Genomic DNA, 288,358 nt, shown 5'->3' with positions numbered 1-288,358 from the left:
TTGCAAAGGCTATAGGCCCTGACAATATTCCGGCGTAGTACTGAAGACTTGTGCTCCAGAACTTGCCGTGCCCCTAGCTAAGCTGTCCCAGTGCAGCTACAACACTGGCATCTACCCGTCTATGTAGAAAATTGCCCAGGTATGTCCTGTACACAAAAAGCAGGACAAATCCAAGCCGGCCAATTACCACTACATCAGTCTGCTCTCAATCATCAGTAAAGTAATGGAAGGGGTCATCAACATTGCTGTCAAGTGGCACTTGCTAGCAATAACCTACTCACTGATGCCCAGTTTGGGTTCTGCCAGGGCCACTCAGCTCCTGGCGTCATTACAGCCTTGGTTCAAACATGGACAAAAGTGCTGAACACCCGAGGTGAGGTGAGAGTGACTGCCCTTGACATCCAGGCCACATTTGACCGAGTGTGGCATCAAGGAGCCCTAGCAAAACTGGAGTCAATGGGAATCGGGGGAAAGCTCTCCAACGGTTGGAGTCATACCTAACACAAAGGAAGTTGGCTGTGGTTGTTGGAGGTCAGTCATCTCAGCTCCAGGACATCACTGCAGGAGTTCCTTAGGACAGTGTCCTAGGCCCAACCAGTTCAGCTGCTTCACCAATAACCTTCCTTCCATCATAAGGTCAGAAGTGGGGATGTTCGCTGTTGGTTGCACAATGCTCAGCACCATTCGCGACTCCTCAGATACTGAAGCAGTCCATGTCCAAATGCAGCAAGACCTGGACAATATCCAGGCTTGGGCTGACAAGTGGCAAGTAACAGTCACGCAAGTGCCAGGCAATGACCAACAAGAGAGAATCCAACCATCGCCCCTTGACGTTCAATGAAATTACCATCATTGAATCCCCCACTATTAACATCCTTGGGGTTACCATTGGCCAGAAACTGAACTGGACTAGCCATATAAATACTGTAGCAAAAATAGTAGGTCAGAGGCTAGGAATCTTGCGATGAGTAACTCACTTCCTGACTCCCCAAAGCCTGTCCACCATCTACAAGGCACAAACCAGGAGGGTGATGGAATACTCCCCACTTGCCTGGATGAATGCAGCTCCCACAACACTCAAGAAGCTGGACACCGTCCAGGACAAAGCAGCTCGCTTGATTGGCACCACATCTACAAACATTTACTCCCTCCATCACCAACGCACAGTGGCAGTAGTGTGTATAATCTACAAGATGCACTGCAGGAATTCACCAAGGCTCCTTAGACAGTACCTTCCAAACCCACGGCCACAACCATCTAGAAGGACAGGGACAGCAGATAGATGGTAACACCACCAACTGGAAGTTCCCCTCCAAGTTACTCACCATCTTGACTTGGAAATATATCGCCGTTCCTTCACTGCCGCTTGGAACTCCCTCCCTAACAGCACTGTGGGTGTACCTACACCAGATGGGCTGCAGCGGTTCAAGAAGGCAGCTCATCACTACCTTCTCAAGGTCAGTCAGGGATGGGCATGGGCAATAAATGCTGGCCCAGCCAGTGAAGCCCACATCCCATGAATGAATAAAAAAAAGTCAGAATTTGTTGTTTTAGGCTCTTCTACATTGTAGATTTCATTGGACTTTTTTTTACAAGTCTGCTTGAATCTTTCCTTTCCCTGCCTCTTATATGTCCATTTCTGTGAGAATAGTAGCATTCGATTTTTTAAACTGCCAAACACTAATAGACTGCTTGCTTCCACCGCTATTAAAATTATTCTTTAATTTTGCTGCTAAGTTATTTTTCTTTATTGTTCAGCTAGTGGGGGCTGTTGCCCGCTTCTCGGCAGAATCTTGCATTTCCGCACCCTTTTTGGCTGAGGTTTCCTGCCCAATGTGGAGGATGGCGCCTTTTTGCACACTCTAGTTTGCTTTTGAAACTCTTACTGTGCTTTCCATGGCCAACGCTATCTCTAGCACCTTCTTGAAATCTAAATTCACTTTGGACAGTAGTCTTTTCTGAGTAGTGTCCTTATTTATTCCACACACTAAATGATATCTGAGCATGCCATTTAGAGTCATACCAAACTCACAGTGTTCCATTAGCTGTTTCAAATTTGCCACATAGCATGCAATTGTCTCACCCGGGGCTCTATTCCATGAATTAAACCTGAACCTCTGAATTGTGACTGAAGGCTTAGGTTGAAAATGTCCCTTCATGAGGTCCACTAATTCATCAAAATTCTTTGAATCTGGGTGCCATCAAACTTTGAATCAAACCATAGGTTTTGCTCCCACAAGTGCTCAATAGGGCCGCTCGCCTTTTCTCTTCCCTGGTAATCTCGTTCGCTTGAAAAAAGAACGTGAGGTGTTCTATGTAATGAGACCAGCCGTCTGTGGCTATTCCAAAAGGATCAGTTCTCCCAAATTGTGGGTATTTGAGAGGGGATAACTTCTTCGACTCTTATGCAGCTTGCTACTTAGAATCACTGGCCGAGGTACAGTGCCGATTTCTTTCTAACTTGAGTTCTTCTGTTCAATCCTGTTTTATCCTCATTGCCAGTTTGCTGTAGGGTCGCCGAGTTGTATTATTAGTGATAGAGTTGATCTGCAGACACTTCTTGGCTGGAAACTTTGAGTTTATTTACAACATACTCAGCAGCAACTACACGTGTGCTTCCAACTCCAACTCTATCTCTACACTGACTGCCTGTGGAGGTAGCCCACGCTACTCTCCTATTGGTTACTACAGATCATGTGATCTCTCCTAACACGTATTACTCTTAAAGGTACATTACACACTAAATAAAACCATAATTGCTACAGCTACTTATCAGACATTTAAAAGCCCTGTGGAGGACAAAATAACCCCCATCTCCTGTTGATTTTTATCTTGAAATGTGTCAAATGTTTCAGAGATGAAAATATCAGAAATTGGGATTACTTGATCAACAACGAATGCAAGGCATACTAATCGAATTCCCTCCTGGGACTATACAGAGAGGAGATTTAAAACTGGACCCGACAAGCAGGATCAGAAAGAACAAGTAGGAGGAGGAAGAAACATGACAGTCATCTAAAACATTGCTTGAAAAGCACAGGAAAGATCTCTCGCTGGAAGCTTAAAGGGTATCTTTAACAAAGGGCAAATCTGAACAGTCATTTCCAGAATTTTACAGGAAAGTAACTAACTTCAGTTGGCCGCAACATTCGACAATGTATGTCTCAAAAACAAACAAAGGGCTTAATTGTATATTCTTTTTAATTTTTTGTTGGACTCTAACTTTCTTACTTCTGCTGTCTGTGTGTGTGTGTCATCGCATCTTCGTTATTTTGTCTTGGATTTAGTAATTAACAAACTTTCTCTTTCTTTGACTCAAGAAAACCTGGTTTGATTGCCTCCTTATTGACAAATAAATACATTCGGACTGGAAAAGGCATTACGGGGATAAGAAATTTTAAAACCTTTGTTGCGACCAACTGAGGGGGCTGAATAGGAGGGGAGCCAGATCACTGATCCTCACCTGGTCGTAACAAACCCTTAAGCTGCCTGATGCCCCTATTAGAGTGTCAGTTTGCAGTGAGTAGACAGTTCAATTACCCTGGTGGAGTGCACCAGGTCATTCATCCTTTTCCTGCACTTCAGACCAGTTCTTTTCTGGTCTTCGCGGGTATAAACATCCCGACGACCTCCTCCCAGGCTAGCGTGGTCAGGTGGGAGGGCCTCCTGGGGAAACAGGACCTTGCGCCTTTCCTAGGCAGCCTGGAGGAGAATCCCCAGAGAGGCATTGCTAAACCATGGGATTGGAGGTTGCTTTTGTCTCTTAGACATCTTGAGGCATGCAGATTCTGGAGCTGCTGGGCTGCAGTGAGTGCATGGCTGTCTGGGGGCCCCATAAATATAGTGTCTGGACCTTTGATCTCATGAGGTAACAGCTGGGCAAGTGACTTCCTGCCCACCCTGCCATGAGAATTTGCCGTGCTCCGTATGGATGCATAATCAATGAACTGAACAGCACAAGATCGTTCATGTTCAGCATTCCCTCCGCCCAGTGGGAATCGCTCCCACTTCCCCGCCTACCACTGTACTTAGACTTCAGAGCAGAAGATTCTGCCCAACGTTTTGGATTGATTCAATGTTCTCAGTTAAATCTCCACTCATGAGCAGTGGGTGAGGCCTTGTCTCTGATCCCCTCCACGGCAGATAGCTTGTAGGCACTCACTGTCAAATCTGACCTACCAGAGCACCATTCGTTATGGTAATTTGAAGGGAACTCATAGGAACTTGTGCCTTCAGGAGAGGAGAGGACAGGAGAAATTTAGGTACAAAAATATAGCTTTCAGAGGTAGTGTAAAATGGGCGATAACGAATTGACAGCCTATTTTACACCCGTCTAATTTTAATCTTTATTGGTGCATGTAAAATGGGCTTCCTGTTCTCTATTGCCCATTTCACATGACCACCAAATGCCAATTCCACCTCTGTTGTGTTTTAGCAATCTTAGGAAATTTTATATTTGTATTTTGTTTCTGGTTGTTTATGTGTGCGAAAATGTATAAGAACCTGTATGCAATTAACTTCTGTAAAGCAGGAACACATAGTAGTTATATGCATATATTTTTTAAAAAGTCTAGAGCCCAAATCCCAGCCTCATCTAAGTATGAACTCAACAAAAGGTGACATCCCAATTGACAGACTTATAAGTGAAATCTAAAACTGTTGGATTTAGGAACGGTGCAATATTTCTCAGCAATGTTCTTTGTGAAAACAAATTCACTGTTTTTAGAGCCATGAAACTTTATGAACACTTTACTTTGTTGTACCTTTCAGTTCCATAATTAGATTTGATCTGCTGCCTAACATGAGGGAAATGCAAATGGTATTTTGAGATATGGGTGGGCTGAGACAGGAAATCTTTATCACTGTGAAACAGGGATCCGTTGCCAATTAAACAGAAAAGGCACATCCCTCTCATTTGAAGGGCCAAAGTGACACATGAGTGGTTTTCAGGCTCTCATCTGACTAGAGATATGCTAGTTTGTGTGTTAACAAGAATTTTGTAAACCTTAAATATTCAAGTCACAATCTGACCTTCCTTAGACTAGTTCACCCTTTGAAAATGTCAAAAATCATGTCAGTTGCCAAATTCATAATCAGCACTGCTCTTTAAGAAGCATCAGAAAACACGCATGTGAGTAATTAATTGCTTTCCTGTCTGTTTTGACATTTACTTTTGAACTCATTACACATTTTCAGCACTGTTTCTTACATGATCCAGTTATTTTTTGTAAAAGGAAACAGTGGAAATAAATTTGAGAAGTAGTATTAGACAGACTGTGCTACTTTATATTTTTCACTATAGTTTTAAGTATTCATGTCAGTGAGTTGAAAGCATCAATTTAGCCAATTGTTGAAGTGGAATGAAGGTATCTCAGCTAAAATCTTTCAAAGCTACAAATTATGAATAGTTAGGAGGATGAATCGTGGCACAGCTCTGCTCAGTTTTGGAAAGTTTGTGTGATGAAACTTGACTTTCGTGTAGCTGGTTAGCTCAGTTGGTTAGTGCATGGTGCTTGATAAGGCTGACAGTGGAAATGAGGTGGACCAAGTAGATCAAGTGTCAGTGGGGAAACATTTAGGAGACAATGATCATTCATCCATTCCCTGCACTTCAGGCCAGTTCTTTTCTGGGCTCCACTGGTAGCTGAATAATGGGCTACCTTCAAAAAAGAACTGGTTCGGGCACAGTCAAGGTATATTCCATTGAAAGGGAAAGGTAAGGCAAACAAGTCCAGAGCTCCCTGGATGAAAAAAGGGATTGAAATTAAGATAAAGAAGAATAAGTGCGCTAATGACAGGGTGTCAGGTAGAAAATACAATTGAGAACCAAGAGGAATACAGAAGGTTCAGAGGGGAGGTGAAAAAGCATGTTAGAGAAGCAAAGAGGGATTGAGAGAAAAGACTGGCAGCCAACCTAGAGGGGAATCCCAAAGCCTTCCATAGGCACATAAATAGTATAAGGGTGGTAAAAGGAGGAGTAGAGCCGATTAGGGACCCAAAAGGGAATTTACACAAGGACGATGGTGCTATGGCTTGGGTATTAAATGAATACTTTGCATCTGTCTTTACCAAAGAGGTAGATGCTACCTAGGCCATGGTAACAGACAAAGAAACTCTGTCACTAGAAGGATTCAAAATTGGTAAGGAGGAAGTGTTGAATAGACTGTCAGTACTTAAAGTTGACAAGGCACCAGGACCGGGTGAGATGCATCCAAGGATATTGAAGGAAGTGAGAGTAGAAATTGCAGGGGCCCTGCCATAATCTTTCAGTCTTCTCTAGGCTCAGGGGTGGTGCCAGAGGACTGGAGCATTGCAAATATTACGCCCTTGTTCAAAAAAATGTTGTAAGGATGAGCCCAGCAATTACAACCAGTCTGTTTAACTTCAGTAATGAGCAAGATTCTAGAAACAATTATTCGGGATAGAATTAGTAGTCACATGGAAAAATATGGGTTGATGAGAAAGAGCCAGCATGGATTTCTAAAGAGGAAATCATGTTTAATTAACTTGCTGGAGTTTTTCGAAGAGGTAACAGGAAAGGTCGATGAGGGTAATGCTGTTGATGTGGTATACATGGACTTTCAAAAGGCACTTGACACAGTGCACACACAACCGACTTGTGAGAAAAGTTATTGCTCATGGAATAAAAGGGACAGTAGCAATGTGGGCACAAAATTGGCTGAAAAATAAGAAGCAGAGAGTAATGGTCAATGGATATTTTTTGGGCTGGAAGAAGGTTCGTAGTGGAGTTCCCCAGGGGTCGATATTGGGACCCTTGCTTTTCCTGATATACATTAATGATTTAGATCTTGGTATGCAAGGGACAATTTCAAAGTTTGCGGATGACACAAAGCTTGGGAGTGTTATGAACTGTGAGGAGGATGGTGTGGAACTTCAAGAGGACATAGACAAGTTGGTGGAGTGGGCAGATAGGTGGCCAATGAAGTTTAATGCAGAAAAGTGTGAGGTGACACATTTTGGTAGGAAGAACATGGACAGGCAATATAAAATAAAGGGTGGAATTTTGAAGGGGTTGCATGACTTGGGTGTATATGTGCATAGATCATTGAAGGTGGCAGGATAGGTGGAGAGAGCAGTTAATAAAGCATATAGTATCCTGGGCTTTATTAATAGGGGCATAGAGTACAAGAGCAGGGAAGTTATGCTGAATTTATATAAGGCAACCATCTCATCACTCTAAACTCACACACTCAAGCCCATCACACATTTACTGGCATCTCACTCACTACATCACCACTCATTCTCACACACACCTTCACAGCTCCATTTGGCCTCATCTCCTCTGGAGGCTGCCTCCTCAGCCCTCACCATCTTGAGGCACTTGCACAGAACAGCTTGTGCTGCCACACAAACCCTGAGATGCCTCACTTCCTCATTACAGCCCTGCAGCCTCTTCCCTTGCCTGAAGCCACTTCTCCCCCTTCCCCAAGCAAGGCCCTAGCCCTGCAGCCATATGAAGCTACCCCCAACTTACGGCTGATCTGGAAGGTAGAGACTTGCCCATGAGCCCCCCTAAAACTGATGTGGTGCTGCCTGGCGCTGATGACTACGAGTGCTGCCCGAAGCAAGGTAGGCAAACAAATCTCAAAATCCTGAGCGAAGTGCAGCCCGCTGGGTGCACGTCACTTAAGTGCAGTTGTAAAACACGTCGGTGTGATTGTGGGCGGACAATCCAGCTTGGTGGGATGATTCCAGCGGGCTAACCTTATAATGATATGCAGGTGTATTACAATGAGGCTCCTGACGTCCAATGGCAGGAAATGCGGCCCGCCATCGATAGGCTGAGCCGACGATCGCAAACTGGTTTCACGGCGTTGTGAAACCGGTTTTTGGCCATCTCGCCATATTGTCCGCTCATGTCACCGAGCACACCCAACAATAGCGGGCACAGATGATTCCACCCATAGAAATTAAGTAGGTAAAGATATATGCATTTATGTAATAGGTGCCAGGAAAACCATATAAATTCATGACAATTGGGAAGGACAGTTACAGTATTTTATTCAGTTGCACCTTGAATAGCTTGCCTTCTGGTAGTAAATTCGGTTACATATCCACTGAAAAATGCTCACTAAATTTATAATGGATTTAAACACTAAAGATTTTTTAATTTGCAGAGAATGGATTGAAAACGTTGTATTTTAGATATTTTGTTGACGAGAGTATAGCTTTTAATTTATTCCTTTTCCTGTGTGAACTTCCTCCTTTTTGAGATGTTGATTTTGTGTCAGCACAGCTCCACTAGGACTAGGCAATCTCCAGAGCCTCATTCAACCAGTCACGTTTTGGGCATGTCAATAGACATTGGGTGTAGCCAGACTATTTCAGCGTATGGGGCATCACAGGTGGATGCTGTCATCATCCAACATCCTTAAACAAAGTGCCCTCGAGGTCACTGGGTAGCAAGGAATGGGAATTGTTGCCAATATTCCCCTCTTTTATGCAAGGCTGGTGAAACCAACTGCAGCAACAGCACTTGAGTCCCAGCTGACTCAGCACAGACCTGTGGTCCTGGTGTGTATGGCTTTGTGAATCACTGTCTTAACTTGCAAAGTTGTGAGGGTGCTCTGAGAAACTACTTTCACTGGAGTACAGAACGAAGGCAGCATTTAAGAAAAATTCCACACATTATTTTATTGAATAATAATGTTGCCACCAAGATTGTAGCCCCGATTTTATCGCGGTACAGAATCATTCTGCATGATGGGCTTGGGTGAGCAACAAGCTCACAATCAGGTGTTACCACCAGTCCCTGGGCAAGGTCCCCCCAACTTTTTATGATCCTGGGTGAGAAACCCCAAATTGTTATGCTCCCGGGTGAGGAGGAATGAATTGGCTTCCTTTCTTTACTCAAGCCCCTTGGTTGGTTGCGACAAGGTTAATTTAAAAAGGGTCCCTTCCTTTGGTGGATACCTTTTCCTAGTCCAAATGTATTATGTTTTAGAAGGAGCCAATTTAATCAGGCTTTATTGAGTCAAAGAAAGAATAAATTTATTGGTTACTAAAAACCCAAGAACAAAATAATAAAATTGCAACACACGGATCAGAAATGAAAAGTTGAGTCCAAAAATAAAAGTGAAAAAAGATATAGGAACCAGTCTTTGGCTTGTCCACGAGGAGAAGCTGGTGAAACATTGTGGTGATTCTGGTAGAGCTGACTTTGGCAGTTGAGCGGTTGGTTTGGAGCTGAATTTTCCCTTCGTCGGGAGGGGGTTTGTGCGGGGGTGGGCGGGAGCAAATGCAAACCCGATCAGCGCCCCTGACCAGGTTTGCACCGCGCATTTTATGTGGGCGGGCCAAATAAGGCCTGCCCAGCGTGATGCTCGCCTGGAAACGCTGAGCACTCCCTGTGCAGGTGTGGGGGGGCGTATTCCCTGAGTCTGGGCCTACACTCTTTCTCGCATGCGCTCGGAAGAACGCAGAAATTTCCCTGAGGCACAGAGGTGCCTGAGAGAGATCAGTTTGATATTTGAAAATTTAAACAAAGGGAAAAAAAAACTTTTAAAACATGTCCCCTCATGTGACAGTGTCACATGAGCTGGGACATGTCAATGAATTTTTAAAATAATTTTATTGAATATTAAAACACTTCATGAAACCTCATCCCGGCCGTGGATGAGGTTTCATGAAAAATGCGAAGGCCGCCTGGGCTCTTCGCCTCTTGCCAACCTTAAGGTTGGTCGGGCAGCTCATTTAACTGTTTTAATTAGTTTTTAACGGGCCTTAATAGGCCTTTGACAGTTCGGTGGGCACACAGCCGACTCGGTCGTGTGTCCACCGAACTGAAAACCTAAATGATGCGTGGTGATGCCTGCCCGACATCATCGCACATCATTTTACGTGGAAATTTCTTCCCTTGGTTCAGCAGGTCAGCTGAAGGAGTTCTCCTGTTTCCTTTTTGACTGTGACTTTGCTGATTTGTAACTTGCCTCCAGCAGCAGGGAGAGAAGAGAGAGGGACTTTTACCAGAAAGCTACAAGGATGCCTAGTTGCAGTTCTTCTGCTGTGACCTTCACATCAGCACACCAGAACTAGAACACATGAAGCAGGTTTGCAGCTGGATTTTCAACCCAGTTCCTTTTGTATTCCGGAAAGGGAAAAAAAATGTCTTTCACTCAGAATCTGCTTTCTTTCAACTCAGACCATTTCCACATTCCGAGATATAACTCAACAGGAGATGGTTTCTGCTGAGATGTGGTAATCAGTCTCCATTGTCTCCGCAACAACAGGCGATTAAAGTTCAGTCTTTTGCATTGCATCTCTCACTTCCAAGCGCCTCTGTCTGAAGTGGCCTTGAGACCTTTTAGGTGTGACATTCTAGGGAATCTCTAGACTAGTCAGTCAAGTGTAATCCACATAGGAATTTTCCAGAATGTGGTTACTTTACATTCACAGCCAGCTTTTGCTTGTATGCCTTTTAAAAAAAAACACCCTTCTTTTAAAAAGTTCAATATGCCCGTAAATAATTTGGGCTGTGATCCGCTGTCATGACACCAGACACGGACTGATTTTAACTATCAGTTCTTATTTCCAAACTCAGGCCCTGGCTCATGCATGAACTCTGCAGAAATCATTGCTTATAGAGTCAAGAAGGAGGCCATTTGGCCCATTGAATCCATGTCAGCTCTCCGTGGAGCAATCCAGTCAGTTCCACACCCCTGTTTGATCCTGTTACCCTGCGGGTTTACCTTCTTCAAGTGCCCATCCAATGTCCTTTGGAAATTTTTGATTGTTTCCACTTCCAACACCCACGTGGCCAGTGACTTCCAAGTCATTGCTATTCACTAAAAAAAGCTCCTTCTCACATTCCCCCTGCACCCTTTTCCCAAAACTTGGATCTGCGCCCTTAATCTTTGCACCATCAACTAATGGGAACAATTTTTCCTTGTCAACCTTATCCAAACCTGTAATAATCTTGTACATCCCTATCAAATCCAGTCAGGAGTGTGATGGAATACTCTCCACTTGCCTGGATGAGTGCAGCTTCAACAACACAGAAGAAGCTTGATACCATCAGGACAAAGCAGCCCGCTTGATTGGCACCCCGTCCACAAACATTCACTCCCTCCACCACCGATGCACAGTTGCAGCAGTATGTACCACCTACAAGATGCACTGTGGGAACTCACCAAGACTCCTTAGGCAGCACCTTCCAAATCCACGAGCACTACCATCTAGAAGGACAAGGGCAGCATATAGATGGGAACACCACCATCTGGAAGTTCCCCTCCAAGTCACTCACCACCATGACTTGGAAATATATCCTTCACTGTTGCTGGATCAAAATCCTGGAACTCCTGCCCTAACAGCACTATGGGTGTACCTACACCACATGCACTGCAGCGGTTCAAGAAGGCAGCTCACCACCACCTTCTCAAGGGCAAATAAGAATGGGCAGTAAATGCTGGCTCAGCCAGCAACGCCCACATCCCATAAATAAATTTAAAAAAAATCTTCCTCAATCTCCTTTGGTTCAAGGAGAACAACCTCAGATTTTCCAACCTAATCTTGTAGCTAAAATCCCTCACCCCTGAAACCATTCTGGTAAATCTCTTCCGTACCCTCTCAAGGGCCCTCCCATCCTTCCTAAAGTCTAGTGACCAGCATTGGATGCCATACTCTAGTTGGGGCCTAACCAGAGCTTTATAAAGTTTCAGCATAATTTAGTTAAATAAAAGAAAAATATTGCAGATGCTGGAGATCTGAAATAAAAGCAGAAAGTTTTGAAGAAGAGTGACATTGGACTCAAAATGTTAACTCTGTTTCTCTCTCCACAGATGCCAGACCTGCTGAGTTTTTCCAGCACTTTCTGTTTATGTTTCAGAATAACATCTCAGCTTTTGTATTCAATATCTCTATTTATGAAGCCCACAATCCCATTTGTTTTGCTAACCACTTTCCCAATATGCCCTGCAACTTTCAAAGATCAGTGCGCATGGACCGCCTGGTCTCTCTGTCCCTGCTTACTCTTTAGATCAGTGCCATTGAGTCTATATTTGCCTCTCCCTAGCCCTACTTCCAAAATACATCAACTCACACTTCTCTATATTAAATCCCATCTGCTTGGCCATCAGCAGAGAATATTTGAGTGGCAGGAAGCCACCATAGGGAACATGCAGGAACAGTCCCTGACAGTCAGGTAAACAGCCAGGGTTGGTAGGGAGTGCAGCGACGATCATTATGGAGTGAGGGAATGGAGAGTTAAGGAAGACCCAAGGTTTTCTTCTGGGCCCTGGAGGAGACTTCCTGCCCCTTCTGGTTTTGGACCCAGCTCACTGCAGGTTTGCCCTGTCAAGGAAACAGGGGAAGCTCCCCAGGCCCTGCGCATGTAAAATAGCAGTTTGAGTGCAAAAGACATTGGCCCAAACCTTCCAGTCTCTGGATCATCAGAGGCTGGAGGTATGCTGGGAGATGTGCGTTAGGACCCTGCAGGCTTCCTGATGGGTGAACATACATGGGAATTTCCAGGGAAGTTTCAACTTTCGATGGGCTCATTCCATCCTGCCCAAAACATTCCGTGATTGTCTTTGGCCCTGAGCTTAGGGTGGAGACCTGGGCTAGATATGCGCGACTTACCTGGATACTTATCCAGGAAATGTTTGACAGTTTAGAACCTGGTCTAATAGCTGGGTAACTCCACAACTGATCCCTCCACCCCATCAACTCCTCACCCTCGATTGCCTGACTACCCCCCTGACCACCCAACTATCCCTCAGATCCGACCTGACTACTCCCCTGACCACCCAACTACACCCCTCTGAGCCTACCACTACTGGGGCCTGATGTGCATACTTAAAGAGTGTTTGCAATTGCACAGTCAGATTGGAACACTAAAGGAGTAAGTCTCCCACTCCATTTTAACTGACCCCTGCCTGGTTTCTGCCAGTCCGCTGGGGGAGGGGTGAAGAGTCATATTAGATCCCATGTTTTTCTTGGCAATGAAAGTACAACAGAACAATGAATTGCTCAAGAGAAACAGGGCTGTCGCCAGGATTTCAGTAAAGCGTGAGTGGGTGTCACAGCTTGAGTGGGTGTTGTCTGGCATGAGCAGCAAAACCACTGTAAGTTACTAATAATGTGTTTTCCTTTGTTATTATTGTCTTTTCCTAAATTTTAGTATTGATTTGATTTTGCATTTAACTCTTTCTTCCAGAATAACACAACTTGATGTTGCTACTTATACTTTCCTTTCCATCAGCTGTGGCTCAGTAGGTAGCATGCTTATCTCTGAGTCACAAGGTTTGGGCTTAAGCTCCACTCCAGCACTTGAGTAAAAAAATCAAAGCTGATACTCCAGTGCAGTACTGAGGGAGTGTTGTACTTATGGAGGTGCTGTCTTTTCAATGAGACATCAAGTTGAGGTCCTTCTGCCGTCTCAGGAGGCCATTAAAGATCCCATGGCATTATTTTGAAGGAGAGCAGAGGAATTATCCGCAGTATCCTGGCCAATATATCTATCCCTCAATCAGCATCATGAGAATATGGGTTATCTGGTCATGATCGCTTTGCTGTTTGTGGGAGCTTGATGTGCACAAATTGGCTGCCACGTTTCCTATATTACAGCAGCGAGCACATATCAAAGTATTTAATTGGCTCTCAAGTGCTTTGGGACGTATTATGGTCATGAAAGGCACTATACAAATGCAAGACACTTTTTTTTTTCTTTTTTCCCCCAATGTTTCTTTCTACAATATCTACACAAGTCTAATGAAGAATTAAATGAAAAAATGTTTTCAGTAAAGTCCTGCCATTTGTGGGGGTCACATTCCCGCGAATTCTTGTAAAGGACAAAATCGCGAACAGTGAACATATTTTATAATGGGAGCGAATTCGATAGGCTCCAGCCATCACAAAATTTGACTTTTTAAAGGCACAGAGGCAATAAAAACTATGTTTTTGAGTAAATTCAAGATAATTTTACAGGAGAAGTTGTTTAACAAAGCAAGAAAACAAGAACAATGTAAAATTTGCCACACTTATAGTATAAATTACTGTACAGTATTTATAACTTGAGAGTGGAGGTGGAGGGAGTGCATGCAGCGGCTGATGTGGCTAAAAAGAACAATGTTATTCTTGACTGCTTCACCTTTTGCTTTTCAATTTTGTAAAGTTCTCAATAAGAAGCAATAGCAGTGTCAATCACTCTACAAAAGGCAACCTTTCTTTCCATGTTTGTATCATGGTCTGTTGCCTGTTTTTTCAAATCTTCAGCTAATCTTATGAGATCTGCCATCATCTTGGTTGTAAAATTAGCCTTCTTAGGTTCTTCTTCCTGCTCCCGCTCCTGTTTAATTTCATTTAATTTTATCAGTTCAACCAATTATTCTATCGAGAGTTCCTCTTGATGAGACCGAAGCAACACCTCTACTTCATCTGTGGCCAGGACTTCAAATCCCTCCCCTCCAACTTGTTTTATCAATTTAACAGCCCTGGCCACTTCAGTATCCACATTGGGGAACCCTGTGAAATCATTCACAGCCTCAGGCCAAACTTTATCCAGCAGGCATTTATGGTTGAAGCTCTAACCTCATCCCATGAGTACTTAATTATGCCCATTGCTATGAGGGTGTTGAATTTCTTCCAGCAATCAGGGACCATGGTTGAAGAGTTGCTTCTATAAGATTAAGAATGTGACTGAAACTTTCTGGGGTGTAGTAAGCCTTGAAGGATGCAGTGACCCTCCGGTCCATTGGCTGGATAAGTGAGGTCACATTTAGGGGTAAAAGCAAAATGTCAACATCTTGATGGTTCTCTGCAGGAGGGTGTGGATGACTGGATGCATTATTGAGGGTAGGTTGGAGCTTGAAAGACAGGTTCTTCCCCCTCAGATAAGTTCTGACCTTTGGCAGAAAGCAACTCTCAAACCAGTCTTCAAAGACTACTGCTGTAACCCAGGCATTGCTGTTAGCCTTCCAAGAACCTAGCAGATGAGATTTATTTTTCCCTTTAAGAGCTTGAGGGTTTTCTGACCTATAAACCAGCATTGGTTTACATTTAAAACCAGCCACATTTGCACATAGTGGGATTGTTAGTCTGTCCTTTTCAGCTTTAAAACCAGGAGCTGTGCTTCCTCTTTGGAAATGTACATCCTGTTTGGCATTTTCATCCAGAAGAGGCCAGTTTCGTCTGTGTTGAAGACTTGCTTTGCCTGGTAGCCTCTCTCCTCAGCGTATTCCTGCAGCACCTTGGGAAACTCTCCTGCAGCTGCATGGTCAGCTGATACAGCTTCCCTCACCAACTTCACATTATTCAGCCCAAAAAGCTTTTTAAAGTGATCAAAGCATCCTGTACTGGCTGAGAATCCTTTGGAAGGCAAAGGGGAAGCACCTTCTGCACGACCATCACTATCACTATTATTACTGATGACGCCAACACTACCCTCTTTACTATGTTTTATGTAACTCTTTCGAGTTATCAACAGTCACAGATTGTAACTCTTTCGAGTACATTCACAGCTCTTGGTTTCTGGGAGTGGGACATGAACACACAACCTTCTGACGCAAAGGCGAGGGTGCTATGAACTGAGCCACAGCTGACACCTCTGAACATATGTGATACTGAAATGAAGAAAAACCAGCATTTAGAAGATAGAAGGTTTCTGTGGTGTATTTTCCCCAGTAGGAAGTGCACACTGTGCATGCGTTGCCTGTAACGGCACATGAGTTGCTGTGAGTTACAGGATAAAGTAACTCCTGACCAGTATTTTACAGCACAACACTTCACTAAAAATGAGTAAGCCTGAGCCAAGCAAAAACTTCCCAGGAAAGCGATGACACCTGCACAAAAAGTCACAATCTTAGACAGGCTGAAAAATGGTGCAAGTGCTACCATGTTGGCCAGGGAATAGTGTTAATGAATCTACAATGAGGTACATTAGACAGTCTGAAGAAAAAATAAGGGTCAGTGTTAGTGTTTCTGGTAGTCATACTGCCAGGTTAACTTTAGTACATAGGAGAGACCCACAATTGGGGGAAATGGAGAAGTTACTAAATGTGTGAATAGAGCACCAGCATCAAAGGAGGACCCCAGTTAATGGTCCAATCATTAGAAAAAAGGCACTTGAATTGTACTTTTATGTACTGGTACAATTCAAGTGCCTTTTTTCTAATGATTGGACCATTAACTGGGGTCCTCCTTTGATGCTGGTGCTCTATTCACACATTTAGTAACTTCTCCATTTCCCCCAAGTGTGGATCTCTCCTATGTACTAAAGTTAACCTGGCAGTATGACTACCAGAAACACTAACACTGACCCTTATTTTTTCTTCAGACTGTCTAATGTACCTCATTGTAGATTCATTGACACTATTCCCTGGCCAACATGGTAGCACTTGCACCATTTTTCAGCCTGTCTAAGATTGTGACTTTTTATGCAGGTGTCATCGCTTTCCTGGGAAGTTTTTGCTTGGCTCAGGCTCACTCATTTTTAGTGAAGTGTTGTGCTGTAAAATACTGGTCAGGAGTTACTTTATCCTGTAACTCACAGCAACTCATGTGCCGTTACAGGCAACGCATGCACAGTGTGCACTTCCTACTGGGGAAAATACACCACAGAAACCTTCTATCTTCTAAATGCTGGTTTTTCTTCATTTCAGTATCACATATGTTCAGGTACAAACTTTTAGCATTTAAATTGCAGATAGGCGAAGATTTGGGCTGCAATGGGTGGTCATGTGTAAAAGGACTTTTGCGTGGGGAAACAAATTCATGAAAGAAGAAGTCGTGGATGGCGGTACTTTACTGTATTTCATGAAGAAGCAGAATTTAGGAAGAAAGAGATACAAACAGACAAAGCAGTGAGAGCTGTGTCTTAGACTACAAAGATGTGTTTGTGTCTGTGTGTGTGTGTGAGAGGGAGAGAGGGAGACAATGCACTGAGAACCAAGATTCACCCTGGGAGTAAGAAAGTAAGAGGAGTAAAGAGTGACTCAGGATTACGTTTATTCTTTGCTAGGGTTTCTGACAACATCATGGTATTAGTCTCCAAATTGCATCCGCCCAGTTTTGGTTTGCCCAATACTGAATGTACACTCTCACCCATAAGTCAGTGAACTTAGTCTAGAGAAAGCGACAGACCCAAAGCTTAGAGACACACAAGTATGGTCAGGAGTATTGCTGTAGCATAATACGATGAAACTTTGCAGTTAACCAAATGCAGAACACCAGTGAGCTTTCTGTTTGTCTCTCTGCAGCCCAATTCTGGTAGGCATCAAGTCTTTAATATTTAAGCATGTATTCTGTTACCCACTTTCAGGAAAAGCCTTCCCGAAGCTTTTGCCCCAAATCTCAGATTTTCCTCATTATCTATATGACAGCTGTCTGGCTTCACATGATTCAAGGATATAAGTAAAGCAACTTGTATTTTATCAATCATTTTGATGTCCTAGATGTTCAAACCCCGTCCCTCTTCCTGGTTTTTGTTCACTTATCCGCCTGGTATCTTCTGGCTTTAGAGGAGGTCTTTCTATTGTCAGCCCGGGAATTCTCAACACTAAGACAAATTGTGTGTGAATGTCCAATACAACATGGGGATGAATTTCCCAAAGCTGTAGAAGCAGAAAAAGCAGAACGAGTACTGCTTTGACCATTTTCTAGAGTTTCGTGACTCATCCACAAAAATTGCTGTGGATGAGTGGGAGACAAATCCCCTGTGAAGATTCACTTCTTATGAGTTGAATACGAATCGGATCATTGCTAACGTTGAAGAAAGATAAAAAAGGCCAAAATGCTGATGTGGGCGGGCAAGGAAGCAGGTGGACTGGTGTGAAATTTGGCAATGCCGGCCAGTGTGCTGGTTTCCTGGCTCCATCGGCAAGCGATGGATAGCCAAAATGATCTTATTAATGGCTTTTAAGGTTGATTGGCAGAGGCCGACTGTAAATCTCTAGTTGGCTCCTGGGTCTCTGGAGGTGTTGGGGAACAGTGTAGCTGCCTGGAGGTGGCCTCACATCAGTAGAAAGCGAGGTGGGGGGGGTGTCAGCACTTCAGGTAGGCTTAGAGGCCTCTCTGAAACGTAAAGAGATGCACTCACTTGCAGGAAAATTGCTGCATTTGGGGAAGAAACATAATTAATGTTTCCTCTGCTTATTTCAGCCTTTTCAAAGAAAGAAAAATTACATGAAAAATGGCTGACAAAATATGCATGAAGAAAATAGAGTTTTCTGTGGAAAAGTGACGGAGGGACATAGCACCCAAACTCCTGGTTTGATAGTTGGCAAAGTGGAGTTGTGACTGTATCCATTAGATGCCAGGAGATTAGTCTGGTTGGCACTGCATCCCACACTTCACAGAGGACACTGCAGGTGATGGTAAAAACGGTCAAGGAGAACGTGACTTAATTAACACACTGTGCTGTGCATACCTTGCAAGGTTTACAGCAGGTAATTGTACGGCAGGCAGTCTGTACTGACCCAGAATCTATAAATACATTTTCATCTGATCGTAGCTGTACCCGCATTTGTCAAAATAATAGCTGGAATAATGACAGATGTGGTTCAAGTGCCCGCAGATCTCCCTGCTATACTTTATTTCCTCTTCATTATTTCAACCATGAAATACTGTATTTTAGGTGTAACGAAGAGGAGGGGGGTTAGTTTAAACAGCACTAATTCCTCCTGTCAGCACCCGTCCGTAAATAGAAAGGTGTTTTGATTTGTTTCCCTCTTTATAGGTGGTGGCATATTTCTCAACCCCTTGGTTTTGGCATGATCCAATTTTCTATTAATAACCCCATTGCAAACTCGAGTTCGGATGAATTCAAAGGGCTAGTTTATTTGCACACTTAAAACACAGAAAGGAGGGTTGCAACCTCACCCCTCGCATTCATACAGTAAAAAGAGGGATAGAAAGAAGGATTTACGGTGCAGAGGCCACAGAGAAAAGAAATATTGCTTCACGTGGGTTCCAGAGTCCAGAATCAAAGTCCAATGAGGTATACCTTCATGGAGGTCAGCAGGTTGAAAACCAATGCTGCATAATTCATTTTTCTGGTGGTACTGACTTCACAAGGTGAGATAGACATGCAGAGATGAATCAGTCTTGTATGCGATAGTACAGCATTTCCAGCAGAAGCAGTGTAGATGAGGCCAGGTGTTGCACCTGGGCAGAGCTTCTTGCCTGTGCAGCTGCTAGTCAGATGATAAAGAGCAGACTGAGCTATTCAGCCCAGCAAGGCCATATTAAATTGTTTAACAAGCCAGAGGCCTATGTTACATGACCTCCCAGCTCTCCACCCAGTCTCCAACAATTGATGTGTATCCATCGTTTGGAATGTAGCTGGGTTTTGAAGATTGCTAAATGTCCCAGCCATTACAAATTGAAAGAATGGTTGCAGGGCCTTTTGTCTTAGCAGATCACCAGTCTCCCTCTGGCCAGCCTGGGTTATTAAATACAGATGGCCTTTGTATAGCTTTCTTTGAAATTGGGCTGTGTGGTCGACATTTGGTTGTTAGTGGCTCCTCAGAGATAATGAGGTACGAGTTTCCCCAAAACTGCAAGGTGGCCCCTTTTGTTCAGTAGTCACAGACAGACATGGGTTCAGCAATTTTAAGGATCTTGTTCAGTTTTAAAATTTACGAAATAGCAATGAGGATATCTATATATATTTTATAAAAATGATACAGGGTGAGGTCTTAGTCCCTTACATAGGTATAACCAAGCCAAAGCAGACCTAAATATTGATTTTATCTTTGTCTTTCATATCACCCACCACAGGAATGGGTGAAAAATTGTGCAGGGTACACTGACCTCTCTGCCCAATATACTTCCGCTATGCAAAGTTCTGCGCCAGATGTGCTATTGCATAAAATCTACCCCTTCATTTTTATTTAAAACTCCATAGCTTTATCCCCGAGTGCAGTATATAGTTAACAAAAGAAAACTGCTCTTCCATGCTGGAGCCTTTAAATTACTTCAGCAGCATTCTGATGTTTCACCCCGATTGGTGCAAGCTGTATGGGTAGAACCCTGCCTTGCAGCCATGGTTGTGGCCCAATGGTAGTCTACAGCATGAATGGCTTTGTCCATTAGGTCACGTGGATCATTTCTCCCTTGGGGGATGTGAGTCCTGGAAGTGAACAGAGGAATTATATGTAAATATATTAATTAACGTGATACAAATATCATATGACATGATTTCAATTCTTTTGTATTTAATGAGCTATCACTTCAAGGAAATAACCAGAAGTCTGACATTTACAGGGAAGGTCCAAATCTTTGACTTCAATAGCCCTTAGACAGCTTGTGGGTTTTCCAGTCCCTCCTTATGTACTGCATAAACTGCAAAATATGTCTGCTGGACTGCTAGCCCAGTGGCAGGCGGTTATTTAAATATCTAAAACACACTAATTGGGTAAATTTCCCCACGGTGTATTCCTCCTTCTTGACAGGAATGGCCAGGTGCCGATATATTAGTGGACATTCTATTGAGATATATAAATGTTACACAGTAATACCATCTGCTGGTGACTCTCATTTACTGCTCAGTTTTTTTCCTTTTATGAGGCAGAGGGTAATTTGTTAAAAATTATCTGGACGACCTGTGAATGTGCAGAATAGATGCTGAATGACTGGAAAATTGTTTGAGTAGATACTGGCTGGGATTTTCCGTAAAACGTACTAAGTGCATTAGCCGGCCTATAAAACAACGTCCCACCTGTTGGCCGCAATGGTGGGTTTTCGTGCCTTTTCGTGGGCTTCAGACTGCATTAATTATTCGTCCCCAGGGAACATGCCATTTCACTGGCAGGCGACATCTGATTTGCCTGCCCCAATGTGACCTCACTGCTCCCTAACTCCGGGTGCCATATTTAAATGCCACCCCTGCACAGCATTCGCATTATCGACAGCCTAGGACACCTTCAGTGAAGGCAGAAAGCATGCTACGCCCAAATTCAGTGACGCCTCACTGGTGCACCTGTTGGATGCAGTCAAGGCCTGGCACAATGTTCTCTGCCCCCGCTCTGGCCACAGGACTCCCACCAAGGTGGCCAATCCAGTTTAGAAGGCAGTCGCAGCGGTGGTCGTGCAGATGCCCTGCAGAAGAGGTCAGCCACCCAGTGTAGGAAGAGGATGAATGATCTCCCCTGTTCCACCATGATAAGTCAAACATCTCGTCATTCTCAACTCACATAGCCTTCACACATTCACAAGGACCACACTCACTGCCACCTCAAGGACACCACCACTCACTCTCGCACACCCTGACATCTCCATCTGGCCTCATCTCCTCTGGAGTTTGCGTCCTAATCCTGTCCAGGACTCCACTTGCCACCCACACATGCTAGGCATCCTTATCATCTGCCCTCACATGTGTCTTGCTCACACTCTCCATCTGTCTTCATGCAGGACAAGCTGGCTCACAATAAGGAGAGGTCCTAGGCCGGGGGTTGAGTTCCCAAGATCAAGGTTCTCACAGACTTCGAGAACAGAGCAATTGACCTGGCCGGAGAGGATGTAGACCGTGCCTGCGCTGACGGTGAGGTCGGCGGCACGCACCAAAGTGAGGATCCTGCACTGCAACATCTATCAGACAACCATACTGGCTTGAGTGATTTCTCCTGTTTCACAGTCACCTGCCATGCACTTATTGTCTTTCCTTTCTTTTGTAGACACCTCTGAGAAGCTGCTGAGGGCATCCAGGAGCCAGATCCTCAACTCCAGACCTGGTGACACCTTGGATGAGGAACCTGAAGACAGCACTCTGACAACCAGTCACAGCGCTCACCCACACTCTCCACCAGTGCAGACACACACACCTCAGTGGCACCTAGTTCTAGATTAGTCTCAGTATCATAATCCAGCGAGCACAGTACACCATCTGGTCCACAGCAGACAGAAGGCAGGGACATCAGAGGTCGCTGGCACTTGGAGGACTGTTGGAGACCATGGTTCTGCTAAGCCCGAGTCAGATGATGAACCTCTGGACTGGGTCTTAAATCAGAGCTGCAACGACAAGCACAGGAACATCAAGAAGGGATGTCAGCTGCACTCCTCAGATTGCAAGGCACAATGGAGGAATCCATCCAACTTCAGGATGAGGTGATAGCGCCGGCACGCCAACGCACCGAGGTCAACACTGGTTGGATAGCGGCCACCATGGAGACCTTGGTCCAGAACATTGGTCCTGCACTGCTGCATGGGCTTAACTCCATCGCTGTAGCCATTGTTGGCATCCATCAATGTTAATAGTGTCGATCCCACTCCAGCTGCCCCTTCTCCTCAAGGAGTCAGGCAGGGGCCCTGGGTTGTGCCCCTATCTCATCTGCTTTTTAACAGGTGAAGGTGTGGTGTTTAAGGAGAGATGTGCTCATGCATAGAGAAGGCTCATGTATCGTCCAACTCCATCCGCTCACTGTCTCTCGACAGAGTTTTGATGATATGTGCCTATACTCAGAACTTATGAGCGCTGCCCTCAGCCAAACAGGTTTCCAACATCCCCAGTGTCAATCTGCTGAGCTCAGCAAAAGGCAGGAGCCCTATGCCACCTCAAGGTGACAAAGCAATGACACATTTGTGTGCAGGCACTGAGAAGTCCAATCTTAAGCATCTCTCACCCTGTAGTCGTGACTATTGCAGGGAGAAGGGTTTTTTCACAAAGTTGGTAGATAGCGCTGTGCGTCCCATCGCCTTGACACTCCAAGAGCTACCAATGCTACTTCCAAATGGTGATTTCTGGAGCCCAAAACAGCCTTTAAGCATGTTCTGGAATCACACATTGTTGCTTCAGACAATGTGGAGGGGAGCAATGAGATAGGAGCGAGTTTGTGATGAAGCAGAACAGTGCCCCTCATTAGCAATGACGTGTGCTCTTGAGGGCTTCATGTTGTCTGATCATGTTGGACTTGGCAAGGGCCAGGGCTGGCCATGAGGGCACACTGGTTGTGTGTAAGAGGAGGCATCTCAAGATCAGGCAGCCAAGTGTCTGACCTCACCATGCTCAGGGGCTCCGCCTCCAAACTACGGTTAGGGTAAATACAGCTCAGGATCCCTAACTTTAACTGCCGGATGTCAGTGTCATTTCAGGGAGTGTACTGCAGCCGGGTGAGTCATCGCTAAGTGCAGTCACAGCAGCGGTATTCCATTGGCTGCCTTGTCCCAAGTGTTATGTTTCTGTTTCACCATCGATGTAACATTTCATGTGTTGGTTCCAATGGATCTCTTTGAGGAGCCTTGCCAGGTTGAAGGCATGCAGGCACTAACCCACTGAGGATTGTGCAAGTGCCCCTGCATCTTGTAGGGTGCCAATGTGACTGGGATGCTGGATAGATATGTGAAGAGGCAGCAGTTTCTGATGTCTGATGCCGGGATGCTCTCCTCCAGGTAGCACCTCATCTCCACATGGACACAGTCCTCACGGTGTTCTCACCCGTCACAGCATCAGGGCTATGTGAGAGCTGTGCAAAGATGCACAGTTACCTGGAAGTTCATGGGCAAAATTAGAGAGGTAGATATGCTGGTGGTCATGCTGGCTCATGGTGGAGGACAGTTGTCCAGGAGGATATTCAGTGCATCCTGTCATCCACCTCCTTAAATCTGCTGGCAATGAGGGCCTCACGAGCATGTCTGCCAGGTCTGGCCTGTGCAATGGCCTCTTCACCTGCATCCTTGGTTTCCATGACATCACCCCCTTCGAGGTCCTCCTCATCGAGAAGACGTGCAGTTCCTCCACCTCATCATCTGCCAAGTCCTCCACCTTTGCAGCACCAGGTTATGTAGCGCAGCAAGCCACGATGATGTGTGAGACCCTCTGGGGAGTGTACTGGAGAGCTCCGCCATACCTGTCCAAGCATCAGAATCGCATTTTCACGATCCCTATGGTGTGTTCCACCAATGTCCAGGTTGCGGTATGAGCCTCGCTATACCTTCTCTTAGCAGGAGTCTGAGGCTGCCGCAAGGGTGTGACCAGCCACATCCTTTGTGAGTAACCCTTATCCCCAAGGAGCCAACCCTGTATCCCGTGTGGTCCCTCGAAGATGTCAGAGATCTGAGACGTACTCAGGACGTGTGAGTCATGGACACTTCCTGGATATCTGGTGCAAACCTGCATGATAAGTTTGTTATGGTTGCACACCTGTTGCACATTGAGCGAGTGGTAGCCTTTCTGGTTGATGCACTGGACTGCATGTTGCTAGGGAGCTTTTGTAGCCATTGCAGTCAATGGCACCCTGCAGCTGTGGAGACCGGAGATCTCACATATTCAGCAAAAGCCCAGTGCTCTTGCATCCTTGCTTGATCTCTGTCGATATTGACAAAACTGTGGGCCTTTGCAAAAATGGCTTCTGTGACTTGCTGAATGCATTTGCGGGTGGATGTTTGAGAGATTTTGCAGAGGTCCCAGTGGAGCCATGGAAGGAGCCAGTGGCGTAGAAGTTGATTGTGGCGGTTAGTTTCACAGCCACTGGCAATGGATGCCCTCCAAGTCCTCGTGGTGCCAAATCCTGCAGAATGTGGCAAATGTGGGTCGCCAGATGCCTTGACATGCAGAGGCATCTGCGACACTGGTTCTTGCTCATCAGAACATAACACATGCAACGTCTATACAGCCTGGGTCTGGCAAGGCATGAGTGACGGCTCTCTGAGGATCATCCTCTGCGTCTGGAGGTGACCCTGCTGCCCTTGGTGTTGCGGGTCCTGCTCCTCCCTTTGGCGAGCCAGGCACCTCCATCGCCTTCTTCCCATTCTTCTCCTCCGCCTTTAAGCAATAATACAGGCAGTGATAGCACCAGGCCCCATCTCCCTGATGGTCTCCTCATTGCAGTATCAATGAGAAACACGCAAGAGTCAGCATTTGTTTCCAAAGGCCCAATTTCTGTCAAGGAATCGTCTGTGATTGTGGGCTCATGGCCTTTTTACACATGCCAGAGAGTACTGGCCCTGAAGCAATGTCAAGAGTGGGGCAAAATCGCCGGACCCCCCCAGCCCACGTGACCAATTGCCAACAGCTTCAGCCCGGCAACTGGACATTCTGGTTTTATCCCAGGCATTGGAATGATCATTACCTGTGCTCCAAGACTCTGCTGTTTGGGCTAAACATGAGGGCGAATGTTCAGTGAGTAGATGGGATTAATTTAGGCAGTTCGGAGGCTTCTGCTCTGTGAGTGGTAAACGGCCACATTTCCAAGGGTTTCTCAAGCTTGTCCAGTCACTCAATTGTTCAGTAGTTTCATAATACTCTAGTGAACTGGAAGGCTGTGAATGAGGGGTTAAAACTGGGGGAACAATCATTGCCACTTTGAGGGATCAGTGTTGCTTGAATGGGCCTTATTGCTTCATTTTCCTGACTCCCCGCATGTCAATTGAAGAGCTGCTAACCTGTCTCAGCTGTGTGTCTGTCCTCATTTGGAACTATCAGTTCAGCTGGGTGGCTCTTTAGTGCATTCCCCTCCCTCCTGTCATGTGTCTCAGTGCAACCTTCCCTGCTCATTGCCCCCAGTGGAGCCATTTCTCTGCAGCTCCTTCCCTTCCCTCAGTCCTGTCTGGCCCCTTCCCCAATGGAGCCATTGCCCTGCAGCACAGTAAAAGCCACCTCCGCCTTAATTCTGATGTGGTAGCTGTAGAGACTGCCTGTGAGACCCCTTCTGCCTCTGAAACTGATGTGGTGCAGCCTGCGAAGCCTAGTGCTGACTCCAGTGAGCACTGCACAATGTAAGGTATGCAAACTAACCTCAGAGCCTCGAGCGAAGTGTAGGTCGCCAGCTGCGCTTCCTTTAAATCCTGTTGTGAAACGCGTAGTTCTAACTGCACGCCAACATGGGCTCTCAATCCAGCATGGAGGGATGATTCCAGCGAGCAGGCATCTTAATGAGATGCTGATTTATGCTAATGACATTCGTGACACTCGGCGGTGGGAAACGCGACCCGCCATTGATGGCTGAAGCCACAATCGCTTCTTCTTTTTACGTTGTCGTGAAACCGATTTTGGGCCTTCTTATGAGATTTAGCTCTCGCGCCTACCATGATGCCCGCTGCAATCGGGAGCGGAAATTCCTGGCGACTGTCACTTCAATCTGGCTGCATTTTGTGTGCGAAGTGTTTGGGTACATTTTGGGGTCAAACTTTGCCTTTAGCACACCCTTCACACATTCTTTCTCTGTTAAAATGAATGTCTGAACAATCAAATTCCCAATATGCACTCCATGTCACAGAATCACAGAATCAGAATCACAGAATCAAACAGTGTAAAAGAGGCCCTTCGGCCCATCGAGTCTGCACCGACACGTGAGAAACACCTGATCTACCTACCTAATCCCATTTACCAGTGCATGGCCCATAGCCTTGAATGTTATGATGTGCCAGGTGCTTATCCAGGTACTTTTTAAAGGACGTGAGGCCACCCACTTCCACCACCCTCCCAGGCAGTGCATTCCAGACCGTCACCACCCTCTGGGTAAAAAAGCTTTTCCTCATATCCCCCTAAACATCCTGCCCCTCACCTTGAACTTGTGTCCCCTCCTGACTGACCCTTTAACTAAGGGGAACAGCTGCACCCTATCCACCCTGTCCATGCCCCTCATAATCTTGTACACCTCGATCAGGTCGCCCCTCAGTCTTCTCTGCTCCAACGAAAACAACCCAAGTCTATCCAACCTCTCTTCATAACTTAAACGTTTCATCCCAGGCAACATCCTGGTGAATCTCCTCTGCACCCCCTCCAGTGCAATCACATCCTTCCTATAATGTGGCGACCAGAACTGCACACAGTACTCCAACTGTGGCCTCACCAAGGTTCTATACAACTCCAACATGACCTCCCTACTTTTGTAATCTATGCCTCGATTGATAAAGGCAAATGTCCCATATGCCTTTTTCACCACCCCACTAACATGCCCCTCTGCCTTCAGAGATCTATAGACACACGCGCCAAGGTCCCTTTGTTCCTCAGGACTTCCTAGTGTCATGCCGTTCATCGAATACTTCCTTGTCAAATTACTCCTTCCAAAGTGTATCACCTCACACTTTTCAAACACAAATTCCATCTGCCACTTATCTGCCCATTTGATCATCCCGTCTATATCTTCCTGTAGGCCAAGACACTCAACCTCACTGTTAACCACCCGGCCAATCTTTGTGTCATCCGCAAATTTACTAATCCAAGAATACATTCAACCTCAGCTCCTCCCTCACCAATACTGAGTGACACGTTAGGTGGGATTTTCATTTCAATGATTGGGCAGGAACGGTGGTGTTGGGTTGCCTAAAGCCACTGGTTGCTGTGCCAGTTTCCCAACACAAAATCACCATGCTCAACGTTTAAAAGACTGCCGACAAACAGAGGAGGCAACCTACCCGAGATCGATCAATGACCAGTTTAAGCATTTAACAAGCTTGTAAACTGGTTAAGGGCCAGTTTTGAATTTTTGAAGGCCCGGGATCCACACATTGTCTCAAACACAACAGGGTGGGGGAGACGCTAACACAATGGGAGCAAGTAAGAACAGTGGCACAGCAGCAAGAGGCACCATTGAAGAGGAAAGCGTCATCGGACTCAAAATGTTAACTCTCTTTCTCCCTCCACAGATGCTGAGTTTCTCCAGCATTTTCTGTTTTTATTTCAGCTTTCCAGCATCCACAGTATTTTTCTTTTATTAAAGAGGCAAGGCTTAGAACAGGCCCTCATTCACAGACAACCAGTTGTACAGAGTCTGTCAAATCTCTTCACTCTTGACAAGTGCATTTTTTGGGGAAATGGTTTCTTTGGGACTTGGAAGAGTCCTTTTGCTTAAGGACCTCATGGGTTCATGAGAAGTGGGTGGGGGGGGGGGGGGGTGTTCAGGAAAACTGCACATTCCAACTGAAAGCCAAGAAAGACACAACAAAATGGGATTAAGCTACTTTGAGATAGGGTTGGCATTTTTTTTTATTCATTTGTGGGATGTGGGCATTGCTGGCTAGTCCAACATTTATTGCCCATCCCTAATTGCCCTTGAGAAGGTGGTGGTGAGCTGCCTTCTTGAACTGCTGCAGTCCATGTGGTGTAGGTACATCCACGGTGCTGTTAGGGAGGGAATTCCAGGATTTTGACCCAGTGGCAGTGAAGGATCGGCGATACATTTCCAAGTCAGAATGGTGAGTGGCTTGGAGGGGAACTTCCAGGTGATGGTGTTCCCATCTATCTGCTGCCCTTGTCCTTTTAAATGGTAGTGGTTGTGGGTTTGGAAGGTGCTGTCTAAGGAGCCTTGGTGAATTCCTGCAGTGCATCTTGTAGATGGTACACACAGCTGCTACTGTGCGTCGGTGGTGGAGGGAGTGAATGTTTGTGGATGGGGTGCCGATCAAGCGGGCTGCTTTGTCCTGGATGGTGGCAATCTTGCTAAGCATTGCAGTCATCCAGGCAAGTGGAGAGTATTCCATCACACTCCTGACTTGTGCCTTGTAGATGGTGGACAGGCTTTGGGGATTCAGCAGGTGAGTTACTCACAGCAGAATTCCTAGGCTCTGAGCTGCTTTTATAGCCACAGTATTTATTGTTCAGTTCAGTTTCTGCTCAATGGTAACCCCCAGGATGTTGATCTTTGAGAGGAGAGGTGTCTGCAGGGTAGAGGTAGAGCCCTGGGCAAGAGGGGAGCAGGGGTAGGGAGCAAGGGGCAAGGAAGCAACAAAGGTGATACCTTCAGCACAGGTCTACCACCAAAGGAGAAGCTACCTGGACATTTTGGCTGCACCTGTCCAGGCAGATGGTTGCTGACTTGTGTACCCTCATTGTGGGTCATCTGAGGGTTCACTGTCATGGCATTCTCATGTCTGTAAAAGTCACAGTAAGCTTGCACTTTTTTGTAACCACTCCTTTGAAGGAGCCACAGCAGACATTGGCGGCATCTCGCAGGCTGCAGCACATCTTACATCACGGAAATAATATAGGCTCTGTTCGAGAGGGAAAGGGGCACAGCTGGCATCCGCTTCAGGCTGCTTTGCACCATTTGCGCCATTGACCCGTGAATGCTACAGACTGTGGCATGCATTCAGTGCATGTCAATGCACCGTGCCTGCATCCACTCTGAGGATGCTGCATATGGTTTGCCACAAGGTTAGCCACTCTCCCAGTGGAGCAGCCCTTGCATCCAAAGCCGTGAGCCAAATTTGTCATATATAAGATGAATGGGCTGCTCCATTCTCATCCTACAACTCTGCAGTGCCTCAAGTCACTCTGACATGTGTGCACACATCTCACTCTGATTCTGTAGTTAGGGCTGCCTGTTTTGTAACTGCCTAAGTTCTGCATGTCCTCCCTGCTGAGCAGGGCGGCACGCGTCCTCCATCCTCCAAGGGGACTGGCCACAACCAATTCTATAGTTGTTTTTTATTTGTTCAGGGAATGGGGGCTTCGCTGGCTGTGCCAGCATTTATTGCCCATCCCTAGATGCCCTTGAGAAGGTGGTGGTGAGCTGTCTTCTTGAACCGCTGCAGTCCATGTGGTGTAGGTACACACAGAGCGCTGTTAAGGAGGAAGTTTCAGGGTTTTGACCCAGCCACAGTGAAGGAACAGCGATATATTTCCAAGGCAGGATGGTGAGTGAGGGGAGTTTCAAGGTGGTGGTGTTCCCATCTATCTGCTGCCCTTGTCCTTCTAGATGGTAGTGGTCGTGGGTTTGGAAGGTTCTGTCTAAGGAGCCTTGGTGAATTCCTGCAGTGCATCTTGTAGATGGTACACACTGCTGCTACTGTGTGTCAGTGGTGGAGGGAATGAACGTTTGTGGATGTGGTGCCAATCAAGCGGGCTGCTTTGTCCTGGACATGGTCAAGCTTCTTGAGTGTTGTGGGAGCTGCACTCATCCTGGCAAGTGGGGAGTATTCCATCACACTCCTGACTTGTGCCTTGTAGATGGTGGACAGGCTTTGGGGAGTCAGGAGATGAGTTATTTGTCACAGGATTCCTAGCCTCTGATCTGCACTTGTAGCCACAGTAGTTATATGGCTAGTCTAGTTGTTTCTGGTCAACAGTAATCTGCAGGTTGCTGATAGAGGGAAATTCAGTGACGGTAATGGTGATGATAACTTCAAGGGGCGATGATTAGATTCTCTCTTGTTCGAGATGGTTATTCCCTGGTTCTTGTGTGGCACAAATGTTATTTGCCACTTGTCAGCCCAAGCCTGGATATAGTCTGGGTCTTGCTGCATTTGGAGATGGACTGCTTCAGTGTCCTCCTGCTCTGATGTGATGTAACTTCAACCTGTGCTATCCGGTCTAATAATGTGTGTGGACCCACCGAGGTGCAAATATCTGTGCTGGTGGAGAATGCACAAGAAAGGTGTGATGGTGCGGGCTCTGAGGTATCTCCCTCTGAACATGTTGACTCCTCTGGAACATGTTGGCATTATTAGATCTCCTCCCCGTCTGCAGCTGGCTCTGTGGGAGACATAAGTGAAGGTGGTGAGGAGAAATCAGCAGAATCAATGGACCCTTCTGCTACTTAAATAATGATATGACAGTTGGGATCATTGCCAATTCATTGCACAGAAAGAATTGCCGTGAATGTTTTGGACCTGGAAATGCTGAGATCTTTTTACCCTGTAGATATTGGATTCCTGTTTTCCCAATCTCCAATGATGCACTGGCTCACTTCTCTGGCTAGGTCAAGGGTCAACTCCTCAAAATGTGTCAGTGACTCGAGCTGGGGCACCCCTCTGCCCAAACTTGCCTTCTCGCTCTCCTGGGTATTGTTCTCCCAATTTGGCCTGCAAGGTGAAGAAAGATGCCATTTGGACAATGCCTCTCTCTCACCACTTGTAGCTCTTCACTCGCATATGATGTTGCAGACTTCTCTGTTATGAAAGCCAGAATTACTTTGGATTAACCCTGAATGTTAGAGTGTAATATATTGTAAATTGTTTTATATTTTTTACCTTGTAAGTTTCCTTTTCTTTGTTCAAAACCCAAGGAATCTTATGGTTTTTTTCTCTGAACCAATGTTTTGGATCTCAAACTTTGTATATTTTAAACAAAATGTTATTGGACCTTAACTGGATCTTAGAAAAACTTGGGGGTCTGGTCCAGGATAATAACCCCCATCACTTACAGTCCAATAGTGCTCAGATAATGAACTATGCTTATGAGTCATAAATGCTGATGTGTACACATCTCCCCCATAGTCAGAAGAACTTGATGCACTCTCAGGATGCCTCTCATTTTTGAATTCTGGTGACTGCTGACCAGGGGGCATGTCATCTGGATCTACCTTTGGACTCACCTTGTCAGATCTAAGCACTGGACCCAGTCCCTCCTCACCACTCCTCTGCTGCTGACCTCATGAGCTAACCTCCAGGCATGTCGTCTTGGTCAGCCTTTCAGGCTTTCTCTTGTCATCGGCTGGGGACAGGATACTTCTCAATGCTGTCAACTCCACCAGCAGCACCTCCTCCAGTGAGGCGTCAGGTAAATGAATGGTGGGGGTGGTTGTCTGCCTTGGCACAGGGCTCTCCCTCTAGCATCTGCTCAGCTGCTCGCCCTTTGCTGGGAAGAGTGCCCTGCAGTCAGCATCACGGTGAAGCAGTCTGGGAAGAGTGTCCTGCAGTTGGTTCTTTTTGAAAATAACTACAGTGACATCACAAGACAGCGCGAGAGAGCGACGGAGAGATCAGAACCAGCGCGAGTGCGGGGAAGCTTCAAAAGGTGACCTCAGCACAAAGGTGAGAGCTGATTGGTGAGTAGTGGGTTAGTGTTTTTCTCCAGTTTTTTCTCCAGTTTTTCTCTAGATTAAAATAGATTAAGCTAAGGAAAGGTAAGTTTTTATTTAAAGTACATAAATAATTTAACTTTTTTTACTGTATTTAACTTAACTTAAGGGTTTTTTTTCAACTAGAGGCATGGCAGGGCAGCTCAGTCCTGTGCTACGTACCGCCTGCAACATGTGGGAAGTCCTAGATGTTCCTTGCGCTCTGACCGACCACATGTGCAGGAAGTGCCACCAGCTGCAGCTAATTGAGCTCCGAGTTTCGGAACTTGAGCAGCAGCTGGAGGCACTGAGGTGCATCCACGAGGCTGAGAGTTTCGTGGAGAGCACGTTTTTAGACGTGGTCACCCCACAGCTTACGAAAGTGCGGACAGAGAGGGAATAGGTGACCATCAGTCAGAAGAAAGGTGTCAGGCAGGTAGTCAGGAAATCCCCAGGGTCCATCTTGCTTGAGAACCGTTTTTCTGTCTTGGAAAACAGTGAGAGTGACGGTTCCTCTGGGGAGTGCAGCCACGCTCATGGCACTGTGAGTGGCTCAGCTGCACAGGGGGGGAGGAAAAAGAGGGTAAAAGCAATAGTGGTAGGAGACTCAATCGTAAGGGGAACAGACAGGTGATTCTGCGGCCATAGACAAGACTCCATGGTGGTATGTTGCCTCTCTGGTGCCAGGGTCAAGGATGTCAATGAACGGCTGCAGGGCATTCTAAAGGGGGAGGGCAAACAGACAGAGATCATGGTGCATATTGGTACCAATGACATAGGTAGAAAGAGGGATGAGGTCCTGCAAGCAGAATTTAGGGAGCTAGGAAGCAGATTAAAAAACAGGGCCTCAAAGGTAGTAATCTCTGGATTACTTCCGGTGCCTCGTGCTAGTGAGTATAGAAATAGGAGGTTAGTCCAGATGAATTCATGGCTGGAGAGATAGTGCAGGAGGGAGGGTTTTAGATTTTTGGGACATTGGGACTGCTTCTGGGGGCAGTGGGACCTGTACAAGGCGGACGGGTTGCACCTGAACCGGAATGGGACCAACATCCTTGCAGGGAGGTTTGCTAGTGCTGTTGGGGAGTTTTGAACTAACTTGGCAGGGGGGTGGGATCCTGAGAGGAGGTTCAGCAGAGGGAGATGCACAGCCAAAATTAGAAGAGAGAGAGCAAGTGAGTCTGGAAGGCATAGAAATAATAGGCCAGTTAAGGCACAAGGGAGTTTGGCAAGGTTGGATGGTATTTATTTTAATGCAAGGAGTCTGATGAATAAGGCAGATGGGTTGAGGGCACAAATTAACACATGGAAGTATGATGTCATTGCTGTCACAGAGACATGGTTGAGAGAGGGGCAGGATTGGCAGCTTAATATTCCAGGATATAGGGTCTTCAGGCGAGACAGGGAAGGAGGTAAGAGAGAAAGGGGTATCGCAATATTGATCAAGGAATCAATTACAGCAGTAAGGAGGATGACATCTTAGAAGGCTCCTCAAATGAAGCCATATGGGTAGAACTTAAAAACATAAAAGGAGCAATCACATTGCTGGGAGTGTACTTTAGGCCCCCAAACAGTCAGAGAGAAATAAAAGAGCAGATGTGTAGGCAAATTTCAAAGAAGCGTGAAAATAATCGGATAGTAATGATGGGGGATCTCAATTTCCCCTACATTAACTGGGTTAATCATAGTGTGATAGGCTTAGAGGGAGTGGAATTCTTAAAATGCATCCAGGAGAGCTTTTTAAGCCAGTACGTAGAAGGTCCTACAAGAGAGGGGTGTCCTGGACTTAATTTTAGGGAATGAAGCTGGGCAAGTGGTAGAGGTATCAGTGGAGGAACATTTTGCAGATAGTGATCATAACTCCGTTAGATTCAAGGTTGTTATGGAAAAGGACAAGGATGGGTCAGAAATCAGAGTTCTAAATTGGGGAAAGGCCGATTTTTATAAGATCAGATATGATTTGGCCAGAGTGGACTGGGAGAGGCTACTTTTAGGTAAATCTGCGTCAGAGCAGTGGGACTCAGTCAAGAAGGAAATAGGGAGAGTACAGGGCCAACATATTCCAGTAAAGATAAAAGGTGGGACCAACAAATCCAGGAAACCCTGGATGTTGAGGGATATACAGGATTGGATAAAGAGAAAAGGGGAGGCTTATGGCAGATACCGAGGGCTCAAAACAGTGGAAGCCCAAGAGGAGTATAGAATGTGTAGGTGGGAACTTAAAAAGGAAATTAGGAGAGCAAAAAGGGGGCATGAAAAATCATTGGCAGGTAAAATAAAGGAAATTCCAACGTTATTTTACAAGCACATTAAGAGTAAGAGGGTAACTAGGGAAAGAGTAGGGCCCATTAAGGACCATAGTGATAATTTGTGTGTGGAGCCGGAAGACGTAGGTAGGGTTCTAAATGAGTACTTTGTATCGGTGCTCACAAGTGAGAGGGACAACGTGGGTATGGAAATCAGACAGAAGGACTGTGATATAATTAAAGAAATTATCATAGAAAGGGAGGAGTTTCTAACTGGTCTGGCAGGCTTAAAAGTAGATAAATCTCCAGGCCCAGATGAATGAGGCAAGGGAGGAGATAGCAGGGGTGCTGGCAATAATTTTCAATACCTCTCTGGCCACAGGAGAGGTGCCAGAGGACTGGAGGACAGCCAATGTGGTACCATTATTCAAGAAGGGAGGAAGGGATAAACCAGGGAACTACAGGCCAGTTAGTCTAACCTCAGTGGTGGGGTAACTATTGGAAGCAATTCTGAGGGACAGAATTAATCTCCATTTGGAGTGGCAGGGATTAATCAAGGACAGTCAGCATGGTTTTGTTAAGGGGAGGTCATGTCTGACCAATTTGATTGAATTTTTCAAAGAGGTTACCAGGTGTGTGGATGAGGGCAATGCTTTTGATGAAGCCTACTTGGACTTCAGCGAGGCTTTTGATAAGGTCCTACATGGGAGACTGATAATGAAGGTAAGAGCCCATGGGATCCAAGGCAATTTGGCAAATTTGATCCAGAATTGGCTCATTGGCAGGAAGCAGAGGGTGATGGTCAAGGGGTATTTTTGTGACTGGATGCTTGTGTCCAGTATGGTTCCACAGGGATCAGTGTTGGGGCCCTTGCTGTTTGTGGTATATACAAATGATTTAGACTTGAATGTAGGAGGGGTGATCAGTTATTTTGTGAATCACACGAAAATTGGTGGGGTGATAAATAGTGAGGAGGATAGCCTTAGATTACAGGAGGATATAGACGGGCTGGTCAGATGGGCTGATCAGTGGCAAATGGAATTTAATCTGGATAAGTGTGAGGTGATGCACTTGGGCAGGACAAACAAGGCATGGGAATACACAATGAATGGTAGGACCCTGGGAAGTGCCTGAGCATCAGAAAGATCTTGGTGTGCATGTCCACTGGTCCCTTAAGGTAGCAGGACAGGTAGATAAGGTGGTTAAGAAGGCAAATGAGATACTTGCCTTTATTAGCCGAGGTATAGAATATAAGAGCAGAGAGGTTATGCTGGAACTGTATAAAACTCTGGTTAGGCCACAGCTAGAGTATTGCGTGCAGTTCTGGAACCCGCATTATAGGAAGGATGTGATTGCACTCGAGAGAGTGCAGAGGAGATTTACCAGGATGTTGCCTGAGCTGGAGAGTTTTAGTTATGAGGAGAGATTGGATAGACTGGGTTTATTTTCCCTGGAGCAGAGGAGATTGAGGGGGGACATGACTGAGGTGCATAAAATTATGAGGGACATAAGGTAGACAGGAAGGAACTTTTCATCTTGGTGGAGGGATCAATAATGAGGGGGCATAGATTTAAGGTAAGGGGCAAGAGGTTTAAAGGGGGTGTGAGGAAGAATGTTTTCACCCAGAGGGTGGTGGTAACCTGGAACTCACTGCCTGAAAGGGTGGTAGAGGCAGAAATCCTCATAACATTTAGAATTATTTGGATGTGCACTTGCGATGCCATGGCAAACAAGGCTATGGGCTAGTGCTGGAAAATGGGATTGGAATAGTTAGGTACTTGTTTGACCGGTGCAGGCTCGATGGGCCAAAGGGCCTTTTTCTGTGCTGTGGACCTCTCTGACTCTACGACTTTATACCAGGCCCACTTAACTCCCTGAGTCCTGCCGCCTTCCTGTGCTGGTCGCTGCTCATTGGGAGGCGCACATGACTCTGGGCCAATTATGTGCTTTCCCAATTAAAATCAAAATGTGTGTGTGTTGTCAGGTTCCGGAAATGAACACAGCATCAGTGTCCTGACCCTGGGATTGAACTCCCACCCAGCCTGCGGACCAACGCCTGCTTCAAGTGATGTGGGTGCTGCAGAGTGGGGATTTTATTTGTGTATCATTACCAATCCTGGCACAAAGCTGTCCTCAGAATCTGTCTTCTGCAAAGAAAATTGTAGCATGCATTATTTGAAATATAATTTTGCAGAGAGAAGTAAAAGCAGCACAGCAGCACATTCTATTTGTTTTAGAAAGATTTGTAATGTACCATGTTCACTGAAGTTGGAAAGTCAGACTTCTGGGTTAGTGAATAATGTTTCTCAACCGCTAGTAATCATGTCAACATGTTGTAATATAGTTCTGACTAACCTAATTTGCCTCTTTTTGTGTTCCACATCTTAAAAAGATATTGTTTAAATTTATGTTAATGCTGCTGTTGTGTGTGACTATTCAAGCAAACATGGCTGTCACCTCCAACCTCTTTGGAAAGGAATCTCTCACCATTGGGAAGGGAGCTTCAAGGTGGTTTGGCAATGAACCATTTGCTGTCCTCTGCGCTCCACGTTCTTGCACCTCCTTGCTATGGAAGGATACATTGTGTGGTGCCTAATGTGGTGTAGACGGCATGCGTCCAAGGCGGGGTGGGTGGGGGGTGTGGTGAACAGGCCTAGCACCTTTGGTGTGAGTGTTCGACAGCAGTGAGGTGAGAAGGCACTGCACCGCTGATAGGTCCCGCTTCGGTTAGGATGGGCCATGCGCGAAGCGACTCCATGTGCGATTTGCACTAATCAATGCTCGTCTCTCATTTTCAGGAGAAGAATGCTCATAATGCGGCAGAGTGTGTGAGGACTGGCAGTGGCCAGGCGCAGGTCGGCATTCTTAGCCGGTTCGAGCAGGAGGCCCTGGATTTGGAGAGGCGCCATGCACCCAGGTCCACCGCTGTCGGTAAGGCTGGGGTGCCACGGGCAGGTACGTTTGCCCAGCAGTGAGGTCACCATTGTTCTCCCAGCAGCCATGGCGGTGCTGAATGTTCAGTGATTGAAGTTTGCAACACAGCTTGACCATTGCTTATGGGTGTTATTTTCACTAGAGTTTGGAGTTTTACTTGGAGCTGGTTTACTTGGTCACTGCCTTTGTGCCCTCCGACACGGCGTGTTTGGCAAGTTCCTCAGGCAGCAGCACGTACACGGCAGTCTGGAGCTCCCGGGAGCTGATGGTGCTGCACTTGTTGTAATGGGCCAGGCAGGAAGCCTTGCCCACGATGCGCTAGAAAATGTCGTTGACGAACGGGTTCATGGTGCTCATGGTCTTGGAGGAGATGCCGGTGTCTGGGTGAACCTGCTTCATCACTTTGTAGATGTAGATGGAGTAACTCTCTTTACTGCCTCTTCCCCTCTTCTTGCCGCTCTTAGTCTTCTTCTGAGCTTTCTTTGCCGCTTTCTTGGAAACTGCTGGCTTCTTTTCGTCATCCATTCTCATGCTCAATTTCAAAAGAATCGAAGGATGAGTGCATAATGATCCGGGGGACAGGGATGCACATTGACATTGTCTCCACGTTATCTGATCCAGTGTCCTTCTTCTTCCTTTCAGCATCAGCGGAGCAGGGCCGAGAGGAGGAGCAGCAGGGGTCCCCTCTCACACCTGAGGGCCCTGAAGTCATGGACTCACCAGTATCACACCATCTCTGCCAGGCAGGCACCAGCACAGATACTAGCACCTCGGTGGGAATTAGAACATCGGTTAGTGTCCCGAGGCACAGCGGTGAGGGCACTTCACAGTCGCTGGAGGAGCTGGCAGAGACAGAGAGTGCCCATGGCGCCAGCCTGCAGTGGACCAGGCACATGCTCAGTCGGTAGCTGATGATGTGCCCCTGGAGTCGTCCACGACGCAGCAAGCGCAGGAAATGCGGCTGGGTGTGTGGGAGCATAGCATCAGGCTATGCTTGGCTTGGTCTTCGTGGTGGAGGAGTCTACGTTGACAATCGCCGAAGCAATGAGCTACATGTCCAAGCACCATGCATCCTCCATGGAGAGAGTGGAGAGGAGAGCCTACTTCAGGAGACCAATCAGGGCTTCCTGGGGATATGCTCGGACCAGCAAGCCCTCATGTCGGCATTGACGTCAGCTGGTCAGTGCCAATGTGAGAGATGGTCTGGGCATCAAACTTCCCAGCTCAGTGCCCATCCATCCACGATGAGCAGGGAGGTCCGAAGCGACCTCACGTCGGCACAGCAGCTGCCTGTCATCTCAGTGGGCTCCTCTCAGGGCGCTCCGGGTGAGGGCAGCAGCTCCTCCACCCCTCTCCCAGTAGCATCCAGTGAGGCTGTGATGACTGGGGAGATGCCAGCTGTGGAACTGGCCGCTCCTTCCCAGGTGGGGCCAGCACAGGCTCCACGGGCCAGAGGACGACCGCCAAGGTCATCGAGGCCAATCGGACAGCAGAGTGAGCAGGCTGTCTCAGATCCCACTCCCAGCGATGGGGCAGCACCAGACGCAGCACCCGAAAACATAAACATAAGGCACTTTAGGCCCACCACTGGTGCTTTTGTGTTGGCCCGAGATGAGGTCCTTATGTTGTGTTCTGATTTATAACACTATTGTCTTTTTTTTTTGCATAAGTTTGTTTGCTTGATGTATTAAATACAGATATGTCACCAGGGCTGAGGGTGCCTCTTTTCTTCTGCATGTGTATGATTTCCAAAAATGTAATGAGTGCTTTGTGGGACATTCAGCTTTACTAACAAGGCCGTTAGTTACTGTTCCTAACCTGACAGATTTTGCACTTAGGTATCGAGTATGGAGCCTACAGCCCAGCCTTGTCCTGGAGGTCCATCTGTGGTCTGCTAGCTGAAGGTTCATTGGATTAAAGCCTCCCGGGTGTCCCTGCCTCCCTGGAGTATGCCCGGATCAGCGTCTACTCCCTCAGCATTTCCCTGTGCCTGCTCATCCTCGGACTCACTGCTGGACCCATCAAGTGCAGCCGCAGCCACTGCATCAACGTCTTCATCGTCCACAGCATTGCACCTTTCCAGTGCAAGATTGTGGAGAGCGCAGCATGCAACCACTGTCAGCGACACACGATCTGGTGGGTATTGCAGTGCATCCCCTGAGCAGTCCAGGCATCGGAAGCGCATCTTGGGAAGACCGATGGTTCTCTCCACCACAGCCCTTGTGGTGCCGTAGCTCCTATTGTACCGCTGCTCAGCCTCTGTTCTTGGATGGCGGAGAGGCGTCATGAGCCACCTTCTGAGGGGACAGCCCTTGTCACCCAGCAGCCAACCATCCAGCCGAGCCGGAGCACTGAAGAGCCCCAGCACCTGGGAGTGTCTGAGGATGTGGGCGTTGTGGGAGCTGCCTGGGTACCTGGCGCAGACTTGTAGAATCTTCATCCTGTGATCACACACTATCTGCACGTTCATGGAGTGGAAGCCCTTCCTGTTGACGAAGGCACCAGGCTTACCTGCTGGTGCCTTGATGGCCACATGTGTATAGTCTATTGCCCTCTGGATGCGGGGGAAGCCAGCAATGGCCGCAAAGCCTCTGGCTCACTCTCTCTGGCTTGCCTGGTCCCAGCGGAAGTGGATGAAGGTCAGCCTGAACAGAGCATCTGTAACCTGCTTGACACAAGTGTGGACAGCTGATTGGGAGACACCGCAAAGATCACCCACCGAGCCCTGGAAGGAAACAGAGGCATAGAAGTTGAGGGCAGCTGTGACCTTCAGAACTGCTGGCATGGGATGTCCGCCCACACAGTTGGCGGAGATCTCAGGCCCAATCATCTGACAGATATAGTTGACTGTCTCCCTTGAGAGACGGAGCCTCCTTCGGCATTGCACCTCAGACATATTGAGGTAGCTGCTTTGCCACCTGTAAACCCTGGTAGCAAGATAGTGGCATCTTCTGCGGCCCCTTCCACCTTGGACTACCTCTTGGCCCTGCGCCCTTTGTGCCTGTGCCTGTCCTCCTAAAGGTGGCTGCCCTGGAAGCTGAATGTACACTCCTGGCCTCCTCCCCCTTCTAGCCCTCCCTTCCTCCTCAGAGGAGGTGCCTCCAGTGGAGAGTTCAACTCCCATTCCCAGGCTATGGGAAGGCTTCCTGAAACCTGCAGGCCCAAAAAAGATTCCTCACTGCAGAGTGCTGACCTGAAGGTTAAGAGTCCAGACGAAGCAGCTGGTATATGTTTTGAAGTATTGCAGATCACACAGGCAAGTTTCAATAACTTTGAAAAATCAATATTTGACAGAGCACATTCGCAACCCCAGTGAGCCCTCTTATCCCACGCGTGGATGAGGTTTATACAAATGTGTCCTACCCGCCTGCCCATATGCCCACCCGAAGGTTGCACAGGCGCCAAAAAATTGGCATCGATTGGTGAGTCAAGGGCCTTAAGTGGCCCATTAATTAATGGCAGGCGTGTATCGGAGATCATTGCGCGCCCACCCAACGAAATATCGCGATGGCGCGCAGTGATGTCGGGACGCTCACCTGACGTCACCACCCATCATTGTACATGCGGACGTGCAAGGCCCGCCCCCACACGCCAATGGGAAAATTCTGCCCCTAGAATGGGAGGGTTGTCCTATGAGGAAAGGCTAGGCTTGTATCCACTGGAGTTTAGAGGAGTAAGAGGCGACTTGATTAAAACATATAAGATCCTGGTGCATCTACACAGGGTGGATGTGGAAAGGATATTTCCTCTTGTGGGAGAATCTAGAACTAGAGGCCGCTGTTTAAATATAAGAAGTCGCCTATTTAAGACAGAGATGAGGAGAATTTTTTTTATCTCAGAGTGTCTTGAATCTTTGGAACTCTCTTCCTCAGAAGGTGGTGGAAGCAGAGTCTTTGAATAGTTTTAAGGCAGAACTAGATAGATTCATGATAAACAAAGAGGTGAAAGGTTATTAGGGATAGGTGAGAATGTGAGGCAGAATTTTTGGTTCGGCGGGAGGGCGTGCACCTGACATGCTCAAATGTAAAATGACATGCGATGACGTCGGGCAAGCGTCCTGTCGTCATCATGCAATCGTGCGATATTTCGGTCGGCAGGCGCGTGCGGGACTAGGCAGCACGCCTGCCGACATTTAACAAGCCTATTAAGGCCATTAAAGTGATAATTAAGTTCAATTATTCACTGTCCCCCTCCCCAGCCAAGCTTACGGTGGGCGAGCAGGCGAATCAGCTAGGCGGCTTTTGGAATTTTTGCGAAACTCATCCATTGGCGGGATGAGGTTTCGAACAGTGATTTAAAAAAAAGAAAAATATTTAAAACTATTTTCTAATCTGTTCCTGCTCATGTGACAGAGGGGACATGTTTTCCTTATTTTTAAAATCCTTATTTTTAATGTTAAAATTCTTCAGCTCGCTGAGGCAACTCTGTGCTGTCAGGTCCCCCGTGCATGCGCTGACTTCCGTGCTTGCCCTCCTCCCGTCCCACCTCAGCAGCACTGAGCTCCTCAGCACGCGTTTCACGTTAATTGGCCAGCCAGCGTGAAATCGCGGTCGGGCTCCGATCGCGGGCAGTGGACCGTTTTCCGGTCGCTCCCGGGCCCGCCCGACAAGGGGAAAATCCTGCCCGTGGAGTTGAGGTTACAATCAGATCAGTCATGATCATGTTGAATGGTGAAACAAGCTTGAGGGCCTGCTCTTGCTCTTAATTCATATTTTCGTAAGGGGTTGCTGTAACTATAATTCATCTCACATCTAGACCCTCTCCAGACTCAACTTTTCCCGTGCTCACTTCACTGACCTCCTAATTTCCACTGTACATAAAATTCAACTTATTCTGAGCTCGACTGTCAATATCCTGTCCCACACTGTGTCCTCTTCATCAATCACCCCAATCTTACTGACCTCCATTGGCTTCCCATCTCTCAGCATATCAATTTTGAATTCCTTATCCTCATCTTCAAATTTCTTCAAAGCTTCATTTCGCCTGATCATTGTAACCTCCTGCCCCATTTCCTTGTCTGTACTCTATAGGCTACATAATTTCAAAATATCTAGCTAAAACCCTACACCTTACTACCTCACTCCAACTTCTAAAGCCTTTACCAAACTGTAGTAATTATGGTTTTATTTAGTGTGCAATGTACCTTTAAGAATAACATTTGTTAAGGAAGATCACATGATCTGTAGTAACCAATAGGAGAGTAGCGCGGGCTACCTCAGCAGTGAGTTTAGAGATGGAGTTAGAGTTGAAAGCACACGAGTAGTTGCTGCTGAGTGTATTGTAAATAAATTTAATGTTTCCACTCAAGAAGTGTCTGCAGATCAACTCTATCACTAATAGTATAACTCAACCAGCCTGCAACAAGCTGGCATGAGGATAAAACAGGAGTGAACAGAAGAAATCAAGTTAAATGGAAAGGAAGATATACTCACCAGGTATGCTGTCGCTTTAGGTTAAAGAAGAAACGAGCCCCGATCCAAATGGCTGAGACATCTCCCGGAGCACTCCTGACATTGAAACAATAGTACCGGGGTGCAGGACCCCTGAGTGAGAGTCCGCAGGACAAGTGAGCAAAACATTGGGAAAGGGAGAGAATCTGTATTTACATTGTGGAGTGGGCGGCAGCCCTGCAGGCTCAGTGGGTTGGAAGGGCTGGTACACAGCTTGCACTTAAAAAAAAAAGCAGCAATCACAGCAGAAAGCAGTGCTGCCATTTTAAATTTAAACAAAAAAAAGTCAGACTGGACCACGAGGCCACTGGGTCTCCTGAAGTGAGGGACGTCCAACATCAAAAGACCCTGAGGAGTAAAAGGGGAAAACCCTGCATAATCACCCAGAAAAGGAAGAGGAAATCACTGCTGTGTTTTTTTTCTGAACAGAAATAAAGTTTTACAAAGTTAGAAGAGAAGGCCCAAGATTGCAGGGATCCCATCAAAACTGGAAAAGTGCGGGAAACACAGCACAGAAAAGCCGACAGCTGCAGAGACAGCCCGAGTGAAAAAAACATGGTGACTGCTCTTTAAGCGGCAACATATTTAAAGTGGCTGTGGACAGAAAATTAGAAGAGACCCCAGACATGGGACAACCCTGCGGAAGGTAACAGGAGACCCCAGAGAGAGAGGGCAACACCGCCAAGGGCAAAAGGAGAGCCCAGAGGGAGGGCAACAAGAAATTAAACAGTTGAAAGAACAGTTGATTGTCCTTCAAGATCAAATGCAAAAGGAATGCGTAACCATTCGACAACATGAAGGCCATCTCAAAGAGCAGAATGGAAGCACAGCAAAAGAAACATGAAGTGGGCTCAGGGGAAGCCCTGGTGATCGGAGAGGGCTCAGGGGAAGCCCTGGTGATCATAGAGGGCTCAAGGGAAGCCCTGGTGATCAGAGAGGGCTCAAGGGAAGCCCTGGTGATCAGAGAGGGCTCAAGGGAAGCCCTGGTAATCAGAGAGGGCTCACAAGAAGCCCTGGGAATCACATATAGCTGGATACAGCCAGGAGACAAGAATTCAGATAAACTCCAAGGCAGTGCCAGCTCAGTAAAGCTGGCTGTCTAGCAAAGAGCTGAAGAATCAGTTGAATGAAGCCATAGAGGCTTTGGAAGCAAAAGTCGCAGAATTTTTCAAGAAGCAGACAGATAATGAAATTTTGGGGGACTCAGCCACTGAGCTCAGACAAATCAAGCTTGCATCTGAGAGAAGTCTGGGAAATAGTGAAGTTAAAAAGAAGGCCGAGATTACAGTCTGTGCTAGAAAGAAGAAGGCATGTAGAAAGAAGAGCAGAAATACTAATAGGGCCTCCACCTGATTGAAGAGAAAGTGAGAGCCATAAGAGAGGCACCCGCACCAAAGAACGCCTCAGAGCTCAAATCATTCCTAGGAATGATCAACTATTATGGACGGTTCTTACCCAATTTGTCTACAGTGCTGCCCCCCCTGCATTCTCTACTCAAAAAGAACCAACGTTGGTCTTGGGAGGCGCCCCAGAAAGAAGCTTTCATAAAGGTAAAACAATTGTTGCACTCGTCCAATCTATTAGTACATTATGACCAGATGAAAGAGTTGGTGCTAACATGTGACACTTCTCCCTACAAAGTGGGAGCAGTGCTCTCTCATCGGATGGACAACAACATGAAACGGCCAATAGCTTACGTATCAAGAACGCTCAGCACAGCGGAAAAGGGATACTCGCAGATAGGAAAAGGCGGCCTGTCCATCCTCTTTGGTGTCAAGAAATTTCACCACTCCGTACATGGCCATCATTTTACAATCATTTCAGACCACAAACCATTGCTAGGATTGTTCAGGAAGGACAAGACTCTACCACCTATAGCCTCAGCAAGAATACAATGATGAGCTTTAATTCTGGCAGCATACGAGTATATTTTCGTACATAGGCTTGGCAATCAAATGGCAAATGCCAATGCCCTTAGTCGTTTGCATTTACAAGAAAATGATGAGCACATCGCAGTTCCACAGGAACTTGTTTTACTGTTAAATTTCTTAGATTCCTCGCCGGTATGTGCTCGACAGATCAGAGACTGGACAAGTCGGGACCCAGTCCGACCTCAAGTACGAGAACAAGGGCTTCATGGTTGGTCACAGAAGCCCATATCTGACGAAATGAAACCGTACTTCAACAGAAGACAGTCAGGATGGCATCGTATTTTGGGGACACGAGTGATAGTTCCTCCAAAGGGAAGAGAGCCACTTTTAATGAAACTACGCAGTGCCCATCCAGGAATTTCCCGAATGAAGACCATAGCACACAGCTATCTATGGTGGCCAGGCATGGATGGCGAAGTAGAGAGTTTAGTAAAGCACTGTGTGTAATGTCAGCAACTGCAAAAGTTGCCAGTGACAGCTCCATTACACCCATTGGAGTGGCCAGGTAGACCCTGGGTGCAGTTACACATTGACTAGTTGGACCTTACCTGGGAACAATGTTTTTGCTCATTGTCGATGCACATTCAAAATGTTTGGATGTATGTGAGGTGAAGTCACCAATGTTGGCCACTACAATTGAGAAATCACGTCAGAGTTTTGCCATTCACGGACTACCAGAAGTAGTCATTTCCAATAATGGCATGGCATTTACGAGTGCTGAGTTTCAATGGTTTATCAGCCTCAACGGTATCACTCATGTGAAAGCAGCATCATACCACCCTTCCTCAAATGGACTGGCCGAAAGTGTGGTTCAAACGTTCAAGGCAGGCAAGAAAAAGCTAACTAGCAATTCCTTGGCAACCAAGCTAGCACGCTTTCTTTTTCATTACAGGACTACCCTGAAACAACAACAGGTGACACACCTACGGAGTTATTGTTGAAACAGCGTCTCAGGACGACATGGAGCTTAATAATGCTGAATTTAGAGGGGAAGGTGGAAGGGAGTCAGGGAAGCCAGAAAATATGTGAAAAATTTCGGGGAAGGACCAAGGTGGTTACTGGGTGAAATAAGTGCGGTGACTGGACCTCTATCTTACCACATGGAGGTGGAAGGCCAGATCATCTGTAAACATCCGTAAACCATTTCAGGAAGAGAGAGATAAATCATCAAGATTTGGTTCCACCAGTAACCATGACCGGGCCTGCGTTTCCTGTTGAGGATACTCAACTCAGGACTGACATGTCTGATGTTCCTGTCAGAGTTGAGGATACAGACCTGCAAGTTCCCACCGAAGCACCTGATGTTCAGTCAACTCTAGAAAAAGAGGTACCTGACAAAGAATCTGAAGTTGTGGAGCTGTGATGTTCTGCACGTACTAGGAATTTACCTGAAAGTTTGAACTTGTAAATTCCTCACACAGTGTAAATATTATGCTGTCTTGAAAAATATGTACTTGTAAATATATGTATAGATGTGTTAAATGTAGTAATTATGGTTTTATTTAGTGTGCATTGTACCTTCAAGAATAATACTTGTCACAGATGACCACATGATCTGCAGTAACCAATAGGAAAGTAGCGCAGGCTCCCTCAGCGGTCAGTGTAGAGATGGAGTTAGAGTAGAAAGCACCATGTAGTTGCTGCTGAGTATATTGTAAATAAATTTAAAGTTTCCACCCAAAAATTGTCTGCTGATCAACCCTATCACTAATAATGCAACTCGGCTACCCTACAACAGAAACCTAACCCTTCCTTGCACTTTTGATCATTTTTTCTTACTGCTCCTATTTCTGCATAGGCCTGACTTCCAAATACAAAGGTTCTTGAGACTTTTGGCTCATTGAAGATGCTCTGTAAATGTAAGTTATTGTGCTGATCAGGTGAATGTTTCAATAGACTGAAGGAAAGTTGCAATTTTTGGAACTGGACTGGAGCCCAAGTTTTCTGAATCTTCACTGGTACTGAGGAACCACACTCACCATCAGAATATATTGGAAATTATGGAATATATGCAACAGTGGACAAAACTCCTCACTGCCACTTAGAAATCTACCCATTAGATGAGAGCTTGCCAATTAATCCTATTGTTCTACGCAATGAAGATCAGTTAATTTTTCATTTTAAATAAAGGACACACGAATGTAAACTAGCAGTTGAATCATTACAGTTAATTATTGGTTCTTATACTACTATGATTTCTGTGCATTTTAGGAAACTATTAATATTTTCAGACTTAATGGGCTAAATTTTCACCATAACACAATCCATTTTTCTTGACAGACTGCTGATTTTCTGATTCACATTTGGTTCTAGAGTTAATGCCCACAAGTCCAAATATAACTTACTTAAGCTATCTCTATTTACTAACACCCTCTAAAAGTGATGTTGTGCTGCCTGTGAAGGCTGGTGCTGATGACTGCGAGTGCTGCCCGAAGCAAGGCAGGCAAACAAACCTCAAAGTCTGCCACCGAATGTAAAGCTCTGCCCGAGAAAATCTGTCTGATCGTGTCTTTTATGTTCACAACACATAAATTGTTAAACACTCACATAATTGGCAAGTATTTCTGTTTTAAAAAAAGCCTGTTACAGTCAAATGACGAGAGGGAAAAGAGAGGAGTAATTTGACTCCTCCTCACCTCATCATAACACCTCCTAATCACTTGCTGTGCCAACATACTAAGTTTTTGTGATACGCGTACCAGGATACCTGATGCCTTTGTACTGTGGTGTTCTGCAGTCTCTCTCCATTTAAATAATATGTTGCTTTTCTATTCTTCCTACCAAAGTGGGCAAGTTTACATTTTCCTACATTATATTCCATCTGCCAATTTTTTGCCCACTCACTTAACCCTATCTAAATCCTTTTGGAGACTCTTCATGCACTTTTGATAACTAACTTTCCCACCAACCTTTGTGTCATTAGAAAATGTAACTACCACACATTTGGTCCCTACATCCAAGTCATTGGTATAGATTGTAAATATTGAAGCTCTAACGTTTGTGCCTGTGGGATTCCACTAATAACAGGTTGCCAGCCCAAAAATGACCCATTTATCCCTACTCTCTTCTTCCTGTTATCTAACAAATCCAGTATGCATGCTAATATTTTAACCCCACATCATGAGATTTAATTTTGTGTAGTAACCTTTGACATGGCACCGCATTGAATGCCTTTTGGAAATCCAAGTACATCACATCTACAGGTTCCTCTTTATCCACATTGCTTGCCATTTCCTTTAAGAACTCTAATAAATTAGTCAAATATGATTTCCCTTTCACAAAACCACGTTGACTGCCTGATTGGAGTATGAGATTATAAATGTCCTGCTATTACCTCCTAAGTAATGGACTCTAGCATTTTCCCTAACTGGCTAACTGGCCTGTAGTTTCCTGCTTACTGTATCTCTCCTTTCTTGAATAAAGGTGTTACATTTGCAATTTTCCAGTCTGCTGGGACCTTTCCAGAATCTAGGGAATATTGGAAGATCACAATCAATGCATCTACTATTGCAGCAGCCATTTCTTTAATGACCCTAGGATACAGGCCAGCAGATCCAGGGGACTTGTCCAGCTTTAAATTCTAATAGTTTTCCCAGTACCCTTTTCCTAGTGATTGCAATTGAGTTAAGTTTCTCCCTTTTACCTTTTGATTTTCAAGTACTTTTAGGGTTTTTTTGTGTCTTGTATGGTGAAGACAGACACAAAATACCTGTTCAACTCTTTTGCCATTTCCTATTTTCCCATCTTTGATTCCGCAGTCTCAGCCTTTAAGGGACCAATGCCCACTTTAGTTACCTTTTTCTTTTTAAAATACTTGCAGAAACTCTTACTACCTGTTTTTATATTTCCAGCTAGCTTTCTCTCATACTCTAATTTCCCCTTCCCTTTTTTAAACCATTCTTTCCTGGTTTTGAAAAGCTGCCCAATCTTCTGACCTACAACTAATCTTTATAGTATTGTACACACTTTCTTTCAATTTGATACAATCCTTGACTTCCTTAGATAGCTACAGATGGTGCATCCTTCTCATGGAATCTTTCTCAATGGAATATATCTATGCTGAGAGTTATGAAATATCTTCTTAAGTGTCTGTTACTGCATTTCTACTGTCTTACCTATTAACCTATTCTTCAAGTTCACTTTAGCCAACTCTGTCCTCATCTTCTTGTAATTGCCTTTGTTTAAGTTTAAGACACTAATCTTAGGCCCAGACTTTTCAGTCTCAAACTGAAAGTGAAATTCTATCATGTTGTGATCATTGTTGTCCAGACACTCCTTTACTATGAGGTGATTAATTAATTCTGTCTTATTACACATTACCAGGTCTAAAATAGCATGCTTCCTGGTTGGCACTAGAACATACTACTCTAAGAAATTGTCCCAAATATACTGTATGAGCTCATCTTCTGGGCTACCTTTGCTAATCTGATTCAGCCAAACCACTTGAACATTAAAATCACCCATGATTATTGCAGCACCTTTCTTACAAGCCTCAATTATTTCTCCCTGTGTAGTCTGTCCTAAGTATAGCCACTGTTAGAGGATCTATAAACTACTCCCACAGGTGACTGCTTACGTTTGCTATTTCTTGTCTTTATCCAAACCGATTCTACATCTTAATCTTTTGAACCAAGGTCATCTCTCACGACTGTACAAATGTCATCCTTAATTGACAGAGCTACCCCACCACCATTTCCTAGCTTCCTGTCCTTCCAAAATGTCAAAAACCCTTGAATATTTAGGTCCCAGCTGTGGTCATCTTACAACCACAAGGTATGGTTAGCGTTTCAGGCCTGTGACCTTTCATGAGAACTTCAAAATGTTAGAAATATAATAGCATTTGAGCAAGTGAAAGGTGGAGGGTGGGGAAAAGAACAAGAGGGAAGGTCTGTGATAGGTTGGAGGGCAAGAGAGATTAAATGGTAATAGGTTTATTGGTGCAAGGCCAAAGGCAGTTGTAATAGGACAAGTAAAGAAACAAAAGATAAATCTACAGCAGGTGTGAAAGGCAGGATTAGCATTTTCTGGTTTTATTATAAGAACAGACTAGACAGTTGCAAATTACTACAGGTTTTCTATTGCTGTTGCTTGAAGTACAAATGAGACAGAAGAGGTGGAAAAACCTTCGGTATGTATTTGAGACCTGATGTTATTTCCTGCCCTGTTATAGAAATTATACTGGAAGTGCTTCTGCCAATGAAAAGGCTCCCAGATCCATTTGCTCAGTTGGAGATTAGTTTAAGGAGGACGTTAATAGTTATCACACCACTTGTGACACTGCTATCATTGACATCTATATTTGAGATTAACCAGAGTTTTTGATGATGGCTCATGTACACAAGGATAATTCATTCATTATAAGTGGCTGCCTGGCATTCTCTTCGTACTGTATTTTGAAAGTGGAATTCTTTCTGTGCACGAATAAATAGAAATTATATTTGACTTCAGAGAAACGTTTCTTCTGTAGTTTCTTATTATCATCCTTATTTATAGGGATTTGCACTGGCACTGTAACCTATTGCTGAGGATATCCAGTATAACGTTAAGGTAGAGTAATTAAGTTGGCAGCCAATCTTGGTGGAGGTGGAATCACAGTGCTTGTTCTACTCCTAGTGCAACAAAATTTGCCTTTTTAAACATGCATTAGTGAGGACAGAGCTTGCTGATTAAATGGAAAATGAGGAAACGCTTGAAAGGAGTGAAATGGCTGCAGCAATACTAGGGGGGCACCAAGGTGTTCATGATGCAGTATTAGAGTATCTAGGCAGTGGACAGGAGGAAGGCCATCAGTTTCTGGAGGGACGATGTCCAGGAATCGATTCAGGGGACAGTGGGAAGAGGTTGTAAAGCAACTTAGTACTCATGGCAATGCTGGGAAAAGTTCAATGACTTTGCTAAAGTTGTCAAGGTAAGGATATTGCTCTTTTACTCTCTGTTCACATCTCAATCTACATCTTCATTACTCACTATAATCTCAACTCCCATAATACCCACCTCCTTCATCTCACTTCATTCTTCTACAATCACTATACTCACAAACCACTATACCTCCTTCACCTCACATTCACCACTACTCTTATGCTCATTTCCCTACATCTCACATTTGACACATTTCAAGTCAGATATTCCACCATGACTGGCACCTTCAGGGTAAGTGCTTTTGCCTGCTTTCTGCCGTCTCTACTATAACTCATCCTGATGGATTATAGACTTTACATCCTGTAGTACCTATCCCATCGTGGAAGGCAACATTTGGGCAGTGAGGAAATTAGATATGCATTCACACTTCTAGAATTGGTCATTTTCATTTCAGTTTTCCCTGCCTTCAGATTGGAATTACTTTGGATGTTCATTTTCCATATATTCACTGTCTTAGTTAACTATTTCCAAGCTCCTTTGTTATTTTCAATGTCTTACTAATATAACCTTTGTACATCAACCACTAGTTTTCACTTATCATTAGCTTTGCAAAAATCTTGTTTGTGTAATAGATAACCCATTACTTGCCTCTCTCTGACAAGAGAGACCATTCTTGTGGCTTCATGTCTGCTTCTTGTCCTCTTTACCCATCACACTTCATTTTGTTCACTTTTATTACAAAGCTTTCTTATTTTCCAGTTTCACAAAACATCTACACTCAGGTCGTTAACTTAACTGTTCTGGATTCTGGAAGAGTTGCTATATATTTCCATCTTCTTCTGTTTTTCAGGTTTCAAACATTCTCAGATTTTTTTCCCCTTATGAATACGATATATTGCAGAAATGAAAAGCACTGAAGATTTCTGTGATTGATGGGATAATTTAGCATGTGCATGCAGAACTTTGCCACATATATGCCTTATTATGCTGAGAATATAGGCTTATCCTGCAAATGAAATATACCAGCATCTTGTACTTTACAGGTGCTCTATCAAGATAGCTGGGCACTGAACATAGATGTCATGACTGACAACAGAGCTGATGATTAGGTCAGAAATTACAGATAGATGCTTCAGATATTACAGCCAATAGACTTGATAGCTTGATGCTTTTTTATAAATTAAGTTTATTTCAGCCATGCTTTAAGTTGATGACAGAGAAGGATGTATGATGAAAACTAGATTAATAAATTGGTGAAAAACTAATTTTGAAGAACTGAGAATAGAACTTGAGGAAATAGAATGGGCAATAAAATTGGCAAAAAACAATGTAGGAAAACAATGGGAAACATTTAAAACGGTGATCAACAGAATGCAGGTAAAATATAGTACACTGAAAGGAAAGGACAAACTAAGCAATAGTGAGACTCCATGGATGAATAAAGACATAAGGAAACAATTGTGAGTTAGGACACAGACAGCAGAAGTGTGCAAGGCAATACGAAGAGATTAGGAGAGAAGCAAAACAAAAAAGGAAGACAATGAGGAACTATGAAATTAAATTATCAATGGACATAAAACAAAATAGTAAAATATTTTACAGGCACATTCATGAGAAAACAGAAGGCTGTGATGGGAACAGGACAATTAAGGGATAGACAGGATAATATCACGGGTAACAATCGAGAGGTAACAGAAATATTGTATAATTATTTTGCGATGATAATTACCAGGGAGATAAAAAAAGGTAGCTATGACATTGAATGATGAGATGAAACATGAATTAAGTGCACTTAAAATAAAAATGGTATATATTGAATAATCTGAACTCAAACAGGATAAAACTCCTGGTCTAGATGGATTGCATTCGCATATTTTAAAGGAATCTAGGGAACTGCAAGCAGAGGCATTACTATGCATATTTAATAATTTGTTAGAAAAATGTGTAGTGCCAGAAAGCTGGTGATAGCTAATATAATTCCTACGTCTAAGAAAGGGGACAAAACATGCCCAAGGTATTATAGGCCATGCAGCTTAACATAAGTGATAGGAAAAATAATGGAATCTCTAATAAAGGAGAAGATAGAAGAACATTTGGAAATGAAAAATATAATAATGAATAGTCAGCATGGATTTCAAAAGGAAAAATCTTGCTCAGCTACTCTTGCTGAAATTTTTGAGGAGGTAACAGCGAGAGTAGACAATGATAATGCAATAGATGTAATTTACCTGGATTTTCAAAAGGCCTTTGATAAGCTGTCCCATGATAGAATAAGGTCAGAGAATGTGGAGTCAGAGGACAAGTGGCAGAATTGATTGCTAGCTGGTTTCAAGATAGAAATCAGAGAGTGTCAATAAAGGGTGGTTATTCAGAGTGGCAGAAAGTGGGAAGTAATGTTCCACAAGGATCAGTGTTGGGACCACTGCTGTTCACAATTTACATTGATGATTTGGGCTTTGGAATTGAAAAATTTCTAAATTTGTGGATGACACTCATTTGAGAGGGATAGTCAATACTGAGGAGGACTGCAACAAATCATAGGAGGACATTAATAAACTTGCAGAAAGGGCAAAGAATTGGCAAATGAAGTTCAACACAGATAAATGTGAGGTAGCACATTTTGGTAGGAAGAATAGGGAGTTCACGTATTACTTCGAAGGTGCAATTCTAGGTGAGGTAGTGGGAATAAAGGGATCTCAAGAGTACAAATACGCCATTCAGTAAAAGTTGCACCATAGGATAGCAAGGCCATTAAAAAAAGCAAACCAAGCACAAGACTTAATTTCTAGAGGGATTAAATTGAAAAATAGCGAAGTTCTGCTAAACCTGTATTGAACCTTGGTTGGACCACACTAAGAGTACCGCGTGCAGTTTTAGTTGCCACGTTTTAAAAAAGATATAATGGCACTGGAGAGAGTGCAGAGAAGATTTACAAGGATAATACCAGAAACATGTTGGCATACAAATCAGGAGAGGTTTAACCAGCCTTGGTTTCTTCTCTTGGGAAAAAAAGAGGTTGCGTACTGACCTAATAGAGGTCTTTACATTTATGATAGGTTTTTAAAAAATGGAGACAGAGAGGATGTTTCCTCTTGTGGGGAAGAGCATAACTAGAAGCCATCAATATAAGATAATCACCAAGAAATCTAATGGAAATTCAGAAGAAACTCCTTCACCCAAGGAACAGTAAAAATGTGGAACTCACTACCATTGGAAATGTTTGAATCAAATAATACAGATGAAATTAAGTGGAAATGAGGGAAATGAAGGAAAAGGTATTGATGGTTATGATGTTGCGTTTAGATAAGGAAACATGGGAGTAAGCTCAAGTGGAGCATAATACTGGCAGGGACTGTTTGGGCCAAATGACCTGGTTTTGTGCTACCTAATCCTAAGTAGCTCTCTCTAAATTATTTCTAACCATAGTTCTCTCCTGAACTATTCCACTAACCATGATGTAGGGAGTCTCAGAACATAATTATAAGCACAAAATGAATGATATTGAAGTTTATTTGTAACATCCAATTAGTGTGAATGGCCAACTATTAGAATACTGCAAGAGAATTCAGGACAGCATAGACAGACTAACAGAGCAGGTAGGTAGGTGGCAGTTAAATGCAGGGAAATATAAAGTAGTGCATTTTTGGATAAAGGGCAGTGAAAAAGGAAGTATACCCATAACAGGATGGAGGCACGAGTAGATCTAGATTTGTAATACTAGGATTGGTGAGATTACAGGTAGAAAACATGGAGACAAACTAGGTTCTGGATTTGATATTATCTTATAGTCCCACAGAGCTGTATAAGTATTTAAAAAGGAATTATAGAAAAGGACAGAGGAATGGGCTTAGAGCATAGATCTCCTTGTATAGGCCTGTATAGACTTAATGAACTGAATGGCTTTCTATTCTGTAATTTCTATGATCCTGTGAATCTAGATTAAAGTTGTTTAGTGCCTGGTCTATTTCTTATCCTTAAACATGCCTTTTTGTGCACATTTCCTGAGCAGTACTTTACCAGGTCAAAGTTACTTAGGTTTCCTAATATGATCATTGATATCACACTTTAGCGGCAATTTCATTTGTACACTTCCTAATACATAGACTCTTGATGTACCAGGTTGATAAAATCCGATTATCCCCTATAGCTATTTAAACTATAATTTGACATTGCATTTAAGAAGAACCACTTTACCCATGAACATATTCATCATCATTTCCACTGCTCAGTCTGGCGATGGCTCATAACTCATTGCACAAATGCAAACACCAAAGAGCCCTGAATGAAATATGCTCGATTATCATCTGAGATTTCTCTAAGCCTTTACTATCAGGACAGAGTGGCGCATATGGTTTGACTGTCATTAAGTCATTAATGATTGCAATCCGTAATATGTGGCTTCGCCTGTGTGCATTTTAATGGATAACATTGTTTGTATTTTCACCAACCAAACATGACCTTGGATTAATTGCGCTTTAAATGCTACCGAAGCCAATGCTAGAAGACTGATATAAATGGTGGGGAGAAGAATGAAAGGCTGTATCATCTTTTGTACAAACATCTCAAGAGCCTGGAAGCTGCGTAAATCCACACACACATCAGAGGCCAGGGTAAGAGCTGGGGGTGGGGAGTGGGTGCGTGTACGTCGGGGGGCATTGGGGCGGGTTTTGGCATCTAAATTTTTGCATCTGAATTTCTTGATGTGGCTATGTTTTCATTCTTTGTGGCGCGATATTTATTTCCAAACGTAAACAGCAGACTGGTCGATGTAAGTGGGCGACTGACGGAGATGATGCGACCCTTAAAAGCCAGCAAGACCACGGAAGGAGTTTCGGAAAGGTAAGGGTTGCTCCCGATGTTCTTTGTGTTGTGCCGTCTACCGGGTTTTATTGTTTGAACATCACCCGGTTACTCATTGCCTTTGCAGCCAGTCGGCACCGCACAGACATGTATGGAAATGAAACATGAACCCTCTCTCTTCCCCCTCCATGCAGTCAATTGATGACAGATATATTTGTATTTTAAGTGTGAATTTATAAATAGGTATATTGTCCCTTTGCAATTGAACTTGTCAACAGAAGTTACCTCCACCTGCAGCAGTAACGTGGCATCATGCCAACGATCATTCAGCACATCATTCAGGAGTGGCGCGGTTTCATTCAGCCACATCTTTCTTTAAACACCTCTCTCTTTGTCTGGCTGGTTTATACAGACGGCCGTTTGGGATGTCTCCTGATCTCTCTGGTTTTATTGAGACATCAGACTGTCTCTTCCATTCAGCTGCACATTGGCTGCGTGCGAGGGTCATGGGCTGGTCCCTCAGTCAGCCCGTGAAATAAACGTTAAACCAACAGCAAGGTCTCCAGCCCCTTCCCAGTGAGCTGGATGTAGACACGGGCGATATGCTGCTTAGTCGGGGCACAGAGAGATATTAACATGCAGGTTGCGAAGCATCAACGTAACACCTCAGTCCCCCGGAGATATTATTTTCATTAAAGAGATAAAAGATCACCCACCGTGAGAAGGTCTATCAGTAACGTTGCTCATTTTTAAATGATTCTAGATTTTCTGCCCATTGACTATGAACGGTCGGTTAACCTACTGCGTGACAGAGAATGAAAGGGGAATAAATTGGTACAAAGAAAAGATGGAAAGGTAGGAAGAATGCGAACAAAAGGGAATTATCCATGAATATACTTTTTATATTGGTAAAGTTCCCCTCCACTTTGAGAACGTATACATTGCTTACTTCACACTCAACAAATGGTATGAACTGAAATGCCAGCCCTATGAATTAGTGACATTCTATCTAAGTTTTACATTGTGTTATAGCTGTAATTTAAGCACGTGATATCGACAATTACACAACAGGAGGACGTATTTGCATTGCTAACATGCTAGTTGTCAGGGAAACAGTAAATCTAGTGACTGATGTGAGAAATCGTTTGCTGTGATAAGATATGGTTTTTGATAAAGTTATTTCTGGTAAAATCACACCCCTATTCTCCCTTCACTGTTGGAATAGTATCGCGCATCAATCCAACAATATAGAAATATGCATACAATATAATTAAAGTTTCATTACGATATTCGTAATATTTAAATGCTACATGTCAGCAATCTTGAAGGATTAATACTATAATTAAACGGTTGTCATGAGTAAATAATACGCACTGATTTTGTACATTTCATCAGAAAATGCAGAGATCTTGCAATTTGTAATGGACTAGCAGAATGCTGTGTCCTTATTTCACAAGATACGAAAAATTTGATGTGTTTATATAAATCTTCAGGAAAGTGATTTGCAGCCAATGAATTACTTCTGAAGTGTTTTATTGGCAATGGTAACAACAGGTTTGGAAACAGTGAGGTTTCATAAATGGTAATGAGATGAATGGCCAGGTGAATGGCCAGATAGACGTTTCTGCAGCCACAGATGTGACACCAGGTTGGTATGTTGCTTTCCTGGTGTCAGGGTCAAGGATGTCACTGAGTGGCTGCAGGACATTCTGAAGGGGGAGTGTGAACAGCCAGAGGTTGTGGTCCATGTCGGTACCAATGACATAGGTAAAAAGTGGGACGACGTCCTGCAAGCAGAATATAGGGAGCTAGGAAATAAATTAAAAAGCAGGACCTCAAAGGTAGTAATCTCAGGATTACACTCAATTCCATGAGCTAGCGAGATCAGGAATAGGAGAATAGACCAGATGAATGTGTGGCTGGATAAATGGTGTAGGAGGGAGGGATTTAGATTCCTGAGGCATTGGGACTGATTCTGGAGAAGATGGGACAAGCTGGATGGGTTGCACCCCAGCAAGACCGGGACCAATATCCTCTCAGGGGTACTGTGGGGGAGGGTTTAAATTAGACTGGCAGGGGGATGGGAACCTGAGCAGGGAGACACAAGAGAGGGAAACAAAGATAGGAATGAAAGACAGAAAAGTAAAGAGCAAAAGTGGAAGGCAGAGGAAACAAGGAATAGCAGCAAATAGGGCCATAGTACAAACAAAGATGTGTAAAAAGACAAGTCTAAAGGCACTGTATCTGAATGCACGGAGCATTCGCAATAAGGTAGATGAATTAACAGCACAAATAGATGTAAATAGTTAGGATATGATTGTGATTAGACAGACATGGCTGCAGGGTGGCCAAGGCTGTGAACTGAATATCCAAGGGGATTCAATATTCAGGGAGGATAGGCAACAAGGAAAAGGAGGTGACATGGCATTGTTAATTAAGGATGAAATCCATGCAATAGTGAGAGAAGATATTGGCTCAGAAAATCTAGATGTAGAATCAGTCTGGATGGAGCTAAGAAGCAACAAAAGGCAGAAAACATTAGTGGGAGTTGTCTATAGGCCTCCAAACAGTAGTGGTAAGGTAGGGGATGGTATAAAACAGGAAATTAGAGATGCATGTAACAAGGGTGCTACAATAACCATGGGTGACTTTAATATACATATAGACTGGGCAAACCAAATTAGCAATAATACTGTGGTGGATGAATTCCTGGAGTGTGTATGAGATAGCTTTTAGATCAATATGTCGAGGAACCAACTAGGGAACAGGCTATCCTAGATTTGGTTTTGTGCAGTGAGAAGTGGTTAATTAATAATCTTGTTGTGTTGGGGTCCTTTAGGGAAAAGTGACCATAAAATGATATAATTCTTCATTAGGATGGAAAATGAAAGTCCAATCCAAAACTAGGGTCCTAAATCTAAACAAAGGAAACTACAAAGGTTTGAGGCATGAGTTGGCTAAGAGAGATTGGGGAACTCCATTAAAAAGCATGATGGTGGATAGGCAATGACTAATATTTAAGGAATGAATGTATGCATTGCAACAGTTATATATTCCTTTCTGGTGCAAAAACACAACAGGAAAAGCGGCCTAACTATGGCTGATAAAAGAAATTAAGGATAGTATTAAATCCAAAGAGGAGTCATATAAAGTTGCTAGAAAAAGAAGCAAGCCTGGGGATTGGGAGCAGTTTAGAATTCAGCAAAGGAGGACCAAGAGATTGATTAAGAGGGGAAAATTAGAGTATGAGAGTAAGCTTGCTTAAAGACTTAACTTAACTTAAAAGAGGACTGTAAAAGCTTTTATAAGTATGTAAGAAGAAAAAGATTGGTGAAGACAAATGTAGGTCCCTTACAGTACGAAACAGGAGAATTTATAATATAGAAGAAGGATATAGCAGAGCAATTAAACAATTCCTTTAGTTCTGTCTTCAGAGAGGAAGACACAAATAACTTCCCAGAAATGCTAGGGAACCAAGGGCCTAGTGAGAAGGAGGAATTGAGGAAAATTAGCATTACTAAAAAAATAGTGCTGGAGAAATTAAAATCCCCAGGGCCCGATAATCTACATCCCAGGGAACGAAAGGAGGTGGCTATGGAAATAACGGATGTGTTGGTTGTCATCTTCCAAAATTCTGCAGATTCTGGAAAAGTCCCAGCAGATTGGGGGGTGGCAAATATAACCCAACTACTTAAAAAAGGAGGGAGGGAAAAAACAGGGAATTACAGACCGGTTAGCCTAACATCAGTGGTAGGGAAAATGCTAGAGTCTATTATAAAGGATGTGATAACAGGACACTTAGAAAATATCAACGGGCTTAGGCAAAGTCAACATGGATTTATGAAAGTGAAACCATGTTTGACAAACCTACTGGAGTTTTTTGAGGACATAACTAGAAGAATAGATAAAGGAGAACCAGTGGATGTGGTGTATTTGGATTTTCAGGAAGCTTTTTATAAAGTCCACATAAGAGGTTAGTGTGCAAAATTAAAGCATATGGGATTGGGGGTAATATATTGGCATGGATTGAAAATTGGTTAACAGACAGGAAACAGAGAGTAGGAATAAATGGGCCTTTTTCAGGATGGCAGGCAGTGACCAGTGGGGTATGGCAGGGATCAATTCTTGGACCTCAGCTATTCACAATATATATCAATGATTTAGATGAGGGAACCAAAGGTAATATTTCCAAGTTTGCTGATGACACAAAACTAGGTGGGAATGTGAGTGGTGAGGAGGATGTTAAGAGGCTTCAAGGCAGCTTAGACGAGTTGAGTGAGTGGGCAAATACATGGCAGATGCAGTGTAACATGGATAAGTGCGAAGTTATCCACTTTGGTAGGAAAAACAGAATGGCAGAGTATTATTTAAATAGTGATAGATTGGGAAATGTGGGTGTCCTTGGTGTCCTGGTACACCAATCACTGAAAGCAGGCATGCAGGTGCAGCAAGCAGTTAAGAAGGCAAATGATATGTTGACCTTCATTGTGAGAGAACTTGAGTACAGTAACAGGGATATCTTACTGCAGCTATACAGGGCCTTGGTGAGACCACACCTGGAGTATTGTGTGCAGTTTTTGTCTCCTTACCTAAGAAAGGATATACTTGCCATAGAGGAAGTGCAACGAAGGTTCACCAAGTTGATTCCTGGGATGGCAGAATTGTCATATGAGGAGAGGTTGGGCCGACTAGGCCTGTATACGCTGGAATTTAGAAGAATGAGAGGTCATTGAAACTTATAAAATTCTGACAGGCCTGGACAGACTGGATAATATGATGATGTTTCCTCTGGCTGGGGGTGGGGGTCTAGAACAAGGGATCACAATCTCAGGATATAGGGTAGGCCATTTAGGACTGAGATGAGGGGAAACTTCTTCACTCAGAGGGTGGTGAACCGGTGGAATTCTTTTCCACAGAGGGCTATGGATGCCAAGTCACTGCATATATTTAAGAAGGAACTATATTCCTAGACTCTAAATGCGTCAAGGGGTGTGGGGAGAGAGCGGGAGTATGTTGTTGAAATAGAGGATCAGCCATGATCATATTGAATGGTGGAGCAGGCTCGAAGGGCCAAATGACCTATTCCTGCCTCTATTTTTCTATGTTTCTAATGGGTTTTGATGGTGTTGGTTAAGGAATTGTGTCAGGCAGGAGAGCCGGAGAACTCCCTGCTGTTCTTCAAAAAAGTACCATGACATTTTGTGTCTACCTGAAAAAGCAGATGAGGCCCCAGCTGAGCATCTCATCTGAAAGACACCACCTCCAACAAAGCAGCAGACACTCATTACTGCACTGGGCAGCGTAGTTCTATGTGTCCAAGTGCTGGAGTAAGACAACTTTTTGAGTGCGTTATATGCAGCCAAGCTGACAATAGGTAGTATGCTGATGATAGGGACTTTTCCATAATTCTGGACCTTTTTCCATGCACCTGCAGGTAGTAGTCCCAGAATCTGTTTAGCAAAGGTATTAGGGCATCTATCTGCTTACAGGGTGAAACCTGGTGAATGAGAGGAGTCAAGAAGAAATAGAGAAAGCAAACGTCAATGCAAAATTTTCATATTCTCAGAAAATGCTTTTCATTTTAAAGGAGATGTCATGTAAATTTAGCCTACCTGTGACTACAGTCATTGATCCTACGTGTGCTTACTGAGCAATGGGGATTTACACTGCAGCAGACTTCATGGCCAGAATTTTCTGGGTCCTTTGTGATGGGCTGGAAGGTGGGAAGACTGGCAAAATCAGGGATACCCGATTCTTCCTGCTGCCATCCCATTTTGCCAGCAGTGAAAAAGATGGTGGCTTGGATGCCTGTTGGGAGGCCAATTGAGCCACTTATGTGACCAGTTAAGCGCCACTTCCTGCATCCGCAGGAACCCCCTCCACAGTGACCACTAGTAGTGACATTGCTGAGGCTGTTGAGCTTTCGGCCCTCTGATGGGGCTGGCAGGTCTTGGGGTGGGTCGCAGACCTAATAGCAGCTTCTTAATTGGCTGCCATGGGCAATATACTGCCCAGGTTCCGCCACCAACTGAAGCAGGGTCACCCCCCACAACCCAAGAGCTTCTGACACAAGGAGAGAGCACCACCACTGGGCCAAGGTTGACAACTTGATAAGTGAGAAGGTGCAAGATTGCAGGAAGAGGATGTCCTGACTAGGCTTTGTTCCTCCACTGCTGAATTTTGGATGCTTTACCATCACTACCCTAAGGCTAGTAGTACTTTCCATCAGATAGTGCCAACAAATGGCAATAACAGAAATAGGCAATAGCACATGGCACTCATGACAGACAGGTATGGTACACCGCAATATCTTATTTTCCACTATCCTGGCAGATTTCGGCCGCCTCTCTCTCTAAGCTGCCTCTGCCATCTCTGTATTGTTGCTATGCTCCTCTTCTAATTCCCCTCCCTCTCTCCTTTTGCTTCTCATTCTCTCTGCTCTTGCTTCTCACTATTTCCTCTTCTGCTCCTCTCTCTTTCCTTTGTTCTTCTATCTCTGCCCTTTAATACTCCTGACTCTCTTTTTCTTTTCTTTTTCAGGTGAGTGGTGATTTGTGGTACGGTTTGTGTGATTAGTTAGGGACAGATTCAACCAGGACTGCAACTGTTAATTTGTTGCTGGATTGTGGGCTACAGGCGATGGTTAGTAGCTGGTGGAGAGAAGCTGCATTTTCTGGTGATGGTTTAAGGGCACTAATCAGGGGAGAGATTTAACTAGGAATATAGGCTAAAAACAAAAAACTGCAGATGCTGGAAATCCAAAACAAAAACAGAATTACCTGGAAAAACTCAGCAGGTCTGGCAGCATCGGCGGAGAAGAAAAGAGTTGACGTTTCGAGTCCTCATGACCCTTCAACAGAACTGAGTAATATTAGGAGAGGGGTGAAATATAAGCTGGTTTAAGGTGGAGGGGGTGGGGGGAGAGAAGTTGGGGGGGAGGGTGGTTGTAGGGACAAGCAAGCAGCAATAGGAGCAGATAATCAAAAGATGTCACAGACAAAGGAACAAAGAGGTGTTGAAGGTGGTGATATTATCTAAACGAATGTGGAATGTAGGCTTGTTGGGCTGCATGTTGGTGGGAAAGGGGAGTCATCTGGCCAGGGCTGCATGTTGATTTCTGGGTTGTAGATGGGAGTAGAGATGGGATGAGGGAGCCGGCTCAGCATCTGGAAATAAGAACAAGCCAGTCAGCACTCCAGGTCAACATTAAGATTAGGATTAATAAAAAAACAGCATGAAGCGGCTAGTGTGTAATGACACAGCATCTTTTACTTAATGATGAGAATTCAAAGCTGAAAGAAATGGAAGGCAAGTATAATGGTTAATGTGTAGGGAAATGTAAGTTTAATATAATAAATCTAACATTCAGGGATGATACCTGGGTGCAGTGGAAATAACATATTGTGACATTCCTGTATGCACAAAGCATGCAAGCTAAAAATAAAATGTTTAATATATATACTCTTATGATATTACCCACTTTATGTTGGAGGATATATTCTATAACAATAAGGGTCTTATCAACAAAATGCACCAGGATAAGTATAAGAGGAAGCAAATGAAATGCTTATAGGAAATGCATACCATATACAAGGCTTTCAATATAGATATTTAAACATATTCTTAAATTTAGACGTGCTTTTCTTTGTCAGTTTCACCTACCTAATAATTGTCCAATGCTGCAACTTTGAATGTTTAGTTTGCATTAATCAATTATTTATACCTGTGTAAAATCAACTATTGCGATAACATTTACTGATTTATGATAAATAATAAAATAATCTTAAAATCAAAGATAAAACATTTGAAATAATCAACATTATAACATACAGAAACGAACATAGGAACAGGATTAGGCCATTTAGTCCATGCCTGTGCCTATTCTGCCATTCAGTGAGATCATGGATGATCTGCGACCTAACTCCAAACACCTGACTTTGCCCCATATCCCTTAATACCTTTAGCTAATAAAAATTTATCAATTTCAGTTTCAAAATGAACAATTGATCCAGCATCAATTGCCATTTGCAGAAGAGAGTTCCAAACTTCTAATGCTCTTTGCATGAGGAAGCCTTTCCCAACTTCACTGATAAAGGTCTGCCTCTAATTTTTAGATTATGTTCCCTTGTCCTAGACTCCCCAATTAGAGGAATTGTATCCGATCTGTTCCGCTTAATATCTTGAATACTTTGATAAAATCACCCCTTAACCTTCTAAATTCCAGGGAATAAACCTGGATGGTTTAATCTCTCCTTGTGGCTTAACCCTTGAAGTCCAGGTATCATTCTGGTAAATCTACACCAACACTCCTTCCAAGACAAATATATCCTTCCTAAGGTGTGGTGCCCTGAACTTCTCATCATTCTCCAGGTGGAGTCTAACCAAGATTTTGTATTGCTGAAGTATAACTTCTACCTCATTGTACCCTAGTCTTCTGGATATAAGGGCCTGCATTCAATGGTCATTTTTGATTATTTTATATATCTGTTCATGAGGTGTTAATGACCTTTATGTCTGAACCCCAAGCCTCTTTAGACCTCCACTGTTTCTTGCTTTTCACCATTGTATCCTTTTAAGATCGAAAGTGGATTACCTCACATTTTCCTCCATTGACATCCATTTGCTACAGTTTTCCCTTTTCACTTAACCAATGAATATTTCTTTATAATTTTACATTTCCCTTCACTGCTTACAATACCGCCTATGTTTGTGTCAACAGCAAATTTGGTTATGTGGCTTTCTATCCCATCACCTAAGATATCAATGAGTACAGTGAATATCTGAGGCCCAAACGAAGATCAGCACTACTCATCACATCCTGCCAAGTATATGACCTGCTCATTATCCCCATCCTCTGTTTTCTTCTGCTGAGCCAATTTCCTAACCAGATCAGTAGTTTTCCTTCAATTCCATGGGCTTTAGACAACAGTCTCTTTTGAGGGACTTTATCAAATGCCTCCTGGCAGTCCATTCAAATAACGCCTTTAGACATTTCGTTATCTGTTACTTTAGTCACCTCTTCAAAAAATCCAATCAGATTTGTAAGTTATGACCTAACCTTTGCAAATCTGTGCTGGGGAGGCGATGGCATAATGGTATTTTTGCTGGACTAGACCGGGGTTCGAATCCTGCCATGGCAGATGGTGGAATTTGAATTCAATAAAAATTTGGAATTAAAAGCCTGATGATGATAACCATGAAATAATTGTCGATTGTTGTAAAAACCCATCTGGTTCACTAATGCCCTTTAGGGAAGGAAATCTGTCATCCTTACCTGGTGTGGCCTACATGTGGCTACAGACCCACAGCAATGTGGCTGATGGCATTTGAAATGGCCTAGCAAGCCACTCAAGCTGCTATAAAGTCACAAAAAAGGAATGAAACCCGACGGGCATAGACTTACCGGAAATGACAATGGCAATCTCAGTCCTGTTGACCCTGCAAAGTCCTTACTAACATCTGAGGGCTAGTGCCAAAATTGGGAGAGCTGTCTCACAGACTAGTTAAGCAACAGCCTGACATAGTCACCCTCACAGAATCATATCAGATAATGTCCCAGACACCACCTGGATATGTCCTGTCCCACCAGCAGGGCAGGTCCAGCAGAAGTGGCAGCACAGTGGTATACAGACGGGTGGGAGTTGCCCTGGGAGTCCTCAACATCAATTCGGGAACCCATGAAGTCTCATGGCACCAAGCCAAACATGAGCAAGGAAGCCTCCTGCTGATTACCACGTACTGCCCTCCCTCAGCTGATGAATCAGTACTCCTCCATGTTGAACACCACTTGGAGCAAGCACTGAGGGTGGCAAGGGTGCAGAATATACTCTGGGTGGGGGACTTCAATGTCCATCACCAAGGATGGCTCGGTAGCACCACTACGGACAGAACTGGCCGAGTCCTAAAGGACATAGCTGCTAGACTTGGTCTGTGGCAGTGTGAGGGAACCAACAGGGGGGGAAAAAAACATAAACAGAATTACCTGGAAAAACTCAGCAGGTCTGGCAGCATCGGTGGAGAAGAAAAGAGTCGACGTTTCGAGTCCACATGACCCTTCAACAGAACTGAGTATAGTTAGGAGAGGGGTGAAATATAAACTGGTTTAAGGTGGGGGGCGGGGGGGAGAGAAGTTGAGGGTGGGGTAGTTGTAGGGACAAGCAAGCAGTGATAGGAGCAGATAATCAAAAAAACATAATTGACCTCATCCTCACCAAACTGTCTGCCGCAGATACATCTGTCTATGACAGTATTGGTCGGAGTGTCCATTGCACAGTCACTGTGGAGACGAAGTCCGACCTTCACATTGAGGTTACCCTCCATTGTGTTGTGTGGCACTGCCACTGTGCTAAATGGGATAGATTTTGAACAGATCCAGCAATTCAAGACTGGGCATATCCCCCACTCTACCATTACCATTATCAAGCCAGGATATCAAACTTGGTTCAATGAAGAGTGCAGGAGGGCATGCCAGGAGCAGCACTAGGCATACTTAAAAATGAGGTGTCAACCTGGTGAAGCTATAAAACAGGATTACTTCCATGCCAAGCGGCATAAGCAGCAAATGATAGACAGAGCTGAGCGATCCCACAACCAATGGATCAGATTTAAGCTCTGCAGTCCTGCCACATCCAGTTGTGATTGCTGGTGGACAACTAAACAATTCACTGGAGGAGGACACTCCACAAATGTCCCCATCCTCAATAATGGAGGAGCCCAACCCAGCATTTGCTACAATCTTCAGCCAGAAGTGCCAAGTGGATGATCCATCTCGGCCTCCTTCGGAGGTCCCCAGCATCACAGTTGCCAGTCTTCAGCCAATTCGATTCACTCCACATGATATCAAGAAATGGCTGAAGGCACTGGATACTGCAAAGGCTATGGGCCCTGACAATAGTACTGAATACTTGTGCTCCAGAACTTTCTGTGCCCCTAGCCAAGCTGTTCCACGATTGTTGCAACACTGGCATCTACCCTGTGATGTGGAAAATTGCCCAGGTATGTTCTGTACACAAAAAGCAGGACAAATCCAACCAGGCTAATTACAGCCCCATCAATCTACTCTCGATCATCAGTAAAGTGATGGAAGGGGTCATCAACAGTGCAATCAAATGACACTTGCTTAGCAATAATCTGCTCACAGACACCCAGTTTGGGTTTCGCCAGGGCCACTCAGCTCCTGGCCTCATTACAGCCTTGGTTCAAACATGGACAAAAGAGCTGAACTCCCGAGGTGAGGTCAGAGTGACTGCCCTGACAAAGAGTAGCATCAAGGATCCCTAGCAAAAACTGGAGTCAATGGGAATCAGGGGGAAAACTCTCCGCTGGTTGGAGTCATACCTAGCACAAAGGAAGATGGTTGTGATTGTTGGAGGTCAGTTATCTCAGTTCCAGAACATCACTGCAGGAGTTCCTCAGGGTAGCATCCTAGGCCCAACCATCTTCAGCTGCTTCAATGACCTTCCTTTCATCATAAGGTCAGAAGTGGGGATGTTCGCTGATGATTGCACAATGTTCAGCACCATTTGTGACTCCTCAGATACTGAAGCAGTCCCTGTCCAAATGCAGCAAGACCTGGACAATGGCCAGACTTGGGCTGACAAGTGGCAAGGAACATTCGTGCCACACAAGTGTCAGGTAATGACTATCTCCAACATGAGAGAATTCAACCATCGCCCCTTGATGTTCAATGACATTACCATCACCGAATCCTCCACTATCAACATCCTGGGGGGGTTAACATTGATCAGTAGCTGAACTGGACTAGCCATATAAATACTGTGGCTACATGAGCAGGTCAGAGGTTCGGAATCGTGTGATGAGTAACTCACCTCCTGTCTTCCCAAAGCCTGTCCACCATCTACAAGGCACAAGTCAGGAGTGTGATGGAATACTCCCCACTTGCCAGGATGAATGCAGCTCCCACAACACTCAGAAAGCTTGACACTGACCAGGGCAAAGCAGCCCACATGATTGGCACTACATCCACAAACATTCACTCCCTCCACCACCAATGCACAGTAACAGCAGTGAGTACCATCTACGAGATGGCATGAATTCACCAAGGCTCCTTAGGCAGCACCTTCCAAACCCACAACCACTACCATCTAGAAGGACAAGGGCAGCAGATAGATGGGAACACCACCACCTGGAAGTTCCCCTCCAAGTCACTCACCATCCTGACTTGGAAATATATCTCCGTTCCTTCACTGTCGCTGGATCAAAATCCTGGAACTCTCTTCCTAACAGCACTGCGGGTATACCTGCACCACAAGAACTGCAGCAGTTCAAGAAGGCAGCTCACCATCACCTTCTCAAGGGCAGTTAGGAATGAGCAATAAATACTGGCCCAGCCAGCGAAGTCCACCTCCCATGAATGAATAAAAAAAATAAGCTGAAAACTTTCAAGGTATTTAGTCACCATTTTAAAAAAATTCTTTCATGGGATGTTCACATCATTGGCAAGGCCAGCATTTGTTGCCCATCCCCCATTGCCCTTGAATTGAATGGCTTGTTAGGCCATTTCAGGGGACAATTAAGAGTCAACCATATTTCTGTGGATCTTTTGTCAGATGTAGACCAGACCAGGTAAGAAATGCAGATTTCCACCCCTAAATGAATGAGCCAGATGGGTTTTTACAACAATTGATGATAGTTTCATGGTCTCCCTCACTGAAACTAGCTTTTAATTCTAGATTTTATTATTTGAATTTAACTTCCATCAGCTGCTATAGTGGGATTTGAACCCATGCCCCACAAAGCACTAATGGGGGCCTCTACAGATACCCATCCAGTGACATTACTGCTATGTCAGCATCTTTCCCATCCTTACTTATAGACTCTAGCAATTTCCCCACAGCATCCTTCAGGCTAACTGGTCTTTAATTTCCAGGTTTCCCTTAAAAACAATATTCTATAAAATGTATCATGCCCTAAGAATTGAAATAGGCCACATTCTACTAGTCCACGCTGAAGTGCTTTAATTCACATTGTGCTGCTCCACTTTCCCTTCTATTTTAAACTTTGATTTAACACAAGGAATGTTTCCTTTGTTTCCAGTTTGTACTGAAATTATAAACATGTCACTTCTGCTTGGATTTTCAATTTTATTAAAGTGACCGAATAAGAATCATTTTTCTTACAAAGAATATTTACAATGGTGTAATTCTGCAAAGCTCAAGAATATAATTTTTCCTTCTTAGCGTCATTTTTCATAAAGACTGGTACCTTAAAGTTTTATAATGAAGATTATCTCAAGAATTTGCATATTGTGTTTTTGGCTCTGGCTTCTGGCTGTGTGACTGGCAGGGATTAAGAGGCAGAGTTGGTGACATAAGTATTCAATCTCCACCTACCTAAAGCTTCAAAATAGCTCTAATGAATTGCAGTAGGAACACATTTCTTGGCAGTTTCCTCGGAAATTATTTTACGGCAGCTGAGGGCAGCAGAATGAATTTCCTAACTATTAAATAAAGGAAAGATTTATTCTGAACCAAGTATCAATGTGTGTAGTGGAAATCAGTGGGCTTCACACTGGAACAAGATACTTCCTGGTGATTATCGTACTTTGCACATTTTTCTTCTAATAATCCTTCTGCTTTATAATTAAGTGAGGAGCCTGCTTAACCACACATACAAAGCATAGCTCATTTATCAGGTTAGGTTTTGTACTGACTTTTGTGAAATACAAAAGTCAAGCATTCTGCAGTTACCTTCAAATTATTCTCTCAATATAGTGCCTCCTTACTTGTAGTCATAGAAAAAGTTGAATTGTAAGCAGTCTTTTGCTGAAGTTGCAATGGAAAACTGATGGAACCACTGCAGAATTTCAATCCCCTTGCATATAAAACATTAATGCCTTACCACAAGGAAGTCTTCCTTTGTTCACTGTTTGTAGTGAAATTATAAACATTGTCCTTATAATTGTGTTTTCAACTTTACCATCAGTAATAATTTGAAAAATCTTCCTCACAACAAGGAATATTAACAAATGTATATGCCAGATTGGCTAATAGGACAAGGGTTATTATCCTTATGATTATTAGTTGTGTGTATTGTGCCATGCAATGCATCAGGGACCTTTGATTTCTAACAAGGAGCAGCTGTTGCTTCGGTTAACCTAAACAGAGGTCAGACATAATAACAATCCAACTGGGATAAAAAATGTAAGCACCAAGGTTTCCTGCTTTCCCTTTTTAAGCTCTTTGATGTGTAGAATGATCAGAGCAAATCTCTTGAAGTATATAAGATAAACACCTTTGTTTCAGATATTTACTCAGTAGCATCATGTGCCTTGAAATTGCAGCATAGAATCTTCCTCTGCTATTTTAGCAGAAGCATTGATCTGTTTAAAATAATTATAAACAAGTTGATGGGCAGGGTTTCCCCAGGCCCAGTGGCAGGTTTGGAAGCAGGGAAGCGGGGAAAGTAGTGGGGAGCCACTTTGGGACGGCTCCCCAATGTAGTCCTGTCAAAGGGGAGGTTTCCCAGCGTTGGGATTGGATGTGATTTGCTGCCTGCCAAATGGAGGCAACCAATTAAAAAAATTCAATGCGCTATTAAGGGTTATTTTCCAATGCCACTGGCATTTTACCAGACAGTGCCAGAGTGGCCCTTTGCCGTGAGGAGAGGCCACCAGCTTCATGGCCCTGCGGCCCTACGGGGAGGCCATAGGAGCTGGAGGCTACCCGCCACAGAGAGGGGGGCATGGGCAGGGAAGGCCAATCCTGTACAGGCCCCAGTGGGCCATGCAAAGGCTCTTTGCCTGCCTGGTCCCTCTGATTTTAAATTTTTCACTTACCTGTCCGAGATGCCGTCTCGTTTTCCGACCTGCCTCTAGACTGCCAACTCCTCTCATTGGGGCTGCCAAGGCTGCAGAGTTTCCAACCCTCTGATTGAGCCAGAAACATTTACATTTTGGCCATCTTTAATTAGATGGTGAACCCAGAGATGGCCAACCAGGAGGCCGCCTCTGGAAGAATTGCTGAGCCAGTCCTATTGCTAGCATGTGCGGGCTGGGGGCTACCATTTGGTCTTGACTTTGCAGTCCCAAAGCCCGGGAATATCAAGCCCAATGTCTCTGTTAAAGTTCAGGAGTGTGGAATTTTATACAAATGTGAAATTTTTGTTTGTTAATATTGGATTGTGTGATACCACTTCATTTGTATTTTTTCAAATGCAATACTTTAATAACTTATATCTCCCAAAAAACTTTTTCCAGCATAGTGCAGCCAAATAAATCCAGCCAATGGAAAAAAGCCATGCCATTATTGCTCATCCCAACCTACCACGTACATTTACAAATAAACTTTATCATATAATGTATATTATCTTCTACCATACATTCGTCAAAATTCAGATTTCGCACTTCAGATTTCACACTTTGGATGTCACTTCAAAGTGGAGAAGAAGCTATAAAAAGGACAGTTATTTCATCAATTTCTTCTGATCTGGAGCTGGAAGCACATAAGCAGGTGCCAATTTGTAAACTTCATTCATCAACATCAATTAACAAAATTGACAAAAAATTGCCAACTTACAATAATGACTATTTGTGGTCTTAACGGGTTAACTCAGTTGAACATCGATTCACACTTAGCTGTAAATTGTTGACGAGCTGGTTTGGTTCCTGTCATTATAAAGTAACATCAGTTGATTTACCCTGGGCAATGCCAGGGAAGATGCATTAGTCAAGATAGCCAAAAAATCAATAGTTTGCTGAAAAAAACTTAGTCAAAAACTTTCATACCTCACCATCCAATTACTTTAATGTCTTTCTGTCTTCTTTCTCTTTTTGATAGCCAACACCCTCTCACAGCCCTGTATTCCAGCTCAGTCTCCAGTTTCAGTGCCTCTGGTCCCATAGTTATAAATGACTGAATGTAAGTATAGACTTCGCAGAGCCCCGAAGACACAGTTGGTAGAAGTCACTGGAGTAACAGAAAAAGTACCAAGACATTAAGTTTGTTACAGATAAACACAGAGCGACAAGAAAACAGTTAAGGAGCCATACTTGAAAAGCCATCACCCCAAGTTTAAAAGAGTATCGAACCAAGCCATTGAAGAATCCACACTGCCAAACTTTCTATGTCCTGAAAGAGAAGCAATAATATAAATATGACTGATATTGAGTTCACACAACCTCCCCACAGAGACTTACATCGTTTCCACAGAAGTTAGGTTCAAGTTGGCATTGAGCCCATCACATTGTAGGTTTAGAGACCCCAAGTGTACACATGGGTAATATTGAGTTTTAACCAATAAAATTGTGCCAGTTGCCAGCACAAACCACTGAAAAACTTCTTCCTTTTATCTACCCTGGACCTTACCTTATCCTATCCTCCCTGTTAGTTTGTTATGGACAAAGAAATCGACAAGTTGCAAAAAAATGTTTTGGATTGGGGGAGAGAGGATTTTAGTAAAATAAGGCAGGATTTGGCCAAGGTAGACTGGGAACAGTTGCTTGTGGGGAAATCTACAGAGGAGCAGTGGGGGGTGTTCAAAAAGGAAATGGGGAGGGTACAGGCTCATCATGTTCCCTCTAGGGTGATAGGAAGGAGTAACAAGCCCAGAGAACCATGGATGACCAGAGATATTCAGGTTACAATGAGAAGGAAAAGAGAGGCTTTTAGCAGGTACAAGGGAAGCAAATCAGCAGAGGCATTAGTGGAGTGCAGAAAGTGCAGGGTGGAGCTTAAGAAAGCAATTATGAAAGCAAAGAGGAGATATGAGAAAGCTCTGGCTGGTAAAAGTAGGGAAAATCCCAAGATATTCTATAAGTATATCATTGGGAAGAGGATAACCAGGGAAAGAGTAGGGCCCATAAGGGACCAAGGGGGCAATCTATGGTGGAGGCAGAGGACATCGGTAGAGTGTTGAATGAATACTTCACATCCGTCTTCACCCAAGAGAATGAGGATGAATGCATCGAATTCGGGGAGAGAGACTGTGAGGTTCTTAGGCAAATTTATACAGGGAGTGACAAGGTATTGGAGGTGTTGGCAAGCTTAAAAGTGGACAAATCTCCAGGCCCAGATGATTTGTGTCCCAGGCTGCTGAGGGAGGCAAGGGAGGAGATCACAGGGGCTCTGACCCAAATTTTTAATTCCTCTCTGGCCACGGGGGAGGTGCCAGAGAACTGGAGAACAGCTAATGTGGTTCTGCTATTTAAGAAGTGTTGTAGAGATAAGCCAGGGAACTACAGGCCAGTGAGTCTCACATCAGTGGTAAGGAAACTATTGGAAAAAATTCTGAAGGAGAGTATCTATCTCCACTTGGAGAGGCAAGGTTTGATTAGGGATAGTCAGCATGGCTTTGTCAGAGGGAGGTCATGCCTAACAAATTTGACTGAATTTTTTGAGGAGGTGACCAGGTGTGTAGATGAGGGTAGTATATTTGATGTAGTTTATATGGATTTCAGCAAAGCCTTTGACAAGGTCCCACATGGGAGACTTATAAAGAAGGCAAATGCACATGGTGTTACAGGGTAATTTGATAAGGTGGATTCAAAATTGGCTTAGTTGTAGGAGGCAGAGGGTGATGACAGAAGGATGCTTTAGTGACTGGAAGCCAGTGTCCAGTGGTGTACCGCAGGGATCTGTGCTCAGTCCCCTATTGTTTGTCATTTATATAAATGTTATAGATGACTATGTGCGGGGTAGGATTAATAAGTTTGCGGATGACACAAAGATTGGCTGGGTGGGTAACAGTGAGGTTGAGTGTCTTGGGCTACAGTAAGATATAGATGGGATGGTCAAATGGGCAGATAAGTGGCAGAAGGAATTTAACCCTGAAAAGTGTGAGGTGATACACTTTGGAAGGAGTAATTTGGCAAGGAAGCATTCTATGAACAGCATGACACCAGGAAGTTCTGAGGAACAAAGGGAGCTTGGCATGTGTGTCCATAGATCTCTGAAGGCAGAGGGGCATGTTAGTTGGGTGGTGAAAAAGGCATATGGGACACTTGCCTTTATCAATCAAGGCATAGATTACAAAAGTAGGGAGGTCATGCTGGAGTTGTAAAGAACCTTGGTGAGGCCACAGCTGGAGCACTGTGTGCAATTCTGGTCGCCCCATTATAGGAAGGATGTGATTGCACTGGAGGGGGTGCAGAGGAGATTCACCAGGATGTTGCCTGGGATGAAACATTTAAGTTATGAAGAGAGGTTGGATAGACTTGGGTTGTTTTCGTTGGAGCAGAGAAGACTGAGGGGCGACCTGATCGAGGTGCACAAGATTATGAGGGGCATGGACAGGGTGGATAAGGAGCAGCTGTTCCCCTTTGTTGTAGGGTCAGTTACAAGGGGACATAAGTTCAAGGTGAGGGGCAGGAGGTTTAGGGGGGATGCGAGGAGGAAAAACTTTTTTACCCAGAGGATGGTGACAGCCTGGAGTGCACTGCCTGGGAGGGTGGTGGAGGCGGGTTGCCTCACATCCTTTAAAAGTACCTGGATGAGCACTTGGCATGTCATAACATTCAAGGCTATGGGCCAAGTGCTGGTAAATGGGATTAGGTAGGTAGGTCGGGTGTTTCTCATGTGTCGGTGTAGACTTGATGGGCTGAAGGGTCTCTTCTGCACTGTGATTCTGTGATTCTGTGATTAGGGCTTTGGATTGTGGGATTATATGGAGCTAAATGGGACAAGTCCAAACATCAGTGACATGTCTTCCACTCTGGACCTCATTAATAAACCAAGCAGGCTGGTAAATTATTAGCTGTGCACAGAAATACAGGGAACCTGTTTAGCTCAGGAGTAGGATCACTGAGTCCTTCACAGACTTATTGCCAAGACATACATGAAGAAGATAACAGGGATAAATACTGGAAATCACAAAATTCAAATAAACAGACAAAAAGAGAGTAGAGAGCGAGAGGAAGGTAAGAAAAACTAACAGGAACTCTGTGACAGATTAACAGAAAGAAACTTGAAGACAAAGTGGAAAGTGAAGCGACACAGTGAGGAACAGAAACATGGATAGAGAAACATAATAATTAAAAGAAAATTGGAGGCAAAAATGGAGAATTATATTCATACAGGAAGTGAGTAACAGAAATGCAGAGAGAAAAACTGTCAGTATTAGAGAAATGAACACAGATAGAAAAGAAGTCAATACATGGTTGAATCATAGCAATTCTTTCAGGATACTGTAAACCCTTGATGCAACTGGACACTTCCAAAGTTGGTTTAGGTGCTGCAGTAGCAGCAGAGCTTTCTCCAATTGCCACATGGCTGTTATCCGGAAAACAAAGAGCTCTCCACAAAGCAGTCAGCATCACAGGCCCAAAGCTCCCAGTTCCCATGCTCACCCTATTGGATAAACAAACATTGAACTTACCGAGAATCAAAATCTAATATCATTCAGGATATTTGGAACATCGTACACTAATTACAAATTACCTGATGGCTTTGCCTTGGGAATTCTTTAGATTCAGAAAATCCGTTTTTCTGTAATACATTGTTCTGTATGTGATTTAGGTTAAAAGCAGCATACCTTTTTTTTGTAGCGTATGGGTGGTTTGTTTAAGTATGCGAGCTCTTTAAATTTTGTTGCACTACTGCGCACATACAGCAACTTAATAGAGCCAACATGTGCAAACTTGCAGCTTAGAGGGAACATATTAAAAGTGTTCTAAACAATGAGCGGGAGAGAATCATTGTAAAACCCACGTTAGGTCATTGTGAAATCGCTATTGGTCTTTTTTATTGGCTGTCAGGAATTGTAAAGCTGCTGGTGCACTTACTCAGAATATTGATTTGTTGCATTAATTGCATCCTCTGTCCAATTCTCCATAAAGATTTTGATTGTCATTCTAAGTTTAAATTCAATTTGAAACAATTTAGTTCCATACATTATGGTTAGACATTTTAAAATATTTATATTTTTAAATGGTAATTGATTTTCACTTGCCTATCTGTGAATGAAATACAGAATTCAATAGCAATAATGAACTAGGGCATGTGTCTATGGGATTTGCAACTGTTGCTAGTCTTTGGCTGAACAAATCTGCTCATTAAACATTCACAGTGCTGCCTGCTGGATATCAATGGTTATCAAAATGTTATTTTTGAGCAGCTTTGTTGTAATTAGAGAGGGCTTTGTGCTCATGTCTCAATCTTGATCGTCTCTGCTAGTTAACTGGCTATCTTTATAATGTAAGAAGTTATTGTAACAACTGTGTTCACTAGGAAACTGAGAATACTTTGTACTCTGTTATATCTGGACTGTACTCTGAAAATGTGCTTTTGAAGCATTTTATGAAGTTGTTGCAGAGTTACTTGCAGTACCTGTTTTGGATTTGTATGATAGTTTTAAAACTCCAATTCAAGTTGTCAAAGATTTAACATTGAAGTGTTTTGATAGACCATCTATCTTCAACCCAAGTTCATTGTCATTTTGTAGGGAGGCTTGAGAGGGACCATACTACCATCGGAATATTTAGATTTTTGATATTTTATTTGTTGCACTTCCTGACATTTTGGAATCTGTTGTAAATTTTCCTTCAAGCTGAAAATAATTTATTTTGAAAGCTTTACAGATCTTTTTTAAAAAGATAAAAATGAAAATATTTATAGGGACTTCAATACAACTTTACAGGAATCCAATTCCTTTAATTCAGGATCTGACTTCAGTTCATGTTAATTTTTGAATTGAAATCTTTTATTATGTAGACCTTCAGTAATCTCAGCCTGTAGCGTTTCTAGCTCATTAACAAATGTGTTTGCATTTCTTAGCAACGCAGAAGTGGATAGGGGATTAGTTAGTTTTGGGGTTTGCACATTTAACAATTTTAAATGAACAATTTTTATTTTTAAATAACTTCAGGAGGAATAAAGTTGAGTCAATGGGCTGAATTTTCACCATGGAGACAAAAAACAGGCTTGTGTTCACATCAGAAGCCTGCCTCTGGTGGGAAACTTATTAAAGTTCAGATTTTCACTTGGGGGAGTCATTAATTAATATGGAGATGGTTTCCTGTCTAATCAGAGCCAGTGGGGGCAGGAATACAGGCGGGTCAGATGAAGTGTGGCACTGATTTAGACTCCCCATGGCAGTCATCACTGAGGCTGCTGGTTGTCTTAAGGGAGAAATCTGCTTATCATGACAAAGCTATCCACTGTACCAGAGCAAAGCGAGATGTCACAGGAAAGCTGTTCACCTGGCACAAGGTAGGGTTGCCCCTTGCTGCAGTGATGCTGACCTGGATCTAAGGCTGGAGGCAGTGTAGGAGAGGAGGGAGTTCTTCTTCCTGCAGTGTAGCAGGAGGAGGCCAGGAGGAGCAGGGACACCTCTCTGTTCAGTGTCATCTCCTTCTGTCTTCCCTTCCTCCTCCTCTCCAACCTACTGCCCCTGCTTCTCTCCCATTGAGCTCTCCTTCCTGGGCCTCATTGTCTTCCAGGCCTCTGGAGGGCCATGTAATGGAGCGTGCAGCAGACCATCACAGTGACTGAGAACTTTGCAGGAGGGTATGGGAGAACACCACTCACCCAGTCCAGGAACCAGAATCACATCTTCTGAAGCCTGATGCCACCTTCATTGTTGCCCTACTGAAGAAGTGGCATTGCCTCTGTGCCCCTGTCTGGGGCTCCTGGAGAGGGGTCAGTAGCCTTCTCTTCAAGGGATATCCCTTGTCACTGAGGATCCATCCACACACTTTAGGGTTTGGAGTGAAGACCTGGGGCAGACTGGACTGTCAGAAGATGAAGGAATCATGGCATCTGCCAGAAAAGTGAATGCAAACTCTTCTTGCAGTCACAGACCAGTTGGATGTTGAGGTTGTGAAAGCACTTTCTGTTGATGGATCCAGCTAGTCGCTGGATACCTTGATGGTCATATGGGGCAGTATTTTGCCCTTGGTGGGTGGCCTTGGTGGGGGCCAGCTGGGGTGGTCGGGAAGCCGACTGCTGCCTGTTGGCGGGCCTAAACGTGAGCGGCGCGCTGAGCGCTACTTGTGTGAGTGGGGGTGAGGGGGGGATCGTGAGCAGGCCGGGCACGAACTTGGCGCATGTATGCAAGTGAGCATTGCATAATCTCCCTGAGGCACAAAGCTGCCTCAGGGAGATGAAGAGATAGAACAAAAAATAATAAAGAAAATGAAAATGTGATAAAACATGCCCCCTCATGTGATTCTGTCCCATGAGCAGAGACATGTTATTAATGAAAAATCTAAGTTTATATTTTATTTTTATTTGCTTTTGGAAACCTCATCCTGCCCCTCATTGCATGGATAATTGCTGGCTGCTGCCTTACTTTTGGAAAGGTAACCATCCAATTGCCCTTGGCAGCCTTGATCCCTGCTCTTCTGCCCCTGTGATGTCATTTGGTGGGTAGGTGTTTGTGAGGTGCCTGAGCACTGAGTGCCCACTCTCTCTGCCACCTGTGCAGTGCCAAGGGTACCTCCTGCTAAATGCTGCAATCCCCTTTACACCGCTGCCCCATTTATGAGACTGGGGTAATGCTCTGGGGCAGCCATGGCTGGCTTCCCGCTCTTTTCCCGCCTCCCTTCAGCAGATCTGCAATGGACACCTCCTGAAACCCAGGCACCCGTTTCAAAATTCCACTCTCCCCCTCTAACAAGCTCTTAACTTATAAGTACTTTAATTGACAGTAGGGAAGACAGCGGGACTCTTGTGCTGCCCTCCCTCTGCCCTGGTGATTAATGCTGGTGCTGGGAATAGCTTTTTGAAACTGGCACACCAGCCGGCACAGTAGCTTTTCTTTCAGATTGCCAGCATCCGCAGAATTTTGCTTTTATATTACAGTGTTTTTGGGATTCCCCTACCACCATCACCTCCATTCCCAAGTTTAGTGGGGGTTGGGGGGTGGGTGCTGTGTTTGCTAAAATTCAGCCCAATGTCAATGAAAGAAACTGAGGAACTGAGCTTTGATATGGGATCACATCCAAACATTAGAGGGGCTGAAAATCCACAGTGATCATCTATATCACAATGCGCCTGCATGGGACCTGTAATGCTGACCATGCTCAAGTTCGCTGGGTTGGGGGCGAGATCCTTCATTATTATCCCAATGGTGGATTCCCAGCTTCCCCCTGGGTTCACAAACGGTGGTGCAGATTAGCAAGTGTGGGAGGGGTTACTTGGGCCCCACACTGGAAACATTTCATTAATTGCCCATTAGCTCTCTTTGATAATTTGTTAATTCATCAAAAGCTCAAAGCTTATCTGAACCTAAAGAAGGTCTCCATAACTACACACAAAGTGACCAGTAGGCCTTCTCTCACTTGGTCCATCAACAGCTAAGGTCCTGCTTGGCTGCTGATAGGTCAGGGGTCTACAGTCACCCTGCCCTGGGATTGCCCAATCGCAGCCCCACCACGTCCTATGGTGATGGCCTTTCTTGGGGCCGTTTTATCACACATCTACCAGAATTACGACAGATGTTTCAGAGGGCCCACCCTGTCTTCTCCTCCTTTAAATGCTGATCAACCTGCTGTGCTTTTAAAAGCTGTTGGCATTAATTGGAGACAAACAATGAGTTTGTTTGTATGGTATTGCTTTGTGTGCTATTTTAACATTTAAATAAAAGAGATTTATGCCTCTTCAGCACAGAAAAGAGTGTCACACAAGCAAGAGATTATCATCAACAGAAATTCCTGGCCAATCTTGCTCCTTTGACCCATTTTCATAGCTTTATTTTATTGTACCTGAAATAAAATTAATCACACACTGTTATCATTAAAATAAATCTAAAGTGCACAAAAATATTATTTGCACAATCTGACAAGGAGAGCTGAACCGTGTGCTCCCAGATGGAGCTGATCGACTTGTAAAACCTTTCGTTCTCATCAATGTTTGTACTTCCCCTTTGATGTTGTCCTCATGAATACGGATGGTATGGACTCTGCTCCACGTTTCTGCATGGTAATAAAGAGAACACATAGGCAAATTGAGAGCAACTTTTAAAATTATCGAATACAGCTGAATGCTGCAACTCACACATAAACAGACCAATTGTCTGCATCACTGTGACAAAACCCTAAAAATGGGAATCTCACTGATAATTTTTAAAATTACATAAAATCATCACCACAGGGGAGGTGGTGGCATAGTGGTATTGTCACTAGTTTGGTAATCCAGCGACCCAGGGTAATGCTCTGGGAACCTGGGTTTGAATCCCGCCACAGCAGGTGGTGGAATTTGAATTCAATAAAAATCTGGAATTAAAAGTCTAATGATGACCATGAAGCCATTGTCAATGGTTGTAAAAACCCATCTTGTTCACCAAAGCCCTTTAGGGAAGCATATCTGCTGAGGCTCCAGACTCACAGCAATATGGTTGACTCTTAAATGCCCTCAAGGGCAATTAGGGATGGGCAATAAATGCTGGCCTAGCCAGTGACACCCACATCCAAAGAACAAATTTAAAAAAACCTTCAAACCCCACACCCTTTTTCATTCCAAACTTTGAAAATTCACATTTGCCATGAAAGGGCCAACTAAGTATTACAGCCACATTGGGGAACATCATTCTTAACTCAAAAAAATAAGTTCCAATTCATCTTGAAGAAAATAAACCTTCACTTAAAGCAACAGTTGAACATGCCCCACAAAGTTTCTTTGGGGAAAATGCAAAGGTTTTTAGAGCTTCATTTTAATTTTCTTTGATACCTACTCTGGGGAATACTAAACACACCCATAACTTAGCTCACCTTAATGCTTTTCTACCTTAAATTTATCTGCAAACAACAGCAAAAACAATATCTGATTGATGGCTCTAACAGTCAACCCCCCAACCACTCTGACAAATATCAGTCCTGCTCTCCAGTGTATCTGATTGGTTGTTACTGACAATGCTCAATCCCAGTGGAAAAAGGTCTTTTCTTGTGAAACACTGATAAATTGACTGAAACATATCAACTTAAGAAAGCTAATGGTTGTGTTACAAATGCAAAATTTTACAAGGCAGTATGTTTTAAACTTCTCTTTTAATTTAAGGGAAAATAGAATACCTTGGAATGGGGGATGGTATGAAATCGTACTAAACAGGTCATTTTATTCTTTCACATGACGTGGGCATTGCTGGCTAGGCTAGCATTTTTAATGCCCATTCCTAATTGCCCTTAATAAGATGTTGTGAGCCACCTTCTTGAACCGCTGCAGTCTGTGTGCACACCCACAGTGCTGTTAGGGAGGGAGTTGTAGGATTTTGATCCAGCGACAGTGAAGGAATGGCGATATATTTCCAAGTCAGGGTGGTGAGGGGCTTGGAGGGGAAATTCAAGGTGGTGGTGTTCCCGTGCATCTGCTGCCCTTGCCCTCCAAGGTGGTTGAGGTTGTGGGTTTGGAGCCTTGGTGAGTTGCTGCAGTGCATCTTTTAGATGGTGCATACTGCTGACACTGTGTGTCAGTGATAGAGAGAGTGAATGTTGAAGGTGGTGGATGGGGTGCCAATGAAGTGGGCTGCTTTGTCCTGGATGTTGTCAAGCTTCTTGAGTGTTGTTGGAGCTGCACTCATCCAGGCAAGAGAAGAGTAATCATCACACTTCTGACTTGTGCCTTGTAGATCATGGACAGACTTTAGTGAGTCAGGAGGTAAGTTACTGAGCACAGAATTCCTAACCTCTGACCTGCTCTTATAGCCACAGTATTTACATGGCTAGTCCAGTTCATTTTCTAGTCAATGGTAACCCCAGGATGTTGATAGTAGGGGATTCAATGTCGGTAATGCCATTGAATGTCAAGGGGAGATGACTAGATTCTCTCTTGTTGGACATGGTCATTGCCTGGCACTTGTGTGGTGCAAATGTTACTTGCCACTTATCAGCCCAAACCTGGATATTGTTCAAGTCTTGCTCATTTGGACATGGACTGCTTCAGTATCTGAGGAATTGTGAATGGTGCTGAACATTGTGCAATCATCAGCAAACAACCCCATTTCAGACCTTATTATGGGGGGAAGGTCATTGATGAAACAAGGTTATTGGTGAAGATGGTTGGGACTAGGGCACTGCCCTGAGGAACTCCTGCAGTGATGTCCCGGAACTGAGATGATTGACCTCCAACAACCACAACAATCTTCCTTTGTGCTAAGTATGAGTCCAACCAATGGAGATTTTCCCCCCAATTCCCATTGACTCTAATTTTGCTAGGGCTCCTTGATGCCACACTCGGCCAAATGCTGCCTTGATGTCAAGCGCAGTCGCTCTCATCTCAGGCAGGCCCCCTGGGAATGTAACTTTTCCGTAGTTTAGTGTGTTAATTGGCTACTAAATAATGCTTAACTGGAGCTGATTTTAGTTTGTTTGTCACAGTAAAAGTCTTAAAATGTGAAATCTTTTCATGTGATTCTTTCTGTCGGTTGCTGGGAAATTCATATCTCTTGAAAAGTTATCAATTTCAACGGGAATCAGAACAGTTAGCATATATGATTAGAAAGTTCACAGAAGCCCAATCTGTGCCAAGTCAGCTGATTTCAGCAGGGCAGTGGTAAGGACACAGTTTACTTTAACACCTCTCAGTTAGCCAGAGTTCTTATTCCCCATTATTACTCAGTAGATAGTGCATCAATATTGACATCTTTTATGTATTGAATGTCATTGCTGAATTCACTATCAAAGTTCATGAAGAATGGCCACTTAGGCGAAGTGCTGAAAGGCAGCCTGTACCTTCTAAGCTGCATTTCTAGCCTCAATTAGCACATTCAGGAAAGAAGGGGAAAAAACATGCAAAATATTGCAAAGCAAACTGTTGAAATTTAAAAACAAAAAGCTACTGCGGATGCTGGAAATCCAAAACAAAAACAGAATTACCTGGAAAAACTCAGCAAGTCTGGCAGCATCAGTGGAGAAATTTAACATTGAGGATGCTGCAGCAGCATTATATATATATTTTAAATGATGCTTATCCTTAGGGAAGCCATCTGGTGCTTTGCACAGTCCCTCAGTATTTCCTCTACCCTGGAGAGTGGAGGAAATACCTCAGAAAAATGTTTTACTTGAGTTTGCATCTCTTTCTTCTGTAGCCTGTATTAATTGGAAATCTGCTGTGTAGCAGCATTTTCGTGACTTCCACTTGTCTTACAAATTGAATTGGAACATTAACAACATTATCACAAATGGGTTGCAAGTAGGAAATCTACTTATTTTAAAAAAATCCCTTAAGTGGAGTAGCCCACCAAGGCCAAAATTGCCGGCATCATTACCAGATCTCATCCTTAACTTCAACATGCTGATAAGTTAAAAAAACACACAAACATTTTATGCTATCAGACCCCTTGATCTTTGGAGCCAATAGGTTATACTGCAGTGGTATTGTCTGTCATTCTTATTTCCTCCAGACCATCGCCTCTGAAAACTAACAGAACAGGAACACCTCTACTTCTTACTTGCCAAAAGCTTGGGATGGTAAACTCTCAGCCTGTAACAATAAACTCAAATGAAACACATACCCATCTACAGGTATCTCTTATTGGTGGCCCATTTTATGGTGAATTAAGGGTAGATGGTGGAGGAAGGTAGTTTGGGAAGCCTCGTGCCAACTTCAGACCAGTCAAAACCACTATTACATCTTCCCCTCAGCTGAGATATGGGTGGCCTGCAGCATTTGCTGGCATCTCTCCTGTTGCATGCAAATATACAGTATAAAAGATGTACTCATATCCAACAATAGGTATTTCACCCATATTACCTTGGGTCCAACTCAAAGAGTTGACACCTATATGAGAGAAACATTGCTGGGTGACATGAACCTAGTGGAAATAATTTTCATGGTCATTTTATTAGAACAGTATATTTGGTCATGCTTCACTGCTGATTTTTTTCTGTTCTTTGGGAGCTCTTTCTCAAGCCAAGAATATTATTGGCAACAAATACAAACGAAAGACATACCCATCTACTCATCAAAATAGGCCGCACATCATTAATTTTTTAATAAGCTGCTCTCCTCCATAATCACCAATCATTGGATCATAGCACAAAGCACACTGAAAGAGGCTCATCACCCTTTTATGCTTGTGCCAGCTTTTTGGAAGAGCTATCCAATTAGTCCATTCCCCTTCCTTTTCTCTGTAGCCCTTATCCAATTCCCTTTTGAAAGTTATGACTGAATCTTCTTCGACCATCCTTTCAACCAGTGCATCCAGATCGTAACAACTCACTCTGCAAAAACGTTCACCTCAAGTTGCCTTTAGGCTCTTTTTCTTATTACCTTAAATCAGTTACTGGTATTTCTGCCACTGAAAACAGTTTCTTCTTATTTTACTGCATCAAAACCCTTCATGACCTTGATGACCAAAATCTCAGTTAAAGAGATAGGTTTTGAGGAGTGTCTTAAAGGAGACAAGTGAGGTAAAGAGCTGAAGAGTTTTAGGAAGGGAATTCCTGAGCTTAGGAAACAGGCAACTGAAGGAATGGCCGCCAATGGTGAAGTAATTAAACTTGGAGATGTTCAAAAGACCAGAGGCAGATTATTAAGCTCAGTGCGTGGACCCGCACCCCACCCAACGGAGAGTAAAATGACGCGCGATGACATTGGGCGAGTGTCCCAATGTCATCGCGTAGTCCTGCGATATTGCGTTTGGCAGGCGTGCACTGGAGTCGGCAGTAGCCTGCCAACAATTAAAAGTCCTGTTAAGGCCATTAAAAAGGTAATTAAATTCAAATTTACGCTGCCCGTCCAACCTCACGGTTGGTGAACAGGCGAAAAGGCCAAGCGGCTTTTGCACTTTTTAGGAAACCTCATCCACGGGCAGGATGAGGATTCCTAAAGCAAATAGGAATCAAATAATAATTTTACACTTGAATTAAAAACATGTCCCTGCTCATGTGACAGAGTCACATGAGGGGACATGTTTTATGACATTTTTATTTTCTTTATTTTTGTTTTAAACAGCGCTTCATCTCTGAGGCAGCTCTGTGCCTCAGGGAGATTATTCAGCGCTCTCTCGTGCGCATGCGCAAAGTTCACGCTCGGCCCACTCGACCTTCTTCTCCCGCCCGCACAGGCAGCGCTGTGCACTCACACTCGTGTTCCACACTGGGCGGGCCTTAAATGGTCCGCCAGCGTGAAATCGCAGTGCGGTGCTGATCGCGGGCGGCGGTCGGCTTCCCGATCACCCCTGCCTGCCCCTGCCGAGCAAGCACGCCAAGGGCAAAATTCTGCCTGGGATTTAGATGAGCGTAGATATCTCGGAGGGATGTGGGGCTGGAGAAGATTACAGAGCTAGGGTGGGGGTGAGGACATGGGAGGATTTGAAAACAAGAATAAGAATTTTAATGTCAAGGTGTTGCTTGATCAGAAGCCAATGTAAGTCAGAGGCTTGGGCCTTAATCTTGCATTCCGAGGTCAGGCGCGCGCCCGACCCAAACGCTCATAAAATTGTGCGAAAAGATGTTGGGTGCGTGTCCTGATGTCATCGTGCACGCATGCAATATTGCGGTCCGTGGGTACGCGTGGGAGTTGGAGCAGCGCCCGGCGAAAAAGGGCCAATTAAGGACATTAAAAAGCCTATTGACTGCGATTTTACTTTGCCCGTCCGATTTTTTTTAAAGCTCATTACACAGGCAAAACGGGTGGGTGGAATTCACATTTTAATCATTTCCTCATCCATGGACGGGATTAAAGGCCCCGGAGCAGCAGCACTTTCTCTGTCATTGCCAGTCCTTTGCTGTGTGAGTACAGAGCTGTCCCAGAGTTTCTTGGCATCTTGTTTGATTGTCAGGCCTGCCCTTCATAATCTCATCTCCCCATCTTCCCTGGAAGGTTCCTCTGAGTATTGAAACACAGTGCTCCTTTATTTTCAAGGCACTGGTCCCCTGCATCCCATCCAATGGGAATAGAGTATTCTGCTGTTGGAACCTCCTCCTCTGAAGAAGAGAGGGGCAGGAGGGAGAGGAGGCCAAGGAGGCCAAGGCTGCAGGCAGTGTCCCAGGGACAGACCTTTAAGAGGAGAGGCACAGGCTCAGCTGGTGCAGGGTCAGCAGGGAAGCCAAGGCAGGAGGGCACGCCGAAGACGCTATTACCCAGCGGCTGGAGTGTTCAGGCAGTGCTCCAGATGTCTGAGGTCCAGTGCCGCAGGAGACTCCACCTCTCCAGGGACACAGTGACAGCAATATGTCACATGGTAGGTCTGGAAATCACCTCCAACTGCGTGGGCAGACATCCCATGCTGGTGGCTTTGAAGGTCACAGTGGCCCTCAATTTCTCTGCCTCTGGTTCTTTTCAGGGCTCAGTGGGGGATTTGTGCGGTGTTTCTCAATTAGCTGCACACGGTTGCGTTAAGCTTGTGACTGATGCTATCTTTAGACATGTCCGCACGTTCATCCACTTCCGGACAGACGAGGCGAGCCAGGCAGAGAGAGCATGAGGCTTCGCTGCGATGGCTGGGTCCCCCTGCGTCCAGGGTGTAATAGATTACACTCACGCGGCCATCAAGGCAGCAGCAGGTGAGCCTGGAGCTTTCGTCAACAGAAAGGGGTTCCACTCAATGAATGTTCAGATCATCTGTGACCACAGGACACAGATTCTCCAAGTTTGTGTCCGTTACCCTGGGAGCTCACAGGTACCAAGGCTGTTTGTGGCTCCTGCACAAGTGGATGGATGGCTCCTGGGTGACGAGGGTCACCCCCTAAAGAGGTGGCTGATGACCCCACTTTGTCACCCAAGAACTGAGGCCGAGGTGAGATACAACAGGGGTCATGCCTCCGCAAGGGCGGTGGTGGAGAGGACCATCGGGCTGCTGAAGATGTGCTTCAGATGCCTGGACCGATCAGGGGGAGCATTGCAGTATCCTCCAGAGTGTGTCAACCTCATTATCGTCGCATGCTACACCCTGCATAACCTGGTTCTGTCAAGGGGGGACCCACTGGAGGCTGAGGAAAGCGAGGCAGCTCCACAGGCCATGGAGGGTGATCACTCAAGTAATGGCTCAGAGGAAGAGCCTGGGGAGACACAGGGTGAGGACCTCGAGGCAGAGCACAGGAACCTTCATGGAGGCAGGGACACCAGGGATGCTTTGATCCAGCGAACCTTCAACTCGGCATCCAAGGCATCAATGCCTCGTCAAGCCAATGGCACTGTCTCCTTTGGTAACAATCAATAACCCAGTACGCCAGCTCCACACAACGCTGTACTTTTACAAGCCTGTGATGCATCTGGCACCTATTCATACCATCCAGCCAACTCAGCCCATTTAAGTCAAATAAATGTTTATGTTACCTCATATGAACAAACAAAGAGCAAACATCCATCCCTAACACAAGCATCAAAATAAAGATTGCAAAAAATGTCTCCCGTGACACACCCCTGTTATGCTCAAGGTGCCTTCAACTTACATCTGCAGGTGCTGCGTCTTGGTGCTCCACTCCCCAACCCCCCTACTCCTCACTGACAGTGGCGTTTGAGGCAGTCTGCTGACTCTGCTGTCCTGGGGGCCCTGACGACCTTGGTCATCCTCAGGCTGCCTGAGCCTGAGCAGGCTCTGCCTGGGAGGGTGCATCCAGCCCCATAGCTGGACACTCTTCAGTCGTCACAGCATCATCAGATGCAGTGGCCACTAGCAGAGGGGTAGAGGAAATGGTGCCCTTGTCCAGATCGCCCTGAGAGAAGCCCATAGAGATGACAGGCAGCTCGTCTGTCAACATGAGGTGCATTTGCACCTCCCTGTCTACCTTTGATGGAAGGTCACCCAGCAGTGACACTAGGTGCCTCATCCGTCTCTCACACTGACAGTACCCTCCTGAGGTCATCACCTGTGTAAGATCTTGCAGGTCTGAGCGCAACCCCAGGAACCTGAGTCTGCTCCTGAAGCTGCCTCTCCATAAGAGTTGACGCTCTCTCAATGGAGGAGGCTGTGCGCTCAGTGTTAAGAGTCAACGCAGAACTTGTGCTCCGCATGGACTCCTCTGTGACGGAAACCATGGCACGCAGACCCTTGTGGATCTCCGCCAGTTCTACCCACACATCTTGCTGGACATCCAGCATCTGCTGCCTGATGGACGACTCCAGAGGCTCACCATCTGTCTCAGACACAGCATGGTCCCAGTCTCCATGTGTGCTCCCACTGTTGGCTCCCTGGGACATCATTGCCTCTGCCAGCTCCTCATGTGAGTGTGATGTGCCCTCACCACTGTGCATTACCTGTGGAGCTGAAGAACTAATTCCCACCGACGTGTGAGTATTTGCACTGGTGCCTGATTCAGAGGGACGGAGTGATGCTGGTGCAGGTCTGATGTCTTCCTCGGAGCTCAATGGAGGGACCTCAGGATGGCCAGCGGCTCTTGCAGATGGCTCACCTGTGGGAGGAAGGTAAAAGATCAGTACGTTCAATCATCAAAGTCACTGTGTATGCTAGGCTAGTGCTAGGTGGGCTGAGGAGACAGTGGAGACCTGCTGCATGGTGCTATCTGCATTGGAGCTTCAATGGGCTCTCTGGCTACGACAGTTCAGTTTCTGATGAGAGGAGCACGTCACGTTTCCTGTATCCACCGCAAACGCATCTGTTACCTGCGCTCTTACCTTCATCGGAGACCCCCGTCTCACCGTGACCAGCGGAGCGAGCTGGCCGGTGGCATTCTAGCTCCAGTGTATCGCTCTCATGCTTTGCGAGGATGCACAGATTTGGCTCTCCTCCACCTGTTCTGTGGCTCTCCGCAGCGTTATGACTGCTCTTCTCCTGACAGGGCAAAATAGCCTCATTATTGCTCCATCTCCCTGAATGTCCTTTCCTGGTTCCCACCTGCCCACCCATCCGGGCATTAGGTGGGCCACGTCACTGTGGCACATCTCACCCTGCAATGCACTGAGGACAGTCGTGCTGACATTCCAGCCTTGGCAGGACAGGCTTCAGTGCCAGTTGGCATATACACTCTTAGACCGCTGAACATTTCGCACAGGTCCATGTCATTTCTGCACTTACCCTTGCTGACCACAACAGATCATTGAATCTTTTGCGACACTGAAGCCAGATGTGGCGCACCACGTCGTGCCCACTCACCTGGGTGGCGACCTCTGTCCAGGCCTTATTGGTCAGATGGGGCAGCCTTTTCTTGTCATCCTTGAGCATTAGCATAAGCTGCCTGGCACTGACCTCCTCGACCACCACTCCCAGGCACTCATTTGAGAAACAGAGGTCAGAGTGCCCACCCGACTTTCCCTCCTGCCTTCCATGACCACCAGGTGCTGAGGGCATGTCTGTACACCAGGACATTTTTTGGATTGCTTCCAAACAGCTCCCTCAGCCTCCCCCACAACCCCTGGCAGCCTTCAGGGAGCTGCGTCTTCCATTTTTTGAACACCTTGCTGTGTTCCCATCGGACGCAGTGCCAGACGCGTTCCCACCCCGGCACACGGAAAACACATCAGGTGGTCATGTTTCACACTGGGCGGGCCTTAATTGGCCACCCGGTATAAGATCGCGTTCACAGCGCAAACTCGGCCGGGAGTGGGTTTTCCATCCACTTCCGGTCAGGCCGACTTCGGGTGCACCCCAAGGGTAAAATTCAGGCCTTGGTGTGAGTTCAGACACCAGAAGCACAGTTTTGGGTGAACTCAAGATAACAGAGAGTAGAATGTGGGAGAGCAGCCAGGAGTGCATTGCAATAATCAAGTCTAGAGGTAACAAAGACATGAATGAGGATTTCAGCCCCAAATGAACTGAAATGTGGGGGCGGAGGAGGGAGAGGGGTGTGTGGCATGGTGGAATTGGACAATGTGATGAAGGTGGTCTTAGTGGTTGTACAAGTATGTGGTTGGATACCCACCTCAGGGTTAGACATGACAGCAAGGTTGTGAACGGATTGGTTTAGTCTCAGGCTGCTGTCAGGGCGAGGGATGGAGTTGGTTGCTAGGGAATAAAGTTTGGAGGCGGGACCAAAGACAGTGGCTTTAGTTTCAGTCTTCCCACTGTTTAATTGGAGGAAATATTTGCTCACCCATTGTTGGATGTTGTACAAACTATCTGATAATCTAGCAACAGTGGAGGGTTGAGAGAGGTGGTGGTGACGTAGATTTGGGCGGCATCAGTGTACATGTGAAAACTAGTGCTGCACTTTCAGATTAGGTTGCTGAGGGGCAGCATGTAAATGAGAAATAGGAGGGGGCCAAGCATAGATCCTTAGAGGACATCAGAGGTAACAATGTGGGACAAGGAACAGAAGCCATTGCAAGTCATACTCTTGCTCCAGTTAAATAGATAGGGATGGAACCAGGCGAGAGCAGATCCACTGAGCTGGACGACAGTGGAGAGGCTCCTGTAAATCTGACTGCAAGTTCTCAATACTTTCCCTTCCTATGGGTTTGGTTCCAACATGGACCATGACTTCTGGCTTTAACATTAGGTAGGGAAAACTACTGGGCCATAAATTCACCCATTTAAACTAACACTTCCTTATCCACCCTTATGCTGTTCATTTCACAATCTGATTGGTTGAGAAGATATACATTTGCTTGCCCTGCTGGCTCAAGTCGCAGGAACCAGGGTTCCCTCACTGCGGCGTTATCAGCTTGCATTTTCAGCAACTTGCTGCATAAAAAGTTTAAAAACCTAAATGCACAAGAGTAAGTCTAACTTACTAGTGTTAAATGCCCTTTGACAGAAAATTATGGCCCAGTATGTTTCCCCAATACTAAGACCTGTGCAGTCTGAGCATGTGCCATTTGCAGGATTTCCCAACAAGCATTCGAAGATTCCTGTTGGATTTTGCAAGAACAAGGTGCATATCCTCATTATGTGAAAGGATATCTGTATTTCAAAATACCTGTGAAATTTACATTCAGGTAATCTAGCATATTTAAGCCTTTACACAATATCTAATTATCAGTTGAGGAAGGATATATCAGATAGCTAGAGACAAATTATGTTCTTGTGAAACATACGTTTTTGCTGCTTAATATTGTCTTAGGAAGTTTATTGTTGGGATAATCTTTCATTTCCAAAATAAAAGTGAAGCAACTTAAACTTTGAAATCTTTTCAGTAAGAAACCAAACTAATTGCATTAACCTTTGTTTGTTTAGAATCATGGTGTTATCAACCTTCTAAGTTAATATAGCTGTGTGAACAGCTTCTCTGCAGACATTAAGGAACGACAGCACAGTTCACACTTCAGATTGACAGCTGGGAGGGTGAAAAGGTGTCCCAAAAGGACCAAACTCAATGGAAATAAAAATTGGATGGGCAATCTGTCTTTTACCACCAAGAGGCATCATTAAAATTATTGCCTATAATTATATATATCTATATATATTACTGTGTATGTCTGTCTTCAAGCTTATTTTTTTCATGAGAAGTCAGCACAGTTATAATCAAGGGATTGTTCACTGGTTTTGATTCGAAAGACAATCTTAACTGTCGTTTGTTGACATCAGTTGAAAGGAAAATTAGGTGAGGTATAAAACGGGTGGTCAATAGATTCCTGCCCATTTCCCCACTGGTCAGAAAAATTAAGATCAATTCCATGATCATTCATTAGGACATTTGATAGAGGGGTTAAAGTTGGATTGGAAATGAGGGGTAGAATTTTCCCAGAATTACACTGAGTGCGGTAGCGGCGGGTAAAATGGAGTCCTACACATTGATGAAAATGATGGGTTTTCAAGCCGTATCCTCCTGAGCCTGCCTCATTATATATTCATTCCCACGAAACATGCCGTTTCCATGGCGGGCGAGCTCTCATTCACCAGCTCGCCATCACCCTGCTGTTGCATCATGCCGCCATATTTAAAAGGCAGCTGCCAGCAAAGCACTCATCGCCATCAGCTCAACACTGCTGCCCGGGAGACATGGTCAGCAAAGGCAAAAAAACTGCAGACCCCCGCTTCAATGACGGGTTCTTCCAGCGACTGCTGGATGCTATGGAGCCCTGCTTGGATGTGCTCTACCCCCGCTCTGGCCGCAGGATGGGTAGCAATGTCACCAACCCGGCTTGGGAGGCAGTGGCAGTGGTGGTCAGTGCAACTGCCCTGCAGAGGAGGACAGCCACCTAGTGCCGCAAAAGGATGAATGATCTCCTCCGTTCCGCCAGGGTAAGTGACTCTTTTCATCATTCCCAACTCACACACTCACAAACCCATCACACATCCACAGGGCCCTCACTCACTGCCAGTGCAAGGGACATCACCATTCGCTTTCTCACACAGACCATCATTGTCCTCATCCCGTCCATGGGGCCACTCACCACCCTCACAGGCCAGGCATACTTATGATCTGTCCTGGCAGGGATCCTGATACACTCTCTCCATCTCTACCCATGCAGGATAAACTGGCTCACAACAGGAGGGAAAGGTCACAGACAGGTGGAGGGATGTCAGAAATCAAAGTTCTGACAGAATTCGAAAACAGAGCCACCCAGTTGGATGGCAATGTCTGGGACTGGTCCGGTCCAAGTGAGCATCCAGCAATGCAACATCTATCAGACAACGATGCTGTGAGTAATGTGTCCTCTTTCACAGGCCACTGCCATGCACTAATTATCTGTCCTTGCTTTCGCAAGTACATCTGCCAAACAGCCGACAGAGTCCATGACCGAGGGCCTTCAATCACGCTCTGAAGAAACCTCTGGAGAGGAATCTGGAGGCACCCTTCCTGAAGTCCCGTCACAGCGCTCACTCACATCCTAAACCAGTGCAGAGGAACACACCTCGGTGGGACTTGCTTTAGAGTAGCCTTGGGATCACAATCTAGTGAGCACATCGCATTTTCTGATCCACTGCAGGCAGAAGTAGGGGCATCCCAGGTCCCCGGCACTTGGAGAACTACTGGAGGCCAGAACATTGCTGAGTTTGAGTCAGATGATGAACCTCTACACTCGGTCATGTCACAGTTGCTGGAGCTGTAAAGGCAAGCTCGGGAACAACAAAAAGGGATGTCCGCTGCACTCCTCAGATTGCAAGACACGATGGAGGAGTCTGTCTGTCTTCAGGCTGAGGTGACAGCGCTGGAATTGCAATGCACTGAGTCAACACCGGCAGGATGGCGGCCGCCATGGAGACCTTGGTCCAGGACATCACTCCTGCACTGCTGCATGGGCTTAACTTCATTGCTGATGCCATAGTTGGCCTCCAAAAGTGTGTACGCGAGAGGGGTGCTGGGCAGCTTAATCTCACTCCAGCCACCCCTTCCGCTCATGGAGTCAGCCAGGGGCCTTCAGGCACCCATAGGGAGGAGGATCAGCAGGTGCAGGCTCTGGGGCCATCCACCCAGGTGACTCTGGGAGTGACCAGCCCATGTGAATCCCCTCTTCCTGTGACCTCAGCAGCTCCAGCTCCACAGGCCGAGGAGGGTGCCACAGCCATACAGCAGGATCCCAAAAGCAGGCTGGGGCCCTCCAAGTCTCGGCCCTTCAGAGGACGCCCGCCAAGGTCATCACAGACAGGGTGTCAAAGTCAGCAGGCTTTCTCCACCTCCTGCTGTGGATGTCCGGGGAGCACCAAGACGTAGCGGCAGGGTTAGGAAAGTTAGGTAAAAGTAGTTGCACAGCCTGGTGTTGATCACTTTTACATACTGCTCACTATTGTGAATAAACTCCTAAGAATGTCATCCTGCCTGTGGCTCCTTGTTCTGAAGAATCGGAAGAGATGTGCAGTTCCTTCATCTCCTCAGCCAGCTCCTCTCGCCATTGCAGTGCCAGGTTGGAAATGGCACAACAGATGTTGACGATGTGTGACACCCTCTGTGGCCTGTATTGCAGGGCTCCACCAGACCGGTCCAGGCACCGGAACTGCAACTTCAGCACACCGATGGTCTGCTCCACCAAGTTGTGAGTTGCAGAATGAGCCTCGTTATACCGTTGCTCTGCGCTGCAGTCTGAGGCCGCCGCATGGTTGTCATCAGCCACGGCCTCTGTGGGTAGCTCTTGTCGCCAAGGAGCCAACCCTGCAACCTCTGTGGACCCTGGAAGACTGCAGGGACCTGTGAGTGACTCAGGAAGTAGGTGTCGTGCATACTCCCTGGAAACCGTGCGCACGGGATGCATTTCTGGTGGTTCCATACCAGCTGCACGTTCAGTGAGTGGAAGCCCTTGTGGTTGATGTAGTCCACTGAGTGTAGGAGACCTGAGCACCACATGAGTACAGGCAATCCCACCCTGCACCTGTGGGAATCCCAAGATCAGGGAGAATCCAGTGGCCCTTGCATCCTGGCTGTCCCGATCCCAGGCAAAATGCACAGTCGTGTACCATGGAGAAGATGGCATCGTGACCTCATGGATGTATTGGTGGGTGATGGATCATGAGTTCCCACAGAGGTCACCTGTGGAGCTCTGAAAGGAGCCACCGGCATAGAAATTGAGCACCGCTGTCACTTTCACAGCCACTGGAACTGGGTGCCCTCCATGTCTTCCTGGCGCCAAGTCCTGCAGTAAGTGGCAGATGGGAGCCACCAGGTCCCTAGACATGCACAGTCATCGGCGAATCTAGTTCTCAGTCATCAGCAGGAATGACAGGCGGGGTCTATAGACCCTGGGTGTCACTAGGTGCCGACCAGCCACAGCTCACTGTCGCTCCTGGGCAGCGTGTGCGGGAACCCCAGCTGCCACTTCTTCATAAGGTTACTGCTCCTGTCTTTGCATGGCCAGAGGCACTGTCTTCTACAGTCTCTATAGGCCATCAGGCATACAGCTAGGTCACCAGGATCCATGATCCTGTCGTCGTTCTCCTGCAGAAAGAGAGAGAGAGAGACGTGGTTATCAAGGCTGTACTTAGCACCTTTCCTGGCCCTGTGTGACTGCCCCTTAATGCTTCCTGGAGAGTGCTGGTCACCCCTCGGATGGCCAGAGATGAGTGCTCTGCATGGCTGCCCTGTCAGCCTGTGACATGGGGGAGACTGGTCCAAACCAGGATGCTGAGATTGTAAGGGGCTGTGAGCACCTCCAGCAGTGACTGCTACATGGCCAGCGTTGGCGAGGAGATTGTACAACGTGTGCAGTCCAACTGCTCTGCGGTCCAACATAGTGGCGGCGGGTTCGAAGTCTGTGCCGGGGGGTGGGGAGGTGGATGCCAGGGTGGGGGGTAGTAAGGTATGGAGCGCTTGGTGGCCCTTTGGTGCCTCCATGATGCTTGCTTGGGTGGGCAAGTTAGGATACTTACCCCAATCATATCACTATGGCTGTGCCTGATCTGTCTTAGTTGCAGAGGTATGGTCACTTTATACAGGTGTCCCTAATGTGTGGCCGCTTCCCTCGCTTACCCTGCCCCCCACCTCGATTGCCTGTGTGCGGGATGCAGCGCCAGGGCAGCACTTGACCTCCCCCCACCAACCCCTCAGCAGTCACCTCCAGGGCCGGGCATCAGTTGCCCCTGCCCCCCAGCTCCCCTGAGACGTGTAAAGAACATGCGAGCTGTGGAGAACGCTGCTGCTCACTCACCTCAGTTCCCCCAAAGTGAAGGCCGCCAAGTGCACATCGCCTGAGTGCTGTTGTGAAACACGTTGGCGGGAAAGCACACCGACGTGGACGGACGATATGGCGGGGTTCCAAGAGCCTGACGGGATGGCCTTTTAATTATATGCTGATGTATTACAATTAGCTCCCTGCCAACCGATAGGGGGAAACGTGTCCCATCACGCCTGCCGCCAGAAGGCTCAGAAAATTCCACCCGTGATTCCTGCTCCTGATGGCACAAGATACAGATTCATTGAAAACCTTCCTGTTCACTGGCAGGGAAGGAGAGCCCAGCTGCATTCTCTCGATTGCCTTCAAGACACACCAAAAAGTGCAAAATAATCTATAGCCTTTTCTCAATCTTTAAATCTACAATTATCATATGTATCCAATATTTAAGGCAACCTTTTTAAGGGTATTATTGTTTAAATATGAAGTTAAATTGATTTACAACTGTTTATGAAACTGGTAAACAGACAAAGCAAAGTGACTTCCTCCGCCTTGTTGCCTGGCCTCCTGTCATTGTGCTCCCTCCTGTTTTTTTTATATATTCATTCATGGGACATGGGTGTCACTGGCTGGGCCAGCATTTATTGCCCATCCCTAATTTCCTTTTGTTCAGAGGACAGTTAAGAGTCAACCGCATTGCTGTGTGTCTGGAGTCAAAGTAGGCCAGACCAGGTAAGGATGGCAGATTTCCTTTCCTAAAGGAAGTTAGTGAATCAAATGGGTTTTTATAACAATCAGCAATGGCTTCATGGTCATCATCAGGCTTTTAATTCCAGATTTTTAACTGAATTCAAATTTCATCATCTGCCATGGTGGGATTCGAACATGGGTACTTAGAGCATTACCTTAGGTCTCGGGAATACTAGTCCTGTCATATCACTATGCCACTGCCTCCTCAGTTGTTGTTGCCACTGAGCTGCCTGCACTGGTTCCTGTTCCAGCATTCAAGGGTGAAGAACTACAAAGTGAATGATTTCCATTGTGCAACACTTTCCTTTCTTTCAAGGCAGCTTCTGAAATACTCGTCCCCGATTCTAGGGACTCAGAAATGTAATGCCACTTTAATGAGTGGTCCCTCCGTCCCTAGGCTGCGTTGCCTCTTTAATTTTGGAAACCAACATTTTAGGCTTAGTCACTTCCTACCTCAGACTCCACCCCTCATACCGTCAGTTTATCAAGTTTGAACACAGAGAGAAAAAATTCCCTGTAACTCACTTTTCTGCAAGTCAAAAGAGTCAAGGAAGCCACATCGAATCACCAGCGTTCAATCTACATTATTGAAGGCACAGACAATTCGTGCCAGTTTCATTTAACTGGGGAGGCCGCATTAAATCCCGCCAAATTACAGGTAAATTGCATGCAAGTGGTGGATTTTGAATATTTATGAGGTTCCCGCTGATAACAGGTGAGTTTCCTGCTTGCTTACCCTCCTGCCGTTGACATAATTGGCAGCTGCCACCAGGGTTCTGAGGCATAGCCTCTCGCGTGTTTCTCTGAGCCTGCCCACCATCCTGCCCACTCCAGTGGGCTCCACAAAATCCAGCTTAATTTCCCTTATTCTGAAGTGGCTTCCAAGCTGTGCTACCTATAGGGGATCAGTGGTATCCAGCAACAGTGACTTCATCAAGCAGGCTGCGTAACCAGTCGGATTGAAGAATCCTCACAGGGCAGAATCTTGCCCTTGTCAGGTGGGCTCGGCTGGGGCTGTTGGGAAGCCGACCACCGCCCGTGATTGAAGCCTGGCGGGCCAATTAAGGCCCGCCCAGTGTGAAACGCGAGCTCAGCGCTGCCTGCGCGGTGGAGGGGGGGTGGGGGGAGTGCGCATGGGGCAAGCCTGAACTTCTCACATGCGCACGAGTACGCGCTTCCTAATCTCCCTGAGGCACAAAGCCGCTTCAGGTAGATGAAGCATTTTCAACAAAAAAAAAGAAATTAATAATGTAATAAAACATATCCCCTCAGACATGTTATTAATTAAATTTAAAATTTTTAATTTATTTTATTAAACCTGATCCCACCCGTGGCAGAGGTTTCCTAAAAAGTGCAAAAGCGGCTTGGCATTTTCGCCTGCCTGCCAATCATAAGGTTGGACGGGCAGCGAAAAATTTAACTTAATTGATAATTTAATGGCCCTAGCAGGCCTTTTACTTGTTGGTGGGCTCGTTGCCGACTCTGGCGCATGCCCACTGACCGAAATATCGTGTGACTGTACCTTGACGTTGGGACACTCGCCCAATGTCAACGCGCGTCATTTCAGGTTTGAGCGGGTCGGGTGCGCGCCTGCCCACCGAGCTAAAAATGTTTCTCATAGGCACCAAAGCAGGAAGTGAAAAGCACAGATTATAATTCACATTTTAATCATTTTACAGAAAGTAAAACAATGATTGGGACCTACACATGGGATTAAGGTAGAAGCTGAAATGTCATAAACAAACTTTAAAAAATGTTATTTAAAAATCATATAATTTTTATTATGGAATGGTGGAAATGAGACTCCCAGCTTTCAGAGCCTGAGAGGGTTATCAGCATCATTATGCCTTAGTACACTGTCAAATATTCAGTTACACCTCAGTTTTCAATGGTGTGTAAAAGTCCAAGTTCATGTCAAATCATTGATTTGCTGTTGATCGTATCTATAAAGACTGCAACAGCACACCCTAAGGAGAAAACCTATGGTTTCTAAATGTGTGCGGGAGGATCTGGCAGAGATTAGGCTATGTGTGGCAAGGTGCCCGTGCTGGAGGAGTCCACGTGGAGCATCACCGCTGCAATGAGCCTCATGGCCGAGCGCCATGCTTCCTCCATGTAGAGAGTAGCGACTCTCGTGGAAAGGCTCCTCCTGGAGACCAGTCAGGGCCTCCTGGGGATGTGCTCAAAACTGCAAGCCCTCACATTGGCATTGGTCTCAGCTGGTCAGTGCCAGTGTGGGAGATGGTTTGGGCACCAAGCATCTCAGCGCCCATCCATCCACGCTGAGCAGGGAGGTCTGAAGCAACCTCACATCGGTGCAGCAGCTGCCTGTTGTCTCTGCGGGCTCCTCTCAGGGCGCTCCGGATGAGGGCGGCAGCTCCTCCGACCCTCTGCCAGTGACCATTGCATCCGGTGAGGCTGTGACGACTGGGGGGCTGCCAGCCGTGGAACTGGCCGCTCCCTCCCAGGCAGGGCCAGCACAGGCTGCACAGGCCAGAGGATGGCCGCCAAGGTCATCGAGGCCAACAGGACAGCACAGTGAGCGGGCTGTCTCAGATGCCAATGCCAGTGAGTGGGGCACCTAGACGTAACACCCGTAAGTGTAAATTTAAGGCACCTTAGGCACACCATGGGTTTCTCACTGGTGCGTTTATGTTGCCCCACTATTAGTTCATGACCACTTGGTATGATGTGCAAAACCTTTTTTTTCTGAACTTCATTTTGTTATATCATTAAATTTTGATATATAAGCATGGCTCAGGGTGATTCCTTACTTCTGCAGGTGGACGGGAACCCATGATGTTATGAGTGAGTTGTTTGACATTGAGCTTTATTGACAAGGCCCTTAGTTAATGTTCCTATCCAGGCAGATTTAGCACTCAGGTATCGAGTATGGAGCCTGCAGCACAGGCTTTTGTTGGAGATCCATCTGTGGTGTTCTAGCTGAAGATTCTTTGGATTAAAGCCTCCCGGGTGTCCCTGCCTCCCGGGAGTACGCCCGGGTCAGCGCCTACCCCCTCAGCGTTCTCCTGTGCGTGCTCATCCTTGGACTCACTGCTGGACTCATCGTGTGCATCCAGAGCAATTGCGTCTACATCTTCTTTGCCCACTGTGTCGCTCCTTTCCAGCGCAAGATTGTGCACAGCGCAGCATGCAACCACTATCAGTGACACACGATCTGGTGGGTATTGCAGTGCGCCCCCTGAGTGGTCCAGGCATCAGAAGCGCATCTTGAGAAGACCGGTGGTTCTCTCCACCACAGCCCTTGTGGAGGCGTGGCTCCTATTGTACCGCTGCTCAGCCTCTGTTCTTGGATGGCAGAGAGGCATCATGAGCCACCTTCTGAGGGGACAGCCCTTGTCACCCAGCAGCCAGCCATCAAGCCGGGCTGGAGCACTTAAGAGCCCCCACACCTGGGAGTGTCCGAGGATGTAGGCGTTGTGGGAGCTGCCAGGGTACCTTGCACAGACTTGTAGAATCTGCATCCTGTGATCACACACTATCTGCATGTTCATGGAGTGGAAGCCCTTCCTGTTGACGAAGGCACCGGGCTCACCTGCTGGTGCCTTGACAGCCACATGTGTACAGCCTATTGCACCCTGGACGCGGGGGAAGCCAGCAATGGCCACGAAGCCTCTGGCTCGCTGTGCCTGGCTTTCCTGGTCCCAGCGGAAGTGGATGAAGGTCAATGCCCGTCTGAACAGAGCGTCTATAATCAGCTTGACACAAGCATGGACAGCTGACAGGGAGACTCCGCAAAGATCACCCAGCGACCCCTGGAAATTGCCGGAGGCATAGAAGTTGAGGCCAGTTGTGACCTTCAACGTCACTGGCATGGGGTGCCCACCAATACAGTTGGTGCAGATCTCAGGGCCTATCATCTGATGATGGAGGTGACTGTCTACCTTGAGAGATGGAGCCTCTTTCGGCACTGCACCTCATACATATTGAGGTAGCTGATTCGTCGCCTGTAAACCCTGGCAGCAGGATAGTAGCGTCTTCTGCGGTCCCTTCCGCCTTGGACTTCCTGTTGGCCCTGCGCCCCTTGTGCCTGCACCTCTCCTCCCAAAGGTGGCTCCCCTGCAGGCTGAATGTGGACTCCTGGCCCCCTCCTCATTCTGGCCCCCCTCCTCAGAGGAAGTGCCTCCATTGGAGAGCATAACCCCCATTCCAGGGGTAAGGGAAGGCTTCATGAAACCTGCAGGCCCCAGAAATGATCTTTACTCCTGGAGTCCTGACCTGAAGGCTGTTACCCCTATCCAAGCAGCTGGTATGAGCTTTGAAGTATTCCTGCTCTCACAGGCAAGTGTCAGTAACTTTCACAATTAAATATCTAACAGATACCACTCGCGACCCCACTCACCCCTCCTATCCCGCCTGTGGATGAGGTTTATACCAATGTCTCCTACCCGCCTGCCAGTTGCACCCAAGCGATGTCCTGAAGATCGCATAGGCCCTGAAAAATTGCAGACAGTTGCTGCCTCAAGGGCCTTAACTAGGTGATTAATTAATGGTGAGTGCGCATCAGAGAACATTGCGCGTCAGCCCACCTAAATATCGCGATGGCGCATGGTGACATCGGGATGCTCGCCCGACGTCACCCCGCGTCATTTTACGCGTAGGCGTGCGGGGCCCACCCCCACATGCCAACGAGAAAATTCTGGCCCAAATTTCAGGCCAGTAAAGCTGTGTCAATATCTTACTTTAATTATTTTCTTACTGAACCCAAAAAAATTGACACCAAAATGTTCTTTTAAATATAGTTTAAGGTAAACAACAGGAACATTCAGACCCCTATTTGTAAGTCCTGACTTATACAATTTCTATTAACCAAAATTGGCATTTACTCCACAGATGATGTTTCATAAAAAGTGTTACTAGATTAGCAAAAGCTTTAGAATACTGGATTTTTAGTTTTAGGATATTCTTTGCCATTGTTTTACTCTATAAATCTAACTTTAAAAAAAAACACCTTTACCCTAGATATTGGATTGTGCCTGAGTCAGGTACATTCTGGCTCAGTACATGTGCCTAATGAGACCTGCAGCCTGACCACAGAAAATTGGTCTTTTTTTAATTCATTGGATGTGGGCACCACTGGCTGGGCCAGCATTCATTGCCCTTGTTCAGAGGGCATTTAAGAGTCAAATGCATTGCTGTGGGTCTGGAGTCACATGTAGGCTAGACAAGGTAGTATGACCCAGATGAATTTTTACAACAATTAACAATGGTTTCATGGTCATGCAGACCTTTAATTGAATTTACATTCCGCTATCTGATATGGCAGGATTTGAACCCAGGTCCCCAAAGTTTACTCTATGTTTCTGGATTACTAGTGCAGCAACAATACCACTACACTATCACTTCCCCCTGCTATGTAAGAATAGTATGTGTGCAACATTCGAAGCCCCAGCAGAAGCTCACCGGTTGTGGAGAGGCAGCAAGATCAGCTGGCTCAGATGTCTGTCAGGGTTTCAGGATAGTCCGGGAGAGGCGAAGGCAATTATGGGGGAGGGGGTAGCGAGCAGTGATCAACAGAGGACCATGATTAAGTGTGGAGCTGGGAGGAGCACTTCTGCTGGCTCCACAATAAGGTGCACATTTGGTATGAATTAACACATCTGGCACAGAATGAACACACACACAAACCATCTGCCATATTAGACTCTTAAACACCTGTTTCACTTGTGTAAAATAGGCACAGTGCTATCAAATTTCGAAGGCTAAATCTTTTATGTAGTTCAATTGTTTAGAAAAAATCATATAAATCATGAGGATCTTTCTTCACGTGACATCAGACGGTATCTAGAATGCTAGTCCAAGTAAGCGCTGATGATTCAAACGCTTTTAAGAGACTAAAAATTAGGCTATGAGAACAAAACTCTCAACTTCTTCGTGTGTAGCCTTGGATAAATCCCAGCTTTAATTTTTACAGGTTTGCTTGAGTATATATGCCATGGGAAACAGTAAAAAAATTATTAAAATATCTAAACAGCAAATTCTGAAATTCATTTTCACATAGGCTATCTGTGCTGTCTTGTTGAACGGAACCGAGTCGTGGCAAATCATGCTTTCAAGTCACGCTGCATATATATTATTGTGATTATTTTCAGATAAATGAGCAACTTAATTCAACAATATCTGTAATAACCTTTTATGGTTAATCAGGTTGTTTATCAACATGATTGGGTGCCATTGGCCTGAAGGCTGTCAGGCACACTGGTAGATTCATTCATTGAAATATATGTAATTTATTGAGAAAATATTGCCTTTGGCCAGCACAGCTAGAGTAGCTGTTGGTGTTATATTACTCTAAGATGCAAGGCTCTGTAATATCACCAGGTAAAGTGGATGAGGCACTAAAGCATTGATCTGTTGGAGCATGACCTGTTATGCAGAGACATGGACAATTTATCTGCATCAAAAAAGTACTTAGAAGTTAGGGAAAATGAAAGATTAAGAAAGAGAAAAGCAAATGCAGTGAAATGAGAAGAGTTACAGTTTTACATATTGTTGATAACTCTATCCACTAATAAGGGCTGATTTTAGCTCAACTTAAAGGAAAGTCTGAGAATTCCTGCACGATGTAGAAAACGAGAGCGAGAAATAAAACAACTTGAAATGGTAATCGAAACAGGGCACAGGCAAGCATTTCACATTTCCAGTATCCCTGGAAAGACTATGCAGGAATTCATCTGATATCTCAGTGCTCTGGAAGGAGCCTTGGGATTTCTGGGACTTGCATTTCTTTTTCTCCATTTCTGCTAATCTCAGGTAGTCGAATGGAAATAGTTCATTGCTTGACGTGGGTGACAGACCTTTTCCCATTCCCAAGCTCTGCCTTCAGTTGTGACATTGGGTCATTTACTTCCCCATTTATGCTTGCACATTGGCCACTGCCTTCTTAGTAGGGAACTTTAGATGCTTGGCCCAGTGCCTGCCTGTTTCAAGTGGCTGGCCACTTTTAATATGAGGTATGTAAAACCTGAAATGCAATTATGAGGTGCAAGTAAATAGAGAATGCAGTGTTCATGCTCTGCCCATTTGTACCAGCCTGAACAAGCTTTAGCAGCAGTCGTTAAAGGGAACCATTGGAGGCTGCTCAAAAACTGACCCAGAATCAAGTTCATTTTTTAGTTTTGTTGAACGGGGTGTCGGGGGGAGCAAGCCTTGTCAACACCCTGCTCCCCACCACCCGCCCCTCCCGAGGCTTAGATTGTTGGCCAGTTCTAGATAGGAACTGGATGATTTCCCATTCTCCAAAACAGCGCGGCTCATCAGACCACTGATTTAACAGCAAGTCTGGCCTGGGAGCCAGTCCAGCCACAACTTTATACTGTTTTGTGCTAAATGTTAAAATGACTCCATTTGGGATAAGTTTCATCTTCACTGCCTGGGCAATAACCTAGCACAATACTGCAGCACCTGCATTGTAGGAGCCACCTGACATCTGTCCTATTGAAATCAGCCATGGGCCTGTTGATAGCAGCCTTGTCTCAGAGTCAGAAGTCGGGAGTTAAACACAAAAATCTAGGCTGGCACTCTAATGTGGTATTGAGGGAGTGCTGCACTGTTGGAGCTGGCATCTTTCAGATGCAACGTTAAACCAAGGCCCCATCCAACCTCTAAGGCCTATTAAGATGTAATGGACACAAGACAAAGGCTGGAATTTTCTGGCCCCATTGGCGTTGGGCATCATGGTGACCATGGGGGTTGGGGGTGAGGGTGGGGGTGAGGCTGGGGGGGCGCGGGATAGGAAAAGGAGCAGGAAAATTGTCTCTAATGTTCTTTAATGTTCATCACTCAACATTACTAAAACAGATTATCTGATCATTCTCATATCACTGTTTGAGAGATAGGACCAACAGGAGACCCTTCAGCACTGGAAGATGGGGAGCCTCACTGTCAGAGGTGGGAGAAGCCAATTAGGTAGATGAAAAAGAGAGTGTGCCTCAAGATACAGGTGCACCCTGAAGACTTTTTCAAAAGGTAAAATAAAAAGTGACTGTAGCTGTCATTGTGGAGGGGAACCACTCCATCGGGCAGCCTGGGGCAGCTGTGGCCTTCGCAGTCACCACCATGGTGCAGTTTGTGGTTTGGTGTTAAAAAGCTAGATGCAGTGTCGGTCTCTCAGTCTGCCCACAGGAGGCCAAATCCATTCATCGGCCTCAGTGGAGGTCCAAGTCGTGATTGGAAAATTCTATTGCACTGTGGCCTTAATAGGCCCTTTTAGGGGTATAATTGACAATTTTTTGCTTGCAGGCAGGTAGCCCTTCCCTCCCCACACGGCCTAGCCAGCATCTTTGAAAATAACCCCAAGGCGGGAGCATGCCAGCAAACTGGCGCGCCGTTCGGCAATGGAAAATTGTGGGCCCACTTATTCCACAGCCCTTCCAAAATCTGGCCCAATGTGTTTGAAAAGCTGGTGATATGGCTCACTATTTCAGTGTTAATTGGAATAACAGTGATTTCATTGGAATGAAAATCTTGTAGGTAGTATAACTGCTGGGTAGTCCATTCCACCAAATGATACTTTTGAACATACAAACAAACATACGAATATACGAATGATGAGCAGGAGTAGACCACTCGTCCCTCAAGCCTGCTCTGCCATTCAGTAAGATCATGGCTGATCTGATCATAACCTCCACTCCACATACCTGCTTACCCCCAATAACATTTCAGCCCCTTGTTTATCAAGAATCTGTCTAGCTCTGCCTTAAAAATATTCAAACACTCTGCTTCCACTGCCTTTTCAGGAAGAGTTCCAAAGACTCATGATTCTTTGAAAGAAAAAAAAATCTCGTCTCATCTTTGCCTTAAATGAGCGACTCCTTATTTTTCAACAGTGACCCCCTAGTTCTAGATTCTCCCACAAGAGGAAACATCCTCTCCACATCCATCGTGTCACAACCTCTCAGGATCTTAAAGGTTTCAATTAAGTCACCTCTCACTCTTCTGAACTCCAGTGGAAACAAGCCTAATCTGTCCAACCTTTCCTCATAAAAAACCTGTCCATTCCTGGTATTAGTCTAATGACAAAAACAGAAACAGAAATACCTGGAAAAACTCAGCAGGTATGGCAGCATCGGCAGAGAAGAGTACAGTTGGCGTTTCGAGTCCTCATGACCCTTCAACAGAACTAAGTAAAATTAGGAAAGGGGTGAAATATAAGATGGTTTAAGGGGGGGGGGGGGGGGGGCGTTTGTTGGGACAAACAGCCAGTGATAGGTGGAGATAACCAAAAGCTGTCACAGACAAAAGAACAAAGAGATGTTGAAGGTGGTGATATTATCTAAAGTAATGTGCTAATTAAGAGTATAAGACAGGACAGATAAGGTACAGATAGCTCTAGTGGAGGTGGGGGAATACCAAAAGGTAGAAATAAACAATGGTAGAAATACATTTAAAAATAATGGAAATAGGTGGGAAAAGAAAAAATCTATATAAGTTATTGGAAAAAACAAAAAGGAGGGGGAAGAAACAGGAAGGGAGTGGGGATGGAGGAGAGAGATCAAGATCTAAAATTGTTGAACTCAATATTCAGTCCAGAAGGCTGTAAAGTGCCTAGTTGGAAGATGAGGTGCTGTTCCTCCAGTTTGCGTTGAGCTTCACTGGAACAATGCAGCAAGCCAAGGACAGACATGTGGGCAAGAGAGCAGGGTGCAGTGTTGAAATGGCAAGCGACAGGGAGGTCTGAGTCATGCTTGCGGACAGACCGAAGGTGTTCAGTCTGCGTTTGGTCTCTCTAATGTAGAGGAAACCGCATTGGGAGCAACGAATGCAGTAGACTAAATTGAGGGAACTGCAAGTGAAATGCTGCTTCACTTGAAAGGAGTGTTTGGGCCCTTGGACGGTGAGGAGAGAGGAAGTGAAGGGGCAGGTGTTGCATCTTCTGTGTTTGCATGGGGAGGTGCCGTGGGAGGAGGAGTAGGGGGTGATGGAGGAGTGGACCAGGGTGTTCCGGAGGGAACGATCCCTATGGAACGTCACCGGGGGGGTGAAGGGAAGATGTGTTTGGTGGTGGCATCATGCTAGAGTTGGTGGAAATGGCAGAGGATGATCCTTTGAATGCGGAGGCTGGTGGGGTGATAAGTGAGGACAAGGGGGACCCTATCATGTTTCTGGGAGCTATCTGTTCCTTATCTGTCCTGTCTTATACTCTTAATTAGCACATTCCTTTAGATAATATCACCACCTTCAACACCTCTTTGTTCTTTTGTCTGTGACAGCTTTTGGTTATCTCCACCTATCACTGGCTGCTTGTCCCAACAAACCCCCCCCCTTAAACCAGCTTATATTTCACACCTTGATTAATTTTACTTAGTTCTGTTGAAGGGTGATGAGGACTCGAAACTTCAACTGTACTCTTCTCCGCCGATGCTGCCATACCTGCTGAGTTTTTCCAGGTATTTCTGTTTTTGTTTTTGTTTTGGATTTCCAGCATCCGCAGTTTTTTGTTTTTATATTAGTCTAATGAACCTTCTCTGAACTGCTTCTAATGCATTTACATCCTTCATAAAATAGTGAAACCAGTTCTATACACAATACTCCAGATGTGGTCTCACCAATACCCTGTGCCACTGAAACATAACCTTTTGTGATCAATCCCCCTCACAGTAAATGATAACATTCCATTAGCTTTGCTCGTTACTTGCTGTACCTGCATTCTAACATTTTGTGATTCATCCACTAAGACACCCAGATCCCTCTGAATCTCAGAGCTCTGCAACCTCTCACCATTTAGATAATAAGCTTCTTTTTTATTCTTCCTGTCAAAAGGGACAATTTCACATTTGCCCACATTATACTCTATTTGCCAGATCTTTGCCCACTCACTTAATCTATCTGTGTCACTTTGTAGCCTCCTTACATCCTCTTCACAACTTACTTCCCCACCTATCTTTGTGTCATCAGCAAATTTAGCAACCATTCCTTCAGTCCCTTCATTCAAGTCATTTATATAAATTGTAAAAAGTTGAGGCTGCAGCACTGATCCTTGTGGCACACCACTCGTCACATCCTGCCAACCAGAAAAAGACCCATTTATGGCTGCCCTTTGTTTCCTGTCAGCTAGCCAATCCTCTATCCATGCCAATAATCCACCCCTACACCATGAGCTTTTATTTACCGCAGTAACCTTTGATCTGGCACCTTATCAAATGCCTTCTGGAAATCTAAGTACAGTACATCCACCGGTTCCCCTTTATCCACAGCACATGTGACTTCTTGAAAGAACTCCAATGAATTGGTAAAAACATGGTTTCCCTTTTACAAAACTATGTTGACTCTGCCTGATTACCTTGATATTTTCTAAGTGCCCTGCCTAAACATCTTTAAGAATAGCTTCTAACATTTTCCCCAAGAGAGATGTTAAGCTAACTGGTCTGTAGTTTCCTGCTCCGTCTCCCGCATTTTTTAATGAAGGAGTTACATTTGCTATTTTTCAATTTAATTGAACCTTCCCCAAGTCCAGAGATGTGTGGAAAATTGAAACCAACGCATCAACTATCTCACTAGCCACTTCTTTCAAGACCCAAGGATGAAGTCCAACAGGACCCAGATATTTGTCAGCCCTCAGCTCCAACAATTTGCTCAGTACCACTTCTCTGGTGATTGTAATTTTCCTGAGTTCCTCCCTCCCTTCCATTTCCTGTTTACAGCTATTTCTGGGATGTTACTTGTATTCTCTATAATGAAGACCGATGCAAAATACCTGTTCAATTCAACTGCCATTTCCTTTTTTTTCCATTATTGATTCCACAGACTCACTTCCTATAGCACCAACGCTCACTTTTTAAAAACTCTTTTCTTATTTAAATATTTATAGAAACTCTTAGTATCTGCCTTTATATTTACCCAATGTTATTGTATATCATACTTTGCAGTGTAGCAATCTCTTCCAGGTAGCTGATTCCATTTAAATTTTTGATCTTGCATCACACATAATCTTCAATAATCCGCTGTTCTTGCCATATAATGTGAAATTGCCAAGCAAAGCATTTTGCCAATTAATGGCGCTGAGGGAAGAATTAGCTCTTATGGATTATAATGTTAGAGAAGCCCTTGAGTGCAGTTCTGCTTTGTAACAGATTTTCAATGTAATGAGATTAATAGTAATAGGCTACAATGAAAATAGATATTTCACAATATGCTTATTAGCTGTCCAAATCTAAGCCTTAACAATAGGAGTAGTAGTTCAGTAACATAATTAGATTAATAATACAAAGTACCAGAAAGGGTTTATTATGTTGCATAGCTAGAGTATCAAGCCAATTTTCCTGATTCTAGTGTCCCAGGCAGCCCTGTAGAAGAAATGCAATTTCTACAGTTATGGGTGAGACCATCAGCTCTGTGTATCTGCTCCAACAGCACTCCCTACAAAACTCCTGTTATGAATGCTGAGGACTTTTGTGCACTGTGTCTCATCGTAGTCCACTAATGCCATTCAGAAAATGATAGTTGCTCCTGGTAGCATAAGAACATAAGAAATAGGTGCCGGAGTAGGCCATTCAGCCCTTCAAGCCTGCCCCGCCATTCAATAAGATCATGGCTGATCTTCCCCAGGCCTTAACTCCTCTTTCGTGCCAGCTCCTCATAGCCCTCAACTCCTCGATATTTCAAAAATCTATCTACCTCCTCTTTAAATACTTTCAGTGATCTTGCCTCCAAATCTTCTGGGGTAGAGAATTCCAGACATTCACTACCCTCTGAGAGAAGAAATTCCTTCGCATCTCAGTTGTAAATGAGTGCCCCCTTATTCTGTAACTATGTCCCCTAGTTCGAGATGCCCCCACTAGTGGAAACATCTTCTCAACATCTACCCTGCCAAGCCCCCTCAGAATCTTGTATGTTTCAATAAGATCACCCCTCATTCTTCTAAGTTCTAATGAATAAAGGTCTAACCTGTTTAGCCGTTTTTGATAAGTCAACCCCTTCATCCCAGGAATCAGCCTAGTGAATCTCTTTTGAACTGCCTCCAGTGCCAGTATATCCTTTCTTAAATACTGGGAACCAAAACTGTACACAGTACTCCAGGTGCGGCCTCACCTACACCTTGTACAGTTGTAACAAGATTTCCTTATTTTTAAATTCCAACCCCCTATCAATACAGGCCAAAATTCCATTTGCCTTCTTAATTACTTGCTTACTTACTTACATGGTTTACTATTACTTACATGGCCGCAAGATTAGGGGCCAGTGCCAGACAAAATGCGGTCCAAAAAGTCCTCAATGGCAGAACAGATGAAGGAACACTGTGTGTCTCACCGTCGGTGAAGGCGGAAGGAGGCTGCAGCAGTAAGATGGTCCCGTCATCGTCGTTCAACATGTCATTGAAATCTATTCACCAAACTGTAAGATTGCGTGGACAATGATGGCCCTAAGGTTCGCATGTTAAAGAAATTCATATCACTTGGTCCACCTGCAAAGTCCTGTGGCGATGGAGGCTTGGTGATGGGGACAAGGCAGTAAACCTGGGAGTCCCTCATCAATAACCTACACACATTCTAGAGATGCATGAAAATAAAAGCAAAATATTGTGGATACTGGAAATCTGAAATAAAAACAGAAAATGCTGGAAAAACTCAGTAGATCTGGCAGCATCTGTGGAGAGAGAAACAGAGTTAATGTTTCAAGTCCATATAACTCTTCTTTAGAGCTAAAGAGAAGTAGAAATGTGATGGATTTTATACTGTTGAAGAGGGGATGGAGCAGGTGGAGCAAAATAGAAGGTCAAGGATAGGTGGGAGCACAGGAAAGATTGACAAAGATGTCATGGACACAAGACAAAGGGAGTGTTAATGGTAGTGTTAAAGACTAAAGGAGGTGTTGATAGTGGCATAAAGGTAAGGTAGCAGAATGAGTTAACACATTCTGCTATCTTACCTTTTTACCGCTATCAGTACCAGTTTTAGTCTTCATTAATACTACTATTAACACTCCTTTTGGGCGGAATTGTCCCAAATTTGTACAAAGTGCAGTAACGGGTGGTAAAGAAGTCCTTTTACCTGTTGGCCGTAATGGCGGGTTTTCGCGCTGTCTCATCCCATTCCCGCCTCATTAATTATGCAGCCAGAGGAAACACGCCATTTCACTGGCGGGCTGCCTCCGATTTGCCCGCCACACTGTTACCTCACCCTCTCTCAGGATGCCATGTTTAAACTGCAGCTGGGTGTACACTTCTCAATGCTTCTACCTCAGGACTGCTCTGGTCAAGACATGGCCCCAAAAGCCAAGAAGAGTGTGGTCCCCATTTCAGTGACACATCCCTGGGATGCCTTCTGGATGCTGTGGAGTCCCACCATGATATCCTCTACCCCCTCTGTGGCCACAGGTGGCCCATCAGTCTCACCACTCCAGCCTGGAAGGCGGTGAGGGAGGTGGTCAGTGCCAATGCTGCACACAAAAGGTTGGCCAACCAGTGCAGAAAGACGATGAATGATCTCATCCATGCTCCCTGGGTGTGGCAGCCATCTCATGACTCTAAACTCACACACTCAAAAGGCCATCACACATTCACTGGAATCTCACTCACTGCCAGCTCAAGAGACATCACCACTCACTCTCTCACACACACCCTCACATCTCCATCTGGCCTCACCTCCTCCGGACTTCTCAGTCCTTACCATCTTGAGGCCACTTGCAAAGATCAACATTTTCCCCCACCCCCCTCCCCCTCCAACCATCCACACACACACTGTGGGATAACCCCTTCCCCAGTAACCTCTTCCCTTGCCTGAGGCCACCTCCCCAAGCAAGCCCTAGCCCTGCAGCCATTGAAAAGCCACCCTGGTCTGTTGGTAAAGACCTGCCCGTGAGCTCCCCTAAAATTGATGTGGTGCTGTCTGTGAAGCCTGGCGCTGATGACCGGGAGTGCTGTCCGAAGCAAGGTAGGCAAACAAGCCTCGAAGTCCCGAACGAAGTGCAGCTCACTAGGTACACACCGCTTATGTACAGTTGTGAAACACATCAGCGAGTAATCACGCAGACGTGCCCGGATGATCCAGCTTGGGGGGATGATTCCAGCGAGCAGGGCTTATAATGAATTGCTAAAGCCTTGAAATTGGGTTCCTGACATACGGTGGTGGGAAACGCGGCCCGCCATTGACGGGTGGAGCGGACGATCGCAAACTGGTTTCACGACAGCATGAAACCGACTTTTGGCCTTCTCACCATGTTGTGTGATATTGCCCACCTGCCCCACCCCCACCTACCATGATGCCTGATGCCAATGGGGCCAGAAAATTCCGACCTTATCTTGTGTCCATGACATCTTTGTCAATCTCTCCTGAGCTCCCACCTATCCTTGACCTTCTATTTTGCTCCACCTGTTCCACCCCTCCTAAAGAGTATAAAATCCATCACACTTCTACTTTTCTTTAGCTCTAAAGAAAAGTCATACGGACTTGAAACGTTAACTCTGTTTCCCACTCCACAGATGCTGCTGAGTTTTTCCAGTATTTTCTGTTTTTATTTGCATGAAGGTCATTGGACACCTGTGTTGGGACAGAGGTGTCTTTGGGCAGCAGCATCTGGGGTGAGCAGTCCTCTTCAGGACACCCTCTGCTCACCCTAAATGGGGAGGGGTCTCGAAAAGGTACCCAAAGAATAGGCTGTCGCACTTCCTCCTGACTGGGGAACCACACTCTACTGGGTCATTAGCTTTGTAGTCAAAGAAAGAAAAGACCTTACAGAAAGAACTACAATTGTATCACATGAGCTTTGGAGACTCTAAATTGACATCTCTGCTCTTAGTGAGACCTGTCTTCCTGGGTTGGGCCGGGGGGTGGTGGGGGTGCAGCTAAAGGGAGATACTCTTTCTACTAGAAAGGAAAGGCTGGGAGCAACGCGCTAGTCCACAGAGTTGGTTTTGTCATCCAGAATAGGATCATGGGTGCACTGCCAGAACTGCCCCATTGTAGAAACTAAAAACTCATGACAATTCACCTACAGCTCAGCCATAACCAATATGCCACCATTATCAGTGCTTTGCCCCAATCCTTGACTCTGATGAAGATGTTAAGGAAAATTTCTATTCTGAACTTGACAAAGCGCTCACTGCCATCCCAAAAGAAGAAAAGATAATCCTCCTGGGAGACATTAATGCCAGGATTGGTTGATGTCTGGAGCAGAACCTCTCGGAAAAACAGGGTGGGAAAAGCCATTAGAAATAGTGTCCCCCTGCTGACAAAGTGTGCTCAGCATGGCCTCATTATAACAAACATCCTTTTTTGCCAGAAGGAAATTAGCAAAACCACATGAAGGTACCTTGAATCAAAGCATTGGCTCCTCTTGGTTTATGTCATTGTTTGGGTCAAAGACTTAAGTGATGTCTGTATCACTCAATCCATGTGGGGGATTGATGCCAGCTGGATAGATCATCAACTTGTTCAATCAGTGAAGAACATCCACCTAGCACCAAGACATTGCAAGGTCTTAAAGTTCCAGAGGAAGAAGATCAATGCCTCAGCCCTAAAGCAGTTTTACAGAAGAGAGGAATTCCAACTGTAGCTCACGACCAATCTGAAAAATCTTCACACATCCAACTCAATGCCAGGTCGGTGGGACAAGTTAGCTGTACGAGACTCCTGTTTCCAGACTATTGGGTTCGAGCATCATCACCACCAGGACTGGTTGGACGATAATGATACTCAAAAATGTGACCTCCTGGAACAAAGGTGAGCAACCTTCATTGCCTGGCAGAACAACACAAGGTTGTAACTCAAAAAGGCAGCGTTTGGGCTGAAACCCAAAGACATATCCAGAAGATAAAGAACATGTGGTGGGAAGAGGAAGCCTAAGAGATCCAACAATATGCTGATCATCATGGCATGCAAAGCTTTTTTGAAGATCTGGGGCCATCTTTTGACCAAGGCCAAATGGATAAGATCTCCTTCACTCACAGGATCATCCATAACATCTTATCGCCATTATGGGGCCATCATTTTTGCTTCATTGGCATTCTCCATAAACAAGATAATGACACGGCTGCCTCATATCTGCAAAATGTTTACATGTATTGAACTAGTGCTGTCACTATGGTAACAGCCAAGCTTATGCCCCCCTTAGATATAACTCTGCCTTTTCTCTGTGACAGTTTAAGTCGAATTGACCACTATAATCATAGTGCGACAAATGTGGATGAACTCATGTTAGAAAGAATATTTTCATTGTTCTGTTACCATAACTTGGTTGGCGACTGAGGAAAAAATTAGCATGGAGAGTAACAGCATGGGAGGTGTCATCAATAAGGAAAATAGCAAAAATGTTTGGTTAGCTTTTAAACACAAGGATAGGGATTATTCCCAGGGTAAGTGAGCAATTAGCAGATCGATTCTCCTGCCCCGTTGTGGCGAGTCCCGCCGCAAGAGATTCGGTGGCTCCGGACGATCCTGGTGGCAGGCGGGGCAGAAAAATCCCACCCTAGTTTTGAGCTGATCTAGTCTACAGTGAAATCTTACAGTGGTTCTTTGATTGTCCTTCCATTACATAGATACCAGCTTTCAGGGTTGCTCCGGATATTTCCTTATGTAAATAGTAGAAATAAAAATAAAGCAAGGAAAGACCTAAGTGGCTCTGAAAGCTTATACCTATATTTTGTATTCAAAGTTAGTCTTAATAAAGACATCAAAGAACACTATGCTGGTATCAAAGCCAAACTTAATACTACCTTCACCAACATTAACAGACATGTATTCCCTTAGCGGTCATCAGGTCATCCCACCTGACCGTAACCCTCTGATCTCCATTACGGTTGAGACTAACTAATTTAGTAAAGACTGCAGATAGAACTTGAGACACGCATTTACACTAGGGGCAGAATTTTTCTATTGGCGTGCAGAGGCGCACCCGCCATTCATTAACGGGCCAGTTAAGGCCTTTGAGGCAGCGATTGACATCGATTTTGTGCAGCCTGTGCAATTTTCAGAGCGTCGCACGGGCGCAACGGGCAGGCAGGTAGGCCACATTTTTAAAAACCTCATCCACGGGCGGGATAAGAGGGGTGAGTGGGCTCACTAATGCGAGTTGTTAGTACTTTAGTTTTTAAACTTACTGCTACTTGCTTATGTGAACAGAACAACATCATTTCTCTTTAGAGCTGCTTTGACAAAAAGAACTGGCTTCAGCTGAGGGCTCTAGAGGAATCATAACACTTGGGGCCTTGCAGGTATCAGACAGCCTTCCCTTACCCTGGGAATGGGGATTGTGCTCTCCGCTGGAGGCACCTTGTCTGAGGAGGAAGAGAGGAGCAGAAGGGGGAGGAGGCCAGGAGCCCATATTCAGCCTCCAGTGGAGCGGCCTGTGGGAGGAGAGGCGCAGGAACAAGGGGTGCAGGGCCAACAGGAAGTGCAAGGCGGAAGGGGCCGCAGAAGACACCACTATCCTGCTGCCAGGGTTTACAGGCGGCGATGCAGCTACCTCAATATGCCCGAGGTGTAGTGCCGAAGGAGGCTCTGTCTCTCAAGGGAGACAGTGACCTCCATCTGTCAGATGATTGGCCCTGAGATCAGCTCCAACTGTGTGCCAGTGGCTCTGAAGGTCACAGCTGCCCTCAACTTCTATGCCTCCGGCTCTTTCCAAGGGTTGATGGGTGATCTTTGCGGTGTCTCCCAGTCAGCTGTCCACACTTGTGTCAAGCTGTTGACAGGCGCTCTGTTCAGGCGTGCATTGACTTTCATTCATTTCCGTATGGACAAGGCCAGTCAGACAGAGCGATTCAGAGGCTTTGTAGCGATTGCTGGCTTCCCCCGCGTCCAGGGTGCAATAGACTGTACACATGTGGCCATCAAGGCGCCAGCAGGTGAGCCCGGTGCCTTCGTCAACAGGAAGGGCTCCCACTCCATGAACGTGCAGATGGTGTGTGATCACAGGATGCAGATTCTGCAAACCTGTGCAAGCTAGCCAGGCAACTTCCATGACGCCTACATCCTCTGACACTTCCAGGTGCCGAGGCTCTTCAGTGCTCCAGCGTGGCTGGATGGATGGCTGCTGGGTGAGAAGAGCTATCCCCTCAAAAGGTGGCTCATGACGCTCCTCCTCCATCCAAGAACAGAGGCTGAGCAGTGGTGTACAATAGGAGCCACGCCTCCACAAGGGTGGTAGTAGAGAGAACCATCAGTCTTCTCAAGATGTACTTCCGATGCTGGCCCGTTCATGGGCCGCACTCCAATACCCCCCAGACTGTGTGTCGCTGATAGTGGTTGCATGCTGCGCTCTCCACAATCTGGCACTGGAAAGGGGGGATGCAGTGGAGGGAGAAGATGTAGACGCAGATGTTCTGGCTGCAGACGATGAGTCCAGCAGTGAGTCCGATGGTGAACACACACAGGAGAATGCTGAGGGGGTAGACGCTGACCTCCAGGGAGGCAGGGACACCCGGAAGGATTTGATCCAACGCTCCTTCAGCTAGCCTAGCAAAGATGAACCACCAACACAAGCCAGGGCTGCAGGATCCATATTTGATACCTAAGAGCAACATCTGCCTGGTTAGGAACATTAACTATGTGCCTTGTCAATAAAGCTCAATAACAAACAAGTCACTCATAACATCGTGGGTTCCTGTCCACCTGCAGAAGTAAGGAAATACCCAGAGGCTTGTTGAGAACTAAAACATTTAATGATTGCCAACTTGCATACAGAAATCAAAGCCCATTAAAAGGTGTTGAACAGCACTCCTACTTAAAAACAGCTGAAACGGGGTGGGGGGGGGGGGGGCGAAAGAAAACCATCAGTTATAAGCCTATGTTGTGCCTAAGGTGATTTACATTTACATTTGCGGGTGCTATGTCTAGGTGCTCCCCACTCTGGCACTGGCATTGGAGACAGCCTGCTCACTCCGCTGTCCTGTTGGCTTTGATGACCTTGGCAGGCGTCCTCTGGCCCATGGAGCCTGTGCTGGCCCCGCCTGGGAGGGAGCGGCAGTGGAACGGTTGGCATTTCCCCAGTTGTCTCAGCCTCATCAGATGCCATGGTCACTAGCAGAGGGGCAGAGGAGCTGCAGCCATCATCTGGAGCACCCTGAGAGGAGCCCGCAGAGATGACAAGCAGCTCGTGCGCCAACGTGGGGTCACTTTAGACCGCTCTGCTCACCATTGATGGATGGGCACCAAGCTGGGATACTGGGTGCCCAATCCATCTCCCACACTGACACTGACCAGCTGAGGTCAATGCCGCTCTGAGGGCTTGCAGGTCCGAACGCATCCCCAGGAAGCCCTGATTGTTCTCCTGGAGCTGCTCATGCTCCGCATGGACTCCTCCACAAAGGAGACCATGGCAAGCATTCCCTCATGTATCTCCGCCAGATCCTCCCGCACACCCTGCTGGACTTCCAGCATCTGCTGCCTCAGGGACGACTCCAGAGGCTCATCATCAGCCACCGACTGAGCATGTTCCTGGTCCTCAGCCATCCTCCAACTGCCAGCGCCCTGGGCACTCTCTGCCTCCGCCTGCACCACAAGCGAGTGTGAAGTGCCCTCACCACTGTGCACCGAGACACTAGCCGATGATCTTATCCCCACCGAGGTGCTGGTATCTGCGCTGGTGCCTGCCTGGCTGAGAGGGTGTGACGCTGGTGCGTTTATATCTCCTGGGCCCTCAGGGGTCAGTGACGGTTCCTCTGTCTCCTGAGTGTGGGTGTGCTCTGGTGAGGCTGAAAGGAAGAACAAGGACATTTGATTAGTTGAACTGGTTACACCATTACTGTGCAAGCCTGGCACCCGGATCAGGATGCGCTCCTCCTTCCATTTTCAATGGGGATCCTATGTTGGAGGCTGAAATCAACATACAGTCAACAGTGGAATGTTTGCAATGACAGACATTGTGACCTCAGTGCACGGCATTCTTACCCACCCACCAGTGGCACCCAACCTCACCGCGGCCAGTTGACCTGGGCGCATGGCGCCTCTCCAGCTCAAGAGCCTTCTGCTCATATCTGGTCATGATGAGAAGGTGGGTCTGCCCTCCGCCAGTCCGCAACCTCTCAGCATTATTGAGTGCGGTCTTCTCCTGAAAGGAGAGAGGAGCATTCATTAGTCCACCCTGTACCTGCATTGCCATTGCAGCCCTGCCACCCCCACTTAAGGAGAACCAGGGGTCATCTGATTCGTGACCCTGGAGCCATCATATACTCACTCCAAGCAGCTAGGGTTGAGCCCGTTGCCCACATGCTGCCTCCATCACATTTGCCACTCACACTCTAAGACCTTCTCAACCCATGAGCACTACCACCTAGAAAGACAAGGGCAGCAGATAGGTGGGTACACCGCCACCTGGGAGTTACCCTCCAAGCAACTCAGCATCCTGACTTTGAAATGTTTAGGTGCTCCATCACTGTCACAAGGCCAAAATCCTGGAGCTTGCCCCCAAACACTACTGTGGGTGTTCCCACACCACATGCAGCAGGTACAGAAGGCACCACCCTCTCAGGAGCAACTAGGGATGGGCAATAAATGCTGGCCCACCCAGAGAAGGCCACATCCCATGACTGAATGAATGAATGAATGCAAAAACAAAATTCTGAGTTGAAGGGGGGCTGCCGGGAGGGGCCAACCTAACTGTTGTGCTAAGTGACCCATGCCAACATGGTACTCACCCTTCCCGATCGCAAGAGGCCATTAAGCCGCTTGCAGCACTGCACCCAGGTGCGTCTCACTGCATAGTGGGAGCTGACCCGCTCTGCCATCTCCTCTCAGGCATGTTTTGTTCTATGGGGGGGCCTCCTCCTCCCGTCCCTTGTCATTATGATCTCACGGCGTGCTGCCACCTCCTTGAGGAGGGCAGCGAGGCAACTATCTGAAAACCTCGGGGTCGACTGCCCCGCTGACTTGCCCTCCCGCCTGGCCTGCTGTCCGAGAAAGCTATCCGACATCCTCCTGTGCGACATCGGTGGCAGCCTTTACTCTATTTTTGAATAGGCCGCTGGGTCGCCATTGGACCCAGCGGTCATTGGCCTCCCACCGCCACCCGCCCCTTCCCGCTGATCTTGGGAACCACGATTCACACTGGGCGGGCCTTAATTGGCCTATCCGGGTAAAATGGCGGCACAGAGCTGATCACGGGTGGCGATCGGCTCCGCTCCAGCCCAGCCCGTTATAAGTAAAATCCTGGCCTAGATGTGTAAATTGTGTGTTTTTTTTAAGCCAAACAGGGTGTATCAGATATATCTGTCAGAGTCCATTCACTTTGTAATTAAACGGAGTTAGCAGCACAGATACAAAGAAGCAACCAGAAGTGTCAAAAATCTTAAATGAAACAAAGATTGATGGCAATTCACAGCAGGCTCGTCAACAGCTAAAAGGAGAAAGACCAATTATCACAGTTCAGATATTCATGGGCCTAATGTGTATTTCTGATTTAGCAGCATGTAGAGTTATCAACATCAGTCAAATTTCTAAAAGTGATATTCATTATCAGTAAAGGTGACCCAGCTTGAGAAGCCATTTTTATAAATATTTATATGTTTATTTACGTTTATTTGTAAAACCAGCATGTAGCAAAATGGTCACATTTTAAACCAAAATTAATTACTGTCACTTCTAATAAATGACGCTTGCCTGGTCTCTTTATGAGTGTGATGATCATATATCTGATAAATAACCCATACTTCATCGATTCAATAAAATATCAGAGCCTCAATTTTCACCCCGCCGTGAGAATGGGGTGTGTGGGAGTTAATAAGAGCAGAGTACTTACCTTCCCCCCCATCTCTCGACTAATCCTGACTGATTTTAGAGCTGCCAGAGAAACCTGGTGGCTAGAAGAAACACAGGAAGGTCATTTTTAAAAAATGTTTCTGATGTTTTTATGGAAACCATGGGCCTGGCAACCCCCACCCACATGCCTGATCACAACATCCATCCCAATCTCTTCCCCCACTACTTACCTTAATGGTGGGGACTGTTCCCAGTGGGTTCGTAAGGGAAACTTATCTCCAACTTTGAAATAAGGCCCATAAAGTTTCATTGGGCCTCATGTGGCATTGTGATGCAAGCTTGCCACTAGCTCCAGCCCCACACACTGCACTCATGCCCTGACTCAAAATCGGGGCTTAGAGCTTTTATAGATTTCAAGATGGCCACTACAATCTGTTGAAATGACTGCCATTTGCCAAAATAACATTCACAGATAATAGTTACAAAATGAACCTTCTCATGAAATCGTAAAATCACCATTTATAATTTTGCTAGAATTAGGAATTGGGGAAAATTCCTGTCATGCAATGTTGCTAATACATGATGACTGGAAGAAATTATTCCTCATAGTTGGTCTGCAGGATTCTGGAAAACATATACAATAACTTACATGGATTGTAAATGCCAAGAGTGTAGGAAAGGTAATATTGCCAAATACTACAGAAAGTAAATGTTAAGGTTGTAAGAAGCAGAACATTTCAAATGACAGAGAACTAATTCAATCCTAACATTTTAATAAACTGTTAAATTAGCTCATTTACTGAAGATGTGTCTGAACAGATATTCTGGTGATTTGTTATTGTTATAATTAGGGCCAAGTTTGTATCTAGATATTAAATACATAACCGCTAGATCTTCTCAAAGCTCTTGTTAATCTCATTCTTCATTTAAAAGGATGACATGCCAAATAGGAATGGAAAAAGTTTTAATTTTTTTAATCGTTGGTCAAAACCTCATTCTGCCCGTGGATGAGGTTTCGCCAAAAATGCAAAGACTGCTTGGCCTATTTGCTTGCCCGACAACTGAATGGTTGGGCAGGCAGCGAAAAATTGTACTCAATTAATTGATTAAGGACCTTAATAGGCTGCTTAATTGTCGGCAGGCGCGCTGCTGAGTCCTGTGTGCACCCGCCAACTGAAATATTGCATGAGTACACGATGACATCGGCATGCTCGCCTGACATCATCATGCGTCATTTTACGCTCGAGCGTGTTAGGCCATGCCTGCATGCCAAGAGAAAAAATCAGCCCCAGTGTTTAATAGTGGTATTTTATTCAAGAAAAACATTCGCAGCCCGAAGGCAGAATTACATCAAAAAATTCACGTTGACTAATTTTGTTGTCATGATCCTGATATTTCAGTAAGCATATCGACTATCCTGGAACCAAAACGAAAAATTGAAAATGCCGAAAATCTGAAATTAGAACAAAAAATATTGAGCATGTGCAGATGATCCAATGATATCTGAAAAGGGAAAAGATAATTTAATGGGCAGGATCTTCCCCCCCATCAGGGGGCGTTGTGCGGGAGTGGGTACGAGTAGGTGGGTTCCCAATCGGCGCCCCCAGTTGGGGGTGCTCCGCCATTTTACATGGGCGGGCTAATTAAGGTCCGCCCAGCGTGACGTCCACCAGGAAGTGCTGTGCGCTCTCTGTGCAGGCGGGGGGGGAGTGGAATTCCCTGAGCCGGGAGTGCACTCGTTCACGCATGCATGCCAAAGAGCGCACAGATCTCCTTGAGGCAAAGTGCTGTCTCAGGGAGATCAGCTCAGACTTGGAACATTGAATAAAGATTAGAAAAAAATTACTGACATGTCCCCTCATGTGCCACTGTCACATGAGCTGGGACATGCCAATTTATTTTATTTAGACATTTAATACAAATTTTAATGCCCTCATGAAACCTCATCCAACCCCTGGATGAGGTTTCATGTTTTTTCAGAAGCCTGCCTGGGCTCCCAGCCTGCCCGCCAACCTTAAGGTTGGATGGGCAGGTCCATTGATTAATTCAATTACTTTATCAATGGCCTTTAGTGGCTGCTGACAGGTCGGTGGGCGTGCAGCCGACTCAACTCCGTGCGTGCCGACCTGAAAATGTAAATGACGCGGGGTGACGTCGGGACGCACGCCCGATATCATCCTACATCATTTTATACGTCGGCGAGTGGGCCCCGCCCCCCGCTCGCTGACCGGAAGATGCAGCCCAATGTTTTAGTTAAGAGACTTTTACACAAACACTTGGTTTACGTTTTCTCTTGTCCTGATAGACATGCTGTGCATTTGTAACATTTTCAGTATTTATTTCAGTTAGATTACTGTTTTATCATTTCCAAGTATGCATCTTAATTCAAGCAAGCTTTTAATAGATTTCATCTTTATAAAATTGGTGCTTTCATTAATGGCATCAGCTGGTACCGTTTAAAAACTACACTAGTCAAAATGCACATTTTTATTTTTTAAAAACTCAACAGAAACACAAAGCTAAAGTCATGCGATACAATTAATTGAAGTTACTGATTTTGTTCAACTGAAATGGTTCCTACATAGTTTTCAATGTTTCACATCATGGGCAGAATTTAACGTTCTTTCCCAAGGCGAGTTCAATGGCAGGGAGATTTAATCGGGTGGGAGGTTTCTGGGTAGGAACTCCATCGCCTTCCCACCTCTACTCTGCTCCAATTAAGCCTGGGCAGGGAAAGCTCGTGGACAGCTTTCCTGTCCCCGCCACCAATTGACGCCATTGAGTGGGCAATTAATGCCCACTTAAGGGCCTCATCTCGCTGCCGCTGGGCTGGTGAGACCCCCGTTGCCTCCATCAAATATTGCCCCCTGACTTCATTACTCATTCAATGAATAGGAGACATTTATTGCCTCAAACTCATATCTCTGAAACATATTGCTTAGATAAATCAATTTCCTGTTGCCAAATAATGAATTTTATAAACAAAACAGAGTGATAATATCCTGATATCCTAATATGCTGTACAGCAAGAATAGCAACTTAGCAGCTGAGTGACAACTTATTGTGTACTGAATCTTCTCACACAGCACATTATTTACATGCGTGCTTCTGATTTGAGTTAATCTCCAGTAGAATGGCTGTGTTATTAGAGAGACTTGAATTAGCTATGTCAATGCTGATAGATTTATAATGCATCACAGTTTAATGCACTGATTCCAAACCAATACTGGAATCTGCTGAAATGCATGAGGTGTGCAGGAAGGTAACTGATAAACAGACCTACCTCTGTATAGTTTTCCATTGGTTTACTCCCAATAGTTATTTATTGGGTGATTTAGATTGTACATTTTATATCAGATCAGCACAGAGCCGATTGTATTCAGCCTGAATTTGGTTTAATGGAAGCCAATGGGTGCAGTCAGACACTGCTTTAAAATGGTGCCGGGTCAACTATTTAAACTTCAGGGTTGAAATTCCACTGTAAGACAGTGGTAACAAGGGCATTCATCTGAAATTCCTTTGCTATTTTAACAAAGCTGTTAACTTGAATGTTTTTGTAAAAATAGCAAATAGAAGACTTTCAAGCAGATACCTTAACATCCCTTCTACCAATATTACTCAGCACGGATTCAACCCATATATTTTGAACATTTTTGTGTACATAAAGAGCCCACCACTTTATTGGCTTTTTACTAAAGTGAAAAATGTAGCCATCATTGGATGTTGGTAGACGCTTCTAGAATCTGAATGCAATAATGATAAAAAGGGTGAAAGGACTTCCTTCCCCACAGTGTGATGCATTAGAAAGATTGGAAATGGGACAGGATAGACTACATAGGATTACAGAGGATATACAGCATAGAAACAGGTCATTTGGCCCAGTCAGTCCATGCCAGCATTTCTGCTGCACTGCGGCCACTTCCCAGCTTTCTCTGTTATCATAACCCTCTATTCCCTTCTCCCTGAGATGCTTGTCTAGCTTCCTCCTAAATACATCCACATTGTTCGCTTCAACCATTCCCTGTGGTAGTGGGCTCTCACCACCCTTTGGGCAAAGATGTTTCTTCTGAATTCCCTATTGGATTTCTTGGGGCAGGATTTTCAGCTTGGTGTGTGGGCGTGCGCCTGACACGCACGAGCGTGAAATAGCCAAAATGACGTTGGGCGAGCATCCCGACATCATCGCGTACTCGCACGATATTTCGGTTGGCGGGTATGCACGGGAGTCAGCAGCGCACCCACCAACAATTAAGAGGGCTATAAAGCCCATTAATCAATTTATTAAATTGAATTTTTCGCTGCGGTTGGCGGGTGGGCGAATAGGCCAGGCAGCCTTTGCATTTTCTGCAAAACCTCATCCACGGGCAGGATGAGATTTCCAACAGTGACTGAAAAAGCAATAAAATTCCTTTCAACTCATTTTTCACATGCCCCCATTCATGTGACAGAGGGACATGTTTTCCTTATTTTTCGAATTTTTATTTTTCCTTTTAAAAATCTTCAGCTCCCTGAGGCAGCTCTGTGCCTTCAGGGAGCTTTCAGTGAGCGTACCCCTGCGCATGCGCAATCTTCAGTGCTCGTGCTCCTCCCACCCCCACCCCGGCAGCGCTGAGGCTCCCAATGCCCGTGTCATGCTGGCTGTCCGTTAATTGTGAAATCACGGTTAGGGCCCGATCATGGGTGGCGGACTGTTTTGCGTCCGTTCCCGGGCCTGCCTGCCGCACCCGCCCAACAAGGGGAAAGTCCTCCCCTTGGTGACTATCATATCAATGGCCACTAGTTGTGCTCTTTCACACAAGAGGAAACATTAGCTCGAATCCACTCTATCAGAACATTTCATAATTTTAAAGACCTCTAGTAGGTCATGCCCAAGCCTTCCTTTTTCAAGAGAAAAGAGGACCAGCCTGTCATTCCTTCCCTGAAATGTACACCCATCCATATTTTTGGTATTGTCCTCGCCAATCATCTGTCTCCTCTCCAGTATCTCTGTATCCGTGTTATAATATGTGACCAGAACTGCACGCGTACTCTAAGGGCAGGATTTTTCAGTCGGTGTGTGGGGGCGGGCCCGACACGCCAATGCTTAAAATGACACGCACGTGAGTCCCGGTGTTATCGCACAGTCCCACGATATTTTGTATGGCAGACGCGCAGCCGGAGTTGGCTGCGCACCCGCCGATATGTAAATGGCCTATTAAGGCCATTAAGAAAGTAATTGATGTGATTGTTAATGCTGTCCGTCCAATCTTAAGGTTGGTAGGCAGGCGAAAAGGCCAAGTGGCCTTTGCGTTTTTTAGGAAACCTCATCCACAAGCAGGATGAAGTTTCCTAAAGCTTTTATTAAATAAATAAAAAAACTTTTCCTAAATATAAAAACATGTCCCATCTCATGCGACACAGTCACACGAGGGGACATGTTTAAATAGATTTTTAAACCATTTATTTAATTATTTCAACATCGATTCAATCTCCCTGAGGCAGATCCGTGCCTCTTTTGAGCACATGCGTGACTCTCCCTCCTCCCCTCGCCCACACAGGTAGTGCTGAGCGCTACAGCTCGCGTACTGCACTGGGCGGGCCTTAATTGGCCCGCCAGAGTAAAATGGCGGCGTGGAGCCGATCGTGGGCAGTGATCGGCACCGCGACCGTCCCCGCCCGCTCCCACCGAGCCTGCCCACAGCCTGAAAAATTCAGGCCTAAGTCTGTCTAACCAAATTTCAATACAGGTTTAGCATAAATTGCCTACTTTTCAATTTTGTCCTTTTAAAAATAGAACCCAGTGCTTGGTTTGTTTCTCATATGGCCTTTCAACCTGTGGCAGAACTTTTAGAGGTTGATGTATTTGTACTCCAAGATCCCTTTGTTCTTTTAACCCACCAAGACTTACGCCCTTCTATTTTTCCTACCAAAATGTACCACCTCACATTTATCTGTATTGAACTTCATTTGCCAATTATTTATCCATTTTACAAGTTTATTAATGTCCTTTGTAATTTGTTGCAGTCCGCCTCAGTATTGACCGAAATACTTCCAATTTAGTGTCACCTGCAAATTTAGAAATTGTGTTTTTAATTCCAAAGTCCAAATCAGTAATGTAAATTGAGGACAGCAGTGGTCCAAGCACTTGTTCTTGTTGAACACCACTTCACCTTCTGTCACTCTGATTAACTACCCTTTATTCCTGCTCTCTGCTTTCTGTCTTGAAGCCAGCTATCAATCCAGTCCCCCACTTGTCCTCTGCCTCCAGATTCTCTGACCCTATTCATTAGTCAATCATGGGGAAACTTATCAAAGGCCTTTTGAAAATCCAGATAAATTACATCTACTACAATACTGTTGTAGGGTGGCCGAGTTGTGCTATTAGTGATAGAGTTGATCTGCAGACATGTCTTGAGTGGAAACTTTAAGTTTATTTACAACATACTCAGCAGCCAACTGCACATGTGCTTTCAACTCTAACTCTTTCTTTACACTGACTTTTAGGTAGCCCGCGCTAATCTCCTATTGGTTACTACAGATCATGTGACCTTCCTTAATCTGTATTATTCTTAAAGGTACATTACACACTAAATAAAGCCATAATTACTACATTCCTCCCCCTTTAAATCAGCTATACATTTTATATTTACAAGTATTTTTCAAGACAACATAATATTTACACTGGGTAAGGAATTTACAAATTCAGTCTTGGTTTCCTGGTACGTGTGGAATGTTGCAGCTCCACAACTTCAGATTCTTTGTCAGGAAGCTCCTTTACCGGAGCTGCCTGACCATCAGGTACTTTGGTGGGCACTTGCAATTCTGCATCCTGAACTCTTACAGGAACATTAGACATGTCGGTTCTGGGTTGAGTATCCTCCACAGGAACGCAGACCCGGTCATGATCACTGGTGGAACCAAATCTTGATGATTTGTCTCTCTCTTCCTTAAATGGTCCACATGTTTACAAATAATCCAGACTTCCACCTTCACGAGGTAAGATAGAGGTCCAGTCACCGCACTTATTTTACCCGGTAACCACTTTGGTCCTTCCCCGAAGTTCTTCATGTATACGAACCTGCTCTCTCACAGCAAATTTCCTCTCGCGGCTATGCCAGTCGTGTCAATTTTTCTGGCTTTCCTGACCTCTTTCCACCTTCCCCTCTAAATTCAGCATTATTAAGCTCAACCTCGTCCTGAGATGACGTTTCACCAATAGCTCTGCAGGTGTGACACCTGCTGTTGTATGAGGGGTAGTCCTGCAATGCCGTTATTGGAAATGATTATTTCTGCTAGTCCATGAATGGCAAAACTCTTACATGGGAGAGAATTTTCTCCCCATCGGGGGAGTTGTACGGGGGCAGGCATGGGCGGGCGTGCAGCCTAATCAGTGCCCCCGATTGGCTGGGCGCCGCCATTTTATGTGAGTGGGCCAATTAAGGCCTGCCAAGCATGACGCGTGCCCGGAAGTGCTGAGTGCTCCCTGTGCGGGCGGGGGAGGTGGGGTTGTCTGAGTCTCCCAGCATATGCGCGAAAGAGCGTAAAAGTCTCCCTGAGGCACAGAGGTGCCTCAGGAAGATTAGTTGAAGTCCAGAAAATTTTAATAAAGAAAAAAAAATTTAAGACATGTCCCCTCGTGTGAAAGTATCACATGAGCTGGGATATGTCTATGAATGTTATTAAAATTTTTAATAAAACTTTAAATACCTTTATGAGATCTCATCACGTCTGTGGATGAGGTTCTATGATAAATGCAAAGGCCGCCTGTGCTCTTCGCTTGCCCGCCAACCTTAAGGTGGGACAGGCAGCTCTGTTAAGTGTTTCAATTGATATTTAAAGCCTTGATAGGCCTTTGAAAGTTCAGCAGGCGCGCAGCCAACTCGGGCGCATGCCCACCGAACTGAAAATCTGAATGATGCACAGTGACATTGGGATGCGGGCCCGACATCATTGCGAGTCATTTTACATGTCAGCGAGTGGGCCCCGCCCCCGCTCACCAACCCGAAAATTCAGGCCATAGTTTCTCAATTGTAGGGGCCAACGTTGGTGACTTCATCTCATAGACATTCAAGCAATTTGAATGGGCATTGACAATGAGCAGAAACATTGTTCCCAAGAAATGTCCAACGTAGTCAATGTGTAACCGCACCCAGGGTCTACCCGGCCACTCCCATGGGTGTAACGGAGCTGGCATTGCACATAGTGCTTTGCTAAACTCCCTATTTCACCATCCATCCCAGGCTGCCATAGATAGCTGTGTGCTATGGTCTTCATTCGGGAAATTCCTGGATGGGCACTGCGTAGTTTAATTAAAAGTGTCTCCCTTCCCTTCGGAGGAACTATCACTCGTGCTCCCCACAATAAGATGCCATCCTGACTGGTTATTTTGTGTCTTCTGTTGAAGTACGGTTTCATTAATCAGATACAGGCTCCTGTGACCAACCATGAAGCACTTGTTCTTGTACCTGAGATAGGAAAGGGTCTCGACTTGTTCAGTCTCTGATCTATCGAGCACATATCGGCGAGGAATCTAAGGAACTTAACAGTAAAACAAGTTCCTGTAAACCTGGGACATGCTCAGCATTTTCTTGTAAAGTCAAACAACTAAGGGCATCGGTGTTTGTGATTTGATTGCCAGACCTATGTACGAAAGTATATTCATATGCTTTCAGAATTAAAGCCCATCATTGTATTCTTTCTGAGGCTATCGGTGGTATAGCCTTGTCCTCACTAAACAATCCTAGCAATAGTTTGTAGTCGGAAATGATTCTAAAATGGCGGGCATGTATGTACTGGTGAAATTTCTTGTCTTCTGTTGAAATACGGTTTCATTTCGTCAGATACAGGCTCCTGTGACCAACCATGTAGCACTTGTGCTTGTGCCTGAGATAGGACTGGGTCCCGAATTGTCTGAATACCTGCGAGTATCCCTTTTCCATTATAGTGAGTGTTCTTGATATGTAACCAATTGGCCGTTCCGTGCCGTCGTCCATCCGATCAGAGAGCACTGCTGCCACTCCGTAGGCAGATATGTCACATGTCAGCACCAATTCCTTTGTCTGGTTGTAATACACTAATAGATTGGACGAGTGCAACAATTGTTTCACCTTTATGAAAGCTTTATTCTGGGATGCCTCCCAAGAACAATATTGGTTCTTTTTGAGTAGAGAATGCAGAGGGGCCAGCACAGTAGCCAAATTGGGTAAGAACTGCCCATAATAGTTGATCATTGCTCAGAATGATTTGAGCTCTGAGGCATTTTTTTGTGCAGGTGCCTCTCTTATGGCTCTCACTTTCTCCTCAGCCAGGTGGAGACCCTGTGAATCTACCCGGTGACCCAAATAGATTACCTCCCTAGCTTGGAACATGCACTTTTCTTTTTTTAAATGAACTCCAGCTTGCAAGGAACGTTTTAAGACTTCTAAGTTTGCCAAATGCTCTTTTTCAGTGAATCCTGTCACCAATTCATCGTCTAAATAGACTACAACCTGGGGCAGTCCTTGCTTTCCATTGTTCTCTGAAAGGTGGCACAAGCGGAGGAGACACCGAAAGGCAACCGTGTACATTGTGGGTATTAATTGTGACTAATTCCCAGGAGGCTTTATCCAACTCTAGTTGTTGATAAGCATGACTCATGTCAAGCTTGGTGTATGTTGCCCCTCCTGCAGCTTAGCATACAGGCCTTTGATTTTTGGAATGGGGTACTTGTCTAGCTTAGTTATTTTATTTACCGTCAGTTTGTAGTCTCCACAAATTCGGCCGCTTTGGTCGTGTTTAAGTACGGGGACTATGAGTGCTGCCCATTCTGAGAACTGAACAGGTTGTATAACGCCCAGCTTTTCTAGTCTGTTAGGTTCACAGGGCATATGGCAACAGTCTCACCTTCATGAAGTGAGGGGTCACTTCTGGATCCACATAAATCTCGGCCTGCAGGCGCTGGATTTTCCCCAGTTGATCCTTGAAGATGGTGGCGTACTTTCGAAGTAGCTCTGGTAGTCCACTTGCCCTCAACTGGAAAATTTCAGCCCATTCTAATTTAATCCCCTTTAACCAATTTCACCCCAGGAGCCTTGGCCCTTCACCTGCTACCACCACCAAGGGTAGTTTTGCCCGATTGGCTTCCATATTGGACAGCTACTCTGCTTTTGCCTTTTACTTGAACGTATATGGTTTTACCTTGGCGGCTGTTTCTTCTAAACTTAACTGATGTTTACCATTATTCAAATATCTGAAGGTACGTTCCCCAATTACTGTAGTGGAAGCTCCCACGTCTACTTCCATTTTAACAGGTTTGCCATTTACTTTCACTGTGACAAATATTGGTTCTGTCTTTCCAACTTTCAGTTTAAACAATGAGTAAATGTCAGAATTTGTTGTTTCAGTCTCTTCTACATTATAGATTTCATTGGGCTTCTTATTTTGTTTACAAGCCTGCTTGAATCTTTCCTTGCATTGTCTCATCATATGTCCATTAATATGACAATAGTGGCATTTGATTTTTTTAAACTGCCAATCGCTAAAAGACTGATTGTTTCCACCTCTATTAAAAGTATTCTTTGATTTCGCTGCTAAGTTATTCTTTATTCTTCAGCTAGCAGGGGCTGTTTCCTGCTTATCAGTGGAGTCTCGCTTTTTCGCGCCCCTTTTGACTGAGGTTTCCCACCCGATTTGGAGGACGGCGCCATTTTGTGCACCATGTATTGCTTGTGAATCTCTTACTGTGCTTTCCATGGCCAGTGCTAACTCTAGCGATTTCTTGAAACCCGGATTCATTTTGGACAACAATCTTTTCTGGTTAGAGTCCTTTTTCACACCATACACTAAACGATCTCTGAGCATATTGTTCAGAGTCGCACCAAACTCACAATGTTCCATTAGCTGCTTCAAATTTGCCACGTAGCACGCAATTATCTCAACTGGGGCTTTATTTCATGAATTAAACCTGAACCTCTGCATTGTGACTGAGGACTTGTGTTGAAAGTGGCCCTTCACGAGGTTCACCAATTCATCAAAATTCTTTGAACCTGGGGCACTGGTTGCCGTCAAACTTTGAATCAAGCTGTAGGTTTTGCTCCCACAAATACTCAAGAGGATCACTTGCCTCTTCTCTTCCCCTCCTCTAATTTTGTTCGCTTGAAAAAAGAATGTGAGGTGTTCAATGTATTGAAACCAATCATCTGTGGCAGGTTCAAAAGGATCAATTCTCCCAAATTGTGGGATTTTGAGTTGAGATCACTTCTTCAATTCTAACAGAACTTACAATCACTGGGCAAGGTACAGTGCCAATTTCTTTCTAGCTTGATTTCTTCTTTTCAATCCTGTTTTACCCTCATCACCAGTTTATTGTAGGGTGGCCGAGTTGTGCTATTAGTAATGGAGTTGATCTGCAGACACTTCTTGGGTGGAAACTTTAAGTTTATTTACAACATACTCAACATATAAGTGTGCTTTCAACTCTAACTTTATCTCTACAATGACTCTGAAGTAGCCCATGCTACTCTCCTATTGATTACTACAGATCATGTGATCTTCCTTAACAAGTATTATTCTTAAAGGTACATTACTACACTAAATAAACTATAATTATTACAAATACCGTTGTCTACCCCACCTCAAAAAAAATCAATAACGTTGGTCAAGCAAGATTTTCCCTTTTAAAATCCATGCTGACTATTCGTTGATATATTTTTATTTTCTAGGTATTCTTCTATTCTCTCCTTTAGCAGGGATTTCATTATTTTTCCTATCACCGATGTTAAGCTGACAGGTCTATGGTTCTCTGGGCATGTTTTGTACCCTTCTTAAATATAGGAGTTATATTAGCTATCCACTGGTCCTCTGACCTTATACCTTTTTCTAATGAATTATTAAATATATGTAGGAGCGCTTTTGCTACCTCTTCTGTAGGTTCTTTTAAAATATGTGGATGAAGTCTACTCTGACCAGGTCCTCACCCTCTTTTAGTTTGTTTAGTTTATTCAATACATCCCCCTTTTTAACTTGTAAGTTCCCCTACCTTGTTATTCATCTCATCATTCTATGTCATGTCCAACTATTCTATCTTCTTAGTAAATGCCCAAGTGAAATAATTATTTGGTATTTCTGCCATTTCTCTATTGTTACCTATGGTATTATCTTGCCTATCTCTTAACGGTCCGGTTCCCATCCCAACCTTCCTTTTTTATTGATGCTGTTGTGATCCTCACAGAAACCAACAAACTAAATGAACTAAATTTGTTGAACAACTGAATGAAAGTACCAACGGACAACCTTTTAAAACTCATACGATCAAATCAAAATCAACATAAATTAAATATGAGTTAACAGGTAAATTGTGGCCAATGTGAACTATGAGTTACATGTTAAATAGTGGATTTTAAAAAAATGCACCTCATTTGCACCTGAGATTTCTCAGGTAGTCCATTCAGCACACATGGCATTAATTTCAGCCACAAAGTCCTTCAAAACTCTTTCTTCCTCAGGTAAAGTTCCAGTTTGTTTACTTTTAGGCTTTAGTCACCAAGTCCCATCTGATAGCTGCTTTAATCCATCTGAGTTCCACAGGTACAATTTTCATCCAAAGGCACGCTTTTCCTGATCCCTCTCAGCTTTGCTCACAGATCCAGCCTTTTGGGTCTTTATTTCCAACTGCATCATGAATCTTTTCCCCTCAGAGCCTGCCTGCACTGAACTGCCCTGCTCAGGTGATTTCATAGCTCTGTCTTTTCTGTCTGGTCTCAATTGGTTTCTGTTTCCCTAACAACTTGAGGTCACAGTTCATTTCCCAGAATGCTGGAAGCCACAGTCTATTTCCTAGAAACCTGAAATCACACCCATTCCCAAAAACTGACATCTTAGGGCTGCATTTTATGGGCCACCCACGGGAAAGCAGGCTGGTGGACCTGTAAAATAGGGCACCATGCATTAGAAGCCCCACCCTGCTGTGAATTTACGAGTGGTGGGGGAGATGTCAGGTGGGCTACCTACCTGTGGCCTAATTGAGGCCCTTTGGTGGGTAATTAATACACACTTAATACACACTAATACACATAAATATTTAATGTTTATGAGGCGGGACTTCCTCTTGGATGGGAGTGAAAATTTAGCCCCATAATAGTTAAAGGCCCATCAACCCGAAAAATTAAAGTGGGGCAAACCGGCCAAGGAGAGGCAGGCTCATCCCTGGGGTTTGGGTGAGCCCACCCTCAGCATATAATCTAGTCCTTAGTTTGTCTTTCAGTTAGGAATTGTCTTAAAAAAAACAAGATTTGAGGCCAGAATTAGTGGACCCAACAAAACATTCGACAAACCATCTGTGCAAACAGCATGCACATGCTTCTCCATTGGTCCTGCAAACCCCAGATTTCATCATAATGTGCTTGTTTAATATTTTAGTATTTGAGTGTTGCTGAAAAAAGACATTTTATTGAAACGTTTAGTCTTGCACTCATCAAGGCAATCACAATACCAATGTCAGGGTAAACAATAACTTTATATTGTATGAGAAGAGAGTGCTGATTGGTTGGCAAGTGGACTCTGATTGGTAAAGGTGTTGCCATGGAGAATGCACCAGTTAATGGTGGCTAACAGTTAACTGCCAAGCATTGATCGAAATTTAAACTTGGCAGCTTGACTCTGATTGGTCAAGGCATTGTCCTGAGAGTCAAGCTGCCTGGTTTAAATTTCAAACAATGCTTGGCAGTTGGTATTCTATGTTTGTACTCAATTCCCTAATTTGCCTGTATATTTTTTCCTCTATCTTCCTTCCACTATTCGGTTGTGTGTAGACTCCACCTATTAGTGTGAGTGATCCTTTACTATCTTTTATCTCTATTCATATGGATTCTATATTAGCCCTGTTGGTAGCTGCACCCCTTCCCTTTTTCCCTCTCCATCTTTTCTAAATATGTTATACTCTTCAATATATAATTCTTGTAACTGGAGAAAGAATGGCAACCTTTATCCAGTGCTTTCAATAAATAAAGATTCATTCTTCAAAAAGAGTAACTTCATACCTGCCTGTACTCCGACAGACCCTCACAAAGCCCCTCACTGTGCAAGACTTCTGCTAAGTTCCTTCTTAAGTCAGAAAACTACGTAACCCTCGACATCATAGTTCATCAAATGTTGAGCTCCGATTTAAGTCAGATTTTCTGTTAGGTTCCAAGTTTTGCTAAAATTGTAGAAAGATGTAACTGGAATAATTGCACTTTTGTTTTATAATTGATGTCAAAGGGAAGAGTCCTGAATTAAGTTCAAAACTCAAATCAATGCTTGTACTTGTCTCCAACAGTTGCACCGTATATTGGTGTGAGAATGGCTAGAATCATGGTCCCCCCATACCACCAAAACTGCTTCCACTCTCCTGATTTCATGCTACAAGTGGGCAGGGCACAGGAACCACCCATCCCTTGTCTCCCCAGCAATTCTCAGCACTTTGGAAAAAAAAAGATTTGAAACCAACTTTAATAGGTCCCTAATAAAATCCACCGTCACTGGCCTCAAAAGCAAGTCAGATCATTCTCAAATAATAGTTGGGGCAGATATGTCCAGAACCAACAGGAACAAAACAAAAAAATAATGACCCCTATTATTGCCTTGTGTGCATGGTTTAAATGGCGTACAACAGTAATGATTGTACTTGACATTTTACGAATAATTAATTCTTTTGTGATTTTATAGTGTGTTCACGTTTCTGAAGTTCCTTATGGTCTGGATACTGATACTTTTGGCAGATTTCATCCTTGAGCTTCGATTTGAATATTTATGGCCAGGCTGGCTATTTTTGAAGAGGGTTTATAATTCTTCTCGATATCAGGGCCTTGTAAGTATAATTTATATTTAGATATTTGTATGTGGAATGTAGATTCTAAATGGATAGCATATCTGTGCTCAGGGCTGTGAATATATTTCAAAACTAAATTGTAGCTGTCAAAATTGATGCTGAGAGGTACAGTTTAGATGCCGGGCTATTGTGATACTGGCCAACAAACCACTGCTCATGGTTACAATACCCAATATCAAAAAATATTTTAAGATGAAACCAATTGCACTTCTCTAGCCAGCTGCCCTTCAGCTTGTGACTCAGCTCTGTACATGCACATTATCAATTAACAGGGAGAGGAAAGGGATGGTGGAGATTCTGTACTAAAAATTGATGTGTTGAGCCGATAAGTTATGTCCTATTTGTAAAAGATCTTTGGTTCCTGCATTCTTCCTGATAGGTAGTTTCCTTTCAGATTTCATTATATTATGATATCCAAACTTTTTTTCCCAATATAATCTTTGAAAGTCACCCAATGTTGAATTATTGCCAAAGTTTTACAATTGTTTCAGAATTCCTGCACACCACTAATTTGCCCAAGATTCACAAGAGCAGCCCAGGTATCTGCCCAAAAGCAGGAATCTCATTTAAATATGCAAATAAATCATATCAACAGGATCCAAGTACTGTTTTAATGAATAAAATCACAAAGCACTGGACCCATACAGGACCACTGTGCAGCACAGACATAAAATAGCATTTTGACCCAGTATTTAAAGGGGCGCTTATCTGCACATATTCAGATCATTGGTATCAGAATGCAATTCTGATAGTTGGATATGCAGCTTCTACAGCCTCAAGAAGTACAAGACCCAAGTTGGGAATCAACTTGGTCACCCAACTCTGGCTGGAGGAAGAGGAGGTGTGGGAGGAGCTGTAGGGCAGGGAGCCTCATACAACTGCAGCAGGGGCTCTCAGCAGACCACTCAATAGGAGGGTTGCTTACCGGCATCTTTACTGAGTCCAGAAGATTTACACACCCAGAGTCAGTTCCCTCTACTTTTCCAAGGAGCAGTGCATCTGGAAGCTACACTTCTCCACAGAGACCATCACAGCTCTGTGCAACCTCCTGCAACAAGATGTACAGCTTACTGACCCAGCTGATTTATGTTTTCTCTGTGGCAGTCAAAGTGACAATGACGGATAATTTTCCAAGTTTCAACAGGTCATAGCTTCTCTCTTTGCCAGAGCCAACTATTAGATTGCATTCCCATGGATGCCAGCCATCAGCAAGAAAGAGCTGTAGCCTTTGGTGCCATAGCAAGACTCCCACAAGAGCAGGCTGGCACTGACTGCACTCCTGTAGCCATTAGGGCTCGCTGTGCCACATACCCCCATCCCCTCCTCAGTCAACCAACAGCCTTCATGAATAGGAAAGGATATCACCATTTCAATGTTCAACTGGTGACTGATTATTGCCAAGGTTGTATAGGCCTGTGCCCAATTTCCTGGCAATTGTCTTGATGCATACATACTGTGCCAGTCCACCATTCCTTCATTGTTTGACCTGCTCAATATGAAAGAGGCTAGCTGCTTGGAGATAATGCTATCCTCTGTACAGATGGCCAATGACACTTATACTGAGCCCACACTAGCCCATTAAAAGGAGATATAACCAATCCATGGAACCACCAGAGTCAATGTAGAGCACACCACCGAGCTGTTCACACAATAGTCTAGATACTAACTCAGAGGCAAGGAGAGAGAGATGGAGTTGTTTTGAGGTCAGGCTGTTTGCGTAGTTGACCAAGCCCTGGTCTGGTTTTAGCTGTTTTTGTGTACTTTTGCCAAAGGTATAGTGGGAGGTATGCTGGAATGGTTGTCTATTCCCATGGCCAGGCTGTTCTGATATAATGTTCATTTTTCCTTCACAGGCTTTTTCCATACTTTTTGTATGTGCAGCATTTACCTCAGATGTATTCTGTTTTATCTTCATACCATTGCACTGGCTTTTCTTTGCAGCCAGTACATATGTATGGATTCAGTACCTCTGGAATTCAGGTAAGCCATTTTACTCTTTTAAAAGGCACCAAAGACGTGAGCAAATTTGCTTTCCCACAAATGACAAAAATCCATCAATGTTTAGAGAAAACTAACTTTATTTCACTCCAATTTAAATGACCCTTGTTTAAACTTTACAGAATCAACTTTTTACACCAACAATTTAGTGTTAAGCCAAAAGGTTAGAATACAATGAATATGTTAAAATACTGTATTCAAACTTGAGGAATTTAAATTGCAATAAAATTCAACTGTTTTATTCAGTTAATTCAGGGAAACACAATGAATTTAGAGAACAATCTAACCTCGCTTCGACTTTTAAACAAAGAATGGAAATCACTAAGATTTCGCTAGTAGTGTCTTGGGTGATTACCAGAACGATGCGGTAAATTGTTTTTTATTTTGCCTGTCAGCATACAACTTCCACTTAGCATATTAAACACTTTGGGTGGAATAGTCCTAGATTTGCACTAAGTGCGGTAGCGGGCGGGCGGGCAGAAGAATGTTTTACCTGCCGGCCGTAATGGCAGCTTTTCATGCCATATCATCCCATTCCTGCCTCATTAATCATGCATTCCTGGGAGATACGCCGTTTTGATGGCGGGTGGGCTCTCATGCGCCCGGGATGCCATCACCTCGCTGCTTCATCACGCCGGGCGCCATATTTAAAATGCAACCGTGCACACACCTCTCAGTGCTTCCAGCCCAGGACTGCTGCAAAGAAGACATGGCCCCAAAAGCAAGAAGACTGCAGCCCCCTGTTTAATGACGCCTCCCTCGAGCATCTTTTGGACAGAGTGGAAGCACGTCATGATGTCCTCTACCCCCGTCTGGCCACATGAGGGGCATCAACATCACTAATCCAGCATGGGAGGCGATGGCAGCGGTGGTCAGTGCCAACGCCCTGCAAAAGAGGGCAGGCAGCAGGTGCTGCAAAAGAATGAATGATCTCCTCTGTTCCACCAGGGTAAGTCACTCTTCTTTATCACTCTCAGCTTATAAACTCACAAACCCATCACACATCCACAGGGATCACACTCACTACCAGATCAAAGGACATCACCATTCACTCTCCACACACACCTTCATTGTCCTCATCTCATCCGTGGGACCACTCATCCCACACGTGCCAGGTATACTTATCATCTGACGTCAGAAGTGCTGTTTTGAAAGGTGGCATCATTGGAACAGATGGGATGGAGGTGAAGGAACTGAGAGAATGGGATGAAGTTCTTTCAGGAAGCAGGGTGTGACGAACTGTAGCCAAGGTAGCTGTGGGAGTTGGTGGGCTTGTACTGAATATTGGTGGAAGTCTATCACCAGAAATGGAGACAGAGAGGTCAAGGAAGGGAAGGGAAGTGTCGGAGATGTACCATGTGAAGGTTATAGCGGGGTGGAAATTGGAAGCAAAATCGATAAATTTTCCCAACTCAAGATGAGAGCATGAAGCGGCACCGAAACAGTCATTGATATACTGAAGAAAGAGTTTTGGGAGGGGGCCTGAGTAGGACTGGAACAAGGAATGTTCCACATAGCGAAATAAGAGACAGGCATAACTGGAGCCCATGCGGGGACCCATAGCCACACCTTTTATTTGGAGAAAGTTTAAGGACAAATTATTTAGTGAGAGAACAAGTTCAGCCAGGTGGAGGAGAGTGGTGGTGGATGGGGATTGTTCGAGACCCCAACCACATCTGCCCCACTCCACCTGGCTGATGGGCGGCAGCTTTGCCCATTGGACTGCATGCTGTGCTCTCAGCTCAGGCACAGGCATTCTTCTAACCTGCACTGCAAGGCTGCACTGTTAGTTTGAACCATGGGGGAGACTGGTCCAAACCAGACTGCTGACATTGCAAGGGGCTGTGAGCACCTCCACCAGTGACTGCGCCATGGCCAGCTTTAGCAAAGGGATTTTACAACGTGTCCAGTCGTCCAACTGTTCTGCAGTCCACTAAAACGCTCATTACTTTGCAATGCATGCTCGAGGGGTGAAAAGTTCTGTAGCACTTGGTGGCAATTTCATGCTTCTGTGTTGCTTGAGTGGGCAGAGAAGCTAGAGCCCCAACTCTAAGCATGTCAGTGTGGCTGCATCAGGACTGTCTCAGCTGTGGAGAAATGGTGACTTTATACAAGGTTTCCCTAATGTGAGTGTGCTCAACGTTACTGTGCACACTCACCTCTGAGTTCCCCTGGAAGTGCAGCTCACCAATATACGCCTTGTATATGCTGTTGTGGAGCATGTCGGCGTGCAATTATGCTGGGCTTATAATGATGTGCAGATGTATTACAATGAGGTGCCTGGCAGTGGGGAACACATCCCGCCATTGATGGGCTGAGTGGACAATCGCAAACTGGTTTCAAAACGTTGTGAAACCGATTTTTGGCCTTCTCACCATACTGTCTGCTTGCACCGCTGTACACATCCAGCGCCAGTGGGCATGGAAAATTCCGCCCTTTGTCTAGAAACCTTTTGTAAAACTTGTGAGAAAATATTTTATCTAAAAAACTTAATTGTAAGTTAGTAATGATTTCAAATCCTTTCCATGGAAAAATGTGCTTAAAAGCCTGAGATATGACAGCCGTTCACTGTGGAAACTGTAATGTCAAACTTGCATCTCTGATGAATACTCAACCTGCTGCCGTTCAGATCTTTGCTGGGACTTCCCCGAAGCCCTTGGCGTTTTGGGATCTGCTGATCAGAGACCAGTAGACACGCTGACATTAAACCAACAAGCAGGGGCAGGATAGAAGTGGCAAAACACAATGGTGTTCTGCTTAATTTTGGCAGCGCATTAGTACAATTCTGGCAAACCTGCAATGACTTCCCATCTCACCTATAGCAGCCAAAAGTACTTCAGCCTAAGGACTGACTTCTCCACCCTAGCTTTCATGGGGTAGAAACTCATTGCAGCTCTTTCAATGACTCCAGCAACCTGATTTTTTTTTTAAAGTTGGATCTTGGAACTCTTGTCAAATGTAGTCAGAGGCATTAGATTTTTCTGGACAGCTGCTTCCTGGTCCTTTTGTGCCACTTCTCTTCCTCCCAGCACTTTTACTGTGCCTTCCAGTCCTAACACTAACTTCAAATTGATGAGGTGGATATCTATGGTGGATATTCAGAAAAGGCTGAAAGCATTCAATAGTGCAAAGGCTGTGGGCCATGACAATATTCTGGCAATAGTACTGAAGACTTGTGCTCCAGAATGTGCCGTGCTCCTAGCCAAGCTGTCCCAGTACAGCTACAACACGGGCATCTACCCGGCTGTGTGGAAAATTGCCCAGGTATGTCCAGTACACAAAAAGTAGAACAAATCCAACTTGGCCAATTACTGCCCCATCGGTCTACTCTCGATCATCAGTAAAATAATGGAAGGGGTCATCAACAGTGCAATCAAGCAGCACTTGCTTAACAATAACCTGCTCACTGACGCCCAGTTTGGGTTCCACCAGGGCCACTCAGCTCCTGGTTCAAACATGGACAAAAGAGCTGAATTCCCGAGGTGAAGTGAGAGTGACTGCCTTTGACATCAAGGCTGCATTTGACTGAGTGTGGCATCAAGGAGCCCTAGCAAAACTGGAGTCATTGGGAATCGGGGAAAGCTCTCCGCTGGTTGGAGTCATACCTAGCACAAAGGAAGATGGTTGTGGTTGTTGGAGGTCAATCATCTCAGCTCCAGGACATCACTGCAGGAGTTCCTCAGGGTAGTGTCCTTGGCCCAACCATCTTCAGCTGCTTCATCAATGACCTCCCTTCCATCATAAGGTCAGAAGTGGGGATGTTCACTGATGATTGCACAATGTTCAGCAGCATTCACAACTCCTCAGATAATGAAGCAGTCCCTGTCCAAATGCAGCAAGGCTGGGACAATATCCAGGCTTGGGCTGACAAGTGGCAAGTAACATTTGCACTACAGAGGTGTCAGGCAATGACTATCTCCAGCAAGAGAGAATCCAACCATCGCCCCTTGACAATCAATGGCATTACCATCACTGAAGCCCCCACAATCAACATCGTTGGGCTTACCATTGACCAGAAACTGAACTGGAATAGCCATATAAATACTGTGGCTAGAAGAGCAGGTCAGAGACTAGGAATCCTGTGACGAGTAACTCACCTCCTGACTCCCTAAAGACTGCCCACCATCTACAAGGCACAAGTCAGGAGTGTGATGGGATACTCCCCACTTGCCTGGATGAGTGCAGCTCCCACAACACTCAAGAAGCTTGACACTGTCCAGGACAAAGCAGCCCGCTTGATTGGCACCCCATCCACAAACATTCACTCCCTCCACCACTGATGCATTGTCGCAGCAGTGTGTACCATGTACAAGATGCATTGCAGGAATTCACCAAGGCTTCTTAGACAGCACCTTCCAAACCAACGACCACTACCACAAGGTAGGACAAGAGCAGCAGAAAGAAGGGAACTCCACCACTTGGAGGTTCCCTCCAAGTCACTCACCATCCTGACTTGGAAATATATCGCCGTTCCTTCACTGTCGATGGGTCAAAATCCTGGAACTCCCTCCCTAACAGCACTGTGGGTGTACCTACACCACATGGACTGCAGCGGTTCAAGAAGGCAACTCACCACCACCTTCTCAAGGGCAACTAGGGATGGGTAATAAATGCTGGCCCAGCCAGCGAAACCCACGTCCCGTGAATGAATTTAAAAAAAAGAGCATTTTGTAATTGTACCTGAAATGCCATCATGAATGGGGATTAATATCCAACTCCTTCTCTGCATCCATCATGTCACTAGTCACTCCAATTCTCTGACCGCAGCCGATGTTAATTGCTGCACAAACCAAATCCCAGAGGGAAACTTGGCTAATGGGCCATGACTTTTCTTTGGATTCTGAAACCAAGAAGAAGATGTAACGATCTCAGCAGGAAGAGATCCAGTAATACTTCTGGGATTTTAAAAAAAATTAAAAGTAAAAGTTTTATTAACAAAATAAAAGAAAACTTCACACAAGATTACAATTATACAATTAAGGTTAGTCTTCCAAAACATTCCCCAAGCCCTTCCTTCTTCACACAAAGTTCCTGTTTTCCAGCATTTTCCAACAGGGGTCAGCAGATAATATATAAGGGCGGAATTTTCCCGTTGATGTGCGAGTGCAGGCCCCGCACACTGACACGTAAAATGATGCGAGGTGACATCGGTGAGCGTCCCGATGATCTCCGATGCGTGCCCGACATTAATTAATGGGCCACTTAAGGCCCTTGAGGCACCAATTGACGGTGATTTTTTGGGGCCCGTGCAATCTTCAGGTCGTCACACAGGCGCAACAGGCAGTTGGGTAGGACACATTTTGTATAAACCTCATCCACAGATGGGATAAGAGGGGTCAGTGGGGTCGCGAATGTGCTCAGTGTGAGGAAGGGAGGGCCAGATGGGGAGGAGGCCAGGAGTGCACATTCAGCTTCCAGGGGAGCCTGTGAGAGGAGAGGCGCAGGAACAAGGGGCGCAGGGCCAACAGGAAGTCCAAGGCGAAAGGGGCCACAGAAGATGCCACTATCCTGCTGTCAGGGTTTACAGGCGGCGAAGCAGCTGCATCGATATGTCTGAGGTGCAGTGCCGAATGAGGCTCCGTTCTCAAGGGGGACAGTCAACTATATCTGTCAGATGATTGGGCCTGAGATCTCCTCTAACTGTTTGGGTGGACACCCCATGCCAGTGGCTCTGAAGGTCACAGTTGCCGTCAACCTCTATGCCTCTGGCTCTTTTCAGGGCTCGGTGGGTGATCTTTGCGGTATCTCCCAATCAGCTGTCCACACTTGTGTCAAGCAGGTTACAGACGCTCTATTCAGACAGGCATTGACCTTCATCCTCTACCGCTGGGACCCAGGCCAGCCAGACAGAGTGAGCCAGAGGCTTCACTGTGATTGCTGGCTTGCCCCGTGTCCAGGGTGCAATAGACTTCACATATGTGGCCATCAAGGCGCCAGCGGGTGAGCCTTCATCAACGGGAAGGGTTTCCACTCCATGAACGTGCAGATAGTGTGTAATCACAGGATGCAGTTTCTGCAAGTCTGTGCAATGTTCCCTGGCAGCTCTCATGATGCTTATGTCTTCACTCCCAGGTGCCGAGGCTCTTCAGTGCTCCAGCCCGGCTGGATGGATGGCTGCTGCATGACAAGGGCTATTCCATCAGAAGGTGGCTCATGACACCTCTCTGCCATCCAAGAACAGAAGCTGAGCAGCGGTACAATAGGAGCCACGGCACCACAAGGGCTGTGGTAGAGAGAGCCATCAGTCTTCTCAAGATGTGCTTCTGATGCCTGGACCGCTCAGGGGGCGCACTCCAGTAACCCCCAGATCGTGTGTCGCTGATAGTGGTTGCATGCTGGATTCTCCACAATCTTGCACTGGAAAGGGTGACTCTGTGGACAAAGATGATGTAGACGCAGTTGCTCTGGATGTACACAATGAGTCCAGAAGTGAGTCCGAGGATGAGCACGCACAGGGAAATGCTGAGGGGGTAGATGCTGACCTGGGCGTACTCCAGGGAGGCAGGGACACCCGGGAGGCTTTAATCCAACAGACCTTCAGCTAGCACACCACAGATGGACCTCCAACAAAAGCCTGTGCTGCAGGCTCCATGCTCGATACCTGAGTGCTAAATCTGCCTGGATAGGAACATTAACTAAGGGCCTTGTCAATAAAGCTCAGTGTGACACAACTTACTCATAACATCATGGGTAACCATCCACCTGCAGAGGAAAAGAGTCACCCTCAGCCATGGTCACATGTCTAAATTTAATGACATAACAAAATGAACTTAAGGAAACAAAATATCAAAGGTGTTAAACACCACACCAACTAATCACAATCTCATTGCGGGGCACCATTGAGAAACCCGTGGTGTGCCTAAGGTGCCTTAAATTTACGCTTTCGGGTGCTACGTCTTGGTGCAGCCCCATCACTGGGAGTGGAATCTGAGACAGCCTGCTGACTCTGCTGTCCTATCGGCCTCAATGACCTTGGCGGCCGTCCTCTGGTCTGTGGAGCCTGTGCTGGCCCCGCCTGGGAGGGAGCGGCCAGTTCCACAGCTGGCATCTCCCCAGTTGTCGCAGCCTCACCGGATGCAATGGTCACTGGCAGAGGGGCAGAGGACCTGCTGCCCTCATCCGGAGCGCCCTGAGAGGAGCCCGTAGAGACGACAGGCAGCTGCTGCACCGATGTGAGGTCACTTCAGACCTCCCTGCTCACCGTAGATGGATGGGCACTGAGCTGGGAAACTTGGTGCCCAGACCATCTCCTGCACTGGCCCTGACCAGCTGAGGTCAATGCCGATGTGAGGACTTGCTGGTCCGAGCGTATCCCCAGAAAGACCTGATAGGTCTCCTGGAGGAGCCTCTCCATGAGAATCGCCACTCTCTCCATGGAGGAAGCATGGCGCTCGGCCATGAGGCTCATTGCATCGGTGATGCTCCGCGTGGACTCCTCCACCATAGAGACCAAGCCAGGCACAGCCTCATGTATCTCCGCCAGATCCTCCCGCACACCCTGCTGGACTTCCAGCGTTTGCTGCCTCACGGACGACTCCAGAGGCACATCATCAGCTGACTGAGCATGTTCCTGGTGCCCTGCAGTCCTCCGACTGCTCGCACCATGGGCACTTTCTGTCTCTGCCAGCTCCTCCAGCAACTGTGACGTGCCCTCACCGCTGTGCCCCGGGACACTAGCCTATGTTCTAACTCCCACCGAGGTGCTAGTATCTGCACTGGTGCCTGCCTGGCAGAGATGATGTGACGCTGGTGGGTCAGAGATTTCAGGGCCCTCAGCCACGAGAGGGGACCCCTGTGTCTCCTCCTCCCGGCCCTGCTCTGCTGATGCTGAAAGGAAGAACAAGGACATTTATTTGTTAACGTGGAGACAATGTGAATGTGCATCCCTGTCCCCCAGATCATTATGCGCTCATCCTTCCATAAGCAATGGTCAAACCATGTTGCAAACTTCAATCACTGAACATTCAGCAGTGCCATGGCTGCTGGGACACTAATGGTGATCTCAGTGCTGGGCTAACATACCTGCTCGTGGCACCCCAGCCTCACCGACACCGGTGGACCTGGGCACATGGCGCTTCTCCAGATCGAGGGCCTCCTGCTCAAGCCTGGTAATGATGGCCAACTGGGCCGGCCCTCCGCCTGTCCTCACCCGCTCGGTGGCATTATGAACATTCTTCTCCTGAAAAGGAGAGAAGAGTGTTGATTAGTGCAACTTGTACCTGGAATCTCTTCACAGCCGTCCCACCCCAACCAGAGTGGGACATTGCTGGGCTCCAGCGCCTCCTCACCCTGCAGCTGCCACATACTCACACAAAGATGCTAGGCCTGATCCCCCCCACCTTGGTCAAATGTTGCCTACGTCACATTTGGCACCACGCAGTCCAACCTTGCAAAGCAAGGAGGCGCAAGCACGTGGAACGCAAAGGCCAGCAGATGGATCGGTGCCCCGCCACCTGGAAGCTCCCCTCCCAGCATGTCAGCACCCTGACTTTGACATGTTTTGTGTTCCAGCCCTGCGCCAAGGTGCAGATCCTCCAGGTTGCCCCCAAAACAGTAATGTGGGTGTCACTGTACCACATGCAGCGGGTGCAGAACCCATCTCATCACCACCCTCTCAGGGTGACCTCGGCATGGGCAATATCTGCTGGCCCACCCAGCGAAGGACACATGTCGTCAATGATTCAATGTAGTCACTACACTCAGAGTTTGTGGGGGAGAGAGGGAGGGGGGGAGCGGCCAGGGGGGAAAGCCTACCTGCTGGGTTAAGTGACCAATGCCAACATAGTACTCACCCTTCCCGAGCGCAACAGGTCATTGAAACGCTTGTGGCACTGGATCCAGGTGCGTCGCACCACATCACGGGAGCTCACCACCTCCGCCACCTCGTCCCAGGCACGTTTGGTAATGTCGGGGGGGCCTCCTACTTCCATCCCTGGGAACAAGGACCTCCTGCTGTGCTGCCACCTCCTCGAGGGCAGCAAGGCAATTGTCTGAGAAACAAGGGTCACAGTCCCCTTCCTGCTTGGCCTGCTCACCAGCAGTGCTTTGGGGAGCCCTCATGCTGGCCATGTTTGACAGCCTTTGTGAGGCTGCAAGGGCACTTTTAAACAGGCCGCCGGGTCGCCATTGGACCTGGCGGTCATAGCAGTCCCACCATTGCCTGCCCACTCCTGCTGTCCTCGGGAGCTGCCTTTAAGCCAGCCTTAATTGGCCCGCCTGCATAAAATGGTGGCGTGGACCCGATCGCGGGTAGCAATCGGGTCCATGCCCGCCCGCGCCTGCACCCACATGACAGGCAGAAAATCCTGCCCTAAGAGTTTTGCTAAGTCCTAGTCTGAGGGCTCTGGGATCAGTTGTAATATCACCACAATTACGCTGACTAGACTAACCTGATCCTTCCTGATCGGGATAGCTCAGTGTTACACCACTGAGCCTTTATGCATATCCTGCAAATAGAAGTTTTACACAAACTTTAGGCTTCCAGCTTTCTTCCTCGTGTAGTTTTAAAGAAAAACATATACAAACAAAAAAAAGACAGAGAAGTAATAACTATGAATCTATTTGGTAAGATTGTTATGTGACAACGTTTCAGAATTTGGTTTCTATTTCTAGAAAATAACCGCATTATTTTAATATTACAACTTTTAAGATTGTGTAGAAATTTAGATGAATACATTTTTCCTTCAAAAGCCAATGCAGTTTGCAGTTTAGACTCAGTGCTCACCTTGGCCCGGATTTAACATTAGCAGTGAGTGTTTAACTGTTTAAGTGCTGTGACTATAAAAGACACAAACAGAGAGCTTTTCTTGTAAGTTTTGAGAAGGAAAGAGAATAGCATTTATTGTACTTAACAGCTGATCTAAATAATAATAGATAAAAATGCTCCAATTCTCACTCAGACATGTATTCAAGTGTTCATACACACAGGGCAGGATTTGCAGGTCGGCGTGCAGGTGCGATCGGTGGGCCCGGGAACAGCTGGGGAACGAACCACTGCCCGCAATCGGCCCCTGACTGCGATTTCACGCTGGCTGGCCAATTCACAGCCAGCCAGCATAAAGCATGCGCAGAAATGCTCAGTGCTGCCAGGGTGGGGGTGGGAGCAGGGCAGGCGCTAAATGAAAGCTCCCTGAAGGCAGAGAGCTGCCTCAGGAAGCTGAACACTTCAAAACAATTAAATAAAGATTTTGAAATCATGAAAAACATGCGCTTGCATCAGAATCAGTCACCTGAACATATACATGATGAAAATTCTGCCCAGACATTTTTATTTTAAAAAATTTAACAACGGAAACCTCATCCCACCCTTGGAAGAGGTTTCTTCAAACATGCAAAGTCTGCCTGGCAGATTCGCCTGTCCACCAACTGCAAGGTTGGGTGGGCCATGAAAAATCAGGGACAATTGGAACCTTAACAACTTTAATTATCTTCCTAATTGAAGCATGCCTGCTGACCAAATTATCGCGCGAGCACAGGATGATGTAGGGATGCTCGCCCAAAGTCATCCCATGTGATTTCACAATGGACCTGGTCGGGCACACGCCTACACGGCAACCTAAAAATTCTGCCCACAGACCCACACACACACACACACACACACACACATATGCACACAAACACACACACACACAGACTCACATGCACACACACACACACACACACAAACACACACACACGCAAACACACACACTCACACTCACACACACACACATGCACACACACACACACGCAAACACACACACTCACACATACACACACTCACACACACACACACTCACACTCACACATACACACATTATAAAGTGGGAGAGTAGGTTACATTTTTTAAGAATCTAAAAAATGTCAATTGTACATGGATCCTGCAGATTTATGGCTTGGGTGGTTTCAGGCTGGGCTCAATGATCTTTCTGGATTCTGCATCAAGATGATTTAAAGATATCGATGGATGATTTCTGTCTTTTCTGGAGTCAGCAACTGTGCGTTGATATTTAAGATGCTGCCTGTGGTGTGTGGCTGGTCAAAAAACCAACAGACAGGGCACAAACCTACAGGATAGCTGAAAATAGAGAGTGTCAACTCAGGGCATTCCTGCTTTCACTCTGACTGGCTTGGAAAGAAACAGTTCCTTAAAACACAAAGAGGGTTAGCTTGCTTATCACATGATCTCCTCTCACAAACTGGTCAGTTACCCAAACATGGTCATAACAAGCTGATTCCAGTCCATTGTTTAAAAATGATTAGATTATGGCTGGTGATGTTCCCTTCTCTGCTGGGGTCTATTGTCCAAAGTAAATGAATCTAATGGTTTGTTCCCCAGTTAAATACATAGGTTATATCTGGATGTTTTGTGAATGGTTCAGGAAATGGATCATTCACACTTGTCTATGTTGGTTGTCTCTGGTGGGCCATTTCTAGACAGCTCCATGTCTTGCTGATGACTTTGTAATTTTTAGAGTACAGCTATGCAAATGTTTGGCCATGCTGTTGTTCAGTCTTTTTAAACATATCTGGTGGTTTCAACCCAGTCAATAAGTAAAGTCATTTCCAATCTAGAGCATGTTTATAACAGTCATCAAAAACCCAGGTACACCTTATTCAACAAGGTGTAACTTATTAAGGGTTTTTTTTTTACAGCGAAACAAATAGCATGAAAGTGGAAATTCTCAACAGTTCAGTTATTTATACTTGATTGCAGTTGGGGGGTGGGGGCAGAATTTCAACAGTACACTCTATGGAGAAGCACAGAATAATTGAAAGCAACTTTGGATTTTCACTTTTAACTGCAGTATGGTAGCATATTGGTTATGTTACTGAATTAGTAATCCAGAGGACTAGAAGAATGACCCATAGACTGACTAAAATCCCATGGCAGCAGGGAAATTTAAATTCAGTTGATAAATAAATCTGGAATAAAATGCTAGCATCAATGATGATGACCATCTAACAACTGGATTGTCTTAAAAACCCATTTGGTTCACTAATGTCCTTTGGGGAAGGAAATCTGATGGCCTTACCCATCTGGCCTGTATGTCACTCCAAACCCACAGCAATTGTGGTTGAGTCTTAACTGCCCTCTGAAATGGTTTAGCAAAACACTCAGTTAAGGGAAAACAGGGTTAAACAGTGAATGCAGGCCTTGCCAGCTCTGCCTTTATCTTTTAATGAATAAAAAAGGGGGAATCCCAGAAATTGCTGTCAGTTTCAGCAGAATAATGTTATCAAACATCAACAGTTTTGGCATCAGTACGACCACAAAATCCAAGGATTTGCATCTCAGATTACACTAACCATTTAGAGTAAGGTCATTAGGATGTGGTCTGGTGGAAACAAAATGTATTTTGTGTAGGATACTTGTAGCTAATATAATGGAGAATCTTTTGCTACACATTTTTGGGGTGAATTTTTAACTAAAGATGTAGTGGTAGTATCCAACTATGCCACCATGTCTGTCAATGAAGAGAACGTTTAAAAACACTTTTCCTTATTCTTCCTGTCAATATGAAAGAACCATTCCTTGGTAACCCGGGTATAGCAGTGGTCTAACACACTGGGCAGAATTTTCTCAGATTTGTACAAAGCGCGGTAGTGGGCGGGTAAAACGACGTTTTACCCACTGGTTGCGATGGCGGGTTTTCACACCGTATCCTCCCAAACCTGCCACATTATTTACTCACTCCCGGGAAACACACAGGTTCCATAGTGAACAGCTTTCATTCACCTGCCCGCCATCACCCCGCTGCTGCATCATGTCAGGTACCATGTTTAAAGACCAGCTGCAAGCACACCCCTCAGTGCTTCCAGACCACCACTGCTGCATGGAAGACATGGCCCTGTGTTAGGGCACAGCCGAAGGTAAATGCTGAGCTGCTCAAATTCTAGAGGGAAACTTGAAGCAGCTGCCACAACTATTTTCAATTTGTATGTATTTCAAGATGCAGGCTTTGAATTCAGTAGTAATAAGACCACCAAGTCATAAAGATTTCTTACAAAACTAAATTAAACCTTTATTAATAGAAGAAATGATTTGAAGCACACATAGAGATCTACAAAGTATTACTATGATAACTTCTAAATCCCATAGTTAATCTAACTCTCAGTTACGCTTTCGTTAAGACAACAGTAAGATACATAGATTTTAAAAGACCCAGGCAAAGTAACACACAATACCCTGAACAGTTGAATTCAAAGTGAGTTTTTCTCAGCATCAGTTCTTTGTAGATAGCAGCTTGAGGCTTAGATGCTGGAGGCTTTGCACACTTGTGTTAGAGATTAGAATGCATGCCCTTACACACAGCTTTCTCTCCTTTATACATATTTTACCCTTTGAATGGAAATACCCATTGTTTCACTATGTCTTTGGAAGCGCATCTTGAGAAGGCCTATGGCTCTCTCTACCACCACCCTTGTGGAGGCATGACTCGTATTGTAACACTACTCTGCCTCCGTTCTTGGGTGGCGAAGAGACATCATGAGCCACCTCTTCAATGGATAGCCCTAGTCACCCAGCAGCCATCCATCCAGTTGGGCTGGAGCACTGAAGATCCTCGGCATCTGGGAGTGTTTCAGGATGTAAGCGCCATGGGAGCTGCCTAGGTACCTTACACAGACTTGTACAATCAGCATCCTATGGTCACACACTATCTGCACGTTCATGAAGTGGAAGCCCTTCCTGTTGATGAAGACACCCGGCTCACCTGCTGGCACCTTGATGGCCACATGTGAGCGTCTATTCCACTCTGGACGCGGGGGAAGCCAGCAATCGCTGCAAAGCCGCTGGCTCGCTCGGCATGGCTGGCCTTGCTCGTATGGTAAAGAATAAAGGTCAGTACCCGCCTGAACAGAGCTTCTGTCACCATCTTGACACAACTGTGGACAGCTGATTGGGAGACTCCACACAGATCCCCCACTGAACCCTGGAAAGAGCCGGAAGCAAAGAAGTTGAGGGCTACTGTGACCTTCAGAGCCACTGGCTTGGGGTGTCCACCCACACAGTCGGAGCTGATCTCAGGCCCGATCATCTGACAAATGGAGGTCATGGTCTCCCTTGACAGGCGAAGCCTCCTTTGCCACTGCACCTCAGACATATTGAGGTAGCTGCATCTCCGCCTGTAAACCCTGGCAGCAGGATAGTGGCATCTCCTGTGGCCCCTTCTGCCTTGGACTACCTGCTGGCCCTGCACCCCTTGCGCCTGCACCTCTCCTTCCACAGGTCGCTCCCCTGGAAGCTGCATTGGGACACCTGGCCTCCTCTCCCTTCTGCCCCTCACTTCTTCCTCAGAGAAGGTGCCACCAGAAGAGACCACAATCCCCATTACCAGGGTAACGGAAGGCTGTCTGATACATGGAATGGTCCACATGGCCTGAATCCCCCAGGGGCCTTGGAGACACCAAGGATTTCTGAAATGAAGCCTGGAAATGCTAAGAATGAAGTCCCAAACAGAGATGAAGCTGCCGAGTACCAATAAACAACCAGCAGCAAACTATGTACCAAACTCCCACTACTGACACTGGCAATGCTGTTGACCCCTTTTATCCTGCCTTTGGGTGAAGTTTTTGAAATTGTCGGATGGTCGGCTCACGTTTTGCCCGTGTGACGAGCACAAAACTGCATGGGCAACGAAAAATCGCCGTCAATTGACTTTTTAATGGCCTTAAGTGGCCTCTTAATTAATGATGGGCACAGCTCCGTCACCCACTCGTCCCCGCTGACCGAAATATTGCAGGATGCGTGATGACGCCAGGACACTCACCTGACAGCATCGCATGCTATTTTATACTCGACTGGATCGGGCACACACCCGCCCGTGGGATGTAAAATTCTGCCCACTGTTTCTTAACTTCTCCTGGCTAGGTGAAACATTTCACCCCTTCTTTTGAAATCAATCTAGTCTGGTTAATATAAAAATGTAAATGCTCCCTTCACACCTCACATTCTAAAACTTCCCCCATGTTCATCTACTTAACATTTCAAACTTAGCTCGTCTTCTGATAGATCAAAGCCATCAGACCAGCTTCTAAGTCACACACACACACACTCTCTCTCTCTCTCTCTCTCTCACACACACACACACACACACTCTCTCTCTCTCTCTCTCACACACACACACACATAAACAAACACACACACACACACCCCACTATTACTCTACAATAAATTTCAATAGCGTTATGAAAATTATTATCTTCCTGAAACTGAAGAAGACTGCAGCCCCAATGTTCCGCGACACGTCCCTCGAGCGCCTTTTGGATGTCATGGATGCCCACCGGGTTGTCCTCTAACCCTACTCTAGTCGCAGGATGGGCAGCAACAGCACTAACCTGGCTTGGGAGGTAGTGGCAGTGGTGGTCAGCAACAACACCCTGCAAAAGAGGACAGCCTCCCAGTGCCGCTAGAGGATGAATGATCTCCTCCGTTCTGCCAGGGTAAGTCACTCTTCTCATCACTCTCAACTCACACAGTCACAAACCCATCACACATCCACAGGGCCCTCACTCACTGCCAGTTCAAGGGATACCACCATTCACTCTCTCACACACACCGTCATTGTGCTCAACCCAACCATGGGACCACTCACTTCCCACAAATGCCAGGCGTACTTATCACCTGGCCTGGCAGGCATCCTGCTTACACTTTCTCCATCTCTTCTCATGCAGGATAAGCTGGCACACAACAAGAGGGAGAGGTCACAGACCGGTGGAGGAATGCCTGAAATCAAGGTTCTCATGGACTTTGAAAACAGAGCCATCCAGCTGGCTGGTGAGGAACGGGACCGTTCCTCTGGTGACGGTGAGATTGGCGCTGCTCTACCAAGTGAGGACCCAGCAGTGCAACATCCATCAGACAACCATGCTGTGAGTGATGTGTCCTGTTTCACAGGCCACTGCCATACACTAATTATCTCCCTTGCTTCCGCAGGCACATCTGGGAAACAGCCGATGGATTCCATGACCCAGGGCCTCCAATCAATCCCCGAAGAAACCTCGGAAGAGGGATCTGGAGCACCCTCCCTGAAGTCCTGTCACAGCGCTCACCCACACCCTCCACCAGCGCAGAGACACACACCTTGGTGGGACCTAGTTTTAGAGTAGCCTCAGGATCACAATCTGGTGAGCATATCATACTGTCTTTTCCACAGCAGGTGGTGGCAGGGACTTCCCAGGTGTCCGGCATGTGGAGGACGGCTGGAGGCCAAAACATTGCTGAGTCTGAGTCAGATGATGAGCCTCTGGACTTGGTCATAGTTGCTGGAGCTGCAAAGGCAAACTCGGGAACATCAGGAAGGGATGCCCAGTGCACTCCTCAGATTGCAGGGCATGATGGAGGAGTCCATTTGCCTTCACTTTGAGGTGATAGTGCTAGCTTTCCAATGCACCAAGGTCAACACTGGTAGGATGGCAGCCGCCATGGAGACCTTGTTCCAGGACTTCGCTCGTGCACTGCTGTACTGGCTCAACTCCATCGCTGATGCCTTAGTTGTCCTCCAACAGTGTGTACGCAAGAGGGGTGCCGGGCAGCTCGATCTTACTCCAGCTACCCCTGCTCCTCAAGGAGTCAGCCTGGGGCCCTCGGGCACCCATAGGGAGGAGGATCAGTAGGTGCACACTCCAGGCCCATCCATCCAGGTGACTCCGAGAGCGGCCGGCCAATCCCACTCCCCTCTTCCTGTGATCTCAGCTCCAGCTCCTTATGCGCATGCTGAGGAGGGTGCCACTGTCACACAGCAGGACCCTGAAAGCAGGCCGGGACCCTCCAAGTCTCGTCCCTCCAGAGGACACCCACCAAGTTCATCACAGACAAGGTGTCACAGTCAGCAGGCGGCCTCCATCTCTGCTGTGGATGTCCCGGGAGCATCAAGACATAGTGGCAGGGTTAGGAAAGTTAAGGAAAAGTAGTTGCACAGCCTGGGCACAGGTGTTAATCACTTTTACATACTGTTCATTATTGTCAATAAACTTGTAAGAATGTCACTCTGCCTATGGATCCTTGTTCTGATGAGCAATGTTCTTGTCACTCAGATGTGAAACCTTTCTGTACAAGATAAAGGCAGGTGTCTCAGTCCAGGGCCTCTTCCCTGTGCTTTGTGCAGCCTTCAGACCAAAGTGATGGTCCAGCCTCACACTCCCTGGACACATTACTGATGTCTTCACCTCAACGGTGCTGGTCTTTGCTGCTTGTCATCATCCTCCTGCAATCGAGCGACTATTAGGGCCTCCACTGCGTCCCCATGACAGGAGCATAATCACAGAGGGTATTCGTGCTGCCATAAGCCAGGATGGAGTCAAACATTCACAGATGCAATGTGAAGATCTATGGGGTCACCTCACTGCTTGTCATCATCATCCTCTACAAATCTAGCAGCTGTGAGAGCCTCCCGAACGCGCCTGCCTCATCTAGCCAGTGTGAGGGCCTCATCACCATCAACGTCGCCTCCAAGGACCTCCTCACCCTCATCCCCGTCGGTGTCCTCCTCATCGGAGGAGACCTCCAACTCCTCCATCTCCTCCTCAGCCAGCTCCTCTCCCCATTGCAGCGCCAGGTTGTGAAGGGTGCAGCAGATGACAATGATGCTTGACATTCTCTGCAGACTGTGTTGCAGGGCTCTACCAGAATGATCCAGGCACCGGAATGCCATCTTCAGCATCCTGATTGTTTGCTCCACCAAGTTGTGAGCTGCTGCATGAGCTTCATTGTATCGCTGCTCTGCTGCAGTCTGAGGCTGCCGCATGGGTATCATCAGCCACGTCCTCTGCGGGTAGCCCTTGTCCCCGAGGAGCCATCCCTGCAGCTACTGTGGACCCTGGAAGACGTCAGGGATCTGTGACTGACTGAGGATGTAGGCATCATGCACAATCCCTGGAAACCATTGCAGATCTGCAGGATGCATTTCTGGTGGTCGCACACCAGCTGCACATTTAGCCAATTGCCCTTGCAGTTGATGTAGTTCACCGTGTGTTACGATGGAGATCTGAGCGCCACATGAGTAGATGGCACCTTGCACCCCTGGGAAACCTGCGATCTGGGCGAATCCAATCGTTCTTGCATCCTGGCTGTCCTGGTCCCAGGTCGCATCCATGACCTCATGGATGCATTTGTGGGTGGAGGCTTGTGACATTCCACAGAGGTCACCTGTGGAGCCCTGAAAGGAGCCACTGGCATAGAAATCGAAGGCTGCCATGACTTTCAAGGCCAGTGACAGTGGATGCCCTCCATTTCCCAGTGGTGCCAAATCCTGCAATAGCTGGCAGTTGTGACTGATATGCGCAGTCTCTGGTGCCACTGGTTCTCGGTCATCTGCAGGAATGAAAGGCTGCGTCTATAGACCCTGGGTGTTACTAGGCGCTGGCCTGCAACAGCTCGCTGTGGCTCTTCGGCGGCATGTGCAGGAGTCCCAGCCGCCATATCTTCCTGAGATTGTTGCTCCTGCCTCTGTGCACCCAGGAGCCTCAGTCACGCTCTCCTTTGCCCTCTGTAGGCCATCAGGCATACAGCTAGTTCACCAGGCTCCATGATTCTGATGTACTCCTCCTGCAGGGTGAAAGAGGGAAACACATGGTTAGCATGGATGTACTAAGAACCTGTCCTGGTTAAGTGTGCAGACCCCTTAATGCTTCCTGGAGAGTGCTGGCTACCACTTGGATAGCCAGAGATTAGTGCGCTACATGGCTGCCTGAAACCCCATCCATTTTCACCCCAGTCCACCTGACCGATTGGGGGTGTGGGGGTGTGGGGGTTGGCAGATGGAGGGAGTGAAAAGCTTTGGAGCGCTTGGTGGCAGTTTGATGTCTCTGCATTGCTAGGGTGAGCAGGTAAACTAGAAGCCTTACTCTAATCACATCAATGTGGCTGCACTTGAACTGTCTCAGTTGCAGAGGAATGGCCACTTTATACAGGTTTCCCTAATGCGTGGCCACTTCCCTTGCCCACCCTACCTGCCACCTTGAATGCTTGTGCGCTATATTGAACGACAAGCCCTTGGTTTCCCCCCCCCTCCACGAGTCCCCTCATTGGCAGGGCTGCCCTTAACCCCAACCCCCAGCGCCCCTCAAGCTTGAAGTCCAACAGGCGACCCTGGCAAGTTACTGTGTGCTCACCTCCGAGTTCCCTTCAAAGTGCAGCCCGACAAGTGCATGTCGTTTATGCGCTGTTATGAAACACGTCAGTGTGCTTTCCTGTCAATGTTGATGGACGATCCAGTGCCGGGGAGTGGTGGGCTGTGGGGTGCGATTCTGGATGGCTGGCCTGATAATAATTTGCTAATGTATGACAATGAGCTTCCTGACATCCGATGGCGGGAAACACGGCCTGCGTCGGCACGCTGAGCGGACCATCGCAAACTGGTTTCACGCCGTCATGAATCTGATTGTGCCATATTGTCCACTCATGCCACCGAACACGCCCGACACCAGCGGGCACGGAAATGTCCGCCCACTGTCGTTTCAGTTTTGTAATCTTGAGTTCAAATCCAGCCCAGTTACTCTCATATTTATATTCCACATATTGACGGGATAGAGCGCTGAGCTCTAGAATGTTTGTGAAAGAACATTTGAGAGTAGTCATGGGCTAATAAGTCATGGAACTATTGAAATAATAACAATATTTTTGTACAAACATTTTTCCCTAGAGTGTTCCCTGATGTTCTTGTTGGCCAACTCAGATGACAAACAGTTTAAGCATAGAATTTTCTTTTAATTTCACACTGCATCTCACCATTATATTCAGACATGTCTATAGCAGCCATCTTTGAGGCTGATATCAACTATTCTGCATGTATTTAGTTTGGGTTTATTAGTGTACTTTTGGGGTCTGTTGTTTTGCAGATTTTGTCCCCAAATGGTGGTATTCATTAAGAGTAAGTTTCATTGCATTTGTTCCCTCATCATCTCCTTCAATTTACAAGAGATCTGTTGTGCATTTTCTCTTCACTTTAAGACTACAGCTCAAAAAGAAAGGATTAACTGCCAATTGGAAACATTCGCCCATGATTCTACATATGGAAGATTTATTTTTAACTCATTGTCAGGATATAGGCATTATTGGCAAGACTGGTATTTATTGTCCATCTTTAGTTGCCATTGAGGTAGTGGTGGTTGGCCTTCTACTATATAGTGGAGGTGCTTACATTGTTCTGTTCGGATGAAAGTTCCAGAATTTTGATCCAGTGATGATGAAGGATTGGTGATATATGTCCAAGCCAGGAGAGTGTATGACTTTGAAGGGCACAAGGAGGTGGTGGTGTTCCAGTCTGCCCTTGTTCTTCTATATGATGGAGGTCATGGGATTGGGACATGCTGGTGAAGGTGCCTTAGCAAGTTGCTGCAGTGCATCCTGCAGATAGTACACATTACAGCCACAGTATTCTGGTAGTGGAGGGAGATGGATACTTAAACTAGCACCAGTCGAGTGGCTACTTTGCCTTGGATGCTGTTGAATTTCTTCAGCAGTGTTGCAGCTGCAACTATCTAGGCAAGTGGAATCTCTCATAGACCTGATTTGCGGATCGTTGGTGGTAGCGTGACTTTGGAATTAGGAGGTGAGCCACATGCTGCAAAATTCAAAGCCTTTGATCTGCTCTAATAGGTACGGTATTTATATGGCTGGTCCAGTTGAGTTTCTAGTTATTGTTCACCTCACAATAGATTGATATTGTGGTACCTGATGATGGCAATACCATTGAATGTCAAGGGGAGATAACTAGTCTCTCTTGTTAATGATGATCTTTTCACTATTTATGAGACATTTGCTAAGCTTAAAGTAGTTGAGAAGTTAACATTTAAGGATAATCCTATTTACATTTGTTGGAATTTAGTTAAAATACATTGGCATGTCGTAAACCAGTGGACATGACACTATGCTAGGTTATTGCTAATGTGGAGCATAAACGCCAGAATGGACCTATTGGGATGAAATGTCTCTTTCTGTGCTGTACTTTGGTAAAACCAAAATGTAACTTAAGCAACAACTACCTCGCACTTCAATTAACCCTTGATAATTCATGGAATAAACTGGGCAAGAAATTAATCATAGAATCATAGAATGGTTACAGCACAGAAAGAGGCCATGCAGCCCTCTGAAGGAGCAATTCACCTCATGCCATTCCTCTGTCTTTTCTCTGAAACCCTACATTTTTTTTCTCTTCAGGTAATGATCCAATTCTCTTTTGAAAGCCTCATTTGACCCTGTCCCCACCATACTACCAGGCAGTGCATTGCAGATCCTAACCACTCATTGTGTGAAAAAGATTTTCCTCATGTCGCCATTGCTTTTTTTGCCCATTGCCTTAAATCAGTGCCCTCTGGTTCTCGATCCTCCCACCAATGGGAACAGCTTCACCCTATCTATTCTGTCCAGGCCCATCATGATTTTGAATATGTCTATCAAATCTCCTCTCAACCTCTTTTCTTCAAGGAGAGCAGCCCCAACTTCTCTAATCTTTCTATGTAGCTGAAGTTGCTCATCCCTACAACTATTCGCATGAATCTTTTCTACAACCTCTCTAATGCCTTTACATCCTTCCTAACATGCAGTGCCCAGAACTGGATGCAATTTGGAAGTAGAAATGAACAGTTTGCTGATTCAAAATAAAAAAAAAACTAGAAGGTAAGAGGGAGATAAAGAAATAATAAGGGCCTGCCTGATACATGTATCAAAATAAGAAGGGGAGTAAAATGGGTTGAATGTCCTTTTCTTATTCTTCCCTCTTATGATTTTTTAAAAAAAAGTTGCTGCAACAACCATCACAAAAATATTATCATTTCAACATAACAGGCTTTAGTGTACTACCAACTGTGGTTCCAGACTTTAATTAAGATTACTATGCTTTCTTAATAATTCATTAAGCCTGATATATATTGATCATATTGGGTACAGTGCAGATTCACCAAAATTATACCAGAACATAAAGAGTTAAATTATGTGGATTAGCTGCATAAATTTGGACTCTCCCTTCAGTTTAGAAGGTCAAGGAGTGATCCAAGGGAGGTGTATGTAATGATAAAAAGGATTTGACATACAGGATTTATTTGACATAAAGGATTTGGTCTGGCGGGGGAATCTGGGCACAATTCTAAAATTAAAGCTGGGCCATTCAAGTGAAATCAGGAAGAACATTTTCACCCTAAGCACAGCGAAAATGTGGAATTCAATCCCCCAAAAGATTGTGAATGGTGGGTCAATTGAACTTTCGAAGCTGAGATCAATAAATGTTTCTTAGGTCACAGTATTAAGGGATATGGATCGAAAACAGGAAAATAGGGTTGAGGCACAGATCAACCAAGGTCTAATTGAATTGTGGAACAGGTTTGAGGGTCACAATGATTCACTCCTCTTCCTATATTCTGATACACATGCAAGATAAAACGCATTATTACAATATCAGTTTATGTGCAAGATTATGACCCATTAATTAAATTACTTTCCTGGGAATCTAATTGAAATTATCTGGATGTTTAATTATCAAAAAAACAGAACATTCCCCCAGCTCAACACCTGAGCAGCAGAAAGGCTGTTTATTAAAATAAATGCAAATGCAGAACTGCCTGAAAATTACATTCCTCCCTCTCCCTATCCCTTTTTTAAAGGGCCCAAGGCCATGAAATTAGACCTGAAAAAAAATCCAAACTGAAGTTTGAAACTGTACCATGATTCTGTGACCCTATACTCACAGTGAAAAACAGTTCTCATGGGGAATACATCGCAGGAAATCACAATGGAAAGAAATTGAGGACTGCATTCTTCCAATCATCCCCTAATAACTAATTCTAAAATGATTATAGTGCAACACGTTATCAGTGTTTTTCTTTTAAATATTCTTTCTTTATTGTTTGCCATGTGGAATAAATTTAAGATTAGTGACATGGGGCAGAATTTTGCTGTCGCCGAGCAGGGGGCAGGGCCCCCGATGTCATCCCACCCCATTTAAATTTTCAGGAAGACGGGGGCACAGCAAAATCAGCTGTGCGCCCACTGACCTGCCAATGGCCAATTGAGGCCATTGACAGAATTATTTAAACAATTAAAGGACCTGCCCATCCAGCCTTAATGTTTGCGGGCAGGGCAGGCCAGGTGCCCCGGCGGGCAATAGAAAAAACATGAAACTTCATCCACCGGCGGGATGAGGTTTCATGCAGGGTTCTAAAAAGTTTAATAAAGTTTTACTGTAATCGATGAACATGTTCCATCTCATGTGACATTGTCACATGAGGGGGACATGTTAGGGAATTTTTTTATTTCTATTTTTAATCTTTTTAAAAGTGTCAGCGATCTCCCTGAGGCAGCACTTAGCCTCAGGGAGATGTGCGCTCTTTCATGCGCATGCGTGAAAGAGCGCACTCTCACTTTTGGGGAATCCCCCCGCCCACAGAGGAAGAGCATAGCGCTTCCCACCAGACGTCATGCTGGACAGGCCTTAATTGGCCCGCCCATGTAAAATGGCGGCGGGGCCTGCTTCTCTGGCGGGGATCGAATGCCCACTTGCCAGAAATTGGGTCGGGCCCGCCCGACAGGCATAAAATTCTGCCCATGAGGGAAAGTTGGGCCGATCTCTTTGTTCATAATCTGTTGGTATATTTATGTTGGAGAATTGCATGATGATGGGTGGCTGGGTTTCTTTGGGCAGTATTTTTCTTGTGTATCCTTTCAATCCAAATGATTTCCTGTTCTATCCTTCTGTTTTGAAATGTAATTCTGCATTTGCTCCTAGATCCTATTCTTCTAGCTTAGTCATGGCAGTTCTCCATTACCGGCTCTGTTATAGGCAAAGGAGAGATATGGGATACTTTTCCCTTTTTCCCACCTCTCAGCTGGCTGCAAAAAGATGTATTTTTGAGAAGGAGTGTTTTAACCCCTTGAGTGCTGTGACTTTTAAGAACAGACATGAAACAGGCTTTCTTGTAAGTTTAAACAGATGAACATTTATTTTCACAACACCCAAAATGTAATTGCAACAAACACCCACTCCTCATACACACAGACACACATACAAGAAAGGATGCATTCTAAAGATGTAACATGCATGCATTTCTTTAAAGTCCTGAGAATTAATATTTATTTCTCCAAGAAGGCCTGGAAATTCTCTTTCAGTCCACTGAAGGAAAAAATGAAGGCCAGGGATTCCTGGTGATGAATTCACAATGGTGCTCCAAATAATAGCAGGTTTTTGGCTTTTCAGTCAAAAGTTATGGTCGAGCCCCTGTAGTCAGAATTATAGACCACGGGTACAGGAAATCTTCACTTTCTGCCTGAGGTGACTGTTTCGAGGCAGAATTATTTCCTTTTCCTGGGCAAGATGTCTTCTATCTGAGGTCCTGGTCCCAGACTGACTCCTCTGGGTTGTTCTAGGAATAATCAGATACCTATTAACTCAAGCCAGTTTCTGTCATGTGACAACAGTATCACTGTTTTCCATTGCCCACACAATGGGTTGATGGATAAATAATTTGTCAAACAACGGAGGATATTTGGTATCCTATCAATATTCCAGTCATGAATAGCCTGCAAAATATCTTTATTTGGAATCATCATGGGGCCAGTGTAATGACTCGATGGACTGGACAGGTTTCAACAAGAAACAAACTTTATTACAGAGAGATTTTCACCTGCTACATGCTCGATCAGGACTCTCGTCAGGAAGCCCCAACCCACGTCACAGCTGATGGTAAAGGCTGAGTTGTTCAAATCCTAGAGGGAAACTTGAAATAACAGTCATAACCATTTTTTTGCAATTTGTATGTTTAGAGATGCAGGCTTTGAATTCAGTAATAAAAAAACCACTGAGTCTCAAGGTTTTTTATAAAACTAAATTAAACATTTATTAATACAAGAAAAATTGTGAGCACATACATATGTCTACAAAATTACTGCTATAATAACTACAAAAATCTCCTTATCAATCTGACTCTCAGTTAGACCCCCGGTAAAGCAACAGTAAATCTCATAGATTTAAACAGACAGCTGGCAAAGCACACCCTGGACAGTCACATTCAAAATTAGTTTCTTTCAACTCTGGGTCCTTGCAGACAGCAGCTTGAGGCTTCTCACACTTGTTGGATCTTAAAATGCCTCTGCCTTACACACAATTTCCTTTCTCCTTTATACATATCTTTCTCTTTGAATGTAAATTTTCCACTGTATCATGAGGCTTTTAATTTCACCTCTTCTAACAATAACATCCTTTGATTCCACCAATTTTATTAGCAAGCTGAAAAAAAACACATTGCTTAGTGTCTTCTAGCTAGATGCAAGATTTTACCCACTCTTTTGAATGGTTTATTTAAAAATGCAAATTGGTCCCTTGACACCTATGCTTCTAAACTTCCCCATGTTTATCTAATTACCATTTCAAATCTACTTCTTCTACAGATCAAAGCCTCTAGACCAGCTGGTTTTAATCCAGTTAAGACACACACACATAGACACAGACACCACTAAACTCAATTTAAAAAATAATTTCCAACAACATTATAGACATTAATCGCTTCACGATGCCCGCGCGTAGGGCTCATTGGTTGGAGCCTCCAAGAACATTATGTGACCCCTGATAGACAGCAGTAGAGGCTATACCTTCAGTTACTATATTCCCTCCCCCTTTAGTTTGTTACAGTTTCCATTTACAAACAACTTTTGAATATCCAACAACATATGCATGTATACAACTTCAGGAAATTAAAGATTAAGTCTCTGAGGTACCCTCCTTATTCGATTAGAGCGGCGCAGCTCTACCACTTTAGATTCCTCCACAGGATTGACATGATCAGGAATTGCAGCACGAGATACATCATTAGGAAGTGGAAGTTCTGGGTTAGGCAACTCATCAGAGACATCGGGCATGTCCATTCTAGGTTAATCTGTTGCCTCAGAGATCGATGGTTCAACATAAATCACAAGCGGTATAGGCGGTTGTTGGAAATTCCCTCTATCACGAATATGGTCTACATGTTTTCAAATGATTCTGTCTTCCACTTGCTGCAAGTTAACCTGGAAGGATAAGGGACCAGTCTCTGAGACAATGGTTCCAGGAACCCAACAAGGTCCACTTCCGAAATTTCACACAAATACTGTGTTTCCTACAGTAAATGCATGAGCTTTGCTATGAATATCCATAAGACATAGGAGCAGAAATTAGGCCATTTGGCCCATCGAGTCTGCTCCGCCATTCAATCATGGCTGATAAGTTTCTCAACCCCATTCTCCTGCCTTCTCCCTGTAACCTTTGATCCCCTTACCAATCATGAACCTATCTATCTCGGTCTTAAATACACTCAATGACCTGGCCTCCACAGCCTTCTGTGCTAATGAATCCCATAGATTCACCACTCTCTGGCTAAAGAAGTTTCTCCTCATCTTTGTTCTAAAAGATCTTCCCTTTACTTTGAGGCTGTGCCCTCAGGTCCTAGTCTCTCCTACTAATGGAAACATCTTCCCCACGTCCACTTTATCCAGGCCTTTCAGTATTCTGTAAGTTTCAATCAGATCCCCCCTCATCCTTCTAAATTCCATCGAGTATAGACCCAGAGTCCTCAAACGTTCCTCATATGTTAAGCCTTTCATTCCTGGGATCGTTCTCATGAACCTCCTCTGGACCCTCTCCAGGGCCAGCATATCCTTCCTGAGATACGGGGTCCAAAATTGCTCAGAATATTCTAAATGTGGTCTGACCAGAGCCTTATAAAGCCTCAGCAGCACATCCCTGCTTTTATATTCTAGTCCTCTTGAAATAAATGCCAACATTGCATTTGCCTTCCTAACTACCGACTCAACCTGCAAGTTAACCTTAAGAGAATCCTGGACTAGGACTCCCTTCATCTAGATCATTAACGTATAAAGTGAAAAGTTGTGGTCCCAACACTGACCCCTGCAGAACTCCACTAGTCACCGGCCGCCATCCTGAGAAGGACCCCCTTATTCCCATTCTCTGTCTCCTGCCAGACAGCCAATCTTCTATCCATGCTAGTACCTTGCCTCTAACACCATGGGCTCTTATCTTACTGAGCAGCCTCCTGTGCGGCACCTTGTCAAAGGCCTTCTGGAAGTCCAAGTAGATAACATCCATTGGCTCTCCTTTGTCTAACCTGCTCGTTACCTCCTCAAAGAATTCTAACAGATTTGTCAGGCATGACCTCCCCTTGATGAAACCATGCTGACTTTGCCCTATTTTACCATGCACTTCCAAGTATTCTGGAATCTCATCCTTAATAATGGACTCTAAAATCTTACCAACGACCGAGGTCAGGCTAATCGGCCTGTAATTTCCCATCTTTTGCCTCGCTCCCTTCTTAAACAGGAGGGTTACATTAGCGATTTTCCAGTCCTCTGGGACCCTTCCTGACTCCAGTGATTCCTGAAAGATCACCACTAACGCCTCCACTATCTCTTCAGCTATCTCCTTCAGAACTCTGGGGTGTAATCCATCTGGTCCAGGTGATTTATCCACCTTCAGACCTTTCAGTTTTCCTAGCCTCTTCTCCTTGGTAATGACCACCATACTCACCTCTGCCCCCCGACTCTCTTGAACTTTGGGGATGTTACTCGAATTCAATTTTTGATTACTCTGATTCCTCTCTTCCTCCCCCTCTATGTTTGTTAATGCCAGACTTAACCTTCTACATAGGTGGCGTTTCATCAATAATTCAGACGCCATTGAACCCATTGTAGTCAAATGTGGCATTGTGCGATAAGTGAGAAGAAAGCGGGAAAGTCAAATTTCTAGAGTCCCTTCTGATAACCTCTTCATTTCATATTTGAAAGTTTGCACAGCTCTCTGAGCTAAACCATTTGATGAGGGATGGTAAGGGGCTGTTCTAATATGTCTGAGTTCATTTAAATACATGAATCTCTGAAACTCTGTACTGGTAAAGACTGTACCATTATCAGAAACGATGGCCTGAATTTTTCAGGCAGTGGCCGGGCTCGGTGGGAGCGGGCAGGGGTGGTCGTGGAGCCGATCGCCGCCCGCGATCAGCTCGGCGCTGTCATTTTATGCGTGTGGGCCAATTAAGGCCCACCCAGCGTAAGACGTGAGTGGTGATGCTCGGCGTTACCTGTGCGGCTGGGGTGGGGGAGGAGGGAGAGTCGGGGCCAGAGCTCTTTCATGCTTCAATCTCCCTGAGGCATGGAGTGGCCTCAGGGAGATTGAAGGGCTTTTGAAATTATTAAATAAAAGATTTAAAAATGTATTTAAACTTGTCTCCTCATATGACTGTGTCACATGAGATGGGACATGTTTTTATATTTATGAAAAATTTAAAATTTAATTAATAAAAGCTTTAGGAAACCACATCTTGCTCGTGGATGAGATTTCCTAAAAAACGTGAAGGCCGCTTGGCTTTTTCGCCTGCCCGCCAACCTTAAGGTTGGACAGGCAGCATTTACAATAACCTTAATTAGTTCCTTAATGGCCTTAATAGGCAGTTTACATATTGGCAGGCGCACAGCCGATTCCAGTGCACACTCGCCGAACGAAACATCGCAACTCAGCGCGATGACATCGGAACGCACACCTGACATCATCGCGTGTCATTTTATGCATCGGCATGTCAGGCCCCCCCCCGCATGTCAACTGAAAAATCCTGCCCAACGTTTTCAGGTAGGCCATGTAAGCTAAACAATGACGCAGCTTCTTGATAGTTGCACTCGATGTTGTTGACCTGACGTCGTATACACCCATCCACTTCGAATGTGCGTCTACGATCACCAAAAACATGGTACCTAAGAATGGTGCTACATAATTAATATGTAGCCTAACCCAGGGTTGACTAGGCCACTCCCACAGATGCAATGGAGCTGAAACAGGCAACTTCTGGTCTTGCTGATAATGGAGACAAAACTTGACCATGTTTTCAATGTCTGGCCGCTAGACATAGATTTGCGCAAGCATTTTCATCTTCAATGCGCCTGGATGCGCACTGTGAAGTTCTGTCAAGAGTGGCTTTCTTGCAAAGGGACAACAACTCTTGATCCCCACAACAAAATTCCAACTTGACAACTTAACTCTGTTTTTCGCACATGGAATTGTCTCATATCTTCAGACACTGGTGAATTTGACCATCCTTGCAAAACAAGGTCTCTGACTTTCAACAAAATTGGATCTCTGTTCATCCAATTTCTAATTTGCTTCGTGCACACAGGTGGAGAATCTAAGAAATTCAATAATAACACAACTTCTTGTGGCACTAGAGCATGTACAATGCTATCTGGTAACGGGAGATGGCTGAGTGCATCCACATTTGCAATATGTAAGCCAGGATGGTACATAAAGGTATACGCATACACAGATAACATCAAAGCCTAACGTTGTATTCTTGCTCATGCTATTGGCGGAATGGCTTTAACCTCACTGAATAAACTCATTAATGGTTTATGGTCTGACACAGTGGTGAAATGTCGTCCATGCAGGTACTGGTGGAATTTCTTCACTCTGAATACCACTGATAAACCTTCCTCTTGTAGCTGGGAATAACCCTTCTTGGCTGCGGAGAGCGTTCTTGAGACATAGTCAATGGGCCTTTCTGATCCTTTTTTCATTCTATGTAATGACAGAGCTCCTACACCATAAGGAGAGGCATCACATGTTAATACCGACTCTTTTGATGGGTCGTAATGTACCAATAAGTACGACAAATGCAACAGTTTCTTTACTTTCACAAGGGCCTTTTCCTGTTGTGAATTCTACAACCAATAGTGATTATTTTTTACCAACAGTGTAATGGTGCTAACACAGTTGATAAGTTAGGCAAGAAGCGGCTATAGTAGTTGATCTGGAAGGACTTGAGTTCAGTTACATTGGACAGCGAGGGCACATCTTTTATTGCCCTAACTTTCTCTTCTACTGGATGCAAATCCATGGCATCCATCCTGTGACCTAGGTAGGTAACTTCTGGTGCTTGAAATGTACATGATTCCTTCTTTAAGGCCAGCTTCCATGAACCTTCTAAGCACCTCCTCCAGGTTGGCCAAGTGTTCGGTCTCGGTTGACTCTGGATCAGAACATCATCTAGGTATACTACCACTCGGAGAAGTCCTTTCAAAAGATTCTCCATTGTTCTCTGGAAGATGGCGCATACAGACGATAATGCAAAGAGTAGGCGAGTGTACTTATAAAGACCCTTGTGTGTGTTAATAGTCATGTATTCTCTTGACGTGCTATCCAGTTTTAATTGTTGGTGAGCACGGCTCATATCCAATTTTGTATAGGGTCTGCCTCTAGCCAGCTTTGCTTATAAATTGTCTATCCTTGGAATGGGGTATTTGTTTAATTTTGCTGCCTTACAGTCAATTTATAGTCCCCACAAATGTGTATGGTTTGGTCAGGCTTAACCACTGGAACTATGGGTGTTGCCCATTTCGAAAATTGGACAGGTTGGATGATGTCCAGCTTTTCTAAGTGGCACAGTTGTGCATCCACCTTCTCCTTCAATGCAAAAGGCACAGGTCTGGCCTTAAAGAAAGGTGGTGTTGCTTGAGGACCCACATATATTTTTGCTTGCAAGCATTTTAACTTTCTTAATTCGTCCCAAAATACACTGTCATATTTCCTTAGCAGTTCAGGAACTCCTCCTGTCTTCAGGTGAAATATTTTAGACCAGTCAAGCTTGATTTTCTGTAACCAGCCTCGGCCCAGAAGACCAGATCCTTCTCCTGTCACCATTATCACTGGAAGCTGGGCTGTCTTTGGCCTATAAGACACTGGCACTGTGGTGATGCCTTTTACCTGAATAGGTTCTCCAGTGTATGTCTCCAGTTTAGCAGTTGTCCGCTCCAGATTCAGTGGCTAGGTACCTTTTAGGCATTTAAACGTGTGCTCTCCCACCACTGCAGTTGAGGCTTCCTTATCCACCTCCATTATTAGTGGATTCCCATTAATTTGGATTGTGACAGAGATGGGTTTGGTTTTTACAGTGGTATTGTTATTTAGGGAATAGATGTCGGTGTTGGCAGCTTCAGGTTCTGCCGTATTTTTTAATGCAATCATTTTGGTTTGCTGCTTTACGGGCTGTTTCGGCTTCACCCTCCATTGCCTTACTACGTGACCTTTCTTATGGCAATAATGACATTCTGCCTCCTTAAATCTGCAGGTGTCTGGTCTGTGGTTACCCCCACATCTATAACAAATTAACCTTGAAGTCGCTGCTGAAGTGTTCCTACTAGGCCTTTTCATGTTTCCAACAGTGGACAATGCCCCTCACTTCATTGCTGTGTCTCTGGTTTTCACACCATGCCCGCAGTAGGTTCCTGCCCCACATGAAGAACAGCGCTATGTTGTATGTGTTGCAAAGCCTTGAGTCTCTCACAGCACTTTCCATGGTGAGGGAGATTTCTAGGGTGCGGTTAAAGTCAATGTCGACCTCGGCGAGTAAACGGTGCTGAATGGCATCATCGTGAACTCCACAAACTAATCGGTCCCACAGCAAATCATTTAATGTGTCCCCGAAGTCGCAGCGTTCTGTCAACTGCTTCAGCTTCGCTACATAGGTTGTGACAGACACACCCAGGGCCCTAACTCTGGAATTAAACTTAAACCACTGCATTATTATGGTTCGCTACGGCTGAAAATGCATTTTCACGAGGTCCACTAATTAATTAAAGGACTTAGAATTGGGCGTGCTCGGGGCCGTCAGGTTGTGAGTGAAATTAAATGTCTTACTGCCACATACACTCAAAAGGATGGCTTTCTGCTTTTCCACCGCGGGAATTTCGTTCACTACAAAATAAAACCCGAGGTGCTCTACATACTGGCTCCAGTCTTCCATGGTCGCATCATAAGGATTGATTCTGCCGAAGAATGGCATGACTGGTGAGTAGTCTTTTCTTAAGATTCGATGTATTCATGTTAACAAGGCGAGGTGCAGCGTCGGAGCTATTTTACCCTCGTCGCCAAATGTAACGACTTGATGGACCGGACAGATTTCAACAAGAAACAAATAAACTTTATTACAGAGAGCTCGATCAGGACTCTCGTCAGGAAGCCCCAGCCCCTGGATTTCCCCTGCTTAGGGATAATTGGTCGGAGCCTCCAAGAACATCACGTGACCCCTGATAGACAGCAGGAGAGGCTATAACTTCAGTTACTACAACCAGCAAGACTAACAGTCATTGTTACTTTAAGGGGAGAAATTTTCGCTCGGGCGTGAAATGACACGTGTTGATGCCGGCCGAGTGTGCTGACGTCAACGCGCAGTCGTGCGATAGTTCAGTCGGTGGGCACGCGTCAGAATTGGCAGCGCACCCGCTGACAATTAAAAGGCCTGTTAAGGCCATTAAATAATCAATTAACCTAAATTTGCATTTTTTTGGAAATGTCATCCACGAGCGGGATGAGGTTTCCCAAAGCAAAAAAAAATTAAAGTTTTGCATTTGAGATAATAACATGTCCCTGCTCATGTGACAGAGTCACATGAGGAGACATGTTTTATTAAATTATTGTTTTCTTTATTTCCCTTTTTTAACAATGCTTCATCTCCCTGAGGCAGCTCCATGCCTCAGGAAGATTATGAAGCGCTCACTCGTGCGCATGCGTGAAGTTTGCACTTGGCCCACTCGCATTCCTCCCCCCGCCTGCCTGGGAGGAGGTGGCGTCCAGGGTGAGCTCCCATTATGTGGTGAGGCGCACATAGGTGCAGTGCTGAAAGCGCTTTAATGACCTCCTGCGATCGGAAGGGTGAGCACCGTGCTGGATTTGGGTCTCTTAGCACAGCAGTTAGGAGCGCCCCCACCATCCCCCACACCCCCCCACCCCACCAAACCCTCAGACCTCAGAGGTCTTAGAGTGTGAGTGGCAAACGTCAATGAGGCAGCATCTGGGAAAGGGGGTGAGCCCTGGCTGCTTGGAATGAGTTAAAAACAAAAAACTGCGGATGCTGGAAATCCAAAACAAAAACAGAATTACCTGGAAAAACTCAGCAGGTCTGGCAGCATCGGCGGAGAAGAAAAGAGTTGGCGTTTCGAGTCCTCATGACCCTTCAACAGAACTGTTTTCTTCTCCGCCGCTGCTGCCAAACCTGCTGAGTTTTTCCAGGTAATTCTGTTTTTGCTTGGAATGAGTGCCTTGCGACTCCAGAGTCACAAATTGGCTGAGCCCTCATGACTGGACTCGGACTCAGTACTGGACTCAGACTCACTACTGGACTCAGACTCACTACTGGACTCAGACTCACTACTAGACTCATCATCTGTTGCCAGAGCAGCTGCGTCAACATCTTCTTCCTCCACTGCATCCCTCCTTTCTAGTGCCAGATTGTGGAGAGCACAGCATGCAACCACTATCAGTGACACACGATCTGGGGTATATTGCAGTGCGCCCCCTGAATGGTCCAGGCATCAGAAGCGCATCTTGAGAAGACCTATGGCTCTCTCTACCACAGCCCTTGTGGTGCCGTGGCTCCTATTGTACTGCTGCTCGGCCTCTGTTCTTGGATGGCAGAGAGGTGTCATGAGCCACCTTCTGAGGGGATAGCCCTTGTTACCCAGCAGCCGTCCATCCAGCCGGGCTGCAGCACTGAAGAGCCTCGGCACCTGGGAGTGTCTCAGGATGTAAGCGTCATGGGAGCTTCCAGGATACTTTGCACAGACTTGTAGAATCAGCATCCTGTAGTCACACACTATCTGCACGTTCATGGAGTGGAAGCCCTTCCTGTTGGCGAAGGCATCGGGCTCACCTGCTGGCGCCTTGATGGCCACATGTGTACAGTCTATTGCACCCTGGATGCGGGGGAACCCAGCAATCGCTACAAAGCCCCTGGCTCTGGCTCGCTCTGCCTGACTGGCCTTGTCCGTGCGGTAGTGAATGAAAGTCAATGCATGCCTGAACAGAGCTTCTGTCACCAGCTTGACACAACTATGGACAGCTGATTGGGAGACTCCACACAGATCCCCCAATGATCCTTGGAAGAAGCCGGAGGCATAGAAATTGAGGGCCACTGTGATCTTCAGTGCCACTGGCATGGGGTGTCCACCCACACAGTTGGAGTTGGTCTCAGGGCCGATCATCTGACAGATGGAGGTCACGCTTTCTCTTGAGAGGCGGAATCTTCTTCGGCATTGTACCTCGGAAATACTGAGGTAGCTGCATTGCCGCCTGTAAATCCTGGCAGCAGGATAGTGGTGGCTTCTGCAGCCCCTTCTGCCTTGGACTTCCAGTTAACCCTGCGCCCCTTGTGCCTGCGCCTGTCCTCCCACAGGTTGCTCCCCTGGAGGCTGAATATGGATTCCTGGCCTCCGCCCCCTTCTGCCCCTCTCTTTCTCCTTAGAGGAGGTGCCTCCAGTGGAGAGCACAATCCCCATTCCCAGGGTAAGGGAAGGCTGTCTGATACCCGCAAGACCCCAAGTGTTATGACTGCTCTGGAGTCCTGAACTGAAGCCTGTTATTTCTGTAAAAGCACATCTGAAGCAAAATAAAGTTGTCCTGTTCACACAAGCAAGTAGCAGTAAATAATAAACTAAAGTTCTAACAACTCGCATTAGTGAGCCCACTCACCCCTCTTATCCTGCCCCTGGATGAGGTTTTTGAAAATGTGGCCTACCTGCCTGCCCGTTGCGCCCGTGCGACGCCCTGAAAATCACACACGGCTATGCAAAATTGATTTCAATTGGTGCCTGAAGGTCCTTAACCGGCCCATTAATGAATGGTGGGCGTGCCTCCGTCCTCATAGCGTCCACCTTCTGAAATATTGCGATGGTGCACAGTGACGTCGGGACGCAAGACTGACGTCATCACGCATCATTTTATGTGCCGGTGTGTTGGGCCCACCCCCGCATGCCGACTGTAAAATCCTGGCCACTGTTTAGAAATCACTCAATTAATGTTGCAGATTGAATTTCAGCCGCGATTTGCAACACGCTATAAGCAATGGGATGGAAGTGAAATTTGAAAATGAGGGCTCTGGATGCTTTACTTTATCCGGAGATCAAATTGACCTGCGTATGATACAATTAGCAGATTAGGAACCAGTGACATAATCTAAATCAGGGATTGAGAGCAAATGCAGAATTAAATTTCACAATAGTCACTGTAGTATTAGAGTTGAAAGGGTTAATGTGTGGGACTGTGGAAACAGTACCATCCACATGACGGTTTAAGAGACGCATGATCAAGAGTCAAGTGGGGGAATACTTTTAGCTTAGACAGTGTAACACCTCTAGGCATGTATATCTGTATATAGTTCTGTTATATCCAATAGACCAGTTATTGTTTAAACATTCCAATGTCTCAGCATTCATTCGTCATCCAATCACAACCAGCATACAACAGTCATATAGAAAACTATTTAGATTTAAACCATGTAAATGAAAAACAATCTGCACGAAGAAACTCAGGTGCCCTCCTAAGTGTTAAACTGATTGACTCCAAGAACAATGTCAACAGCAACACCAAAGGTCAAAGAAGAACTTCAGCTTTCATTGGAAAATAAATAATAAATGGAGTGCCTTCTCTGCATCAGTTAAGTCAATTAAAAATGTGAAATATATAAAAGCTGTATGTTGAATTTCACATACCTAACTTCCTACATATATATATTAAATATGTTATATATTTTTGTATATATACATGTGATTGTTTTGTATATATATATATATATATATACACACACACATACACACATTCATATATATACACAAACACACTCAGATCATCTTTTTGCACTATTACGAGTTTAGGATGAGGTTTTCATGTTTAAGATGAATGCCACTGTAATTTACAGAAGTATGACACCTGCTGGACTGACCATGAAAAAGTATTAATATGTTTGTTGGCAATGGCAAAATATTCATGGGGCAGGGTTTTCCCCTCATTGAGCGGGCATGGCGGGCGGGCCCGGGAGTGACTGCGAAACAGTCCGCCGCCCGCAATCGGGCCCCGACTGTGATTTCACGCTGGTTGGCCAATTAACGCTCAGTTCGTGTGAAACACGCACTGAGAGCCTCACTCACTGAAAGCTCCCTGAAGTCACAGATCTGCCTCAGGGAGCTGAAGATTTTTTAAATGAAAAAGAAGAATCTACAATTAATATAAACATGTCCCCACATGTGACTCATTCACATGAAGGAGGGACATGTTAAAACTGAGTTGAAAAAAATGTTATTTTTTTTTTATTCATTGTTGGAATAAATTGTTGCAGGATGCCCATGGGTGAGGTTTCGTTAAAAAGGCAAAGGTTGGACAGGCAGTGAAAAATTCTACTTAATTAGCTGCTTAAGGGCCTTAATAGGTGTCTTAATTGTTGGTGGTCGCACTGCCAACTCTCACATGCGCCTATTGACTGAAATATCACACGCGTGTGTGATAAAATTGAGATGCTCGCCCGACGTCATCGCGCGCTATTTCACGCTCGGGTGTGTCAGGCGCACGCCCGCATGCTGAGCTGAAAATCCTGGCCATGTGGAATTTTCCCAAGCTGTTTGAGGCAGTTTTGGAGGCAGGGATACTGGGAAAATTGGGAAGAAAATGGGGACAGTATCCTGATATCTTCCTATCTCCTTCTGTCTTTCGTTTGACCTCAACCCATGCAGCAGCGATGGGAAGGCAATTAAAGTATTTTAGGAAGCAACAGAGAGAAATTTTGCATCTGCAATGACTATTTTGCCGGGATTTTCAGCTCAGCATGCGGGCGTGCGCCTGACACACCTGAGCGTGAAATAGCGCGCGATGACGTCGGGCGAACATCTCAATGTCATCACAGACTCGTGTGATATTTCAGTCGGTGAGCGCATGTGAGAGCTGGCAGTGCGCCCACCAACAATTAAGACACCTATTAAGGCCCTTAAGCAGCTAATTAAGTAGAATTTTTCACTGCCCGTCCAATCTTATGGTTGGCAGGCAGGCAAATAGGCCAGGTGGCCTTTGCCTTTTTAACGAAACCTCATCCATGGGCATCCTGCAACAATTTATTCCAACAATGAATAAAAAAATAAATAATATTTTTTTAAACTCAGTTTTAACATGTCCCTCTTCATGCGAATGAGTCACATGTGGGGACATGTTTATATTATATTGGTCTGTGTTGTACTATTTAATGGGACCAATGTCCTGCTCCCCAAGGGCATCTGAGAAATATCCTAATCAATATAGGGTTGGGCCATATTTTAAACATGTGCGTTGGCCACCTGAAACAGGTAATAGGCTCCTAGCATACACTATAGAGGGGCCAAACATGTTTTAAACCTCTTTCCCTTAGGGAAATTGGCCTGCCAGAGCAGGTGTTGGTTCTGCCTGCTCAGGTTTCTGAGGAATGATTGTAGTCGAGCAAATGGCTGCCACTAAGAAGGTAAGGTTTTTTTTCTTATAATTGATGTGGAGCCAGGAGGAGCAAGAATTCAGGTTGATTTGGGTAGAATGCTTGGTCATCACAAAAATGGTCATGAGGGCGTGTGTTGGGGGTGGGAATTTCCATGTTGGGACTTTGCTTGACCATGTCCTCTGTAATCGCAGGTGACCTGGATTTTGGAATGAACTAATTCACAAGTCTGTTTAAAAGATTGATACTTGCTGTACAAATGGGCAGGAGGGGCAAGGATCTGGCAATCTGGCAACCTGGCTCACTACTCAATTTTTTTACCCCCACCCCCCAACCCCAACCAGCCTGAATAATACCGGAAAACGGGCACTAAGCCAGAGGAAAGTCTTGCTTATCATTGTTAATATATTAGGATATGCACATGAATGTATATGTTACATAACCAATATCAATCCCATTGTATAGACCAGTTTCATTATTCTTGTGTATCTACCGTGTTAGTTTATTGTTGATTTGAGTCCAAAATAAGCAGTCCTTTAAAATTGTTATTTCAGATTTGCAGCATTTGCAGCATTTTGCTTTTACTTAATAGTGTAATGCTTGTTTCAGAAATGTGCTTAATTTTGTAATAATTTTAAAAGCTGTACTGATTCTATTGAGTTGACTTACTCACACCCTTCTCTTGAAACCAATGTTTGAACTCACATTTAGCTCAAAGAATGTTTTCCCTGTTTGCCTTTGAAACTAGACTCACCCTGATGAATATCTTCAAATTGCTTATGTTACACTAAAAGGAAAATCTCAGTAAAGTAGTTATATCATTGCAATGTATAGCAGGGTGCTTCACTTGGGAGTATTATATGATTTAGATTTAAAGAGGAAAGAAGACTCCCCTGTATGAAATAACTGGCAAAACCAATGTTTAGCCTAATTTTATCTGAAATCTGTAAAGGATAGAAGTACATTAAAATCATTTTGTGGCGGCACTAAGTCTGGTACCAGAATGAGGGTTATGCAGATTTTGTTTTTTCTTGTTGGTTTATTATAAACTGTCATGCACATGTACTGGAATGAGATAAATCTAAATGTGATGTTTTTTTTTAATTTGTTGCATTTTCACCAGAGTTTTCCTTTCTCTCTCTCTCGAGGGCACTGATTCATGCTAATATACAGTGCCCTGCGTAGCAGCCATCCTTTGTTATCTTGCTGTGTTGGACATTCTTCTTAGAATAATCTAAACAGTGAGCAATAGCAGCTATCAGCTTTGAGGAGGCTTCACACAGGCATCTTATATAAGTAGCAGGATTTCTCGTTGATTACCTGGGGCATTGAGGGCCATTTAAGCACCACTATCACCATCATTACTGGAGATTAGTTATATCAGCACAGAGCAGACATTGAACATGGAACTCTCCTAACCTGTGCGACTCATTTCCACCTAAGGCAATGCATTTACCAATGTGGCTACTGGAGCAGTTACTTCCATTCTTTAAAAGCATAATATATGTGCCATAGAGCAGATTTATAAAGCAGAAAACTGAATTTGCAGAGCCTGAGTTTCTGGCAAGATTTGGCCTTTAAAATGGGTGTCCCAGCATTTCTAGGGTGGCATCCATTTTTGACAGTTTAACCACCATAATGGCATTGATGTATTTTCTATCACGGTCCAGGCGTTCTCTTTTATGCTTGCGCTGATGCTACTAGAGGATCGTTGAAGTAAATGCTACAGTGGGAGTATAGAATACCAGTGACTACAACAAGGGTAATTAGGGATGGGCAATAAATGCTGGACTTACCAGTGATGACCGTGTCCCATGAACAAATAGAAACAGAACTAAAATTGGTGTCAGCATCAACGGAGACTGTAGGAAGTACCTGCAGTATGAAGAAATTGAGGAGTTTTAAAAGCTTTTTTTTGACCTTGTGTCTGTTTAGAGCTAACCTTAATGGTAAAAGTCTGAGAACCTGTGAGACCATTGGGATATTCTTTTTCTGAGCCACAGTAGGAGGTGCTGAGTACCAAGTGTGGATGCTCCTTTGTTTTAAAGATGCTTTACAGAAATTTAAAGAAGAATAATGAAAGAATTAGACAATCATAAGGATACATTATTTAAGTTGGAAAGGTTAGAAAGGATCAGGTTATCTAAGCATTAGGCCCAGATTTTCACCACAATGGAAAACCTCTCTGTCATGGTGAAAATCCCAGCAATGGCTGAAAATCCTAAATCCTGTCCCCAAACACAGCATTTTCCATCTTCGTGGGGGCAGGAGCAGGACCAGAGTTGGGTGGGTATTCACACATGCATGATTCATGGAGGCAGTTGCCCAATTAAATCACCAACTGCTTCCATTGAAGTGGGATTTTGGATGGACAGGAATGTGGAATCCAGCATGTGCTGATTAGAATAGGTAAAAAGATATCTGAGCTTGGTGGATGTATTTGGATAACCAGGGTACCCCTTTGGAGAAGCAAGGCACGCTTTGGGGTTGTTAAAAGTGAACAAGATTATACACTTTTTATGCACAAAATCATCAGAACAGACAAGCTGTCAAAGAGCTGTTCAGCTGTCAAAGAACTGTTAAAGAGTTGTCCCACTGTCAAGGAACAGTCCAGCTGTCAAACAACTGTTCAGCTGTCAATGAAATGTGAAGGAGCTGTCCAGCTGTCAAACCTATTAAAGTTATCCAGGAAGTGTCAAAGCTATCAAGGAACAGTTGAAGTATACTAGGTGAGTTAGCGTGGTGGGTGGGGGGCATGGGCTGGCATAAGTTGGCACTAAGTTGGCATAGAGGTACTAGAGCAATGGGGGTGGATAGAGGGGCACTATTTTGCCATACAAGTATGGGGCCATGGGGTGAGTGGGGGGAGAGGGGTTGGCATTGGGGCAAAGGGGGAGTGGGTGGGGGTACAGGGGTTGGCAAAGGTTGGCATGGATGAGACATGGTAAATGTGGGGGGTGAGAGCTGGAGGGATGTTGTTTTTATTTATTTGTTTGTTTATGATTATTTAAACACAGTGCCTGAGAACAGAGGCAGTCCTTGTGCCCAGCCCGCCTCTGCACCCAGTAGCCTGTTCATTCATTCTGGGGATACCTGCCGCAACTCCTGTTTCAGCCTGCCCCCTCCAACTGAAAGTCTGAACCTGTGGGCGAACATTTTTAACGTTCGGGTTTGCCGAGCCGGGAAATCTCCTCACTTGGCAAACCCGACCCGGGGACGAAAACCTTGGCCCTAGTTACATAAGCATAGAAGTAGTTATATGTTCGATGATACTTTTTACAGAACATCATCAATCTCTGAAATAAGTTGTTGGCAGGTGCAATGATTGTAGGTTCGTTATGAGCACTCAGAAGTGAGCTGAATAGGTTCCTGATACTGGCCAACATAATCATGAACAAAAGGTAGGTGATTATTGAGGATTGTGTGATCCAGTCAGTGTGGTTCCTTGGAACTTGTTTGATCACTTTGAAGGTTATAATGTTTTTTCCCTAAACTGGCCTGAGGTGACCATATGGCTGTGGGGAAGAAATGTGAGTGATGGCTATTGCAGGGCGTTGGATACCCTTCACTACGCCCTGATGAAGTCTTCGTAGGGTAACTGTATGTATTTATTAACTACAAGAACTATGCACATATACACAGTAAAGGGTTCAAGCTAGGAGCTATCTCATGCTTGCTTGTGCACACGGCTCTGTCCAACACTAGACTGACTCCGAGATGTGGGTCATGTGTTCTCTTACATCACTGTGTGGGCGGTACTGTACTCAGTCCCATGTTAGCCCTGTATGTGCCAGACCCTTATGCTACACCTCCACAAGTCTTTATCCAATATATTTCAATTTATTCTAGTTTACCCCATGTACTTTCATTGTTATTACTACTCCATCTCCCCACTTCAAGTCTCTGAGTTCATAGGCTCATAGGCCTTATAACCCTTCCATAAGTCATGCGCACTACTGTCAGAGGAGTGGTAGGCTCTGTTGTTGCAGGTAAACTATTGATTTGGAGATTGTTCTGGCATCTAGGTATCTTTTTATCCTATTTTTCCATTCCTTGGTATTGAACCATTCTTTGTCAATTTGGCAGTTGTGGTGATAGGTAGTTGTTGATTTATCCCATTTTTTCTGGGGTTGACGAACGCTGTGTTCATCCCCCATAGTGTTTTATTCCCCTTCTTTTGTCATGCGGCTTGTCACGATGCATATGAAAGCTCATGTTTCAACAATGGAGCCTTCATTCCCACTTGTTTCACAATTTTAGCAAAATTTTTGATTACTTCTTTTCCAGCTGTTTTTCAAACTTGTGAATCTTTTCATCCAGCTCCACAACAACTCTGGTAAGTTGAGTTGATTTTGTTTCGGAGTTATCTGCAGGACTCTTGTATAAGATTAACAACTTCGTCTGGGCATTCAGCTTTTTTTGGAAACTTTCTCCTGCTCCTTAGACTCTTCCAATTCATTCGTTGGATCTTCAATTTATTTCATAGAATTTACCTTTCTGCCTTAAATGTCTGGATTTGCTCTTCCATACTGCACATCTTATCTTTAATGTTGTTCAGATTGGACCAAAGTTCAAGAAATTCATCAGTTTTGGTTGTTAATTCTGCTTTTAAGCAATTCTTCTGACTCATTATGATTTAAGCTTTTTGTCAGGTCAGAATGCTTCTTTGAATTTGCCTGTATTCTTGCAGGATTTTAGGTTTCCTCTGCATTTTTTGCAAGGTTTTGGATTTTTCTATTTGCTGCCACCATGTTGTAGCATGTTGGATACCATTTGGTAGGTCTACTGAAGTCTTCTAAGTCTTAAGTAGGTTAACTGCATGTATTTATTAACTATAAGAACTATGTACATATATACAGCAAAGGGTTCAAATTAGGAGCTATTTCCATTGTCACGACTCACTGGGGATAGTGCGCTGTAATATCAAGCCCCACTGTTCCCTGAGCCACGACAAATGTGGAAAAGTTTGATCAAACCACCAGATTTCCCCAATTCTACCTAACTGTTTAATTTAGGTTAACAGAATATGAGCACCAGGTTTGTAAACTCAATAAGTAAATAAATGTTTATTGAGCAAACTATCGGTAACCAATGGCAAAATAAATAAATATGAACTGCTAATTTCTAACACTGTAACTTAAACTCTACCCCCTCTTAAATCCCTTAACATACACACACACACACACACACACACACAAACACAAACATACACATACGACACACACACACAAGACACATAAGACACACAAAACATGGATTTTAAGGGTGGGATAAAACAGTTCAGTAGCACCAATCCAGGGTACAGGATTCAGTGAGTTGATTTTGATCGATGTCTTCCAAATTCCTTTCAGTTCTTGTTGATAACACGAGGTGGTCTTCCAGCACTTTCAATATTTAGTTCATTGGTTGAGAACTTGCTTTTCAATGTCTCTAACAGTGGTTTTCCCCTTTTCCTTTTTAAAGGAGTTTCCTCAGAAAAAGAGCAGGTTATAGAGATATGAGGAGAAAAAAAAAACAGTTAGCTATTATTGTGGAATTACTGGAATCTTCCACACACAGGAGAAAGAGGTTTTAGGTCTTGTTCCTTTCAGGCTAGGAGCTATTCTGCCCTGCTCTCACACAAAATACCTGGTCAGTAGCCAATTAAAATGCTGTTGTCAGGCAGCTCCCTTGGTCCAGGACTCCTTTCTGGCTCCATCCCGTCTTTCGTGGCACAGTCTGTTCCAGGACTGCAACATTGTATATATCTCTCATCCTATTCCAGTGGACATGTCTTTCAACCTGCAATCATTGTAATTCTAATCCACAGTCCAACAGGCTCTGTTGTTGCAGTCCAACAGAAATGAAAATATATGTTCCTTACACCATTTCCTACTTATGCACATGGCTCTGTCCAACACTAGACTGACCCCTAGGTGCAGGTCATGCGTTCTCTTACAACCCTGTGTGAGCGATACTGTACTCAATCCCATGTAAATCCTTAATGTGCCTTATACTACAATGGTGTGCAAAACTTATACCTAGGTGCAGGTCATGCGTTCTCTTACAACCCTGTGTGAGCGATACTGTACTCAATCCCATGTAAATCCTTAATGTGCCTTATACTACAATGGTGTGCAAAACTTATACCATGCTTGTATATGACAAGCCTGTTTGGCCAGTTGGTCTTACCCTTCATTTAATGCTTCCAGTTTTAATGGAAGAGAAGGAGCTTCATAGGATGGAGGAAAGGAAAGAACCAACATATAAGGAGGATACATTTTTCAAGATATTCACTTCATATAATTTATAAACCACACCAAATCATCTGTCTGGACAGATCTGCCCAGAGCTGTGAAGATGTGTAAACTACAACCTGCCCCGTAGATCCTGGTGAAAATCGTGTGTGCCAGGTTTGGGGGCAGGGCGTCCAGAATCAGGGCTCTGATGCCATTTTGGCAAAGCTTTCCACCCCTGTGAAAATTCGGGCCTCTATCTGGAAATTCATTCCAATTACTGTTCATTACTTATCCTACCCTCACAATGTAGTTTAAAGTGATTTCCAGGTTTATCTTTCCATACTGTTTACTATCTTATGTACCATGACAAGGCTTTAAAACCCATTTTTTCCAGTTTTTCCTTAAAGCTCAGACCTTTGCCAATGAAGATAAGCTGCCAACACTACTATCTAAAATGAAGCATTTCTATCCTTCCTGTTCACAAGCACAACCTACATGAGTTTTTGTCACACTTCTTTGAAAACCTCTGATGTAGCCTTGATCTTCTGCAGCCTCTTCCTATTGCTTTTGATTGACCAGATAGTCAGTGATAAGAGTTTTTAGGGTTTCAGTAGGAAAAAAGCAAAATTTGAAGATGCCACAGACTGGAACAAGCCACAATTATTAGTAACAATTGCCATTTTTCAACAAAATTATTTTAGAAATTAACTTCATAATTGGTTCACATTTTGTACAATGGTGCCACAGATTATGTTCTCATACACGACAGTGAAGTACGCTACAAGCCCTAAATTTACCTTTCAATTGTAATTATGTCTGTAAATTGTATATGATCAGATCTGTTTATCAATGTTATAATTTCTAATGCTAAGCCTTTCATTTTTTTTTTCCCTGCAGATAGAGGTGGTTGCTTGTCTACATTGTCTCTTTGGATACTTTTTATTTATATAGAAGCAACAATCAGATTTAAGGATTTAAGAAATTTCAATGTAGATCTTTGTCGCCCATTTGCAGCACACTGGTAAGTCAGTGAATCTAATAAATTTTGGAATTTATTAGACACTTGGAACTTTGGAACGTAAATTTGGTTTCAAATTTATGTATTACTTCTGCTGATTTCATCCTTCTGCGCAGCTGTTCTTGGCACTATAAAGGAGTGAACAATTGTGGTCTGGTGATTTCTCCATGAATTTATCAGATGACAGGAGCTGGTGCTTATACAACAGTTCAGCTCTGCTTTAGTAATATAGGCCTGGAATTTGTGGGGATTTTGATGGTGAACTGACAGAATTTGCTCGCATTGTCCCTCTGAATTTGACCACAACTTTGGGATGCAATGCAAGTGCAAATTAAGGGGGAAATCCTGAAGTTGAAGTGTGTCATTTATTGCTCCCCCACAGACTGCACTCTGGACCCCCCTACCCTCCCCGAGCCACAATCTACAAAATCAATTGATCTAGCAAGATCTTCCCCTTTGCCGCTCTCATATCACTGTTAGAAATCCCATAAAAAGTTAAGCCTTGTTCAATGAGATGGGTTTTAATGACAATCTGAATAATAACTGAACAACCAATATGCCCTAAAAAAATAATTTCGTTTTTGTGGCTTGTTGTCAAATTTCTCCATTATGATTAGTTACTAGATTTTTAAAATTCCATTTTTCAAGTTTTTTAATGCCTTTTTCAGTTATTTCATCTCCTACATTATTTCCCTATGTGTGTTCCAATATTTATTTCAAGCTTTGTAAAATTTTTAAAAGGTTGTTTGATTATTAGTGCTTTTCATATCCTGGTTGGCTGTCTGTGAGAATTCTGAAATGTGATTGACTCCTTGAACAGCTTGAATGCATCACTGCAGCACTACAATGGGAATTCCCATTAAACTATGCTGCAATTAGTTACGCATCAAGAGAATTAATATGCTCATCACAGAGATCACTAAATATATCAGTGCAACTTTCTTTGAGATCAGCAGCAAGTGCCCTTGCTTCACTTATGATTACAAAATCTGGACCATTGTTTTCAGTAGCTGATACTGCACAATTCCTCCTTTAACCCATGTTGGTTAATCGCTGTCAACGTTTGCATATTTAAAATAGAAAATTCCAAATGGCTGTTCACTGAGGATTATGGTATAACTTATGTGTTAAAAGCTGAAACCTAGGGCTGAATATTACGGTGATGCAGATGGCTTGCTGCAATCACCCCCGGTATGCGTGTTGGCCTGCCCTGCAACCATAATGTGCTGCAGGTGGGCTAAACAAGGGCCAAGTGGGACTTGCACTCCTCACTGGGAGGAAGTACTGCCCTCAGGAGCTTGCTGGCCAATCTGCTTAGCTGGCAGGTCCATGAATCCTGGCAGTGCTATACTAGTGGGTGTTGCTGGGACTGTAAGAGGAGGGGGAAGGAAGCCCATGGGTCTCTGGAAATGGGTAAGTCTGGACAAGACTTAACTTTCTGAAACATGTTTACAAAGTCATTACAAAGCATTTACAGCACAGAAACTGGCCACTTAGCCTAGCAGGTCCTTGCTGGTATTTATGCTCCACATAAGACTCCTCTCATAATTCTTCATCAAATCTAATCAAGTTTTACTTCTACTTTCTTCCAAACATGCTTATCTAACTTCCCCTTGAATGCCTCTATGCTTTTTTATCTTAACTTCTCTGTGATGCAACCAGTTCCACATTTGAACTACTTTCTGGGTAAAGAAGTTTCTTGTGACTTCTCAATTGGATTTGTTAGTGATTACCCTGTACTAGTTCCAGTGCCCTTGCAAGTGGAAATATCTGGCAGAATTTTCTGTGCCCGCTAGCATCGGGCATCATGGCAGGCGTGAGTGAACAATATGGTGGGAAGGCCAAAAATCAGTTTCACGACATTGTGAAACACGTTTGCAACCGTCCACTCCGCCCGTCAGTGGTGGGCCGTGTTTCCCACCACCGCACATCAGGAACTTCATTGTAATACATCTGCATATCATTATAAGCCCAGCTCGTCGGAATCATCCCCCCACACTGGATCATCCGAGCATCACGCTTGTTTCACAACTGAACACAAGCGACGTGCACCTGGCGAACTGCACTTGGCTCAGGACTTTGAGGCTTGTTTGCCTATGTTGCTTCAGACAGCACTCACAGTCATCAGCAGGCAGCACCACATCACTTTTAGGGAGGCTCATGGGCAGCTCTCTACTTATGAGACCAACACCCAGAAGGAAGTTCCAGTAGTATGGGTACCAGCTGGAACCAATTCTGAATGAGGAAGTGAGGACAATTCAGAACTGGTGCTCCAGTAGAAATTGCCAGTTAATACTGGTAATGGTACCAGTCAGCTGGATGGTGGTGCCAGTAATGTTGGTGATATAGATACTACCAGTCCGAACTGGTTATTTTTCCAATTTATCCGCTGTGCTTTATATTGCACTTACATTTATAGCTTGCATGCATTTATTTATCTCATTTATTGCTGGTGAGCATCAACTGATGTCAATAACTCCCCCTTCCAATGTGTATTTGTTTGAATGGAAATGCTCAAGATTACTAAGTGTGATTCTGCAGATTTGCAGGTCAGCCAAAACACTCAATAAAAAGTTTGCATAAAAACTGTGCAAATTTTATTGTGATAAATGCCAAGCGTACAAAATTAAAATTCCTCACTTGATCACAGGCCAAAAAAAAACTCAAAATGAAGGTTTCAGTAAGGGGTCAACAACTTTATTCCTGGAAAAGAAGTGAGATAGCATAAATAACTCACGTACATTATCAAAATTCTGATTGATTCCAGGCCAAATTTGCTCACGGTTCAAATCCATTGGGCAGAATTTTCCGTTTGTCGGCAGGCGGGCTTGACCCAATCGCGGGCGGGCACAGAGCTGATCGCTGCCAGCGATCTGGGCTGCACCGCCATTTTACGTGGGCGGGCCAATTAAGGCCCGCCCAGCGTGATGTCCACTGGGAAGCGTTATGCGCTCCCTGTGCGGGTGGGAGGGAATCCCTAAAATTGAGAGTGCGCTCTTTCGCGCATGCGCACGAAAGGGCGCACCCATCTCCCTGAGGCTAAGTGCAGCCTCAGGGAGATCGCCTCGACTTTTAAAAATATTAAAAATAGAGAAAAGAAAAATCCCTTACATGTCCCCTCACGTGACAATGTCACATGAGTTGGGACATATTCATAATCTCTATAACATCTTTATTACAATTTTTAAAACCCTATACGAAACCTCATCCCGCCGTTGGATGAGGTTTCATGCTTTTTCTAGTTGCTGCCGGGGCTCCTGGCAGACCTGCCAACCTTAAGGTTGGATGGGCAGGTCCTTTAATTACTTGATTGATCCTGTCAATGGCCTCAAGTGGCCACTGACAGGTCGGCGGGCCCGCAGCTGATTTTGCTGCGCCCCCGCCTTCCTGAAAATTTAAATGGGGTGGGGTGATGTCGGGGGTTCTGCCCGATGTCATCCCGCGTCATTTTATGCATTGGCTAGCGGGCCCCGCCCCCGCTCACCGACGGTAAAATTCTGCCCATTATTTTCCCTGTTATACAACCAATCAGTTTGCTTTACACCTTTGAGACCTCATCCTCGCTCAACCCCCTCCTTTTTCAAATGATGAGTGAAACATGCTGCAGATGGAGAAGGAAGAGGGAAAACATAAGCATTGATTCATTGAAACCATTAAAGTTAATCAAATAGTGAAAAACAATTAAACATAAAAAATGGAAAAATAACTGCCGCTCAGTGAGCTCTAGACCTCCCTGCATTGAACCTGTTCTGCATGTAAGATCTATAATAGACTAAATTATAGTGCATATACAGACTGCATGAATGAAGATGATATGTATATATACTATATATATATATATATATATATATATATATATCAGCCCCTGAGATATCCATCACTTTTAAAGATGCTTTGTGTGTGAATTGGCATAGTTTTTATCTGGAACATTCAGAAAACCATACCTTCCCATCTATTGGAGTGTAAAGCACCTCTGCATGTCTGCTTACCTCAACTGCGTGAATAAATGCATGTGCAACTTCTATCTGCAACAGGAAGAAAGAGTAATAATTAAGCTTAAAATGACTGCTCAGCAGTAAGATAGCTGTTGCATAAGGGTTGCAGTTACATAAACGCATATTACTCTGCATGCAGATACTGAAAAATTGGTCCTGGAGCCTGCACTTGAGCCTTGATAGCTCGAATGCAAACCTTTCCTAGAGGCCTTGATTGATCCCAGAAAACTCCCTCAGTTTCTGCTCCAGGGCTACCTTCTCTGCCTTCAGCTTCTGAGTGGTCAGTAGCTTTTCCCGGTTCTGGGCGGGCTCTGCACAATCCTCCAGCTGCCCTGGAAGTACTAGCTTTATTATTCTTAGTTGCTAGATGTTGGGACATCACGCTTCTCAGCTTCTTGTGTTGGCCAGCATATGTTCAGGCAATCGTATCTTTCTATCAGGAAAAAGGAATTAGATGTTAACAAGGTTGTTAGCATTTTTGGCGTGACCAGGCATACAAGTTCCGTGCACTATTTGCTTTTAGGCACATAATTGTTCATGCAGGCCTGTGAGAATACAATATTAGCAAAGACAATGATGCACATTGAGTAGAGAGCTGCACATGTACTCTGGTCGAGGTAGCATCTTCCAATGCCCTCTTCACTTGAAGGGTTGTGAGGAGTACATTGTCGACATTGGTGTCACTTCTACCGTAGTGTCCCAAACATTTGGGATTTTCACGTGTGTTGATTCCTTCCACTCCTTGAGGCCTTCATGGGACTCTGCAGATGAAGAAAGAAAATTCCAACATGTCTCAAAGACACACTTAATTTGCCATGGCCATGAGCACTAAATTTCAGCTTTTTCATTGAGATTTGTCTCTAAGCAAAAGGATCTGTGCCTTATAAAAGACACCATCCTTCCCCAAATCGTAGTCAATCGAGCTGCCGATGCTCGCCTGGTTGACAGAGGATGGCTTGAGACATGGAAGAGTGGAAGAGGACTCCGAGGGATGACAGAGGGTGGGGTCGGAACATGGAGGAGTGGGAGAGGGTGCTGAGGAATGACAGAGGGTGGGGTCCTGGCATGGAAGTGAGCAGTGGGAAGGGCTTGGGATCTTGGGTGTGTTGGTGATGGTGGATTCAGGCATTGTGGATAAATAAAATGTGTGCATAGAGGGTGAGGTCAGTACTGTCCACGTGTAGGAACCTAGGAACATAGGACTTAGGAGCAGGACTAGGCCATTCAGCCCTTTGAGCCTGCTTTGCCATTCAGTAAGATCATGGCTGATCTGGTTGTGGTCCAACTCCACTTTGCCATCTGCCCCCATATACCTCGACCGTTGTCTATCAAACATCCGTCTAAGGTCAGCCTTGAATATATTGAATGTCTCCACTGCTTTCTGGGGAAGAGAGTTCCACCGAATAATGACTCTCTGAGAGAAAAAATTCTTCTCACCTCCATCTTAAATGGTAGACCTCTTATTGTTAAACTATGTCCCCTAGTTCTAGTCTCTCCCACAAGTGGAAACATCCTTCCTATATTTACCCTATCAAGCTGCCTCAGGTCTTATATGTCTCAGTAAAATCACCTCTCATTCTTCGAAACATGTGGGTCCTGTGGGTCAAACTCAGGGTGCTGGCTGGCAGAGGGAATGTTCACAGTCACAGGGAGGAGTTCCATTTAGTGGTTGGGCGGGGGGGTTCTAGTCTGAGGTAGGGATGTTCAAAGGTCTCATTGGGCAGGTCACGGGATATGACGATGCAGGGAGGGTCAAAGAACAGAGGAAGAATCTCAGTGAGCATGAGGGGTAGGCTCAATGGGGAGAGATGGCATGTCCACTTCCATGATGACAGGATCCAGAAGGAAGGCACACTGATGTTGGGAGGGTCAAAGGTGATGGGGACAAAGTCAAAGGTGACAGGGGTGGGGGGTGGGAGGGTGCACATGTATCATCCTCCCTGCATCATCCTTAGAGTTTCTGAGAGGTGGAGGGTCACAGGTTGCAAAATGAGTGTCACTCATACACTGTAGCTGGCCATTTTCAAATACTCATTTGTAACTGTCTGGCATGCAGATCCAAGCAGGAGGAGGCCAATGCGAGGTGGGTGGAGTTTTGGGTGTAGATAATGGGAGGAGTGGGAAAATCTCACTGCCCAGCAGCTATAAGGGTGAACTCATGGAAACACAGGTTCTCAAGTCACTGTCTGCCTTTTTCACACAGTTCACTTGGTCGAGAGCCTATGGGTCTCATGCACCCAAATTTCCTACAACTTTGGGAGCAGGATGAGAGGATGTGACAAAGGAGCGCTCTCACCACTCAACAGCTGAGCCTCAAGACCAGCAGCAGGCAGCGCCAAAGAGGGAGGCTGCTCAGGAGGCAGTCATCCAGAGAGGGCATCGGAGAAGAAGGTCACTTTACAAGCGGTGTGTGGCATTTCACATGCTGCCATGGACTGGTGCGCCAAGAGATGACCAATGCCCTCTTCCGTCATTCCATTGAGTTCATCAGGTGGAATCATCTGAAGTACGTGATTTAAATTGTATTTTCCGATGGTTCCCAGTGCAGGGCAATTATCCAGAGGAAGTTAGCATTACCTGAGAACTTCCGAGGGGGATTCCCCAGCATATCTGGGGGCTCGGAAGTTACGGCCCAATTATGCACACATGAACAATGTGAAGACAATATATTGTGCAATATTTACGTGACAAAGCGAATTTTGTATAAACACCTGTGTCACATTTGTGCTCTCATAAATTCTTAACTTTTGTTTTCCTACCACTAAGGGCGGAATTTTCCCAGATTTGCACTAAGTGCAATAGCGGGCAGGTAAAACGATGGCTCTCATTTGCCCTCCCACCACCGCCCCACCGTCGCATCACACCGGCCGCCATGTTTAAAAGGCAGCCACCAGCACACCGCTTATCGCTACCAGCTCACCATCACTGCCCAGGAGACGTGGCCAGCAAAGGAAAAAAGACTGTAGCCCCCAGTTTAATGATGCATCCCTCGAGTGACTGCTGGATGCCGTGGAGGCCCGCCAAAATGTGCTCTACCACTGCTCTGGCTGCAGGACAGGTAGCAATGTGGCCAACCCGGCTTGGGAGGCGGTGGCAGCGGTGGTCAGTGCCAACTCCCTTCAGAAGAGGACAACCACCCAGTGCCGCAAGAGGATGAGTGATCTCCTTCGTTCCGCCAGGGTAAGTCACTCTTTTCATCACTCTCAACTCACACACCCATATCCACAGGGCCCTCACTCACTGTCAGTTCAAGGGACATCACCGTTCACTCTCTCACGCATGCCTTCATTGTCCTCAGCCCATCCATGGGATCACTTACCATCCACACATGCCAGGCACATCTATCATCTGGCCCGGCAGGCATCCTGCTTACACTTTCTCCATCTCTATCCATGCAGGACAAGCTGGCACACAACAACAGGGAGAGGTCGCAGACCGGTGGAGGAATGCCTGAAATCAATGCCCTCACAGTCTTTGAAAACAGAGCCATCCAGCTGGCCGGCGATGACTGGGACCGGTCCTGTACTGACGGTGAGGTCGGCGCTGCTCTACCAAGTGAGGATCCAGCAGTGCAACATCCATCAGACAACCATGCTCTGAGTGATGTGTCCTGTTTCACGGGCCACTGCCATGCATTAATTACCTCCCCTTGCTTTCACAGGCACATTTGCCAAACAGCCAACAGAGTCCATGACCCAAAGCCCCCAATCAAGCCCCAAAGAAACCTCTGAAGGGGAATCTGATGGCACCCTCCTAGACGTTCCATCACAGCGCTCACCCACACCCTCCACCAGCGCAGAGAAACACACCTTTTTTAAAAATTCATTCATGGGATGTGGGCGTCACTGGCTGGACCAGCATTTATTGCCCATCCTGAATTGCCCTTGCTCAGAGGGCATTTAAGAGTCAACCACACTGCTGTAGGTCTGGAGTCACATGAAGGCCAGACCAGGTAAGGATGGCAGATTTCCTTCCCCAGAGGACATTAGTCAACCAGATGGGTTTTTACATCAATCAACAATGGTTTCATGGTCATCATTAGACTTTTAATTCCAGTTTTTTATTGAATTGAAATTCCACCATCCACCGTGGCAGGATTCGACCGCGAGTCCCCAGAGCATTACCCTGGGTCTCTAGATTACTAGCCCAGCAATATCAGTGGGTCCTAGCTCTAGAATAGTCACGGGATCACAAACTGGTGAGCACAGTGCACAGTCTGATCTACAGCAGGTGGTGGCAGGGACTTCCTAGGTCCCCAGCGTTCGGAGGGCTGCTGGAGGCTAGGAAACTGTTGAGCCCAAATCAGATGACGAGCCTCTGGACTCGGTCATGTCACAGTTGCTGGAGCTGCAAAGGCAAGCTCGGGAACATCAGGAAGGGATGCCCGCTGCACTCCTCAGATTGCAAGGCACAATGGAGGAGTCCGTCCGTCTTCAGGCTGAGGTGATAGCACCGGCATTGCAACGCACTGAGGTCAACACTGGCAGGATGGCAGCCGCCATGGAGACCTTGGTCCAGGACGTCGCTCTTGCACTGTTGCACGGGCTTAACTCCATCGTTCCATCGCTGATGTCATAGTTGGCCTCCAACAGTGCGTATGCGAGAGGGGTGCTGGGCAGCTTGATCTCACTCCAGCTACCCCTTCTCATCAAGGAGTCAGCCAGGGGCTCTCGGGCACCCATAGGGAGGAGGATCAGGTGCACACCCCAGGGCCATCCATCCAGATGACTCCGGGAGTATCCGACCCATCCGAATCCCCTCTTCCTGTGACCTTCGCAGCTCCAGCTCCATAGGCCGAGGTGGGTGCCACTGCCACACAGCAGGACCCCCAAAGCAGGCTGGGGCCCTCCAAGTCTCGGCCCTCCAGAGGACGCCCGCCAAAGTCATCACAGACAGGGAGTCACAGTCAGCAGGCGGCCTCCACCTCCGCTGTGGATGCCTGGGGAGCACCAAGACAGGCAGGGTTAGGAAAATTAAGGAAAATTAGTTGCACAGCCAGGGCACGGGTGTTAATCACTTGTACATACTGTTCACTATTGTCAATAAACTCCCAAGAATGTCTCCCTGCCTGTGGCTCCTTGTTCTGATGAGCTGTGTTCTTGTCACTTGGATGTGAAACTTTTCTGCACAAGAGAAAAGGCAGGTGTCTCAGTCCAGGGCCTCTTCCCTGTGCTTTGTGCAGCCTTCAGACCACAGTGATGGTCTAGCCTCACACTCCCTGGACACATTACTGATGCCTGCTCATCGGTGGTGCTGGTCATTGCTGCTAGAATGTAATGGGCCGTGCCACATAGTTGTTGCATTCTTTCTGTGTGCTCTGAGGACATTTAAGGTGGGGCTGGCCCCCATCACACCAACATCTGAGACCAGTGATGCTGTGCACCAGCTCCTGAAGGGCTGAGGTGCTGAAGGCAGACACAGCATCAGATGCATCTAAAGTTTCATGGCTGAGTCTCTGAGATGGCCCTGATCATGGAGTGCAAGCGAGCTGCCCTCGACCAGACAGGAGTCAGATATTCTCAGAGGCTATGTGAAGATCTGTGGAGTGTCCTCACTGCATGTTGTCATCATCCTCCTGCAATTGAGCGACTATTAGGGCCTCCACTGCATCTCCATGACAGGAGCATTCTCACAGAGGGTATTCACGCTGTCATAAGCCAGGCTGGAGTCAAATGTTCACAGTTGCAATGTGAGGATCTATGGGGACACCTCACTGCATGTCGTCATCATCCTCCACAAATCTGCCAGTTGTGAGGGCCTCCTGAGCTTGCCTGCCTTATCTAGTCAGTGTGATAGCCTCATCTCCATCATCGTCATCATGAGGATGTCCTCACCCTCATCCTCGCTGCCATCCTCCTCAACCGAGAAGACCTCCAGCTCCTCCATCTCCTCGTCAGCCAGCTCATCTCCCCGTTGCAGCGCCAGGTTGTAAAGGGCACAGCAGACGATGATGATGCGTGACACCCTCTGTGGACTGTATTGCATGGCACCGCCAGACTAGTCCAGGTACCTGAACCGCATCTTCAGCATCTCGATGGTCTGCTCCACCAAGTTGTGAGTTGCAGCATGAGCCTCGTTAGAACGTTGCTCTGCTGTAGCCTGAGGCCGCCACTGGATGTCATCAGCCACAGCCTCTGCTGGTAGCCCTTGTCCCCAAGGAGCCAACCTGCAGCCTTTGTGGACCCTGGAACACTCCAGAGATCTGCGAGCGACTGGGGATGTAGGCGTTGTGCACAATCCCTGGAAACTGTGCGCATACCTGCAGGATGCGTTTCTGGTGGTCACACACCAGCTGCACATTCAGTGAATGGGAGTCCTTGTGGTTGATGTAGTCCACTGAGTGTAGCAATGGAGACCTGAGCACCACACGAGTGCAGTCAGTCGCACCCTGCACCTGTGGGAATCCTGAGATCTGGGTGAATCCATTGGCCCTTGCATCCTGGCTGCCCCGGTCCCGGGAAAAATGCACAAAGTTGTGTGCCCTTGAGAAGATGGCATCCGTGACCTCATGGATGCATTTGTGGGTGGCGGCTTGTGAGATCCCACAGGGGTCACCTGTGGAGTCCTGAAAGGAGCCTCTGGCATAGAAATTGAGTGCCGCGGTCACTTTCACAGACACTGGCAGTGGATGCCTTCCATGTCCCCTTGGCACCAAGTCCTACAGTAAGTGGCAGATGTGAGCGACCAGGTCCCTAGACATGCACAGTCTTCAGCGACTCTGGTTCTCAGTCATCAGCAGGAATGATGGGCGGCATCTACACACTCTGGGTGTCGCTAGGCCCTGACCAGCCATGGCTCACTGTCGCTCCTGGGCAGCGTGTGCGGGAGCCCCTGCTGCCCCTTCTTCATTAGGTTGCTGATCCTGCTTTTGCGCAGCCAGGAGCCTCAGTCACTCTCTCCTCCGTCTTCTGTGATCTCTGTAGGCCATCAGGCATACAGCTAGGTCACAGGATCCATGATCCTGACATGGTCCTCCTGCAGAAAGAAAGAGAGACGTGGTTATCAAGGCTGAACTTAGCACCTTTCCTGGCCCTGTGTGACTGCCCCTTAATGCTTCCCGGAGAGTGCTGGTCACCCCTCGGATGGCCAGAGATGAGTGCGCTGCATGGCTGCCCTGTCAGCCTGTGACATGGGGGACACTGGTCCAAACCAGGATGCTGAGATTTCAAGGGGCTGTGAGCGTCTCCAGCAGTGACTGCTACATGGCCAGTGTTGGCGAGGAGATTGCACAACGTGTGCAGCCGAACTGCTGCGCGGTCCAGTAAAGTGGTCGCAGACTCGCAGTCTGTGCCAGGTTGGTGGGGGATAAGGTCTGGAGGGCTTGGTGGCACATTTGTGCCACCACATTGCTTGCATGGGCAGGCAGACTAGTAGCCCGACCCCTATCATATCACTGTGGCTGCACCTGATCTGTCTCATTTGCAGAGGGTTGGTCAGTTTATACAGGTGCCCCTACTGCATGGCCACTTCCCTATCCTACCCTGTCCCCCCAACTCGATTATTTGTGCACGGGAGCCAACCCCAGGGCAGCATTTGCCCCCAGACAGCACTCCCCAGAAAACAGCCTACAGAGCAACAGGTGACCCTGGCGAGCTGTGGAAAATGATGCTGTTCACTCACCTCAGTTCCTCCAAAATGAAGGCCACCAATTACACATTGCCTGTGTGCTGTTGCGAAGCACAATGACGTGCTTTCCTGCCAACATGGATGGATGATCCAGTGGGGGTCCAGAGCCTGGCAGGATGGCCTTTTAATGGGATGCTGGTGTATTACAATGAGCTCCCCGCCAACCATTGGCGGGAAATGTGGCCCGCCGTTGGCGGGCTGAGCAGACAATTGCGACCTGCCTCCCCAAAGTCGTTAACCAGATCGCGCCATATTGTCCGTGTGTGCCACCTATTACTCCCGCTGCCAACAGGCACGGAAAATTCTGCCCTATGTCTTGCTATGAACCCGACAGCAGCTGAGGTGGAGGCAAGCTGTTGAATGTGATGGTCCATTGCCTGCTATGATTTTCGACTGCATCCTCTGGAGGTCTGGGGCCTTGAGGGCTCTGTCCTACTGGGGGTGTCCTGCATGCGTGCAGGGGCAATCTCCTCGGGAACACCTGCTGGAGACAATGGCAGAGAGTAAGATGAGAGGTTACTCACTCTGGGGTGTTCTGAGAGGAAGCTTCCAACAGGCTTCATGTGACTGTGACCAGGGGCCCCTCATCAACTTGAAGCTCAGTGGGGGACCTGATCTCCAACACTCCTCCGAGTGTCTGGGACCTCAGCTGTCACAACCTCTCTCAGCTGCTGGACTGTGTCTGTACTGTGCTCACCAGAATGTGACCCCAATTCTAAATTTCATCCCACCATGACCCAGGTGGGTGTACCTGAGCTGTTAGTGGGTGCGGAAGAGGAAGGCGCAGAATGCATCCTCTGGGTCACTGGTGGCATTGTGCCCAGAGGTTGAGTCTTTGGTGTCCTGGAGTGTCTGAGGCCTGGGATCTGGATTGTGGGCACCTGTATAGGAGAACAAAAAGAAACATATTAAGCTTCCACAGAGTCTATGAGCACAGCACGATGCCTCGTGTGATCCTGAGTGCCCATTATAGCAGTGCCAGGTTGGATGTATTCTCACTCTGCGGCCTTGTCACTCCAGCTTCCTCGTTACCCAGCAATCTGGAGGGTTTCTTCCTCAGCAGGGGTGGGAACCTTGAGATCAGGCACTCCTCTGCCCGTCTTTGCCTTTTCCTTTAGATTATGGGTCTGCTTGTCCTGCAGGAGAAGGTAGATTTAGCGACTTGACAAATGTCAACTGACCCCCTTGTTTGCATGTAACCCCATCACACCTACTGGTCTGTCAATGTGCTAGTTTGTAACCAACCGCTCACTCAAGGCAAACTATCACTGACTTTGGCTTCAAGTGCCAAGTGGTCCTGAGGCTGATCACACATTCACCCACCTAGCCCAGCTTCACACTTGCACAAATATAGCCTGATGTTTGTATGAGAGACAATCCCATGCCACTATGCCACTTACCCAGGCGATCAAAGGAGGTCATTGACACTTTTCCAGCACTGCAACTATGATCTTGGGCAGACCCCAAGTTTGCTAACCTCCTCGGAGATCTCCATCTAGTCCACCTTAGGGAGGGACTCCCATTGCCATTGCTGAGGAAGAGCACCTCCTGCCGTTCCTTGATGGCCTCGAGGAGAAATCTGAAATATTGAGCCAGTCTATGTTTTTGCTCTGACATTTCAAATTATACTTGTAAAGGTATTGGACGTGATGAGGGTGGGGGTGGGGGGGGGGGCGGGGTTGGTGGGTGGTGGTCCCAGGACAGTAGATTTTAATGAGGGGGAAGTGATGGGGGGTAAGTTTGGGAGGGGGCACTGAGGTTTATGTATGCTTGCAAAGCAAATTGACCAGACTACAGAATGAACAGAGGTGAACATGGAACCTATGGCCTTGAAGCAGAGCCTCCATGCTTGCCCAGGTGGCTCTTTTATAGCCTGCTCGAACCTGCTGAACTGTCAGCTGATGGGGGATCCTCCAATGGAAAACTTGCCTTCGCCACACATTTGCAGGTATTTCATGCGCCTGCTGCCGCCCCTTTAAATTTTCATATGAATTGCGTGGGCACCAGCTCCGGACACAAAAGCAGAAGTGACACCCTCTCCAGGTCCCACCATCACTGATTAAGCTCTGCCCTCTATATTCTTTTCTTAATGGCAACCAGGACTGTTCATAGTACATCTAGCGTGGTCTAACCAAAGTTCTAAACAAGCTTAGTATAACTTGTTTGCTTGATCTATCCCTCCAAATGTATTGCTGAGTTATGGCCTTACATTAACTTGTGTTGCTACTTTTAGTGATTTGTGTATCTGTACTCCGATATCCCTCTGTTCTTGTACCTCACTTCAACACTTACTTTCCAAGGAGTATGTGGCCTCCTTATTCTTCCTACCAAAATGTGTGAATTCACACAACTATATTGAAGTTCATTTGCTAATTATATGCCAATTCTGCTATGTATTCCTTTATTTTGTTGCAGTCCCCTGTATGAACTATACCCTGAATTCAATGTCAGTGGCACATTGTGAAATTGTTCTTCCGCTTCCCGAGTTCACATTGTATGTGTAAATGTAAACAACACCAATTCTTGTGGAACACCACATCCCACCATTTGTCAACCAGAGGAACTCTTACCCTGTTTTTTATTTTGTAGCTAGCTTGCTGTCATTCTGCTACTTAATCCTTGAGTCCCCTGAGTTATAAGAATGCTGTGTGGTACCTTATCAAAGACTTTTTGGGAATCCAAATGTATTGTGTCTAGTGAATTACCCTTATCTATCTTTTCTTTCACTTCTTCAAAGAATTCATTAAGGTTGGTCAAAAATGACCTTCCTTTTTGGAATCGGTGCTGACTACTCTTTATTGTACTTTCCATTGCTGGATATTTTTCTATTGCATACTTGACCAAGAACTCCATTATTTTCCCTATCACCAATGTTAGGCTACTTGGTTTATTGCTCCCTGGGCATGCTCGATATCCTTTTATATGTAGGAATCACATTAACTGTCTACTAGTCCTCTAATACTACTTCCTCTCCTACAGTCACTTCAAACCATTTCAATGATGGACAAGTTCCCCTTTCATTGCCTCAATTAGTTTCTCCCCCCATTTTTAAGTCAATCACATCCATGTATCTCTATGTCTGCTCCGCCTACTGTATTAAAGGAAATGGGACAACTTCAGAGCATTGACTACATTTTCCTCATCCTGCCAAACTGAGACCAAGGTGCAGCATTCTCTTTCAGGTATTTGAGGACTGGGTGAGATGGAGCTTCTCAGGAACATCAAGGGGTGGTGAAGGGCAAAAAAGAGATTAAACCCATTCAGCAAGTGTCCTAGTACTCCATGTGCCCAGGATATCAATAGAAGCAGGCACTTATAAAAAAAAGCCCTCTTTACTGTACCAGCTTGACTGTTTAACAGATAAAATTACATGAAACTCTACAGATGAGTTTTGCAATTGGGATTATTTAAAAAATGAATTGGCCTAAAACTAAATTAATTACCTGCAGCCCTTGCAGGGCGATTAATAATTTCTGCTACTTATCTTTACACTATACATCCTGTTTAATATTAGCTTTGTCAGTTAAAAATATTTAAGTGCATTTATAATTTGAGCTAATTTAACTTAATGTCTACTTTAAAAAATAGATCTGTTTTAGCACTATCGCTAAGGTAACATTATCAGCTGCAGGCAGAATGACAAATCTCTCCAGTGGTTTAAATGAGCCATGAAGTGAGCCTATTAAAGATGATCTTGCAACATTTTGCTGTTTTTTCTTGCCTGCTTCTCTTTGGATCACTCTAATCTTTCCAGAGAGAAGCAGGTGGACCATGCAAACAGCTTCATCAGGATAGCAGACTTCTCCATGGTGCAAGCTGTCATCGAATGCACACACATTGCTTTGCGAGCGCCCCATGTAGATTCAGAGATCTACTGCAACCTCAAAAAGCTCTGTCCCTCAGTGTCCAACTGGTATGTGACTCTACTCAACATATCGTGCTTATCAATGCCTGGTATCCTGGCAGCAATCATGATGCTGTTATTCTGCATCAATCTGCTATACCATCAGCATTTGAACCACCATGAGAGACCAGAGGCTAGCTATTAGGTAACAAGTACTAAGCATTGTCCACATGGCAATGACTGCCACACAATACTTACACATTGGCAGAATGCATAAAGTGAGAGCCATGCTGCCACATGAAATGCCATTCAGCAGACCATTGGGGTCCTTCAGCATTCCTTCCATTGCACCAGGGCCTCCTGCACAACCTCACCCCCGCCCCCCACCCCCCAAGGGCCACCCTTGCCACCAGGTGTATGACAAGCAGCTCCAGAGGAGGAGGAGAAGGAGGAGAAAGCAAAGAGACAACTAACATATCCCCTTTCCAGGTGTACTGTCCATGATCAGCTCAATCAATGTGGTGCCAGTTTACAGACCCCAAAATCCCCATTCAACAACAGTTCCACACCTTACCTTCCCTCTGTTACTGACCATCATAACACCTTTTTGGACATAATGCTGATATAAAAGCCACCACAAAACAAACATTCAAAACCAACTTTATCAAACAAACCATCTAAAAATCTCCAAAAGTCAACAAATCACCTTTGTGCATTCCCTTAGTGCCTGTCTTCTGTGTGCCTTTGCCTAGTCGAGTGCTCTTTCACAGTACGACACCAGTAGCTGCAGCATGGCTGGTGGAAGACTGGTCATATTCAGTGGAGGAGACTATACACTTTTGAATTGCAAGATCTCATCGTGGTGACAGCAGTCTGGTCTAGCTGAATAACAGGCAACAGCATGGAGCCACTGTCACTCCCCTGGGGTAACACCTCGGTAATCCTAGTAATCTGTTGGAGAGCAGACAGCAAGACTGCAGTGAAACTCTGCAAGAGCCTTTGAGCACTATGATCTGAAGCAATAATAGCAGCAATCTGAATCTGTATGGCAGCAAGCTGAGCTTGTGTGACTTCAGTGTGAATTTCCACTGCAGCACTCAGATGTTGGGTGACTTCTGCCTTTCTTTATTGGAAGGTAAGATATTGCCATCAGATGTTGCATTATGATTGGGTGTGTGAGCATTTCTGTTATGATTGCTTTGTCTTGGGATTTGTTAGCTTCTTATTCTAGAAGGATCTCACTGGAATCAATGGTCTGTCCTCAAAAAACATTTATTTACATGCTAACTATTTACAAAGGTTAAATAGGATGAACACATAGCTAGAGCAGCCCCCCTGAGATGCTACTCAGACACCCTCTCTCAGTGGGTAACATCACTGTGACATAACTTCTTTTACACATGCTCAGTATGCTCTTATTAGGATTAATCCTTTTCTCTACAGCGTCCTCTTGGAGTTGGTCACCACTTCCACACCAGAAAGGATGGGCTCCAAGCTCTGCAAGGCTGATGACAAATTGTTCCATGCTTCTTGACGGTGACTGCAGGTTTTCTTCAGGCCTACCAATGCTGCAAGCATATCTGTGTGCATGCCCATCAGGTTTTACTGTACGCCACCTCTCTGAAGTCTTCATCTGAGTCCTCTGTAACCAAACTGGTGTGTGACCTTGCCCTCCGTGGAGCTGGAACCTGTGTTCCCCTTGCTCCCTGCCCTGGCTGCATCCCACTCCTGCCCAGTGCCCCGCAACCTGGGATCACTGCCTCTAAGCTGTCCTTTAAAATACAGTATTGTTAGTGTCTGATCTAGGGGCTGCGTGTGTGAAAATAAATGATGACGTTTATTCATCATCAGTATCTTCTTCCTCTTCCTCTTCTTGTTCCTGCACCACTGTCTGGCCAGGTTTCAGTTCTTGGGTTCCGAGAGAAGAAAGGCACCCTCACATAATTTGCATCACTGCAAGCCTCACACACACCTCACACTGCTGGCTTTTCAACCATGGCAGCCACATCACCCAAACTCATCGCACCATGTTCACTGACATGCTCCCTCTCTCCTGTAGGACAAGGTGGTATATAACCGCTGGCAGCAGAAGCTAACTGGTGGGTGACAGGCATGGTTGCAGGTCTTCACCCAGAGGAGAGGGGGGAAAAGCAAGAGCTGCATCCTTAAACCATCTGCAGCTTGGGAAACAGAAGAGTTTGTAGGTTGATGATGAAGTGGGATGTGAGAAGGTGGATTAGGTATAAGCGTATTACCATCTATAACAGTTTCCACCCCACCGCTGGCCATGGCCTCAGTGATGACGAGCACTGTCTCCTCCATCGTGTACCCACCAGTTACCTGCTGCTGCCTGTGTCCTGCAAGAGAGAGAGAAGTGTGTCTGTGAGTGCGGTGCAATGTATTTGGGTGATATGGCTGTCATGGTTGAATAGTTGATGGTGTGAGGTGTGTGTTTGAGACTTGCAGTAGTTGAGAAGTATGTAAGGGTGATGTGAGGTGATGAATATGAAGTATGCGCTATGGTTAATAGAGATTTCTGGAAAGTGAGTGAAGAGGGGTGGTGAATGAGCAGTGTGTGAGGCTGCTGGTTCAGTTGTAAGGATGTAGCATTTAAAGATGCATTCACTGACATTATTCACTTGTCTGAGGTCACTAAACATTTTTCAGCACTGGCTCCAGGTCCTGATGGCCAGATTGCTGGCATTGACTGTGGGAACTATCTCCTCACACTGCCTTTGCAGTGTTTGTCTGGGAATCCTCCTGGTGCCCTGTTAATACAGGATCTCTCCCCTTCTCTCTGCCTCCTTCAACAAGGCCTCCAGTGTCACGTTGGAGAACTTGGGAGCCCGATCTCTGCCCTGTCTTCTTCTCCAGGTCAAATTCACTCTTAGGGCAGAATTTGGAGGTCATTGGGCAGGCGGGTTGGGCAAGCCTGGGAGTGGGCTGGGAAATGGCTTGCTGCCTGCGATCGGCCCTGACCACGATTTCACACTGGCTGGCCAATTAACAGCCACCTAGAGTGAAACATGCACTGAAAGGCTCAGCGCTGCCGGGGTGGGGACGGGAGGAGGTCGAGCGCTGAAGTCAGTGCGGGTACAGGGGGAACACAGAATGAAAGCTCCCCGAAGGCAGAGAGCTGCCTCAGGAAGCTGAAGAATGTAAAAGCATCAAATAAAGATTTTTAAATGCAGATAAAAACGTCCACACATCGGACTCACTCACTTAAACATATAGATTATAAAAGTTCTGCCCAAATATTTGTATTTTTTAAAATTAATATCGGAAACCTCATCCCGCCCTTGGATGAAGTTTGCTCAAAAAGGAAAATGCCGCCTGGCCAATTCGCCCGCCTGCCAACAAGAACGTTGGACAGGCAGCAAAAAATCCAGGTCAATTAATACATTAATGGCCTCAATAGGCCTCTTAATTGTTGGCAGTGTGCTGCCAACTCTGCCACGTGCCCGCCGACCGAAATATCACACGAGTGCGCGATGACGTCGGGACGCTCACCCAACGTCATCGCAGGCAATTTTGCGGGTGTGTGCCCACCTGCGGGGTGTAAACTTAGAATGATTTCCAGCACCAGCTCCTGTCAAAGTGCACCTCCCCTTTAAAAGGTGCAGACTGGCTTTAAGTAGTGCAGGCTAGCTTGAACTCATGCTAACTTCTCATGATTTTGTGTCCCCTGTTGAGTCATGTAGCCACTCTGCAGCGTGTATGGTGCTGGCTGCCTGCAGTGATCATTGGAATGAACATGCAGCACAAAGTTTGAATTCTGCCCGCATCAGAAGCAACAGGCACGGGTTAATCACACATCACCATTCCTGACTCGTTTTCGAGCTTTATCTAATTTTGTGGACAGTGAATCATTACTGAGAGGAAAGGCAAATCACCTCTGTTGTTCCAAAGGCCACTAATACCAATTCTCTGTAGTTTAAAAGGATGGTGTACTTGGTCATTTATGCATGGGATTACACACAAAGTAATGGTTTTTAAGCAATAGACACTTGAGGTAATTTTTGAGAGTCAGCTTTGGAGGAACTCGCTGGCACATCAATTCTGGATTTTTGTGACCTCCAATGTTTTAACGCTTATCTTTACTTTTTGGGTTTTTTTTTGAAAAAAATTATCTTGGATAGAAAATGTCTCCATTGTGTCCGTGTTAAAATTTTCAGGATTGTATTAAAAAAAGGGTCAGTAAAGATCATCTGGTGTACAGAGCATGACCTATCTGAGTACAGTGTAACTTCGGCACACCATTGTCACCATTCCTCCCCTCCCCACTCTCACACACCATGCAATCTCATGGAAGAACCCCTGACTTGTCCTGAGAGTTTATGCAAATGAACAGGCCTTGCAATCTCCAGTGAGGTTAGCTCATTTGTGTGATAGCTGAAAGGTTTACTGTTTTCCCGGTTCCAAGTGAAATTATGTGTGACTTTTTTTTTGACGGCTGATGACTTCTAGAAAGAATGAAAATAAGAATTGTTTCCACTAATCTTGTGCTGCTATTAAGGATCAGACGAAACCCTTTCCCATGAAAGTGTATTTATTTTTAAAGAGTGACATATATCACAATCGGTTGCTTTTTAAGAAAAAATAAATGATTTCCACTCTCTATCATTAATGTCTGTAAGTATCCTCAGTGCCAAATTGTTTACCATCTCCAATTTTTACATTAAACGGAAATCCACCTCCTCCACTTGTTTTAGTTATTTATATCCCTATCCTTTACATCCTATACCACTTCAATGATAACTACTAAAGCTGTGACCCACATGTATCTCAACAGTGGCTCCCTTCACTAGAATAGAATTTACTGCTTTTAATTGGAAACATTTGAGCTAGGAAATTCTAACACCTATAGCAATACCTAGAACACAGAATAGCTAGCTGGTAGTAGCTTTTCATTGTGTAGTATCTACAGTGTCTCAGTTTTGTCTCTCAACTTCTCAGCCTTGACTCCAGGGAAACTCCTGTGCTGCAACAACTTTACTTCTCTGCTTCCTAAATTTCTGTGAGCTTTGTCAGATTATATAATGTAAAATAAATAGGATCTGATTTTAAAATGCAGACTGAAATACATCACTTTGCTTAAAAGCTATATTCAGTTTTGAATGCTTTGTGTGTACTTCTACAGGACGTCGATTAATGCAATATACTTTTACGAATAGGGAATTGTGAAGAAATTTCTTTACCCAGAGGATGGTGAGAATGTGGAGCTCACTAACAAAGGAAGTGGCTGAGATGAACAGTATAGATGCATTTAAGGGGAACCTGGATAAACAAATGAGGAAAGAAGGGATAAGAAGATTATAATGATAGAATTGGACTAGGAAGGGTGGGAGGAGGCTTGGCTGGAGCATAAACACCAGTAGTGACTGGGTGGTCGAATGGCCTGTTTCAGTGTTGTATATTCCTTGGAATTCTATGTTTTGTGTACTTACCTATATTTATTAGAAAATAAAGTGTTTAGTAATAAAATATGTAAGGTTTCAGCTGTATGAAAATAATACATCTTCAGATTTTATCATTAGAAGTACTAAGGTCTAACATTCATCTTTCATTATTAAAAAATGGATTAACTGATCATTTATCTCATTGCTTTTTATGGTACATTGCTCTGTACAAATTGGTTTTACATTTTCCTACTTTACAGCACTGACTACTCTTCAGAAGAATTATTTGACTGTGAACTGCTTAGGATGCCTTTTTGTCAAAGGTGCTATGCAAATGCAAGTTATTCTTTCTTTCTTTCATTAAGTGATTTTTTTTCTTATTTTAGCATAGGATATCCAGTAGTGTCTTTAGGTTTTGAATTCAAAAGTTACATTTGCTACAAAATTAAATTAAGGAAACAAAAAGACGTTCAGAAACAGAATGAGTTCTTCGTGCAACTTCTTCGGCAGGCCTTATCTTCAGAACAACAACTACAAACAAGGCAGGACCGGAGTTTGGAAGAAGGTATTTGAAACAGATATCTCATTCCTCATTGCTGTTTTTCTTTGATAGTATCTTAATCATTGCCATATAACATGCCAGGTGCCAGGTACCATATCCAAGAAGAATAATATAACCATCGCCCCTTGATGTTCAATGGCATTACCATCACTGAATCCCCCACCATCAACATCCTGGGGGTTACCATTGACCAGAAACTGAACTGGACTAGCCATATAAATATGGTGGCTATGAGAGCAGATCAGAGGCTAGGAATCCTGTGGTGAGTAATTCACCTTCTGACTCCCCAAAGCCTGTCCACCATCTACAAGGCACAAGTCAGGAGTGTGATGGAATCGTGTCCACTTGCCTGGATGAGTGCAGCTCAAGAAGCTTGACAACATCTAAGACAAAGCAATCCATTTGATTGGCCCCTTCCACAAACATTCACTCTCTCCACCAACGACGCACAGTAGCAGCAGTGTGTACCATCTACTAGATGCACTGCAGAAACTCACCAAGGCTCCTTAGGCAGCACCTTCCAAACTCACAACCACTACCATCTAGAAGGACAAGGGCAGCAGATAGATGGGAGCACCACCACCTGGAAGTTCCTGTCCAAGTCGCTCACCATCCTGACTTGGAAATATATCACCGTTCCTTAACTGTTGCTGGGCCAAAATCCTGGAACTCCCTCCCTAACAGCTCATTGGGTGTACTTACACCACATGGACTGCAGCGGTTCAAGAAGGCAGCTCACCACCACCTTCTCAAGGGCAATTAGGGATGGGCGACAAATGTTAGCCAGTGATTCCCACATCCTATGAATTAATTTTTAAAAATGGGTAAAATGATATATCCTTCATCCTTTCACATAGTTAAATTTCCTTAGTCATGAAGTTTCCAGTTCACTGATCCTTCGCAAATGCAGAAGGAAGCATGCATCTTTTCCCACAATCCTAACGGGGATTGGTTGAATATACATCTACCTTGCAGTAACACATTTTTCCACCATAACTGAGTAACCAAATATCAGGGACCTGTCAACCCAACAAGCAGAAAACTATTCATCCTTCCCACTAGAAGAAAAATAATTTAGAAAGCAAAAAAGCTTAGACCAAGAACTGCTGTACATGACAGTTTATTTAAGTGACAATCATCTTCATATTTACATTGTTGCAAATTGGATTTTTTTTTTATTCAAAGAGGTAAGGTAAAGTTATTATCCATAGTCCACCAGAGACCATAGGCATCTCTCTCTGTCAGAGACAAGTGGCAATACAGCTTGAGGGGCACCACTCTGCATCAAGCCTGTGACAAGACAAGGAGGCAGGCCTCCCTGAACTGTCACAGCTAGTATGGAGATTGAACCCACGCTGTTGGCATCATTCTGCACCACACTGTAGTTAGCTTGACAACTGAACTAGCCAACCCCCACCATTATTTAAAAAGGCCCTGTATAAACTAGCTTAGTCTTTCAATTTGACGCTCTAAACCATCAGCACCTGGAAGGAAAAGGTAAGTAACCATTTTAGATATGGAGCCTTCCTCAAAACTCTTTTGAAGAGTAGACGTTCAAACCATAAATCTGCCTTTTTGACTTACTGATGTTATAGGCCTGATGTATATTTCCAGTGCACCCCTCACGTTATTTTTTCTTCTTTTTAGCACTTAAAGGGCTTCCGCTGTGCTCTCAATACCAGCATCCTACTAGAGCCATTGCAATTGGGAAGAAATACACTTTAGCCTTACCAGAACTAGAATTTGAAGAAAAAGGCAAAGAGAAAGAGAAGGAAGTCACAAAACAAGCACTTACAGCCAATAACTGTTTACAAGCTACTGACCCTAGAACGAGTGAAACAGAATGTGTGGAAAATCACTTCAGCAAGACTACAGAGTGCGAGTCATTTGGAAGTACAGAAAATCTACCCCATGATGATTTATGTGCTGAATCCTTAAAAGTTTGCAAGCACATATCACCAAAGGCATATGGTGCATCTAATGGCAATGTGATCTTTGCCAAGAATGAGAAGAAGCAAAAATGTTCGAGCAAGAACACAAGTACACGGAAAGGGATCTTCGAGAATGGCTCTTTGAATAATCATAACAGCAAACAAGAGACTGTGCTACGGTAAGATATCCTTATTTTGGCCAGTGTCCTAATGTGCACAGTTAAATGTCAGTGAGATGAACTTGACTAAAAAAGGAAACTGACAAGGCATTAGGTTAAGAGTCTAATTCAGCCATTACAAGTTAAACAACCTGTCAACATGTGGGCTTAACAAGATTAACAACACCATCGCAAATGTTTTTCAATATATCACATATGCGTGTTTTGAAAATTTACTAATTAAAAACTCACTGAATCTAATCATTAACTTTTTTTATTCATTCCAGGGAAGTGGGCATCACTGGCAAGGCCAGCATTTATTGTCCATCTTTGATTGCCCTTGAGAAAGTGCTGGCGAGTCACCTTCTTGGCCAGAATTTTCCCGTTGGCGTGCCAGGGTGGGCCCCGCACGCCGACGCGTAAAATGATGCTTGGTGACGTTGGACGAACATCCTGCCGTCACCACGCGCCATCGCGATATTTAGGTGGGCGGGCGCACCCACCATTAATTAATCACCTAGTTAAGGCCCTTGAGGCAGCAACTGACTGCAATTTTTCGGGGCCTGTGCGGTCTTCAGGGTGCAAAGGGCAGGCGGGTTGGAGACATTTGTATAAACCTCATCCACAGGCAGGATAAGAGGGGTCAGTTGGGTCGCGAATGTTATCTTTCAGGTATTTAAGTGTGAAAGTTACTGATACTTGCCTGTGTGAGCAGGAATACCTCCAAATTCATACCAGCCACTTGGACAGGAATAAACGCCTTCAGGTCAGGATTCTACAGTAATGATCATTTTTGGGGCCTGCAGCTTTCAGGGAGCCTTCCCTTAGCCTGGGAATGGGAGTTGTGCACTCCACTGGAGCCACCTCCTCTGAGGAGGAAGGGAGGGCCAGAAGAGGAAGGAGGCCAGGAGTGCACATTCAGCCTCCAGGGGAGCCACCTTTGGGAGGAGAGGCGCAGGCACAAGAAGTGCAGGGCCAAGAGATAGTCTAAGGCATAAGGGGTTGCAGAAGATGCCACTATCCTGCTGCCAGGGTTTACAGGCAGCAAAGCAGCTACCTCAATATGTCTGAGGTGCAGTGCCGAAGGAGGCTCTGTATCCCAAGGGAGACAGTCAGCTCCATTTGTCAGATGATAGGCCCTGAGATCTCTGCAAACTATGTGGGTGGGCACCCCATGCCAGTGGCTCTAAAGGTCACAGCTGCCCTCCGGCTCTTTCCAGGGTTCAGTGGGTGATCTCTGCGGAGTCTCCCAATCAGCGGTCCACACTTGTGTCAAGCAGGTTACAGTCGCTCTGTTCAGGCGTGCATTGGCTTTCATCCACAACCGCTGGGACGAGGCCAGCCAGAGCGAGCCAGAGGCTTCGCGACCATTGCTAGCTTCCCCCGCATCCAGGGTGGAATAAACTGTACACATGTGGCCACCAAGGCGCCAGCAGGTGAGCCCGTTGCCTTCATCAACAGGAAGGGCTTCCACTCCATGAACGTGCAGATAGTGTGTGATCACAGGATGCTGATTCCACAAGTCTGTGCAAGGTTCCCAGGCAGCTCCCATGACACTTACATCCTGAGACACTCCCAGGTGCTGAGGCTCTTCAGTGCCCCAGCCCGGCGGGATGGATGGTTGCTGGGTGACAAGGGCTATCCCCTCAGAAGATGGCTCATGACGCCTCTCTGCCATCCAAGAACAGAAGCTGAGCAGCGGTACAATAGGAGCCATGCCTCCACAAGGGCTGTGGTGGAGAGAACCATCGGTCTTCTCAAGATGCGCGTCCGATGCCTGGACTGCTCAGGGGGCGCACTCCAGTACCCCCCCAGATTGTGTGGTCACTGATGGTGGTTGCATGCTGCACTCTCCACAATCTTGCGCTAGAAAGGGGTGACGCTGTGGACGTGGAAGATGTAGACGTAGTTGCTCCAGCTGCACAGTCCAGCAGTGAGTTTGAGGATGAACACACACAGGAGAACCCTAAGGGAGTAGATACTGATCGCTGACCCAGGCATACTCCAGGGAGGCAGGGACACCCGGGAGGCATTAATCTGAAAAACCTGCAGATAGTCCAACACAGATGGACCTTCAACACACACCAGGGCTGCAGGCTCCACACTCGACACCTGAGTGATAAATCTGCCTGGATAGTAACATTAACTAAGGCCCTTGTCAATAAAGATCAATGTCAAACAACTCACTCATAACATCATGGGTTCCCATTCACCTGCAGAAGTAAGGGATCACCCTGAGGCATGGCAATATATCGAAATTTATTGAGAGAACAAATGTAACTTCATAAACCAAATAAAAAGGTGTTGGACATCACACCAAGTCTTCAATAACCTACTATGGGCCAACATAAAAGCACCAGTGAGAAACCCGTAGTGTGCCTAAGGTGCCTTAAATTTACGCTTAAGGGCTCTACATCTAGGTGCTGTCCCCTCGCTGGCACTGGTATCTGAGACAGCCTGCTCAATTTGCTGTCCTGTTGGCCTCAATGACCTTGGCGGATGGCCTCTGGCCCGTGGAGCCTGTGCTGGCCCCTCCAGGGAGGGAGTGGCCAGTTCCATAGCTGGCTTCTCCCCAGTTGTCTCAGCCTCATCAGATTCCATGGTCACTGGCAGAGGGTCGGAGGAGCTGCTGCCCTCATCTGGAGCGCCCTGAGAGGAGCCCGCAGAGACAACAGGCAGCTGCTGCACCGATGTGAGGTTGCTTCGGACCTCCCTGCTCACCGTAGATGGATGGGCACCGAGCTGGGATACTTGTTGCCCTGACCATCTCCCACACGGGCAATGACCGGCTGATGTCAATGCCGCTGTGAGGGCTTGCAGGTCCAAGCGCAACCCCAGGATGCCCTGATTGTTCTCCTGGAGGAGCCTCTCCATGAGAGGCGCCACTCTCTACATGGAAGAAGCATGGCGCTCGGCCTTGAGGCTCATTGCATCGGTGATGCTCTGCATGGACTCCTTAAGCATGGGCACCATAGCCTCATATATCTCCGCCAGATCCTCCTGCACACCCAGCTGGACTTCCAGCGTTTGCTGCCTCATGGACGACTCCAGAGGCACATCATCAGCCACCAACCGAGCAAGTACCTAGGCCCCAGCAGTCCTCCGACTGCCGGCGTCATGGGCACTCTCTGTCTCTGCCCACATCTCAAGCAAGTGTGAAGTGCCCTCACCGCTGTGACCCAGGACACTAGCCAAAGATTTCATTCACACCGAGGTGCTAGTATCTGTGCTGGTGACTGCCTGGCTGAGATGGTGTGACACTGGTGAGCGGATTTCCTCTGGGCCCTAAGGGGTGAGAGGTGGGACCTCTGCCTCCTCCTCCCGGCCCTGCTCCAGTGATGCTGAAAGGAAGAACAAGAACATTTGATTAGTTACAGTGCAGACTATGTCAATGTGCAAGCCTGTCCCAAGGATCATTATGCGCTCATCCTTCCATAATCAATGGTCAACCCGTGTTGCTAACTTCAATCACTGAACATTCAGCAGTGCCATGGCTTTTGGGACACACATGGTGACCTGAGTGCTCGCCAAACATACCTCCCCATGGCACCCCAGCCTCACCGCCACTGGTGGACCTTGGCATATGGCGCCTCTCCAGATCTATGGCCTGCTGCTCGAATGGAGTCACGATGACCAACTGGGCCTGGCCTCCACCAGTCTGCATCCACTCGGTGGAATTGTGCGCAGTCTTCTCCTGAAAAGGAGAGAGGAGCATTGATTAGTCCAGCCTGTACCTGAATTCCCATCGTATCCCTGCCAACCCAGCCAGAGTGGGGCATTGCAGGGCTCCAGTTCTTCATCACCCTGCAGCTGCCGCACACTCACACAAACAAGCCAGGGCTGACCCGCCCCCACCCATTTGCCAAATGCTGCCTCCTTCACATGTGGAACCACAGGTGTCACTTTGCTAAGCAAGGAGGCACAAGCATGTGGAGCACAAAGACCAGCAGATGGATTGGTGCCCCGTCAACTGGAAGCTCCCCTCCCAGCGTGTTAGCACCCTGACTTTTACATGCTTCCCAGTTCCAGCTCTCTGCCTAGGCGCAGATCCTTGACTTTCACCCCAATTCTATATTCTGGGTGTCAGTGTCACATATGCTGTGGGTGCAAAACCCATCCCAGCTCAAGCCTCTCAGGGTGAACCAGGCATGGGCAATATCTGCTGGCACACCCAGTGAGGGATACATGCCGTGAAGGATTCAATGCCGTTACTGTACTCAGAGTTGAAGTGGGGGGGTGAGCAGGGCTGAGGGGAAAGGGTGACGGCTGCATTAAGTGACCTCAGCCAACATGGTATTCACCCTTCCTGAGTTCAGGAGGTCGTTGAATCTTTTGCAGCACTGGACCCATGTGCGCCAGACCACATCATGGGAGCTCACACTCTCGGCCACCTCCTCCCATGCATGTTTGGTCAGGTGGGGAGGCCTCTGCCTCCCGTCCCTCGGAATCAGGACCTCCTGCCATGCAGCCACCTGCTCCACAAGGGCAACTAGGCACTCATCGGAGAGACGAGGGGCACACTGCCCTATTGGCCTACCTCCGGCCTGGCCTGCCCCGCTGGCCTACCCTCCAGACTTGCATCAGGTACATCACCCCTCTGATGTGCTCTTCTCCCAGCCATTGTGAGCAACCTTGCATAGGCTGCCAGGCCTTCATTTAAACAGACCACCGGGTTGCTATTGGACCCGGCGGTCTGTGCCCGCCCACTCCCGCTATCCTTGGGAGTTGAGAAATACGCTGGACAGGCCTTAATTGACCCGCCCGCGTAAAATGGTGGCGCGGTCCCAATTGCGGGCAGCGATTGGGTCCATGCCCACCCACGCCCTCTCCCACACGGCCCGCCGACATGGGGAAAGTTCTCCCCTTTGAATACAACTGAACGGCATGCTAGGCCATTTCAGCGGGGGCAGTCAAGGGTCATCCACATTGCTGCATAGGTTTTATTCATGGAATGTGGGCATCGCTGTCCAGGCCAATATTTATTGCCCATCCCTAATTGCCCATGAGAAGATGGTCGATATATTTCCAAGTCAGGATGGTGAATGGCTTGGAGGAGAACTTCCAGGCGGTGGTGTTCGCATCTATCCGCTGCCCTTGTCCTTCTAGATGGTAGTGGTCCTGGGTTTGGAAGATGCTATCTAAGGAGCCTTGGTGAGTTTCTGCAGTGCATCTTGTAGATGGTACACACTGCTGCTACTGTGCATTGGTGGTGGAGAGAGTGAATGTTTGCAGATGGGGTACCCATCAAGCTTTGTCCTGGATGGTGTCAAGCTTTTTGAATGTTATGGGAGTGTTGCACTCATCCAGGCACAATATTTATATGTAACCAAGTTCAGTTTCTGGTCAATGGTAACCCCCCAGGTTGTTGATAATGGGGGATTCAGCACTAGTAATGCTATTGAATGCTAAGGGTAATGGTTAGATTCTCTCTTGTGGAGATGATCGTTACCTGGCACTTGTGTGGCACAAACACTACTTGCCACTTGTCAGCCCAAACCTGGATATTGTCCAGGTCTTGCTGCATTTGAGCATGGATTGCTTCAGTATCGGAGGAGTCATGAGTGATGCTGAATATTGTGCAATCATCAGCGAACATCCCCACTTCTGACCTTATGATGAAAATGAGGTCATTGATGAAGCATCTGAAGATGGTTGGGTCCAGTACACTACCCTGAGGAACTCCTGCTGTGATGTCCTGGAACTGAGATGACTGACCTCCAACAAACACAATCATCTTCCTTTGTGTTAGGTATGACTCCAACCAACGGGGAGTTTTCCCCCTGATTCCCATTGCCTCCAGTTTAACCAGGGCTCCTTGATGCCACATTCGGTCAAATGCTGCCTTGATGTCAAGGACAGTCACTCTCCCCCACGCCTGGAGTTGAGCTCTTTTGTCCATGTTTGAACCAAGGCTGTAATGAGGTCAGGAGCTGAGTGGCCCTGGTGGAACCTAAACTGAGCATCAGTGAGCAGGTTATTGCTAAGCAAGTGCCAGTTGATAGCGCTGTTGCTAACCCCTTCCATTACTTTACTGATGATGGAGAGTAGACTGATGGGGCGGTAATTGACCGGGTTGGATTTGTCCTGCTTTTTGTGTACAGGACATACCTGGGCAATTTTCCACATTGTCAGGTAGATGCCAGTGTTGTAGCTGTACTGGAACAGCTTGGCTAGGAGCACGGCAAATTCTGGAGCACAAGTCTTCAGTACTATTGCTGGAATATTGTCAGGGCCCATAGCCTTTGCAGTATTCAGTGCCTTCAGCCATTTCTTGATATCACATGGAGTGAATTGAATTGACTGAAGTTATAGATAGGCCTGACCAAGTAAGGACAGCAGATTACCTTCCCTCGGGTTTTAACAACAGCTGGATCGCTTCATGGTTACCATTACTGATGCTAGCTTTTTATTTAAGATTTATTTAATGGATTGAATTTAAATTCTCCAGCTTCCATGGTGGGATTTGACCTTATCTCTGGATCAGACCAGGCCTCTGGATTACAAAATCCCTTCATCATTGACCTGAAACATTAACTCAGTTTCTCTCTCCACAGACACTGCCTGTCCTGCTGAGTATTATCCCATATTTTCTGTTTTTATTTCATGCCTCTGGATTACTAATCCAGTAACATACCACTATGCTATCATGCCCTGGCTATATCTATGAACTTTGTGATGTGTAAAAATAAATCCTTACAAACATTTAGTACCGTCACTAGATCATTGAAAGCAATAAATTTTGCTGTGGTGGTGATGTCATTGTTACTTCCTCCTGAGGTGGTGGGTGACTTCTAAAAGCTAATAAAATAAGGACATCTGTTCTAATCGAACCAAGAGTTGATGCTGTATAGGTCAATGAGTAATAGAGCTATTGAAAGAATATTCTAATTGTTTCACCAAGCAGAAGCCTACTTGTGCCTTACTTTTACATGAGGATCTTACAACCTGTGATTTGCTTTGTAAAGCAGGCTTATGTTGTTTCATTGGGTGGGCTGCTTACCTATTCAAGAGCAGTCTGAATATGGCAGCAGGCAGGCCTTGGGCATCAATTGGATAGCTGAGTGCAGCCCCCAGTTTTAATCACCTGCCTGCTCAATTCTCAGGTGCAAAATGAGTTGAATTTCTCTTGTTATATTTTCTTCAATGAAGCTGTTTTACTTTAATCAATGAATTTGGTTTTTTTTTATTCATTCAGGGGATGTGGGTGTCCTTGGCTAGGCCAGCATTTATTATTCATCCCTAATTGCCCTTGAGAACTGAGTGACTTGCTAGGCCATTTCAGAGGGCATTTAAGAGTCAACCACATTGTATTAATTTGTCCTAAGTTATTTTTAAAATAAGTATCTTTGAATCAGTACTGATAGTTTAATTAACACAAATTAATGCTTAAACGGCTGAGCAGTACTTTTGCCTTCTCTGGTTAGATGTATTCAGGGAAGTTGATCTTGTGATTCTGGATCATTAACTCCATTAGTTTAAGTCTCTGTGCTCTTGGGCATCTGGACACACACCTTGCTGTGCCTCTATGCTTTGTTTTACCTACAAATGGGACCCATTGCTTGATCAGTAATAACAATCAAAATATCTGAAGTTTAAGGAAATGTTTATACTGTTGATTTCAGTATTACAAAAATTGCGCCTTTTCCTATTCTGGCGAGAAACAGGCCTGCATTTTACTGAGCTAAATCTGAACTATTCAAGTAACTTCACAGACTTATTACTAGAGTAAGGGTGAAGGTGAAACATGTGCTCACATGAACCAGAACTAAACTACAGTTAATCTCACCAAACAGCAATGTGACTGTTAACTCAAAATTGTGTAGTGTTGTGTGTTCAACACCTTCTTCTTGCGTTCTCTGCCCAAAGGCAGGTTCAACCCACAGCACTACAACCTCCACCACAGGTGGGGCAAGGAGACAGGTCACAAATCCACAGGGGTTAAACCTCATGCTGTTGGCACCACTCTGACATGCCAGCCGTAACGCTGTCCAGGTATGAACCGTGCATTGATGTTAATATGCATAAATTGATTTGAAGTGCACCGGAGGAAAAAAGCATTGCACAATTGTAATAAACTTGATGTACCGGACAGGTTTCTTATTTGAAACAGATAACTTTATTACAGAGCTCTTTTAGAAGCTACACGCTTGAAACAGGTCCACGGCTAGAAAGCTCTGCCACCCCCAGATTACCCGTGCTTAGGACACATTCGTCAGTACAATCACGTGACCCTAAAGGCAGTAGGAAAGGTTACACCTACAATCACTACATTCCTCCCCCTTTAGTTTTTTACATTTCCTATTTACAAAGAATATTTTAATCCACAACATATACATATATACACAGGTCATGCAATTAAAAATTAGTCTCTGAGGAAATTTTCTAATTTGGTTAGAATGACATAGCTCTCCACTTGAGATTCTCCCACTGCATCAACATGATCAGGAACTGCAGGATTAGGGACATCCTTAGACAATGGCAGTTCAGTATTAGGTAATTTAACAGAGACATCAGGTGTGTCTATTCTAGGTCGATCTGTCACCTCAGCAAATAAAGGTTCAACATCAATTACAGGCGGAATATCTGGTTGTTGGAATGTCTCTCTAATCCTTAGATGATCCATATGTTTTCGAACAATCCGGTCTTCCATCTCCACTTGGAATGACAAGGGTCCACTTTCAGAGACAATTATACCAGGAACCCAACCACCACCATTTCCAAAATTCTGCACGAAAACTATATCTCCCACAGTAAATCTTCAAGCTTTGCAATGAATATCACGATTCAATTTCTGACTACTCTGATTCTTCTCTACTTCCCCCTCCAAGTTTGGAAACACCAGAGTTAACCTTGTATGAAGGCAGCATTTCATCAGTAATTCAGACTGTGTTGACCCCATAGTTGCACAAGGGGTTGTACGATAATTGAGAATTGAAAATACGAAAGTTGTGTTTCTAAAGTACCTTCGGAAAACTTCTTCATTCCTGATTTGAAAGTTTGCACAGCTCTTTCAGCTAACCTATTTGATGAGGGATAATATGGTGCTGTTTTAATATGCTTAATTCCATTTAAACTCATAAATCTCTGAAATTCCATACAGTGAAGACAGTACCGTTATCCAAAACAATGACTTCTGGTAGTCCATGTGTACTAAAACATTAGTGCAGCTTTTCAATAGTTGCACAAGATGTCAGTGATCTAACTTCATACACATCCATCCACTTAGAATGCTTACCAATGATCAATAAAAACATGGTATCTAAAAATGGACCTACATAGTTTATATGTAGTCTAACCAGGGTCGACCAGGACACTCCCATGGATGCAGTGGAGCTGAAATGGACAACTTCTGTTGTTGTTGGAGACAGCTCTTGACAATTCTTTCAATGTCACTGTCTATACCTGGCCACCCAACATAGCTTTGCACAAGCATCCTCATCTTCGATATGCCTGGATGCACACTGTGAAGCTGTCAAGAGTGGTTCTCTTCCTTGCGAAGGGACAATGACTCTTGACCCCCACAACAAGATTCCTTCTTGACAACTTAACTCAGTGTTACAGGCATGGAGTGGTCTTATCTCTTCAGGCATTGGTGAATTTGACCAACCTTGAAATACATGGTCTCGGACTTTTGACAAAATCATATCCCTGGTTGTCCAATTCTTTATTTGCTTTGCACATATCAGTGAAGAGCCCAAGAAATTCAACACATGCACAACTTCTCGTGGCACTGGAGCATGTACAATGCCATCTGGTAATGGGAGACGACTGAGGGTGTCCGCATTTGCAATATGTACACCCGGATGGTGCAGAAAGATGTACTCATACGCTGATAAAATCAAAGTCTAACATTGAATTCTTGCTGAGGCTATTGGCGGAATGGCTTTATCCTTACTAAATAAACCCATTAGTGGTTTAAGCTCCGATACTATGGCGAAATGTCGACCGTGCAGATACTGATGGAATTTCTTCACTCCAAATATTACTGATAAACCTTCCTTTTCAAGTTGTGAATAACCCTTCCTGGCTGCAGGGAGGGTTCTGGAGACATAGCCCATTGGCCTTTTGGAACCATCTTCCATCCTGTGTAACAACACAGCTCCCACACCATAGGGAGATGCATCATAGGTTAATATTAATTCTTTGATGGGGCATAATGTACTAGTAAACATGATGAGTGTAACAGCTTCTTGACTTCTACAAAGGCTCCTTCTTGTTGCACATTCAATGACCAACGATGGTTGTTTTTCAATAGTAAGTGTAAAGGTGATAACACTGTTGACAAGTTTGGCAAGAAGAGACTATAATAATTTATCACGCCCAAAAAATACTTGAGTTCAGTGACATTAGTAGGAGGTGTGCCCTGGCCTTCTCTACTGGATGCAGCTCCATGGCATCCACTCAGTGCCCCAAGTAAGTGACCTCTGACGCTCGGAAAGTACATTTCTCTTTCTTCAATCGTACACCAACTTCCAAAAATCTTCTTAAAGCCTCTTCTAGGTTGGCCAAATGTTCGACCTTCATTGATCCTGTGATCAGGACATCATCCAGGTACACTATTACTCGGGGAAGTACTTGCAATAGGCTTTCCATGGTCCTTTTGAAGACTGCATAGGCAAATGATACACCAAAGAGTAGGCATGTATATTGGTGCAGGCCCTTGTACATGTTGATGGTTACATGCCAGCTAGGCTTGCTGTCCAGCTCTAGCTGTTGGTATGCATGGCTCATGTCCAGTTTGGTGTAGGATTTTTCTCCAGCTAGCTTAGCATACAAATCTTCAATATTCGGTATAGCATATCTAATTTAGCAGCCTTGTTTATGGCTAATTTTGTAGTCTCTGCAAATGTGAATAGTTTGATCTAGTTTCATCACAGGGACTATGGGTGCTGCCCATTCTGAAAATTGGACTGGCTGGATTGTGCTTGGCTTCTCTAAGCTGCACAATTCTGCATCCATCTTCTCCTTTAGGGCATAAGGCACAGGTCTGGCCTTAAAGAACCGGATCTACATATATTTTTGCTTGTAAGCCCTTTATCTTTCCCGATTCGTCACAAAATACGCTGTTGTACTTCCTTAACAGCTCAGGAGTTCCTCACTTGAAATATTTCTGACCAGTTGTGCTTAATTTTGTGTAACCAATCGCAGCCCAGAAGACTAGGTTCTTCACCTGTCACTATGATCACTGGAAGCTGGGCTGTCTGTTACCTATAGGACACAGGTACTGTGACGATGCCCTTTACCTGTATTGACTCTCCAGTGTATGTCTTCAGTTGAGCCGTGGTTTGCTCCAGATTCAGTGGCCTGGGTACCTTCATTTCGATATTTAAATATGTGGTCTCCCACCACTGTGGCTGAGGCTTCTGTGTCTACCTCCATGACTAGAGGCTTCCCATTCACTTGAAGCGTGACAGTGATTGGTTCAGTTTTTACTGCTTTGACATTGTCTAGGGAATAGATATCAGTATCAGCAGCTTCTGGTTCTTTTGTATTGTGCACTTCAATCATCTTGGTCTGCTGTCTCATTGGCTGTCTGGATTTTGCCCTGCATTGCTTTATTGCATGCCCTTTTTTGTGGCAGTACTGGCATTCTGCTTCCTTAAATCTGCAGGTTCCTGGTACATGGTTACCCCAACATCTGTAACAGATTAATTTCTGAATCGCTGCTGTAATGCTTCCACTGGGCCTTTTCGTTTTTCGGGTAGCAGAGACTGTCTCCCGCTTCGCTGCTGTCTCTTTGGTTTTCACGCCACGCCCAGTGGTTGGTTCCCACCCCAACTGACGCCATGTTGCACATTCTGGGAAGCCTGCGAGCCCCTCTCACCACTTTCCTTTGCTCGCGCTATTTCCATGGAGCGCATCAAATCAATGTTAACTTCTGGTAGTAAACGGCGCTGAATGGCGTCATCGTGAACACCACAAACCAAGCCGTCCCACAACATGTCATTGAGTGTATTCCCGAAGTTGCAGTGCTCAGTCAACTGCTTCAACTTCATTATATAAGTTGTGATGGACTCTCCCGGAGCCCTTACTCTGGAGTTTAACTTAAATCTCTGTATAATTACTGATGGCTTCGGCTGAAAATATGACTTCACGGGGTCTACCAGCTCATTAAAAGATTTAGAATTGGGTGCATTTGGGGCTGTCAGACTGCGGGAGAGGTTATATGTCTTGCTACCACAGACACTTAAAAGAATCGCTTTCTGCTTCTCCTCCACCGTTATTTCATTTGCCACAAAATATAAACCTCGGCGCTCTGTGTACTGGCTCCATTCTTCCATGGATGAGTCATAAGTGCGATTTTGCCAAAAAGTGGCATGACTGGTGAGTATACTTTTCTTTCTTTCCTTAAGAATTAATGTACTCACATTTACGAGGGCAAGGTGTGGCGTCAGAGCTATCTATCCTCGTCACCAATTGTAATAAACTTGATGTACTGGACAGGTTTCTTATTTGAAACAGATAACTTTATTACAGAGCTCGTTTAGAAGCTACATGATTGAACCAGGTCCACATTAGAAAGCTCCCCCCCCTCACCACATTGCAAGTGCTTAGGGCTCATTCGTCAGTACAATCACGTGACCCCCTAAAGGCAGTAGCAAAGGTTATACCTTCAATCACTACAACAATATGAAATGTGCTGTCATTTGCTACCATGTGAAAGTCCCACTGTAAATCTTGATTTTAAAAAAATGTTGCACATTGTAACCAGGCTGGATAGATAGCCAATCATGAATTTGCTCATTTGAAATTTTAAAATACAACAACAGCCACTAACAATAAAAATTGATTTTCTTTTGTGCTTTGCATTGAAAAGATGCATGTTAGCCAGATTCTTCCAGAATTGACAATTTAAGCTATGGAAGCTGCACGAGAGCAAACCAGAATGCAAAAGTGCCTTTCTCCTGTGTTGCCAGTAGCAGCGCTTGGGAAATCGATGATCTATTCTGGAGACTCCCGCACAATTAGGGAGGTCTGGCAACCTTACTTAGCAGACAAGATTTTTCATTGAAGCTTTTTTCAGTCAAATCTCAAAGATTTTTATATCAATGTAAACTATCACTATAAGACCATAAGACATAGGAGCAGAAATTAGGCCATTCGGCCCATCGAGTCTGCTCTGCCATTCAATCATGGCTGATAAGTTTCTCAACCCCATTCTCCCGCCTTCTCCCCATAACCTTTGATCCCCTTACCAATCAAGAACCTATCTATCTTGGTCTTAAATACACTCAATGACCTGGCCTCCAGAGCCTTCTGTGGCAAAGAATTCCATAGATTCACCACTCTCTGGCTAAAGAAGTTTCTCCTCATCTCTGTTCTAAAAGGTCTTCCCTTAACTCTGAGGCTGTGCCCTCGGGTCCTAGTCTCTCCTACTAATGGAAATATCTTCCCCACGTCCACTCTATCCTGGCCTTTCAGTATTCTGTAAGTTTCAATCAGATCCCCCCTCATCCTTCTAAACTCCATCAAGTATAGACCCCGAGTCCTCAAACGTTCCTCATATGTTAAGCCTTTCATTCCTGGGATCGTTCTCGTGAACCTCCTCTGGACCCTCTCCAGGGCCAGCACATCCTTCCTGAGATATGGGGCCCAAAATTGCTCACAATATTCTAAATGTGGTCTGACCAGAGCCTTATAAAGCCTCAGCAGCACATCCCTGCTTTTATATTCTAGTCCTCTTGAAATAAATGCCAACATTGCATTTGCCTTCCTAACTACTGACTCAACCTGCAAGTTAACCTTAAGAGAATCCTGGACTAGGAATCCCAAGTCCTTTTGCACTCCAGATTTCTGAATTCTCTCCCCATTTAGAAAATATTCTATGCCTCTATTCTTCCTACCAAAGTGCATGACCTCACACTTCCCCACGTTGTATTCCATCTGCCACTTCTTTGCCCATTTTCCTAACCTGTCCAAATCCTTCTGCAGCCTCCCCACCTCCTCAATACTACCTGTCCCTCCACCTATCTTTGTATCATCTGCAAACTTAGCCAGGATGCCCTCAGTTCCTTCATCTAGACCATTAATGTATAAAGTGAAAAATTATGGTCCCAACACTGACCCCTGCGGAACTCCACTAGTCATTGGCCTCCATCCTGAGACGGAGTCCCTTATCCCCACTTTCTGCCTCCTGCCAGACAGCCAATCTTCTATCCATGCTAGTACCTTACCTCTAACACCATGGGCTCTTATCTTACTGAGCAGCCTCCTGTGCGGCACCTTGTCAAAGGCCTTCTGGAAGTCCAAGTAGATAACATCCATTGGCTCTCCTTTGTCTAACCTACTCGTTACCTCCTCAAAGAATTCTAACAGATTTGTCAGGCATGACCTCCCCTTGATGAAACCATGCTGACTTTGCCCGATTTTACCATGCACTTCCAAGTATTCTGAAATCTCATCCTTAATAATGGACTCTAAAATCTTACCAACGACCGAGGTCAGGCTAATCGGCCTGTAATTTGCCGTCTTTTGCCTCACTCCCTTCTTAAACAGGGGGGTTACGTTAACGATTTTCCAGTCCTCTGGGACCCTCCCTGACTCCAGTGATTCCTGAAAGATCACCACTGACGCCTCCACTATCTCTTCAGCTATCTCCTTCAGAACTCTGGGGTGTAATCCATCTGGTCCAGGTGATTTATCCATATTCAGACCTTTCAATTTTCTTAGCACCTTCTCCTTGGTAATGGCCACCATACTCACCTCTGCCCCCCGACTCTCTTGAACTTTGGGGATGTCACTCATGTCTTCCACTGTGAAGACTGTCGCAAAGTACCTATTCAGTTCCTCCGCCATTTCTTTGTTCCCCACTACTACTTCTTCAGCGTCATTTTCCAGCGGCCCAATGTCCACTTTTGCCTCTCTCTTACTCTTTATATATCTAAAAAAACTTTTGCAATCTTCTTTTATATTACTGGCTAGTTTACTCTGATATTTAATCTTTTCCCTCCTTATTTCTTTTTTAGTTGTCCTCTGTTTGTCTTTGTAGGCTTCCCAATCCCCTGGTTTCCTACTGCTCTTCGCTGCATTATACGCTTTCTCTTTAGCTTTTATGCTGTCCCTGACTTACCTTGTCAGCCATGGTTGCCTCGTCCTCCCTTTAGTATGCTTCTTCTTCCTCGGGATGAATTTTTGCTGTGTCTCCCAAATTACTCCCAGAAACTCCTGCCATTGCTGTTCCACTGTCTTTCCTGCTAGGCTCATCTCCCAGTCAGTTCTGGCCAGCTCCTCCCTCATGCCTCTGTAGTTGCCTTTATTCAACTGTAATACCGTTACACCTGATTCCAGCTTTTTCCTCCCAAATTGCAAGGTAAATTCTATCATATTATGGTCACTTCCTCCTAAGGGTTCCTTCACCTTAAGCTCCCTTATCAAATCTGCCTCATTACACATCACTAAATCTAGAATTGCCTGTTCCCTAGTGGGCTCCACCACAAGCTGCTCCAAAAAGCCATCTCATAGACATCTCACAATTCCTTTTCTTGGGATCCTACCAACCTGATTTTCCCAGGCTACCTGCATATTGAAATCCCCCATGATCACTGTAACCTTGCCTTTCTTACGCGCCTTTTCCATCTCCTGGTGTATCTTGTCCCACACATCCTGACTATTGTTCGGAGGCCTGTACATAACTCCCATTATGGTTTTTTTACCTTTGCGGTTCCTCAACTCTACCCACACAGATTCTACATCATCTGACCCTACATCATTTCTTGCTATCGATTTAATTTCATTTCTTACTAACAAAGCAACCCCACCCACTCTGCCAACCTGCCTATCTTTTCGATAGGATGTATATCCTTGGATATTTAGGTCCCAGTCCTGATCCCCTTGCAGCCATGTCTCCGTAATGCCCACCACATCATACCTGCCAATTTCAATCTGCGCCACAAGCTCATTTACCTTATTTCGTATTCTGCGTGCATTCAGATACAACACCTTCAGTCCTGTATTTCCTGTCCCCTTTCTCACTGTCGTCCCTTTATCTGATGTGCTTGAAGTTAGATTCCTAGCCCTTTCCAAACACTCTGTCCTATTTTGTGTTCTGGAGACTTTAATAGCCTCTCCTGGGCTCTCCCTTTTCAGTTTTTTCATAATTTTCCATGAAGTTGAATCCACCCCCCCACACGCTAACCTGCTGCTTTGTTTCCCATTAGTCATACTTCTTGGAGTTTTACCCTTCCCTTCCCCCCCCCCCACTTTCTAGTTTAAAGTCCTGTTGACCACCCTATTTACCATTTTCGCTAGAACATTGGTCCCACATCGGTTCAGGTGGAGACCGTCCCAATGGTACAGATCCCTCCTGTTCCAATACTGATGCCAGTGCCCCACGAAATAGAACCCCTCTTTCCCGCACCACTCCTTTAGCCACGTGTTTACTTCCCTTATTCTCGCGTCCCTATGCCAATTTGCATGTGGCTCAGGTAGTAATCCGGAGATTATAACCCTTGAGGACCTGTTCTTTAATTTAGTTCCTAGTTCCTGATAATCCCCAAACAGGTCCTCTTTCCTAGTCTTATCTATGTTATTTGTCTTGACGTTGACCACAACAACTGAATCCTCCCCCTCCCTCTCCCTCTCCAATATCCATTCAAGCCGGTCAGAGATGCCCCTCACCCTGGCACTGGGCAGGCAACATACCATGCGGGACTCTCGATCCTGCTTACAAAGGAAGCTATCAATTCCCCTAATTATAGAATTCCCTACAACTACCACTTGTCTTTTTGCTCCCCCCTCTTGAATAGCCTCCTGTGCCACGGTGCCGTGGTCAGCTGGCTCATCGTCCCTACAGCCCTCTTCCTCATCCACACAGGGAGCAAGTACCTCGTACCTGTTGGACAAGGTCAAGAGCTGAGGCTCCTCTGTTCCTGAACACAGGATCCCTCTACCTGCCTCACTTGCAGTCACACCCTGCTGACCCTGACCACTGACTGGACTTGAGGTAATTAATCTACCGGGTGTGACCGCCTCCTGAAACAAAGCGTCCAGGTAACTCTCCCCCTCCTGGATGTGCCGCAGCATCTGGAGCTCGGACTGCAGTTCATCAATTCTGAGCCGGAGTTCCTCCAGCAACCAACACTTGCTGCAGATGTGATCACTGCGGCTCACAATGGGATCTGCCAGCTCCCACATCATACAGCTACAGCACACCACCTGCCCAGCCATCTCTATTTAGATAATTAATTAATTAGCTTTTCAGTGTTTTTTTTTCAAATTTGGTGCAGATTTCCTACCAACCAATCAGGTCACAGCTTTCCTGTGATGTCACTTTTTCAGTTTTGGCTTCAGTTACTCTGTGCCCCGAGGTCACCACTCCGGTGCTTCTCCCTCCGAGTCTGCTCCCTGGAGATAAGGCCGTGAATCCCCGAGGTAAACTAGATTTATACTCACCGCTCCAGTGCTCCTCCCTCCGAGTCTGCTTCCAGGATTTACTCACCAATCAGCTGCTTTTTCTTTAAAATCCACTTTCAGAAGGCAGGTCTGGTGCACTCCTGAAGGCACTGCCTCTTTCTCTCTCTTTTTTTTTAGGTTTGAAGAGGAGGGAGGGATGAAAACACTACAGCAATGTAATGTTTGGGGTATTCCGTTCTTTGACAGTGGGTCCTCCTCAATTCCCTCCTGAGTCGCGGTGGCTGCGATGACTTCTCCCAGAATGCTTCAGTCACTTCTCACCAGCGCCCTCTGTTGGAACACGCTTTAATAACCATTTTGGTACTGAAGCAGCTGACATTCCAAACATGCTGTAGCTTAATGTGTCACAAATAAAAATCCATCCGAATTCAGTTCTTATTTTTAAACTTACACAGAGCCTAGGCTCTCTTATTGTTCCGCAGATCAAGACACATTCAATGAAATAAGCATTGGTAAATAACAACTGAAGCTGTCACTTGCTGGGGCAAGCAGTGACTCCTGGAAGCCATACAAAACAATAAGGCACTCCAAAGTGGACAAAATGGATTCGGCAGGGTTTGTCTGAATAAATGGGTGTGCATCAGCCTAACATTAACAATATCACAGAGGTGGTGACCAAGCACACTAAAACAGTATGTTGTCATGAAGTCACCTCGTTCTAGTATTGAGTTTGGACCATGTCTAGTATAAATCCAGTCTTCTTTCAGAAGACTATTGATATTGATTGCCAACGTAAATACGACACAACTCACCTGAATCAAATGAGATTATGGGGAGAATTTTCTCTCTGTCGGGTGGGCTGGTCGGGAGCGGAACCAGGCGGACGTGGAGCTGATCGCCGCCTAATGGCTGCTTGCCGCCATTTTATGTGGGTGGGCCAATTAAGGCCTGTCCAGCATGACCTACCTGTGCGGGCGGGGGGAGGAGGGAGAGTTGGGGCCTGTGCTCTTTCGCACACATGCGCGAAAGAGCGCAGAAATCTCCCTGAGACATTGAGCTGCCTCAGGGAGATTAACTTCATTGTCAAAGTTGGAAAAAAAAATTTTTAATTATTCAAACACGTCCCCTCATGTGTGACATGAGCTGGGACATGTTTATGAATTTTCATGAAATTTTGATTTAATTAATGAAACCTTCATGAAACCTCATCCCGCCGTGGATGAGGTTTCAATGAAAAATGCTAAGGCTGCCTGGGCTCTTCCCCTGCCCACCAACCTTAAGATTGGACGGGCAGCTTTCTCAGTTGGGTTAATTGTTTTGTTAATGGCCTTAACAGGCCTTTGACAATTCGGCGGGCGAGCAGCCAACTCCGGTGCGCGCCTGCCGAATGGAAGATCAGAATGACGCGCGGTGACATCAGGATGCACACGCGACATCATTGCGCGTCATTTTATGCATCGGCATGCGGGGCCTGCCCCTGCACGCCGACCAGAAGATTCTGGACCATAAGCAGCAAGTTCTGCTGCTCCCAAAATATAAAGTAGGTCATCGTTATACTTTCTTCTTTCTCAGACTATTATTTATAAATGAGAATGCAATGATAAAGACAGACTAATGTAAAAACAACATTCTTCAAACATTGAAAGTGGCCTAAACAGCTGTTCTATAACATTAACTGACTATGATATTATGCAGAGCTGTTTGTAACTTAGCAACATGCTACAGTAATGACTCATGTCTAATCAGGACTACAATAAGCATAATATAAATTCACAGCTTAGTCATGATATTCAACCTGCACTTAACGCCCTTTGTGATTTCTCTGAAGTCCAACTTACATTTAGAACAAAGAATCATAGAAAGTTTACAGCACAGAAAGAGGCCATATGGCCCATTGTGTCTGCGCCGGCCAAAACACGAGCCACCCAGCCTAATCCCACTTTCCAGTATTTGGTCCGTAGCCCTGCAGGTTACAGCACTTGAAGTGCACATCCAGATATGTTCTAGAAAGATAAGCACTACAGTCCTGAAAACCACAGGGATACGATCTTGACAGTTACACTGGGTTTGCATCCATTAAAATAATAATAGATGAGGAAACCCATGCAGCCAATCTTAATTCACCCATCCAAAGATATGGCAAAGGTTACCTATTTAGTATTCAATTGTTTCTCAAATGATTCTAGGGCTTTTGCCTCCAGTATTCTATCCAAAAATGTGTTTCACCTGTTGACCTCTCTTTGTGTGAAGACAAATTTCCCAATATCAGTACTAAAATTAGATTTTACCAGTTTGAACGTGACCCCTAGTTCTACACCCATGGTTAAATTTAAAATTAAAATCTAGATTAACATTTTCCACACCATTAACAATTTTATAAACTGCTATAGAACCATCTCTAAAATATCTTTAATGCCCCAGTCCGTCTGCAATTAAAGGATTAGGGATATGAACAGAAGTCTGCTTGTTTTTATAAGGGATTCACTTCTTGAGGAAATTCAAAAGCTTTGATGTTTTCATGAATGGGAGTTGTTTCACTATCAAGTCTGCATAGTGGGAGTTCTTATAGATTTTTGTAAGTTATTTTATTTCATCTCCACATGGTTCCTGATGTCTGTCCATGGTAGATACTGGGTGATTGGCATTGGAGTTGGCATGGGGGGTATGAGGGGCCATAGTGGTGGGTGAGGGCATGAGTTGGCATTGTGTTGGCATGGGGTTAGCGGGGGTTGGTGAGGGGTGAGGGACTCAAGTTGCCCTTCCCTGGACCCAAAATAAGGCCCTAAGAATCAGAATCATAGCTCTTCTCTGCAATTCCATTAAAGTCTCTCCTGTTTCAGACTGGATGTCATGTTTAAGGTGTGGTCTGACCAGAACACTAAACAGTTTGCTCAATACCTCCTGTCATTTATATTCTATGAGCAGAATCTAGTGCCCTCTCCTGTGGCGAGTTTGGTGGTGGTAGGACAATTATTTAGCAGGAGATGGTGGTGATGAGATACCCATCACCAGCACAAGATTCCACCTTATTGTGACGGGAGATCACGGTGTCTCTCCAACTCTTGTGCTGTCTCCCTCACTCGTACTGTCTCCCTGACTCATACTGGGCCCCACGGTTGCTGTGGCGGCTGTTGGCTGAGTCACTACCGGTAGGTTGTGATGATGGGGGATAGTGCCAGGCAGAGGAATAGTTCAGCCCCTGTGGGTTCCTTTGGGGGAGGGAACAGTGTCCTTGGCAGGCTTGCAGGATTGGAGGCAGAAGCCGCGAGCAGCAGGCGGAAGCAAGGGCAGATGGAGCAGGAGCTGGAGAGAGAGCCTGAGGCCTATGTCAGTGCCTGGAGAACTGGCAGGGTAGGTGGAGCAGGCATCCAGCTGCGAGAGACCAAGGAGAATGGTCTCGTCAGCACAGAATTACCCCAACCTCAGAAACCCCAAGACGCTGGCGATAACATTTGTAATCTGGATGGCAAGGTAATCTAGTTCATGTGTTCAGGGGAGCTAGCAACAGGAGTGCTACGAGCAACCCGGCTCTCAACTTGGTTTCTTGACTGTGCTTCAAGTCCAGTTTTAAGCCCAAACCCATTTTGCGAGGGGTGGGGATAGGAGATAAAAGAGAAAGGTTTGGAATCACTACCCTTCACTCCTGCTGAAAGCAAGGAGTTCCTGCTCCCATTATTTAACAAACAAGTTTGTAACCCTAAGATAAAAGCAAAAAACTACAGATGCTGGAAATTCGAAACAAAAACAAAAATACCTGGAAAAACTCAGCAGGTCTGACAGCATCTGCGGAGAGGAACACAGTTAACGATTCGAGTCCGAATGACCCTTCATCAGAACTAAGGAAAAATAGAAAAGAGGTGAAATATAAGCTGGTTTAAGGGGGGATGGGACAGGTAGAGCTGGATAAAGGGCCAGTGATAGGTGGAGATTGCCAAAAGATGTCATAGACAAAAGGACAAAGAAGTGTTGACCGTGGTGATATTAGCTAAGAAATGTGCTAATGGTGACATTAAGGGTAGAAAGCAGGACGAGCAAGGTAAAGATAGCCCTAGTGGGGGTGGGATGGGGGGAAGGGATTGAAATAGGCTAAAAGGTAGAGATAAAACAATGGATGGAAATACATTTAAAAATAATGGAAATAGGTGGGAAAAGAAAAATCTATATAAATTATTGGAAAAAGGGGGATCGGAAAGGGGGTGGGGATGGAGGAGAGAGTTCATGATCTAAAGTTTTTGAACTCAATATTCAGTCCGGAAGGCTGTAAAGTGCCTAGTCGGAAGATGAGGTGCTGTTCCTCCAGTTTGCTTGGAGCTTCACTGGAACATTGCAGCAGGCCAAGGACAGACATGTGGGCATGAGAGCAGGGTGGAGTGTTGAAATGGCAAGCGACAGAGAGGTCTGGGTCATGCTTGTGGACAGACCGAAGGTGTTCCGCAAAGCGGTCACCCAGTCTGCGTTTGGTCTCTCCAATGTAGAGGAAACCGCATTGGGAGCAGCTAATGCAGTAGACTAAATTGAGGAAAGTGCAAGTGAAATGCTGCTTCACTTGAAAGGAGTGTAACCCTGCTGATTTGAGACAAGTGATTGAGCTCTCAAATGTTTTTTTCTGTATTTTGGAGTGTCAAGCATTGGTCATTCCGCTGTAAGGAGTTGGTTTCTTTATGATAGGTTTTTTCATGAATGTACGGATATGTTTAGTGCTAGTGAAATAAAGGACCACTGAGCTGGGATCTTTGTGCATTCCATGTGTTTTTTCCTGCACTACACTACATTTTTGGCAATGTGGATCATCATCTTATTGGTTTTATTGACTGCTTCTCTGCATTGGTTAGATATGTTGAGTGTTCCATTGACTGAGACACCCAGTTCTCTTTCAAATTCACCTGTAGTAATTTCAGCAACGTTCGTGGAGTATGTGTGTGGTCTATATTTCCTTACACTTGTCTGCATTAACTTCAATCTTCCGTTGTTCTACCCACTTGCATATTTTGCCCAACATATTCTGAGTTGCCTTTACCAATAGCATTGCCCCTCTTAGGCTGGCATAATTTGAAAATTTGATCACTTTTCATTAAGTTTCTGAATTAGGTCATTTATTTAAATTCAAAACAATGCCCTGAGGAATCCAATGAGTACTGCCCCAACTCCAGTATAATTCACCATTATTTCCTACTGTTCATCCGTTTCTCAACCATTCCCAAGTTTCCGTTTCTCAACCATTCCCAAGTTTTTCCCTGAATCCCCACAACTTTCAGTTGAATTAACAGCCTTCCATATGGAACTTTATCAAAAGCCTTTTGGGGGTCAAGATACACTATTTCATAGAGCTAACAACCCTCTGCTTGGGTTCCACTTCCTCAGAGAAGTCAAGGAGATTTGTCAGATAGGATCTTCACTTTCTGAATCCATTCTGATTGCTATTAGCTAGATTATTATTATAGAGATGATCCTCAAGCTTATTCTTGACAATTAATTCCATTATTTTACAATAAATGGAATTAAGACTATGTTGAGTCTGCAGAGTGACATCTAGCATAAAGGAACCTGGTGCTGGTTGTTGGAGCCTAATCATCTTAGCTCCATAGCATTGTTACAGGAGTTCCTCAGGATAATGTCCTTGGCCCAACCATTTCAGCTTCTTCATCAATGATGTTCCCTCCATCATAAGGCCAGGAGTGGGATCATTCACTGATAAATGCAGCATGTTCAGGTCCATTCACAATTCCTCAGACACTGAAGCCGTCTGTGCCCACCTACAGCAAGACCTGGACAACATTCAGGTATGGGCTGATAAGTAGAAAGTAACATTCATGCCACGTGAGTGCCAGGCAATGATCATCTCCAACAAGAGAGAGTCTAACCACCACCCTTCACTTCACATCCAGCTTCACCCAAGAGAATGAGGATGAAGGTATGGAACTCGGGGAGAGAGACTGTGAGTTTCTTGAGCAAATTGATATAGGGAGTGACAAGGTATTGGAGGTGTTGGCAGGCTTAAAAGTGGACAAATCTCCAGGTCCAGATGTTTTGTGTCCCAGACTGCTGAGGGAGGCAAGGGAGGAGATCACAGGGGCTCTGACCCAAATTTTTAATTCCTCTCTGGCCACGGGGAAGGTGCCAGAGGACTGGAGAACAGCTAATGTGGTTCCGCTATTTAAGAAGGATTGTAGAGATAAGCCAGGGAACCACAGACCAGTGAGTCTCACGTCAGTGGTAGGGAAACTATTGGAGAAAATTCTGAAGCAGAGAATCTATCTCCACATGGAGAGGCAAGGTTTGATCAAGGATAGTCAGCATGGCTTTGTCAGAGGGAGGTCATGCCTAACAAATTTGATTGCATTTTTTGAGGAGGTGACCAGGTGTGTAGGTGAGGGTAGTGTAGTTGATGTAGTTTACATGGATTTCAGCAAAGCCTTTGACAAGGTCCCACATGGGAGACTAATAAAGAAGGCAAATGCACATGGGATACAGGGTAATTTGATAAGGTGGATTCAAAATTGGCTTAGCTGTAGGAGACAGAGGGTGATGACAGAAGGCTGCTTTAGTGACTGGAAGCCAGTGTCCAGTGGTGTACCACAGGGATCTGTGCTCGGTCCCCTATTATTTGTCATTTATATAAACGACATAGATGACTATGTGCGGGGTAGGATTAGTAAGTTTGCGGATGACACAAAGATTGGCCGGGTGGTTAACAGTGAGGTTGAGTGTCTTGGGCTACAGGAAGATATAGACAGGATGGTCAAATGGGCAGATAAGTGGCAGATGGAATTTAACCCTGAAAAGTGTGAGGTGATACACTTTGGAAGGAGTAATTTGACAAGGAAGTATTCAATGAACAGCTCAACACCAGGAAGTTCTGAGGAAAAAAGGAACCTTGGTGTGTGTGTCCATAGATCTCTGAAAGCAGAGGGGCATGTTAGTGGGTTGGTGAAAAAGGCATATGGGACACTTGCCTTTATCAGTCGAGGCATAGATTACAAAAGTAGGGAGATCATGTTGGAGTTGAATCAAACCTTGGTGAGGCCACAGCTGGAGTACTGTGTGCAGTTCTGGTCGCCACATTATAGGAAGGATGTGATTGCACTGGAGGGGGTGCAGAGGAGATTCACCAGGATGTTGCCTGGGATGAAACATTTAAGTTATGAAGAGAGATTGGATAGGCTTAGGTTGTTTTCGTTGGAGCAGCGAGGACTGAGGGGCGACCTGATCGAGGTGTACAAGATTATGAGGGGCATGGACAGGGTGGATAGGGAGCAGCTGTTCCCCTTAGTTGAAGGGTCAGTCACGAGACGATATAAGTTCAAGGTGAGGGGCAGAAGGTTTAGGGGAGATGTGAGGAAAAACTTTTTTACCCAGAGGATGGTGACGGTCTGGAATGCGCTGCCTGGGAGGGTGGTGGAGGCGGGTTGCCTCACATCCTTTAAAAAGTACCTGGATGAGCACTTGGCATGTCATAACATTCAAGGCTATGGGCCAAGTGCTGGTAAATGGGATTAGGTAGGTAGGTCAGGTGTTTCTCATGTGTCGGTGCAGACCTGACAGGCCGAAGGGCCTCTTCTGCACTGTGTGATTCTGTGATTCTGTGATGTCCACTGGCAGTACAATCATTGAATCTCCCACTGTCAAAATCCTGGGGGTTACCATTGAGAAGAAACTGAACTGGACCAGCCATATAAATACTGTGGATTCAAAAGTAGTTGGGGCTGGGAATTCTCAGGCGAGTGACACGCCTCCTGACTCCCCAAAGCCTGTCCACCATCTACAAGGCACAAGTCTGGTATGTGTTGGAATACTCTCCATTTGCATGGATGAATGCAGCTCCAATAGCACTTTAAGAAACTCAAGATCGTCAAGGACAAAGCAGCCGGCTTGATTGGCACCCCATTGACCATGTTAAGCATTCACTCCCTCCACCACAGTAGCTACTGTGTTTGCCATCTACACGATGCACTGCAGCAACTCACCAAGGTTCCTTTGACAGCACCTTCCAAACCCACGATCTACACTACTTAGAACGATAAGGGCAGTAGATGCTTGGGAATACCACCAGCTACAAATTCCCCTCCAAGTTACACATCATCCTGATTTGGAAATGTATCACTGTTCCTTCACTGTCACTGATTCAAAATCCTTACTTAACACCACTGTAGGAGGACCATCACTACATGGATTACAGCAGTTGAAGAAGGCAGCTCACCACCACCTCCTCAAGGGCAAATAGGGATGAGCAATAAATGCTGGCCTTGCCTGTGATGGCTTCATCACTTGAATGAATTAAAATAAAATGAACATTTCCCTGTTTTCAAGCTGTTGGTTTCCTGGTATCTTTCTGCACACTGGGATAAATTGTATTTGTCCCTTCATCTTTATTTAGACATGTTAGCCTGTACAGAACTTCCACCTATATGGTGAAGTCATTCATTGTGATTTGGATATATTTGAAATATAATGTTGTACATGTCTTCCGCTTGGTCTACGTGAAGGAAGCAATAATTCAGAGTATTTACCATTCTGTGCTGTTTCTCAGTTTTAATCCCAGAGCAGCTTTTATGATTCTGAACTCTTCTCTGACCGCCCTGTTACTGCTGTGTTGCTTTTGCTGAAATAGTTTTTTACTCTTATGCTTAACCTCAACTTTTATGCCTTTTTCCTGGTAGTCTCTCTGTTCTTCCAATCACGCTTTTTTATCATGTTTCTGCAATTTATAATACTCACCTCAGCAATCCAGTCCCCCTTTTCCCTGCAGGAATTGTATAAGCCTTATTTTCTCTTTACATCATCTACAATTTGCTAATCGATTTAGGTTCACATTTGCTTAGTGGAAACTTATTAGTATCACCACACACCACTCCTGACACCACATCAATTAAAAAAATAAATTTACCTTTTCAATGGCAGCTGCTGATTAGGCCACACCCAAGAGATAAAGAACCTGACCAGAGCAGGTACCGGACTTAGTTGACTCGGGGCTGCTCTGTTTTCCAGAGGGCCCCTACATCAGGCTTCAGGCCCCTCATGTGCATTTGGAAGGGGCCCAATTTTCCTGTGGAAGGCGGGAATTTGGAGTCGGGACCAAACCTGAGTCGCATTCCTGCTTCTGTCTCCAGGCAGCAAGGTAGTGCGATTTAGCATTCTCCGAGGCCTCGGTTGCCCTGGAGGCAGCCCTGCTGCCCACATCGGCAGACCCAACCCTGAAATGTATCATTCAAGGCTTCCACTTTAGAGTGATTCTGGAGTGGGTCTAAGGAATGTCCAATCTGGGCTGCCATCTTTGTCTCAAGACAGAAGCTCTTCAATGTCATTGCTGGCAGATATCAAGATGGCTCAAAAGTGTTTGCTGCAGCTCAGAATGTGGGTATTGACCTTCATACTTTATCCCTCTTTGTTGTGCAATATCTGAAAGATGGCCTAGCATCACTGAACCACTATGGAATAGTCAAACCATTGCAGACTCCTTGGAGTCTTTATTCTGCTGCCTCAGAGTTGATCTGTTCTGTTGTCAGAATCCATGACATGTACTTTTTGGACACCATGAAGCAGCCTTGTTGAAGTTACAAAGAAGTTTTTATTAACATTACTGAACTGTGTACATATTTATAGCAGATGGTAAAGGTATGAAGGGGACCTCATACTAAGTCCTTACATGTTGCTATCTTTCTCTAGGCTGACCTTAGCTCTAGGCCATGTGCCTTCTTACATCACCATGTGGGGGGTACTGTACTCAGTCTCATGTTAACCATTTAGATACCAGTTCCTTCTACTACAAGAGTTCCTTCACAACTATACCTGTCTCAGCTCCCCCTTGAACATGTCTAACTCTTGCATGTGCAGCTAGAGCAGGTCCCAGCACAGTATTGTTATACAGCACAGCAGCCCACTTCAGGGGCTGCACTCCAAAGACGCCTATGAAGTTAAGTGACATTCTCAGTTACCCCATCTGACCACCGTTGAGATATGAGGGCACCGACTGCACAATGCTCTGGGCCCTCCTAACTTCATACCACACCAATGGAACTGAAGAACTCAAAGAGGTCTGTTTCTCAATTAGCTTGCCACACAGTGAGAATCTGTTCCATGATGGCCTGCACACATAAACAATGAGGCAACCAAGCCTTCACGTGATCTACCCGCCGCTCATAAGTAACCTACAACTCACTCATCTCTCATATTCATGTAAGCTTGCCTAGCTGATGCAATACTCACCATGAAGCCAAGTCACATACTGACATTGTGGCACCATATCATGCCTTGTTCGAAAGCATACCAAGCCCTGAGTAGATTGGAAGGCCGCAGCACTGCAGTGCCTTGGGTCTCTAAGGTTAACTCCCATCAATTCCACGTGTATCCCACGCAGGTTCCAGAGGTCTCTGGCCACCTATCAGAAGAATCCTTCGGGTAGCAGCAGGAAGAGGAGTTGTTCGAGGATGCACCGTCACATCTGACTAGCACACCATCCGCCCGCGCAGATCTGGCAACTCGGTGACTCCATACACGTATGTTGAAAGTGTAGTACTTGGCATGGATCACAGAATCTGTGTGCAGGAGGAGGTGTCTAAGGCAGAGGATAGTCCCCCTTGGAGCTGGGAGGACAGACATTATGATGTTCTGCTGGGAAATGAGGAAGGGCCTCAGGAGTCACAATTTGGGGCTTGGTACTTGGAGGGCCAGGAGCAGATGTGTGACCACCTGTCAGAATTTCCTGAAGTTGTGCAAGCTCATGGACTGCGAGTGGAGGAGTCTATGGAGCAGATGAACTCGACCAGGCTTTGAACACATGAGCTCCTCCCATGAGAGAGTGACCAAGCTCATGGACAGCATATGCGGCAACACCTGCAGTGCATGCAAAAACAGTGTGATGTCCTGCAAAGGATGCAGGGCACCGTATGTAGCTTGGACCAGTCCGTTCAGAACCTGAGCACCGATGTCCATGGGATACATGAAACACTGAGCAGCCTGAACAGGACATGTGCGCGGGTGTCCCAACACTGGCTGAAGGGGAAGCCAGCTGCAACCCAGGCCAACAGGAATGTCTAACAAAGGCTGAGGATGTGCCAGAGGAGGATAAGGATCCCACACCACTCATAGCGCCCCTTCATCCTCGGCTTCCTCAGCCTCTCTGACAGAGGGCACATCTTTATTCCAGGTCCTGCAGAGATGCAGGCAGAGTAGTCCCAGGAGAGGCTCCAACAAGTCTGTCCAAGACAAAGGAGGAATCATCCCAGATTTGTACTAAGCGTGGTAGCGGGTGGGAGAAAGGAAGTTTTTACCTGCCTACCACAATGGCGGCTTTTCATGCCATTTCGTCCCAATCCCGCCTCATTAATCATGCATTCCCAGGAAACATGCCATTTTGATGACGGACAGGCTCTCATTCGCCCACCACGCCATCACTTCACCAGTTCATCACGCCGGGCACTATATTTAAAGTTCAGCCATGCACACATCTCTGAGTGCATCCAGCCCATGACTGCTGAAAAGAAGACATGGCTCTGAAAGGCAAGAAGACTGCAGTCCAACGATTTAATAACGTGTCCCTTGAGCGCACTTTGGATGCAATAGAGGCCTGCCATGATGCCCTCTACCCCCGCTCTGGCCGCAGGGTGGGCAGCAATATCTCTAATTCAGCTTCAGAGACAGTGGCAGTGGTGGTCAGTGCCAATACCCTGCAAAAGAGGGAGGCCACCCAGTGCAGCAAGAGGATGAATGATCTCCTCCGTTCAGCCAGGGTAAGACACTTTTCTCATCACTCTCAACTCACACGCTCACAAATCCATCACACACCCACTGGGATCTCACTCACAGCCAGTTCATGAGACATCATCATTCACTGTCTCATACACACCTTCATTGTCCTCATCCCATCTGTTGGGCCACTCACCACCCACACAGGCTAGGCATACTTATCATCTGACCTGGCAGGTGTCCTGCTTACACTCTTTTTTGTTAGGAACCAGCAGCGGGTGACTTAAAAGCTGATAAAGAAGGAGAAAATTGACTAGGAAAGTAAATTGGCAAGAAATATAAAAACAAACAGCAAGAGCTTCTACAGGTATAAAAAAAGAAAGAGAGTGGCTAAAGTGAGCATCAAACCCTTGGAGGATGTGACTGGAGAATTGGTAACGGGGAACAGAGAAATGGCAGATAATTTAAACCAATATTTTGCATCAATCTTCACAGTGGAGGACACTATAAACATCCCAAAGGTATCAGGTAAGCAAGGAGCTAATGGGAGGAAAGATCTTGTAACAGTCTCTATCTTGAGGGACAAAGTATTTGAGAAACTAATGGGACTAAAGGCAGACAGGTCGCCAGGACCTGATTGCCTGCTTCCAAGGGTTTTAAAGGAAGTGGCTGCAGAGATAGTGGAGGCATTGGTCAAAATATTCCAGAACTCACTGGATTCCGGGAGGGTCCCAGCGGATTGAAAAACCACTAATGTGACACCCCTGTTCAAGAAGGGAGGGAGACAAAAAGCTGAAACTATAGGCCAGTCAGCCTAACATCTGTCATTGGGAGAATGCTAGAGTCCATTATTAGGAAAGAAATAGCAGGACATTTAGAAAAGCTTAACACAATCAAACAGAGTCAACATGGTTTTGTGAAAGGGAAATCATGTCTGACAAATTTGCTCGAGTTCTTTGAGGATATAACAAGCAGGGTTGATAATGGGGAACTGGTAGATTATGTGGCGTGGGCTGAACTCCATTGCTGACGCCAAAGTTGGCCTCCAACAGTGTGTACGTGAGAGGGGTGCCAGGCAGCTCAACCTCACTCCAGCTACCCCTTCTCCTCAAGGAGTCAACTTAGGGCCTTTGGGCGGCCATAGGAAGGAGGATCAGCAGGTGCACATTCCGAGCCCATCCACCCAGGTGACTCCGAGAGTTTCCGGCCCATCCGACTCCCCTCTTCCTGTCACCTCAGCAACTCAGGCTCCATTGGCCGAGGAGAGTACCACTGCCACACAGGAGGACCCCAAAAGCAGGCTGGGGCCCTCCAAATCTTGGCTCTCCAGCGGACGCCCGCCAAGGTCATCACAGACAGTGTGTCACAGTCAGCAGGCTGCCTCCACCTACGCTGTGGATGTCTGGGGAACACCAAGACATAGCAGCAGGATTAGGAAAGTTAAGAAGATGTTTCACAACCTGGGTATAGGTGTTAATCACTTGTACATAATGTTCAATATTGTAAATAAACTCCCAAGAATGCCTCTCTGCCTATGGCTCCTTGTTCTGATGAACAGTGTTTGTATCACTCAGATGTGAAACATTGGTTCCTTCACAAGATAAAGGCAGGTATCTCAGTCCAGGGCCTCTTCCCTGTGCTCTGTGCAGCCTTCAGACCAAAGTGATGGTCCGGCCTCACGCTCCCTGGACACATTACTCATGCCTGCACCTCAGCGGTGCTGGTCATTGCTGTCAGAATGTAGTGGGCAGGTCTCACAGAGTCCCCTCATTCTCTCTGTGTGCTCTCAGCACCTTTAAGATAGGGTTGGCCCCCATCTCTTCAGCATCTGTGACTAATGACGCTGTGTTCCTGAAGGAGCCAGGTGCTGAAGGCAGACAAAGTATCAGGTGTATTTAAAGTTTCATGGCTGTGTCTCCATGATATGACCCTGATCCCAACTGCAAGTGAGCTGCCCTCAGCCAGACAGGAATCAGACTTTCTCAGAGGCTATGTGAAGATCTATGGAGTGTCCTCACTGCATGTCGTCATCATCCTCCTGCAATTGAGCAACTATTAAGGCCTCCACTATATCTCCATGACAGGAGCTTTATCACAGAGGGTATATGCGCTGCCATAAGCCAGACTGGAGTGAAACATTCACAGATACAGTGTGAGGATCTATGGTGTCTCGTCACTGCCTGTCATCATCATCCTCCACAAATCTAGCAGCTATGAGGGCCTCCCAAGTGCACCTGCCTCATGTGGCCAGTGCAAGGGCCTTATCGCCGACATCATCGCATTTGAGGACCTCCTCACCCTCATCCCCATCAATGTCCTCCTCATCGAAGGAAACTTTCAGTTCCTCCATCTCATCCTCGGCCAGCTTCTCTCACTGTTGCAGCTGAAGGGCACAGCAGGCAACAACGAAGCTTGACACCCACTGTGGACTATATTGCAGGGCTCCACCAGACTGATCCAGGCACCTGTGTTAACTGAGGGTATAGCCCCTCCTGCTGTTTATCAGGGGTCATGTGATGTTCTGTGGAGGCTCCGACCAATGAGCTCTAAGCGTGGGCAGTCCAGGGGGTGCAGCTTCCTGCCCAGAGTCCTGATCGAGCGTGTAGCAGTTCTCTGTAATGAAGTTTAGCTGTTTCTTGTTGAAACCTGTCTGCTCCATTGAACCATTACATTTGGTAACAAGGGTAAAATTAGCTCCGACTCTGTGCCTCGCCCGGTTACTGTGAGTACCTCGAATTTAAAAAAAAGACTACTCACCAGTCATGCCACTCTTCGGCAGCATCGATCCTTATGATGCAACTTATGGAAGACTGGATCCAGTATGTAGAGCGTCTCGGGTTTTATTTCATAGTGAAGGAAATTACCACAGTGGAAAAGCAGAAAGCCATCCTTTTGTGTGTATGTGGCAGTGAGACATATAATTTCACTCACAACCCGACGGCCCCGAGAATGCCCAATTCTAAGCCCTATAATGAATTTGTGGACCTTGTGAAAACGCACGTCCAGCCGAAGCCAACCACAATAATGCAGCATTTTAAATTTAATTCCAGAGTTAGGGCCACGGGAGAGTCTAACGCAACCTATGCAGTGAACTTTAAGCAGTTGACAGAACACTGTGACTCCGGGGACATGTTAAATGATACGCTGCGGTACCGATTAGTTTGTGGAGTTCAGGATGACACCATTCAGCGTCGTTTACTCACCGAGGTCGACATCGACTTTAACTGCACCCTAGAAATCTCCCTCACCATGGAAAGTGCTGTGAGAGACTCGCAGGCTTTGCAACACATACAACATGGCGCAGTTCTTCATGTGGGGCAGGAACCTACCACCGGGCGTGGTGTGAAAACCAGAGACACAGCATCGAAGCAAGAGGCATTGTCCACTGTGAGAATCATGAAAAAGCCTCGTAGAAACACTTCAGCAGTGACTTCTAGATTAATGATGTGGAGGTGACCACGGAGTAAATTCAAGGAGGCAGAATGTCGTTACTGGCTTAGGAAAGGTCACGTGGTAAGGCAATGCTGGGCAAAGCTGAAGCAGCCTGCAAAACAGCAAACCAACAGGATCGAATTAAATAATACAGCAGATACTGAAGCTGCTGACACCGATGTTTATACTCTGTATAATATAACCGCTGTGAAAACCAAACCTACCACTGTCACAACCCAAGTTAATGAGAAGCCACTAATGATGGAGGTGGACATGGGTGTCTCAACTATAGTGGTGAGAGAGCACACTTTCAAATACCTTAATGAAGGTAGACAGCCAATAAACCTGGAGTGAACAGCCGCTAAATTAAGGACATACGTGTCAGAATCCATTCAGGTAAAGGGCACCACCAAAGTACCAGTTTCTTTCAAGCATCAGACAGCCCAGTTGCCTGTAATAATAGTGAAAGGAGAAGCACCCAGACTTTTAGGCCAAGACTGGCTATTGAAGTTCAAGCTCGACTGGTCTGAGATATTTCACCTCAAATCTGATGGAGTTTCTGAACTCCTAAGAAAATACAACATGGGTTTTTCGGGATGAACTAGGGAAGTTAAAAGGCATCCAGGCTAAGATAAATGTGGAGCCACAGGCAACACTTCGTTTCTTCAAGGCAAGACCTGTGCCTTATACATCGAAAAAAAAGGTTGATGGAAAGCTGTGCTGGTTAGCAAAGCTGGGCATTAACCAACCTGTTCAATTCTCGGAATGGGCTGCGTCTGTAGTTCCAGTGGTTAGTTCCCGACCGCACCAAATACATCTGCAGAGACTATGAGCATAATTTTTAGGTCGGCGGGCAGGCGCACGCCTGACTCGATTGGACGCGAAATCACACAAAGAGATGTTGGGCGAGTGTCCCGACATCATCCCACACTTGGGCGATATTTCAGTCAGCAGGTGCATGCAAAAGCCAGAAGCACACCCGCCGGCAATTAAGAGACCAATTAGTGTAATTAAAGTTGCAATTGTCTCCAATTTTTTGTGGCCCATCCAACGGTTGGTGGATGGGCGAATCGGCGAGGAAGACTTTGCATTTTCCATGAAACCTCATCCAAGGGCGGGATGAGGCTTCCGTTTCTAAATAATAAAAAAAAAATCTATTGACAGTGTTTTCATCATGTATATGTTCAGGTGACTGATGGTGATACTTGGACATTTTTTTCCTGATTTTAAAAACTTTATTTAGTTGTTTTCAAGTCTTTGGCCTCCTGAGGCAGCTCTCTTCCTTCAGGGAGCTTTCATTCAGCACTCGCTTGCGCCCACGCTTACATCAGCGCTCACCCTCTTCCCACCCCCAAATTGACAGTACTAAGCATTTCAGCACGTGCTTCACGCTGGCTGGCCGCTAATTGGCCAGCCAGTGTGAAATCGCAATCGGGGGCCGACCGTGGTTGATGGTGCATTCCCCAGCTGATCACGGACCCACCAATTGCACCTGCCCACCAATCTAAAAATTTTGCCCCATAAATTGACCGTAAATAAGGCAGCCAAACTCGACAAGTGCCCTATCCCAAGGCTAGATGACTTATATGCCAAACTGGCTGGAGGCAAATCCTATACGAAATTGGACATAAGCCACTTTTACCAGCAAGTAGAGCTTAATAACACATTGAGGGAGTACGTAACCATTATCACACCATAATAAACTAGGAATGCTGGGCTAGTTTCTTGTAAGAAACAGTAAACTTTATTTACAGACTCCAAATGAGACTACATGCTTGTGCCAAGACCAAGGCTAAGAAGCTTCACCTCTAAGATTTTCTGCGCTTAGGTCTGATTCATCTGCACAGTCACATGATCCCCATAACAGTAAGAAATGGTTTAATTTACAATTGCTACATTCCTCCGCTTTAATTTTGTTTTACCCTCTTATTTACAAAAACATCTTAATCCATATTATATACAATGATATACAGTTCATGCCAATATAAATTCAGCCTTTGAGGTGGTTTTTGCATTCAAAGAAAGAACAAAGAAAAGTACAGCACAGGAACAGGCCCTTCAGCCCTCCAAGCCTGCGCCGATCATATTGCCCGTCAACTAAAACATTTTGCACTTCCGGGGTCCGTATCCCTCTATTCCCATCCTATTCATGTATTTGTCAAGTTGCCTCTTAAACACCACTATCGTACCTGCTTCCACCACCTCCTCTGGCAGCGAATTCCAGACACTCACTACCCTCTGTGTAAAAAACTTGCCCCGCACATCACCTTTATAGTTTTCTCCTCTCACCTTAAATCTATGACCCCTAGTAATTGACTCTTCCACCCTGGGAAAAAGCTTCTGACTATCTACTCTGTCCACGCCACTCATAATTTTGTAAACTTTGTAATCAAGGTGGGTACATTGATGCAACTCTACAACTGGAGGTTCTTCCATTGGATCAGCTTGAGCAAGATCTGAAGCTTCAGGGACATCCCTAGACAATGGCAGTTCAGAATTATTTACTTCAACAGAGACATCAGGTATATCTATTCTTTGTCAATCTGGCACCTCGGGTCAAAGTTTTGACTTAAATTTCAGGTGGATTAACTGGTTGTTGGAGAGTTTCTCGACTTCTGAAATGATCCACGTGTTCCCTAACAATTTCCACTTCTAGCTGATAAGATAATTGTCCTGTTTCAGAGACGATTGTACCAGGGGCCCATCTTGGTCCAGTTGCAAAATTTTGTACAAAACTGTCTCTCCCACAGTAAACTCTCGACGTTTACTGTGAACATCACGATTCACTTTCTGACTAAAAGCAAAAAACTGCGGATGCTGGAAATACAAAACAAAAATATAAATACCTGGAAAAATTTCTGACTACCTTCCCACCCTAATTGCAGAACAGTGCCATGTTGCACACTCTGCAAAGGCTGCGAGCCCCTCTCAACACTCCCATTGCTTGTGCTATTTCCATGATGCACTTCAGGTCTATCTCAACTTCTGCAAGCAAACAGCGTTGAATGGCGTCATCGGTTATGCCACAAACCAAATGATCTCACAACATGTAGTTTAAAGTATCACCAAAGTCACAGTGCTCCGTTAACTTTTAACTTCATGATGTACGTTGCGATCGATTCACGGTGGCCCTTACTTGAGAGTTAAACTTGAATCTTTGCATGATCACAGAGAGTTTAGGCTGAAAACGTCCTTTCCTGATGTCTACTAGCTTAGTGAAGGATCTGGAATTTGGCATGTTCAGAGCCGTTAAGCTACAGATTAGGTTATAGGTTTTGCTGTCACTGACACTTAGGAGAATTGCCTTCTGTTTCTTCTCCGCCGTTATTTCGTTAGCTACAAAGGAGAAAGCTAATCGCGCAATGTATTTACTCGTATGGGTCAAATCTGCCAAAGAGATGCATTGCTCGTGAGTAAACTTCTTTTCTTCCTTCCCTTAAAAAATTGAAATACTCACAGTTGCAAGGCGAGATGCTGCGTCGGTGCTATTTATCCTCATCGCCAGTTGTAATAACCTAGGAGTGCTGGGCTAGTTTCTTGTAAGAAACAGTAAGCTTTATTTACAGACTCCAGATGAGACTACAAGCTTGTACCAAGACCAAGGCTAAGAAGCTCTGTCCCTAAGGTTCCCCACGCTTAGGTCTGATTCGTCTGTACAGTCACCTGATCCCCATAACAGTAAGAAATGATTTAACTTACAATTACTACACACGCAAAGGGTCTCTATCAGTACACCCTTTGGGGTCTCATTGGTGTGTGCTATCTTCCAGAGAACAATGGAAAGCCTTTTGCAAGGACTCCCAAGAGTAATTGTATATCTAGATGATGCCCTCATCACAGGGTTAACCAAAAGAGAACACTTGGCCAACCTGGAGGAGGTGCTAAGGAGGTTCATGGAAGCCGGTGTACTGTTAAAGAAGGAAAAGTGCACATTTCAGGCACCAGAAGTGACTAACCTAGGCCATAGTTTGGATACCATGGGACTACACTCAGTAGAAGACAAAGTTCAGGCAATAAGAGATGCGCCATCACCATCCAATGTAACAGAACTCAAGTCCTTCCTGGGCATGATCAACTATTATAGTCGCTTCTTGCCAAATCTATCAACTGTGTTGGCACCGTTACACTCGTTACTAAAAAAAAATTATCATCAGCTTTGTGGGGACACAACAGGAAGAAGCCTTTGTGAAAGCAAAGGAATTGTTGCATTCGTCTTGTCTATTGGTACCCTACGATCCGCAGAAAGAGCTGTTATTAACATGTGATTCTTCTCCCTATGCAGTGGGAGCTGTGTTATCTTATAAAATGGGAAATGGGTCTGGTTATGTCTCGCGAACCCTCGCCACAGCCGAGAAGGGCTATTCCCAACTAGAAAAGGAAGGTTTATCGGTCGTATTTGGAGTGAAGAAATTCCACCAGTACCTGCATGGTCGCCATTTCACAATTGTGTCGGACCATAAACCGTTAATGGGTTAATTCAGTGAGGACAAGGCCATCCCGCCAATAGCATCAGCAAGGATACAACACTGGGCTCTGACGTTATCTGCATATGAGTATACTTTTATGTACCGTCCTGGCCTACACATTGCAAATACGGATGCAGTCAGTCGTCTCCCATTGCCAGGCAGCATTGTGCATACTCCCATTCTGCAGGAATTAGTGCTATTGTTGAACTTCTTAGATTCTTCACCTGTGTGTGTGAGACAAATTAGGAATTGGACAGAGATTATTGAAAGTCAGAGACTTTGTCTTAAAAGGATGGCCAAAGTTGCCTGTATCTGGAGAACTGAGATCATTTCATGTCAGACAGATGGAATTGAGCTGCCAAAGTGGAATTTTGTTGTGGGGGTCAAGAGTGGTGGTCCCACCACAAGACAGAGAGCCGCTCTAGACAGAACTCCATAGTGCCCATCAGAAATATCAAAAATGAAAATGCTTGCGCAAAGCTACTGTGGCCACGCATTGATGGAGATATTGAAAACTTGGTCAAGAACTGTCTCCACTGTCAGCAACAACAGAAATTGCCTGTTCCGGCTCCCCTGCATCAATGGGAGTGGCCTGGTTGACTCTGGGTTCGATTACATATTGATTAAATAGGACCATTCTTGGGTAACATGTTCTTGTTAATTGTAGATGCACATTTCAAATGGATGGATGTACACGAAGTCAAGTCACCAACTTCAAACACAACTATAGAGAAGCTACGTCATAGTTTCAGCATATATGGCCGACCTGAAATTGTCGTTTCAGATAACGGCACCACTTTTACCAGCTCAGAGTTTCAGAAATTTATGGATCTGAATAGAATCAGACATATTAAAACAGCACCTTACCATCCCTCATCTGATTGGCCTAGCCGAGAGGGCAGTACAAACTTTTAAGCCTTGTATGCTAAAGCTATCAGAAGGCACTCTGGAATCTCGACTTTCCCACTTTCTTCAGTTATTGTACAACACCACATTCAGCTACGGGTTGAACACTGTCTGAATTATTGATAAAATGCCGCCTACATACACAGCTAAGCCTGGTGTTTCCACATTTAGAGGGGAAGGTAGAGTGGCATCAGCGTAATCAAAAATTGAACCAGGATATACACAGCAAAGCTCGCACATTCAGTGTAGATGACATGGTATTCATGTGAAATTTTGGCAGTGGACCCTGTTGGGCTCCTGGAACCATTGTCTCAGAGACTGGTCCATCATCTTTCCAAGTACAAATGCGAGATAGAATCATCTGTAAGCACGTAAATCATATTCGTGCCAGAGAGACATTCCAACAACCAACTATTCTGCCTGTGATTAATGTCGAAACGTCAATTCCTGAGGTGACTGATCAACCTAGAATAGACATGGCCAATGCCTCTGTAGAGTTGCCAAACCCTGAACTGCCATGTTCCAAAGATGTGACTTATGCTGCATTTCCAGATCCTGTTGATCCTGATGAGGAACATCAAGTGGTAGAGTTAAGCCGCAGTAGCCATATAAGGAGAGCGCCTCAGAGACTTGATTTTTAATCACCTGAAATTGTGTACATGTTTATGTTGTTGGATATTCAAATGTTTCCCTGTTAATAGAAATTGTAAAAATCTAAAGGAGGAAATGTGGTAACTGAGAGTATAGCCCCTCCTGCTGTCTATCAGGGACGCTCTGTTAAGGGTAAGACGAGTGAGCCTTAAGCCCGGGCAATCCGGGGGGTGGGGCTTCCTGATGAGAGTCCTGATTGAGCGTGTAGCACCTGAAAAACTCTCTGTAATAAAGTTTAGCTGTTTCTTGTTGAAACCTATCTCCTCTGTCAAGTCATTCCGGCACCGGGACCTCATTTTCAGCATCTTGATGGTTTGCTCCACCAAGTTGTGAGTTGCGAGCCTTGTTATACCTTTGCTCTGTTGCAGTCTGAGGTCACTGCACCGCAGTGTCATCAGCCATGGCCACTGCAGTAGCCCTTGTCCCAGGGGAGCCATCCCTGCAACCCCTGTGGACCCTGGAAGACGTCAGGGATCTGTGACCGACTGAGAATGTAGGACTTGTGCAGACTCCCTGGAAACTGTGTGCAGACCTGCAGGATGCATTTGTGGTGGTCACACACCAGCTGTACATTCAGCGAATGGAATCCCTTGCACTTGATATAGTTGACTGCGTGTTGCGATAGAGATCTGACCGTCACGTGAGTGCAGTTGATGGCACCCTGCCCCTGTGATCTGGGGAAATCCAATCTTGCATTGTGGCTTTCCTGGTCCTGAGTGAAATGCACAAAGTTGTGTGCCCTCGCGAAGATGGCATCCGTGACCTCATAGATGCATTTGTGGGTGGAGGCTTGTGATATCCCACAGAGGTCACCTGTGGAGCCATGAAAGAAGACACTGGCATAGAAATTAAGCACCGCGGTCACTTTCATGGCCACTGGCAGTGGATGCCCTCCATGTCCCCGTGGCGCCAAATCTTGCAGCAGGTGGCAGGTGTGACCGACCAGTTCCCTGGACAAGCGCAGTCTTCGGTGACACTGGTTCTTGGTCATCTGCAGGAATGAAAGGTGACGTCTATAGACCCTGTGTCTGGCTAGGCACTGACCTAGGGTTAGGGTTAGGGTTAGGGTGGCTCGCTGTGGCACTTCAGTGGCATATCTGGGTGCCTCAGCCGCCCCTTCTTCCTGAGGGTGCTGCTCCCTCTGTGCAGCCAGGCACCTCCGTTGCTCTCTTCTCCTTCGTCTCAGCTCTCTGTATGCCATGAGGCATATAACCAGTTCACCAGGCTCCAATCTCCTGATGTACTCCTCCTGCAGGATGAAAGAGAGAGACAAATGGGTGAGCTTAGGTGCTCTAAGAACCTCTCTTGGTTAAGTCTGAAGGCCCCTTAACATACCTGGGAGTGTGCTGGCCACCACTTGGATGGCTGGAGTTTAATGCGCTGCATGGCTGCCCGAAACTCACCCACCTCAGCCCCTCTCCACCTGACCGATTGGCGGCAGCTTTGCCCACTGGACTGCAAGCTGTGCTCTCAGCTCAGGCATTCTCCTAACCCGCACTGGAAGGCTGCACTGTTAGCTTGAACCATGGGGGAGACTGGACCAAACCGGGATGATGACATTGCAAGGGGCTGTGAGCACCTCCACCAGTGACTGCTCCATGACCAGCTTTAGCAAGGAGATTGCACAATGTGTCCAGTTGTCCACCTGTTCTGCAGTCCACTAAAATGCTCATTAGTTTGCAGTCTGTGCCCAGGGGGTGAAAATTTCTGGAGCATTTGGTGGCAATATCATGGGATTGACTTGCAAATGTATCACAATGAGGTTCCAACGTCTGACGGCAGGAAACGCGGCCCGCCATTGACAGGCAGAACGAACGATTGCAAACGGGTTTCACGAGGTCATGAAACCAATTTTTGGCCTTCTCGCCATATTGTCTGCTCACATTGCTATTCAGCTACAAGAAATGCAAGTTATTATCGCTCGTATTTGCTGATGCAGAACTTCTTTAATAGCAGAACCAGCACTCATTTATTTGTACCTACGTTATTTTTCTCACTTTGGACCTACATGTGTAAGAAAACCTATCACTGGCCCCTTCTCCTTTCCAAAAATCTCTTGATTCAAGGCTTACAAGACTATCATATATGCTAATTTTGTAGCAAAAAAGAAACAGAACACTATCCCATGAAAAAATGTATTTGCGAGTGTGTGTTGGTTCATGATGCAGAAGAGAAGACGTATTTCATTTTCCATTTGTTGGCATTTTCCATATTAGGTGTGGTGCAGGGTTGCAGGGCTCTTGAGGCACTTGTATGGCTCATTGTAGGAATGTAGCCACACAAGTTAATCTATTCACAAAATTAACCATATTTTTTTCCCTTAGATTGGAGAATGACATAAAGAAACTGAAGGCAGACCTACAAACCTCTAGGCAATCTGAACAGGAGCTCCGCAGTCAGGTTAATGTACTGACCAACAGCAAACAAAAAATACGGTCCGAACTTGTTCAGCTTCGACAAGAAAATGAGCTTTTACAGACCAGGTAGGAATGCTGTCAGCGCACAGCACTAAAAGGTCAGCATTATTTAGTCAGCAGCCTTTCTCAGATGAAATAGAAAACTGTAAACATGCTCTAATATTGGTATAACGGTTGTGTTTCACTTTACTTGAAGAATGCATTGTGCTTTGCAAGCAAAACAGAAAGACAAACAGAACATCGCCTACTTAGAGAAAAAGCTTAGAACAGAACTGGAGGGCCGAGCACTGCTGGAGAAACAGCTAATGGACACAAAGAGGAGGAAAACAGATGAAACCACAGTTATTGCACGGGCCATCTCACTCAATGCATCCATCAGGTATGACGCGTGTAATGTACAGATTCACTATGAGATGGCTATGGAAGTCATGGTCGGCAGCAGCTTTTTTACATCGCCTATTACTTCCAGATCAATAAGAAGATGCAGTTTGGACTCATGTTTAGTTGAATCTGATAGAAGTTTATAGTCTAAATTATGCACATGTACTTGAGTCAAGCGAAACACCAGTTGGCCTGGGACAATGTGAAATTGTCCATTTTGACAGGAGGAATAAAAAAAGCATGCTATCGAAATAGTGAGAGGTTGCAGAACTCTGAGATTCAGACGGATCGGAGTGTCCTAGTGCATGAATCATAAAAGGCTAGTATGCAAGTACAGCAGGTAATTAGGAAAACTAATAGAATGTTATTGTTTATTGTGAGGGGAATTGATTACAAAATTAGGGAGGTTATTGGTGAGATCATATCAGTACTGGTCTCCCTATTTAAAGAAATATGTAAATGCATTAGAAACAGTTCGGAGAAGTTTTACTAGATAGATACCAGAAATGGGCAGGTTGTTTTATGAGGAAAGACTGGACAGATTAGGCTTGTATCTGCTGGAGTTTAGACGAGTAAGAGGCAACTTAATTGAAACCTTTAAGATCCTGAGGGGTCTTGACAGTGTGGACGTGGAGAGGATGTTTCCTCTTGTGGGAGAATCTAGAACTAGGGGCCACAGTTTAAAAATAAGGGGTCACTCATTTAAGACAGAGATGAGGAGAAATGTTTTCTCTCAGAGGGTTGTGAGTCTTTGGAACTCTCTTCCTCAAAAGGCAGTGGAAGCAGAAATGAATATTTTTAAGGCAGAGCTAGGTAGATTCTTGATAAACAAGGGAGTGAAAGGTTATCAGGGGTCAGAAGGAATGTGGAGTGGAGGTTACAATCATATCAGCCATGATCTTACTGATTGGCAGAGTAGGCTCAAGGGGCCGAGTGGCCTACTCCTGCTCCTAATTCATATGTTTGTAAGTATGGATTGCCATCCTGTAATAAATTAACCACAAGCAAAGAGAGACATTTAACATTTTAAACTGAAGGTTGATTTTAACTGTGGGCTGGTTTCGGTGAATGAATAGCAGAGTGAGTTAGAATCTCACCTGAGCTTCAGAAATAAAGGTTATTTTAAGTTGTGAGCCTCATTCAAATCCCACCATCCAACTTGAAACCCACTCCAGCTGGGAATTTGGGGGATGAAGTGATGGAAAATTGCAGTGTTCGGAGACCACCTGCTGAGAGAAGGTAGAAGGCGGGATTGGCAGCCAAGGTTAAAATCATCTTCTGAGCATCCCTAAACCACTCTGAGGGCGGAATATCCCAGATTCGCACTAATTGCGGTAGCGATTTCACACCATATCATCCGCTTCCCACCTCATGAATTATGTAGCCACAGGAAACACGCTGTCTTGCTGGCAAGCGGCCTCTGAATCGCCCGCCACTCTGTTACCCCACTGTTTCCTCACTCTGGGTGTCATATCTAAACTGCAGATGAGCACACAGTCCTCAATGCTTGCAGCCCAGGACTGCTCCAGTGAAGACACGGCCCTGAAAGCCAGGAAGATTTCAGTGACTCATCAATGAAATGCCTTTTGGAGGCCCAGCGTAATGTCCCCCACCCCTGCTCTGGCCTCAGGAGCTCCAGTGATCTCACCGCTCCGGCTTGGGAGCCAGTGGCAGTGGTGGTCAGTGCCAATGCCACACAGAAGAGGTTGGTCATCCAGTGCAGAAGGAGGATGAATGATCTCATCCATGCCGCCAGGGCAAGGCAGCCGTCTCATCACTCTAAACTCTCACATACACATTCACTGGCATCTCACTCACTGCCAGCTCAAGGGTCATCACCACTCACTCTCTCACACACACCCTCACATCACCATTTGGTCTCATCTCCTCTGGAGATCAACTCCTCAGCCCTCACCATCTTGAGGCCACTTGCACAGATCAATTTGTGTCCCCACACACACCCTGGGATACCCCCTTCCTCAGCACAGCACTCGCCCTGCAGTCTCTTCCCTTGCCTGAGGTCACTTCTCCCCCTTCTCCAAACAAGCCCCAGCCCTGCAGCCATTGAAAAGCCACCCCCGCCTTACGGCTGGTTTGGTAGTTAGATACTTGCCTGTGAGCCCCCCTGAAAGTGATGTGGTGCTGCCTGTGAAGTGATGACTGCGAGTGCGGACCGAAGCAAGGTTGGCAAACAAACCTCAAAGCCCCGAGCAAAATGCAGCTCACCAGGTGCACGTCACTTATGCAGTTGTGAAACACACCGGTGTGCAATCATACCATCGTGCCCAGATGATCCAGTGTAGGGGAATGATTCCGGTGAGCAGGGCTTATAACAATGTGCAAATGCATGAAAATGAAGTTCCCGACATCCAGTGGTGGGAAAGGCAGCCTGCCATTGATGGGCAGAGCGGATGATCGCAAACTGGTTACATGACAATGTGAAACCGATTTTTGGCCTTCCCGCCATATTGTCTGCTCATGCCCGCCATGATGTCCGATGCCAACGGGCTGGGAAAATTCCACCCCGAGTCTCTAACTCTTCCCTCCTTTTTGACACTCCTTAAAACTTACCTCGTGACCAAACTGTTGGTCATCTGTCCTAATGTCTCATTTGGCTTGGTGTGGTTTTTTTGTTTGGTAACCGTCCTGTGAAGCGCCTTTTGAGGTGGTATATATATATATATATATATATATATATACACAAGTTGTTGTTCTTTTCCTTTATTCCTTATTAGTGAGGGAGCAAGAGGAATTAAAGTTATGTGCACTGCCATCAGCCACACAGGAGTTAAACATTCTCATTACATCTTGTCATCATCCTCCATGAATCTTGCGGCTATTAGGGCCTCACAAGTACACCGGCCCTGTCTGGCCAGTGCGATGGCCTCATCACCGGCATCCTCGCCTTCGAGGACCTCATTATGCTCATGCCCTTTGAAGTCCTCCTCATCGGAGGAGACGTGCAGCTCTTCCATCTCCTCCTCCTCAGCCAGGTCCTCCCACCATTGCAGCGCCAGGTTGTGTAGTGTGCAGCAAGCTACGCTGATGCACAACACCCTCTGTGGACTGTATGGCAGTGCTCCACCAGACCTGTCAAGGCACTGGAACCTCATTTTCAAAATGCCTATCATTTGATCCACCAAAGTCCTGGTTGTAGCATGAGCCTCGTTATACCATCACTCTGCTGCAGTCTGAGGCCGCCACACAGGTGTCATCAGCCACGTACTCTGTGGGTGGCACTTGTCCTGAGGAACCAACCCTCTAGCCTCTGTGGACCCTGGAAGATGTCAGGGATCTGAAACCTGCTAAGAATGTAGGAGTTGTGGACACTCCCTGGGAATCGTGCGCAGACCTGCAGGATGCATTTTTGGTGGTCGCACACCAGCTTAACATTCAGCAAGTGGAAGCCCTTGCTGTTGACACAGTTAACTGCTTGTTGCCAGGGAGATCTGAGCACCACATGAGTGCAGTTGATGGCCCCCTGCACCTGTGGAAAACCTGAGATCTGTGTAAATCCCACCGCTCATGCTGTCTGGCTTTCCTGATCCCGGGCGAAAAGCACAAAGTTCTGTGCATTTCCGAAGATGGCCTCTTGGGTGCATTTGTGGGTGGAGGCTTGCGAGATCCCGCAGAGGTACCTGTGGAGCCCTGGAAAGAGCCACTGGCGTATAAATTGAGCGCTGTGGTCACTTTCACGGCCGCTGGCAGTGAATGCCCTCCGTGTTCCCATGGCGCCAAATCCTGCAGCAGATGGCATATTTGACCGATCAGTTCCCTAAGCATGTGCAGTCTTCAGCGACACTGGTTCTTGGTCATCTGCAGAAATGAGAAGCACCATCTATAAACCCTGGGTTTAGCGAGGTGCCTATGAGTGACGGCTCTCTGTCGATCTTCAGCTGTTTGCGCAGGAGGCCCTGCCACACCTTCATCTTGAGGGTGGTGCTCCTCCTGTTGGCGAGCCAGGCGCCTTCGCTGCTCTCTTCTTCTTCTCTGCTCCCTGTAAGCCATGAGGCACACCGCTAAATCACCAGGCTCCATGATCCTGGTGTTGTTCTCCAGGATCAAAGAGAGAGAGAGACGTGTGGGTTAGCCTATGTGTCCTGAGAACCTCTCTTGGTTAAGTCTGAAGGCCCCTGCATGCATTCTAGAAAGAGCTGGCTGCCACTTGGGTTGCCAGTGTGTAGTGTGCTTCATGGCTGACTGAAACCCCACCCACCTCCGCCCCACTTCTCTTGACCGATTGGCAGCAGCTTCAGCCACTGGACTGCACCCTGTGCTCTCAGCTCAGGCACAGGCATTCTCCTAACCCACACTGCAAGGCTGCACTGTTAGCTTGAACCATGGGGGAGACTGGTCCAAACCTTAATAAAGACATTGCAAGGGGCTGTGAGCACCTCTGCCAGTGACTGCTCCATGGTCAGCTTTAGCAAGGGGATTCTACAACTTTCCCAGTTGTCCAATTGTTCTGCTGTCCCCCAAAACTCACAATAATTTGCAGTGTGCGCCCGAGGGGTGAAAAGTTTTGGAGTATTTTGTGGTGCTTTCATGCTTTTACGTTGCTTGACTGGGCAGAAAAGCTTCAGAGGCCCAACTCCAAACATGTCAATGGAGCTGCAGCTGAACAGTCTCAGCTGTGGAAGGATTCTCACTTTTAACAAACCTTTCCAAGTGCATGGTTGCTTCCCTCACCCTCCCCTCCCTCCCCTGAAATGTGCTTGTGTACTTCCTTCTGTCTATGCTGCCTTGCTGCCCCCCCACCCGGCACCCGCCCACACTGGAGCCCTTGCCCCAGCACTGCACTGGAAGCCAGCTGGGAAAAAGCGACTTGCCTGTACCCTCTCACTGAGTGTACGGCGCCTCTTCCTTGATGCCCTACGCGTGATCCTCACGAGCGCTGCACAAGTTTGTGTCACTCACCTCTGAGTTCTCCTCAAAGTTCAGCTCGCCAGGTGCACGCCTTTTAAAAGCAGTCGTAAATCACGCTGTTCTGAAGTCACGGTAACGTGGGAGGTAAATTTGACGTGGGGGGATGATTCCGGTGTGCAGGCACAATGATGAGATGTGAATGCATTAAAATTAAGCTCCTGATGTTGGACCACGGGAAACGCGGCCCACCATTGATGGGTAGAGTGGACGATTGAAAACTGGTTTCACAATGGTATAAAACCGATTTTTGGCCTTCTCGCCATATTGTCCGCTCACACCCTCCATGCCACCCGCCGCTATCGGGAGCAGAAAATTCTGGCCATTCATTTTCTCCTCTCCCACTTCACTCTCCTCCCACTGAATCTTTCTGCTGGACCTGATCCCTGTACTGGTGCCCCAGGTATTTTTCTTCTTCTCAAGACCAATTTAAAAAGTCTAGTGCAGGGGACCCAATACGCTGGGAGTTCCTGTTCTTTGGCCCATATTAGAACATAGTGTGCACTAAGAGATAAGAAGGCTCATTAACAAACCAATTGATCTAAAAAAATTAACTGGAGCTCGAGGAGGTGTCAGTTCTTACATTGGTAACCATGTGCATGGAGACGGAGGGTGTGTGGGAGGGGCTGGAGGTTCATGGGGGAGTAACCTTCCTAATGATCCAGTCTGAAAGTGGAAAGCATCAATTTCCTCGTTTTCCTCCCAGCATCAGTTTACTCCAGTAGAGTGTGTGGTAGTGAAATTTATGAGAATAGCAAATTTTAATTTAAAATACATTATGAAAAGGTGAAATTCTTAATAGTACATTCAAACACAGATTTTCATAGTAATATATTCGTATTTATATCTGTTGATCTATCAGCAGTCCATGTCCAAATACAGCAAGATCTGTACAATATCCAGGCTTGGGCTGACAAGTGGCAAGTAACATTCGTGCCACACAAGGAACAGGCAGTGACCATCTGCAAGAAGAGAGAATCTAACCATCGGCCCAATGGCATTACCATTGCGGAATCCCCTACTATCAACATCCTGGGGGTTACCATTGACCAGAAACAGAACTGGACTAGCCATGTAAATACTATGGTTACAAGAACAGGTCAGAGGCTAGGGATCTTGTGGCAAGTAACTCACCTCCTGACTCCCCAAAGCCTGTCCACCATCTGCAAGGCACAAGTCAGGAGTGTGATGGAATATTCTCCACTTGCCTAGATGAGTGCAGCTCCAACAACACTCAAGAAGCTTGACACCATCCAGGACAAAGCAGCCTGCTTGATTGGCACCCCATCCACAAACATTCACTCCCTCCACCTCCGACACACTGCCAGCAGTGTACCATCTACAAGATGCATTGCAGGAACTCACCAAGGCTCCTTAGACAGTACCTTACACAGCATCACAAAAGGTTAATATGCATGTACAGCAAGTAATTAGGAAAGCTAGTAGAATGTAATCATTTATTGTGTGGGGAGTTGAATACAAAAGCAGTAGGTTATGCTTCAGTTATACAGAACACTAGTGAGATCACATTTGGAGTACTGTGTACAGTATTGGTCACCTTATTTAAGGAGGGAATTAAATGTGTTGGAAGCAGTTCAGAGAGGGTTTACCAGACTAATGCCTGGAATGGGGGGGTTGTCTTATCAGGAAAGGCTAGACACACTAGGCTTGTATCCATTGGAGTTTAGAAGAGTAAGGGGTGACTAGATTGAAACATATAAGATTCTTAGAGGTCTTGGCAGGGTGGATGGGGAGAGGATGTCTCCTCTTGTGGAAGAATCTAGAACTGGGGGTCACTATTTAAAAAACGGGATAACCCATTTAAAACAGAGAGGAGACAATTTTTTTTCACTCAGAGGGTTGTGAGTCTTTGGAACTCTCTTCCTGAAAAGGCAGTGGACGCAGAGTCTTTGAATATTTTTAAGGCAGAGGTGGATAGATTCTTGGTAAGCAAGGGGGTGATAGGTTATCGGCCCTAGGTGGGATGCAGATTTCAGGTTACTCTTAGATCAGCCATGATCTTATTGAATGGTGCAGCAGACTTGAGGGGCTGAATGGCCTACTCCTGCACCTCATTCATATGTCTGTATGTTCCAAACCCATGACTGCTACCATTCTAGAAGGGCAAGGCCAGCAGATGCATGGGAACACCGCCACGTGGAAGTTCCCCTCTAAGTCACTCACCACCTAACTTGGGAATATATCACTGTCGCTGGGTCGAAATCCTGGAACTCCCTCCCTAACTGCACTGTGGGTGTACCTACACCACATGGGCTGCAGCAGTTCAAGAAGGCAGCTCACCACCACCTTCTCAAGGGCAACTAGGGATGGACAATAAATGCTGGCCCAGCCAGCAAAGCCCACATCTCCTGAATGAATTTTTTTTCAAAATGTGGGCATTGTCACTATGCAGCTTTATTTGCAATTTTCTTTACATTAGCATCTGGGTTCATGTTAATTTCCTAGTGTTAAAATGGGCTCACGTTGAAAATTAGTTTGGGAGGCACTTTAGTACTTGTTATAGTTAACCAGAGGATATCGGGGTTTGAACCCATGGCATCAGGATGACTCAACTTCTGTGTTTTTATATTCTGGTATATTTTCACTCTTATGGTTTTCTCCTTCCAGGGGAGAGTGTACAGAGACCCTGAAGAACAGAATAAAAGAGTTGGATGTGGAGTATAGACAGCTGCAAACCGAACTCAAAATGAAGGACGAACATTTAAGAAAAGTAGAGCGGGAGGTACAGGTAAATATTTCACATTAGGCTTTAGTGTACATTTTTTAATTGGAACGAAGGCTACAGTGTTCATCACCAATATTGACATTGTGAGAAGTTTCAGCCATAAATTGAGTGTTGGATGGTTCTGAGGTTTAATGCCTGTCTTTTGGTTGAATGTTCCTTGGCCGGGTGTAATAGCATTGATTGGGTACTGGGTGGCGCTGTGGTTCTTTGGCTGGTTCAGTGCCAGCAGTGGCAGGGTGAGTTCCATAAGGAGAAGTAGAGTAAAAAGGGAGGTGTGAGATTGGATGGGTGAGCCGGGTCCAGGGTCAGAGTGGGACATCTGAAGTGTGAAGGACTGAAAGCGAATAATAGTCATACAGACCCTGAATTTCTCTGTGATTCTGCCAATCTCCTGCGAAAATTGTAGCAGAGGGATAAGGAGTATCCCATGGAAATGCAGTTTACCATTTATATCATATGGATATAAAGATAGATAGATAAATAACCTATTTAAATACCCTTTAGAGAGTTTGGCTTCGTATTCTTCTTGCTGGCAGACGCACACTGTTGGCACTTGTCCACACTTCCTTTCCCATGGTTTAAAACAAGTTGCTGCTGCAGCATCTAGATATTTACAACAGCTTCTCACAGACTTATCTGTATCATTCCAGATAGTTTACTGATTAAGACTTTTCAAATGAAGCTAATCTCCCTAGCATGTCGTTTTAATAGTTCTTTTGTTGAATTTTACATTTAACTGAACTCAGATCTTTTGGCAGGTAATTAATCCTTCAAATTGGCATTGAAAAGTCCAGAGTCCTCCCTGTAATTAGTAGCATGGCCACTAAGCTATATTTGCATTGCTTGCTTAACTTCTGACATTAAATAATAAAACTGTCATAACTATTTTTAATGTAATTGATAAGTTTTATAAAAATGAAAAATTAGGACAATATTAACATTCATGTAGGGTCAGTGTGCGTCTGTGCTTAGGAGGGGGAATAATTGGGCATGATAATGATTTTTAATTAGTAGCTAATGATACCTGCTGAAATGAACTTCTGTGCATCTTGGATAATGACAGAATCATGCTCAGTTGTAACATCTCCTATTGCCAAATAGCTTAGCAGCACTTATTATCCAATCTGAAATATCAGGAATGCTGTCAGTTGCTTGAGATACGAGAATTGGTTAGCACATGTAGCTCAACAAGAGTCAGCACCTTTAGAAGAAGAATAGAGAATTTGCTATGCTGAAATCAATCTTCCCTGTTCTATTGTGTGAGCTCCTAAATGATGAATGCATGTGAAAGGCTAAATACATGAGAGATCACACTTGTAGAATTCTTAACTATCATTTCAATGTTCTTTTTATTTCTACATCAAGATGATCCTTTGACCAGAACAGATTTAAATGCCAAGTGGAGTAACAGTGAATGCTTTCCAACTGGTAGATTTGAAGTAAAAACAGAAAATTCTGGAAAAACTCAGCGGGAGAATTTTCTCCCGGCCGGGTGGGCTGGACAGGAGCGAGCACGGGCAGGCACGCAGCCAATCGCCACCCGTGATCGGCTGGGCGCCGCCATTTTACGTGGGCAGGCCAATTAAGGCCCACCCAGCGTGATGTGCACCCGGAAGCGCTGAGCGCTCCCTGAGCGGGTGGGGGGTGGAGGGAGAGTTGGGGCCTGTGCTCTTTCACACACGCACATGAAAGAGCGCAGCAATCTCCCTGAGGCACGGAGCTGCCTCAGGGAGATTAGTTTAATTGTAAAAAATTGAAATAACGGAAAAAAAAATGTTCAGACATGTCCCCTCATGTGACAGTGTCACATGAGCTGGGACATGTCAATGAATTTTAATAAACAATTTTACTACACTTATAAACACTTCATAAAACCTCATCCCGCCCGTGGATGAGGTTTCATGATAAATGCGAAGGCCGCATAGGCTCTTCACCTGCCCGTCCAAGCTTAAGGTTAGACGGGTAGCCCTTTTGATGATTTCAATTACTATTTAAATGGCTTTAACAGACCTTTGACAGTTCGGTGGGCGCGCAGCCGACTCTGGTGCACATCTGCCGAGCTGAAGATTGGAATGACGCGCCGTGACGTCGGGACACACACCCAACATCATCGCACGTCACTTTACGTGTCGGCAAGTGGGGCCCACCCTTGCACGCCGGCCAGGAGATTCGGGTCAGCAGGCCTGACAGCATTTTCTGTTTTTATTTCAGATTTCCAGCATCTGCAGTATTTTGCTTTTATATCATGGTAGATTTGAAGATTTGATTTTGTCCCTTTGTTTCAATTTTCTGCAGGAGCTTTGTAAATATAAAGAAAATGAACAGGACACTGAAATGTTGATGGCAGCACTTTCAGCCATGCAGGATAAAACACAACACTTAGAAATCAATCTTAGTGCAGAGACTAGGATTAAACTGGACCTTTTCTCTGCTCTTGGAGATGCCAGACGACAACTAGAGATTGCACAAGGTTAGCAATGGTATTTATAAATGTAGAATCATAGTACATTGTTATTGCCTGGAGAGCTGGTTTGACAGTGAGCATGAATTTCTGTGCCGTTTTCAATGTTATTTCCAGTGCACAATCAAGGTGAGTACATCTTTGTGGCAAGGAAATCAGACAAGTAATTTCCATCGTTTGCTTCTTGCATATTCCTCTTCAATACCTTTTCGGACCACCAACTGGCAAAAATTTTTTTCCATTGGCGTAAAGGTTGTGCAACACATGGGAGAGAATTTTCCCCCCATTGGGGGCTTGTGCGGGGACGGGCGGGAGCGGACGTGAACCCGATCGGCGCCCGCGATCAGGTCCGTGCCGCCATTTTACGTGGGCGGGCCAATTAAGGCCCACCCAGCGTGGCGCACACTTGGAAGCGCTGTGCGCTCCCTGTGCAGGTGGAGTGGATTCCCTGAGTCGGGGCCTGCGCTCTATCGCGCCTGTGCACGAAAGAGCACAGAAATCCCCGAGGCACGGAGGTACCTCAGGGAGATTAGTTGAAGTTTTTAAAAGCTAAATAAAGGAAAGAAAATATTTTAAGACATGTCCCCTCATGTGACAGTGTCACGTGAGCTGGGACATGTCAAGGAACATTAATGAAAAACTTAATTTTTAAACCCTTCATGAAACCTCATCCCGAATGCGGATGAGGTTCCATAAAAAATGCAAAGGCCGCCTGAGCTCTTCGCCTGCCAGCCAACCTTGAGGTTGGAGAGGCAGCTCATTTAACTATTTTAATTAGTTTTTAACAGACCTTAATAGGCCTTTGACAGTTTGGCTGTGCGCCCGCCGAACTGGAAACCTAAGTGACGCGCGGTGACGTTGGGACACCCACCCGACGTCACCGCGCGTCATTTTACACGTCGGCAAGCGGGCCCCGCCCCCGCTCACCAACACGAAAATTCTGCCCATGGTGTAGAGATTCATCGCCAGTCATCCTTTTAAAGCTCTGGGACAGCCAATTTTTTTAACTTGCTTTCACACACTGCGAAAGTGAAACAATAGCTTCATTGCTGAAATATAAGCAATGTACTTACTATATATTAATCCTATTTGCCCAGTAATTTTCAAACAATGTAAAGAAATGTAAACAATTTGCTTCATCTCGTCTTCTCATCCTTTCTTTCACAGGCTCTGCAAACCCAACTTTTAAAAATGTCTGCCCACATGCCTTACTTTTGGCCCAGAGCTCCAGCGGAGTGGGCTACAATAGAAATCGGGGTGGGTGAGCCCGGAAGTATTATGGGATTGGAGGCGGATCGGGTACGGGCTGGGTGACTCAGGCACAGATGAAAAGAGGGCCTTCAAAAAGACCCATTTGAGAGGTTGGAAGTTTATGGGGCAGAATTTTCAGGTCAGCGTATGGGCGCACGCCCGACCTGCTCAAGCGCTATTTTGTGTGGTGATGTCTGGAGAGCATCCCGATTGTACTTGTGTGATATTTCAGTCAGCAGGCGCGCGCAAGAGTTGGAAGCGCGCCCGCCGACAATTAAGAGGGCAATTAAACCCATTAAAGTTGTAATTGTCCCCAATTTTTCATGGTCCATCCAACCTCACGGTTGGTGGACGGGCGAATGGGCTAGGCAGCCTTTGCATTTTTCATGAAATTTCATTCAAGGGCCGGATGAGGTTTCCGTTATTAAATTAAAAAAATTAAAATCTATGGACAAAAATTTTATAATTATATGTTCAGGTGACTGCTTGTGATGCTTGGACATTTTTGTTCTGATCTTAAAATTTTTTTTAAGACTTTTGAAGTCTTCAGCTCGCTGAGGCAGCTCACTGCCTTCAGGGAGCTTTCATTCTGCACTCGCCCTCGCCCTCACCCACGCTTACGTTAGCACCCACCACCCCACCCCCGACAGCGCTGAGCTTTTCAGCGCACATTTCACGCTGGCTGGCCAATTAATGGGTGGGGCTGATCGTGGTCGGTGGCCCATTCCCCGGCTGATCCCGGACCCGCCGATCCCACCCGCCCGCCATCCTAAAAATTCTGCCCATGGATACTTGTGCCTCAGAGGAGATGTCATTGCCTTGTCGGGGGATTGTGTAAATATTATCCAACTGTGAGCAGGCTCTGGAACGGATGGCCCATCATGGGCTTTCCCTGTGGGAGAATTGTCATTGTTGCTGCCTAAGCACTGAAAGCATGGAGTGGATTCTCAGGACAGAGCCATGGAGGTGGCATCTTGCTAGCACGACCTGGTACAGATATTCTGCAATGGTGTAGTTAGCTGCCGAGACTCAGCGGATGAATGATGAACAGTGCTATGTTCATGATCCCATCCACTTGCCCTCTTGCCACCCATCTATCAGCATGTTGACCCTTGACCAGGCCCCTCACATCGACACACTGTCATGCAATATCAGTGTGACTATCAGGGACTAAACCAATAGGGCTGTCAGTGATCATGGAACATAGCATGCTACCTTGGATTGATACCCACAATGTCCATGGCACCAAGCACTTGTGCAGAGCCATTCTCTCCACCAGACCGTTAACAGTATTTATTAATGATATGGTGAGAAATGTTAGTGCCTGTAAACACACAAAGGTGAATGAGAGCATTGTAATCCAAATGGCTCATGACCATTTTCGCCGTACATTTTTATTCATACAATGTCACACAGCGGTGCCCTGGAGGAAGGCACGGGCTCAGCTGCCGCCCATTTTTCTGATCAGAACCTTAAAGTGTTTGTGGAAGAGGTCCAGGGGATCAGAGCAATCCCCTACTCTGCTGGCCATAGAAACCCACCAACCACAGCCAAGAAACCTGGATTCAAATTGGGGCTATGGTGGGCACACAGGAGAGCACGAGTGTTCCTGGATTCAGTGCCAGAAAAAGTTCAATGACCTGCTGCGTTCTAGCAAGGTGAGCAACTTTGCTCATCCACACAGAGCTCCATGGGAAGTGTCATATCTCCATGCTGCAGCTAAGGTGTGAGACATGACACATACCTCCATTTCAGCATTGGGGCTTGTATATGTACACAGCTCATGTAGGTGCACACAGAATAGGTGTGAATGAGCACTGTGATGCATAGAGACAGAGAAGGGCAATATTCCTTCATGCACTGTATATTAGGCTAACATAAATTCATGTCATCATTGCAGTCAAAAACGGTGAAGAACGCCATGCTGATGGCCCTGACTGGGGGGTGGTCAGCTGGGCTGAGAACAATTCACACTGCTGAGTAGATGGCGATGGAGATTGTCAGGGTGCCTGAACAGCTGTCTGTCGGTGATGATCAATCACCTGTAGCAGGTGATAAAGGTGTGGAAATGCACTTTGCAATATGGTGCTAATGGTGGAGGTCATGCTGTCACTTCACTGAGCACAATGGGATGTTGGCATGAGAGGCACTGCAAGAATGGGGTGGCATCATACATGAGCATGGCTAAAGGCCATCAATACATCAGAGCATGGTTTCACAATGAGAACGGCTGCATCTAAATATCTCATTTTGTGTTTCACAGGCCCCAGCGCTGCTCACTTATACCATTCCACCCCCTGCTCCCCCTGCCAAACCCGCCATCCTAGGCCACCTCATCCCTCGGGCATCAGCAGGAGGAAAAGATGTCCGAGCACGCAGTGTCACATCTTACTAGCCCACACTCCACCAACACAGATACCAACACATCGGAGGGATGTGCGTGTGTTGAGTCAGTGGCAAAGGGTAAAGGGCACTGCACCAGAGTGCAGGAGGACGTGCCAGAGTCAGAGACGCCTGCACACAGTCCCCCTCAGAGGGGGGAGGAAAGTCACGATGATGCTCCAGTGGGCAGGAATGTGAAGCCTCAGGAGTCACCTTTTGGGGCACAGCATTTGTCCAATCAGCAGCAGATATGTGGGCATCTGGCAGAGTTCCCTGAGGCAGTGGGATCTCTAGGATTACAAGTGGAGGAGGCCATCACTGTCATGAGCTCCACATTGTCCTGGGAGCTCAACCCCATGAGCTCCAACCATGAGAGATTGGCCAATCTCATGGAGAGACACATGCAGCAGCAGGTGGTGTAGGGATATTGTCACTGGATTAGTATTCCAGAGACCCAGGGTAATGCTCTGGGGAGCTGAGTTTGAATCCCACCACAGCAGATTTTCAATAAAAACCGGGAATTAAAAGATTGATGATGACCACAAATCCATTGCTAATTGTCACAAAAACCCATCCGGTTCACCAATGTCCTTTAGGGAAGGGAATCTGCTGTCCTTACCTGGTCTGGCCTATGTGTGACTTCAGACCCACAGCAATGTGGTTGGCTCTTAAATGCCCTTGGAACATGGGCAATTAGGGATGGGCAGTAAATTCTGGCCCAGCTAGTGATGCCCACATCCCCTGAACGAATAAAAAATAATTTAGAATGGATGCAAGGGCAATGTTTCGGCCAGGAAAGGATGCAGGCCTCCCTCAATAGCCTGGATCCGTCCACTCAGAGGATGAGCGCTGACATCCACTGAATACATGAGGAGCTGCATACCCTTAACAGGATGGTCATACGGCTGGCACAGCGTTTGCTGGAATGGACAACTCCTGTGCACCAGCAGCCAGCCCCATCAACCCCATCTGAACACGGACCCAGGACTTTGCAGGTCACAGAGGAAGCTGAAGGCACCAGGAGCTCCTCAACGCCCTCATCTTCTTCTACCTCCCCAGTCCTTCCACCAGCCACCTTCTGCAGGTGTGCCAGTGACCACGCCACCCATGCAGGGATGCAGAGGCTGTAGTTTGAAGGAGGTCCCCAATGGATGCCTGAACAAAGAAGCTGGCCACCATGTGCCTCATTACTGTAGAGACTGAGAAGTGAGCAGCCTGCCTCCACCTCCTCCGAGACAACATGGGGGGAGGGGGAGGGGGCACTTCATAGGAGTGTGTGTGTGAGTGTGTGTGTGTAAAGCTTGCCTAGAACGCTAACGGGTTCACCATGGTTACACTTTTCACATTGTATATACCATATTTGAGCACTTCTTTAATATATTTACTTACATTTATACATGACTCGCTGTATGTTTGTACATTAGAGAACTCAAAAAGAATAGTAACATTATGAAGGTGGTTCTTACCAGTAATAATGAGGCAGCATGCTGTTGTCTATCTCTGCGTGACATCATCAGGAGCAAGGTTGTCAGCTGATTTGCAATCCTATGGATGGCTTTCTCCTTCTCTGCTATATCCCATAGGATTCCAGGAATCAAAGGGTCAAAGCACTGAGATGCTCCTTGTGTCTTTCGTTGTCCATTCAAGCTTGACTTCAAGGGAGGCTCAATGATCAGAATCCACGAACAGATGCTGGGCAGTAGGTGCCCCTCAAGCATGAGTGCTGAGTGCAACGCATTCATCTGCACTGCAGTGTTATACATTGACCTAGATGTAGGCTTTGCAACTCGAGAGGCCATGTATGCTTCAGCTAATATTGCTCGCCTGCTGTCCCCTCGACTTTGGCTGCCTTTGCCTTCCAGGGTGTGCTTTGTGCATGAAGCAGAGGTATATGAAAGCTAGGACTGCTGCTACTGGCGCCCACTTCAGAAACTGGACCATTGGCCTGAATGGATGGTATGCAAGTTCTTTGAGGAGCTAATGGTGCAGATTTGTGGCTCATCATGTGCGATCTGCCTTGTCTGCATGTATGTTGGAACATCTTATCAGCATGTTTAGGTTTTAAAGCCTTAAGTTGTGTCACTCGAGCATTGTGGGCATGGTTTGATTATGGACAAGATTGTGGCTTTGGCAACTCATTTACAAACACTGGCATTCATGTAAGGGGACCAGGTGTGAATCAAACTCATTGATGTTGATTCTTCCATTGTAGGGGATGGGCGGTCCCCTGAGTAATTGTGGCGTCAATATACAAGGTCCTTTAGGTGCGTTTCTCACCAGGGATTGGCTGATGGCAGTTGTGAGATTGGAGGGCCTTTTAAGAATCTATTTTGTGCAACAACTCGCCTGGCGATGATCCCCTCCTGCACAGTCAGCCTGGCTACATGGACATGCCTCCAAGCTGCTCTGCCATTGGTGGCTTCCTCATCCTCAACCGTTTTGGAATTGTCAGGATGGACAGGGCCTTCTTCCTCCTGCTCACCTTCCTCCTCCTCAGAGGCTGGAACTCTACCCCTCCACTGCGCAACGTTGTGCGGCATGCAGCACACCACTACTATTCTTGATACCCCTGCTGGGGCATATTGCAGAGTTCCACCTAAACAATCAAGGCATCTGAAGCGCATTTTAAAAATGTAAATAATCAGCTCGATTATACTCCTTGTGACAACATGGCTGCTGTTGTAGTTGTGCTCTGTCTCAGTTTGAGGGCTCACAAAGGGGTCATTAGCCAGGTTCTTAAGAGGTAGCTCGTGTCCCCTAGAAGCCAACATGGATCTGTGTAAGTGGCTGAAATAACTGAAGGAGTTGGGAACGCCTTAGCCTGAAGGAGTCATTGCAGCTGCCAGAGAACCTCACAAACACATGAAGAAAGACCTTGAAACAAAAACAAAAATAGCTGGAAAAACTCAACAGGTCTGACAGCATCTGCAGAGAGGAACACAGTTAACGTTTCAAGTCTGTATGACTCTTCATCAGAATTAAGGAAAAATAGAAATGAGGTGAAATAGGTAGAGGGGGGTGGGACAGGTAGAGCTGGATAGAGGTCCAGTGATAGGTGGAGGCAAAGAAGAGATTGCCAAAGATGTCATACACAAAAGGACAAAGGGGTGCGGACGGTGGTGATATTAGCTAAGGAATGTGTTCCCAATGACATCCATTATTTTATTTCCACCTTTTAGCCTATTTCGATCCCTTACCCCCACCCCACCCCCATTAGGGCTATCTGTCACTTGCTCATCCTGCTTTCTACCCTTAATGTCACCATTAGCACATTCCTGAGCTAAAATCACCACCGTCAAACCCTTTTGTCTTTTTGTCAATGACTTCTTTGGCAATCTCTTCTTTGCCTCCACCTATCACTGGCCCTTTATCCAGCTCTACCTGTCCCACCCCCCCTCAACCAGCTTATATTTCACCTCATTTCTATTTTTCCTTAGTTCTGATGAAGAGTCATATGGACTTGAAACGTTAACTGTGTTCCTCTCCGCAGATGCTGTCAGACCTGCTGAGTTTTTCCAGCTATTTTTGTTTTTGTTTCAAATTTCCAGCAGTATTTTGCTTTTATCTTAGTGAAGAAAGACCTTGTTGTGGTCACAAACCACCTGGACATTGAGTGCGTGAAAGGACTTTTGGTTGATGAACATGTCTGCATGTTGAGCTAGGGCCTTTATGGCAACATGGGTGCAATCAATAACACCCAGCTAACTGGACAAAGACCATGCCTCTCTGTGTCTGAGGCGCCAAATCTATAAGGAAATTAATGTGCTCCCCACATGATCAAGCAGGGCATTAGTTACAGCCTTAATGCAGCTGCGTGCTGCTGGCTGTGTTATACCAGACAGGCCTCCCGATGAGCCATGGAGAGAGTCTGAGGCAAAAAAATTGAGAGTGACAGTTACCTTTACAGCCACTGGCCAGGCATGGGGGTTGATGGATAGAGGCTTAAGTTGTTCCTGGACCATGTGACATATGTCTGTCACCATTATGGCTTAACCTCAGTCACCTTTGGAACTGGTTCTTCATTATATTGAGGTAGGATGTCCTAGGTCTATACATCCTTCCCACAGGGTAGTATCTGCTTATCCTGCCTCTCCATCTCTTGCTTCCTGGTGTGCATGCTGCAGCCTCTTCCTCATGACCTTCTGCCCTCCCTCTGGCCTCTGGCTCCTCACGCTGACTGGTTTCTATGGCATCTGTGTGCGTGGGTGCCATGCCCATCTTTTATCTTCCTTCTCAAGCATAACAATCTTCTTGACACCTGGCTGCATGAGTCAGTAGGGGAAACAATTTGCCCTGCGAGTTCACCCTCCTACAGCCTTGAGTTAAGGAAAGACTGTTGGTATTGAGTTTTTGCCAATTCTGGGGCAGTCGAGACAAGTTCAAAGCTAATCCCACAAGGGTACCTGCATCTCTCCAAAGGGGTACCCCCTGGCTATCCAAAGAAATGCATAAAGTTCAGACCTGCTCTTAACAGGCTGACGCTGCACACTTTGGGTTCCACACTCCAAATTCCAACTTGTGCTGGAGGCAACTGATGATTTAAATGGCCACTGTGCATGCATGAAATGCACCCCATCCCCATTCAAACCCCCTATGAAAATGGGAAGTGCCGTGTTCGGGGGTGGGGCTTGCGATTTCTGGGCTCGTCCGCTATTTTCGCCACAACGGTGATTTTGGCGAATTTGTCCATTTTGGCGAAAATCCAGGCCTAAGAGTTCAGTGCATGAGAGGATATATAATCTGTCATGGACTAACATGACTTTTCTTATTTTTTTCAGGGCATATAATCCAACAAGATCAGGAAATTGAAGAACTCAAACAGAAGGTTGCAGAAGTTATGGCAGTTATGCCTGCGATCACTTACAGCGTTACAAGCACGCTTAGTCCTGCAACTTCACACTATTCCTCCAAATTTGTGGAGACTGGGAATTCTGTACTTGATCCTAATACTTTAATGTACCAGCCACTGAAAAAATAAATGCACTATCCTCCTTAACTTCCCTTCAATTATTACACATTTCCTTTAACCCATGGCTAATGCTGGTGAAGGTGATCTTGTTTTTTTGTATTCAGAAGTATGGATTTTTACTTTTTATACTATTTTGGGGTTTTCAGGTATGATTATATAGCATTAAGGTGCTTTGAATTGTACAATTAATTAGATTCTTTAGAATACCTGGATAGTTGGAAGCATTTGGCCATCATTGCATGCTTCAATCTACCCAACACTGCAAATTCATAAAAGCAAAATATTACAGAGGCAGGAAATCTGAAATAAAAACAGAAAATGCTGGAAAATCTCAGCAGGTCTGGCAGCATCTGCGGAGAGAGAAACAGAGTTAACGTTTCGAGTCCATATCAGTCTTCTTCTGAAGAAGAAAACTCCAGCATTTTCTGTTTTTATTTCACATTGCGAATTCAACCTGATGTCCTCAGTAACACAGCTTACTGTTTAACTTGTACCAGTACAATGCATGAGCAATTCCAGCATGATATGAATTTCTTTTAGTGCTTGAAATAATGGTCAAAATTAACATTGGAACAGAAATTCAAATGGCTTTGACAAGCAATGCATAAAAGGTACAGATGTGAAAGTTTCACAATAACATCGTGGGAGTGTTAAAGCTAAACTATGCTGAGAACATCTTTCTAAAAGAGCAGGTCCATTATTTGCACTGTTGTAGACCTTATTCTAAGATTCACCAAAAGCATTACCTTCTGTCTTTGAATCACAAGCAAGTTAAAAACGGGTAACACATTCATATAAAGAAATCTGAGTCATAACTTGCAAGCAAAACCTTTAGATGCTAATCACTCATATTGTCCAGGAGTAACAAACTAGCTTGTTTAAAATTCCATTGTTAGAGTAATTTATCCTCTCTCCTGAATTGTTACCAGGGACAATAAGTAGTATACTGTTGCCAAAAGACCATTTACAATCTTTTGCTTTTCTTTTATGTACCCTTTGTTCCAGGTGTACTTTACCATGTTTGTTGATCCTGTATTCAACATGTTTGTGTAATCAATCTTTCATACATTGCAGTTAACATTAAGACTGCATTCGATGAAAACATGGACATCCTTTGATAGTCAACTTGCTCTACACCACCAGTTATGCGTCTAACTTTACCTTAGGCTCGTCCAAAACCATACATTTCATACCATGTTTGCCATTTATAGCTTATGTTATAGATTCTTTGTAGGGACTGAGGTCGGGTGCCAGCATGGGAGCAAGAAACGATGATGAACAGTTAATTTTGTTACAAGTTGATGATGATACCACTTGATAAAAGAGATGCCAATTCTACATTTTGAACTGCATCTGCCCTGTGATCTGAACAATCAAGGTTAATGTAATGTAAAACAAAATCAAAATACTGCAGATGCTAGAAACCTGAAACAAAAACAGAAAATGCTGAAAATACTGAGCAGTCAGACAGCATCTGTGCAGAGAAACAGAGTTAACATTTCAGGTTGTGATGATTCTTCACCAGAACAATTTTTTAATGTGACTTAAAACCTATTTGCAATGCTGGGGGGAGTTTATTATCTCACCAAAACAATCTTCTGGGTGATAGTGACATCAGTTAAAGTTTGTACATTGCTGTAGTTTCTCTGTTTGTTGCATAGCATACTTTTACCAGAAAACAGATAGCTATATACATGGTGTTGTCAAGCTTAAAGAGAAACCTGTTCTAATGATTTATTCCCCAAGCATAAATATTGTAAAGGAGAATATCTGCAATGTTACTGATGGCTTTCAACTGGTCCTTGTCATTGTGTAAATGCAGTCTGGGAGTAAGCAGTTTTCATATAACCACTTGTATGAATTTTGATGTGATGTGATCTTCGACTCCAGTGTTGACATAATAAGAACAATGGGCTTTGAACAGTACTCTCCATTTATGATGGCACTGGGTGGAATGACATGATTTCACTTAATGCTAAAGTCAACATAAAATGACTAACAGTTTATAGAGATAACAAGAGGCAATTGGAATAGAATAGCAGGTCTGCTTTTATACGATTGGTGTATTATGGAACAATTCTAAAAATATTTATTTCCTTTAAGAATTATCCTGAGGATCTACCATTAGGCTGTATAATTTTGCTTTGTTTTTCCCAGTCTGGCACAAAATGAGCAGCAGCTTTAAGTTATATGAATAAGATGCAAAAATTGATTTTAGTTTGTCCTCTTAGTTGTGTTTGGGTAAAAGAACAGGCTTATTTTGAACCTATTCAGTTTGGCTGCAGTGAGTTTGGGTGTCTCAATATTTGTCCTGATCTTATTTTCCAAATGGCCTATCATTTCAGTATTAACTTTTAACACTCGGGATAGTAACTTGAGCTATAAAATATGTCTGCAGAGTTAGGCAAGTTCCATACTTAGCCCCTGTATTTATTTAATAAGGGTGACTTTGGATTGATGCAAGATTAATTAACTTTTTGATGCTTGTGAAACAAATAGTAGGAAACATGGCCCATTGCAATATTTAGGCAATATTGTCCCACACAATGAAACACATAACTAATTTCCAAAATTCTTTCATTTCTGATGCAAACTCTGAACTAACTGAACACCTTCGGTCTGTCCGCAAGCATGACCCAGACCTCCCTGTCACATGTCATTTCAACACTCCACCCTGCTCTCATGCCCACATGTCCATCCTTGGCCTGCTGCATTGTTCCAGTGAAGCTCAACGCAAACTGGAAGAACAGTACCTCATCTTCCGACTAGGCACTTTACAGCCTTCCGGACTGAATATTGAGTTCAACAATTTTAGATCATGAACTGTCTCCTCCATCTCCACCCCCTTTCCGATCCCCCTTTTTTCCAATAATTTATATAGATTTTTCTTTTCCCACCTATTTCCATTATTTTTAATTGTATTTCCATCCATTGTTTTATCTCTACCTTTTAACGTATTCTGATCCCTTCCCCCGACCCCACCTCCACTAGGGCTATCTGTACCTTGCTCGTCTTGCTTTCTACCCTTAATGTCACCTATTATCACATTCCTTAGATAATATCACCAACTTCAACACCTCTTTGTCCTTTTGTCTATGACATCTTTTGGTTATCTCCACCTATCACTGGCCCTCTATCCAGCTCTACTTGTCCCCCCCCCCCCCACCCTTTAAACCAGCTTATATTTCACCTCTTTTCTATTTTTCCTTAGTTCTGTTGAAGAGTCATACGGACTCGAAATGTTAACTGTGTTCCTCTCCGCAGATGCTGTCAGACCTGCTGAGGTTTTCCAGCTATTTTTGTTATTGATTTCCAGCATCCACAATTTTTTGCTTTTATCTGAACTAACTTTGTTGGTCTAAAGGGTTTTAAATTAGATCTTGTTGTTTTCTAGGATGGACTAGTTTCTGAACCATCTAACCTGTTGTACAGATAGATGAAAACACATTTTGCAAAGTTTCACGAATCATTTCAATCTGTTTGATGCTGGCATTTCTGCCTTAAGTAGAAAGTGTGAGTTAGTAACAATGAGTAGAATCCCCTTGCCATTTCTTCCAATTTTATGGTGCACAGTTACAAATATTAGTTTCCACATTTCTAAGAAGGTTTCTTCTAAAAATGCAGACTGAGTTGTCTGTAACCCAAGACTTTGAGCCCATCCTACCAATTTCATGTACCGAGACAGTTAAGAATATCAATAGCTGAAACTTCTTTATAGTATTTGAACAGAATAAGAACCCTCACATCATTTCTAATTCAGCTGGATATTGTTCTTCATTTTGAAAAGCAAGCATGGATGGGAATTTTCTGAACAGTCTCAAATAATGATGTTTTTTAATGGTATTTAAGATACGACTGACTTCTAAGAACATGTGTACTTCTAGGGTTTTCAGGGCTAACTCTTTTATTACCCATCTCATTTATATTTCTGTTCAGCTTGATCGATGCTCAGTGTAACTCTGCCAGGAATTGTTTGTTTTCTGTTTTGTTTCCTATTATTAAAAGTTTCACATTGCACCTGATTGGGAACCTCAACTACTTTGAGCATTCGTTACCTAAAACCACCCATCCAATCATTTACTTTCTGTTTTCTTTTTAACTTAGACATTTAGAACTGGTGATATCCTAGTAGCTTTAACTCCTCAGGTTTTCAGATCACACACCAATACAACTGAGTTTTGGCAACAGTATGCTCTTTTCTCTGTACCTAATAGCTCCCAAAGTAAGCATACCGAACTTTCAGCTGGGAAATACAAACTTGAATCCCAGCGCATACTAACATTTACAATTAGGTGAGAATGTCACCTTTAGCAATATTATCTCAGATAGGAGGTGCAAACTATCTAGGGATGGTACCTTCCTGAATTAGTCAAGTATTCCTCCTGTCAATAAAGGAGTGGTCCTGATTGCCCTAGAAATGTCTGTGGTCTGGAAGATTGAAAGAGCATTTACTTTTTGTTTGTGCTTCACATCAATAGTAAACCTGTGCTGCATGAATCCGAAGTTAACACCTGGCCTAACTTGACAAGAACAAAGTAGAGATAGACTCTCTTCTCTAGCTAACCATTGACCAGAAACCGAACTGGACTAGCCTTATAAATACTGTGGCTACAAGAGCAGGTCAGAGGCTCAGAATCCTGCAGTGAGTGTTTCACCTCCTGACTCCTCAAAACCTGTCCACCATCTACAAGGCACAAGTCAGGAATGTGATGGAATGCTCCCCACTTGCCTGGATGAGTGTAGCTCCAACAAAATTCAAGAAGCTTGACATCATTCAGGACAAAGCAGCCCACTTGATTGACACCACATCCACAAACATTCACCACCCCCACCATCAACCCATAGCAGCAGCAGTGTGTACCATCTACAAGATGCACTGCAGGAATTCACCAAGGATCCTTAGACAGCACCTTCCAAACCCAATATAGCTACAATCTAGAAGGACAAGGGCAGCAGATAGATGGGAACATCACCACCTGGAAGTTCCCCCCCAAGTCACTCACCATCCTGACTTGGAAATATATCGCTGTTCCTTCACTGCGGCTGGGACAAAATCCTGGAACTCCCTTCCTAACAGCACTGTGGGTGTACCTACACCACACGGACTGCAGTGGTTTAAGAAGGCAGCTTGTCACCACCTTCTGAAGAGCAATTATGGATGGGCAATTAATGTTGGCCCAGCCAGCGAAGCCCACATCGTGTGAATGAATATTTTAAAAATTGCTGGTTCAGACCCTGAGTCTGGTTTACACTATGAGGATTTTCCAGACTTTGATGATGAGCAGGTGGAAAATCTAATCCCACAAACAGGCATCAAGGTGAGGAGAAAACTCTTTGCACTGATACTACAATTGTAATGCAGCAGCTTAAGCTTCCTGGTGAAACAAGTTGAGATCATATAAGGGATGATTTGAGTACTGAATATAATAATTCAAATAATTTCAACTCACTATGGATCTAAATAATTAAATTCCATATCCACCTCTGCAGATTGGTGGTTTACTTGTCCTTGTAAAATATCTGGAGCAGTGTGTTAAATTCTTTAGAAGCTGACAAGTCATAAGAAAGACAGTTGGATGGCCTGCAACTGGCACTGAAGTTCAGTGAACCAAACTGATGGCTTCACTGCCCCCTTAAATAGATTGGATAGATGTGATTGTGGCTAGATACGGTAGGAAAATTCTCATTTTTTTCAACTCAGTGCAAACTATTGGTGCCTGCAGTTCTTCCTGAAATTTAAAGTAACACTTTATCAAGTTCCTGTCGACACATAGGAATCCAATGTTACAGGTTTTACATAGTTTCTGTAGAATCATTGGAAGGCAAACTCAAATTTTGTTGCTGTAACCTTTACCTTTCCTCAATAAAGATGATGGCCTGCATATTATATGCTCCCGCCAGGCATATTTTTGGCAGGGGCACCCACCCCGCCATCTTCCCGCCCACTCCCGAGTCACCCCATAATAGAGGGTGGCTGGGTGCCAAAATCAGCAATTCACTCACGATATTAAAATAGATAATCAAGGATCAACTGGGCTTGCCAACCGACCCCAATAATACCTGATAATATGCTGCCCACACCATAAAATGGTTGGCGTGGGCAGTCGAGCGGGATCGGGCAGCCCGATTTTTTAATGGGCGGAAAATGGGGGCGAGTGTGTTCTATCTTCAGGGGCTGTCCTTTTGTGGATTGGGGGCAGCCCCCCCACCAAGATAGAACCCCCTATCTACCTGCCTGCTACACTAAACCCATCGCCCTAACCCATTCCAAACCTGCCCAAACCTTCCTTGCCCAAGACCCCAGACTTACCAGTCTCCGGGATCCATTGGACCATCTACTTCTTCCTCATTGCAGTCCCGGCAGAGTCCACTAATGCAGTCTTAATATTGCTGGGACCGCTGGAAATGCCAGACAATCCAATTGGCCAGCAGCTCCCGAGGGCAGGACTTCCTCCCCTGTGAGGGGCGGATGTCCCACACTGCCACAGGTTAGCTCCACGCCACCTTTGCTTCCAGTGGGGGTGAGCCATTCACCCCCCCCCCCCCCCCCCCCCCGACCCCAGCCACCCCTGTAATACTCAGCTCAATCTTCCAGGTCGCAATTAAGTAAGTAGCAAATGGAAAAAATAATCACTGACATTACATGTGGGATATTAACATATGGATGCTAAATGCATTTGTCTTCACTATTTTAAAGCAAGATTTAATTGTGTATTGCTCGTAAAATAGAGAAGAATTTTAATAAATACATAAAAACTCATTTACCAAAATAGCTTAGGGATGGATTTCAGACAACTGTATTAGGTGTATTATATCTCACAACACAATTTCAAGGTCATAGTTACCAATATACAGCCTTGCTTTCCTGCAACAATTCAATCTGTTGAGGTTGTGACATATTTGAATTATATTGCTGACTATATGCAGCAATTTTTCAACCAGCTCAAAAGATTTGGTGCTTTAAAGTCATCAATTGAAGTAGCAATTTTACACAATGTTTTTTTTTAAATTAAAATTTAGCCATTTTGAAATTTAGAGAAATACTCTTGTGTGGTGTTTAATCATGTTGTGAAGTATTTATCATTATTATTTTCCATTAAATAGAGTGAAAAGAATTCCATTGTGATACAAAATGCACATTGTCAGGTACTTCGGGAGATAAAAATTCATCTGAGGCAGTAGCACAAAACAGCAACAGCAGATCGATTGCTGGTTTGTCCAGTGTTCGCCCTCATCCAAGTTATAGGCCTAAAAATTAATTTGTGGCATTTCTGCTAAGCTGCGTGGGTGCACTACTGCATCTGTAAAGGTACGGCAGACTTTGTTGTGGGATAATAATGCATGTGCATGCCTGCGCAAAATTTTTAACAGGAGCGCACAGCAACTAAATTTTAAAGGGAATTGCGTAGAGGCCCATTTTGTGCCTGAAACATTGGAGTGGCACCATTGAATTTATAGGCCATTGTGTTGGGAAAATAAAACGTGACGGAGAAGGAAACGTAGAGAAGTGGAATCCTATCTTTTGTTTCATGAATGGAAATACCATATAAAACTCAAGTTTAAACTCAAGATTAAATAAAAGAAACCTGAGCTCCTATTCTTATATGTACATTTGCACCACATCATTTTATATCTGATTGCTTTTCTAAAATTAAAACAATTAGTTAAAAGGGATAAACCAAAATACAAGAATAGCAAAACTATTTTATCCCCATTCTGGAAAAACTCCAAATGAGGAAATATTCTCTGAACCTGTACAGTTTTATGGTTCTATTTTATATTAGTGATCATGTTAACTTTACAAGAAAATATTTTTCTGCAGATAGAAGTTGGAAAAGATAAGCAATTGCCGAGAACTCCAAAGGGCATTTGGTGCTCTGCGTTTAATTGCAAAACAGTGATTAATATTTCGTAATTCTAAAATTAATATTTAATTTGTGCAATGTGATTATCCATTTCTGGCAGTAAATATGTGGCATATTGACTGAGATTATCATAAAGGTTTTCTTCTGTGCACTAGCTTCACTGTAACCGGTGCATGGAGGAAATCTTTCCCCACAGTGTTTTTCATAATATCATTTTTAGGATCTGTAACTGCCCAGAACATTGCAGAATGTGAACCTGTTTTCAGCACATGGTATTTATGTAAATTGGCAAAAATCAGAACAATTAACATTCTATATCTACACCCAGAGATTTAGGTATGGCTGGTAACTTTCTCCAAAGTATCTGGTACTTATCTGCTTTATATTAATTACAGTTTATAATTTTAACTAAGTGGTTGCACTGAATTACCAGAACCGTACTGGCATTGACTGAAGATAGTGTGTAATGAAACAGTAATGAACGGTACATGGCAGTGTATATATTCAATGGACTGTGAGGTGTTATATTAAATTTGAAAGATAGGTTAAGTAATATGTTTCAATAGTTCTGCTTATTTTGCATGCCAAGCAAAATACTGCTTATATGAGAAACAGAGTTATTTCTTGCTCTGTTTGTACAGTATGATGGAGAGTGTAATGTATAAGAATGTGATTGAATTGTTGCTGAGATTTGCCATGTTTGTGCTGAACATTTTCAGTGCCGAGGTTAGGATATAAATTTATGGGCGGAACTCTTCCTGACAGAAATAAGTTGGTTTGAGCACAAAACAGTTGACTTTCACTTAAATTGCTGACAGAGGGATTTTCAACCCCAAGCATTTAATAACATTTAATTGTCCCCTACTTATTAATAAGTAATTAATGGGCAACAAGAATAAATTACAGCATAGTCACATGTTTTGTAAAAACCTATTCAATCCTCCTGCTGCTTCACGTTTAATAAAGTGCAAATTTACAGTTAAACAAATTTCAAAGAATTATAAATTATGTCATTTTTAGCAGTGCAGAAGTTCCACAACGGGGTGAAATTATACTGTGTAATATTACTCACTGTCATATTAAATGTATTCATACAACAATCCTTTGTCTTCAGTCTTAACTAAGCTGTTAACATGCATATTTTAATGAAGTCATTACTAATATAACACAACAGAATTTCAATCCCAAAACTTTAATGCAGTTTATCAGCACCATCAGAAAAATCATATCAATAGACCCCACCCCTCCTCCCCCCCCAAAAAAGACCATAACATTTCCCTTAATTTATCTGACACATGCCAGTCATCTATTTTTAAAATAAGTTCATAGAAGGATGAGGGGGCCTGCTATCTATTCTTGTGAATTCTTTCAGACATTATTTAATGTATTCACACAGATTTCATAGGCATCAGAGCATCAGTCCATATTACAACTAATATAGATTTGATAGGTTACCAGCATGGGAGTTCTGTGATCATCAAACTGCTTTCTACTTCTATCAACTAAGAATGATGAAAGGCAATCTTCATGGATGTGTTTTAGAACGATGAACTGCTATCAGCTGCATTTCTACTTTTTTTACTGTCTGTATTGAATCTTGTATTTGATGAAGTTGTTTTTGTTAACGTATTTGTACAGAGAAGATTTGTTATTTACTTAAAAAAAAGAATTTTCCTATTTAATGGAAAACAGAGTCAAATGTTTGTATGAAGTAGTAAGCATGTATTCATTTTTGTAATAGCTTGTTATAATTTGAAAAACAGAAGGAGTTTGTCATGTTTTTAAAAGTTTACAAAACAGTAATATATCATTATTAGACAGAAAGATCAAGTTGTGTGTAGTCATTGTGCTAGTTTATAGGGGAAATAATTGTATCTGTGCATATCTGAGAAGTACTGGAATGTTAGTTTTAGAAACACTAGGTAATGTAAATTATTTCTACCAGCTACATAAACAAGTGAAAGTTGTTTATTCCTTTGTAAGATTTGGTTCTAGTTCAAAAGAAATCGCAATCCTGCGACAGTGCTTGTGCAATTTTTTTGCAAGTTTATTTGTTGTGGAGATTGTTTATATAATGCTTTTTTTAGAACATCAACTTTTGCACTTTTACTTGCCTGTGTGAACATTTACTGTAAAGCTTTTCCCTCATTTTCAAATGCATTGATTCCCAGATAAGTGAGGCATTGAAATTAATGGAAAGAGGTGTTTATTGGGTGGCCTAGCTGAAAACATGCACTTTGCACTGTTGTCCAAAGTCCAGAGAAGCCCTTATCCCATGAGCACACGGCTTCATGTATATGACCTCCAACTGTAGTAAATGAATCATTATATCTCAAGTTGCATAGCACCTCCCTTTTGTTTGATTTTGAAGACTTTAGTTAGTACTGTAATCTGAAAACATTCATTTTCTAGAAGTCGACAAATGTCACACAGCACAGCCCCAAGCTGGAGAATGTACAAAGCTGATGTTAGTTTGTTTTTAAATGTGACCCCATTGAGTTTTTTTAAAGTATACTTTGCAGCAATGCTGCAATAAGAACAAACAATGCAAACAGAAAATTCATGTTTGTAATTTACGAAATTGAAAAACGAGTGGATCATAGTGCCTTGTCAGTGATGGCAGTTTCAGAATAAAGCCATACACTTTTCACTAGTGTGGTTCCTTGTCTCATTCATGGTTCAATTTATATTTTTTCCAGAACACATTCTTCCTTTTCTACTTCCTTTAAGGAGTCTTGAATTTTAGTTTTTAATATTTTTATCCTACCTAACTGCTGCTTTACAATCTAAAAATGCAGACTGGAATCTTCTGCTCTCACAGGAGGTGAGGAAGGAGACAGGGTGAGTATCAAAATTTGGTGAGTTGGTGTCAGGACCGATTCTTGACACCTTCCAATCTCCACCGGAAGTACGTCCTGGGTGGGAAGGCCCATGGTTGACCTTCCCTCCCCACCCCTCCACTTGAATCCCTTAAGTGGCCAATTAACAACCACTTAAGGGCCCCTTCCTGCCTCTGCTGTAACCTTCCCAGTCCCAGACGGGCCTGCCAACATGTGGCCTGCGTGACTGGTAAAACTGTACGGGCTGCATGTCAGTTGAAGGGGGATGGTGGTGGTGGAATCCCTCTACCTGCACTAACCTGTGCATGATCGGGGGCATGGACATGGGGCAGGAGTGTGGCTTTGCTGCCGATCGCCATGGACTCCTTCTCCCTATGACTCCCATCCCGCAAGGCCCCCTCAACAGCACGTACTTTTTTCCTGAGTCGCTCTGTGATCCTGGGACTCCAAGGGGTGTTATTCTGGCAGCAGCCACTGCCTCCTCCATGGCACTGCTGAGTGCAAGAGCTGCCGGCCTCAGATTGGCTGGCAGCTCTTGGGGGCAGTATGTTATCTTCCAGGGTCCTCAGTCTGGAGGAAGGCCCACCGCTGTACACTTAACTGCCTGATGGGCAGAAGATATGATGAGCCTTCCTCCTAAGAGTCAGCGGGGGTGAGTCTGCCATTTATTCAGGCACCACGCGAGAGACCCACTGAGAATGGAAGACTCCACCCACTGATTTATTCTGATTAACTGATGAACCTGAATTGTTCTCATTTATGTTGCCTTTCTGGTCACAAGACCATGAGATACATAGAGATGAGAGAGGCCATTGAGCCCATCTTAGTTCATCCATCCAGAATAAAGAAAATTTTACTGTGCCCTCAACATGAAATCTTATTGCAGCTTCAATTCTTTAGAACTCAAAGGGAAAGGAACAAGGGCTGTCTTAAATCCATCCTCTGTCCTCACCGGAATAAATCTGGTGAGATGTGGACACCAAGTGGGCACCTTGAAACTGCTTCCTGTTCCAGGCCTTTCAAATTTTCGCTCCGGCATTTTGATCATTAGGTGAGCTATCTCTAAGAAAAAATGAAGGGTAATAGTGTAAGGATGATGGCTACAATCCACAATAACTTGTGAAAATACTGAAAAGTCCTAAGGAATCCATAAGTGTTACAAGACCTTTTACACTTTGAGGGAACAATACCTCTCAGAATATTTTAGAATTTCTTCTCTAATTATTACTTTTGTAGGTTCCTCCTTTTCTGGTTTTACTATAAGGATGTTTTTACCTCATGGCTGAGATCTGCAATTCAGAAGTATAGGGAGTTACAACACTGTATCTCCTTGCATTATCTGTTCCTAGCCACTGTACCACTATTTAAATATATTTTAAATTAATGCATCATCATCATCATCACTGCAGCCAAATAGTATTATATTTGAAGTGTATTATCAGTTTGGTTTAATTTAGTACAAATTATTTTCATTACCCTCTACATACAACAGATGCATTATTTTAAATTATTAATCATAGGCAGAGATCACACCAAATATGCATTTAATAATTATCAATTGAACTGGTGAATGTACTAAATGAAATCATTGCAATGGTTTGGAATGTTGGTTAAGTATGAAATAATTTGGAATTAAGGCTTATCACTATTTTAGAAAATTAATTTAAGATTATTTATCATTGCCATCTTCTTCTTTGCAAATCCATGTATGCCAATTCTAATTTTGAAAACAGGCTGCTTCCTTGTAGAATCTTGCAAAACTAGAATTTTTCACTTTTTAATTTACACTGTAATTTAAATCTCAGAATGTGAACCCTGAAGCAATTTTAGAATATAAACATTATTTCAATAATACTGATTTGTGGTTGATAGTCCAAGTGGTTATTTAAGGCTCTTCAGTGAATACACTGCATACTCTGAAATAAAACCAGTTTCACTTACTACTAGAATATATTAATTTACCCAGATAATTGTTTAAATCAACTGTTTCAACAAATCAATTACCTATGCTGTGATCCCAAGCAGACCAAAAACAGAAAAGTTAGTAATTTTAAACATTTTCAGCCTATTACCTATCCAGGAAGTTTAGCGGTAACTGTAATTTTCTGGTTTCTGGTTGCCATTAACAGTAAGAAAGCTCAATCTTGGAGCCTGCCACTGAAAGCATGAAAGGCTTGCAGCTGCTTTTACATTTCCTGCCTTTTCTGTTGGTGCTAGACTCCACCAGGGGCGTTACAAAGCCATTCCTATGCCTTGAACAGGACATTCTGGGCCCTGACAGAGGAGTGCACTTCAGGTACATTTATCCTATAAAGTACCCAAACAAAAGTGGTCATTTCACCAACCCCTTATCATTCTTCTACAAATAATCTCTAACAATCTTCGTAGCTTCACCTTACCCTTAGACATCTAACACTACTGCAAGCCTCACAGCCACATCACAAAGCTTACATATACAGTCAGCTATTCGACCAAGGCAGGCACATCATTTTAACGCATTGTACTACACTGACTGACACACTTCATTTGTTTTGCAGGACAAGAAGGCACACAACTGGAGCCAGCAGTACCTTGCCGGCTGAGGTAGGAACAGCTGCAAGTTCTCAACCTGATGGAGGAGACAGTAGCTGCCATCATGATTGAGGCCATGGCCAGCAGTGGGGCTGAAAGCATTAAAGTTGACTGTATGCTCATACCTAATCCTCCTTCTCAAAGGCCGTTTGCCCCTCATCCCACAATCTCCTCTGATTCCCAAGCTGGAACTTGTGCACCTCTGGCTTTCCCCTTCTGCCTTCAGGACAAACATAGCCTTGTGCCTTCCTCCATTCAGAAACACAAGAACACATGAACCTGCAACCTGGTCAGGCAGTGGTGCTGAAGCAAATAGTGGAAGAGGAAGAAGAGACTGATGGTGAAGAGACACTGTCGATTTCACACCCACAGCAATCAACTCAGATAATGTCATTTGGCATAACATAGAGCAGAGCTGAGAGGTGGGATCTGTACATGGCGAGGCACCAGGCATTAGTAGTCTGCAACTAGGACTGGGGCAAAGAGTAGCGCAAATAGTGTGCGCGGAATGGCAAAGCCACACACCAGTTCTGCTGCAGTGGGCTCAGATCAGGACTTCAGTGGCACACTGTATGGAAAAAGCCTGATGGCTATACAATCAGAAATGCTTTGTGCATTGGCAAGCCTGGGGTCAGGCAACACAGAGGAGACCAGTACCAACCTTGCACAGGGCTTTGCAGGAAGATTGGAGCCTTTCCAGCATGGCAGTAACCAACTCCAGGAGATTCAACTCCATGGCCTGAATCTTCGGCTCAGCGAGTGGGGCTGGGGCCTGCTTGTCGAGGCATAAAATGACGTGGGGTGACATTAGGCGTGTGTCCCGATGTCACCACACGTCATTTAGATTTCAGTTCGGCAGGCGCGCAGCCAAGTCGGCTGCGCACCCACCGAACTGTCAAAGGCCTGTTAAGGCCATTAATCGACCAATTAGTCCAACCTTAAGGTTGGCAGGCAGGTGAAGATCCCAGACGACCTTCACATTTATCATGGAACCTCATCCACGGGCAGAGTAAGGTTTCATGAAGGGTTTATAAATTCAATTAATTTTTTCATTAAAGTTTAATGACATGTCCCAGTTCATGTGACACTATCACATGAGGGGACATGTCTTAAATTTTTTTCTTTTCTTTATTAAAGTTTTGTAACTTAAATTAATCTCCCCGAGGCAGCTCTGAGCCTCAGAAAGTGCGCAGGCCCTGACTCAGGGAAAGTCCCCCCCTCCTGCCCACACAGGGAGTGTGCAGCGCTTCCGGGCATGCGTCACGCTGGAAGGGCCTTAATAGGCCCGCCCCTCCCCCCCACCACGCCATGCTCCCCCCGCCCCTCCCCACCCAACCCATACAAACCCCCTCAGTGGGGGAAAATTCTCCCCCCGTGTGATCAGGGACAGGAGAGTGTGCCTACAGGTGAAGCAGGTATGGGGACCCAGGGGGTAGAGCTTGAGGAGCCTCGGCCCCTGCAACTGTCCAACAGTTACAAGGTTCTTGCAAGCTGTGTAGACGAGAACAGGGACTGCAGGGAGGATAAGCGAACTGACCACGGCACCGTGGTACATGGAGCCATTTGAGTCGGGGAGGAAATAGGAAGGTAGTAGTGGTAGGGAATTGTATAATTAGGGGTATAGATACTGTTCTCTGCAGCTGTGAGTGTGAGTCCCAAAGGCTGTGTTGCCTGCCCGGTGCAAGGGTTAAGGACATCTCCTCAGGACCGGAGAGGAGCTTGGAGTGGGATGGAAGGGATCCAGTTGTCATCGTCCACGTTGGTACCAACGGCATTGATAGGACAAGAAAGGAGGTTCTGCTGAAAAATTTGAACAGTTAGACCATAAGACCATAAGACATAGGAGCAGAAATTAGGCCATTCGGCCCATCAGGTCTGCTACACCATTCAATCATGGCTGATAAGTTTCTCAACCCCATTCTCCCGCCTTCTCCCCGTAACCTTTGATCCCCTTACCAATCAAGAACCTATCTATCTCGGTCTTAAATACACTCAATGACCTGGCCTCCACAGCCTTCTGTGGCAATGAATTCCATAGATTCACCACTCTCTGGCTAAAGAAGTTTCTCCTCATCTCTGTTCTAAAAGGTCTTCCCTTTACTCTGAGGCTGTGCCCTCGGGTCCTAATCTCTCCTACTATGGAAACATCTTCCGCACGTCCACTCTATCCAGGCCTTTCAGTATTCTGTAAGTTTCAATCAGATCCCCCCTCATCCTTCTAAACTCCATCAAGTATAGACCCCGAGTCCTCAAACGTTCCTCATATGTTAAGCCTTTCATTCCTGGGATCGTTCTCGTGAACCTCCTCTGGACCCTCTCCAGGGCCAGCACATCCTTCCTGAGATATGGGGCCCAAAATTGCTCACAATATTCTAAATGTGGTCTGACCAGAGCCTTATAAAATCTCAGCAGCACATCCCTGCTTTTATATTCTAGTCCTCTCAAAATAAATGCCAACATTGCATTTGCCTTCCTAACTACCGACTCAACCTGCAAGTTAACTTTAAGGGAATCCTGGACTAGGACTCCCAAGTCCCTTTGCACTCCAGGTTTCTGAATTCTCTCCCCATTTAGAAAATAGTCTATGCCTCTATTCTTCCTACCAAAGTACATGACCTCACACTTCCCCACGTTGTATTCCATCTGCCACTTCTTTGCCCATTCTCCTAACCTGTCCAAATCCTTCTGCAGCCTCCCCGCCTCCTCAATACTACCTGTCCCTCCACTTATCTTTGTATCATCTGCAAACCTAGCCAGGATACCCTCAGTTCCTTCATCTAGATCATTAATGTATAAAGTGAAAAGTTGTGGTCCCAACACTGACCCCTGCGGAACTCCACCAGTCACCGGCCGCCATCCTGAGACGGACCCCCTTATCCCCACTCTCTGCCTCCTGCCAGACAGCCAATCTTCTATCCATGCTAGCACCTTGCCTCTAACACCATGGGCTCTTATCTTACTGAGCAGCCTCCTGTGCGGCACCTTGTCAAAGGCCTTCTGGAAGTCCAAGTAAATAACATCCATTGGCTCTCCTTTGTCTAACCTGCTCGTTACCTCCTCAAAGAATTCTAACAGATTTGTCGGGCATGACCTCCCCCTGATGAAACCATGCTGACTTTGCCCGATTTTACCATGCACTTCAAAGTATTCTGAAATCTCATTCTTAATAATGGACACTAAAATCTTACCAACAACCGAGGTCAGGCTAATCGGCTTGTAATTTCCCGTCTTTTGCTTCACTCCCTTCTTAAACAGGGGGGTTACATTAGCGATTTTCCAGTCCTCTGGGACCCTCCCTGACTCCAGTGATTCCTGAAAGATCACCACTAACGCCTCCACTATCTCTTCAGCTATCTCCTTCAGAACTCTGGGGTGTAATCCATCTGGTCCAGGTGATTTATCCACCTTCAGACCTTTCAGCTTTCCTAGCACCTTCTCCTTGGTAAATGGCCACCATACTCACCTCTGCCCCCCGACTCTCTTGAACTTTGGGGATGTTACGCATGTCTTCCACAGTGAAGACTGATGCAAAGTACCTATTCAGTTCCTCCGCCATTTCTTTGTTCCCCACTACTACTTCTTCAACGTCATTTTCCAGCGGCCCAATGTCCACTTTTGCCTCTCTCTTACCCTTTATATATCTAAAAAAAACTTGCAATCTTCTTTTATATTACTGGCTAGTTTACCCTCATATTTAATCTTCTCCCTCCTTATTTTTTTTTAGTTGTCCTCTGTTGGTCTTTGTAGGCTTCCCAATTCCCTGGTTTCCCACTGCTCTTCGCTGCATTGTATGCTTTCTCTTTAGCTATTATGCTGTCCCTGACTTCCCTTGTCAGCCATGGTTGCCTCTTCTTCCTAGGAATGAATTTTTGCTGTGTCTCCCAAATTACTCCAAGAAACTCCTGCCATTGCTGTTCCACTGTCTTTTCTGCTAGGCTCATCTCCCAGTCAGTTCTGGCCAGCTCCTCCCTCATGCCTCTGTAGTTGCCTTTATTCAACTGTAATACCGTTACATCTGATTCCAGCTTTTTCCTCTCAAAATGCAGAGTAAATTCTATCATATTATGGTAAGTTCCTCCTAAGGGTTCCTTCACCTTAAGCTCCCTTATCAAATCTGCCTCATTACACATCACTAAATGTAGAATTGTCTGTCCCCTAGTGGGCTCCACCACAAGCTGCTCCAAAAAGCCATCTCGTAGACATACTACAAATTCCTTTTCTTGGGATCCTACCAACCTGATTTTCCCAATCTACCTGCATATTGAAATCCCCCATGATCACTGTAACCTTGCCTTTCTTACACTCCATTTCTATCTCCTGGTGTATCTTGTGCCACACATCCTGACTACTGTTCTGAGGTTTGTACATAACTCCCATTATAGTGTTTTTACCTTTGCGGTTCCTCAACTCTACCCACACAGATTCTACATCATCTGACCCGACATCGTTTCTTGCTATCAATTTAATTTCATTTCTTAATAACAAAGCAACCCCACCCCCTCTGCCAACCTGCCTATCTTTTCGATAGGATGTATATCCTTGGATATTTAGCTCCCAGTCCTGATCCCCCTGCAGCCATGTCTCCATGATGCCCTCCACATCATACCTGCCAATTTCAATCTGCGCCACAAGCTCATTTACCTTATTTCGTATACTGCGTGCATTCAGATACAACACCTTCAGTCCTGTATTTCCCGTCCCCTTTCTCATTGTCGTCCCTTTATCTGATTTGCTTGAAGTTAGATTCCTAGCGCTTTCCAAACACTCTGTCCTATTTTGTGTTCTGGGGACTTTAATAGCCTCTCCTGGGCTCTCCCTTCTTTTCAGTTTTTTCATAATTTTCCATGAAGTTGAATCCACCCCCCCACACGCTAACCTGCTGCTTTGTTTCCCATTAGTCATACTTCTTGGAGTTTTACCCTTCCCTTCCCCCCCCTCCACTTTCTAGTTTAAAGTCCTGTTGACCACCCTATTTACGTTTTTCGCTAGAACATTGGTCCCAGATCGGTTCAGGTGGAGACCGTCCCAACGGTACAGATCCCTCCTGTTCCAATACCAGTGCCCCACGAAATGGAACCCTTCTTTCCCAAACCACTCCTTTAGCCATGTGTTTACTTCCCTTATTCTCACGTCCCAATGCCAATTTGCACGTGGCTCAGGTAGTAATCCGGAGATTATAACCCTTGAGGACCTGTTCTTTAATTTAGTTCCTAGTTCCTGATAATCTCCAAACAGGTCCTCTTTCCTAGTATTACCTATGTTATTTGTCCCGACGTGGACCACAACAACTGTATCCTCCCCCTCCCTCTCCAAAATCCTTTCAAGCCGGTCAGAGATGTCCCTCACCCTGGCACTGGGCAGGCAACATACCATACCGGACTCTTGATCCTGCTTACAAAGGATGCTATCAGTTCCCCAAATTATAGAATCCCCTACAACTACCACTTGTCTTTTTGCTCCCCCCTCTTGAATGGCCTCCTGTGCTATGGTGCCGTGGTCAGCTGGCTCATCCTCCCTACAGCCCTCTTCCTCATCCACACAGGGAGCAAGTACCTCGACCCTGTTGGACAAGGTCAAGAGCTGAGGCTCCTCTGTTCCTGAACACAGGATCCCTCTACCTGCCTCACTTGCAGTCACACCCTGCTGACCCTGACAACTGACCGAATTTGAGGTACTTAATCTACCAGGTGTGACCGCCTCCTGAAACAAAGCGTCCAGGTAACTCTCCCCCTCCTGGATGTGCCGCAGCATCCAGAGCTCGGACTCCAGCTCATCAATTCTGAGCCGGAGTTCCTCCAGCAACCAACACTTGCTGCAGATGTGGTCACTGCGGCTCGCAATGGGATCTGCCAGCTCCCACATCATACAGCTACAGCACATCACCTGCCCAGCCATCTCTACTTAGATAATTAATTTATTAATTAGCTTTGCAGTGTTTTTTTTTCAAATTTGGTGCAGATTTCCTACTAACCAATCGGGTCACAGCTTTCCTGTGATGTCACTTTTTCACTTTTATCCTGTGTCTCCGCCGCTCTCCTCGCGCTCTTTTATCCTGTGTCTCTGCCGCTCTCCTCGCGCTCTTTTATCCTGTGTCTCCGCCACTCTCCTCGCACTCTTTTATCCTGTGTCTCCGCCGCTCCCCTCACGCTCTTTTATCCTGTGTCTCCGCCACTCTTCTCGCGTTCTTTTATCCTGTGTCTCCACCACTCTCCTCATGCTCTTTTATCCTGTGTCTCCACCTTTTTAAAAATTCTGCTTTTCTATTCTTATGATCAAAGTGAATAACCACACCCATCCCTTCATTATAATCCAATGCAAACTTGTTGCCCAGTCAATTAACCTGCCTATATTTCTTCACAGCTATTTTATGTCCTCCTCACTGCTTTTTAAAAATTATTTCATGGGATGTGGGCATCGCTGGCTAAGCCAGCACTTATTGCCCATTCCTAGTTGACTTTGAGAAGGTGGAGGTGAGCTTCCCTCTGGAACTGCTGCAGTCCATGCGCTTTAGGTACATCCACAGTGCTGTTAGGGAGAGAGTTCCAAGATTTTGACTCAGCGACAGTGAAGGAACAACAATATATTTCCAAATCAGGATGGTGAGTGGCTCGGAGAGGAACTTTCAATGTGATGATGTTCTCATGCATCTGCCATGCCTTTCTAGGCAGTAAAGGGACATGGGTTAGGAAGATGCTGTGAAAGGTGCCTAGATGTGTTGCTGCAGTGCTTCTTATAGATTGTACACATTACTGACACTGTTTATTGGTGGCGGAGCGGCTGAATTTCTAAGGTGGTGGATGGAGTGCTAATCAAATGGGCTGCTTTGTCCTGGATGGTGTCAAGTTTCTAGAGTGTTGTTGGAGCTGCACTCATCCAGGCAAGTGAAGAGTATTCCATCACACTCCTGACTTGTGCCTTATCGATGGTGGACATTTTGAGGAGTCAAGAGGTGAGATACCTGCTGCAGAATTCCCAGCCTCTGGCCTGCTATTGTAGCTTGCATTCCCACCTAGTTGTCTATCATCAGTAAACTTAGATACATTACTTTGGTCTCTTCATCCATGTTGACAATATAGATTGTAAATAATTGAGGTCTCAGCACTGATCCACATGGCACTCCATTACTCACAGCTTGCCAACTTGAAAATGCCCCATTTAACCCTACTCTATGCTGCCTGTCCATTAATCCATGCTCTGTCAGGGATTTTCCATGCCCGCTGGCGAAGGGCATGTTCAGTGGCATGAACGGACAATATAGCGAGAATGGCCGAAAATCAGTTTCATGACATCGTGAAACCAGTTTGCGATTGCCCGCTCAGCCTGTCAATGGCAGGCCGCGTTCTTGGCCATCAGAAGTCAGGAACCTCATTGTAATACATCAGCATATCATTATAAGACCAGCTTGCCGGGCTCATCCCCGCCCCACTGGATTTTCCACCCACCTTGGCGGGAAAACACGCCGACGTGTTTCAAACAGCATATATAAGGTGTGCACTTGGCCAACTACACTTCCCTCGGGACTTCAAGGTTTGTTTGCCTACCTTGCTTCGGTCAGCACTCGCAGTCATCAGCGCCAGGCTTCACAGACAGCACCACAGCACACCACAGGCTCATGGGCAGATCTCTACCCACCAGATCAGCCAAATGTTGGTGGCTTTTCAATGGCTGCAGGGCAAGGGCTTGCTTGGTGAAGGGGAAGAAGTGGCCTCAGGCAAGGGAAAAGGCTGCAAGACGAGAGCTGCACTGGGGAAGGAGGGTAACCCAGGGTGTGTGTGGGGGCCGATGTTGATCTGTGCAAGCGGCCTCAAGGTGGTGAGGGCTGAAGAGGCAGTCTCCAGGCCAGATGGACATGTGTGAGAGAGTGAATGGTGATGTCCCTTGAGTTGACAGTGAGTGAGATGCCAGTGAATGTGTGATGGGCTTGAGTGTGTGAGTTTAGAGTGATGAGATGGTTGCCATACCCTGGCTGCAAAGATGAGATCATTCATCCTCTATCTGCATTGGATGGCCAACCTCTTCTGTGCATCAATGGCACTGATCACCACTGCCATCGTCTACCAAGCCGAAGTGGTAATGTTGCTGCCCCTCCTGTGGCCACAGTGGGGGTAGAGGACATCACAGCGGGCCTCCCCAGCATCAAAATGGCGCTCAATGGCTGCAGTCTTTTTGCCTTTCGGGGGCCACGTCTTCTTTGCAGTAGTCCTGGGTTGGAAGCACTGAGCGCGGCTGTACTATAAATGTGGTGCCTGGCGTGATGAAGCGGCGAGGTGACGGCATGGCAGACGAATCGGAGCTCACACGCTCACCCATGGAAATGGCGTGTATCCCATGAATGCATAATTAATGCAGCAGGTGCGGGATGATACAGTGTGAAAAGCCACCATTGCGGCCAGTGGATAAAGCATCATTTTTCCCGCCCGCTACCGCACTTAGTGCAAATCTGGGATGATTCTGCCCTCTATTTCCTTTAATATATCACCCCCAACTCCATGAGCCCTTATCTTCTGTATTAACCTTTTATGTGGCACCTTATCGAATGCCTTTTGGAAATCTAAGAATGCTACATTTACTGGTTCCCTTTTATCTACCCTACTAGTTACATACTCAAAAAACTTTACTAAATTTATCAAACAATATTTCCCATTCATAAAGCCATGTTGACTTGCTTAATAATAGGTTTGAGCATTTTCCAAATGAATGATACCTGGCTAATTGGCATGTAGTTCCTGGTTTTCTCTCTTCCTCCTTTCTTGAATAGTGGTGTTACATTTGCTAATTTCCAATCTGCTTGGACTATTCTAGGATCCAAGGAATTTTGGAAAATCATAGCTAGCACATCCATTATCTCTGGAGCTACCTCTTTAAGAATCCTAGGATGTAGGTCATCAGGTTCCGGGGATTTGTTGGATTTTAGTCACTTGAGTTTCTCCAGTACTTTTCCTTTGCTGATATTAATTCCCTTAATTTCCTCACTCTATTAGCCCCTAGGTTACCCGATAATTCTGGTATGTATCTTGTGTCTTCTACTATGAGGATAGACACAAAATGTTTGTTCAGTGCTCTGCCATTTCCTTATGCCCCATGATAATTTCTCCTGTCTCTGCTTCTGATACGAACATACATACTAACATACATACGAATTAGAAGCAGAAGTAGGCCACTTGGCCCCTTGAGCCTGTCCACCATTCAATATGGTCATGGCTGATCTGAATGTAACCTTAACTCCACATTCTAAGGGACCAACATTAACCCTCTACCTTTATGAGCAGAATTTTATGTCCCACGGGCAGGCTCGTGCCCGACTCGATCAGGAGTAAAATCACGTGAGATGACGTCGGGTGACACTCGGTGACACTCGCACAATATTACACTTGGCAGGCACGCGCAAAAGTCGGAAGTGTGCCCAACAACAATTAACCGAGCAATTAAGCCCATAAACAGCGCAATTTTCTGCTATTTTTCTTGGCTCTTACAGTTGGTGGATGGGCACATCAACCAGGCAGCCTTTACATTTTTCATCAAACCTCATCCAAGGGCGGGATGAAATCTCTGTTAGGAAATAAAATAAAAAGAAATATCCGGGGACAGCATTTTTAAGGTGTATGCTTTCAGGTGCTTGATTGTGATGCATTGACATTTTTATGCAGCCATTTAGAGCTTTATTTCATTATTTGCAGGTCTGCAGCTCCCTGAGGCAGCTGTCTGCCTTCAGGGAGCTCTCTCGAAGCCCTCACTCGCGCCCGTGGTGATATCAACGCCCGCTCCCTTCCCATCCCCACCTCGGCAGCGCTGAGCTTTGCAGCACGCGTTTTGGCCAGCCAGTGTGAAATCACAGTCGGGGGCTGATCGCAGTTGGGGATCCATTTCCTGGCTGCTCCTGGGCCCGCCGATCGCACATGCCCAAACACCAAAAAGTTCAGGCCATACTTGTAAAAGCTCTTACAATTTGTTTTTATATTCCTGGCTAGTTTATTCTCATTCTACTTTTTCCCTTTTTATCAACTTTTTGGTGGCTCTTTGTTGATTTCTAAAACACTCCCCATCCTCAGATTTACTACTATCCTTTGCAAAATGATAAGCCTCTTCTTTTAATTTAACACTTTCCTTAAAAAAGATTTGGGCCAGAAACTTATCTGTGTAAGGCGGGCTGGGTGGGAGTGGTCTGGCATGGGTGTGGAGCCGATCGCCGCTCACGATTGGCTGCGCGCTGCCATTTAACGTGGATGAGCCAATTAAGGCCCGCCCAGCATGATGCATGGCCCATAGCGCTCAGCACTACCTGTGTGGGCGACGGGAGGGAGAGTCGGGATGCATGCGCATGAAAGTGCGCAAAAATCTCCCCGAGGCACAGAGCTGCCTCAAGGAGATTAAGTTGGTTAAAAAATTTAGTTATAAATAAAGTACAAAATTATTTAGACATGTTCCCTCATGTGACAGTATCACATGAGCTGGAACATGTTTTCATATTTAGGAAAATGTTATCATTTAATTAATAGAAGCTTTAGGAAACCTCATCTCGCTCGTGGATGAGGTTTCCTAAAAAATGCGAAGGCCGCCTGGGCTCTTCGCCTGCCCACCAACCTTAAAGTCAGATGTGCAGCATTGCAAACAACTTTAATTGGTTTTTTAATGGCCTTAATAGGCCATTGACAGTTCGGTGGGCGCGCAGACGCCTCCGGCACGTGCCCGCCAAACAAAAGATCTAAATGACGCGCGATGACATCGGGACGCTTGCCCGATGTCATCTCGTGTCTTTTTGCGAGTCAGCGTGTCAGGTCCGCCCCCGCACGCCGACAGCAATATTCAGGCCTTGGGTGCACCTTTGTCCCTCGGCCTTTACTTGTTGCTCAGCCAATTCCTTTTGCTTTGAGTTTGGGCCATTCTGATAGATCAAAATCAGTTCATTAGCATCCTGATCTTTATCATCAAACCAATCCTGATGTTTCCTTACGGAAAACTCAAGTGCCTCTTTGCAGGTGTTGATGATATTGGCTTTAAAGACATCCCAAGCTCTGTCGGTTCTTTATTGAAGTTTGAAAGTTTTCCCCTAAGGCGTTGTTGGAATTGGTCTCTTTTGATTGGATCCTTCAGAGTTTCAATGTTGATCTTTCATGGACATCTCTTATGTTGCACCCGTAATGTTGGAGCAGTTTGATGGACATAATTGAATGAATCAGTTGATAATCAGCCCAACAGTCAACAGCTGCTGTTGTTGCTCTGGTGGTGCGGACATCTTTGTGATTCCGGGCATGGACAATGACACAATCAATCAGGTGCCATTGCTTGGACCATGGTTGTTGCCATGACATTTTGTGCTTGTTCTTCTGCTGGAACAGGGTATTGGTGATGATAAGCCCTTGTTCTGCATATTTGGTAAGGAGAAGAATGCCGTTGAAATTGACATCTCCAACTCCTTCCCTGCCAATTGTTCCATTTCAGAGATTGGAATCTTTTCCAACTCTGGCATTGAAGTCTTTAAGAAGAATAAGCCTGTCCCCCTTTGGAACCCCACAGAGAACTTGGTCAAGTTGGCATAGGAATTTTCCTTGGTTTTGTCACTGGCGTCCACAGTTGGGGCATGCGCACTGATCATGGTGGTAAATTGGTTCCTTACTAGTTTGAGACGAAGAGTCATGAGGCACTCATTCCTTCCAAGATGGATCTCATGGAGCCAGTTCACAGGTTTATTCTTGATGGCAAATCCAACTCCGTGAACTCTGTATTCTTCTGATTTCCCTTTCCAGAATAAAATATAGCCACTTTGAAGCTTCTTGAGCTGTCCCTCTCCAGCTTGTTGGGTCTCACTCAAGGTGGCAATGTCAGTGTCATATAGTCAGAGTTCTCAGGTGACAAACACAGTGCGACACTCTTGGCCTTCGCACTCGGGTGTGTCCATGAGGGTTCTGAAGTTCCAAGTCCCAAGCTTTCTACTTGTGTCTTTTGTGTGTATCTACTGCAGAAGGTGATCCCCCTGGTGCAGCTATCCAGTCAGGAAATGTGAGACAGGCTATGATTAGGGCACCTTTTATAGCCTTGTCCCCAATGAGGGTGAGCAGAGTGAATCCTAAAGAGGACTGCTCAGTCATAGTTACAGCTGCCAAAAGGCACCGCTGTCTTGCCTGAGAACTAGACAATTATCTTGTAACTGCTGCCTCTGTGCCAGGTCATGACTAGAAGTTTCCAGACAACATAATCCTGCTCCCATCACCATTTGCTGGTTGCTGAAGGTCTTGGGAAATGTGTTTAGAAAGAAAAATGCCGGTGTTTGACATCTTTTAGTGTGGAGAAAGCGCTGCGCACCAGCTCCCACTGTGTCTTGAGAGAACAAAAGCTTAATCCAATGGCAAGGAAACCAAGATGATTGGAGGTTTTGTTCTGTTGCAGTCTTCATCCACCAGAACAACCGTTGGGATATTCCAGATGGCGGATCTTCCTCTGCCTGCTCTGCCATTGAGGACTTGTTTGCCAGAGCCCTGCCTGTTGAGTATTTCCAGGCCTTCACGGTAACTGAAGCGGCCCAGGACATAAGGAGCCCCACTGTAATTCACCCTGTTTTGATTGACCCTTTCTTACTCATTGCTCAGGTTCCACGGTGAGGACAAGGGTGTGGACTTTGGAACCCTATTCTTAATATCTTGCACAAGAGAGGAGACATAGGGCAAAATTTAATCCTCCCTTGGAGGCATGTTCAGTGGCAGGAGG

At 45.4% G+C, this 288,358-nt stretch overlaps 1 protein-coding gene across 3 annotated transcripts; it reads left to right on the top strand.

Moving 5' to 3' along the window:
- The first annotated feature begins 54,575 nt into the window (after nt 1-54,575).
- On the top strand, nt 54,576-262,405 carry LOC144680721 (macoilin-like). Of its 3 annotated transcripts, none has more exons than XM_078541996.1 (13): nt 54,576-54,697; nt 54,843-54,926; nt 55,651-55,742; nt 132,226-132,367; nt 134,242-134,368; nt 178,726-178,849; nt 200,097-200,275; nt 201,920-202,382; nt 243,175-243,333; nt 243,464-243,646; nt 251,200-251,320; nt 253,613-253,787; nt 262,190-262,405. In XM_078541996.1, the coding sequence occupies exons 1-13, from the start codon at nt 54,602-54,604 to the stop codon at nt 262,387-262,389; spliced, it is 2,145 nt and encodes a 714-aa protein (XP_078398122.1). In that variant the 5' UTR covers nt 54,576-54,601; the 3' UTR covers nt 262,390-262,405. The 3 variants fall into 3 exon arrangements, with proteins under 3 accessions (XP_078398122.1, XP_078398123.1, XP_078398124.1); XM_078541997.1 differs by having other exon boundaries at nt 54,582-54,697; nt 54,846-54,926; XM_078541998.1 differs by lacking the exons at nt 54,576-54,697; nt 55,651-55,742 and having other exon boundaries at nt 54,796-54,926.
- The last annotated feature ends 25,953 nt before the right edge of the window (nt 262,406-288,358 follow it).

This window comes from Cetorhinus maximus, chromosome 5, assembly GCF_964194155.1.
Source record: "Cetorhinus maximus chromosome 5, sCetMax3.hap1.1, whole genome shotgun sequence".
Taxonomy (NCBI): domain Eukaryota; kingdom Metazoa; phylum Chordata; class Chondrichthyes; order Lamniformes; family Cetorhinidae; genus Cetorhinus; species Cetorhinus maximus.
Note: the sequence above shows the minus strand (reverse complement) of the source record. Positions and strands in the feature narration are given on the sequence as shown.

Excerpts from the sequence above, each read along its gene's own strand:
- LOC144680721 (XM_078541996.1), top strand. The coding sequence starts at position 54,602 with ATGGTGGGGAGAAGAATGAAAGGCTGTATCATCTTTTGTACAAACATC. Across the intron at positions 55,743-132,225 it reads TACAAAGAAAAGATGGAAAG|TGTGTTCACGTTTCTGAAGT; the intron begins GTAGGAAGAATG and ends GTGATTTTATAG. Across the intron at positions 132,368-134,241 it reads CTTCTCGATATCAGGGCCTT|GCTTTTTCCATACTTTTTGT; the intron begins GTAAGTATAATT and ends TTTCCTTCACAG.